The 243,793-nt window shown below is 40.6% G+C and overlaps 1 protein-coding gene across 3 annotated transcripts; it reads left to right on the top strand.

Moving 5' to 3' along the window:
* The first annotated feature begins 17,662 nt into the window (after positions 1-17,662).
* Positions 17,663-243,469, top strand: LOC104036388 (transmembrane protein 132C-like). 3 transcript variants are annotated; one of them, XM_075718741.1, is made up of 9 exons: positions 17,663-17,738; positions 84,778-85,666; positions 145,956-146,102; positions 186,090-186,273; positions 214,346-214,489; positions 230,925-231,130; positions 231,612-231,885; positions 233,113-233,304; positions 242,270-243,469. In XM_075718741.1, the coding sequence occupies exons 1-9, from the start codon at positions 17,663-17,665 to the stop codon at positions 243,467-243,469; spliced, it is 3,312 nt and encodes a 1,103-aa protein (XP_075574856.1). The 3 variants fall into 3 exon arrangements, with proteins under 3 accessions (XP_075574856.1, XP_075574855.1, XP_009488250.1); XM_075718740.1 differs by lacking the exon at positions 17,663-17,738 and adding an exon at positions 50,621-50,734 and having other exon boundaries at positions 84,777-85,666; XM_009489975.2 differs by lacking the exons at positions 17,663-17,738; positions 84,778-85,666; positions 145,956-146,102; positions 186,090-186,273; positions 214,346-214,489 and having other exon boundaries at positions 230,967-231,130; positions 242,270-242,774; positions 242,820-243,469.
* Positions 243,470-243,793: the final 324 nt, after the last annotated feature.

Raw genomic sequence — 243,793 nt, forward strand, 5'->3', positions numbered from 1 at the left:
ATAACACAAAGATAATACAGAGGCCAGCAACATTTTCTGTCTATGTGGAATTATCTGGGAGTATCAGTTTTCCAGAAAACTGATCCAAGGTCCATGTAATACAATGAAAAAGCTTTTTTTTTTTTTTTTTGACTGCGATGCACTTTGGGCAAATACTGCTGCTCTATAAAGAGTGTCCACATCAGAAAAATCACATTTAGGAACTGATAATAAAGGTACCAGACTTAAAAAGCAAGAACTGCATGGTGCTAATAACGCCAAGTTCACAGGTTCAATCCCTGCTTACTGCAGGGGGGTTGGGCTCGATGATCTCTCAAGGTCCCTTCCAACCCAAAGCATTCTATGATTCTATGATTCTAACTGGAGGAAGAGTGTATTTGCTTCTTTCATCTGGAAGAGATCCTTCAGATTCTAGAAAAGCTGACATGTTGATAAAAGCACAGAGGACTACATCTGCCAAACATGCTGCTATACCCATACGAAGTGGACAACTCAACCCACCAGCTTCCCATACCCAGTATTGAAACTTGGAAAGAAAGGGAATAGCAACGGCCCTAGGCAAGCAACGGGGTGTTTCTGTGTATTTGTTCTCCACAAATCAATGACAGCTTTAGCTTTTGAAAAAATGGGAAGGCGTGGTCATGCAGTTTTTACCAGTCCCACTTTCTCTGGAGATGGGAGAGGAATCCAATCTGAGCCTACTGCTGTTCTTGCTAGTGGAAGATACAAGGGAAGAAAATTAGTAAAATGGGCATCTACAGTGATGTTTTGGAAATCACTGTTCTTATCTTATCTGATTGCTGAATTCTTCTGGCCTCTCTGCAGCTGTAGTTCTGTATAAAAGCAGCTAAGCTGCAGTGTTACGAGCAAAGGTTTAACAAATAATAGGCTGGAATCTATTTATTTCCATCTGCAAATTTATACATCTTGCTATTCAAATTTGCATAATGAAAAGTATATTAGAATCCAGATGCACATCAAGTTAGACATGCATTCACTCTATTGAAGGGATGAATTTTGATGCCTCAGTTACAGACCTGATCTACTGGTTTTGAAAGTCAATGAAAAGTCTTCCATCCATTAAGTGAACTCCATTCCGACCTTTTAGGGTTTTTCAGTCCTTATCAAACAAAATTCCACAGTTCATTATTTGAAGACTTTTCTTCAGCAACCACTAATTTTCTAAATGTTCTGAGCAAATGATCTGTTATTCAGTAGTGAAGAGAACAACATAGAAAAAGCCATTTCCAGTCCAAAACTAGTAGATAATCATAATCTCACATTCCCCAAGAACAACACCACGCATTTTCAGACCTCCATTCATCTTAGCTCCAAGGAGGCAAGCCAGGCTTTTGGCTGGATCCTTGCACTTAGAAACAGGACCAGGTTTCTCACCAGTTTTATCTGACATACTATGTCATCTTGTAGAAGGTACCTTACTTCCCTGTTTCTCCTCTTCTTTTTACTTTTTAAAGTTAGACTGTAAACTCAACTTGCCAACTGCCAGCTAAAGTGGGATCTCAGTCTTGATCAGGACCATTATTCGTAGTACAAGAAAATAAGAGAAGTTAGTAAAATTTAATAATACTTCTACCATACCTGCTCACACAGTATAGATCCTAACCTATCAGTAATCTCATTTTCTTAGATCCCAAACAAGCATCTTTAAGAGTGGAAATATATCAGTACAAAGATTTTAAATAGTTTGTTAATGCAATGATGAAATTGTTTTTGTCCTTTTCCCCACCATCGAAAACTGTAATGATTCACTTCATTTTTAATGAATTCTAACACTTACCGTGTCAAAAAGATTTTCAATATTACAATGGAAGCTTCATTTTTACATTGTCCCATAGTAGCAGAATATCAGGCACCAGTATTTTCAGATTGTTTGATGTACTCTGTGTGAGAGAGCTCTTTGGATACAATGTAATGTATTTGTTCTTCTTGACTTTAGTTACGGTTTTTTCTTAATGCACCTTTACAAATTTTATCAGGATGCAACATCATGTCAGTATTTAGTAATGTTATTTTTTTCTCTTGCCAAATGCATATGGAAGTTTTCTGTTTCTTTAATACAAATTCATAGAGATGACAGTATGATGACATTAAAGGCATTAGGGCTAAGCTTGTGGATGCAATTACGTGCAGTGAATCAGACAATGGGGTGTTGAGTGGATCGAAATAATGCATCATAGTTAGGAGATAAACTGCAAACTTAGATGCTAACACACACAAGAAATCTGGAATGTGGTAGCTATCTATAGCAGGAAAAGAAGATCATAGAATCATAGAATGCTTTGGGTTCTGGAAAAGAAATTAAAAAAAAAAAATTCTGGTCATGCAACAACTATAAAGTAAAATTGCAAGGAAGAAGAAGAGAGAATCACAGATTAATAATGCTCATTCATTGAGGTGCAACTGGCTACCAGAACTCTGCACACTGCCTTTGAATTCACTTGCATGTACCAAGGTTAACTGGGACAGTGTGCGGTCATTTCCCAGGTGTTCAGGTTAAAAATACACCCAGACCCTTTAAAGTCCAGATAAGAGTAAGTCTAAACTGTTACCCTGGGTAGGTAGGAGGAGCATTAACTCTTTTCATCTAGCTCCTCTTCCTACATCTCCGTTTTCCTTTCCCTTCTCCATAAAAACAGTACACAACAGCCCCAAGTTCATTTTCTTGGCCAAATCTTGAAGAAGTAATGTCTGCATTAGACTCTCATCTCTACTTGTGGGTGATGGTCTGAGCAGGAACTCCACTGGCCTAGAGTACGCTCTCATACTCCAGGTTATGGTTCAGACATTTGGCACATCTACTGAAGACTCCGTTCCACCCTTTTTTGAGTCCTTTGCCTTCTAATTTGTTAAACCCATGGTCTTTCACCCCAGAGATTACAGCAAGGACTCACATGACCACAACAGCTCCGTGTGGCTGAACAGAAATGGTCCTTGAACATAACTTGGTTGTAGTGTGAGGATCATAGCATGGAAACTTTGGGAACCAGTGTTCCAAACAACTCTTGAAACCTCAGACTTGGACCATTTTAGTCTCTCTGCATTTTTCCAGTTAATAAATGAAAGAATATTTTGTAACCTCTCTGGTAGTCATAAGCTTTGTAAAATTCCAGTCTTGGGACACAAGTCAGAAGTTGTTTCAGATACAGTATTTGATAAATCAGTTCATATGTTTGCATTTTTTGTAAAAATATTTTGTTAGCTGTTCCAGCCCACTATTGATTTGTCATTGTGTTACTCCAAAACCCCTGTCCTTTTTGTATCTTTTTATACTGTGGGGTAAGGTGGAATAATATCACTATTCTGATTTTGTAGCATGCTAGGTATATTCTGCAGTGGTGTAAAAGATTATATGAATTATTAGAGAAGCCATTACTAGTTTGAATTCCCTCAGCCGGAAATTATTATTTGTTCAACGGAGTAATGAATTTTAATATAATAAAACTGCATTTGCTCATCATTTTACTAATGGCTGGTGTTTCCGACATGACAGAAAACAACTGCATATGAACAAATACAAACAACCCTCCAGTTGCTTGAAACAGCTATCTCAGTTAGCATCAGAAAATGAATGGAGCTTTATAAAATAACATTCTTTATCTGCAGCTGTACTACAGGGCCCTCTGCTGTGCGATTCATGGTAATAATGGAATAAACATAGCAGGTCAGTAAAATTATCCTCCCATTAGTTCTCACGGCGTAAGCTGCATAATTGACATGTTAGGTTTTCACTATTGTTTAAAAACCTTTTTAGGAGCAAGTGGCAAGCGGGCATTATTTACCACTCACTCTGGGTTCCTAGCAAGGTCAGACAGATCGCCTAACCTTGTCAGGTGGCGAAGCCATCTGGCTCGATCTCGGTCTGATCTGATTTCTGTTTCATAAACTAAACTCCACAGTCCCTTGAAAGAGAGACAATAGCCTTTTCAATGGCCTGAGCCCTTTCACCCTTTGTTTCTCTGTTTAAATAATATATGTCTCTTTGGTCTTTTGGCAAGAATGCTTGACCTTGTAAATGTGACCATTCACAGTGCTCTGTAGTACTGGAATGTGCTTTCATAATACTCCAAGGCTTCTTTCTATTATCTAAGGCAAATGTTTGTTTATGAAAGTTGAAGTAAAACATTGACATGATCAAAAGAGAAATGAACAGGCACCTGGAATGCACACTAAAAAGATCCCTTCTAAGAGGAAACTTCTCTCGTTTCAGCTACTCTTCTGAATCCAATTAGGATAGACGAAAACATTTCTCTCACTTAACTCTGAAATTAGAAAAAGAACAGGAACTAAGAAAAAAATTGACAATTAATATCCTAACTAATTTGCTCTCCTTCTGTATTTGTGAACTGCTGCTACATTGCTGCCAACGGTTATATTAGGCCATTATAACAGTTGCAGAAAGGACTCTTTTGACCTTTTCTTGTGCCCTGGGGTACAGTTCCACAGCACTGCTGAGGCAGCCTAACAACTTGCTGTACCTGAAAGGGACAGACCTGTTTCTTCTTCCCGTCTTCACTGCTTCTGCCTTCTCCTCTGCCTGCTCACAGCTGTGTCTCCATTGCACTGGCTATGGTGCTTTTTTGGAATCTTCACTGAACTGATTTAATTTGTCAGGCAAGCAGAAAAGTATTTGCATTTTCTTTACCAGCTTTTTTTTTCCTGCTGCTCGTGTGAACTGAATCATTTTAGCGGGGGGCTGCTAAACATCAACCTGAGTGGAAGGGAACATGCAGTGAGGAGGTAAAGAAAAGCACGGAAGCTGGTACAGAAATATGGTGGGAAACAAAGCCGTGGGGTGTAAGACTTGCTGTTCTGCAAGATGTGAGGAGAGGAGACAGTGACTGTTGCAGCTGTAAGGAGGAGCCAACCCTTCCGCCTTCTTTCCTGGGACGAGTTCCCGCCGCTCACCCAGCCTGAGCTTTCCTCCTGCTATAGCAACAGCTCCATGGCATAACCGGAGCAGGTGGCCGGGCTGGGGGCTTTTGCTGCACCTCCAGCAACCAGCAATCTGTTGCTAAAGGCACTTGCCTGCTTTGTGGCTCTAGGCGGTTGCTTGGAGCCAGCCATGTTCAGCAGCTTCAGCGTGTGTCAGGGTCTCGCAGAGGAAAGTACTGTACACATTAACAACCTCTAAAGCAGACAAACTAAACACATACTTTGAGTAAGCATCCTTTGCCTTAGAGAATACAGTAATCCTCTAGGTCTGAAATTCAGCAGATTGTCGTAATCTTCCTGCTATGAACAAAGACCACTTCCTGCAGACTTAATTAGTCTTCCCTTTATTCATACGGCTTGTATATAGCTGAGAAACTTGTTTCCCTAAAGATACCTCACCACCTACTACCATCTCCAGTGTAAACCCATGCTTTTTCTTTTCCACTTTAAAATATTGCTCTGTCTGCTCAATCAATCAATGCACCAAAAATCTTCCTCTCTCTTTATACTCTTCTACCCTTTTTTTCCACAGTTAGAGCCAATTAAAAGTCTGACCTAGAAGAAAGTACTTAACTACCATTGAGTCTGAATAGCTTCTCACTTTGAATTGCCATTAAGCTTCTTAATAAGGCACTGTAGGTAATATTAACCTCAGTCAGAATGTCTTAAAAGGTATAGGCACTTTTCACTATCATAAATTAAACCAAATAAAATTTCCTTTCTCTCATATGGCTATTTTATGGGATTGGTGTTATTTATATTAAGCTGCTATCTAAATGCTCAAACTACATACGGATAGCTTAAGCAGTGGATTTTTTTCTCTTCTGTTAATATCAAACACATTCAGTTGGTTCACCAAAATACAGTTCTGATATTCCTAGCACTTCAGATTCAATCTGCATTAAATAAAACTCCTACTTCATAACATGACTGAATTGTGGTCTTGGAACAAAGCTTGTGCAGAATTTTGAAATGACTCTCTTTAGTGTTGGCAATTGCTAAGACTGAGAAATGAAACTGGAAGAAGATTAAAAGTAATCATGCTCTCTTCCCACTGTTTCTTCATCTGAAATTTATAAATGTATAAATTTATGGCCCTAACTGCTATAGTACCTGCAAGCTTCACAACAGAATCTCTGCAGTGCCTGAGAGGATAAAGAAAAGCTATTACTTCCTATAATGTAGAGAACTGTTTCACAGAGAAACCAAAGTCTAGGTTCTTGTAATTTGGTACCCAAATGGAATTGAGATGCTGAAATAGTTTTTGAAGCTTTCTTTTTATCACAACCTCCAAATTAACAGAACTTGGGTAGCTAAGAATGGTGGACAAAGCAATAAACCAAGATCAACATCTGGTTTGGTTTGCTCATCTAAGCAGTAAGCATAGGAAATTCAGCAGAACATGATATTTAAATCATTGTCACTAATCAGAAGGAAAGAACACCGTAACCTTTTGTGAATTAAATGACAAATGTCCACTAACTGACATTCTAGAAGATGGTGAAGAATTCAGACCTGCTACTGTCCTTGTAAGTCAGGAGGCGGATTTTATAGATGTTTTGGAGAACAAGATTGAGACTGCTCCCTTCTAAGGAGAAAGAAAGGGGTATTAAAAATTTCTACTGCCTATTCTGCCAAGCAAAAACATCCCACAGAACAGAGAGAGAAAAGTCCTCTCTTGCCATTGATACAGGCACGTGATTTATAGACAGGTTACAAGTAGGCAGTTGATTTTGCTTCCTCTAGATGAAAGTTACTGTGTTTTGGACAAGAAAATGTAGTTGATATTTGAAATCACAACACTTATTGAGTGTTTGGGAAGTACAACGTGTGCCTTCTTAGCAGAAAATTACAGAGAAGTCCAATACCTACGCTGCTGATTGCAAGCTTTTGTCTAAGACTTGTCGAATACAGTTTTGTACCCCACCTAGGACAAACAGGGTATGGCAACTTGTAGGTGCCAATGCAATACAATGACTTATAATAAAAGACTACTAAAATAATATATAATACATATTATTATAGATACTATAAAATAGATAATAATAATATCAATAAAAATAAACTTATAATTAAAAATGTTTCTATTGTATTGATAATAAAATCAAAGTATTTTAGTATGCTGTCACGTGTAGTTTTAAATGAAGCCTCATAATAAAATTAGGAAAGAGTAGCAAAAGCTCTCGCATGTTCAACCCTCTTAGAAGCAGCTGCAGCAAGGGATTCAGGTTAATGCAGTTGACTACTGATTCAATTAAATGTTACATTTATAAATGAAATGAGCTATTAAAAGCCAGGAAATTATCTTTTTTTGGTTCTTTTTAATGAAATATTTTTTCAGTTGTTATGAAACTAGGAACTCATTGACAAAGACGTTCTTCTGATATACTATCTTGTGTCTGTTTCAAAGTAAGGCATGAGGAATAGTTACTTGTACATGGTTACAAGATAATTTGTCAAAAAATAGAGTTCTTAATTTATTTGGTTAAAAGGTGGCTAATACTCTGATGAATAAGGGCTTATAAAAGTTCTGAAAATGCTACTATTGTAACTTCAGATGTTGCCAATATAAATCTCCCACATTTTTTAATACTACTAATCTCTTCCCCTAATGGTGTCTGTGGTAAGGAGTTCCACAGACATTGTCCCTATTCATAGGAGCAATTTTAAAATTGCTGTCTTGCAATTGTATTGAATATCTCTTTGGCCTTGCATTAATTAAGAAGTTAATGAAATTCTTGATTTACCTTTACATTATTGTTCATTATTTATGCCATTGAATCATCTCTATTGCAAACCATAACTTAACTCTTAACTATTCTTACCCTGTAGCTACTTCTGATGGCAATGTAGGCAAAATGTAAGGTTGTCTCATTGAGCAGTTTTAATTTAGGTTCATACACGTTGCTTGAACACAGTTGTAGAAATTCGGACAATTCCTACTTCGTGAAGGGGGGGTAGAGGGTAGGGGGAACAACATTCCTGATACGATATAAACCACTAAGTCAGCTTTAAGTCTAGATTTTTGAGCAGAGGGTGAAATCAAGGAAGCTTAAAAAAGCTCACCTGTGAATCTTTATAAAGCTGCTTTTTGGGTTAGCAGACAAAAATGACTTCATGTACAATGGCATTCTGGCATTGTGTGAGCCATAGTCCAACAGAAAGACAATTCTCTGCCTAAAATGCCGAATTTCCACCTTGGTCCTACAGAGAAAAGTCCTCCTGTTCTGATAGCGTGATTTATCTTTGACATTCAAAGGTTAAACAAGTATGTCTGCTTCGCACATGGGCCCTATTAAACTATCAGTTAGAAGTCTTACAATTTGCTGAATGGATGCAGCCTAGAACATCAAAGATTAGCTATAGAGCTAGAAGTTCAATCTGCTTCTCTTTGGGCATCTTTAAGTTTCTTCTCTATGAACCCCTGTTGGCAAAGAAGTTCAAAAAAGCAGTGAGCACTGACAGAAGAGTTATGTGGAGAGCTTTCTGCCTTGATGTGCTCAATCTAAATAAAACACATCACCTCAGGAAATTGAGCAGTTTTTCATAACCACGAAGTCTGATGTATCTGCTACCAAGGAGGGAAGTGCAGACAGACTTACACACTCCCTCATGAGTTCCTATTGATCTCAGGGGATGTTCTGAAGTGTACATCCTAACTCTGTGGATGTCAGAGGCTGCTGAACTGTGGTCTTCAGACCACAAATATTTAATGAGAACATAACAAATAGTCTGTGGCTCATCTGTAGAGTCATATTGCCTTTCGTTTTTAATTAAAAGTCTCATTACAGTGACAGTGATGGTGGTTTCTGCAAGAAATGTTCAGGGCTGATTGTAGTGCATTGATCCAACGACCTGCTTCTCTAAAGCTTCTTGGGTTAAGTTCTTCCCTCACTTTAACCTCCTACCCTCAATGCCAGTGATTTCTATGGGATCGGTGACAGTTGCAAACCAAAATACAACCAGGTTCCTTCTGATTCTGCCCTGACGTTCATGTAAATGAGCCTGGAGACATTTACTGAGAGCTCAGCATGGACAGTTATCACTTCTTTTTCTTCTTCTCATTGAAGTAACTTGGTGATTTTCAAGTTCAGATAAATAATGAGATAGAATCATAGAGTAGTTTAGATTGAAAGAGACCTCTGGAGGCCATCTAACACAAGCCCCTGAGACACAAGAGTCATATCTTAGGTGATTTCAGTGTTTCTGCAGAGAACCAGAATGCCCTGGTAGAAGAACTTCATAGCCTGCCTCATGCGTACTAAATTAATTTATGTATAATAAAAAGGCTGAAGAATGAACACTGTATAATGAAGTTAATCTTGAAAGTTTTTCATTTTCTGGAGACAGTCATAAGGTATGGCTTAGTTTTACAGATGTTTCACTTTATGATATGATTTAGGCACTCGGAGGAAGTTTTTGGAAGTAAATACACAAATCGAAATATAGAAGAAAGTCTGTGGTATCTTCAGAAGTCCTAAGAGGCTGCAAGAGTTTCTGCAGCATGTGCGTATGTTCCTCAAAATCTGATTAGATGGCTATCTTAATCCATTAGATGCCTAAATTGGTTTTTTAATACTTCCCTAGTTCTGTGGTTTTTTTTTTTTTAAAAAAAAAATCTTTCCTAACACAGGCAGGAGTCAGCATTCTTATTATTAAAAAGACAGCTGTATCTAAAACATCATTACAAATCTATTTGTTGCCAGTTTCCTTCATTTGATTGGGAAAAAGCGAGAGGCAGAAATAACGTCTGAAAGTTTGTACTCCTCGCTAGATTATTATTCATTTTTAACTAGGACTATTTAATTGCATCTTCACCAATTTACAACAGTTATCGGCCACAGTAATCAAACAGTTCCTAAAGCGGTTTGAAGTATTATACTCCTGTAAGACTGTACTTGTTTTGCAATGTTTTCTTTATAAATAATACGCATTAGGTTGGAACATTATCTTCATTAGCCTAGGGGACTGTTGAAAAGCAGTAGTTATATGAAAGATTGAATTTCAGCTTTTCAGGTCCTGTTACACTAGGTAATTAAATGAGAACCTCTGCTAATTGTACTGCATCAAAGACTGACAATGGCTCGGAAGAAACGGCACGTTCCGTTCATTAAGCGAGGATAATACGCTTGTTATGACCAAATAATCCATCACGATCAGCGAAGGATGCGACCGCTGTTCATCGGCGCGCCACGCAGCAGCGGCGGTGCTGGGAGGGCGCGGGAGGCTCGTGGCGGCGGCGCGAGGGGGCACTGCTCGCCCTCCCAAGGCCGCCGCTCGCCCCCGGCGCCGCCAGCGCCGAAGCCAGACCGCCCCGACCCCAAAGCATCACCAGGAAACTCCCTCGGAAGAACTCCGCGCTTAAATCCACCTGGGAAGCTACTTCTCTTGACTCCTGGCCCATTGGTGTCACCCCCGTTACGGCTGTCCGAGAAGACGGTGTTGGGACGACCGCTCGCTGCGCGGTCACAATGCGGTACGGCGAATACAACTTCAAACCCTAATAATTGCTACCACGCGTTTGAAGTAATGGTCGAACTCAAGCTGCGTGCCAAGGGGTTCACCTGGATTAGCAATTTCTCCTGGGCACAGCACTTTGCAGTAGCTATCCCTCCTCAGAATGCACCCTGCGACAGATGCGTCTTGTTTCAAAGCCTCGGCTTCAAGCAAATCAAAATACGCAGCAGCAAAGTGACAAACGCCTTCGAAACCTATTGTATCTGGCAGAATTTTTCTTGTTAGCGGGTACATATTAAGACAACTAATTCACATCGCAGAAAACATACTAGAGTGATTCACAGTATACATACTTAAAGCTTATCAAGATATCTTCACTTATCTTACTTTATGCATACAAATATAAGAGAAGGAATAAGAGGGATCAGAAACACTTGTGGATGAATTGTTCCAAAGGTCATTCATATGTGTAAATGCTACAATATATACACATGAAAAATGCTGTATCAGACACGGGCTTTCTTGGTTTATAGACCCCTACTGCAATAGAATCTAGAGATCATAATTAGTAGTCCATCATGGTCCTTCCCAAGAGTACGTAGTCCCAGGTTATAATACTTGGATAAAACAAAGAAACAAAGAGAAGAACCATTACAGATGAAAAAAACACTGCCAGGAATTTCAGTAAACAAATACTTAGTCTCATCTCTGTTCAAATTCTGCTCACATTTGCTTTCCACAAATGATGAAGTTCTATTTGCATTTTATGTCTCTGGAAACTAACAGTCCCAAATGTTACCAGTAATTTGAATATTTACTACAAGTATGGAAATCTTGAAAATCTGACCATTATAATAGAGTTTGGAATTAAAAAAATTCAGGAACATGACATCGTTATTTATGTATAAAAACACCGGTATTTGGCCTTAGAATAGACACCGGATTTGTGGACGCTCAAAACCGTCGGTGGGTTCAAAAACAATTGGAGAAATGCAGGGGAGAGGAATCCATCAAAGCCAAAGATACAGTTGTTGGCTCAGGAATTCTCTGAGTTCCCAATCCTCAGAGCCTGGGAAAGGACTATCACTGCACACTTGCCCTCCTGGACTCTTCCCAAGGCATCTGGTTTTGGCCACTGTCAGAAACAAGCTAGGTGAACCTCTGGTCTGACTCAGTGCAGCTTCTATTATTGTAGAGATTCTTAGCACATTGAGGAAAAAAGATCAGCTTCTTCAAAAATTTCAGTTATTGAAAATTTTGGAAAAGCTTTCACATGCACACAGAGTAATTTTTTCATATATGTGCAGAAAATTTAATTTGCATCTAGCTAGTGGCATGACTTTTCTAAAGCTGATGTGTCAGGTGAAGCTTTTGCAACCAGAAATTAAAATATTGAAAAGATTCATAGATCCCTATGTGCTTTTTATCAAATGCCTCATTTAAAATGATATGCCCTTTGTAGTTGCTTTCCTGGACCTGTTTCCGTGAAGCTTCTCATTGATAAATTTGGCAAAGGGAGGAGTCAGAGGAAAGATACTTCCCTTATTTTACTAAACTATCTGTGAACAGAACTGGACAATAAATACCTAAACCCATGTTAGCCACATGCATTTTGTCTCCGTTGTTACCAAAATTTACCTCTTTTTGGTAGCAGTGTTGAATGGTTGGATGGAAGGCCACATATTTAATCCCTTTGATATCAGTGATTTAAATATCTACTGGTTTTTTATATACTCAGCTGTATTTTGAGGAGTGGTCTTCTGGTCAAAAAAGACATATCTTCAGATCTAAAACTGAAGAGTACGCACCCATGGCACCCCAAATTTTTGATCCATGCAATAGATACATATTGTGTGCATTGCTTACAGTCATGAGTATAGTAACTAGGGAAGATCCCAGAGACTAGGTGAGCCGGTTCCTTTTGCAAATAATGGTATCTTGTGATCCTAAGTCCTTGTTTAAAACATTTGTCAACCAAAAAGATGACAATGCCAGGCACTATGATAGAAAAATACATTTCAGATGTACTGAATACAAACCCATGCCATACTGTCTGCATGCAGCACAAATGAATAACTGTAAAAGACACAAGTTATATCTCTATTCCAAGGATAAATGCTGACACTGAAGTATAATAAAAACACTTTAAATGGCAATACTCCTAACTGCAAAACAAAGCATAGAAGACAGAAGAGAGATGAGAATGCAGCCGGGTACAAGGATGGGATAAAACTGAACGTTGAACATCTTTTCACTCTATTCTTTTATGTGACTTCAGATCTCTGGCAGAATTTGGGGTGCACCGCTCTCCCTTTCTTTCTGTTGGAATCTTGTACACATGGAACAATACAGAATGCAATTTTGGTACAGATACTTCCAGTGAACTGACCACGATCACATTCCAAGGATTTAAAATTCTTATATTTAAAGAAAATGAGTTAAGAAAAGTGTAATTCTGAATGATTACCAATAAGTGAGCAGAGAGGCATACATTAAATGAGAAAGCTATTTATTCACCTAGTCCTATTAATTTTAAAGAATGGTAGAATATAGATGTAGCTTTTTTCCTCTATGTGTCCATGCACTTGAAACTATTTAGTGTCATTATCCCATTAGACATGTATGGACATTGAGGGATAGAGTAGGTGACCTGTTTAAGGTCACACTGAAAGACTGAGCCATTTGTATGATATAGTGCCAAGGATACCAATACATGGCAAGCTACAACAGAGAAGTAGTTAAATGGGCCTTCCAGTAGTAGACGTAGTCATTGCTAAATGATCACATCCAAAACCACTCACACGTATCAAGGACCATCTATGGTTTTGGCTAAATCGCAGAGTAACAGTCAAAGGCTACTTTTCATTGCAGAATGATTAAAATCAAGATTACAGGCTGTAATGTCGGTTGTACTCACTTACATAATGAGTGCTAAACTGCTGGCAACATCACAGTCCCCAAATCTGTTTTCTAAAGTTCTATCAGATTATTCCTTCTGATACACTTTTGCTTTCAGTCCAGTCTTAGGGTTGGTGACAGGTTTTTGATTTTCTTTTCTTATTGAAAGCCTACATAGCACCAAATTTGGTCCTTTTTTGCCTTAAAAAATCACATTTTCACATTAAGAAAAAATGTGTAAAATCTTGTACTTCAACTGTTTTCCATTTTATGACGAACGTTATACATCCCCATGCTCAGTATAAGACAACTTTATAGCTTTTTCATTCTCTAACAAAAAATAGCAATTTGGATAGCAGTAAGTACCTATTGTAACACTCAATCACCTACAAAATATGTTACTGCTCAAAGTATATTATCATGTTTTCACCTGAGAAACGTTGGTGAGATATATTCGCCATACAGAACTTCTGTATGGATGTAGTAGGCGCATTGACAAAATGCAAATTGTACAAAATACCTCAGTGCCTGCAGACAGGTTGGAGGGTTCCGCTCTATCAATCGCTATCTGAACATGGCAATATGAGCTTTGATTTGATGGAATTTTTTTTTCTGCTTTTACTTTTTAGCATTGGGTCAGTGAATTGGCACGTGACTTCAGCATTGCGGCTGGCAAAATATAAAGAGGGGGTTGTGAGTGACCTCAATATAGGTTGCATTTTCAGCCTAACGTACACTGTATGGTACTTTTGAAAATTTTAGTGGACTGACTGACCCTAAGAAATCCACTTTAGCCCACTGTCACTCTATTTGTTTCTGAGCGTGTTCCTTATTTCCTTACACTTACTGCAGGGAATATGCTACATGTAAAACTAAAAATTTCAGTTTTGCCTATTACAAGTCACAAGAGCCCATGAAGACTTCAAAACGTGAACTCATGAGATTCCTTCAGAGAAACAAAGTTGTCTAAGAACATTAAAAGTATCTGTTGATGAAATATTTACTACAAGTAGAAAACAAAAAAATGACAAAATCTATGTCGTGACAAATTTAATTGTGACAAAATTAAGTTACATACTATTCAAAATGAAGTTCATACTATTCATTCCCTATATTCAAGACAAATACCTTGACACATCATTACCAGGATGTGCTGAAGTCTAGGGCTAGCAGTAAAAATCACTGGAAACAAAAATACCCAACCGATTCTCCTTACTCGCTCAAATAATTCTTTGACAAGGTAAGACCTGGACTTGGGGATAAAATTTCCATAAACTTTAGTGAGAACAGAATTGAACTCTTAGGACTAAATTCATATCCATTCATGTTATACAGTTTCTGCAAACTAACCTACTTGACTTCAACTGGATAATCTGAAGAGTAGCAAAATCAACGTGAATAAAATGTCAGAATCTAACCTGAAACATACAAAACCACTCTGGAGCAATAAAACACCACAAAAATCCAAACAGATTCAGGATTACATATAATTTAACATATACAGAATGCCTTTGCTTACATGTTTAGAGACATAATTTGGATGGTATCAAAGGTAGGTAATGACATTTTCCATGTTTTTTAATCTTAATGTTACAATTTCCTTTTTCAGGACTCCATATATATTCTCCCTTGCCTTCAAACACCCCCCTTCTCTGGTCTGGGGCTCAGTGTTCATTGTACTGTTGTTATAAATTGTTCACAACAACCCGTATTTTCATTATAATACATTAAGAAATAAACTAAGCTGGGTTCTTTGAATTTGGGCGTGATTTGTGTATTTAAGTCCTTTGGTTTCCTTTGAAAATGCTAGCCTAAAAAAATCATTTTAGGCATAGCTTCTACTGAAAATCCTGGTACTGAAACGTACCTACAACGACAAGTCTGTCCCGACTTCTCTACCATATTTATCACCTTGTTATCTGACTTCTTATCCATGAAAGTCTCTGCCAATGGGTTGTATGTGCAACTTCCAAAACTTTCTTCAGAGCATGTTGTGCAAATAACATATACAATCCTGCTCAGATCTGATAAACGGGACATATCCTACTTGTCAGTATTTCCAAATAATCTCATGTTCCATCTAATTTACATCATATTGAAATTTTCTTCACAATTCAAAGAAGACACATGTTGGTAGTTTATGAATGATGATAAGATTGGGTTTTGGTCCCTTAGCAAAAGTTGCCTTGGAAATAAATAGCATTTGTCTTCACTGTATCTGCTTTCTCTAATAAATCAGATGGATTGTATACACACATTATCTACAAATTCAAGTGCAGGACATAAATGTTTGTTAATTGCTGTGTTTTACTGTTGACTGCTGGACTCATATTTAAACTCATCTAACAAGTGTTTTTAGTATCTAGCAGAATTTACGATCAAGCAGAAGAGACTAAAGCTGTTACACATTTTTGAATGAGTTTTTCACTGAGAAATGCTTCTTTACATTCTTGTGATAAAAATTATGTTAAAATTGCATCCATAGGATATCCTTTTCCTGCTTTTTCCACATTTGAATTAGCTGCTACTGACAATAAAAACATGTAAACCACGACAGTGCAAAGCATACTCCTGACAAATTTCTCCACAGTTCCTCATCAGAAATCTCTATGTTAAGGTAGTCTTTCTTGACTTATCAATAATGTCTTGCCTGAACAATGGGCTTTTTAGAATCAGTCAAAATACGTTTTACTCATTTTATTTAGGGTAATACCTAATGCTAAACTTTGACACCTGTTTCAGTAACTGACCACAGATGGAGAGAACCTCCCTGATTTTGGTTGATTAGCCAGCCATAGAGGACTGGCTGTGAGTATTTGCCTGAAGGATTAGAGCCTAATTTCTCTGGATAAAAGCAGCGAGTTGGAAAAGAAGCCACCATTTTAAGGCATTGATGCATTTTAAAGTGGGTTGGGGGTTGTTGCTATGCTTAGGTGATTTCTGTACTCAATGCTTATTATGCTAAAATACTTCAAATGCTCAGTTCTTACTAAACTGCACCTTGCTTGCTGTACGCTGCAGATGTAGTGAAGATTGTTAAAAGTATGTTTACTGTCGGGCCACAAAAATTTACATTTTTTTTTGCCACAAGAAAGAGGAAGAGATGCCAGCTGAAGTTATGCAGGATGCCCAAGTGAAAACACTGAAGTAAATGAGAAGGAATAAAAACACGGCCTATGAATTAAGTTCAGAAGATGGGACTGAAGATGTGTGCAGAAGGGAAAGGAAAAAAAACCAAGAGGATGAGGAGGCAACGACAGGGCTGGAGCTGGGTGAAATACAGGCGGGTCAAGGTGTTCTCTTCCTTTGCGGGCTTGCAGTGGGCTTCCCTCTCTCTGGAGGGAAGCACATGCACACGGCAGACTCCTGTTTTGCCAAGGCTCTTTGCTTTTGGTTTTCTACTTTGCATTTATCTTGCTTTACAGCAGGACTCGAGAAAGCAGAGACGGGGCGCTGAGGCCGGTGGCGGGCCCCTCACGTCGGAGGGGAATTTCTGTGCTGCCCAGGGCCAGCTGCGCCCGCGGTCCCTCCGCTCCCGGGCCCCTCTCCTGACCTCGGCCCGCCCGCCCCCCGAGGCACGGTCCCCTCTCTGCCGTCATGTCGGGCCTCACAGCCCGGGCGCTCCGAGCCGGCGTCTCACCTCATCAGCCTCCTGCCGCGGGCGGGGGAGGGCTCGCCAGCGGGGGCCCGGCACCGGCTGCCGCTCCCCGCCCTCGCCGCCGGGCTTGGCCGCCCTCCCCTGCCGTCCCCTCCCCTGGGCCCGGCTCCCCTTCGCCTCCGCGCTCCCGCCCCGCGCCGAGGGCGGCCGTAGGTAGGGCTCCCCCGCCCCCCGCCCGCGCCAACGGCCGCCGGCTCGAGCCCAACGGCCCGCCCGCCCTTCGCTCAGGGAAAAGTCTGTGTGCGCGCCGCCGCGCCGGCCCGGCATAAAGGCCGGGGGAGCGGAGCCGGCTGCAGCCGCGGCGGGGGGCGCTGGGCTTTAGCGGGGCGGCCGAGCCAGCCCCCGCCGGCACCGGGACCCGTCCCCGCCCTTCGCTCGCCCGCTTCAAAAGTTTTGCCCGGGGAGCGCGGCGGTGCCGGGGCGGCCGCCAGCCTCAGCCCGCGGCGGGCGCTGCCCCCCTCCCCCCCGGCGCTCGGGCAGGGCGCGGAGCGCAGAAGGACGGCGCGGGGCTGCGGGGAAGCAGCGGAGGCGGCATGGGCAGGAGCCCGGCGCGGGGCTGAGCGGCTCTCCGGAGCGCGGTGTGCCTGCCGAGCTCGGCGATGGCGAGCCCGCGGCGGGCGGCGGGCGGGGAGAGCTAGCGGCGTCGGCGGAGCCCTCCCCGGAGCCGCGCCCGGGACGTGTCCCCGTCTCCTCGGCATGGCGGGGGATGCCCGGGCCGGCGGGCCCCGCCGCCCGGCTGTCAGCCTGCTCCTCGGAGCCCTGCTCTGCGGAGGTAAGCGGGGAGGCGCTTGGCGCCGGGCGCTGCGGGGCTGCGGCGGGGGGAGCCGGCGGGCGCTCTCCGGGGCGAGCGGAGGCACCGGTTGATCGCGGACGGGCTGCGCTGGGCTGGCTTGCGGCGGCTCCAACCCCTTCCTAAGCAAGCGTCTTGTTTTCCACCGTAGCGGCGTGCGGACTAAATTGCTCCTTCCTCCTGCTTTCCCCCTTGCCTCTTCTTTTCCTTTAAATCCTGCCTCTGTCTATCTGCTGTTTTAAAATTCCCCCCCACCCACCCCCCCCTTCTCTCTCGCTTATTTGAATGGTAGAAAACCTTGTATTTGACCAATATGAGAAACAGGGAAAGTTTCCTTTCTTTCTGCCTCAACGATGATGGTATTTACAAATGCATGGTAATTACTGCCTTGCGTTAAAGGGATCCTCTCTGTGGGAGAGGGCGTCCCAGCTTGGAACGGAATATGGGGAGCGGTGAAAGCTGGAAAAGGCACCAGGAGTAAAATGACAGCGTTTAGGAATCGCGTCCTTTACATTACACTGGAGTTGTGCGGTGGTAGCTCTAGAGACTGGATAGAAGCTCTGTTACCTGGACTGGACAAGATGCTTGTTGTCTTGATTAAAGGGACAGCTGAGGAACAGGTTTGTCTTAGCAGAGAGGTCATTTGAGTGATCTGCTGTTTTCTTCTCATCGCTAAACTTCTGTGATCACAGAGTCCCTTTGACAAAGGCAAATCTTCTCTAAAGTGATTCAGGAATGCCAGTCGTGCATGATCCAAACGTGGATTTCTGTGCAGAACAGTAGGTGACTGCCATGCCTCAAGACTCCTTGTTTTCTTGCTCAGACCATGATAGCTGTGGATGTTTTCTAAAAACATATCCTTCTCCCCCATTGGGGGGGGATGGAAACTTGTTAAGCTCTCTGCAATTCCTGCTGTTGTTGCCGTCCCTAGGAATAAAAAAAGTAATTTTGCCTTTTATCCTGTTCGTATTAGTGGTGCTGTTTGACTGACATAAGAAGATTACTAATAAAAGACTCTTCTCTGTTCAGTTTGGTCCAGTCCTGCTAACCTCTCTCCCAGGGTATTTGATTGTAGAGGCAGCTGTGAGATAGAGAGAAGTATCTCCAGTGAAGCAAGGGTGGAATCAGTAGCAACTCATAAAGGGACTTTTCCCACCCCGATCAGTAGGGGAAACAAAGTACTTGGCAGAAAATTGCATGGCCTCCTTAATGCCGGTCATTTTAATATAGTACATTAAAGTTAATGGACATCCCAGGGACTTGACATGCTCTGAGAGTGCTGATGTGAAGAATCTAAAATACAGGTTTTTTGATTGCTGTTTTGATTGCTGCAGCCTGGAGGTGAGAATTATATTAGCCTCCTGCTCACCTTCAGAGACTGCAGGAGACTAAGACTTGTAAAGAGGGTCTGGCATTTCTCTGGGGCAGCGTGTCTCTTCTGCCATGCAGCTTTGACAATCGCAAACGCATCTTCTCCAATAAGCGTTTGCATTAGACTTAAATATATTGAGTTAGGCACCGGTATATGGGCGTTTTCCCTCTGAAAATATTCTTATAAGAGAAGTAGGTATGTTATGCTTCTTAAGGATGGGAGAAAGTGCTACAGTGAGAGGTTATAAACAACCCAACCTTGTTAAGCCATTTCTGCTGGAACCTGGGTCAGCATTGACTCAGCCATGCTGCAAAAAAAAAAAAAAAGTCAGCGGTGCCACAGCTAGGCACTGCTAGCAGCAGCTGCTGGGCGTTTCTGGGCTGTGCTCTCTGAGAATAAAAGAGAAAATATTACTTTCCTTCAGGGAAGAAAAGCAGAGCTTCTGAGCAGGGAATTTGCCTCTCAGCATTGCTGTGCACAGTATGATTTAGAAAAGAGCCAGTTAATTAAACTTATTAACTAAGGTGTTTGTATGGTTTCCTTGTGAGGCCTTAACAAGCATTTCATTTGCGCTCCCCTTGTGTATTTGCACTCTTTTTGTTGGCGTGTTAAGATAGTGATTGTTCTTGAGAGCTAAAGTCCAACTAAATGAAAGTCACTTTATAGCTCGGTAGCGAAAACGTTTGTAAATGTGCTGAGAAACTTACTATTATAGACAAGTTGTCATTTGCTATTTAAAGAGCTATATTTACTTCTCTGAACTCATTAGCATCTCCTATCAGGCCTGAATTTCTAAGAAAATTCTCCTGAAATGTTGCCTTAGGCTTCGGTGTGCCATTATGCTGTGGTTATTATCTGGCTAATAATGTTAATTCATTCAATCTCAAGAAAGAAGCTTGGCATTTAATTTAAGCCATGCCTCTAGTCAGACCAGGATGTATAAAAAGGCAGCGTGCAACAGTGCTCTTGCATTTAGGTACAAGCACGTGTTTTACATACCAATTATTGGATGCCTGCTCCCTAGGTGGAGAGTATGTGTGTGAAATCATATTTACATAAGTAAATCCCGAGTGTATATATATTCCTTTCAGGAAATGACCTCTTTTCAGCAAAGTGCTAATGCATGTGCTTAAGCCTCTTTACAGCCAATAGGAGGTATTCATGAGCTTGAAGTAAGATTTTTTAAAAAAAAATTTTTAAACTGTTTTCTTGAATTGGAGCATAAATGTGAGCATGCGTATACAGATATATCTTATTGTAGAATGCATAGATAACTGGGAATCCTCAGTTTCATATTAGCTGTGGACTAAAACAAGAATCATAGAAACTGGAAATACAGAATCTAGTAAGTCCTAAAAAAGGGTTTAAGGATGCACAGCTAGGGGATTGATTTGTTTGCACAAGAAGAACATATGTGCCAGAAAAGTACTGAACATGAGGAGATGTTAAAGGTGCATGGAGTTACCAGAATTTTAGGTGCTTAAGTAGCGTCTGAACACAAAGGCAAACACAGTTGTGCATCCATAGGTTGGTGTAGCACCTGCTTTGGTTCTGCTCTTCTACCACACTCATGTGATAAGTCCTTGTTTTAGTTACACTGGTGTGGAAACTGATTCAGGCTCTTTATTTTGAATATTGTTTAATTCTGATTTTAAATTGTTCAAGCAGTGCCTTTTTTTAATATCTTATCTTGAAAGTTCAGTAGCATGGCATACCCTAGTGTTATGGAAAACCTCCTAAATTTTCTTTTTCTTAATTTCATCACGTTAGTGCTGGCTAAGAACACAGCAGGGATTTGCATTATGTTAAATTATAACTGCATGGAGTTTTGTAAGTGGCTAATCTCTCCTTTGGATATAACACTTTCAAAAATGGAGATAGTGCTATTAATATTCTAATTTACTTTGTTTTCATATTTGGTAGTAGGTCTTAAAGTTTATTGGACACTGTACTTACCTAGTAAAATACCTAGCAGTTGTATTAGAAATGTCTGTTCAAGCGTGCTTCTAAATGCATGACTGTGTGATATAAAATGTCATAACCTGTAATCGCTTTTCTAATGCAGAAATGCGTGTCTGGCTCTTGAATTGGGGAACTAAGTATTTGTATGAAATGAAGTAATAAACAACACACCATTATGTTTTCTTAAATGGCTAAATATTAGTAGCTATTGATGAACTCTGTTCATTGAGATGAAAAGATGGGGATTTTATTGAGAATTGGGATTTAGTTCTGTGTTTTTCTTTTTAAACTCTACTGGCAAAGCAGTAGTTCAGCACCACTGGGAAGGTGGCTTGTAAGGAATAGCTAGAAACTCTATGAATAATGGCAAATTTGCTACAAGTGTTGGTATGCAAACTTTCCTGGGTAGAGATTTACTACAGAAGGGCATTACCTTGAAATCTCTCTGAGCTGTTTGTTTGTAACTGTAGTTGGGGTCATGCCCATTTAAGGCAGTTAGTCAAGAGACAAATGAGTAAATGAAAGTTTGACATCTTCAGAGTATGATCACGCCATTGAAGAGGTGTCAGAGATTTGTTGTGCTGAATCCCTATTTTCTTCAAGGCTTTGGTAAGCCCTTTGATTTACTCATATGCTGCATGCCAGTTTGTGCTGCCACACTGAGATTTTGGCAGTAGTTCACATCTGGCAGGCTCCACTAGATGCGTCCTAGCTATTTTGAGAGAGACAAAAAGCATATTATGATAAAAGAAGTAAAAGTGAAATGGCAACAAGTTGAGGGAACTTAAGTGTGTAAATACAGTAGCTGAAAATTCATCTAATATGGATATTAAAAAGCTAAACTGAGGATGCAAGAGAAAGCAAACACCATATTGTGGGTGACTTAAAATAATACTTCTTCCTCAGTTTGAAGGAGACGTTTACTGTATACTGGGTAGACTTGATACTAAAGAGGAAAGAGGATTTAGTGGAAGGAAAATGGTGTAGCAGGAATGAGACCTTGCCTCTACTGTCAGGAATACCACTGTCTTGCTGTTTTCATCAGTCTTTCCTTCTTTCTGTCCCTGTCTCTCATCCACTGTGATTGTCATTTCGTTGGTGAAAGACTTGATTCTGGTTTGGCCACTTTGCCCAGTGGGACCTTTTTATTTGCTTAGTACCTAAATGCTACCAATGCTACAAATACAGGTAATATTTTGTGATGCTATTAGGCGTTACCTTAAGGTATTTGGCTGAAATTTGAGTGCTCTGTCCTTCGTAGTGATATGCAATAACTTTCTGGCCAGAAAACTTGCTTTTGTCTAGCTCAAACTCTTGTCCTGACTTGTTTTTACAGGCCTGAGTGCCTTATATTTTATTCAGTCTTCCTTACAGACTCAGTACCCTAGCAAAACAGTTTCACAGTGTTCAGCTCTTCAAGCAGTTGTACTGTTTTGTGTTCTGTGGACTGGCTCAGGCTCTAGTGACAGATGTGACCCCTTTGAAACAGGGACGGACAAATGGTGCATTGAAAGTTCATAGCTTCTGCAGTCTCCTCACTTAGAGGTATCTGGTAAAAGCCTGCGGATGCATCTAGCTTTGGAAATAATTTCAGTCCAGTAGTGCCTGTGTCTGTTTTAGTTAGCAAATGGAAATACTCTCTCTTTATCTATTTGTTCACATATTTTTGGGTCAATACACAGCCTCAGGTCACCATTTTTTCTTTTCAACTGTATCTAGTGAAATGACCTGGTGAGTCTATTCTTCTATTTTCTTTGCTATTCTAAAGCATATTAATCTGTTGAGCTTGAATTCCATAAACAAAGTGTCATCCCCATCACTAAAATTATAGGCATCTTTGCAGCACTGGTCAATTACGCAAACTTTTCTTTAGGGCAGTATGTTTTGACTAAGTGGTTCTTTGCCACTACACTTAAGAAAAGTGCTAATGTCTTACTATTGCATCACTGACATCTTGGGTCAGTAACTTTGAGCTTGGAGACAACCTTTTCTGGCACTGCTTTTGCTTGAGTAACACAGATCATGCTAATCATAGTTCCCCTGTCATTACCAAAAGCGTTCTCTTCCAACTGTGCAGTCTCAGCAGCTTGACAGATGTAAACAGCTAGACAAGTCTCCTTAAGTGGACACTTCTTTTATTATTTACTGCAGTAAGAATTTAATCTGCCATCCCCTAGTGTTACAAGCGTCATGTGTAAGGTCAAATGCCTTTTTTGTTAATTGTTCCTTCTCACATAATATTTTCCACTTTCTTCTACAACTGTTATAAAATTTCTACAATTTTGTAGAAGGACAGTGTGAAATTTTTAATATTGTGAATACCCTAATGTCTGTTGCTACCAAAATTTGTGTGTTTGGTGCTTTTAGTTGTATGTTCCTCTTTAAGATCTGGAAACACAAACCTTCTGCAAGGGGAGGCTGTAAGTGAATTGCCCTTTTCAATAATACGAAGCAAGCACTAAGCTGCAAAACAGTGGTTAGGAATTTGACATTTATATGAAAACATTGAAGTTAAATAAGAATGTAAAGTGGGGGGGAGCTTGCTTAATTATGAAAAAATTTGAAAAGGGTTTATGCTTTTGGATGGAACAAATCCTTAACGGTCTTGTGAGCACATCTAAAAGTCAGTTTCCCTGTGTGTGAAGAAGAAATCCAAAGTAAATAAAAGGTAAGCTGATATCCCCTCATACTGATGCAACAGAGGGGTTGGTCCACTAGATTCTGCTCGTTAACTGCAACATGCAGTCACAGAGTATAGATGTTGAAATATAGCCACCAATACATCTAATATTGTATTATGTAATTGCTGTATTTTTCTGCTTGATAACATTTTTCAACTGAGCAGTTCTTCATTTAAAAATATTTTTGAAACTGATACAGTTTATAGAACAAATTACTCTTTAAATTGTGCTTGCATCTAAAGTTTAGTTAGATAACTTAATATTTTTTGTGACATTAACTATTTCACATAAAATTATCCTTTTGACTTCCAGTAAATGTATTAAAATACAATCTGATAATAGCGTAGATACTCTATAGAGCACATCATCAATATTTTTCTATAATATAGTTTTGATATTAAAAAAATGAACCAGCTTTGTAACTGCTATAAAAAGAGTTGTCATTCCAAATGACTTTTGAAAAGCGTTTTAACTTTATGTAATGCTTTAATTTTTTTCTTCTGATTGAGAATGAAAGAACTTCAAAATGTCAGTTTCTGTCCTTGTGAAATTCCATTTTCCCACCAGTTGTATTGCCTGAGGGTGCAGTTCCTTACCAGCTTGAGCCAATGTAAATTGATGCTGCCAGGTTTCTGCCCTCTCCCAAACTGAGCAACCCTCTTTTTGTGCCAACTCTGGCATGCCTCTAATTCCTCTGTAAGCTGCTTCAGGGAGATAAAGCACATAAAATACTTCTTTTTTTTTTTTATAAAGGGTAAGTTTGTATCACCTTGGGATCAACTTACTGCTTGTATAAGCAAAAAAGAGGATGGGCCCAAGTTGGGGAGGGACAGCTTAAAACAAGTATGGTACCGCAGGCTAGCACTTGCGGTGGTATGGCTTTAATTTGTTCGTGGGACATTATAGTAGAAAAAATTGTTATGGGAGTTGCTTACATTATATATCCAATGCAGGATATTAAACACTGAGAGGTTAGAGTATGGAGAACATGAGAGGTACTTGGTAAACTATGCAGCTTTGATTTCTGTATTGGGTGTTTTTTCTCATTTTGCTGATTCTGTATCATTTTAAACAAATAAAAGTAAGGCTTACATTAATGTATCACCATTTCCTCATTCAGGTAGAATGCACTTTTTGATGCTTAAGATAAAACTATTTTCCTGAACTCAAACCAAACCAAATACACGCTATCACTATCCCCCCAACAAAAAAGCCCAATCCCCCAACTTTCTTCCACTATTATTACAAACAGGACTGGTAGCACTGCTTCTTATTAGAATTGCCATTAAAAGAGTTTGGTTTTAGTTTCTTATAAATTCTCCAACCATTAACTGTTTCAGCTAAAATATTCCATGCCAAGCATCTGCCTCAGATTGAATACACTTTTTCTTTTCCAAAACTTCAGCCAAGAGCTCAGTGGTTTACAAGAACAGAGCTAGTGGCGGGGGGGGGGGAGGGAGAAACTGTGGATTTTCCTTTGTTTAAAAATAGTTGCTGACCTCTTTGAGAAGCACTGATATCCCAATGAAACTTGCCAAGAGGAGACTTGTGAGATTGCTTGCTGAGAAGACGGTCCACGGCTGATTTGATGGGATGTCAAGTTAGAAACATTTGAAAGAATGAATTTGCTTATGATGGGGAAAGACTTGATGTGTTCTTACAGCTAAATTCTACGAAAATTGCTATACACTGGGCACATGCCATGTCAGGATGAGCTCTTACTTTCCTTGCAATTACAGATCGTCACTGCAGAAGTCTGACCTGGTGTCGTGGTTTAGCCCCAGTCAGCACTACTCAGCACCACACAGCCGCTCGCTCACTCCCCCTGCCCCGATGGGATGGGGGAGAGAATTGGAGGAGTGAGAGTGAGAAACACTCCTGGGTTGAGATAAGAACAGTTTAATAATTGAAAGAAAGTAAAATAGTAATGATAATAACAATATAATAATAATATACAAAGCAAGTGATGCACAATGCAATTGCTCACCACCTGCTGACCAACACCCAGCCAGTTTCTGAGCAGCGATCGCTGCTCCCTGGCCAACCCCCCCCAGTTTCTATACTGAGCATGACGTCATATGGTATGGAACAGCCCTTTGGGCAGTTTGGATCAACTCTTCTGGCTGTGCCCTCTCCCAGTTTCTTGTGCGCCTGGCAGAGCATGGGAAGCTGAAAAGTCCTTGACCAGCACAAGCAGTACTGAGCAACAACTAAAAACATCAGTGTGTTATCAACATTCTTCTCCTACTAAATCCAAAACACAGCACTATGCCTGCTACTAGGAAGAGAATTAACTCTATCCCAGCTGAAACCAGGACACCTGGGCAAAGCATAAGAGCCGTGGGTAGGGAGAGTGTCCATCCTTGTGCTCTCTATGCTCCATCTCCTTCCCTAGCTGCAGGGGAGATTTCTGGAAGAGGAAACTGCCTAATTGGAATAAAGAAAGGACAAAACTGGAGCTTAAGGTGGGGAGTGAAATGGGCAAAAGGAGAATGGTGCAGGAAAGTGTGGTCTGAACTCTGGCAAGGACAAGAATTGGTTTGGGGACGGGTGGGAGGCAGAGTCAGTCTTCCTGCTTAAGGAGGAAGAATACTAATTGGGGGAAGAGTGACTAGTGGAGGGTGGTGTAAAGGAAAAAGGTGAGGGTTTGCAGAAAGACAAGTACCTTGGGCGAGAGACGCTGAGGAAAGCTCAAGGTTGTGTAAGGGAATGTCTCGGAAAGCTGGGACTGGAACTGGAGTGACAGAATGAGCAGAAACACATTGGGGAGCATATATGGATTTCAGTCATGTGTTGATGGAAAAAAGGATTCAGGCTTGAGCAAAATGGGTATAGAAGTACACAGCTGCTAGAGTATGGGCTCTTTTGTCAGAGCCTGGGATGTAGAATGCATTCTTGGAGTAGTGGTGCGTTGTATGTGGAGGAGAAATAGAGTTGGACAGGTGGGGCGCAGACCTGCTGTGATGGCTCCTGCTCCAGTGCCCACTGGAACCAGGTAGAACCTTCCTGTTGCCATCAGTGGGTATGGAGTCAGGCCCAACTGTTTTCTGATTGAATTAATGATTTTAATTCCTGTTGTCTGCAGCAGATGTAGCCTGTCACTCGTTGTACGAGGCCATTAGACTTGTGTTGGGACAGTGAAACCTAACTGACCAGTGGCCTGTATTTACTGGGCTCCTACAGCATCTTTGTTATGTACACTCATCTCCAGCGTTTGCTCGGTTAGTGGTGTGTATGTGCTGGTGGAGAAAGTAATTACGCCTTATCTATTTTTATTCTTTTAAACCTGATTCATTTTTCCACAACTTGCTGTGGTGTTTTTTTTCTTTTTAATTTCATATCTCTGTAGAAAAAGCCAGAATGTTTGTTTCTGCTCTGTAGAATCAAATGACTTATCACTCCGCTGGCATGAAATAGAATAGCAAATACAATAAATAAATACTGTGGAGAAAGTAATATAGTATTGACTTCTCAGTACCTGTTAATTTTTGCTGATCAGAACATCAGGGAAGAGGGAGATTGAATTTGGCTGCCCCTTAGTGAGGGTGGATACCTGCTTGTGAATAGTATTAGCCTGAAAACTCATGAGGGTTTCAGTTTTGCAACAGTTTTATGTAAAAACTTGTAGAGGAACAATTTGTATTACACTTTTGTCATACTTCCTAGTAACTTGAGGTTGTCATTCCTCACATTTCAGCATTTTTAATGCCGAGTTTAATTTAGGATTTCTTTCTTACCTGCTTTGCTGTTGTGGTGGATACTTTGAAACTTGATGATGTGTCTCTCGGCTCCAAGTGTGCAGTATTGAACTGTTTAGGTGGAAAAGATGCTTCTCTGTGTGTGTAGCTGTAACTTGGGATTTGGATTTGAGTCATACTGAGTATGGGTAGCAGAACTAGAAAAGTCTCCGTATTTTCTGGAGACAGCATCTGTGCTATAAAATGCTTGTTCAGTGAATTTCTGTGTGACACGCTTTGGCACTAATAGCCAAAGGGAGCTGCACATGTCTGACATAAGTGTAAAGCCTGTGCCTCTTGGGAGAGCTGATGTGACATTACATGAGTTTGTGATTATTCTTGACTGGGTCTCTTGTGTCTCTCCTGGTATGTCTTTATTGTATATCTTCGGATCTAAGTCTTTTAGTTGACAAAGCTTACTAATAAAAAAAAAAAGCATTTTATTTGGCAGAGTGGCTAATTGTTATATTTTCCATCTTTTATAGGTGTTCAAAAAGACAGTCTTTTATGAGAGGTGTTACTGAGCTCATACTGTTTTAAATGCCTTTGTGCTTCTGTTCATAATCATCCCATTGACAATTGCAGAAGGAAATCTATTAAAAGAATTCAGAAATAGGGAACTCTTTTCTCATATATTTATATTTAGCATGTGCTCTTGTCATTCCGTCTCAGTGAGAAAAGGGATTTTTTTTTAATGGGAAGAGAAAGAAATTGTAAGTAGCATTGCCTGGTTTCTTGGATTCTCTCTCTAGCTGTATGTGCAAATGTGAATGCTTAGGTAACCTCTCAGATCTGATCTGTTCATCTGTAAAATGGGAGTGACTATAGCACCTGATTATGTTTTTGCTCTCATAATGTGGGTAGCAAAATATTTTCTTCTTTGGTGTCAAATTGCAAGTTCTTTTTACAATATCTGCAACTGATTAGATAGTAATGTGAATTAATTATTACTGTTTCATTTTCACCCGGGGGGAAAAAACCACTCTGATACAAGATCAGTATCCCATGATGGTACTCAGCAATACACTGGAGGTGCTCATTAGCTTATGGAATCAATGTGAAAATACAACTAATGTGTTGTGCTTTGGAATGTTAGCAAACTAGTGGAAGGAATTTTTCCAGTTGTGTGTGACACAATGGAATCAGTATACTCTCTTTTTTCCTTTGGAGTGTCACAAGCAGTCTGGAGATGAAAGGAGGGTACTGACTGGTCTTGAAAGACAAATGCTGGTCTGGAAACGCCTATAGTGCAATGTCTGTCTGGAAGGTCTTACTTTATTACATTTTACGGTTATTTAAAGAACCATAGATTCACGGTGTTGCCTTTGCTGTTTCACAGATTGAAGTTGGATATCACTATTTTTCAGGCTCAGAGCTTCACAAGTCCTTAAAGCTTCAGGCTTCCATTGAACTTTAGTCTTGGTTTTGAAAATTCATTTAGAATTAAATTAGCTGTAGTGACGAAACTGTGTCACTTTAATAGGAATCATCAGATGGCATTTAAACACAATCGTGTAGTGCAGTAATGTCAGAACTGGTTTGAGGTAAAAATCATGCCTTTAGGCAATATTGTTCAGGAAAGTCACAAAATGCAAACAGTTTATTTGGAGAGTACTTACATTGATTTGTTTTTGTTTTGTTTGGGGAGAGGAAAAGGATCCACTTTTGTCAGTAGCACAGATGTGTAAAGTTGGAGTTGAATCTACTGCTCTGAGTGCCTATAACATTTTTGATTGTGACCTGGACCCTGAACTGGATCTCTCAACTTTGTGTATTGAATCAAACTAACAGTGGTCCAAACCCACTTAAACTTTAGGAATGTTCTGACCTTTTTTGTACTTCGTGGCTCTTGTACCTACTCTCTTCATTTATCATTTAATAAGAGTATGTCAAATTGAAGCCTTGGGTCACCAGTGCTTATTAGGTTCTCTGACTTTTTGTAGTTTATCATTTTATGACTGTGGACTTTTCTGAAATTAAAAATTGGATTTTAATGTTAGAACTGGTACATGAATAACTGCCAAGACATTGGCATAAGTTGTTAGCTGATCAAGTTGTAGCTCTTTTGTAATGAAGCAAATTCTGCTCCGTGGGCACTCTGTCATGCCCTACATATTGCAAGTGAAATCCTGGTCCTACTTATTTCAGTAGGAGTCTTGCCATTCATCAAGATATCAACCCACATATATATATATTGCTCTGTGTATATCTAACAACTCATGGTTGCTTGGTAAAGTGTCTTCAGTCTACCTCATTTTACCATGCAATTTCCCTTCCTATGAAGGGGAACAGATTTGATGAAGAGGACATTCGTAGTGCTATTCACAGGCAAAGAATAGCTCTGTATGAATTCTTCTTTTGCAGCATTTACATATTCCTTTGCTGGAAGAGGGGAGCTAGTTCAGGATGCCAGATATAATTTGGCACTGCTAGACTGTGTCAGAGTTGAAGTGATTTTGGAAAGCTTTCTTTTTCTGCTAATTAGTCTATGTTTATAAGTGATGGGTGCAGTTCAAATAATTCTATTTCAGCATCCGTCATGGGAGGATGTTTAAAACAATTCATCTGAGTCCATGTGTTCAAATAATTTAAAGTACATTTAATCCAGATTATTTGGCTGTTACAAGTTAGAGGCATTTTAAATATGTTTATCCTTGGTTACTTATTTCTTTGGGGGTGAAAACTAACATAATATGTAACAGGAACTTTCAGTTATTCTGCCCTGTGTCTTGCAGTAGCCCTGCACAGAGTTTCTGGAGGCAGAGAGAGAAGCTCAGATGTTTTGGTGGAAGTTTTGTCCGAAGTTTTGTCAGCATAGCAGTTGTTCATTTCATCTGTGCCTTTATCAAGTGCTTTCTGTCTTCATCTAATGCTGAGTACTCCGAGTGTTAGTGTTCTTTCCACCTGATATAGCTGAGTGTGTGAAAGGGGTGGAAAGAAAGGACAATACTTTCATTAGTAGACTATAGATTTTGGATGTTTTGGTTCTTACTGGTGGTTGGGGCTTAAAACTCACTTGACTTTTGGAGTGTCAGTATCATTGCTCTAGTTATTGGTGACCTAGGTAATGGTCTTTGGTGTTCAGGAGGGTGATTGATCTGACCAAATGTGGGTGTCTGCTTTAGAGTGAGGTGATGTGCTCTCCAGGTTTCAACTGAAAGTGTTGGTCTGTGTCTTTGACCATGGTGAGAACAACTGCTTATCTGTACATAGATGTTGATACTATAGCATTGTAAGTATAGGTGAGATTAATTCAACCCATATAGACTTATTTTTCAAAGAGTAGATGGGCCTGTAGCCTCTGTTAAGCGGTCAGCACCTTTTGGAAATCCATCCCATTCACCCAGATTCAAATTCTAACTTGGGTATATAAGCTAGGATCCTGAATTACTCTGTTCCTATGATCACAGAAGAGTAAGAAATGCTTCCAGGGAGTGATTCAGATTGTGATGTTTTGATTCTAAAAGGGCCTTTTTTCTTCCATCATCAGTCCTGGACAAGTAAGGTCCATGTTTAGATGCCTCAGTTATGTAGGATGAATCTGGACATATGTGACCTGAAGTTGGACCCCCCACAATGGAAAATCCCCCAAACTTGAAAAATAATGGAACACATCAGTTAGTATTTCTGTGTTAAAGGACATAGCTGGAAAGCTTTCTCTTCTGTTACCTGTGCTCTGTTTTGTAGGTTTGGTTATCGAAAGCTGTTACTAATATATGTCATCCAACCTTCCACCCTCTTAGAGAGTTTTGGGTTGCCAGCCTGTGATTTTGTTAATTTCTCATCATCTTTGAAGAAATACACTTGGGTTTATACTGAGATTTAAATTCTATATTAACATGGCACAAAAGTAAATAGCACTCAACATAAGTACAGGGTGAATATGACCCTCCCATACCTTGTAATTTTGGATTTGTCTCACCACATTTCAGGTTTTAGATCCTCTTAACTGAAAATGAAATCAAACTGTGAGCTTTTGGGAAACTGTTTTGAAGAAATAGAAAATGCAAACCACATGGTATACTCACAATGTGAAGACTTAGTGAAGAAATCTTTCTTCATTGGAAAAATGAACTCTAGTGGGTTTACTAAGCAATGTTTCAAAGCAGTTTGAGATGAAAGGTCTGTGGTCTAATTCATTGCATATGTGATATTTCCTAATGGTTCAGTGTCATATTGAAAAAGAAGTCAGGGAAGTGCAGTAAAATTGGGGTTTTTTTGGTTTGAATTGATAGTTTAAAAAAATGAGTTTAATCACAATTTTCTATCTAAAGTGGCAGATATCTGTATATCGGAAAATCACATCTAGATTGTGTTCAACACTTTTAAAATGTTACTTTCTCAAGCTGTAACAGTTTTAGCTGAAGTTTTCCATGCTGCGTATTTTCTGACTGATTTGGGAAAGTTTCTAAGTGGTTCACTTGTTTTTGAGAACAAAGCCAGCTAGAAATCCTGAGTTCTAGCCAGCTAGAATAATTTCCATGAGCAGCACCAGTTGGGTTAAATCTTGTGATTTTAACTGTTAGAGGCAAAGATAGATGGTGTTTTCCTTAATCTTTCTTTCTGGAGTGATCATGGTGTATGAATGCTTAGTATTCATTTTTACTAAGTAAGATTCATGACTGCAGATAACTCCTGCACACATGTCCCTGCATTAAAAAAAGCACATAAAAAGGAGATAAAAATATTTTTGAAGCTGCATAGCTTTTGGTCTAATTCCATGAAAAAAATCTATTCAAAGTTTCTAGACTTTGCTAAGTCTGAAAATTGGGTTTAGTTTATTCTTAATGCAAGAGAGGGTGGAAGCAGCATTATTCTGAGAATCTTGTCTTTGTGGAGCACGCTGCATCTTGGATACGAGAGTGGCATACGGATTTTCTTCGGTATGTTCCTCTTTAACTATCATGAGCCATCATGGGCCCAGTTTCCAGGGCAAAAGCTGCAGAGCCACAGAGGCTCTCGCACGCTTTCAGAATGCCCTCTTCCTCTATTCTGTTTCATGCAGAAAAGGAGGGGGAAACAATCTCGGGGCATGACCAGGGTTAAGGAACAGGTGGCTATCTACAGGACCGCTGTCTCATTTCGTACACAGGATGGATAGCTTCCTGGGAGAAAAATCCCAGTTTTTGTACTGCAGGAGGTTATTTTCTGTGGACTTCTACTTCATTTGTTGCAGAAGCTGGAAGGTGTGTAGATGTAACAGGCTCAGCATGGGTTTAACTTCTGAATCTATACAGAGAGGAACTTTGGCATTTTTGAGTATAAATGGCCTCTGTGGCGGTCACTGTTTTTCATACTCAGTGTGGTGGCAGCATCCTAGAACATATTTTTAATAGCCCTTCAAAGACCACAAGACTGTCCTCATGAGCCAAATGCAAACTATAGAAGAAAGATAGGCAGAGGATATCTGGTTCTAAGCATCTTATGTTACCTCTCAGAAACTTCCCTTGGCATTCAGGACTCCATTTTCTGAATCCCTCCTTTATCTTTGCTTGCGGTAGCCAGACATGCTGGATAAGTTTGCAGGTTAACTTGTATCTCATGGAAGGAGCAAAGATTGTAGAAAGGTAAAAAGAGGTTTAGTAACACTCTGGGGAATTCTATTCTGTTCTTGTTCCTGCCACAGAGTTAGCACTATGCTTGGAAGAGAAAAAGCAGACTTCTGTTATGCTTTCATTTTTTTTTTTATAGCTGTCCCTAATGTAAGCAAGAGATTTGCTCAGAACTTACGCTAATACTGTATTCTTCAGAAAATCAGGCCACAAGTTTTCTAAATTAGGCATCTGTATTAGCAGATGCTTCTGAGAGTATAGTTACTAATTTTGCTGTGCTGCAGTTCACTCTTTTAGAATTACAGAAAATTTAATTATAGAAAATTCTGTTCCAGAAAAGTGTTGTGTAAGTAAATGTATTAATGTTTCTGAAGTGTTCTGTATAGTATCATGATAAGCTGCATAAAAAGTTTATCAGAATGTTAATAATTCAGTGCAACACTTAACTATTGTGTCTCGAATTAACGCATAGGGTTATATGTAATGATAAAGAAATGGTGAGCAGCTGTCCATTCTGTCAGCCTTAGGCAGAAGTTCTCTGGAAGAAATAATATGTCATTAAAGGCTGTATCTTAATGCATATGTATGTGGGCATGAATTAAGTTTAAGTCTGGATTTCCTTATTACTTTTTTAGTGCTTTCCTTGGCAAACTTAACGTTCTTTTTTGTGAAGGAACCTTCTGGCTCGTTGTAGGCTATTCCTGCTGCTTTTAATATCCTTTGAGATTGATTCATGAAGTGCCAACATCTTGAGCTGTGGAAAAAGAGTGAGAATTGGAAAGAAGGACCCTGGATACATGGGAATAGATTTGAACTCAGACTCTTTCTGTGCCACTTTGATCTGAAAGAGACATTTTGTGACTCAAAGAACCTTTACTGTTAATTAAGGCCATTAATTCAATCAGTTCCATTTTGATTAAAAACTGATAGTGTTAGCAATGTATATCAAGACAGCATCTAGATCAGGTTTATTGGAATGGTATTGTAGGAAACTGAAAGGTTTCTTGGGTAACTTTTGAACATGTCTGTATGTGATAACCACTTAGAGGAAAAAAAATTCTCTGTGGGTAGATGAACTCAAGAACATTTTTATATTAGTGACATTCAAGTGATTAATGTCCTGGTGGAGGATAGGTCAACATGTGTTTCCATTTCACTAGCTGACAGTTCATCACAGGAGAATGAAGTTGTGAGGAACCAAAAGAAACTGGAAGTGAAGAGTTCAGTGGAAGGATGTTAGAATACCTGCCACATCTGTAGGGAATGGTGGTGGACCCACCAGCTTGGAGCAGTGCATGTCTTGGAAGTTTACCAGCCATAGAAGTCATGGGAAGAAGAACCTGTGACTCTTTGGCCTCTTTTCATTAGGTCTTTGAACAGAGTGCAGGCGAAAAAAGGAAAATCAAAGCCATGTTTCCCTATAAACTAGTCAAGTGGCCACATTTATGACTTGCTGTGTGTGCTCTGAGTTGTTTCAGAAGTATCTCTGATTTAGGAACACTTTTATAAGATGGCTCTCAGTAGGTTTCAGGTGAGATAGAGCGGCAGAAACTGTACACAAATAAATGATAAAACTTTATTTGTCTCTTACCTGTAACTTTACTGACCTGCAAGAAATATGATAATGGCTTTTCATGGGCATAGCCTGAGAAGCTAGGATTGAATGGAATTGGACCCTGTGGCAACACAGATGTCAAAACTGCAGCTCAGGGCTTGATCTTGCCAAGGTCAGTGATCTTGGTATTGGACTTGCAGCTAATACAGTGCAGTGGCTGGGACTTACTAACTTAAAGTGTTCTGTAGTAATTCTTAGTTATCTTTGAGCAGGTCAGTTAGTGGATTCTTTTCAGCTGATTGTAGTTACTAACTAAGGTATGTTATTTGGGAGCTACCTTATTTCAGAAGAGGAGGATGAAGTTCTATGCCTGAAAGACAGCACTGGATAGTGATTGAGGCCATCTGAGATCCGACTCCTGACTTTTTCTGGAAGCATCCTTGCTTCTTCCTTGATGGTAGGAAGTGCTGAAGGAGAACCTAAGTTAAATGCACAGATTTAATGGAATTAATCTGTGGACATATTTATCATTTCCCGCTTGATTGCATTCTATTGTGTCACCTGCATGTATAGAAGGAATTTCCCCACCCCCCACACCAGATTTCAGATGCTATAGAATCCCTTAAAAGTTCTTTGCAGCTGTCAGGGAATGAGGATTCAAGACATTGCAGAAAAGCCTGAGCATGTTCAAGGTCAAGAATGGTACTGACCTGTGTGATTGATAAGAATATTACAAGAACCTCTCCCAGTTTTTAATCTGATGTGTTTTTAGGTCTTCATTTAAACTTTTTTCTAGGCTCCTACAAAGAAAGCAGACAGACTTCCTTTAAGCTCTCTGTAAATATTCCTGCTAACTAAGGCATTAAGAGTGAAGTTGGGAGAATCTATTTACAGATTTTTTTAATGTAGTGGCTAATGTTTTGAGAATGGCTTTATCTGCTTGTATGGATAAGTTCTTTACGGTCAGCTTAAAAAATGAAACTTTGTTCTTTGAATGTCAAAGTGGTAATTTCCTTCAGCAGGTAGCAGAAGTAGGGTAATAAGACACTCCATTAATTACTTTAGTTTTTTTCCAAAAGAGAGGGAAATATTAAGTGTTTAGAGAAAAAGAAAACCAGAGGTGTCTTTTTTTTTTTTTTTTTTTTTTTTAAAGACTCAGAAGTCTATTCCATGGCTATAGAGTTTCTAGGTACTTCCTAGAGTGCTTGTTAGTACCTTACCTGATGGTATTTTCATCTGTTTACTTACACATCACCAGCAAACTACAGTGCAGGAGATTGCTTAGCTGATAAATCAGGCTTTTATCCTCATATCCTTCTTGCAAAAGGGCTTACTTGAAAGAAAAAGAAATATATTGTAGGCTCTTTTGTTTTCATTGTGAACATAGGCCAGTTATTTGTAGTTCTGATGGCTTGTTTCTCGAACCTGTTTTAGTTTCTTCAGGAAACTTATCATATTCTCTAACTTTTTTCCCTTAAATGTCATCTATTTAAAAAAAAAAAAGTCTAAGGAAATGGTGGTGTTCAAAGAATTGTAACTGAGAACAGAAATCTTTGATTTAGACAGCGCAGCACTGCAGTCTGTGTTGCAGAAGCACAAGCTTTCCTTTAATAAGCAGAAGTGACCTGGAGGGTTTCTCATAAGTTTAGTGAGTGTTGTGATAGCACAGAGATTGGATGCATCATGCTATATTATAAAACCCAGACTGAAATTCAGAATTTTAATGCAGACAGTGAACCCAGAAGCTCTGCTTCATTCAAGTCTGGAAGATGATCTGCAAAGCACATGGGACTCTGTCTGCTGTGTACCTAGAACAGCTCGGTATATCACCAAAACAACATCAGGCAGCTTAATTTGCTGCTATTCCTATTCAGACAGGCTGCCCACATCCAGACTGTAAGTAGATACATCTGCAAACATGCTGTGCTTCTTACCAATCCCTAGACTTGTTCTGGAGAGCTGTGTAGATACAGCTGGTGAGCCCTCTGTTAGTTATGAAGGTAAGTCCACCAATTCCATGCCATGGGTACCAGGTGCAGATTTGGGTTCTGGCCAGATTGTCCTTGACAGGACAAAGGTTACTGGCTCTTGTTTTATACCTTGCTTGTTTTTTTAAATGTGGCCATTATGTTGGCCGAGTTCCCATAGTAAATTATTTTTATGTACCTAATTCATTCTCAATGAAACAGACCAATCCATTAAGGATTCTGCACTAAAAACTGTAGCTCATTATGTGTTCTTGTGGTATATGACATCAGTAGAATGCCACAAGTTAATTACATTCTTAATTACAGCTTTGTATTGAATTAGGGACCTATTATACATTGAATAATTGAAAACCTGCTGAGATCACGTCTGGTAACATCTAATTGTATCCCATGATTTTTTTTGCCCTAAACTTTAAATAAAAACTGGCATTTCATTTAGCATGGTTTTAATTAATTGACATGAGAAATGTAATTAGAGCTGAGGCAATGGACCAACTATCTTAAAACAATCACTCAGAAATTAATTGTGTTTTGGGGAACAATTAACAGTTTCCAGAGCAGGAGCTGTTCTGCTGCATTTCTGGAAAAACCTTGAGCAGGCACAATTGAAGAAAGGACTTGCTGCTCTTCGAAGAAAGATTTGAAAGTTCAGAGACATTCACAGTGCTCTTTCAACCTAAGGAAACTTGATACGCTTGCAGCTTTGGGCATCAGAAACCTAAGAATAGCACAGGAAGAGAACTGAGATCTAACGATTTTCCCAAGTATTGAGAAGGATGGGGCATGGCTGGTATGTACCAGGAGTAAAGAGGTTACTGGTGGCCTGAAGGGCTGAGAAGTTCTTTCCCAGCTTTTCTTGACTCCAGTGGAATTACCTGCTACCTGCCAAGAGCAGAAGAGCCTCACCTCGGGGTTGGTGAGAGTAGATTGTGTGTTGGACTTCTTGAACTTTCTGCCCTTGCTTTCCAATTCCCACCTGCCTATATGGGTGTGGTAGAATTTTTCTGGAAGCTGCTTTGCCATTCACCATCCAAAAAGCACTATTGCAGGTAACAGGAAAAAGTTTTATTTCCTCTCCTACTCTTGCCCTTGACATCAAGACTGAGTAGTTAGCTAAATTAGGCAGGACCTGGTAGTGAGAGTAGTGGACCAACATACTGGGCATATTTTCTCCTTTTGTTGGACAAAAATCTTGTCTGTGATCTTAGACAGAACTCACTGGATTTTAAAGTAGTTATCAGAGAAGGAAATGCTACTGAACAGTATTTTCAGTGACAGAATTTCTGAGGCTGATGTCTAATCAGAAGATTTGGGTCTGTCCCAATTTTTCACTTTCCTTTTGTAGAAGCCTTGAAAGTTGTTTGGTTTTGTGGCTTGGTTTTTTTAAAATGGAAATTATTATTATACTTTTCTGAGACAAAACCTTTCATTTAAATCAACCTGCAACAAAGCTTTAGTTCCAGGGTGAAGAATAATGTCCGTTTGCTGTTTGCAGGAAGATTTATTTGTTTCAGGACATACAGTTCTTATATTTCCTGTGTGTAGCCTGAGTTAGAGGATCTGACGTTTTTCTGTTAGATATCTCAAAAATTAATGTGCATGTATTTAGACCTGCCTATACATAAATATGCATATGCTTTGTTTATAAATGGAGAACCATATGCAAGGATAAAACTGCTGTGTGAGAGCAGGTTTGAGAGATCTCGCTGTGCTTGGACACAAGCAGAAAAAAACTGGGTACATCAACCGAAAACTGGCTGGCAGCCATAGCACATAGAATGGAGGGAATGTTTGCCTAAAAGACTAGATTGTGTCAGGCGTGACTAAGCAGGAATTTTAGCTAAAATGCGTTAGCAAATTGAATGCTTAGAGGAAAACGAGAACGTTCATGGTCTTATCTTTGTGCACTGGAGACTGGATTTGATTTTTAATATAAAAATCAATGCGGGGCGGGGGGGGGAGGAAGTTCTGCAGACTGTTTCCTGAATTTTTTTTTGTTAGGAACGCTGATATAGGTGACTGCTGAATATTTTGCTGTGGCTCTGTTTACATTCCTTCTGGAATATGCATGCCTTTTTAATAGCCTTGTAGCTCATGGAGCACTGGACTGTCAGTCAGGTAGTAAAATACTTGAATTACACCCATGCACTAGACAGAGCCAGTGAGAGAAAGGGTGGGACTGGGTGGAAGGAGTGCACTTCAAGCTTACTTTCTGACTGTCAAAAGAATGATAAACCGTAAGTCCTGGCTATTATTATCTTTCCTTTCTCCATGAATGGCATACCTGATGGAAAGAGGTGTTGGGGTGTACATACTTTGCAGGTCCTGCTTTTTTCCTGAATCTCTAAGGATATGGGAATGGCCACTGCAAAGTGACAGCTTCATGGAATAAGCTATCCAGCAGGTCAGACAGCGTAGTGCTGAGAGTGGAAGAGATTTCCTCCCCTTGGTGTAGGACCATTATATGTTTATGACAGTCTAAGATGGTATTTTTCTTAACCTCTTTTCTTCCCTTCAGACTCTTTTCACTTCTTTGGAAGTGTGTGGGGTTTTTATACTACTTTTTTTTTTTGTCTTGACATTACTTTCTCCCAGGTAGAGGTCTTCAGCAGTTAAATTGTGCTCATGTTGAATAAATGAGAAGCCCTGTTGCTGTGAGGTTTCTGAAGAGCTGTCTCAATTAATAAATGGGTAGGAAACTTTGCCGAAATACATGACCCTACCTGCTCGATCTTTTTTTCACTTTTTCTTTTATGGAGTGCTATGTTCTTTGTTAGTTACTTTTCTCATATTATCCTTACTGGATATGTAGGCAAATTGATGAACAAATCACCATATTCATGTTTCTGTCATCTAGCTGAGCTTGACATGTAAAACACTGCTACTCTGGTAAGGTTCTGGGAACTTCTGGAACGTGGAAAACAGGGCTGCTAGAGGCTCACAAACTGGTCAAATGGTAATTCTCCTATCACTGTATTTCCGATGTTCCTGGGAATATAGGGAAAAGACGATTTAACAGTGAAGCAGATACCCACAGTGGTTGCGGGGGGGTGGGGGGTGGGGGGTGGGGTGGGAACCCCACCCTACTGGAGCTAGAAACCATTACCTGTTGCTGAGCTGGTGCACTCAGCCTAGCCTAGAGTGAACAACTTCCATTCCGTCACTGGATGGAGGTGGGATAGAGCCGAACAACTTTTTTCTGTGCTAGGAATAACATTGGAGTATTGTTGCAGGAGTCAATTGGTGGGAAACAATGTTAGAAACTTTATGCAAGCCTATGTGTGGGATTTGTGTAAATACTCATCTTGTATTTCCTGACTTCAGAAAACATTGTAGGGAATTTGGTTATGCACGAAACATGTTTTACAGACCCAGAAAATTCATCACTGAGATTAACTTTACATCCAGGGTCCTTGCACAGAATTGATGTTGTGATAAGCTTTTTTTGGGGGGAAAAAAAAGGGGACCAATAGCCTAAATTGGTGAATTTAGTAAACTTAATTTTTCTTGACGTGTGATTTTTGGAGGATTCCTGTCTCCTGAAGGCTGCAGGAGTGGGCACATGGAATGAACTGACAGTAAGGGGTAACCGTCTTCTCATCTGCCTCCAGTTTTGTTAAGCCTTCCATTTTTCAGTGATAATACTAAACGAAGGACAAGCTTGGACAGCAGCCAGGTGTCAGCACATGGCAGAAGGTTTTAATTCTGCTTTTAGAAACTAGATAAGTGGTGTGCTAATATAAGCTAATATAAGCACAACCTCCCTTCTCAGTTGGACAGCTTGAGAGTGAAGATGATCATGACACTGCCATGTTGTAGCATTTTGTGTTAGAGCTTGTTAAAGCTCTAATCATTACAGCTGTCTCTGTAACATGCTGTCTCAGTATTAGAATATCTATTTGATTATATGCAATGACAGAGCAACTAGAGAGCATTAATTCCGTGTGAAGCTCTTTGTCTCTTGATTATGTATGTTTTTTCCCGGTTGTGGTCATACTTTAACAGTGCTCAGGATTTATAACTGCTGTTGTCCTTTTCCATTCCCCCCTCCTGATTTCAACATTGAAAGCTGTGTTTGAGTAATCATCAGGTTATACATTATCTGCTTCCTCTCTGAGATTCCCTAATTTCTTCAGATGCACTGTAGCCACAAAGTGAGCTGTAGCTTGTGCCTAGGACAAGCTGATTATGTTGTAGTATATGCATTCTGATGATCAGTGAAGACATCTGGCTTCAGTGAAGAAATTCAAACCAGAGTGCCTCTGAATGCACAAATGGACTGAAATTAGTGTTTTTAACATTAACTGCAGTAGTGCTTTTTAGTCTTCTTTCTCATTCTCTACAGATTTTAACCCCTTCCACTCTTCAGCAAATCTGTGCTTGAATTTATGTGTAATGCTCTGTAGCATAGGGGAAAGGCTGCTTTGTTTTATGGCTTCTAAAATTTTTTTGGGGTGTGGGATTACTGTAAGTTGTTTTGGAGAGATCAGTGAAAAGAAAGTGACCATCTTTCCCTTTGTGAGACTGCCTCTGTTATGGAACGTGGGGATTTCTCCACTATCATATGCCAATTACATATGAGCTGTTCATTTGACGCATTTTTGGCATTGAGAAATTTTAGAATCTGAGTCTGGGTGAGTGGATCAAAAAATTGGATCTCGGAGGTCTGATTATTGCAGTGCTGGATGGGTGCGTATAAAAACATGCCACACATCGCACTCAGTTGATATACTACAGGACAAAGCTGTGACAGTACACTCGGAAGTGGTCTCGATGAGTCCTTTGCCAAGCTGCTGTTTGCCTGCTGAATTTAGTACTCTCGTTCCCCTGATCAATGAATAGATTTTCTTCAGATCCTCTTTTATTTTTTGGTTTCCTCTCCAGCTTTTTTTTTCTGTGGAAGATGAAATCTATCACAGGGGCTTAGATTTATTAACTGCTGCCTGAGTTGCTTTGCGTGATGTCAGGGCAGGAGAGGAACTGATTGTATCCTTAGAACTAGCTTAACCGAAAGGCTTTGGATAATTCTGTAGACTTTTAAGATGTTGGATTGGCTTAAATGATTAGTGTGAAAGTGTCAGAGAAGACTAAATATTTAAGGCTCTATTCTGCCCTTGTACCCATGCATATCTCTGGATTTTCCCATTTGAATGAAAAAGTAATTCTGCATCTCTCTCTTTCACTCCCTCCCTTTTTCTCCTCTCCCCCATTCAGATTGCACAGAGTTGGTATTCCCTCTTGCCAGCAGTTGGTGAGCATCTAGGGAATGCTACCAGGTACATGGGGATGGGGGAAGGCAGCATGCAAGGGGGAGCAGCAGATCCGAGCAGAGTGCAGCACATCATTCCTGTTCAGCACCGGTGTTCTATGGATATCCCTGAAGTAACAGATCCCTTCACCTCTAACAGTGCAGAATTGGAGCTTCACTACTCCACTTCATCTTGCTAAACCCCTCTGTTGGAAATCATCATCTCCCCTCCTCCACCTCCATTTATCTCCTCTCCTGGCAGAATCTCTTTTCTCCTCTTCCATATCCCTGTATGAGCTGCCATTTAAAACTCCTTTTTTTGCTGGGGGTACCTGCAGTAATGATGTTACCTCATACTCCGAGAGAGCAGTTTGTCATGGGCAGTGATCCCTCCTGTAGCTGAGCATGGGACAAGAGATGAAGACCAGAGAAACAAACAGGGGAGTCTGATCCCATGCTGCCTCTGAAAATACAGCATTGATACGTGCTGGCAATCATTTCCATTTGATTGGGCTAGCTTGCAATACCAGGGTACCTGGTATTAAAGGTATCGTGGTTCTTGGTAAGTGTGTTTCAGCACTGTCTTTAAAAATGACTGCTGAATGCTATTCTTACCAGGATCCTGTTTGCCGTCTGTGACAGTGGTGTAACTAGGAACTATTCAGTCAAGGTGAGAAGCTCACTCAGCCTAGGATTTACTTTTTACAGTCCCAGGTGTAATGCATTCGTTAGTGAAGTCTGAATTCAGTGTGGGAAGGACTGACTTGGTCTACTCTGCTCCCTTGGAGTATTTCATTAGTGAGTGCTTTTCACAGTTACATGTGCGGCTAAGCTGTGGGTTTCGTCTATGCTAAGTGGATTCTAGTTATTCCCCTGACCTTCAACTCCTCTTTCAGAAGTTTATGCATCAAGGAACGTGCTTTGATGCAGTTCTAAGGAAAGTCTATATTCCTTGGTTTTCAATACCTTTACTGTATGAAGGTATTAGTCAGGGTATCTAGGCAGCTTGCCAGCACGACTGGACTGGATAACACAGTTGGCAAATCCTGTACGCCCCAGACAAGGTATCAGTCATTGTCAGTGAAGATTGTTTAATTGATCAACAGAAGTAATTTTCTTATTGGCTTTTCCACAGGGTGACTCAGGAGGGTGAGGAGGTTGGCTGAATTGCTTCAGGCTAATTGCATTAGTAGTAGCCAAACAGTGCAGCTATTTGCCTTTTGCCTCTGAGCCGGCCCTTCCTGACAGGTGTTTTCATGCTGCATGAGCCAGGGCTTTGTATCCTGCTAGGTTGAAAGTGTGATCTAGAGAGAGGCCAAGTATCCACCTCTCACCAGATTGCCAAGTACAGAAAGCCCTTAAAAGAGCACTCCTGGAATTATTTAGAAGGGCTCTTTGTTGGGCATACTCAGTAGTTAGTGTACAGGCTCTTTCATTGAGAATTGACTGTTCAGATACATTCAGCCGTAGACCTGACGTATGGGGTGTGTGATATGGCCAGATACATGATGCGGGATGTTGTCTGGGAGCATTCTCTCAAATGTCACTTGCAAGAAAATTGCTCTAATAACTGTAGTTCTGAGACAGGGTATAAGCTAAGCATCTCGTTTGCAATGTGTTTCGTTATGACCTCTGTCCAGCCACAGCAAGCCAACAAGGGCACTAGTGTGCAGTGGATAAAGGAGCATGGTGATTGTTGAAGAGATGGAGGCAGTTCTACCTCTGAAAAGCCTAGAGGACTTTTCTATAGTAGCTTTGAAGGGCACAGCATTTGCTGTGATGATTCACTACTTCTGCCAATTTGTAGTTAAAAGGTTGGCTCTCTTCATTCAAACAGATTCATGGTTCTGAAGAAAGCAAATTTAAGGTTTTTTTTTTTTTAAAAAAAATCTTTTTTTCTTAAGTAAAAGCATTGCATTTCTCCCAGCTCTGCAGAAAGTGAATCTGTTCGTCTTCAGTTGCTCCTTTGTGGAATTCATTTATGTTACCTCATGGTAACTGAGGAAGTGACTGACTTTTCCATTATACTTTTGTGAGTACAGATTGACATATAAGGTCCATCTTAATCTTTTATGAAATGGAATAATGTTATTCAGGAGAACCAAGGAAGAGGGAAAATCTTTTAAGACTTCAGCTTCCCCCTGCCCAAGTGAAATTTTTTTTATCATTCTTGTGCAATTAAATATTTGCTACTGCGTAATAAAATCACTTGGAATATATCACCAAGCTGGCAAATGGTAGAGCTTGCGAAGTTGCTAATGAGTCTGTAGAGCTTTGGAATTGATACTGAAAGGCAGTGAGTTCTGAGAGGGGATCTGACCTCAGGAGTCCTGGATCCAGAGAGGGTCAGAATGGCACTTGAGCCTGTGGGTGAGAGGCTAGATCCAAGTGATGCTTTGGAGTAAGATTTGTTATAATCTGGCTGTTCCCCACCTGGTACTTGAAAATAAAGTAACACCTAAACTGAAAAATGAGTGAGCGTGCTTTAACTGTTGCCTAGGAGTGGGTAACTTTGCTATAGAAGTCATTATTCTGTTCCTTTTGTAAGAGGATGAGGCTTCATTTTCCTTTGCTATAATCAAGATACATTATGTCAGAGAAACCAGTACATTAATTTAGCTGTTTACTTCAGCAGTCTTTTATGCTACAAATACTTCCTCGGACAGTATTCCTGACTTTTCCCTTTGCTCCTTCCCTTTCTGCAAAAAATTCTTTGTGTGTGTATTCAAAATAGGTATGTATGTAAATATACATGTGAAAATATTTTGGTGAACTGCTTCTATGTTTGACTTACAGTTGGCATGCACAAGTTTGTATGTTGAAAAGTGGCAGGGATGTTACTTCAGGTTTGTTTGCTTAATGATGCACCGGTTTATAACCGGTAGGGATGAGGAATTGGAAGGTTGCTTTTAAACTCAATGACAGATTGCCAGGGGAACGGGGGCTATAAAGTCATTCATTTGGCTGTCCTCTGGGGAGAGTCAGCCATCCATCCAGCTGAGTCAGCTATAGCAATAAGGCAGGAGAAACCTTCCAGCTAGCCAGCCATTTAGAAAATGTGCTAGCTGCTTCTGGGGATTAATTTAATCAGATTAGTTTAGCAAGTGTCAAGAAGAGAACTGACCAAGTGGCTGCTAGAAAAAGTAGCCCATGTAAAAGAGAAACAACCGGTGACAACAAGTATGGTAACTCATATTTTTCATGACTATGTCATTTCACATTACAAATACTTAGCAGCATATTTTGTTATTCCAGTGTGGTTACACCTTCATGTTAATACCTGCACGTGGATCAGTTTGGAAGGGTTAAGACTTAGTATTGGTTTTGAGTCCACTTCTTCCCAGCTCCTCCCATGTTGCTTCCTTTCATATTGTTTTCTATACTGTTAACTGTCCCTCATCAATTACCCCCTTCTCACCTTCTTTAAAGGCTTATGAGCTTGAAGAAAGCTCCTGATACTTTAATGTGTGAATCATGGAAACACCTGTATTTGTATCCCTTATCACTTTTTTTTATCCTGCTTCTGTCAGTGAGGGCCCAGGCCAGCTCACATTACAGTCAGTGGGGAGCAGGAGGTGGGTGAGAATTTGCAGGCTAAGGAGAGTGGCACTCAGAAATGGGCTTAGGAGCTCACTGGAAACCGAACTGCAAAAACTGGGTTCCTAGCAGCATCAAAACCATGATATATTTCTTTTCAGAAGGAAATGGAGAACAAGAGATGTGAACTATTGAGACACTGCCTCATTTATCTGTATCTTCTGTAAAACCTTGGGTATAATTAAAATGCCACGAAAGTTTAGCTGGAGGAAAAAATATATCTCTGCTAATATTGAAGGAGCTCTTTGACTTGCACCAATTGAGAATCTGATGTTATATGAAAGACTGTTAATAAGGAAGGTGCTTAAAAGCTGGGTATCTTTTAATGCCTTTTTTTCACTGCTGGTATTTAAATATTGTAATCAGCTATAAATAGTGGTTAAGAAAACTGAGACATTCATATAGTTATTTTTTCCACTCTTGGTGACTTGAACCTATTTTCAGTAAAAACTATTCAAATGCATCCTAACTTGGTAAATGAGATTGCAATGTTCTTCATTATACTGAATAGCAAATTTTACCATGAGAGTTTCAGTGGAAATCGATACAGAATACTGCACTTGTTAGAAGTATTTTGGAAGTTTTATTAATACTAAGGAAGCTCCCCTTTTCCCCCAAGATTTCTTTGGGTTGCTTTACTTTCAAACATTTACTTATTTTTGCAACATCTTCATTACTTTCATTCTGTAGGAGACTAATTGCATGAGCTCATATATTTTGTGTTTTGAGGAATTAGCCATTAAATAGCAACGACTTAAAGTCTTCTTGGATTGATTACATGTAACTGTCTGAATTGCAACAGTAATTCAGTGTAACAGTCGTTGCTTATGAGGTGCAAAGTAATTTATCCTGCTAATAAAACATCATTGTAGACTTGCTAAGAGAAAATATTAAATTCATTCTTGTTACTGTGTATTTTTCTATCTTAATTCTGTTCAAATTTCTGCTGTAATATAAAAAAAATTCAATCACATCTTTTCATGAAGATGACTTTGAACTCCTTTGCAGTGGAAAAAATCAAGACAAAGAACTGCCAAACAGAAGTTGTATTCTGTGAATGTAAATAGGTTGTGCACCATAATTAGTGATTTTCTAGGGCTGGACCGGAGGCCCTGTGTTTTCATGGGAAAATCCGTTTGATGTGTACCATCCCTAATTTCTGCAGTACTGAATAACCAGGCTCTAATTCTGTTGTAATGAACCATGTGTTAATGCTACAGCCTTCTGTCCAGCCAGAAGCCAAAACACCATGTCTGACTTTGTAATGAATCTTGCAGTTGTCTTGTTGACTCCATGGGTAGGCTTTTGTTCCAAATCTGTCCTCAAATATTGCTAGCTTTCATTGAAGCGTACAATGCATCCTACATTTGTGCTTGGGTTTACTCAATTTGCTAACTTTCCTGGAAAGCGTGAATACTTCATACCCTTTAGGGAGACTTTTTTGTTTGTTTCCTTGTTAGCTTTGGAACAGTGGGATTTAAAACAGTGGAACTGACTGGAGCTGTTAATATTTTACAGTTTAGTTTTCTTTTTTGATTTTTTTTTTTTGTAGGCTGTGAGTCACACATAGAACTACTAGAGGTGAGGGTTTGCCATGTATCTCTAGGTGGAAAGGTTTATTCTTGCAGCCACCAGTTTCTTGGTAGGTCATTTAATAATGAACACTTGTTTCTATGTTCAGATCAGTAACTTCTGCATGTATGTGTTCCTCAAATAGATTTATTTTCTGCTACCAAGTTGTTGATTTTTGGTTTTATTTCATTCTGGCTTTAGTTTAAAACTTGTAAACAGAAGACACTGTTTTGCATGGGTATAGTTAGACCCAGGAGGATATTGACTGAGTTCAGAGACTGTTTGGTATTGAGAGTGACTTATTCAAATCCTAATCAAATGCACGCAGCCTAAGTAAATGGAATCCCTCCTCCCCTGCATGAAAAGCATGCGAGACCAATTCTGCTGCGCTTATATGCAGCAACGAGTGCTACAGCGGCCAGAGCGATGTTCTTCAAGCACATTGCTTCAGTCGGCAGGTCTGCGTGCTGTGTTTTGATGGAGCGGTGGCTGTGTTGTAGTCCCACTGAGATGACCATCCTTGTGGCTGGGAGAGACTGTGCATGTGCCTACATCCAAAGCTTTGGGAACGTACTTTGTAGGTTACAAACTGATGCAAAGATTGTTATCAGTTGTGCGGAAGCATTATTGGTGGCTCCCACAGGATGTAGATAAAGAATATGTGAGTGTAAACTAATGTCCATTGTAAATATTGGTCTATGAGGTAGGTTTCTTCCGAGTTTTGTTGATTTTCAGGCATGTGTATAGCACCGTTGGTTTACATACAGAGAGTCTAACCCAATTCAAGTGAGCACTTGTATTCTTTGTCTGCACAGCTTCTCTCCATTAGCATAGTTGTTACTCCTGAGAGTATGTGTTCATTCATTGCATCTCAGTGTGGCAGTCAAAGAATTAATTACTCTGAGAAGGGACAGGCCTCTTCTAAAGAGTTTCACAACTTCAGCTTTTAATGGATCTCTCTCCCCTGCTGAGGCTGCACTGCAGCTTGTCAAAGCATTCGCGGCGGCTCCACGGGTCAGTGGTTCCCAATGGAGAGACAGTGTTAGAGGAACCGTGACACTGGTTCCGTAGGCTGATTTACTTGGAGTTGGGGGGGAGTGAGGGAACAGGGAGAAGGGAAATTGTAAGCCCTTGAGTCATTGTTCACAGGAAACAGATCTTTTTGAAATTCTCATTTTTTAAAAAAAAAAAAGTAGTAGTTTACTTAAGCATGTTACTTGCACGCTCGAGCGCTAACCTCACTGGTTGCTTCTGAAACCGATTGCCTAAATGGCCTGCCTGCAATGCCGCTGGATGTTTGTTTCATTATCTAATGTCACTTATTGATTTTCATTAAAAACATGTCAGCATTGATTTTTCTAAAGCACCCTCGGAAATGCATTCTGACCCTTTTTTATGTTGAATCCACTGCAGAGTCTCCCACTGAATCAGTCTAAAGCAGGATTATTTTCTGACTAAGAAATGTTGATTAAATATTTTGATGTATGAGTGGTTAAGACTGCTTTAAGAACAAAGCATGCCACGGGGAAATGAACTGAGACAAGGGAAAAGCTGAAAGGGAGGATGCTATAAAACAGGCACTTTGTCCATTCGTGCATTGTTATTTAAAGTTAGTGATGTAAATCAGCTGAGGAGCTGGTCCTGTGTATTAGCATCAGTTCACACACCAGACCGTATTGACATGATGCTGATATGAGAAAGGAAATGTTATTTTTAAACATAGTTAAATCTAAGTACAGACAAGTATTGTTTCTTCTTTTACCTTATTACCATGAGTTTTCAGGGAGCATGGCATATTTGTTCCTTCAGTTTTAAGATGCTGACAATCGCAGAACCTAAATTGGTCAGCTGTTTTTGTCATATGCCTATGCTATTTTCCTGCTCTCCTCCTGTGGCTCATTATGCTTATTTTTCATATATGAAAAATGAGTTTTTAGACATGTATGATCATGTGCAATGATATGTGAATGATGTTCTGTGGACCTTTAGAGTAACTCTAGTGCAGCTGCCTGTGATTGCAGGACACTGAGCTCGCTGCTCCCAGACTTGTGCTTATATTCCTGCATTAGTTAACCCTGGGACTTCACAGAATTGACACACAGCTGAAGTTCAGTGACTGGAAAGTTCTAGTACTGGTGAACTGGCTATTGAATTTGAAGCTGTGGCCTGGTGTGGGTAGCAGTGGGCTGTAGAAAGCCAAATTCATGACGGAAAACAGGAAAAGGCTTTTAAAGCCAGGTCAGTGTGCATCTCTTTCTAAAGATGGACAAGCTGGTTTCCCTATAATTTTGAATTGTGCCCCCCATAATCTGGAATTTGTATAAATAATCTCTTACTTGGTTTTCCTCTAAATTCCTGTATTTTGTGGCAGAAAACATGGTTGCAGATTTCTGTACAGTGGATTCTAGTCTCTCAGAGAAACAACACTCTACACTTGTTAGGTAATTATTAGCCTTGTTTGCCTGCCTTGGGTCCCAAGATTTATGAAGAGAAATTTAGCATCCAATTTGTTGTGAAAAATGAATTTGAGGTGTGTATCTACTGTCACAAATGATTTGCATGAGAATGTGTTACTTGAATACTGGTAATGTGGCCAGACCTGGTAAGGTAGAGCAGAGTGCGTTCCCAGCTGATGGAAACAACTCTTGTGTTGCCGGGATATAACCCTGGCTTCTGCTTAGTCAGCGAAGTGCTTCAAGCTAACCAATACACTTGTGGGAAGAAAAAGTATCATTGGTAGAAAGAAACATTCAGAAACTCAGTATGGATGAACAATTCTCGGTGCATGGAAGTCTCCAACTCCATGAGATTCTTGCCCTGTCCTAATATTCCTTCTTTTTAGGGAGAGAGTGTGGGGGGAAAAGTGCAATTACAGCCTCTTGGTGGAGGGCACTGGTGTGCTTGTTAAAAAGTAACGCTGACCAGGTGTGGCTGTGTCATCTGCATTATGAAGCTATAGAGTATAAAGCTCATGACTCTCCTTCTGGGGGTGAGTGTGATAGACAGTTGCACCATAGTGTCTGTTGCAATAGTTCTTGACCTTTTGATCACAGATACGCATACCCCAAGGGGGAACTCTGAGTGCCTTTCCATGTGCACCTCAGTGGATGGCTCTAAAACCTATCTGCGCTGAGATTACATGTGCCTCATCTTTCCTCCGTATTCTCTGTGTACACTGTATTCTTTTTCCTCCCATTGCCTCCTCTTTCCTCAGTGCATGCTCTTAAGCCGTTTGCCTTTTCTTTGTTCCTCTTTCAATCTGCACGCGTATTCATTGTACTCTTACTGCTATTAATACTTAACTGTTCTGCAGCACGGTAGATTTTTAGGATAGACATCCTTTCAAATACTTGCTGGATTCCCCAAGGGTTTGAGAAAGCATGTTTGTGGGACCAACTGATACATAAAGTGCTGCTCAAACCCCACTTACATCCTCCGCCTCTGGCAGGTATGTAGGTCTCTAAAGGCGGCTAGACTGCTGCAGCTCCCTTCCATAATATAATAGCTAGCTTCTACAATAGCACCAACTCCTTGCCTCTTCATGGTGCAGCCTTCCTGTAAACTTAGCTATTGTTACACAAAGCTGGCGTAGAGGAACAGATGAGTGGTCCATCAAATACGGTGTCCGAGCTCTGGAGGTGGCCTTTTTCAAATGCCTCAGAGGAATGCAGAAGAAACCCCCTAACGTGCCTAGCCAATTGTGCAACTCTATACGATCGGGCTGGAGGGAGGGGACTGGATTTCTTCCTGACCCCCACCTGTCAGTCAGCTTAGCCCTGACGGATAAGCTGATCTTTTGAAGTTAAGGCTTAAAATTGTTGCGACTGGAGGGCATTTCTAATAGGTTACTGGGTTAGCAAGGAGAAGCAATGGTGCTGTGTATGGTATCAGCTTTGCTTTGATCGGATATTGTAGTGGTGTGCACACGCATGAATTTAATATCTACTACTTAACGCTTACCTACGCTGTCTGTATTGCTAAATCAGAAGCAGAGGGTGTCTGCGATACAGCCCTCTCCTTGAGTGGACAGATCTGAGAGCTTTTTCCAGAGGTGGTGACTAATGAAGCAGTTCTTTTTACTGATAAAACAATGAAGGAGCAATGCGTGAACTCTGCCTTTCTCTGTAAGTGCATGGATGCGTATATATGTGTGTGTGCATAACACTGTGAGACTGCCCTGTTTTGGAGATTTTGGTGCTATTGCAATACAAATAATAAAAGCAGAAACCGGCACAAACCTACCCAGAGCAATGCACTGAAAATACAACTTCTGAAGGGGAAACACCACCTTCTTCACCCCTCAAACAACCATACCATAAATTTTCTCCCTCTTTTGGTTTTAGTGCTGTCGTAAAAAGCCCAGGCCTGCTTTAAAAACCTGAAACTTTCTCTTACAATGGCCAGGGCTGAGCTTTGAGACAATGCCACAACTCATTGTCTGTGGAAGAACCCTTGCTGGGAAGGCTGTGATTTATATCAGCCTGCTTGTCATAGGGTGAAAGGAATGCCCAGTTTTTCATTTTGATCAAATGTTAGGTTTGAAAACCACCCACTGCTGTAAACTCAGTTGGAGCGGAGAGATGAGATGGAGCACATTGCATGCTTTGTTGCTGAGATAGTGTGTTAAGGCTCTCTGAATCTGTTTCCCATTGCTGAGTGCAGGGAGGAAAGATGTGGATTTAAAAAAGGGAAAACTCAGTACTACTTTTTCTACTTTCCGTGAAATAGAAAATAGGGTGAGGGCAGTTCAAGAAGACAATACTGTCTTCAGTAAAGACACTAAAGAAGGCAAAATTATTGGTGTCATTAATTTGGAGACTGAGTAGATGAACCTGTAGACAAGATGGGGGTGGAATTTTCCAATGGGACTAGCAGAGATAATCACCTAGCTCCTACTGGAAGCTGAAGGACCTGTCCTTATGCCTAAAACTGGGGGGGGAGGGTTGACACCAAAACAATTTCGTTCTGTGATTGGATTTATTTTCTTTCATTGGATTTCTTCAGTTCCCTCCATCCCCTTATTTTTTTTGTCTTCTGTTTAGCAGCTTTCACGTGCACTTTCCTTTCTGAAAGGATGGCTGCTGATACAGTTCTAGAACCATGATATTACTTCTATTTAAAAGGCACAATAGTTTCTGTGGCTTTTCTCTTGACTGTGTTGGCAACAGCACATAGGACTCCCTGGTTTCAAGTTTCATAACGAATTCGCAACTTGGACTACCCTTAAGGTATAAAAGCATCTGATCTGAGTTTGTGGCTTTGAATTTAAATGACATTCAGTTTCTGATCTTTCTTCGGTTTGTTCTCATTTTGGCTGAGTTTCATGATGTAGAATAACATTTCTACCTCATTAATACTACTTGTGTTTATTTTGTCCTAAAATGAGTAACTAAAAATTAGAATCTGAGATTCTAATTACAGAGTTTGGAGCAGTCCTTCTTGAGACTATATTAAATAAAAGCTATAATAAGTACCTATAGACTCATTTGTCAAGAACGTAAGAAATTCTGTGTTGTTGAGCCTGGCTGTAGACTCATGATCACGTTCTTCAGATAGCCTGTATGATGCTAGTGAGCAATTTTATGAGTAGGGGTACACTACTATAAAAAAACTTTATATCTTATCTACCTCTGGTATTACATTTGTAAATGTAAAATTAGAAGATGTACGTAATTCCCCTGCTCTGCCACCACAAGCTGTGTAACCTTGGGCAAATCATGCCTGTGTTCACCTGATACAAGAAGGGATAATATAGTCTTATAGAGGTGCTTTGAAACTAAGCACGCTCAAGATTAAAATATTATGGTGACAGTGGCAAAAAATATCCAGTGTACTTTAACCAGTGTATTTGATCAGTCCTTCAGGTCAGAGCAGCTTTAAAGGCCATCTGTGGTATGACTCCATTGACTTGTATAAACCAGGATCAAACATGATTCATGTATTTGTGTGGTCTGACCCCTTTGAATTCTCTGGTCAAGTTATGTTAGGAAGGGAGAGAAGCACAGAGGTTTGCTGTGATTTTTATGTGTCTGTCTTTAAATAAAACAAAACCCTGTCAACAGCTGACCAGAAGGCTTTTGTTGTGCAGCTTTTTATCACAGTGTTAGGGACATGAGTAGCAAGCTGAAATGTGCCTTTCAAATTACATTACACAACGCCTGAATATTTTTAAGGCAGTTAATATGGGTGTTATAAAGTAAATGATATTTTTTCCCCCCATGAAATAATATACTCTCTTTTTAATGACAGAACTGCTAATCTAGAACTCAAAAGTTATTCAGAAAATAACTACTAAACCCCCCTTGTTTTTCTATCCTTTTCTTTTTATCCATAGATTATCCCTTTTTTCTTTTCATATTTCCAGGCATAAGTGGGGAGTTATCCTGTGGCCACGTAATTCTGATCCAAGCTGGGAACGACCAAAAGGACTGACAGATTACAGTACCTAACAGTGTTCTGTAAAGGTGGTTTGCAAGTGTAGAATAAAATCCAAGGTCTGTTTCACCAGGGTATCAAAGGCTGAGTTTTTGAACACCATGCTACTACTAATTCCCACCTGGAACATGTTAACTGCAGCCATTATTGGTAGAAATGGCAAACATCAGGTAACATTGCACTGTGGAGCTGGAAATGATTCTCAGACTTCTCTTACAGCTCTCATTCTCGAAATCTACATCCTGTATTTTTCCTTGTGAAGTTCAGGTCTGGATTTCTTGCTCTTTGGTATTAACTTTGTGCTTGTTATGTTTAACATATGACCAACTAGTAGGCAGAGTACTAAATGCCAATATTTTGAGGGTTTTATTGAGTGTTTTTGTCAAAGATGTGGTTTTAGGGTAACATTTGGTTCTTTATTATTTCCATGGTATGCCCGTACCTCTGGTATCAAAGCAGGGTTGAGCTCTGACAGGTATGCACATTACCTCTCTGAAACTGTATTGCAGATAAGGATTCTAGAGTTTGAATTTATAGCCTCCTAATTTTAAAAGCCCTTCAGAAAACACTACAAGGCTTTTGTCAGTGAGAATTCTCTTGCTAGTAAGAGCAAAGGCCTCATAAGTACAGGCTGAAGTGCATTTCTGAGCAGGAATGCTTTTAGTACTGTCTCCTCAGCTTCTGTAATAAAAGTTTGCACAGTGCATCTTGGTGTACCATCAGTAAGATCATTCCTATTTGATAAAAGGAGATTATCAAATGAAAAATACAACGCGAGTTCACGTACAATACTCTGTATTAAGCAAAATGAATTGGAACCTTAGCATTTCTGTATTTTATTATATGTTCATATTTAACTGCTGCATTTCTGTCACTGAGCTCAGTCAGCTTCATGTATAATCTTACTTGTTTCATTTGTGGGCTTTCCAAAACAGATGTGAAACTGTATTCACAGAAAAACTGAAAAAGGGCGGAAAAAAAACCACTTTGAATTGATATGATAGTAGAATATTTATTACAAGCTTAAAAATGGATTATTGCTTCCTATTAATATACCTACAGTCAAACATATGCGTCTGATTCCTTGATACTAGGTTAAAATGTTAATGGTAACTATAGCAGAAGAAGTGGGTAGTTAGGAGTCATAGAAAAAGAACATCATCTGAATTTATTATTGTTATCTTTGACTGAATAGCCAGTGTAAATTAGGGAGTCCTTTGAACCAGTCCAGTTGGGCCCTGGAAGTTTGGGGACCTCAGTATTTCATAGAAATGCTTATGCCACAGTCCTCTGCTGGCGAGAGATCTGAAAATAGCTGGAGGGGTCAGCTCTGGTCTCTCTTGTGAGACTGGAATTTGTTTAGGAGAGTTCTTATCTATGATGTTCCCTCCCACGCCTAAGTTTCGTTGCATTTGTTGCATAAGTTTTGCAGAGCAGAAAAGGAGTGCTTCTGAAAGCTGTCTTAAAAACGCAAACTCTGAAGAGATTGGGAGAAAGAGCGCAAACTCTTTTTAATCCCCATTTATACAAATAATTCCCAGATTAAGGATTTCGGACCAGAAAGAGGGGCTGAAGTCTGAAATGTATGGCCCCCGTGTGGGACTCGTACACAGCAGCTGAACAAAGTCCTTCGTTTCAAAAAGCCACTCTGCGGCTTCTTTCTCTGTTCTAAGGGAGATGATGAAGAAAAAAAGATGATGACTTTGCAGTTGATTAATCGCTGGGAAACAGTAATCACTAGTGGTGTGTTTTGGATCATTATTCAAGGACTTTCAGACAGAAATAAACCAGAGAACTACAACAGTAGCTTTCTCTAATTATTTTTCTGTGCTCAGCCCTACTTCATGTATTGAGCAAACCATTTCTCTTCTTCCAATTTATAGTCAATGATCTCTGGGGCACAGATTCAAAACATCCTGCAGAGTTTATTCTAGAAGCTGACTTGATGAGAGCATATTTAAGTCTTTAAAAGAGGCTATTTATTATGGAATTAATTCAGACTCTAAAATCATAGTTAAGGTTTTATAGCACACTGAAATGTATATATCTGCTTGAAAAATATTTTGAGATAGATCTTTACCATGTGTAAATTGGCACAGCCTCTCCAGCGCTGAAAGAAACTGAGCTGATTTATACCCGCTGAAGTTTGGACCCCTTTGATTTTTCTTTTCTCTTCCATGTGTATAATGCATGGAGAAAGGAGACAATCCTCTTTAATCTGTGGAGAATTTAGACACTAATCAAGCACTAAAGAGGCACCATGCCGAGGCTGAGAGCTAAAATCCTAAGGATGAAATCAAGTAATTGCTTTATCTCTTTCTTTTCAGACATCTAGAGAGATGCTTAAAGGCAAAACTAAAAGTAAATGAATGAATCTAGCCAAGTGGATTTAGCAGTGGAGGGATGTATTAAACTTTCACTGAAAGTAGCAGCAAATAGGTGACATTCAATACAGCTTACAAAGGCTAACACTAGGCAACACCAACATTCAGGCATCAGTGTGGTTCTCTCTGACTTGGTATAGCCTGTAAGCACCCAAATCAAATGAAAATGTACTTAATTTGGGGGGAAAAACGTTTGCTTTCTTGTTAAAAGTAGCTCATAAACATAAACTCATAGCTTATAAACTACCATAAATACTATGTCTGTTCAACAGTTAACTATCTTAATGTCTGTAATTTCTCCGAAATGCCTGTATTTGCCCAGACCCTGAAAAATTGCATCAGTGATTTAGTGATTTTTTTTTTTTTTTCCTTTCCTCATGGATATGATTTGATACTCTCAGAAAGGAGCAAGCCAAAAAATCTAGGGATGGGAGAGCAGGGAAGAGTTGGGCAGGTTGGTTTGTTTTTTTTTTAAATGAGCTATTGAGTCTGTGTAATAACCTGACCATTTTAGTTACTTTGTTGCAGCTGGTTCTTCCTACTTTGCTCCCGATTGGGATCTGATTATTGGTACTGGAGGGATTGTTTTTTTTCCTTAGCTTTTTCTCGTGTAGATGGTTTTACGCTTCTTATCTAGATTAGGAACAAAAAATGCAATTTTTTTTACCAAAGTCTTGATTAACCAAGCTGTTTCCAAGAAAAAAGTTTCAGGCTTGGATTTTAGGCCTAAGCAAAGAATTTACAGTGGTTTTGAGCTCTCTTTGTCTAAACTGGTAAATTAATAGTGATACTGCAAAACCAAGTAAGGTTAGAAATAGAAAGGTTAAAGTCCTGTCTGTACTTCAGATTCTTTATATATAGTGAGGAGACTCCTTGTGTGTCAAGTTGCTTCCTCAGTATGTAGAAAAATCACTGACATCAACTTCAACTGCAAAATAGGGACTTTATACCACAGACTGAATTTTATTTAAACCCCAGAGGCCAGATTTTCAAAAGAGCTTGGCCCTCAAGTAAATATGGAAGGAAATCACCCAATTTCTAGAGCCATGTAGGTTGAGTTTCAGAATTACTGCATCTGGGTGCTGGCTGCTACTAGACTCCAAGTGTAGTAATGCAAGTTAATGCCTGCAAGATTGCACCCAAGATGTGTTGTAACTTTAATTTTGGTCCCTGAGAAGGGCAATTAGCTTATACAGACCTAATGACAGCTCATCTGCACTTTAATTAGCCAGGGATGCAATCATATTTAGTACAGGAGCAATACTAAGATGTCACTCGCATTTCACTTTAAGTGTTCTGTGTCAAAGACACCATCACCCAGGAATGAACTGCTGCTATTAAATTTCATAAACAATCATTTGAAATAAAGGGTTGTCACAGAAGTAGACTGAAGCAGCATTTTAATGTAGTATCAAAGGCACTGTTACGCAGTGGACAAAACTACAAAACTCCCCTCCAAACAGAAAGAAAAGGTCGTCAGATCTTGGTCATACTCACCTGAGTGGCCAGGTATTACTTGTGCATGATTTATCTCTTTCTTCTGGAAGTTAGAGATGTCATTTCTGAGATCATAAGGCAGCCAGACCTCTCCTGGCATCCTCCTTACAAACATGCACAAAGGATGTATATCAATTCTGGCTGGTTCTGTGAGCTATTTCTGTTACTGAATTGATTCTCAACAAGAAAGAAATGTGGCAGCAGAACAGTAATAAATTAAAAACAATGAATGTCATGGCCAAACTGAAAGAATATTTAAATTTTCTTTTCCATATCCACTTATTAAAGTGTATGACTTAAGGGCACCATTACGTTATATATTTACCCAACTTGACTAGGAGATCTGAGTGCTATAAACACTCACTAAACTGGTTTTTAGATACTGAAACTGCATTCAGCCCCTAACGTACCTGTCTTCCTACTGTAAACCTTCCCTGTTCAGTGATCAGCAGTTACAGCAGTCAGCCAGCTCGTGGGCAGTCTGCCACTTCTTTGAGAAGTGAGGACTACAGAGCTTTGAGGAATGGTGGGAACTTCAGCTTGCTTTGGGAGGAAATCAAATGCTATCTGGTCAGTGCAGAGAAGTGGCCAAAATGCAATGCCTAGAAGCAGTAGTCATTGTATGTCAGGTGCTCCAGTCCCTTAATCATCGTAGCAGCCCTTTGCTGGTCTTACTGCAGTGTGTCTATGTCTGTCTTCTACTGGAGAACACAGAACTGGACACAGTAGTGCAGGTGTGGTCTCAATGGTGCTGAGGATCATGTCCCTCAACCTGCTGGCAATGCTTCGGCAAAATCAAGGGGAAAAATTATTTTGATGCCCATGCCTGGACCCTCATCCCTAGAGCTGCGTATTCATGCTTGATACATTCCAGGTCTCCATTAGCAGTGGGTGCTGTGTGAAAGAGCGGCACAGTGTAATAGTCTGAGGGCCAAGGAGGTGTCAGTAGTTCTTCCACAATGTCCCTTGCAAGCAGCAAATTTCCCTCGACAGCAGATCAAGGTGGCAAATGGGGGCCTTTGTCCACTACAGCAGATAGTCTCCCACTACACCCAGTGCTCCTGTGTGGTTCAGGCTTAGCCAGCTCTGATGCTCTGCTGGACGGACTTCCCAGCCCCTCTTCTGCTGCCAGAGCACTGAACCTATTTTGTAGCTGCAGATCAGCAGTTGAAGAAACCGGCCTCCTGGTGCCAGAGGTCACAAGCTTCCAGCCTTCACGACCCTGGAATCACCTCCAATCACGGAAAGAGCAGTCAAGCACTGGAACAGGCTGCCCAGGGAAGTGGTGGAGTCACCATCCCTGGAGGCATTCAAAAAAACATGTAGACATGGCACTTTGGGCCATGGTTTAGTAGGCATGGTGGTGTTGGGTTAATGGTTGGGCTGATGATCTTAGACATCCTTTCCAACCTTAATGATTCCTAGTTTTACCTCATTAAAAAATAATCCAGCCACTAAGCCAGGAAACATGAAATTAATTATTATTCTACCCTTAATTGGTTTAATGGTGGACTTGGTAGTGTTAGGTTAATGGTTGGACTGGATGATCTTAAAGGTCTTTTCCAACCTAAACAATTCTATGATTTTTCCAACCTCATAGGCACGTGCCCTGCCTGCTTCTCCCTCAGTACTTTTCTTTCTTTCATTGTAGCAGCATCAGCAGAAACTGAAAGTTATAACCTTTGCAAAGATGAGATGCATAACTGAACCTCCTAAAAGACATCCCCTTGCTAGAGGTATAGATGAGAAGTAAATCAGGCTTATTGTTCAGCAGCTGTGTTGGTTAAGTATAAAAGGAATCATGGTATTTTGGGATTCCTGTTTGGGTGAATCAACTCAGTCACAGAATGAAAAATGCAAATGGTCTATTTGAGGAATTTGCAGTTCACTCATGGTTTTAACACGTGCGAAGGATGTAATCAGGGAAATGAAATGATACTGTTTGACCCGTACCTACTCAATGTAGTATGAATTACATTCATTCACAGTTCATGCCTACTGGCATAATTATTCTCTGCAGAATTATATAAGTAGATTCTAATATTTAATAAATATTCAGTTATTTGGGAATATAATAGTAATTCTCAACAAAACGAGTACATACTTTTTAACCAATTCAGTCACTTCTAGAATTACTAAACACAGACTTCTCTAATTCTCCTATCAACCCAGTAAAAATATTTCTTTTTGACTGTAGTAAGACTGTATCAGTCTAAATTACAATGAGTTTGATACCTTGGAGCAAGCTAATGAATTCTAAGAGGAGGTGGCAACGCCATCTAGAGTTGAGGCTGCCTTGTATTTCTTATTATTGCGCCTTTTTCTGTTGTCTGTGAGTACATCATAATTGGAACTGAAATTTTCTGTACCAGTTGTCTGCCTCTGGCTGAATTTTACGTTTTGAAAAGTGAACACTATTAGGTTTGAGGAAGAAATTAGCGGAATACTGTTTTGCCTGATAACCTTTATTAATAGTTTTTCATTGAGACTCTTCAAAGACTTTGTGCTCTGAAGAGAAAGGACTTAAAGTGGTGGGGAGGTTTATTTTCATGCCATTTTAGACAATGGACATGGGTATTGTGGAGATGCTAGGTAGCCATATAATCTAGAATTACATATACACAACATACACAACAGAAGGAAATTAAGATTGCACTTAGATCAAACTCTTGCACTTCCTAATTTATGAATATTGTAACTTTCTTCCTTATTCTCTTGGTATAGGTTTGATATGTAATTTTGAATAGGTATTCAGGATTATGTTCTATAGCAAGTGTGCAACCATATCAAACACTACAATTTCATTTTTATGTGGGTAGTACCTGTCTTATTGAGTTTATTCAGGTGTTTCAAGGTTCTCGGTGGTTTCTGATATTTTCTTTTGGCTTTCTAGAGCCGATCTAGAGGTTCTTAAACCACGCTAGGAATTATTTTTAATAAAAAGAAAAAAAAAGAAAAACCCCATTGTGAACACTCTGAATACATTGTTGTCTGTTTGGCAATTAAAAATCCGTAGAGAGACTAGTTTTTCTATTTGAATCTTGTGTAATACAAGTAACCAAACAAAGCAGTAAAATGAATGCTGTGTTATGCTCTTCTTGTTCTAATCATTATATCATCCTTGAGTTCAAAGGTATTTCTTTCTACCCTCAGGACATTGCTTTTTTTCCCAGATCTCCTGAGCATGTCTTACTGAAGCAAGAGGTGTTTGTGTTTTCTGGGATCACTTAAAAAATTCAAGGCAAACGCTTTGCCATTAAAAAAAAAACCCAAACATCGTTAATGATGGGAGGGAACTATCAGGACAAGCAGTGAATATAGGAGGACAGTCTGCACCTCCCGCTGCACTTCAGAGATGTTGGTTCATTTCCAATAGCACTGAAGTCTTAACCACTGCAATTACCACTGAACCTTCAGATTCCTCCAAACGAACAGAGAAAGCAGTTATCTGGGTAACTAGGGAATTTAACACCAGAACAGCCTTCTGTTTCACTGGCACATTAATGTGCAATGATTACGTACCCAGAAGACAGAATTTAGCTAAGTTTCTGGTGGGGGCAAGAACCAGAGCAGCAATAATCTTAGATGTCTTGGAAGGAATAAATGGGGAAGTTCTGTAAATAGTTGGGACAGGATTTAGATTTTAAATCTGGCTGTTATCTTCCCTGTGGTTTAGGCCTATCTAGATGTTTTCTTGTGATACATGTGAAATAGATGAAGTTCTTTTAATATGAACATGTATGGATATAATTGTCCTTTGCAGAACAGAAAAACTGCTCAAAACAGTATTTTTTTTCTTCCTGGTGTCTGAAGTCTTGTACAATTGCTGTGTCAATCCTGACAGATTTTTTGTCTTGTTGCCCAACATGGATTGGGCAAGTTTTCATCTGTTCCTCAGTTTCACCATCTGTAAAACTATGGAAATGATACAGACTTCCACTGGGAAGGGAAGTGACGCTGAAGCATAACAGGTGTTTGCGTCAGCTCTGCATTTCTTAAGTATAGCTGATGTATCTCATAGTGAAACGTGAATAACTGACATTGTGTCGTGGTTTAGCCCCACCAGCAACTCGGCACCACGCAGCCGCTCACTCACTCCCCCTACCCCGATGGGATGGGGGAGAGAATCGGAGGAGTAAGAGTGAGAAACACTCCTGGGTTGAGATAAGAACAGTTTAAGAATTGAAATAAAGTAAAATAGTAATGATAATAATAATATAATAATAATATACAAAGTAAGTGATGCACAATGCAATTGCTCACCACCTGCTGACCAACACCCAGCCAGTTCCCAGCAGCGATCGCTGCTCCCCGGCCAACCCCCCCAGTTTCTATACTGCCCATGACGTCATATGGTATGGAATGGCCCTTGGGGCAGTTGGGATCAACTCTTCTGGCTGTGCCCTCTCCCAGTTTCTTGTGCACCTGGCAGAGCATGGGAAGCTGAAAAGTCCTTGACTGGCATAAGCAGTACTGAGCAACAACTAAACCATCAGCGTGTTATCAATGTTATTGTCATACTAAATCCAAACCACAGCACTGTGCCTGCTACTAGGACGAAAACTAACTCTATCCCAGCCAAAACCAGGACACATTGAAACAGCATGATTAACAGTACTTGTAAATAAATAAAGGACACGTTTATTTCAGAGTTCTTCCTTTTTGTGGAGATGCAGACATACCAATACATTTACTCTAACAGCAGCTGTATGTAGAACTTGGACAGATGATGTAAATAATGACGACCCCCCCAAAAAAAAAGTCTGTATTATCTTTCTTGTTGTAGGATGGATCTGCGTTTTTGTCATGTGTATTAAATCTGGAGTTGATTCTGGGAAGCAGTTCATATTGTTCCTCCTGCCATCTAGCAGAAGTTAAAAAGTCACTGATTCAGTTTTAATGTGTTGGAGTACTAATAGGATTTTAACGTCGGCAGTCTAGCAGTTAAATCTTTGATAATTTTTTAGTATATAGTGGCAAGGTTCTACTATAATGTACACTTCAGATGCCTAAGTAAGGAAGTACTTAATGCATACTTCTCAGAACTTCTTTGTAACCAAAATAAATAAATATTACACATTAGAAGAGTGCCTTATTCAGCTTCACAGGCACAGTGAAAAAGAAGAGACATGCTGAAAGCCAGCCTCATGAGCAAAGAGAATGAACTTGCATTTTTTTTTCCTGAAGCAATTGTCTTTCTGCTTTTTGAACTCTTTTCCTTTGCTGTTGAGTGTCCCATCTGGTAAAGTCTGACACACCCAGTAAGTAATCCCTCTCTTATCTGTAGTTACAAAAACCTAGCCAGATCTAAACCTACTGTGGAAACATGCTGGTTTAATCATGATTTTGATCAACTGTTTTGCTTTGCTCCCTGAAGTGTTTCAGGATGCTTTCATAGTAGATGCAGGGGAATTCTGGGAGATGGGAATAAGGATTTGTATGTAAAATGTGGGATTTGAGGGGGTTTAGAAAGAAAGATTATCTAGGTGAAATGTTTAGATCTGATGATTTCCAGCTGAGAATGTGCTTTTTTTTTTTTTTTTTTTGATTGGGAAGGCAGTTCTGAGGGACTGAAAAAGTGTGTGTGTCTGGTCTCTTCTCTCTTCCTGCAGCATGCTGAAAGTGTGATGGGAACGATGGCTGGGATGGGTCTTATCTCATGTTAGCAGGAAATTTGTTATTTGCTGCATGTCAGTCATGGTAAGAGTTTCATCCTGCTTAGTATGAAGAATATGATCCGGACTGCAATGAGATTGAAACAAATCTTTAAAGACGAGCATGGTCTGATGGTCAGAGCAATAAACTGTAAATTAACACAGCTAGATTTTATTCCTACATCTCTAGATTATTCACTAAGATACTAGATACTGGTTGTTTTCAATTGGCAGCATTTCTAATGAGAACTGCAGAAGTTTAAAAAGCCGAAGACACTTAACTTCAGTTCCTGAGGTTTTTTGTTGTGAGGTTTGTTATGGTTCAGTAGAAGCTCTTTGAGTTGGCGATGGTGTTGAGACTGAAATGAAGTGCATGGAAAATGTAGAGCAGAAGGAGATTTAACAGGACAAAGTTGTTCATGCTGTTACATTTGCCAGTTACAGGAATTACGTATGCCCAAGAAGTTCCCTAATTGACTATATCATGAAATGAATTCCTGCCAACATATACTACTAATGTTCCATCAAGGGGGCTTATTTATGCTGTTGTATTAGTAACTTTAAAAATGCTATCAGAAAACCATTTATTTACATGAATAGTGCCACTAATATTTCATAAATCTGTTGCGGTTACAGCTTGTTGCTGCTTAAGGAGATATGGTAATTCAAGTACATAAGCTTGAAGGAAAATTGGGAGAGTTGTTTTTCTTAAAGGAAATGAAGCTAAAACTTTTAGATCTTAGGAAATGTTCCCAGCCCACATCAAATTCAGATGCTGCTTATGTGATAGCTAAGGGCTGATCCTGTAACTGCAGGTATGGAACAAAGATATTTACCAGAAAATATTCAGGAGGTGTATTCCTGTCATTCCAAGAACACACATTATCTGATACAGCATTCACAGGAACCAGGTTTCTTTCTGTGCTCTAGATGGATGGAATGACCGAGGAACGCAAGTCATCTACGCTGTGTGTGGTTGAGGTTAATAGAAACTTTCAGAAATTACAGCTCCAGTTTGTAAGTATTGGAAGCTTGCAGGTAGCTCCAACAATTGCCATTAATCTTTTAGAAATCAGTAGCATGCTTAACTAGTCAATATGGACTTACTGAGTAAGATTCCTGTATTTAAGACATATATAGATTATTCCTTAGATATCCAACTATGAAAAAGAATATGGTATAGGAAATTGATTAATGTTTATTTCCTCTTATTTTCTGCTTAGCTACAGCCAAGACTTTTTCATTTTCTTCTGGACTTGTAAGAAAATCAGAAGTGATCAGGGGCTATCAAACTTCCTCTGAAGTTAGCTTGCTTTCTTGAACACGTTAGCAGTAGTCTTATAGTCTAGTTAATGGAGATCAGATATTAAATGACTGTTGCAGCGTTTTTTCTGACCAAGTACATACCCTCTCTGCTTGGGGCTTGACCAGGTAGGTAGGAGGGCGTTGGTTATGGTAAGATTGCCTTGCAGTGGCAGTCATGACACAGCAGTGCTTTGCAATATGTACCAGTGCAGAAACTCCTTGATGGCAGTTTGCAATAGTGGTGGGAGAAAGGTTAACTGTTGTACCAGTACTTGCTCTCAGATAATTTATGAAAGATATGTCTGATTTAGAGGTATGGAGGTGGACCAACTCATTTTGCCATGTGGCTTGCTGGAGAGGCAACCTTTGGTGTTGCAGGAAAGTTGCTGATTGAGTTACTCAAAAGGGCTTCTCTGCTGGCTGATAGCCAGGGCAGCACAGATTCTTGGCTGCAAAACTGGCTGTCTGTTTGCCATTTCAGTGTCAGACTTGAATGTGCAATGGGAAGGTCTAAGATAGACTGAGGAGATAACAGGACAGCTGTGAGTCAGCACCTCGTTCGCTCTATTTGGCTTTGGTGTTAGGGCAGATAGTTTTAATCATGGTATCTGGTGGCTTATTCAGCAAAAGCAGTGTTTATAAGCTTTCAAACTGAAAACACCATACACACTAATAAAAAGTAGTATCAGTGCCTCGAAAACCTTTAAATGTAAGGTAAGGCTCGTGTGGTGTTTTGAAATGCTGTGTGGTAAACATTTTGCTTAAGTTTGCTTCTACTTAAAATTGAATCTCGGCAGATTTACATGCGAATTCCATCAAGTTCCAATCTTTGTTCAGCCATTGCTACGTGGACTTTTTTCATTAATTTGAAAGCATTTAGGAAGGGAAAAGAGCCGGTGTTTTTCTAATTGGGTAACCTAAAGTAAAACTGCTAAACCCATATGTAGGCACCAGACTGTGATTTGTTCCTTAATGGGGCTAATTTTGCTGAGACTTGAAGGATCTTAGCACCTCTGAAATCAGGTTGCCTATGAAGGTATTTAAGACTAAAGAAAGAGGCCGGTCCTGTTCTCAGGTGTGGGTGCCCACCATGGGGCGCGTGAGTTGCATTTGCATAGCGGTCTTGAGGAAACAGTTTAAAATGCTGCTGGAATCCAGATTATTTTTTAATGAGAAAAAGGTGTAGCTTTATATATTGGAAAAGTTTTTAATTTATCTTGCCTAGATTTTCACAGGTCAGTTCCAAGTGGCAAGAAAGTCAGAAGGAGTAAGTTCATCGGTTTAACTGGATTAGCATCATACCCTTATTCTTAACAGGCGTCAGACTTTCTTTACCTACTATAAAACATTATTGAGAATGAAATTTCTCAACTCTTTGTAATGAGACTGGTATCAAATATCTAGCAAATATCTAACAAATCTTAGTGTCTCCTACCTCCTGTATTAATGTTGGCATCTCTTATCATGTGGAACAATATGAATGAATTAAAGTTTTATGAAAAGATGTTTAAAAATACATTTTATCTTTGAGTTGACCATAATGTATTGATGCACCTTAATATCTTCTGGTTTTATAATTTTAATAATACCACTTTCTATTATATAATCACCCTTTCAAAGGTCCCAAACCATTTTTTGAGCACTAGTTGAGTCCCCAGGCATTTCTTTCTGTAGAAGAACTCATACTTATTTTACTTGGGACCTCTCTATACCTAGAAATGAGTGGCCTAAGGTAATTCAGCAGCTCTAGGAGCGTTGCAGATGTGGTGCCTCTGTTGTGGGATTACCTTAAAATTATAGTGGATAACAGAACCTTCATCTGAATTCAGAGTTTACCATCTTAGTGTAATAACAGTGAAGAATTGTATGGTTTATTCTTGACTAGCTGCTCTGAAGCATTCTGGTCTTTTCTGATCACCATTGCTTCCACAAAGAGTCACTTCACTTTGATCACTGCAGGTTTCTGAACTATAGTTTTGGAAAAGATGATTCATTTCAAATAGTTAAAATCTATTTCCAACTCTTGCATTTGAAAGATCTTGGTCCTGTAAGAATAATTTGTATTAATTCTCTGTTTATCAGCGTGAAAACTTTCAAAGGAACAGAGCTGACAAAAACCTCTTGGAACAGCAGGTCGTTTGGCAGCTACTAAGTTCATTGTGCCTACTGCTGTGCTATGGGAGGTTGAAGCAGCAAGACAGGAACCTGTGTGGAATATATTTACTCTTTACCTGTTCTGCTGTGGATTAAATGAGAACAGATTTTTGGCTCTGAGCATCTGTGCATAAATTCAGTCTGAATAGGAGGCAAGTTATGAAATGAGATCAGCTCTGAAAAATAATATTAACCACAGCTAATTTTAAAAAAGGAATATAAATTGCTACCTTTCGAGCAGCCAAAGAAAATTAGGGGCTTGTGTAGGCTTTTAGATTTTGCCAAATTTTATACTGATTTGCATTAAGGCTAGTTTTCTTGAAAGTTTGTTTCAAAACAGGTATAAGCTCTATGCATTAAGAGGACGTGTACCTTAATCTAAGATGGCTACAGGTACAGGATGCTGTGTTAACAGCATTAGTTTAATCCACATTACTAATATCCCCTCTTCTGCTTCTGACCTGAGGAGACTTTTCTGACCTTTCTTGCTCCCTGAGTGTGTTTCCATTTAGATTTTCTAATGTGGGCACTGATTGTGTGCTGGCATGTGTGCTCAGATGATACAGAAACAGTTATCAGGTTGATGCAACTTTCAGTTGCTGCCTGGCTGGACTGGATTTGAACCAGGCAGCTGGAGGAGAGATTCTTTTTTTGTTTTGCCAAATTTTCTGAGCATAAGGATAAGGGCTGGTAACTAGAAAACGGAAGTAAAGAATAGTAATTGTGTAAGGAAAAGTGGGACAACTCATAAAAAATAGTAGCATGTCATTAAGGGTAGTGCTTAGTGTGCAAGAGAATCATCTTCCATGCTTGACAAGAGACAACCCTCAGCATGAGAGACTCCCTATAACGCTTTCCCAAAGTGTGGTGTGCACATTGCTCGTGGTTTGCAGGCCACTTCAAAGTGAAACTCTGAACCTAGGTCTCTGAATCCAGGCAAGCGTGTAGATCTAAAATACACACCATTCTCTTTTGAAATGGGCTGCAAAGAGTTCTCACAGTTCTCTTTACTGCAGGGGGGAGTCCACGCAAAGGAACTGATTTCAAGAAACGCCAGCTTTCTTTGCTGTAGACATTGTGTGGTGTTAGACAAGTTATTTATTCTGTCTGCGTAATGATTCCTTTACTGTAAAATGAGAATAGCACATCTCTGCCTCACACGAGCTCTTGGTGATAAGAGCTGTAAGATACTGTGGGCAGAGGGAAGGGATGCCTGATTATTGCAGACAGCTATGGACTACCAGAGCATTTCGGGGTGTTTATCCCAAGTCAGGACTAAGGTGCGCAGGCAGAGAACATGCAAGCAAATCTGTGGAGTGCCTCCACTATAGCTGGTTCTAATTAGTCATTTTTATGAGCTCCAGAGTCAGACAAAAATGAGGAGCCCTCCCCTTGTGTAGTTTCCTGTTTGCTGGGTGCATGTAAAAGAGATCTGGCCCTGATGTATGTTAATAATGAGCTGATAATGTAAGCCAGCTGAGAGATGTGGAGTTAGTCTGGTATGCTGCCAAGTGGGAGGTGAAAGTTCAGGAACTGACTCATGTTGCCAAGACCTGGTCCTGTGGAGAAGGTCTGCCCATTAATAGATTGAGTTTCTCATTAGGGCTACACAGCATATGCTTACAGCTTTTGGGTTTCAAGCTGAAACCCAATACCAGTAAAAGCCTGCCGAACAGAGCGGCAGATTTACTGGTAAATAAAGGATTAAAGGAACACTTGGCAGGGTTGTTGGACTGGAAACTTGACTGGCCTTTGAAGATTTCTCCATATTGTAGGTCCTCCCTTTAAATTTATACCAAGAGACTTGTTCTGCTCTTTACCATGCAGCCCACAGGGCAGGAGTCTTACATAGTCTGCTCTGTATCCATCGAGGGTATAAGATGCTTATATTTGACCTTTAAATCAAATGCAATATATTGCCTCTAAAGTAAAACATCACAAATAAGTTGTTAGCTCAGAGGAGCCTGGTGTAAATGGGCTTCCCTCCTACCCCCCACCCCACATGCAGGCCTTGTCTTTCCATGGAGCACAAGTACCATGCATTAGTTTCCACAGTGAGCAGCTCAGCATTTACAGCATCTCTAAAACTATTCCTGTTCTCTTCCTTTTTTCAATGAGGATCTCCAGCAAACTAGTACAACTGCCTGCTTGGGTTATAGCATGTGACATTTTTATTACAGCTGGCCAGAATGGAGTTCATACGTGGCTAAACAGCTTTAGCAAACTGAAATGCAGACAGGTTTAAATAGACTTGTAAAAGAAAAAAAAAAAAGCAGTCCAAAAGCCCTACAGCTCACAAGAGTGTTAATACAGTACTCTGGGACTTCAGGGTGGCATTGGCTTTATTTCTTTATTGAAAGCAAAAATGATTCCCATTTAAAATTTTGGTTCTTGAATTTGCATGACATAATGGCTCTTGTACCACTCTGCTTTAGCTGGCTGGCTTTACCTGGGGAAACATGGAGTCGAAAGGAACTGCAGGATAGGCACTGTGAACTGGTCAGTGTAGTTATAGTTTCCTTTTTCTTTTAAATAATCAGAGTCAATTGTTTTGTTAACTAACAAAGCAGACAAAGCTGCAAATGTGGAGGCAGCAGTGAATTTTATCTAACCCCTCTTCCAACAGAAGGGTTTCCTTTGTTCCTGTGTGCCCAGAAGCCACAGACATCTTTAATCACTGCTGAAATCATATTGTCTTGATCCAATAGCTGTGCTAGACCACAGTCTTCTCTGATGTAAGACATCTGGCTTCAGTAACATTACAGCAGGGAGAAGGTATCTGGCTTTTCCCTTGCTCAGATGTGACATGACCAGTCAGTCTGAGAGTTAGGTCAAGAGTTGGATTTAGAGTTTATCATAGAAATGAACCATATTTTTATGTGTGTGCACAAGTATATGTTGCATGTATGCTTGTACATACACAAGTACATATTTTACTATGATGATACATACTATTATAGTTACATAAAGAACTGTATTATTTTACATAAACTAGAACTAGCAAAATTTTTTTTTTTCTGCCTCTTAAGAAGCTTCTATCAGTATAGGCCAAGCTGTGGTTGTGGAGTCCAGTAGGAATTTGTATTTGCAGGTTTAATTTTACCTGTGAACCACATATCTCTTTCAGTCAGTGATGAAATTCCTACGGCAGAGAGACTTTTCTGAGGAACGCTGCCTGGGAATGAGCAGTTGGGGTCCAGTATAGATCAACGTGAGAAAATATGCGTGGGTAGGCAGAAGCATGCAACAGGCTGGTTTGCGTGTTACCGCAGGAGTGCAACAGGCCTCCGTCCTGTGCATTAGCACGGAGAGTCACCACTGCTGACTGTGGGGCCAGCCATGTGTGGTGGCTGAGGGGCCAGCTGTAGGGGCAGTGAAAGCTGTGCTCAAAGCCAGGGTCTTGCAGCTTCTTGGACTTTGAGTATGCCTTGGTCTTGCGGCATCTCACTGGCAACGGAGCCCTGAATACTTCCGATGAAATCAGTAGCTTTTATTCAGCTGTAGCCTCATCCTCTGCTGCTAGTGTCTTTGTCACCAGAGCCCATGGGCCTGCTGCAAAGCCAGCAGTGTGTTAGTGCAGCCGATGCTGGCAGTGGTGAGTGGACAGCATTCGTTGTATTGAGACATCTTTAGCCGGCCACATCATCCTCTCTGTCCCTCAGAGGGCAGATTAAAACACTCTAATGTTTAATAGCATAAATCCTGAGGAGATCTTATGTAAATATATTCAGTGAGCACTTATTTATTTCCCTTAGGAGCCAGGCTGAATGAGGATGATTTTCAAAGAAAGGAAAAAATTAATTTTATCTTTAAGGACTGCACCTGTTGGAAAAAATTGTAGGAGGCACTCTGTTTTTTAGCTGTGTGAATTAGGGATCTGTGGCAGGGACATGGGGGGAGGAGGAAGGTTTGGAAGTTATATTAGGAAAGGACAAAAATAGTACTTGCAAAATGTATAGCGAGGCTCTATTTCATTGATTTGCAGGGAGGTCTCGCTGATTCTTGAGCAGCAGCACTCCTGAATGTGTCAGGAGCATGACACATTCAGCCTCGTACAAAGACGGTCGGTACAAGTCATTTGCTCTGCGCAATTTTGTGCTCTGCGCTCAGCATAACACACTTGCATCCATCATCATCATTTGTCTTTGCCAATGACTTTAAAGACGCTTGAGAAGCAACAGTGAGGTAGGATTCTTCGAAAAGGATTCTGTTTTCTGCTAGCCCCAGAAAATACGGACTTACTCTGTTGTACCTTCCAAGGTGTGCAGGGCAACTTTGCCTCTTTCATTAATGCACTCCATTCCTTCCTGAAGACTCACCAGACTGTTGCTCTGCCTTGTACACTGGATCCAGGTTCTTGTAAGGTATCTTCATCTTAGGCATGCCTTGTTCTTTGACTTCTGAATTTATTCCTTTGGTACAGACTTTGTCTTGGAAAGAACTCGGTCTCATTGGCTTCCGCATTCTAATTCCAAAACTGGAATTGCCAGATGTCTTCTCCCAGATACTTTCCTTGGGTACAGATGGTGTGTTTTGTTTTGACCCTTTCTAGGCAGATTATAGCAAGAAATCAGAGCAAATAAAAGAGACTTTAGAGAGCGACTTCTAAATCATCCTCTCTACCTTAAACGATGAAAACAATTAAAAGCACGTGTACATAATTCTTTCTGCATTTCCTCACTATGATTTAGCATTCTGTCAGATCTGCTTGTGTCCTTATGGAGGATTCCTTCTGGATCTCACTCTTGTAGTTTGACTTTCCCATACCCAGCCCTAACACCACAACCACTGCAGTGCTTTGTTCGTCCTGTCATTTCTTCACCCACACACTTCTCAGTTGCAGGTAAACTGAAGAAAACAGATTACAGAATGGCTGAAGTTCAGCTGATGTGGGGACTGGGGCTTAAGGAGCCTCTTCCCTCCTGCTTCTGTCCTTCAGTACCAATATTTACCAGCCAGACCACCTAGTGATTGCTCTGGAGAGCTGGGATGCTGCCACAAAGCTTTTGAGACAGGACTGGATACTCAAGAGAAACAAGTTTGGGCTTTGGGAAGCAGCTGCTCACCCCAGTATCTGCTGGCCTTTGCTCTGTTAGCAGCAGCAGCTAGGTCACTTTTTCGGAGATATCGCCTTAAAAACAGCCCTTAGAGGTGCTATGACCACAATAACACCAGTGCTCTAATAATCCCTTTTAATTAATCCCTGGGAAAGAAGGTGCTTAACCAGATAAATTTCCGCTTGGTTTCTGTCCTGCTGCTGTTCTGGTATGATGAGTTGCTTTGTGCTCTGTGACAAAGAATTACTTGGAGGTTAAAGGTGACACTGAGTTCATTTCCCGAATGGGCAAGGCTCTCTCCCACCCCCTCAGCCTCATTTCTCAATTAATCTCCTCATAAATCCTCATTGCATTTTTGAAATGGAGATGGTTAGCAGGACTGCAGCCAGGATAGTGGGATATTCTGGCATGTTTTAAGTCACAGCAGGCAGGCATGCCTGCAAGTATTTAATACCTGCAAGTAAATGTGCATGCATTACGTCTGTTACTGTTCCAAATTCCTCCATGGAGAATGAAGAGAGAGTGAAGAAGGATAAGTGTCCGCCTTCACTCTTAAATTACACTTTTATATAAATAATAAACTTCTTTTGCAGGAAGCAATTAGAAAAAAATCTTTCGGGCTGGGACATTGCTAGTGTAATGCGTAGTAATTTTGGACTTTCATGGAACTTTATTGATTTATATCAGTGGTGAAACTTTTCTAAGGGTGAAATTCTGCAACAGTTAAAGCTAATCTAAGTCAGTACTTCCATAGTCTTTTTCTCCACAAATTAGATATTTTACACCAAATTTGCATAGATTGCTGGAGATGACAAGTAGCGGAGATGGAGGCACTTAGTTACAACTCAGAGAAGTTGACGGAGCAGACTTTAACCTTGGAAGCATTTGCTACTTTGTCTTGCCAAGTTGCATATATTAATGGTAAGACTTTTAACATCGTATTATCTTCTTAAACTGTCTTGCTTTGATGCTTTCACCTGATATATGTGCAGTGTAATGCCACCGTCTCCTGCTTCATATGCCACATGCAGCTAGTTGGATTTATCTGTGAACTGCTGTGTTGTATCTCCCCAGAATGCAAAACAGCATAACTGCCATGTGGTGTGGCACTACCTTAAGCAGGTGTCAAAATCCTTTCCATGTGACTCTGTGGATCTTGAACATTGAAGAGTACTTCGAGAGGTCTGCTAACCAAGCTCAAGCTTTGCAGATTCTGGACTTAAGGCAAACAAAAAGAGTTTGTACAAGTACTGGGTAGGATGATGGAAATAGTTTTTGCTAGTAACATTTTTTTTTTCCCTCTGAAAAGTAAAACTCCCTCAAGACCATAAGATAGAAAGCTGAAAGGTTTATTGAAGGCAGTTGTTTAAAACTATCACTAATCCAAGTCACGTACCCCTTCAGTCAGTTATTGGTGCTCTTGTGTAAACGTTCTCATTATGATGACAGGTCTAAGGAAAGTGCTATTGAAGAAACGAAACTGCTATCCAGGAGGGGTTCTGCTCTGTCACAAGTTTCTAAGGGTTGCTGATGCATAGTTTTTTGGAGCACAAAAAACTCTCAGCCATGTAAACAAAACTCCAGAGAATCCATGTGGCAGCTGGTACATTATTGGGCCTAAAGATAACTTGGATTGCCTTTAAAACGTAGGGCATTTGCATTAAGGAACAGGTCTCATAATGTATTTCGGCATTTCCAGTGGCATGGTGCTTCAAGGTCTATTTTAAATATATGATCTTGAAAACAATTCTTACCCAGATGTGATGCCCAAATCTGCAACTCTTTTCATAGGTCAGGAATTCCTGTTGCTGCAGCGTTCTCATTGGGTTGTGCGGGATTATTGGCTGTTTGCAGGAGCAAGTTTAAATTGCCCAACCTCTAAAAAAGTCATGTGGCTTCTGACATTTGTTATCAATCTTATATGTAAGGAGGTTTGCAAATGAAAGGATGGGATTTGTGGATGACGACATCAAATGAGTCTAAAGATGTCTGACTTCTGTGCTTAGCTTTGATAGAAAAAACTTAGTCACACTACCTCAGTTCCCAGTCTAGATGGTGGGGAAAAATTCTTCCATCTGTTGTGTATTTAACTGCTGAGGTGGGATGATGGCCCTGGAAGGGGTTTATTTCATGGCAGTCCTGGACCCTGAGAATACAGGCCCTGAAACATGAGATGCCAGTTATGAACATGTCAAGATGTAAGCTAAAAGTATACTGGTAACCCCAGGGAAAGCCTGGTCCAGATCTGGTGGTAAGAAATCCTTTTTTTTCAGTCTCAGAATTACTCACTGCCAGGTTATACCTAGCTCCGAGTAATACCCCTTATATTTGTGTGATGCAGAGCACAGTGGAGACTGAATCTCGGTGTGAGCCTTTTGGCACTAATGTAATACAAAATCCTGTTGTTTGGCTGTATTTAGCTTCTGAATATGTACCTGTTTACAAGAAAAAATATTCTCCTTTTTTCTTACTGAGTGGTAAGGGGAAGAGCATTGTAATTAGAGTCCTCTGTGTGTCTTCTTTTTACACCTGTGTAGAAAGCTCCATCCTGCATAGATCTGAGCAGTACTCATGCTAAGCTTTGTACTCTCGGTTCTTGTTGATTTTTCTGGCATTGGAGAGTGCTGAGCAAATTGCACCATTCAGACTCTAGGACCCTAATCTCTTTTTAAACAAGGAGCCTGTGTAAAGCAATTTAATGTCTAAACAGAGGAGTGAGTGCCTATCGGCATCTAACAAAGACAGCAGAGGAAAGCACAGTGCTATTAAAAACTAGAGAAAGAGACACAGGACAAGGAATTGATACATTGCCAAGGCCAGAACTATTTGTTTCATGTTTGTAACTTACATCTTACATGTCCCCGTTTTTATGACACTTCAGTAATTTTAAAAAAAAAAAAATCATCTGCGATATTCATGTAACTGATCATTGTGATATTCTGGCCAAGGTTTAAAATTCTGTGGGGGTTTTTGTGAGCCATCTTGTAGGGCTAAATTTGAGACATCCTCTGTGGAGACCTGTCTTTCACATACTTGTACTCCCATGAAAATCAGACCTCTATAGCAGTGTCTTCAATAGGAGATAAACAGTCCAAATCTCTGAAAAGTTACTGGTTAAACTAGACAATTCTGATCATGTTGTCTACTTATTCCCTACTTTGTGACTTTCACTGAGTAATTTTTGCCTGCTTTAAAGAAGGGGGTAGAAAAACCCAAACCCCAAACCAACAGTGTTTCACCTAGTGCTTTGTCTGATGAACTAAATGTGGTTTAATCAAATCAATCAAATTCAGTGATAGGTTCTCATTTCATTGATAGTGTGTTGGGCTTGTATGGCAAGGTTTTGGTAGTGGGGGGCTACAGGGGTGGCTTCTGTGAGAAGAAGGTTCTGCTAGAACCTTCCCCTATGGTCTGATAGAGCAATGCCCACTGGCTCCAAGATGCACATGCTGCTGGCCAAGGCCGAGGCCATCAGCAACAGTGGTGGCACCTCAGGCATAACATATTTAAGAAGGGGTGGAAGGGGAAACAAGCTTGTGCAACTGCAGCCGGAGAGAGGAGTGAGAACATGTGAGAGGAATGACTGTGCAGACACCAAGGTCAGTGAAGAAGGGAGGGGAGGAGGTGCTCCCCGCACCGGAGCAGAGATCCACCTGCAGCCCAGGGGGGACCCCACACCAGAGCAGGGGGATGTGCCCAAAGGAGGCTGTGACCCCGTGGGAAGCCTGCACTGGAGCAGGCTCCTGGCAGGACCTGTGGCCCTGTGGAAAGAGGAGCCCACACTGGAGCAGGCTTGCTGGCAGGACTTGTGACCCCGTGGGAGGGACCCACGCTGGAGCAGGCTGCTCCTGAAGGGCTGCACCCCATGGGAGGGACCCACGCTGGAGCAGTTAATGAAGAACTGCAGCCCGTGGGAAGGACCCACGTTGGAGAAGTTTGTGGAGAACTGTCTCCTGTGGGAAGGACCCTACGCTGGAGCAGGGGAAGAGTGTGAGGAGTCCTCCCCTGAGGAGGAAGAAGCGGCAGAGACAACGTGTGATGAACTGACTGCAACCCCCATTCCCTGTCCCCCTGCACCGCTCAGGGGGAGGAGGGAGAGAAATCAGGAGTGAAGTTGAGCCCGGGAATAAGGGAGGGGTGGGGGGAAGGTGTTTTGAGATTTGGGTTTTGTTTCTCACTATCCTACTCTGATTTGATTGGTAATAATTTAATTTTCCCCAAGTTGAGTCTGTTTTGCCCCTGATGGTAATTGGTGAATGATCTCTCCCTGTCCTTATCTTGACCCATGAGCCTTTTGTTCTGTTTTCTCTCCCCTGTCCAGCTGAGGAGGGGACTGACAGAGCAGCTTTGGTGGGCACCTGGTGTCCAGCCAGGGTCAACCCACCACAGCTTGAGAAACTGGGTTGGAAAGGTTTCCTATGGCTACCATATGTTTTCAGTTCAGCTGGGAATAAACTCTGGTGTCCTAAATCCTTGTCCTCTTCCCTACAGCTATCGAACAAAATCAGCTTAAGTGTTATTTGCTTTGGACTTTCAGTGCTGACATAGGGAATGAATACAGAATCCATGGAGTTTACCACAATGAGGCAAACAGCATTGGAACGAAAGGCCATCATATGACATTTTACCTACTGAATGTTGCTCGCAGGACACTGACATTTGCAGCTTCTGGCAGGGGGAAGAAAGACTCAGTACCTGAATGGTGTCTATATAGAAGTTTTCCAAACCTTATCTCTTAACAAAAGCTTTCATTAGCGGAATTTTGAGTTCCAGATACTTATCTTTGATTCTAAGCAGTAAACTAGCTTAAATATGTCAGATGGCCTCAGCAGTACAGACATTTGGTAATGTCAGTGCTGGGAGTGGGAGTGATTTCAGAATCCTTCGCTGACCTTTGCATATACACTGTTGTTTTACAGACTTTTAAGGTCATCAACCAGTCTGAGGAAACAGTTTATAGATTTCAGTCCTGAATGTCAGGCAGTCTTTGACTAACATATCTCAGTTAGATGAATTGAGGGTGATAGAGAAGATAGGCTTGCAATAAAAGGATATTTTGGAATATCTGCAGTCAAAAGGTGAGATGTATATAGAACTGTGACCATCAAAAATTGCAACTTGTAGGCTGTCATTAAAAGATTAGAAATGCATTTCCAACACGCAGTTTTCTGAAACCCCATGCACCGATACAGGTTAGGGGTTGACCTGCTGGAAAGGAGCTCTGTGGAAAGGACCTGGGAGTCTTGCTGGACCAGTTAACCACGAGCCAGCAACGTGCCCTTGCAGCCAAGAAGGCCAATGGTATCCTGGGGTGCGTTAGTAAGAGTGTGGCCAGCAGGTCGAGGGAGGTTATCCTCCCCTGCCAGTCTGCCCTGGTGAGGCCACACCTGGAGCACTGTGTCCAGTTCTGGGCTCCTCCCCAGTTTAAGAAAGACGAGGAATTACTGGAGAGAGTCCAGCGGAGGTCTATGAAGATGATTAGGGGACTGGAGCATCTCTCTTACTAGAAAAGGCTGAGAGCTGGGTCCGTTTAGCCTTGAGAAGAGGAGACTGAGAGGGGATCTTACCAACACTTACAAATATTTTAAGAGTGGGTGTCAGGAGGATGGGGCCAGACTTTTCAGTGGTGCTCAGCCATGGGATAAGGGGCAATGGGCACAAACTGAAAAATAGGAAGTTCCATCTGAACATGAGGAGAAACTTCTTTACCTTGAGGGTGACAGAGCTCTGGAACAGGCTGCCCAGGGAGGTTGTAGAGCCTCCTTCTCTGGAGATATTCAAAACCCGCCTGGATGTGATCCTGTGCAACCTGCTCTAGGTGAACCTGTTTCAGCGTGGGGTTGGACTAGATGGTCTCCAGAGGTGCCTTCCAACCCCAGCCATTCTGTGATTCTGTGAAAGTTTTCATTGTGTTTCCAAATTAGACTTAAAGATTCTCTTTTCTGTTTGTGAAAAGGCTGTACATCACAAAATGGCTATTTGTGGTTTATACCCATGTGCCTGTTGTGTCAGTAATCCCCAGGAAAACGGAACAACCTGGCAGCTGCTGGATAATGCTTTATAATGCAGAGGTCTAATCCTGATTTCTAATAGATAAATAGTAAAACAAGGAGTTTTACATGTAGTTTATCACATTACTCTAGATGGTCTGCATATCTTTCCAAACATTCAAATTGTCAATTTAAGTCTGGATAAGTTCTTGGCCTCCGTGTCTTCCTCCCTGGCAGTGAGCTCTAATGTCTAATCACATGCTGATACACTGTATGAAACTTTTTTTTTAGCCACTTTGAATTCCCATCATTTAGTTTCAGTGACTGCCCCCTTGTTTTTGTATTTTAAAGCAGTGAAGAAGTTCCTGCTGTACCTTTGCTCATTCATTGTTTTAGGTACTTTTGTCATTTTCCTGACAGTTTGGAAATGAGTATGTTCTGCCTCTGGAGAAGAATGGGGGAAGCATTCACTTCTGTGCTAAATCCACAAATGTCTGTTGAGATTTAGTGAAGATTTTGGCTGCAGTAAGATACAAAGGATAATTTCATTAAGGATATACTCTCAGTATGTGAATGAAGCCTATTTAATGGAATATTATTGCAGTTTTTCATTTAACAATACACTGAATGAAATAAGTTAATCTGTCCCACTGAAATAAAATAGGAAATTTGTTCAAAATAACTGCTTAGAGTGTCTCCTGACAATCTTTGTGACGTGGTTTAATTGAACTCTGATCTAGGCTAAATAAGGTACCATCTACATCTGGGCTTAAAATATATTTGGTTGGTTACCAAGGGTGTGTACTCCCATATATGTGAATAGGAAGATACCATCCCAGGTCAGTCAGGAGAACGCTGCAATTCTAAACTTATCCTTGGACTTCAGGTCTCAGTTTAATGAAACCTGGATTCTAAAAAGAACTGAGAAAATAATTTTATTAGCAATCATTTATTTGACGAAATTTCCCTCATTGGGTGTTCACAGAATATTTCAGAATAGGCTGCAATCTCCCTCAAATGTTTGCTGTATGGTTTTCTTTGGCAGATTTGTTTCCAGTTTATTTTTAACTTCATCAATTGATCTCAAGCATTCACCATAAGCATTTGACACTTGACATTGCCTATATGCAATTAGTCAAAGAGTCTCTCTGTTCTCTCACTGGATGAGAAAGCATATCTGATGGGCAAGCATGAGAAATAGAAAACGTGGTTTCTGGAATTACCCTGTTATGTAGGTTTTCTAATGGATTTTTTGAATGGTGTTAGAAGTACAGATTTTAAGCCAGAAAGGAGTATGAGGCTCCAGTTATCCCTGTACTTAAACAGTAACTTGTACTGAGAAAAATGTATCTTTCAGAAAGGAATCCAGTCTTGATGTGAAGGCACGGACAAGCCATTGCTCCCTTCCATAGTTTGTTGCAATGGTTAATCAACCTCACAGTTAAAAGTATGTTCTGTAATTTGAATTTGAGCTTGTTTGGTTTTAAGTTCCACCCAGCCTTTCTAACAGCAAAATTCCCTTTTCTAGATGTTAAGAAAAGGGAACTTGGAGGGGATGAGAGTACAACTGAGGTCATTCTGAAGTCTAAATGAATATTCACAGATGCTTATGTCTTGCAGTATTTGCTGAGCTCTAGTTCTAAGCAAAATACTTGCTACAAAGATTTCACGCACTCTGAAGTCACTAAATATGGTGCCAGTATAGAAAATTAAAGAAAAATGAACCAGAAAGCATAGCTGTTGACATTTTGTGGTGAAGGAAACATCTGCACTGATTTAAGTGCATCTTTTCTACTTTTATTCTTTCCTTACTTTGTATTTCTTGAGCTGGAATATGTGATTTGCTGTGCAAGAGCAGGAGAGGTTTGTAGTGGAAGGTGAGTCACAAAGAGAGTTCAAGAGTGGGGACTTTTATGAGAGGATGCGCTTATATATATAATGCGCTTATAGTATGGTTAAGCTTTTTGGGTGTAGGGGCAGCGTGGGAATAGGAGGCTATGTAAGGAGAGGGGATAATATTTACAGGGCTTGCAGAATTTTAAGTGGTGGTGCTGTAGATTAGTATTAGGGTTTTTTTCTTAGAACTCTAGTGGCATGGAATTTGGGCCAAAAAAAAAAAAAATCATCAATATGGTACAGCATTCAATTATAGCTATGTTTAGGGATGGAAGAGCAAGGCATTGGGTAAAGCTATTACAGAAAGGAAGGAGAAGCTCCTGCCTTAAAAGTTGCAGAATTCTTGGTGGAAGCTTCAGCTGTACTGGTGTGCTAGGGTAATAGGAGAACACAGAGGGATAGAAATTTGTCTACCACTTTTCATATGGTTCGTTTCCTGGAAGGAGTAATTATAAATGTGCCTTTGTGAGGGCCATACAAGGTGCAGAGACACCTTCTTGCGTTACTCTTCCTTTGCATAGGCAGATGTCTTCTGCCTCTCACTGGCTTTCTCTGGCTAGGAGCCTTCTGGCTGAGGGGACAGGCAGATGGTTTCCTTGAAGGCTCAGTGGCTCATCAAACATCAGTCAGTGAAGATATGTGGCCATCGGCCAGTAATCTCCCACCCACAATCTAAACTCTTAATTCCCAGTCCAAAAGAAAGTTGTTTCAAACCAACCTCATAAAAGAATGACTTAAAAATACTAAGCTTTTATGACTGTTCCAGTGAATCCAGCACCCAAGGCTCCAGCTCCATATGAAATCACCCCAAAGAAAATTCCTCTTACACTGGGATCCAAGAAATAATAATACAGATCAGAATTCACCATTTCATATCCAGTTCCAAAAATGAACTTGCTAGGTTATAGGAATTTGAGCTGGACTGTCACACTGGAGCCGGTGATGTGCGTAACAGATGCCTGTTTGGGTTCAGATGAAGTGCTGCAGAAGCATATGATGCCAGAAAGAAGGATTAAAAAGTCACCAGGCTGTTACAAAGGAGGAGTAATTACTTGTAAGCCTTAACTTTTGTTCTTGGCTAATTCTAGCTTTGTTTGATGGTTCTTAATCTTTTTTGTGCTGGACTTCATCTCTGGACAAGTTGTAACTCTTGTTCGATAATGTAGAAGGGTAAAGCACTTACTGTCTGCTTGTGAGTCAGGCCTGCTGTAATCAGAGTTAGTCTTCAGTACAGAAACGGTGTTTCTGCATTTCCTTTCTCACCCTTGCCCGTATTCTTGATTTCCACTTCAGTTTGTAAAAGCCCTCGTGAAATGGGAGTTTCCCACTGGGTTCGAATTAAGTGAAGGTCAACAAGCATCTTCCTTTAAGGATCAGGGCTCTTAGATGAAGCATCCAGGGTTTTCTCAGGGTATTTACACCCTTTAGCTAAACTGTTTGAGGAAGTTCAACTTCTATGATGTGAGTTATATTTGTATAAATGTGCTTATAGCATTCCTGTCACAAGAGACTGACCTCTATTTTTCTGATACAATTGTGCTCATATAAGAAGCTGAACTGGCAGTGAAGTATTGCTTTCACACTGTCCTAGGGATAAAACACTTAAATTTACACCTTGTTTCAACATGAACCTCTAGAAATGTGTTTCAGTGGTTGAGCAGAAAAAAGTTTAAAAATGAGAAATATGTTCCAGAGCACCTGAAAGCACTGATAGGCATGGCTTCTTCCCCCCCAGCCAACAGGCAGTCTATTTATTTTTCAGGTAGACAAAGTAATCTTATACTTAATGATTACTTAAAATAATAACTTGTGATATGAAACTCAGAAAAACCTTGGCATCTTCTTTAAATAGATTCTCTGATAAATTAAAGAACTTTGTAGCTGAGTTGATCAAGCATAGAAAAATGTTCTCTGGAAACACTGGTAATTAGTTATACCAGGACATGAAGGTTATTAGGTAGAGATGGAAGAGTATAGAAGAAACCCTTAAGTGATGGCCTGTAGTTGCTGATGCACATGGTTGGGATTCTAAAATAAAATGGACAATTTTAACTACCAGTTTTATCAGTGAAAGGTTTAAAGTGCTTAAATAAATTGTCTAAAGTACAGACATCACTATAGAAATACAGTACTCCATTATGTATGGTATGAAAGTGGGTTGAAATCTTTAGACTACAATAAAAAAGCAAAGCTTTTTCTACTTTTTACTGTTAGTCTGACCAAATAGGTTTTGCTGTTTTGCCTTCAGCTTATTAAAGCAGAAGTTGCACAGCTGTTTTTCTTAATATTGGGCCATGTCCTACATACCTCATCCATGTGATTGATCTGGGATAAATGGAGTGCTGCAAAAATGAGACCACTCTCTGTCTGAGGATAACGTGCTACAGCAAAAGTCCTGGGAATTGCAGAAAAACAGCTGTTAAGTTTCAAGCATAGATCCTGATCAACAGCCCTTTGAAATCAGAGGAGTCCACTTGTCTCTGCAGCCTGCTGAGCTTATTTCTGTTTTTTTTCAGATCTGTTGTAATCCAAAGGTATTCCCTCAGTTGCATCGGTGCCAAATCTAGAGTATCTCAGTCATGGAAAGACTTCAGCAAAATGTGCCTGTGTGCTTAAATCAATTAATGCTTATGTTCAAGGAAGTCATTATGTGCTTTCTTGAACTAGAACTTGCAGCCCTCTAATATTACAAGGCTCTTGGCCTGAGACAAGAGAATGCCTAATAAAGAAAATGTAATGATTCGCAAGTCAAATTCAGTAGCCAAACTGACCAGTAAGAAGCTGACTTCTTGTGTAGCAAACCAGGTATTTTTTTAAGAGAATGGTGGGATCTGCCATGTAAATGTCCATGATTGCTCTTTGTAAAGGGCTGCTGGAAGCTGACCAATTCTTAGCAGGCTCATCCAGGGCAGGTGAAGGGATTTAGAGGGGAAAGTGAGACCAAACTTGCTCCTGTTTGAGTAAACCAAGTTCCTGTGCTGCTCTTGGACTGGGAGGAATATGTAGACTTTGCTGTTTTCTTGAAAGGTCCGTGGTCTGAAGTGGATCTTCTTTGTATTCCTTGTTTCAGTGTTACAGCACTTTGGGATGTAACCCTAACAGACTAATACTTGGATTGACTCAGGTAAGGGGAAGTCAGTCAGCTCAGGAGGTGGCATTTGTAGGTTTCTTTCCAGCAGAATTAAAATGTATGCCAAGGATTGGAGAGACTTAGAGGATTGTAACAGTGTGCTAAACTGATGTTGTATTTTAAATGTGAATCTACTTGACAGAGAGGGAGTTGTGCTGGTAATTCACTATGTTCCGGTGTTTTCGTTGACAGGCCTCTTACCTTTTCTTTTTCTCTTTTTGCCTTTTAATTTTTTTTTATTTTTGTCCAGTCATGGCAGTTTGCTCATTTATGAGAACTAATTCTACCATCCAGTGGTGGTGCATGAATTAAACATGAGTGAACACATCTGAGTTCCTTATTTCAAATTTATGGCTGCCGTCCTTTGAGACCTCTGATTTTCCCCCTCCTCCACATTGGTTTCTTCCCTTTTTTCTTAATTGCCCAATACCTGCCTTCCCAAGCTATTCGCTTTCCCAGCACCAAGCAGTGCCAGCCCACGAGCTATGTGCGCACTCAACAGGATTGTAGTGAAGTTGTCTGTCAGCAGTGGTCATTTGGTGTAATGACAGATATTGATTATTTACTACTTGAAAACATTTAATTAAATTTGACTGCATAATTAGCATGCTAACAGCCAGACATGCTAGAAGGTCAGTGAATCTATTATTTGCAAAAATCCTCAAGCTGCAGATCTTTGAGAAAGCTGGTAAGTCTGCCTCTGTAGGGCTTTTTAGAGATCCTTAGGTGTTCCTGAGTTGCAGATGAATCTGCGTGTTATGCATTGCCGTTATGGTTGCTTTTCTTCTTTGAAGAGCTGAACTTACACAGAACCTTAAATCCTGACTCTGCTGGGATTCCCCATGGATATTGGAACTGACATATGTCTGAGGGCAAGGTCTATTTTTAAATATTAAAGACAGTCTAGCACCAGATGCATCATCATTCGTTTACCTTCTGTACCTATAGTTAATCTCTTCAGCAGGAGTTAGGAAGAGGGGTTGTGGGTAGCATTATGTAATCTACATGTATTTTAACTGTCTTCTGTTCTTATCTACCTAATTAGGTAATCTTTGTCTTTCAACAATATACATTGTTAATCTTTATAGTACGAAAACAGCATTTAAGTCAAAAGGAATCTGATATTCAGCTGAAACTTAAAATTGGCCAGTATGTACCAATTTCTCTCTGTGTGCACCTTTATATGTTAGCACTTGTTAAAATACTTCTAGCCTGTGATGTGCCTCTGTGTTTAAATAACTTAGAAAGCTGAGGTACTGTTGGTATTAAATTATAGAGGCATAGACCATAGTGCTAGAAATAGTAATAAGAGAGCAAGGTTTCTTGACAGAGAGAGAGAGAGTGAAATGGGGTGTGTGTGTCAGTTCTTAGAAAAGCAATTTCTGTCTTTGGCTGTAGAACAGAAACTATCTTTGATCTCCTGGCCAGTGTTCCTGCAGGGATAGTGATAAGCAGCCCTTCGGGGGCTGTGGTTCAGTGGACCGTACCAATGTACTGAATACCTTACGCATGCTGTAACTGAACAGAAGATTGGAAAGACAGGAGAGAAGTTTCTAAGTGGGTGAAAAGTTTAGAAGGGGATGGTGTGACCAGGAAAAGAGAGGGGAAGGTGAGCACATGGGTGGTTTAAAAGACACCCTGTTTACTTACGGAATTGCTTTTGGAAGGCTTTGACTTCAATTTGTGGCCAGTCCTTAAGAGAATTGGTGTGTGCAAACTTACGTAAGTTTGCTTGAGGTGGTGTTAGGGAGGTGAGACATTGCACAGGAGTGACAAGTAACCTATTTATTTCTCATCCAGTTGATAGTCAAAGAATTCAATGAGTACTTTATGTGTTTGCTGTGCATTAGCAAAGCACTGCTGCAGTCAGCTGAGCCATGTGAAATGGCTATTGGGACAAGTTTTGCTTCTGCTATGTGAATCTTCCTCTTCCTGCTCCCTCTGGGAGTATGAGTAATTGATGGTGCTGCACGCAACCCTTTGTACATCACTTGTGGATGTATGCGTGCATGCGTGACAAAACCTTTATCATAGTTAAATGTGAAGTAGCACTAAAGCCTGCATTTTTTTCTTTTGTGAACGTAATGCAACAAAGAATTAGCTACATCTAAACACGTAGCTAGGCTGTAAATATTTTTTGCATAAAATAATGCTTGTCCCTAACTTACCAGGCAGCTCCACTAAAGGTATAGTAAATGTCCCTTTGAACCTCTAAGCAGATTTGATCCTAACTCGCATCACCTTTTTTTTTTTAGTGACAGATTGTCGTGGGACCTTGGACAATAATCAGAGATTTTCTTCATTACCAACATACCTCCGTGTCAGCTATCGGATATTCAGTGCTGAAACATCTTTCTTTCTCAAAGAAGCCAACCAGGACTTCATGAGAAATTCCAGTTTGCAGTCCAGGGTGGAATCGTTCTTCCCATACAAGGCCAAGAGCCCACCAATATTAAATGCCACCTATGGACCTTTTTCTGTTGAACAAGTTGTGCCCCAGGACCTAATGTTAACTTCTGACTTTTTTGGATCTGCCAACAAGTTTACTTACAACTGGAAACTTAAGGCCTACATAATGAGCGACAAAATTTACCTGAGCAAGCCCAAAGTCCAGGTCCTGTTCTACATTGTGGGCAGGGACTGGGATGACTACAGCACCACAGAACGGCTGCCCTGCCTGCGGGTGTTTGCCTTCCGAGAGACGCGGGAAGTCAGAGGCAGCTGCCGGCTGAAAGGGGACCTGGGGTTGTGTGTGGCAGAGCTGGAGCTCCTGCCAAGCTGGTTTAACCCCCCCACTGTCGTCACAGGCCGTAAGAAGCCACCGGATCAGTTTGAAGGGAGCCCTGTGGAGCTTTACTATACTATCCAACCGGGAGATGAAAAGGGAGAGTGTACCGCTGAGGATATAAGGAAGGGAAATGCTATCCGGCCAGGAAAAGATGGCGTGGATGAAACCATGTCCCACTTACAGAGGATTGGATCTGTCAGCCTCTACCGAGGCCAGGAGACTTCCCAGCTAACGGAGCTGCGGCTGGATAGTAATATTGTTGTCTGGTTGCCATCAAAGCCTGTCAAACAAGGAGAGGTTGTGAATGTTTATGTGACAATTGCCAACAATTCTACGGTGGATCAGTTCGTACTCAGGTACGGTAGGTTGTTTTTGCATGTTTCTAACGTGGTAGCACACAAAGATGTTGGGGACACTTGACCAATTTGAAGTTAATCCACGCTGAAGGTTGCTCCTAGTCACTGAAATACATTATTTTCCTCCTTGAACGCTGTGAAGAGGATTGAAAGCCTCCATCACTAGGAGGCTTTTAACATGTATGTCATGCCATTTATCACATGCCCCCGTTATGCAACAATGTACAAAACACAGCAATTTGCTGCGTTAGTGGGGCCATTTCTGCGCAGTGACAGACAGTAAGGCACCAGAAAAGTTCTGTGCTTTACAGGGCTTTTAAAATTGGGTTTTTACTGCACAGGCATGGAGTTTAAACGTAGCAAAACTTCAATTACGTGCTTTTCTTTAAGTGCTCTGACAGTGCTTTGCCTCTCCCACACAGAGTGGTTTTGTTAGGAGAGCTCTTTAGGGAGGGGTTTAACTGTCTACTTGTAGTTAAGTAGCGTTTGTCTTTGCCAACACATATATCCTTTAGAATAAGGCCTAATGTGTTTGATAGTGGTGTTGACTGTAAGGCACTGTTAGAAGCGAGTGCCGTTATTTTGGACAGGAGTAGCGAATACAGGACCTATGAACACGAGAACTGTCTTACTGGGTCACATCACTTTCTTTTATTTTCTTCTTTAGTAGTTTCCCTACTGATCAGATGAAAATCCTTTGAGGATGACAAAGATTGGGTAACTTGTTAATCACTGAAATATTTGATGTATCTTTTTTTTTTCCTTGTTACCAGGTTTTAAATTCAAGGGAAATTTCCACGGTGATAAGCAACAATTGCTCTTTAAAGCCTCAGGGAATCAGAGTTTCCCAAAAGATTCTGCACATGAAAGTATTTATTTCTAAGGCTTATATGAATTAGTTTAATACATAGTTGACAACTACCGAGGAGAATAGCCTTTAGAACAGGAAGTGTCGCTTGGCAGATAAAAGGCTTTTATTTTAAAAAAGGGGGATTTTAGTCATCCCAGAATCGTTCTGATGTTTGCAGCTTTGGTTAAGTTGGTGAGATAATCTCCCAGACACCTGTTTACTGACTGAAACCTTCATTATAGAAGTCTTTTCTGATGCTGTTGCTTATCTTTTATTGAAAATGCTTTTTCACAAAGTAGTACAAACAGAATACATTTCCACATAACAAGGATAGCTGTAGTGAAAGAAGAAATCCAAAGGCAATGAACTGAGTGTTTGCTGGGTAGATGGGAGAGGGGATCACCCTTTGAAGGTCTGTGTCACAGTCTTTATTTTCCTGAAAAGTAAGTTGAAGATAAACAAGCTTGTTGAAATCTGGTGATGTATTTCTTTGCTCAGAAATGAATCTGCCTCAGCAAGGATATCATTTGCATGCTGAGAGGTGCAATAGATAGAGATAGTAATGTGGGATGTCAGTAGTTGCCTGTGTGACTTGCTGTTACGGACAAAATGGATTGGCTTTGAGAGCAGGTGACTTCTATTTGAAGTGAACAGTCTGACATTTGTTGGTATATTGGTGGTTCTGTGTTACCACAAATGCGGAGCTCAGGCCACGTTCTCTTGCTGAAACACCCTTTTGGTGAAAAGAAGGGTTTGGATTTTTGCTTAAAGTTACTTTGAACCAGACACAAGAACACAAGAGGCTAAAGAAACCAAGATTCTTTTTTTTTCTTTTTTTTTTTTTTTTTTTACATGGCTTTTGCTTGCTTTCAGTGGAGATGGGCAGGTGGTCATTGACTTCAGATGTAGTATAGGGCTGACTCATGTTCTAAAAATCAGTGCTGTTCAGTGTGCTTCCTGCTCGCTGCCACCAAAGGTAAGAAAAGCAATGGGAGATATTCCAAAACAGTCTTGGGTTTGAGAACTCTGTCTTGCAGGCATGTTAGTCTCTTGTGTCTGCCAAAGATGTTGATCTGTGCAGTTGTTAAGGCATCAGATAGAAGCTTTGCCTAAGGTGTACAGGAGGGTAACTCCATGTGAAAGAAAAGGAAATGGTTTTAACTGTTTTCCTGACACGGCAATAGGAAGGGACAGCTGATACCCACTGGTGAATGTTGTGTGGTACCGTCCCCTGAGGTGTGAATTGTGTGGCCCCTTCTGTCAGCCTCCAAGGTTTCGTTTCTTTTTAGTGGTGGAGTGCCGGTGAAAGGCTGGCAAAGTCCCGTTCAGGCTCCTGCGTCTGTGGCAGAAATCTGTTGTCTTTGGGGAAACTTCCTAGGTGTGAAAGAATGTAGAATTTGACTCGGGAATCTATGAAGTGCCTGTATGTTACAGGACAAAAAGCCAAGCAAATACAGCAGCCAGGGAGTAGCCAGTGCGTATGCTGCGTCTGCCTAGGGGCTCCTTCAACCTTCTCCGTGGCCGTTTGCCTGGTTAGATAGAGGGCTGTACGCTCTCATACTCACGGGTTCCCGGCAGCGCAATCCCTACGTCCTATGACATGCATTCACATTTAATCATCCTAAAGAAAAACACACCACACATTATCCCCAGGCATAGTGGGCTTGCTTATTTTCTGCTTCTTGTATATTATTCATTGAGGTATTGCAACATCCAGTGCTGAAGCAAACAGCATGTGATCATTGCTTGGGCCGGGAGAGGGGGGGAATAATAGCTACAAATCTTCTCTGGCAAAAGGAAAGTAGACTGGTCTAAATGACCTCATATCCACAAATCATTCCAATTGAAACTGTGTTCTTAAATTGTGTCTTAATTCAGAATCCTATTACTGTATCTATAAATTTATCAGCCCAAGAACACCAGTAAAGTCAAAGAGAATGACTAATATGACAGGGAGTGAAGCGAGTTATGCATGGTAGTACATTAACGCAGTAGGAGCACTGTCTGAATAAACACAGATCTTCCTTTCTTGCATCTAGTCAGCACAGGCTATTGTGAAAGCAGTGTGAACAATACTGATAGGGTATAGGATATAGGTTCTGTTCACAGGCCCATTCCTGGCCTGCCGTGTCACCTCTGGTAAGTCTTTACAGGCGTTTTCTATACGCAACGTAGAAAATGCAAACAGTTGGTCGGCATCACTCTCGGGAGTGGGAAGCCTGTTTCAGTCCTGTTCCTAGAAGACTTCCTCTGATAGAAAGGGGTTTGGGTTTGCCATGTATTATCAATAGTAATATGAATGGGAAAATCTTGATAAAAGAGCTGAAGAAATAGAGAAGGGGAAGAAAATACTGCACTGCATTCGTACCATTGGGGAGGATTTGGAAGAGAGATGAATTACACTTACTGCTGACTGCTCAGTAAGGAAAATTACTGTTACCTCTAGCAGCTGGGTAAACTACGAACAGAAGTAACATCAGTATAGGACAGAAAAGCAAAAAATTAACAATATTTAAAATAAAGATCATTTAAGTCTTCTGTGCACTTCCCAGAGCTGTTATAAATTAACACCACTGGCTTCAGCAGAGCTACTGTGATTGATTGTTGCTTCACCAATTGCTGTGTACACAAGCTTCTCTAATCTGAGTCATTATTTTGGGTGTATTGTCTGTAAGGATTAGAAAGCAAAATCCTTAGGGCAAGACCCTGTTCTTGAATGCTTTTATGAACTGCCCTCACACCCAGCAGGCTACAAATAAGGGGGAAAATCACAACCATACTAAAAATAAGCTATTCTTCTGAGGTTAACTTTCAGAAACACGTAGCTGTGTGTGTATGCTGAGATACGATATTTGAAGGCAAGTAGGAAGCTGGGCACTTGATTTCTATTTGTAGTACTGGGGAGTTGGTGAGCTGAATGCATTAGGCAGCTTTGAAAAGGTTGGCCTGTGTGCATTGCTGTGTTTGTTCTCTAGCTCTAAATACTTTTCCAGCTACTACACCATTAATGGATCCTTCCATCTGTTTTTCATGGCGTGACATGCCACATTTGATCTGGCAGAGCACTGTACAGCACAGGGCCAAAGCAAAAGGTGTGGGAGTGCTAAGTGTTTTAAGTTACCCTGCTGGGCAGCAGCTAATCTCTAACTCACTCTAGAAGGTGCTGAACTACCAGATAACCCGATTTACAGGAGGTATTGAGCAGGGTAAGTAGAGAGAAAGGGGATGAAGTTGTTATCTGTCCTGATTAGAGAGAAGAGGTGAAAAACAGTGGTACTTTTTTTTTCCCCTCGGGCTTCTTATTACAGATTTTGCAGTGCAGCTCGTTGCACCTGAAGAGATGTAGGTTGTAAACAGTGTTACTGAATTACCTTTGTCCAGCAAACAAATCAACCCAAGAAAATGGATAATTAGTAGTGATAATAAATCTACAGATTGGAAGAAGGATAAAGGATAAATGCAGTGAGGAAAGCTATTAAACCCATCAGCTGAGGCAGCTTTATATGTCAGTTCCTAATGAGTATTGACAGCAGTGCTGTGTTCGTAGCATTGAGAACAGCTACAAACCTAGAGGAAGATGCACAGAGTAGCACTACAGAAAAGCCACAGCTAGAAAAAGTAGTTATGAACATAACATTGGTGTACTGCTTGCTTGTAAATCTCAATATTTCAAAGACTAGATTGTGATCTGGCCATAAGTAGCCATTTTGGAGGAACTGCTGATGGAAAAGGGGGATCTCCAGCACTACATCTGCCTGGTTTGCGTGGAAGACCTATTTGAGGCTCCTTAGGGAGTAAACCACTCAGAGGAGCTGTCTGTGCTTGGCACTGCCCGCAGCTGTTCTACCTGATGTATATAAAAGAAACAAAAGTATTCACATTTTCAAGCAATTACTGTTTAATTTTAGATACTGACATTTTAATCTTGCCTTATGATGAAATAACCTTTAGTACCTTGAATTTTACCTCTGCTTAATTGTTGGTTTATCAGGTCTTAATGCTGCAGTGTGGTGGTAGCATCACTGCAAATGCAAGTGATGTTGTAATGACTAACTGGAGCTGAAGTTAACCAGAATATGAGACCAAAACCAGAGCTTAGTTCACTCTATGTTTTGTGTTAACCCATAATTAGGGACATATTACCCCAAGTACCTATTTTCCACAGTAAATGGAATGCTGATTTCCAGCTGTGAAATGAAGTGTGCTTTTTTTATACTGCTTTGTATTTTAAAACTAATGCAGCTCAAAGTGAAATGAAGAGAGACAGAATGATTTGGTGGGATGCTCTTCTGGGCCTACATGTGTGTCTCCAGATGTGAATCGCAACAAAACATTTTTCATTTCCTATGCAGCTTTGCATTACTTAAATATTTAAAAGTGATTTCACCGCACAAAAGCGTTTCAGTTGACAGCTAAAGGGAGAGGAGTTTGAAGTCCTCAGACTCGCTTCTGTTGTCTCCTTATTTCATGTTCGGCTTTCAATTGAAAAGAAGGTCTTATCCTCAAAAATTCAGACCCACAGCTTCACCTATTGCATGAATGTGAAAAGTAACACAGATATAGTCTCTGAACGCTAGATTTCCTTTTATAGTGCCTTAAACCTTCCTTTCAGACATACATCCATCTTGTATTCTGAGGCACAGATAAAACTGTAAGTGGCTAATTCTTACACTGTATAAAGAAAAGTATGCCTCTCAGGCACTCTGGGTAGCAAACTGCTGTTTTTTCTCACCTGAGATACAGTTTCTCCATTCATGTTTCCATCTTGAATAAACAAAATGCAAACTTGCTCACTAAGATCTTTCAGAGTATTGTGTTCACATTTTTCTTTGTATTTCTTTTTCAGTAAAGTCAATTATTAAGTCAAGGCTGGGAAATAAAAGCAATTAGCTTGCTTATGAACCTTTAATCAGGGTTCAGAGAAACTGGAGAAACTCTTCCCCAGTCTTCCAGCCCACCAAAGGGGTTTCCCAGTTATTTTATGGTATTAGTAGGACCCATGAAGTCAGGTGGTAGGCCAGAGGTAGTTTGCAAAAGTGTTCAGAGCTGTGAGTTATGGCTTGAAGGGGTTTCATATATTTAATTGATGAATGGTTTATATATTTCATTGTCTAGTGTTTAGCCTTGTGAAACTTTAATTCCTATTGATTTTTTTGTTGTTTTCCCTGCTATAGAATCATAGAATTGTTTAGTTTGGAAAAGACCTTTAAGATCATCCAGTCCAACCATTAACCTAACACTACCAAGTCCACTACTAAACCAGTTAAGGGTAGAGTAATAATTAATTTCACGTTTCCGAATGGTTAGTAATGATTCAGCTACAAATCTATAGTGGAGCAGGATAATGAAAGGAAGGTAGTGGTCTAGTCCTTATTGTGCAGTAATTAGGAAGTTAAGAGCCCTGGATTCTCTTCCTACTCCTGTTCAGGACTTACTGTGTTACCTTAGGCCTATCATTTTATCCCTGCTTGCATCTTCACCTTCTCAGATGGCTTGTTTGTGCTGTGCACAATTCTGGGAAGAGGCTGGGCCGTGCTCAGTGTGCATCACTCGGTACAGTGAGCCTCTGGTCCCCACAGGGCATCTCTGCATTACATAATACAGGCGACAGTAAATCACACACAAGTTGTCACACTGTGGGGATTATGGTTTTTGCAAGTAACGAAGTGTAACAGCACCTTGCAAGTGCTTTGTTAAGATTTCTCCAAAGTAAATGTGTGGTTAAAAATTCATAGCAATCATGTGCTGTCATTTTCTATATTCTGCTTCAGTAAGCAATGGGGATATAGTCTGTTGAAGTACTCCTAATTGTCATTTACTAGAGAATATGACAGACTAACAGTAAAACGGTAAATACTGCCCAATATAACTTTAAAAAGCATTTGTGATGTAAGAAATACTTTTTTCAAAGAAGAGAATATGTTAATGCTATTTTGAGAGAATGGTATCACACTCCAGTTAGTTTAATTTCATTAGCCCTTAGCAGGCGCTTTTCATGGACATCAGTGTCATACCAGAGGCAGCTGGGCCCTCCAAACAAATGACTCATTCTCAAAAATGCTAGGCTGGTGAGGATGTCCTTTAAACAGAGATTGAGAAAAGGTGCTTCTCACCAGAACAAGTGAAGAGGTGAAGAGCTCACTTGAGTCTGTGGTAGCAGTGAGTCAGGTTTGGTAAAGTTTTAAAAGGAACTGATTTTTAACTTGAAATTGGAATTACCTAGAAAAGAGAGAACAGGCACTCTTCCCCTGACCCTCGTTAAAAGCCTTTAAAAAAATGTGGTGCTTGAGAAACCTTCTTCAACAATTCTATTGACGTCTCCAATGCAATGTACTCCTTAGTACTGAGAATAAACCATGGCTTTGTTGTTAGAAGGCAGAGTGTGTTCCTTCCTTTGGAAGTCATTTGCTGATCGACTACGACTGAGTCGCTGGAGCGCAGCTTTGCAACCAGTGAACCAGCAAGAGACCTTGCACCCTGGTATGTTCAGGAGCTGAGCAGTAAAGTTCAATGGTGCTGAAGTCCATCAAGTACTCAGCACTGAGAACCAAAAGTTACAGCCTCCCTTTTGAAAATGTTGTCCTTAACACCCCGATCAGCTGCCTGTAAAGTGGAATTCCTATCATGCAGAAGTCTAAATAAGAATTAATTTAATAGGTGTTGTAATACTTGTAGGAATGTTCTTTGTATCGTGAAAGTAGGCATTTCCAAAGTGTGTGTTCACTTGAAGTCTGTGGGTTCTTTGAGCCAAATCTAGGGCTATGTCTGTGTGATGGTCAGCCTTCCTCTTCATGTGACAGGTAACACCTGCATTTTTCTAGGTGCAGACTAAGCCATGAAGTCCAACCAGCTGAGTGTAGACAAACCTGAACTGTATATATAGTTTATATAATAACTTTATATAACCCAACTGTAAAACACATTTGGACTTCTGAGCTTCGGGCTTGTATGTTTGAAACCTTTACCTAGTATGTTGATGGGAAAAGTAGCAGGAATTGTTGGGGGCCGTTGTACGGGCTGACCATAAATGGAAGAGAACAAAATTATTGCATCAGCAGTCAGCCAGAGCATTGCTAGCTATCAATGCTGCTTCAAGTGCTGGAGCTGAAGGTTTTGGTTAACTTTTGGCAAATGCACGTGCATATCTGAGTTTCAGAAACTTCATATTGAGGTATCTTGTTAAAATCCCCTCTTCTGTTTCCCTTCCCGTCCCCTTTAATCTCAGCACACTAGTGAAGTCATTCCTGGCTTCTTTTCCAAATACGCTGCAGCACGTATTGCTAAACGCCCACTGGCTCTTGCCCTTCCATTTTGAGACGCTGTTCCGAGGTGCATTGTGGCTCCTGCTACCTTCTGCTCTGCCTGACCTTTGCAAAAGCCTGTGCATGTGCCAGGCTGCTTAAAGATGAGATAAGGCACCTCTACTTAATTTCTGTTTAGACTATTAGCCACTTGTGTGACTCCAGTTACAACAGTTAATTAAATCCTTGGTTACTTTCCTAATTTGAAACAATGGTGGCTGGTTAAAAGATCATACCATATACACCCCAGTCCTCCCAAACCAGCAGTAGACAGGGAAATTTCATACTACTGGGAGTGGATTTTAGTTGAACCAAGATAATGTTTTCTGGCTGTCTGAAAAAGGCTGTGATCTGATGCATTAGGGAATCTCCTGGGAATCCTCAGTGTGATTATCTGACAAGCTGTTCGGTTCCAAGGCCACTGTAAGCAAGAAAGCGTGTGAGCCTGTAGGTCTGAATGGAAATGAGTATCCCTGAGAAAAATTGTATGACAAGGCTTTAAAACCTGGTGCATCTGTTAAAGCTGTAAAAGCAGTAGTGACTTGCTGGAATGGTACTGGGAGGGACATCAGCAAGTCATAGCTCAGAGCTTGCAGGGAGAAGGATTTGGGACAGGGTGGAAGTATGGGGAGTAATCCAAGAATAGGTACCTGGCCCAGTAGAACTGTAAAATCTGATTTTTTATCATCTGTGTTGTTTTATTGGTGCTTGTGGGGCTTATTATTTAAGACAGAAACTGTCAGATTGATTGAAGTTTCTGTTTTGGCAGACTACTGCTCCTCACTTGTGACAGCACATACACAAAGAACTTAAATTGTTTATATGTTCTTATGGCACTTTACAGCTAAAACTTCCACAGAAGGCGTGGGGATGGTGGGAAGTGCTGCTCTGCACTTAAGAGTTAATTTCTACAGAATGCTGAGCTTTCTGATAAGGTGTAGAGCGTTTGACTCCAATTTTTGTCACTGTTTCCTTTGGGACCCCGTTGGGGTGCTCTGTACTGCCTTGAAATCCCACCCTGCCCTGCATGTGCTGCCTCTTCAGAGGTGCGTGCTGTTGTGTGTAGTATTCTCTCGAAAAGAAAACTGCATGTCTCTAGACTTTCAGTGCACAGAAAAGCTGATTAATTCATAGTTTAGATGAGACTGGGTTAAAAAGAAATTCAGCATCTTTTTTTGTTTGTTTGTCTGGTTCCTGGTGTGTTACAAAATGTCTCTGTTAGCAAAGCTGCCAGGGGGTTAATTTGCACTAACAGTCTAATCATCTCCAACAACATCGTTTTAGGTTTTCATATTGCTGCTTAGATCAGCAAGACTAGAGAAAAGAAGACTTGAGAAATAGCGCATATCTTAGGAAAAAAGAAAAATGGGGGGGAAGCGTTTCAGACAAAGCCCTCTGCATTATCAGCTGTCAGGCTGCTTAAAAAGATTTGCTTTTTTTTTTTTTTTTTCCCACAAGCTCTGGCTCTAAGATGTAAGCCTTGATTTCCAGAGTGCTATGAGACTGAGCTCTTTGTACAAAAGAGACAGGCTCATTAAAGGGAATGTGTGGTACTTACACACCAAAGTCTAGAGCTCAGTTCCTCAACCTCCTGATTAGTCGTTAAACAGAACACACAAATAGTTGTGGATCGTGAATCACAACTTGGTTTTGTAGATAGATAGAAGAATTCCTGACATACTAGGCCATAAAGTCATACTTAGTCTTTCCTTTGCCCCCTGAGCGCTGGGGAAGGCAGTTCAGCCCTACAGGTGATCAGTAAAAGGCACAAATGTTGCTGACCAGCCTAAGGGGGGTCCTTATTTGGCATATTGGACATTTGTGGATCCTGTTTTGAGGAAACTAAATTTTGTTATGGATTGCATGGCTGCTTACTCAGGACTCTGAGCTTTGCTATAGCTTTTAAAAAAATTAGGTGCTGTGATGCTAATTGCTGGAGTTAGAGTCCCTCAGTGTGCCTCATCTCAGCAGGCTGTAGAAATAGCACCAGTAGCAACAAAAATATTTTTTCTGCTTGAGGTTATGTCTAACTTAGAAAAAGCCCTGATTGCATAGAGAGTTCTTCCTATGGAAAGGAAGCACCAACCCACAGTAGGAGCCTGTCACTTAGGAACATACCCAAATTTAGTCCTGTCAAAAGTAATGAGAATACTCACAGGCTTCAGGCTGCTTTTTATCCCTCTGGATTCGAGACATTCGTGAGAGGCCACGTTAGCACCAGCTTCTGCTTTTCTCTTCCACAAGCAGCCTGATTACAGTTTTCCAGTAGAAGGGAATGACCAAACCTTTTTGGTTTTTGTATGTGCTTAATTGCTGTTGGTTGTATGATGATAGTGGACAATGTACACTTAGAAGTATCATAATACTGTTTTCTGAGACAGCAGATGGTAAAAGGATGGTGTTAAAGTTTTAATTTGTTTGTCTACTTGGTACCCTGTGAAGAGGACAGAGCTGGTCTGAACAGAGAGGCTCAGGGCAAATACAAGAACAGAGGGCAGGCGGTGTTGCACAAGTCAGCTGTAGTGCCAGGAGGGCCGCACGACCTTGCAGGTAACATCGTGGCAGCATTCAAGTCGATGACTTGGACACTGGATTTTGATTTACTCGTGGGTACTGCTGTGCTCGTGATGACATGTGAAAGTGGTGATTCCAGACCTCAACGAGCTCAACTTCCCAGCAGAGTCTCTGAAGGGAAGTAACAGCAACCTTGTGGCTTCAGTCCATTAGGGTCTGAGCTAGGTGACATTGAGCTTCAAAGCAATTCCCCAGTGACTTTCATGGTGAAGCGTTAGTATCTTAAATCAAGCTGTTCAAAGCCCTAGAAAGGATATTGCAAGCGGCAGTCTAGCCTGGACAGAAATGCGTGAAGATGATGTCTAATCTCCATTTTCTAAGACTCCAGGATACTGCTGAAGAATTTTTCTCTTATCTGTCTGAGACAATGCTATCGTAACTAACGCTGGGCAGAAATATTGACATAGTTGAGCGAAGATTTTATCGGCCGGCTATAGACAGTTACAGCTGGTTAACCTTAATATTTTCTGAAAGATCTTTACAGAAGTTCTGAATAGTTGTTCAGAAATTAATATGCTTCATATCTCTTTGTGTTACTAAAGTATGGCTGTGCTGTCATCTACAGTTTGCATTCTTTAATTTTCGTAGCGTCTCAGGTGATGGGTGCTTTGTCCATTGCTATGGTAACAACTTTTTATTTCTTACTCAAAGTAAACATTGACATAAAACCCACTGTAATGTGTTCTTTTTATTCACTGTGTTCACCTAATGGATGCCATAGCTGTGCAAATATGTCATGATTGTAGTGGATAGAGAGCAATAAACTGAAAGTCTAGTGCCCTGGTATATAACTGGTTTCGCCTTTCAACACACACATAATTTTATGTCAGCTACTTCAACTCTGTTTTTACTCCTACCCATGTTTAATTAGATTTCAAATACTTCAGGGTGGAAACAGTCCCTGACTGTGTGTTGGTGAGTGCTTAAGGGAAATGGGATCTAATAGCAGATGAGGCACGCTAACTTTGTTTATGCTCTTAAACAGCTCCATTTTGAAGTTGAATTGATCGCATGAACTTTTGGCAGTTGTTCAAAATCCCTCCTATCCTTTTTCTGAACGCTAATGATGGGAGTAGCAGTTTTTTCCCTGTGTTAGTACTTCTATTTTGTTGCCTTAAAAAACCCAAATTTCTCATGAAAAGCTGTATGAAACTCTGGTGGCCGCAGTCCCCTCCGTGAGGCTCTGCTACCCAGTTCCTTTCAGATTGCTGTTCCTCAAAACCTGTGTGGAGTGATGCAAATGCAGAGTGAAGCGTTCCAGTTCCTCCCTCGCAGTAGGGGAGGTGATTTGCTTGGAGTCCGAACACTCAGCAGCCCCTCTGCCACCCCCACGCAGGAGAGCTGTTAGGTCTGCCTCCTCTTGGAAGGAAAAACGCTGTTGGAAAAATTCTTTCTGCAAGTGTTTTCTAGGGTTCTCCCTGCTCCCTATCACAATTATCTGATAAATGTAGCAATTATCTTTTTGGTTTAGAGTTTAGAAAAAAAAAAAAAAATCTAATTTTTATCTACAAGGGGCTTGCATGTTCTGTATTATATTCTATGCTTTTAGAGCAATTTGGATGGAACCTCATTAAACATCTTTATGGCCCTCTTAAGTTCATCTCTATTAACTATATTAGGGATTTCCCATGAGAGAATGACTCTGTACCACCTTGCAATAAAATCAAGCACACTTTAGTCTGATAGACCATTCTGTTGGGAGAGATGACATTAAAAATGCTGTGCATGGATAGAAGCGTTTGCAGCACTGAAGCTGTAGCCCCAGTTCTGCAAAAAGACTATTCATGCGCTTAACTGTGTGCGCTGTGGCCAAAGTTAAACATGTGCAGTAACTTTTTAAAGTCAAGGTCATGCTTTATGAAATGCTTTTTAATCCTGCAGATGGGAATGTGCTATGTACTGCAATAAATATTGTTAAAGGGTGTCTAATTGCTTACCCATTTGATATGAATCAGATGATACTTTCCTACTTCTGCAGAGTTATTTTAAAGTAAAAGAATCATGTAGTTAGCTAGGTTTTAAATATTACTGGTTATTTGGGTTTGGGGATAGTAGTCCTTTCTTCCACGTTAGTAAAGCTAATACCAGAAGGTGTCGGTTTTGGGGGTGCCTTGCCTAACATTGTACAGTAGGCATATTAGGTAAGAGGGCTCAATAGAAAGAGCCACAACAACTCTCTTGTTCTCATAGTGCTAAATGAGAGTGAGTCATGGCTAGATCTCTGCTGGATGTAAGAGCGATTCCTGGGAATGGGAAATGGTCAAGAACTTCTTGTTCTAGGAAGCTCTGATTGTTCAGAAAGGCAGTGATTGTCCTGTTGTGTTGCATAATTATATCCGCCTCCACATATCCCACTGCTGTTCATTTCTATTATGTCTTTTTATTTAACTCCTAGCAATTCAAGGAGGAAATTTAACAGATTCATGGCAAGAGCGAGTGAACATCCGCGCATCCTTCTCTGCTCAAAAAAAAGTCTCAATGGATAAGGAATGTTACTCTGATAATTGCTTAAATGGTGCTAGTTACATTGGCTCTATGATTTGCCTTTTCACCAAATACTCAATTCAGTCAGAAACATGAAAGAAGAGGGGGAAAATGCAAGGGGATTGTAGTAATGGAGTATTTACAAACATAAGGAAATTAGTCAGTGGTATTAAAATTCATAGTTGCCACCCTGAAATATACATGTCCTCAAGTGTTTGTTCAATGGATAACTGTTGTTATCTTCGGTTTCTCTTTTCTGTAAATACAAAAAGGAAAGAAAAATAAGAAACACCAATTGAGTTTAACTGACCATATTCTTATGATCTGAAAAAAAATGGCGAACTATTCTCTGTTCCTTTTTAGAGGTTCCTCATTCAGAGTAGAAGAGCGCCTTGTGTGGAAATTCATTCCAGATAGGTATTTTGGAGAAAATTAGAACCTGGATTCATTTTTTTTGGTAGGGAATTCTTAAATCTGGCCATTTGTGCTTCTCACATCTTTCTAGCATGTTATCCAACGCTTAAAACACACTTAGAGAAGTGTTTCTTTGTAGGGTTCCAAATGAGTGTTCCTGACCTGGTAGGTAAAGCTGATTGTGATTAATAGTCAGACTTGAGGGGTTTTTTTCCTTTTTTTCCTGATCTAAACATCTTAATTGTCACCTGTGATTAAAGGTGACTGCAGTGTTTGAGTTCAGAAATCCTTGTATCATCAAGGCAGATTAATGTGGACAGTTGTAACAGTTTTGGAGCAGGTTCTGTGAATACAGATTGCTCATCTGATTGCTCATAATCATACTTATCAGACGGGAAGGAATTTTGGAGTGCTGCATCTTCATGTTGTTTCAAGTGCTTTAGAAACAGGAGATCCAGAACAAAGATGCCCACATAATGCAGGGTAGACATGCCCAGCTCAAGTGAATGGATAGATAATTAAAAACATGGGCTGAATCATGCTCTAGGCATGCGTCTTCATCACCATAAAATTTCCTGTTCTTACAGGAGTGTTTCCACATTATTCTTTCTGCTACGGTATCCGCTGGTTCCTCCTTGTCACAGTCAATCCATTACTCCATTAATTATCGAGTGGGCAAGAGACGGCTCATCCTCTTCCTCCATCCAGTCGGTGGGTATGTGCGTGCAGAAGGCTGTCTCTGCACCGCTACCTCAGCAAAGAGCGTGCGCCGCTGCCTTCTGACCGCTCTCAGAGCTAGCAAGCGCCTTCGCTGACCACCTGGCGCGCGTGCTTGAGGCACGTATCACAAAGTCCCCGAACAACGTTTGCCAGGACCCCTACCCTGCTGTGAAATATATTTAGGGCAGATTTTCTTATAGGCACAAGTATGATGTCGTTGCAGAAGTGTAACTGTCAGATGTGGACATGTGGAACAGAGATTGGGAAACGGCAGCTGTAAAATGTAGGCTTTTTTTCCACACTCTAGAGAGACAGGATGATGCTTTCCAGCTTTTCCTAAGTCGAACCTTAATTCTCGTGTTTAACTTTAGGTATGCTTCTTGTGCATACCCTGATGGGATCATTTCAATTAAGCTTTATATCCTGATATGAGTAAATTTATGTAAGTGAATAAGTGTTGGTTGCGCTGGAACTTGAGATTTATATTGCACGAACACCCAACTGTTTGGCTAGGTCTTTCTTTTTCTTTCTCTTTAAGCAGCCTATTCATCTTTGTGCTTTATCTGCACCTTCCACTCCTTACATTCTCGCTGGAGAGAGAAATGTGGAGATTGGAGCTGCAATTTCTCTTGTCTGATTAGACACAATGTGAGACTTGCATTTGATATGATACTGCATGGGCTGTCTTATACAGAAGTAATAATAGCTTTCCAGCATGTGATGAGAGGGGACAGAATGTTATCACAGTTCCAGTGTTTGTATTAAATTTCCACGTGGTCAGGCTTGAAAATAATAATGGTGAGAATGACTCTGACTTCTCTAAAATTATAGTCTTCTAGACAAGTTGTCTCTCTCATCCTTTATTGTAATAAAGTGAGCGTATTGCATGTTTATTACATAAATACATATAAAAGTATACTCCCTTGGTGCAAGTGGTACTAAGTGGTTAAAGGCAGTAGGTCATGGAGTAAGATGCCATCCCCAGAGCCACTAGATGAGACCGCAGTCTTTTGTCAGTCCTTCCATGTCGCTCACGTCCATCAGCGTGCTGGGGCTGTAACACTGAACCCACTCACAGCAGATCTGATGAGCCTTGCGAGAGGGGCTGTGACTCTTCATTGCAAGTATGCAAAGACTCAGGAGGAAAAAAAAAACATGCTAGGCATAATTTTTTCTCTCTCCTATCGTTGCACAAGCTTTAGTTGCAAATCCAGTCCTTGACCTACCTAAATACAAGGACTGGTTGAGGGCACCACAGACGGCTGCTAGATTGCCTCCGAGAAAGCACAGTTGGAACCCTGTCCCCTCTGCCCCGAGGAGGGGAGTTGGCGTCCTGCAGGCAGCACCTTTCAGACCGCTCTGCGGCACTGCCACGGGCAACGCACCTGCTTCAGCCAGGGGGCCTCCAGAAACTGCTGCGTGGGGCCATCTCTGCCACCACTGCCACCACGAGCAGCAGCTGCGAACCAGCAGCTCCTCAACCTTTGCAGTCCTGTGGTGTAAATATGACGCATTACTGATGCCAGCGGACTTTGGATCTGTAAGTAACTGCTGCCCAGCATTATTATTTTAGCATACTAAGACACTGCTTTTGGTGTTGGGGGAATTTATTTCCCTTTGAGCATAGTCACAGCAAAGTTTGATTTGTACCTTTTTTTAAGTGCATGCTTTAGCGTACAAAGTCCAATGCATCCTTTTGTAGAGCCAAGTGGACTGTTGTTTTCTTGTTTGATTTGGCTTTTCTTGCTTAATCTGGAGCTTTGCCAAAAACATGAATATTCATGACACTGTTAAACAAGATTTTTATTGAAAACAAAAAATGGATCTGAAGTCTTTCATTTGTCATTCTGAACTCAGCTAGCGAAAGCCCTGTGAACAGGCACATTTATCAGTAAGGTTTTCTTGGGGTTTTCTGGTTTTGTTTTGTTTATTGAATGAAAATTCATTAGGGCCAAAGAGTATATGACTGGTCAGTAAGCCTAATGTTAAGATATTTCTGTGTACAATACAAATACAATATATATGAAATATACAAATTAAATTGTACTAGCTTATATATTATATTAATTATAGCTTAAGTATAAAATACTTTAACAAGTGTTGAGCCTCAAGTAAGAATGTACAAGCAGAGGACAGATGTAGCAGAGTGAACAAAAGCTGATGTTCACTTTTTCCAGGGCCAGTGTTCTTACTTGAAACCTATCTGCTGGGCATCTTGGCTGTCCTGCATGCAGAGGGCATCATCATTCCCAAGGAACGCCCTTCCTTGAGATTACAGTGTCAGTGGATGGGAAGGCAAGTGTTCAGCTAGCCAGTCTGCATCTTGATGGTACCAGGAGTTTCTACTGCTCTGAGTGACCCTACTAGGATCGGCAGAGGTGGTAGGGAAGAGGGCCAGTTGTGCTTTCTTCCTTGGCTATGGTTGTCTGGATACTGCTTCTGCATTCACCAATCTCGGAGCCGATTGCCGAGTCCTTGTGCAACGGTTGAATGAGGGAGAAATTTATTTCCTCTGTGTGTGTGTGTGTGTGTATATGCAGATAGATAAATGGAAGAGGGGAAAGTGAGAAGAAACTAGAAGAGCAATATAAGTGCAAGGTAGATTTCTCTTGCAGCCTCTGGCCTGTACAAGAAATTAAACAAGCTTAGCCTTTAGATGACACATGTAACTGATTTTAGATATCCACGCTCATTTTTTTTGCAAGGTGAAACTCTCCTGAGAGCTATCTGTTTCATCCTGTGAAGCAGACTAGCTAGTATCTTTTTCCTTCCATGCACATTATCTAGGAGAACAGTGTCAGAGGAAAAATGTCAGGGGATGTGTTTGTATTGTGTCGGGTATGATGGGACTTGGATCCCGACTAGGACCTTTTTTACCCTGTTACAACTTCTTTATTAATACAAACAATCCTGTGTTTTCATGATGCATTTGTACTTCACAATATTCTGGTTCCCCTCATCAGAACATGCTTTCTTCTGAACTTTGTCGAAATGCCTGTTATAACAAGGGGTTTCATGCAGAAATATTTTTCACGCTATATGTTCATTGTAGAAACCATGAAATTCCCAGGTGTGAGCTTTCCACATTGACAAAAGTCTAAACAGATAAAGTGTTGGAGATGGAGGAGAAAAATTGTTCTTTTCATTAAATGTAATCATCTTTGTTCTTTGTAAAAATCACTTCTACCACATGCTTTGTGTCAGTCCTGTTGCAATCAGTGATAAATTCTTACTATAGATATTGGTAGGAATTATTTCAGGCTAATGACTCGCCCATTTCTGACCCAGGATTTTTTTGGGGTGTTGTGATAGTACCATAAAACTCAGCTACTGATGCATGTAAATGCTATATAAAAGTTACAGTTAATGACACGGATCTTGATTGATCCAAAATCTGATCCTGTGACAATTTAGATCCGTGTCAAAGCTTCCATTGACTTCAGTCAGGACATGATCGAGTCAACAACTGAGTACTTGTGCTAAGGACTAGCAGCCTGTAACACCACACTCCAACTCCTGACTATCACAGTTTCGTCTTTTAGCAATTAGTTGTACTGTTAAAACCACGTAATTTAAAACAAGACATGTCCAGAAAGAGAAGTAAGTTCTGAAGTGCCAGACTCCCCATGGAGTTGTTCATACAGGAGTGCTAATGAGGGCAGAAGTACAAAGAGTGAAACAGAAAGAAGCAAGAGAGATCTGATACAGAATTAAGTTGGGGAAAGCACCGCCATAATTTTTTTGTTAATTGTATGTTGGTGGAGGTCCATAAATGTATTAGCAGAAAATATATGGAATAAATGATTATGGTTCTGGAGTACATCAGAATGAGCATTTATCTCCCTGTGGAGGGTGGGTCTTACAGCGAAGTCTAAATTCACTGTTGCTCACAAGCAAAGAGTTCAAGTCCTTTTACTTACAATTGTAACTTCCTGCTTCTGGATTTGGAGGTCTTGTGTTTGGTCCTGCTGGACAGTCGAGCGTGGTGCCTTGGCAGCCTGTTGCCCAATGTGTTAATTTGGTGAGGTTCATTTCTAAAATAACAAGAATGTTGTTAACAACCCAAAAGTTTTGTGTAAGCTACAGTGAGACAAGATTTTTTTTCAGGTATCTTAAAAAAATCCTCATCCTAGCTAAAGGAGGAGGGCTGGGGCTAATTCCACAGAGCTAGAGCTTGGGAACAAGAGGAAAAAAAATGCATCAATTAGTGTGCAAGGAAAGAGAACAGAGAAGTGCAAGGGATCGTAGATAATTCAGAAGTGAATCCTGTTTCCCTCTACACTGAGTTAGATGCCACTAAGATTTTGGGTTTTTCCCACAGTTGCTATGACGGCAGTGCAATAGCTGCAGTTTGCATGCAGAACTACAGAAAGCTGGGGCATCCTGCCTGGGGAAGGTGGGTGCGAGGGGTGAAGATGACTTTTGGGCCCTGGCTTCAGAAACCAGGGAGGCCCTCATGGTAGAATTGTGGGAAAGTATTGCTATAACAACAAAGTATTTGCTCTTAAAGGAGGAAAAGTATGTAGCACCATCAAAGAAGAACAAAGATTCAAAGGGAAACATATGTCTAAAACATACGGGTCAAGTTTATTTGAAAGGAAAATTTGTTTGCTTTTGATTCTTTATAACATTTCCCATGGAGACTAGCAAATATAGCTGCCACATTTTTGGCAAAGGGTATCTTATCCTAAACCTGAAACACTTAAATACACATACTTAGGTAAATATGGTCTCTATTAGTTTCAGCTGTTTGACTTCTAACTCCTGCCTTTTGTAGTTAATTTTTTATTTTCTCCTATTGGCTGTATTTTAAGCTTAAAATGGGATTGTTAAATTAAAAAAACGTTGTTATTGCTTTTTTAGAAAGAGAAAGAAGGACAAGGTGATTAAAAGAAATTTTCTTCACTGGTTATTCTATACATGCAAACGTCTGTAGGCGTAGGGGCACTGGTGATAGCTGTACTGTAAAAACTTTCTGTAGGGTGCAGTGGGCCTGAAACTACCGGAGGGTTGTAGTTATTGAAAGCCATTATTAAAACTGGTTGGCTATTACAGAAAACATTTAGGTAGGTAACTCAGGAATCCTCCCTGGCTGTGCTTTCCAAAAAATATCCATTAGCAGAGCTGAAATTTGAAGGCGCGACAGGATAAAATCAAATGAGGCCCTATTCACTGAACCATTCCGGTGCCTTCCCTGGGCTGGAATGAAGCTCGTGGGTTTTGGTGTGGGTTTTTTTTGTTTTTTTTTTTTTTTCCCTCCTTCTTCTTCCCCAAATACTGATGCTGAAAACCCACCAGTCTCTTTGATTCAGTTCACTTTGTTTATTTTTAAATAAACATATATGACACAGTGCTTTCTCACACAGGCAAAGAGCTCTCATTGATGTCAGTGGGAGCTTCACCACCTCGGGAAGAGAGAGTTGGGATCAATAAAAGAATGTCTGAGAGCTGGCCAGGCTTATATTCCACTCTTCCTAAGCGTATGGTAGTTGGAAAAGCAAACAATCCACTGGGACCTAATCAAGTTAAGTGTATTTAAAACACCAATTGTGACTGTCATCAAGGGATTACAGGCAACAAAATTGTTACAAACCTTTCAAAGCCTTGGTGCAAAACGATGGGCATGCTTATAGCTAGAATAATAGCCTCTAGCCTGCGGTAGAATGGTTTCAGTCTCCTGGTCTGTATTTTTCTTACCTTGGTGCTTACTGAAATAAATGTATAGTGTGTGTGTATATATATATAAAATATACTGGTATACAATTACGTATGTATTTTTTTTTAGAAGCACCAAAAGCAGACTCTTGATGTAAGTATATAAAAGGCTGATACCTGTTCCTCAGATGTCATTTTTGGATCCCCTATCAACATGCTGTCTGGTGCTTGGGACTAGCTTTGGGCAAAGAATAGGGCTTATGGGCCAAAGCATTTGCCTTCCCCTCCATGCAGATGCTCTTCTTACCTTCGTGTGTATGTTGCAATACTTTTAATGGCTGAAACAAGAGATAGTAGTGACAAACGCAGGGAGAATTGCCAAGGTTGTCTTGGCGTTGTTTCCTTTCTCTGGCCCAAAAAAAGGGAGGGAGAGAAAGAGCAGAGGCTTTGGCCATTTGCCAGTTTGCTTAGTGATTTGCAGACAGCAGGCAGATCTGCCTGTGAAGATGGATGGTTGCAAACACTTATTAGTATGTAGTGCCAGTGACAGATCTCAAGATAGCTGTTGGTCTTTCTTGCAAGAACACTGGTTACCCACCTTTGGTAATGAAGTGACTGAATCTTGCTGTTCTGACTTTTGACAGTGCCTTGTAAGTGGATATTAAATGACTCCTAATCAAGTTAAACAATGTATGCATCCACAGTGGGGCTCTCGGTGCATCGTATGTCCTAAAATCTAATTTTGTTGTTGTTATTTTTACAGGACTATATCCATGACTTTGGGTGAATGATAAGGGAGTAAAAGTGCACCGATTGTGTTTTACACACACTGAGATAAAAACCCCTACCGCTGCTGGGCTGCTTTACCTAGAAGGAAGCATCTATATTCTTTAAATATTTCCTCACAGCTGGTGCTAAACTTGAGCTGAAAGATTCAGTAGTCTGCCATGGAGGTAATGTTTGTGTGCAGATCTCACGTAAAATGGAGTTTGGTCTTCTGTATTGAACTTGGTGAGTGCTGGACTTCGGTTTTCCAGACCTTGAAGTCTCCTGAGCTCTCACGGTCCAAAATGGCACAACTGTCAGCTGTATTTGAGATTTTTGTTACCTTGAGTGATGGAAATCAGTTTTCCTCCTAAAAGTGAATTCACTTTTAGGGTTCCTTCGAGTTGGGTCTCATCTTCATTTACTTTAGTTCAGATACGTACATCTTGATGTCGTAACAATTATAACAATTTCATTTTGTCAGGAGTCAGTATTGGTTTTCAGCCTTTCAGCTAAAGACAGATTTAAGAAAATTCATTCCTGCTAGCATAAAGATATCAAGAGATTCTGAGCTACCTCTAGGAGCAATAATAAAGAAAATGAGGCATTGTAATGAGCCTTTTCTAGTGAGACTTCTCTCCAGACATACCTAGATTTTGCTTAGGAAATATGGCTTCCATAATAATTTAAAACCTGTCAGACTCCCTTCTCAGTCTTGTTCTGACTGTGTTACACAGTAAACCTGAAGGATGGTCTTTTTTCAAGAACGGCCCAGGATAAAAATAGTATCTTTCTCACAGAAATGGGTGAAAGAGTTTTCACAGACCCTGCCAACAGTGTTCCTGGCTCAGAGCATTTCTATTTATCCTTCTTTTCTAAAAGCACTGAATTCACTTTCAAGTTTGAAAGCATAAAAAAAAAAAAAAATCATTTGAGATCCAAATTTGATGGTGCACTTGAAAGATCCAGTAGGCATTCCAGAGACATCTCGTATTTGAGTTGTTCTGAATATTAAGCACCAAGATGCCAAATTATTAGATCCTGGCAGCGTTCCCATTTGCCTAGCAAAGCAATCCTGTTATAATTAATGTGGTAAAGCTTCTCTATGTAGGAAAATATTTATGGGATCTGCAGAGACCACAAAATGAACCGTAATAAAAGAAATCTGCCAAGTTTGGCTATGCAAATTAGGGACATATGGTTGGTGTGGCTGATGCCGGTAAAATCCTTTGAAGCCTCATTTATACATTGTCTTACTGCCATCCATCACACTTCCACATAGTGGCAGGAGATGTCAGCAGAAGCTGTTGCTGCACCTTAAAATAAACTTGGTGTGTGTTCTGCGTTCAGGTGAAAGACTGAAGCTCGAAGCAAAGAAATCAGAGTAGAAAGAAATAGTAACATTGAGCTTTGTTGGTATCTCTCTCTGTATACTATATAAGCACTTAATACAAATAGTTTTGAATTTCTGGCTATACTGACTTCTTTTAGAAGTTCTGGGGCCAATCTGCTCTAAATGTGGAATAATCCCAGTAAAATCACCATGCAAGAGAAGAGAATTTGGCCTAGTATGTCCAGATTAAGTCAGTCATACTGGAAAGGCAATTAAAACTTTAATTTTTGTGTTGATTACTTTGATGCTTTACTTTTTAAAATCTAACTTTAGGAGAAATAGTACTGTAGATTATCTCTTTTTTTTTTTCCCAGCATGCAAAATAGCTAGTGAAAAGCTAGGTTAAAGGCTGCCCGAAATTACAAATGCTTGTAATTGTTTATTTTAAAAAACAGTGTTTACCTCACTGGAAAGACATTGGCATTTGGGAATGTGAAATGATGAGAGATGTAAACAGAAACATCCTTCATTGTCAGAGGAGCTTTACTACAGAAGCGTGTTCAATCAGTGCTGGTTCCTCCTCATTAAGTGGTGTCACTTAATTACAGCTCCAGGTGAAACAAAATGATTTGCAATAACCATGTCAATTTAATTAGCATGATACAAATATAAGCCTTTTTTTTTGCTCATTGCATAATGCATGGACATGACCTCTTTAAATGCATTTACTTTTATTGACACTTTAATTGGCTGCCCATGCACAGTTTCTCTATGCAGTGATTTCCATAGTAACAAAAGACAAATGATCATGACACTCAGACTAGGAACCACATAAAATTGCATTGCTGGCCCCTTCCTACTTCTCTTCCCAAGGGGTAAAAGCATCCTTAAAAATCTGTAGTACAAATAGCAGAATGAGAGAGAAGGGCATGTAGTATGACCCTACTCTTAGGCTTATGTATTTTAGCATGACCTAATAGGTAAGGTACGGGGCCAGAGGTGGCGAAGTCCCCAACGGAACTTCCTGATCACTGATGTGGGAGAAATTGTGAAGTAGGCATAACGCTGCTCTCAGAGTATAGTTTAGGCACATTTATTTCTTTTTTAAAATCAGACATGCTTAAAGGTAATCTAGCATTGTAGCATCTCCTCCCTCATCTCTTTTTCTCACATTGCAGATTGTAGATACTTTTGCAGAGTCTTTGAAGTATTGGGTCATGGATGATTTCACCTCTTAATTTATTCCCCTGTGCCATATGGAATAGACAAGCTTGCAAAGTTGAGGAAGTCTAAAATTTAATTTTCCATTATTTAAACCTTTTTTCCTGTTCTTGCCACTGGACAGTGCAAGTCAGTTCCATTTTTCATTCTCTGAGGAAAGTGTGCTAGACTCTACCGCTGTATGAGGAAACCCTAAGCTCCCCCTTCCAACACCAGTTTTGTTATTAAATCATGATGAAAACACATCTATTCCCCAAGAAGCCAAATACAGTATTGAAAAACTCAAATGCAGGTTCTTTTCAGTAACTAACTTTGGATCAGTTTTTCAGAAGGTTATCTTTGAGATGCCTGAAGAGAGGTTATAAGATATCTAACATGGAATGAGTGTCCATCTCTTCTTAGAACTGGATCTTGTATTACATCCTTTTCTAGCTTTCTAGCTGTCTTAATACTTTTTAAAATCTGGGTAGGTTTTACTGTGATTTTGGAGGTCCTTCTTTTTATGGCCAATGTAAGACATGCTAACAGGAAGAGTTGTACATCACACCCCCTCAGTTTCGCAGATTAGGTATCCTGGGTGAATAGTCACTACAGATAACTGGTCTTTTCTTAGACTTGACAACTATTTTGTAATAATTTATCTTGCAAAGTTGTTACTCAAATGTGTGAACTCAGAACTGAAACCTGCTTCTACATCTTTACTAGGATGATGATGATGATGATAGACAGAAAAGTAAGTCAGGACTGTCTTTTTTTCTCACTCATTGCAAAAATTACTTTCCTTCTGTGAGCAACAGAATTTTGCACCATGCCCCAAATAGTCGGTGTTGCTCCTGTGGCTAGAACTAATTTTCCCATTGCTCAGTTAGAAGTCATTTGAAAAGCCCCCATTTTCCTTCAAGTAGGAAAATGCTCTGAAATGCTGTTGCAAAAACCAGCAATACAGAAGCAGGTGGAAATTCACAGAAAAAATCACAAACTTGTAAGAGACCAACCTGCATGTTACCACCAGTCCTTCTAATTACAGGCCAGCAAAAGCAAATTTTGAGCTGAATTTTGCCAACATTCACCCTATAGCAATCAGTCTATGATTAGTCATGTCATCAAAATATAAACAAAATAATTCAGTCATCAAAGCAGTAATCCCATCTGGATGGGGCATAAACACTAAGAATAAAGCGATGTTGCCTTTTAGAAGGACTGAGCAGGATCATGTGTTACCTTTGAGTCCAGTATAAAAACTAGATCTATGTACAGTTTTTAACATGGTTGAAAACTACAATCAGAACTTCAATTTGTGACAACATAGTGCCAACCAAAGTGTTTGGCCTGTGAATCTGATGTTTTCAGGTTGGAAGAATCTTGGCTGGAAATTAATGTGTCTAAAGACTAGTTTTGTTTCATAGGGTACAGATAAGATGAAAATTTGATTAGTTCATACACCATCAACATAAAAGATATGAAGTATGAATATTCTATTAACAGCTTTGAACTGAACAAATGACCCTGTCTGCTGGATTGCAAGCAATGTATTTCACAATCACAGAAAACTATTCTATTTGTAGCAAAGGGTGATACGTAATGCCAGATTCAAGTATTTTATCATGTTGCAATACCGTTCCTAGGACAGTTCATGGTCTACCATAGAAGCAAAAAAATAGAGGCTGGCATTGTAAATGAGAACAGAAAATTTAGAAGAAGTCTAAGCTTTCTCTGCCTTATGATTCTCTTGAATATAATGAGATATGGTTGGCCCATTTGAATAGATAAATGAGGGTTCTACCATATATGATGGAAGTATAGAGTGTATCAGGAGAGAGAGCTTTTTCCTCTAAGTATTTAAAAATGTCCAATTCTCATGATAGAGGCTGATTTTTAGGTGAGATGCAATCTAAAGCCTCACTAGCTATGGTCATTTAAAAACTCTTTCTTGCTCCTTTTCAGATGTAGTGTTTTAATGTCATATTGTCTTTGATACCTCAGATCTTTTATCTTCTCAAAATCCTTTCTGTAGCTGTGATTCTATAAACAGTTCTGCTCTTGCCTCTAATGCTATTTCTATGAAATGCTATATAGCTCCCTCTTTCCAATAATGGAAAAAACTTCATTGTTGTGGTGTTTATAACTCAGGATTATTAGGAGCTGAGTTTGGCTGAAATTCTTGGCAAAATGATGTGTTCAGTGAAGAGTACAGCTTTGAGGCAGCCAAAGAAATTAATATGTCAAATTTTAATTTAAGAAAGAGCTGAACAACCTGAAAATGAAACAGAGCCTTTCAGTTTGGGGGGCGGGGAGGAGGAATCACTTCATCCAGTAACATTTTTTTCATGCCTTCTGGTAAGCAACAACCCCCAACACTATTCTATGTTGACAGTAATAATTTTACCTTGGTTAGTGGTTTAGTCTGACCAGCAAATACCAAATCAATTACTCATGAAGTTCTATTTCTGAGCTTTTAATTTTTAATATCCTTTTAAAATGCTATGAGTTCTTTTTGCAATTTAAAGTATCCTACTGGGGCAAACACTGTCTTTGCAGTTGTATTCCTGCTGTTCCCAGACCAGAAGTGTCTCATGCACTGATTTTTTTTTTTTTTTCTTTTCCTGAGTCACTTCCCATTGCCAGAAAACAGTTAGTCTCCAAGTGTGGTGGAAACCAACTGTCCTTGAATAAGGAAGACAAGATTACCAAGGCTGTGAAGTGAGTCAACAAAGTCTGCTCCATTTCATGTTTGTTACGGAACTAGACTGAAGCATGAGTGACACCTTTCTAGGGATGATAGGCAGATATAATTTGGGCCAGAAATCACTGGCTATGCTATGTTCCCATTGATTATGTCTTAAAATGGTTACTCTTTATCATTACTGAGCATGGGTTTTTTTTCCCCATACTTTCACTTACAAATCCCAGTGACTTTTAAGAATTATTTTCATGTAGTTGTCCATCTTAAATATTAATGGAGTTGCAAAGTAAGCAGTTACTAGATTTTTTTTACCTGCCTAATTTGGTTATCTGATACTTGTATGCAGCAGCAGCTGGTTAGATGGAGAACTACCCATTTACACCTGCACAAGCAGTTTAACTATATGTTGACAAGAGTGCCTTGTCTGACAAACAAGCCCCATCACTTGTGATCATGCGCCTTGTGTTTGATGATACAGATGTATGAGATTTGCCAGTAAAAAGGTATAAAGATAAAGGTATTGTATTTTCATCTGTATAACTTGCGTGTCAAATATGCCTATGCCCTGTTGAAGGGTTATTAAGACCAAGCTGATAAAAGCATCTTCAGGTAACAAGTATGAAGTCAGACAAAATAGGTGCTCTTTGGAAGAACAGCAGCGGTCTTGGTCTCACAGTAGTTTACTTGCTCTGAAGTTGGCCCTGGTATTATTCCACCTGGCTCCAGAATAATTCTGCCCTTTGCTTAGAGGTAGAGGACTAAATGACTTGTATAGGGTCTCACAGGACATCTATAGAAGTGTAAGGACTATGAATTGTCTGATGAAATGTTTTTCCTGTGTCTCCAAACCTATCTTCAAAACCTTCTTGAGCCCTCTAGAAACCAATACGTAGGTTAAATAATGGCATAGGAAAGTTTCTTTTAAAGATGAGAGATGTCTGTATTTATTTTTGTTCTGGTTTTGGCAGTGTCTCTTTCAGGCTGGCTTAACCCAGCACTGTGTTGTGCATGATGGTTTAGTAATGTGCAATAGAGATTAAGCTGAACACAAAAGAAGTCTCTTTCATTTAGGTTCCACAACAAAATTTGAAAATGGTTTTGGTGTTTTTGTTTGGGTTTTTTTTTTTTTTTTTTTTGAGAAAAAGATTCAGCCTTCTCTTGCACTTCCTTTTATACTTGCTTGCAGTAAAAGAATATATTGTGTATGCAAAAGATGTATTGCAGTGCGGTGTTTCTGTCCCTTTTGAAGAGGTGCTTGTGTAAATTTTGATGGGTTGCATAAACAGTTGTAGATTATTCCTACCCCCATATCTCTTTGTGGGTGTAGCCATCATATAGTCCTTCACTGGCTTTTTGTCGTCTTCCTCTCTGTTGCACACTTTGCTCAGTGGTGAACTAGCTAGTCTTTCCTCCTGTGTGCTCTAATAATCAGAATGCCCGGTGGCACTGTGGGCTAGGAGTTGCTTTTGGGTTCAGTTCCATTTCAGAGCTTGGCATTCAGTTCATGGCCTTTTCAAAAATAATATGACTTATTGCAGACTATGCTATGAGTCTTTAAATTATTTGAGTGATGGCGCTAGGGATAAAAGAAAGGTAGAGAACAATAGTTGGACTTTCCATTCTGGAGCTGGCAAGCAGGGGTTTCTCCTAAGGTGGCTATTACCTTTGAGCGTTGTCATGTCTGAACTTGTGTACCAGACCCATTTGAGTTCTGTCATGTCGAATGACTTTCAGAGCTAGTATGGTATGTTAAAAATACCTAGGTGCCTGCATATACATTTTCTTAAGTGAGATTAAGTGAAATCTAAAGTACTATTTTGATTCTTTCTTGGTCATTAGTTCTCGACAAAGGTGCTCACCAAAGTAGAGAAAATTCTGACATCTTAAGAGGAGAAATTGCAACACCGTCTCTTTGTGATGGTCCATGTAATCTTTGTTTAATCATTTTGAATACCTGACTAATGTCCTATGGAGTGCTGGTAGGTGATAGTTTGTATAAATTGGGAAAGAGTGGTAATCTTTGATAAGCTCCTCTTCTGTCAAGAGCTCTGGTTAGAATGCAGGGGAGTCATTAAAATGGTCAGGTTTCCTTGGCTGAAGTGGGCTTTGAAGTATAATTTACTGTTTATGGGGTTGGTACTGTTCTCAGGACAGAGAGAAAAGTCATGCATGGCTCTGGGTCAGCATCACAGTAAGCAGAAGTGTTTCTGTTTCATGGTCTTCCAACCTAACCGCTGTGCAGTCAGGTCAAATTTTCATTCTGCAGCATCAGAGCACAAAAGGACAGGTTCTGCTTTCTTTGTGCATGCTGTGATATTACAGACTTCAAAAAGCTTTGGGTGAGGCTTTTGTGAAAGGGACATATTAGCAATGAATACAGATAAGTATAGCAGGTTTTGGATTGAATTAGGAGATTGTTGTGAATAGTAAAGTGGTAACTGGGGTCCAGTGGTTACTGAAGTTCCAGATTTTAGACCAGATGTTCATACAGCTCTTTAAAAAAAAAAAACAACAAAAACGCATTAGGGCCAAATTTCAAAGTCCATAGCAAGACTGGGAGAGATGGAAGAAATGAGGGAGCTGGAGAGAAAATTGAGGTGGAAAAAACCAGCATCGCAGTGCTGGATGGAGACAGAGATGGAGAGCAGTGTCGTCTTTCATCACAGATGTGCATGTTTTGGTAGAGAAATAAATAGCATTTCTTTTGAAATTTCCTCCTTTGATTTCAAAGTTCTTTGCAATCAAGTGGGTTTATATTATCATCAGCATTTCAGAGAAGAAGGATGAAGAACAGAGAGGTTAAGAGGCCTTGTCCAATGTCACACAAGAAGTCGGTATCATATCCAGGAATAGCTTCCTATCCATTGCACCATGCTGTGACACAATGCTGCTATATAGAGAGGAGCTTACTGTGCATCTGTGATGCATTATGCAGCTGCAGAGAGCATTCAGCATTTGAAATTGTAACAGCACAGATAATCTAAACATAGAAGAGATGGAAAAAGTCAAGTGATAAAACCTGCATCTTTGTAACCTCTCCCAGTGAAACAGCAAATCAAAATCTCTATCCTAGGTGGTGGCACAAAATCTCCTAAAAAAAAATCTCCTAAAAAAATCTCCTAAAACCTAAGAACAAAAAGCAGCAGCATGAAGCAGAAACCTCAGTACACGCAATGTGCATATTCTGGTTCAAGCATTCTCCTTCTAGCAAGACAAAGAATCCCTAAAGTTAATGAATACTAACTCATTATGATGAGGCAGGGTATAGAAATGCTAAGTGAGACGCTGCCTCAAAACCTTCTGCAGGCATTAGAGATTGAGATGTTCAACAGACAAATGCATAAACCAGGAAATAAAATCTCGCTTCCAGCAAAGCTAGGCTTCTTTATACCCAATGGGAAATTGCAGTCACATGAACGTGATTTGCTCTGCCACTGTTGGGGACTAATGAACTTACTGTGTCCAAAAAGTAGAGTATTAGAAATGAGCAAGGGTAGGCTGTTCTTGAGGACCAGACATTGCCGAACTTGCAGGGTGTGTGTGTTGCATAAATGTACTGTGGTCATATTGAGAGAGTGTTTTTAGATTCCTCTTTATCTTCTTGATGAGTGGTTATTTCCTTTAATTAGAGATTAAATAAACCATCTCTGCTACATCCACTCGACTTATCCAAACTCTTCTAATAGTTTTCTGACTCTTTTTTTCTTACAAAATTAACTTCTCTCTAAAGGCCTTTGGTGGGCAGTGAAATAGGGTGACAGCTGTAGAATGGCAGGGGAGAGGTTGTTCCACAGCAAATTACACCCTTTCCTCAAAGCAGGTGATTTTTCTCTATTAAACACAAACATTTGGAAGTCTAAACCCTTCCACTTTCCCCTATGCAATCACACACTTTTAATTAAATGGAAGATGTAGTTATTGAAGGCATTAATACCTGCTTTTGTAACATGTGAGCGTACAAAATACAACCTATCATGAAAGAAACTGCTTTTGTATATGAATCATGTTAAAGATGGCACTATGCAATTAGTCTGTAAGAATTGTCTTGATACTTATGCAGGAAAGAAATCTAAATGCTGTTATTTTAGCACCATTATGTTGACACATACTGATGTAAAATCTCTACAAAATTTCACTTGGAGTCTTCAGAGCAATGCTGTTTTATTTAAATATATCTTTCACATGGATTTTCTCCTTTTGGAAGGCAGGGCAAGTTTCTGCTGTTTTGCATAGTGGCCATGCTAGAGCCAGTAATACCATCCCTTAATCACATTACCAAACTGGCACAAATGAGGGAGGAAAATGTAATGCAAGCTTTTTGACGAGAGTCATGAGATGAAGATAAAGCACTTCCTGGCTCCCTAATAGCTTTATTTCTTTTCAAGGGAAAAAATACACGTTTATCAGCTTTGAAGGTCAGGTAGTAAAATACAGCGGTTAAGCAGTTTTACTTTAATTTTGGATCCAGTATCAGAAATTCCCATTCAAGGGCTGGATAGAGCAGCATAAGCAGTCAGCTTTGCCTGTTTGGATCTCGGCACTGGAGCACAAGTCAGGAGATCAAATTATGTGGATGGTTTGGACCAGTAAGGAATTCTGCTGTTCTGTCTCCTTTGGTGGTGCTGTTATCTGGCTGTGTATATTTTTATGCAGAGATGGAAAAAAAGTTGGTTTTTTCCCTCCCAATTACCTTACACTTTATTTTTGTGTGTGTGAGAGATTGATTTTTCTGTTCTGTGTCCAATAAGTGCCCTCCCCCCCCCCCCCCTTTTTTTTTTTTTGGTAAAGAAATATTTGTAGTCCTGGTCGAGCTTCATCAGGGTAAGTCTTCCATCATTTCTTCATCTGTCTGTTACCTCAACTCTACTCACTTGGGACACCTCCTTTTAAAGTTAGAAGTTCAGGCCAAATTCTAGAACTGCTCATAAACAAGCAAACAACATGGTAATATAGCAGGTTTGTTGGTTTCCACATGGGATTCCCGTCCACTTAGAAATTATCAAAAGCTACAAACAGATGTAGTTAGGTTAAACCAGCAAAATTTGAACTGCAGTTACTTCTATTGGGAAATATGTAGAGCCAGTGACTGTGACAGCTCCGTGCCCCACGGAGGGTGTGCAGTCCCTCTGTCCTCCCTTCTCTCTGCTGGACTCAGAGACAGGGTGAGGGAGTCATCTGGTACCTGCCTGAAATTTGGGAGTTTATCTTATTTTCCTGTCTTGCTACTGAATTCTGTGTTGTTATCAGCAAATCTCTTGAGACCCTTTATTCTTCATGGGTTTGTCTGTTAACATGACAGTACTAAACTGTTTAATGAGACTGGTATGGGACTGAATCTATTGATGATTGTGGTGATAAGGCCCATATAAAGTCACTGTTACGGCTAATTTGTTGTTACTACTTTGGAATTAGGCCAAGAATTAGAGAATGCAGTTGCTCTTCCTGGATTTGAGACCAGCAAGAACTATGGCAGTAAAACAAACTTTCTTAAATTTATATTGGCTTTCCTACTACCTCTTACGCTTTGACACACTGGCCATTCTATTTGCTAAGCCATTTTCCACTAAGCTTTCTATTTGTTCCTCAACACTTAAATGTATCGTGCAAAATCCACAGCTTGTAAGGAAACATTATAGTAAAGGAGCAGTGTATTTTAGAAGGGATTCTTCTGCTCCTTTTTTAAGCAGCCTGTGATTTCCAACAAGCTTTGCAAACCTATGCAAGCTGGCTGGCATTCTAGCACACCAGTGTTGTGACAGATGGCTTATCTTGTTCTGGGAATGACCCACAGGTTCCTTTGATTATCTTCCCATTTTTTGTGGCTATCTGCGTATTGACTTTTGGCTCTGTGTGGGAGGTTCAAGACTGTATCATATGATTAACCAACCCATTTTCAGTCAAACAGTTCCCGCTCTTCTGCTGCAAGGAAGATTCCAGCCATTTTATGCCTGACACGTATCTGTGGTTATGGACCAATATAAAAAGAAAAGGGGGGGGAGTGGAGAAAAGAGGATTAAGAAGCAGAGTTGAATAAAGAGGACAGTTGGGAGTAAACCAACCATGTAACCTTTCCTGTTTCAATAAATTTTGAAAATTCTGCTTATTGCAGCTAACCATAGCCATAGCAGCTTCTTTGGTTAAGTATTACCCTGATTTTGTACAATAAAGAGTCTGTCATAGTTCTGGTATGCCAGGGAGTAGGGAAATCGCTGTAATCTGTAAGAGCTAGAGGACTTGAGAGCCGGGTATCATAGAATCATTTAGGTTGGAAAAGACCTTTAAGATCATCCAGTCCAACCATTAACCTAACACTACCAAGTCCACCGCTAAACCAGTTAAGGGTAGAGGAATAATTTCATGTTTCCTGGCTTGGTAGCTGGATTATTTTTTAATGAAAGTAAAAACTAGGAGCCATTAAGGTTGGAAAGGACCTCTAAGATCATCAGTCCAACCATCAACCCAACACCACCATGCCCACTAAACCATGTCCCAAGGTATGCCAGGTGGTGAACAAGAGCAGAACTGAAGTCCCAGTTGGGGCCACAGCACTGAAAGAGTTTCGTACGCGACACCCGGAGCAGCACTGAAACTGTATTTTGACCTTAGAGACCTGGTACTTCAAACAGCCAATAACAGCTTACACTTAAAGTACAGCTAAATAGTGTTAGAAGCTCTCTTTTGGCTGCTGTTGCATGTTTTGCTTTTAAAATAAGATTATTTTGACTCCTCTTAGCCATTTGTTAATTTTCTATCAGTTCCTTAATGCCTTCCATTACATGAAAAATATTCGGAATATATATAGAGAGGAATACTGTACCTTAGTAGAGCCTTAAGGGTCCCAGGCAGGCTTTGTATACTGGAAGACAGACTCTGCCCTGAAGAACCTGCTGTAATTTATACCCCATCCTGATATTACAGCATGATTCATAGACAGATCTGGGGGTTGGGGGAGAAGTGTAAGAAGTTTAGAAATCTAAGTAGTTCTGACAATAAAGGGGGGTTGTGTTCCTGTATTTGTGGTAGGGTGGTTGAAAGTTTCCCTTTTTGTCCTGGTTCATCTACTTTTTGCTCTGTGCTTTGTAAAGAGAATCTTTAGTTAGAAGCAGAATGGATTTTTTTTTTTTCCTGAAATTCTACAGATTTCTGTATCAGGCTCTACTCTTCCCACTGAGACAATTTTGTATTAATGAGGTTAACTGAAAGTGTAGTTGTGCAAATTCAGATTGTCTGCAGTGTTCCCCAAGGACGCTTTTAAAGTTGGGCTTTGAATCTCTCTGGCTATCCTAAAGCAAACACTTTAAAATAAAACCATATTCTAAAAAGTCAGGGCAGGTCTCTGTGTTGGTTTCTCTTCTCTGCTTCCAGCATTCAGCTGTTCATGATAAAAGAGAAGTGGAGGGAAGGAAGAGGCAGCCTTTAGTAACCGAACAGGAGAATATCTAGATTATATAGGGAAAATGGAGGAGCATTTGAATCTCATTAAGACTGTGTGGTTCGGAATCTTTGGGTTTCCTCAGTAGGAGGAAACTTTGGCAATTCTGTAGACATTTGAAACAGAAAATTCTCCTACCATGACGGTACGTAGTATTTTACTTTCTGCAGTTGTTCTACTTACCTTCATCTGATTCCCATTCAGAGTATGCTACATTAATGCTTACTTCAGGCATTTCAGAACAAATTCCCAGACACCCTAAAATCATGAAATCAGCTTGAGGGTAATTTTTTAACAATGTGTATTTGGATTTGGGTTTTTCCTTGGAACATATGAATCTTACATGCTCAAGCACTGTCTGCCTAACTACAAGGTTTAGAAATGTATTTTAAAAATTACAGCTGGTATTCTGGTATACTCATACAGTGTTTCTAGTGTATTGAGGCAGACACCAGATATTACAAAATACTGATCACTGTGACTCAGCAATACTATCCATAAGCTTAGTGTCTACTACAGAAGATGACAAAATCTCCTCCTAAATTATTGTCAAAGCAACAGTTAACAACAATAAATAAAGCACCATTGAGAATAACTCTTGCTCTTTCATAGCAAGTTTTTCAAAGGAGGATGCCTGCACTCCTGAGGAGATGAGGGGTGTACTATATGCCCCCTTTTTACTGTATTCCCTGTACTATGCTCAATTTTATGTGTAGGTAGGAGAATGCCTCTTCACCCATTATTGCGCTACAGAATAACGGGCCTCTCGGTTGGCCTCTTCATCTGTTGCCCTGAATTGCCAAACCAATATGGCTTTTTAGTAGTTTGTGATCAGTCATTCTTCACAGATGCCCCAAATATGCCCATTTTTCTTCCATTATTCTCTCGACTTAACTGAGGTGTCATCTGAAGGTCATTGAATGTCTTTTTCTGTTGTTCATTGGGTTCAATTTGAGAAGAGATTAATAATAATAGGGCTTGCATTAGAAGCACCTGGTGATTTTGATTTCCTCAAGATGCTACAGAAAGGCACCCAGTGTCCAGTACTGGGGTGGTAACAAACACCTGGGGCTGATAATACCTAAAGTAGCAACTGTTCTGCATGAACATTGTGTAGGGTCTTGGGGGCTTGTGACAGGGAGGCTGGAATCAAGATCAGAAATGGCCTAAGCAGCAACATGTCTCCTTCCTGTCATGTTGGTTTGAGTCTTTTCTTCTGGAAGCATTTCACAGAAGTGAGTAGTGATATGTTTGTTAACCGTTTACGAACACGAAAAAGTGAATCACAAAGAAATGCACAAGCAAAGGATATCTAGAATCAGATAATGAGTTGCCCTGGATTAGACCAGTTAAATCTTCATTTGTTTGAGAGTGTGCATTGAGTGACGCCTGGCACTTCAACAAAAAACCCCCTATTTAGTTCCTTAGAAAATACTGTTGGGAGGATGGGATTTTTCCTTTTATTATTAAAGGACATTACTTTGAGAATTCTGACACTCTAAGGATATGGTGCATACTAGTTAATGGCTCAGTTCAAACTCCTTCATCACTAACCCTAATGCTAAAAAAAACCCCACCCCCCAAAAACCCCCCACAAAGATCTCTCTTCATGGATGTAATGCTACTACTTAGTCAGTAGAATGCAGAATGATTGACATGATATTTTTAAGGATGTACTTTAAGGGCTTTGTACAGGCTTTCAAGGAAAAGGTTCCAACCATTATTTATTTTGAAGATGCTTTTTAAAGACAGAAAAAACCAACACCCTACATTTACAGACGTGTAGCCATTTTGGTTAATGTCTGCCTCAAAGACTTGAAACGTCAAGAGTACAAGCAGCCCAGCACCATTAGCTGGTTTCTGATTTCATACAGATCTTGTTAAGGCATTGAACTCTCAGCAAGGGAAGAAAGGCTCAATATAGAAGCTGCATAGATTTCTTACTGTTCTGAGAGGTGAGCTGCTAACAAAAGAAGTCACAACTAGGTCTATCGATTATGCTACAAACAATCTGTTGATACGAAATGTGAAAGAAGAATCCCAAACCAATGAATTTCTGCTTCTCTCAGATGTATCCAGAGGATCTTGTGCCTTGCAAAAAACCTTGTGTTGCTCCAAAGACTACCACAATTGACTGGATGGCCATTGATTGCAGCAAGTTTTCACTAATACTTTTATGCCTGGGCAAAGGGGATGTGAAGCGTACTGTGACTAGGAGAATAGTATTATATATTGACTTAGGCAATTTCAAATAGGTACAAATGCCTACTTCTGTAGTGCAAGATCATGTTTTGGGATTTTATTTTTAAGTGTCAGAGTGATAGAGCAGTAAGGTGGGGGGAAATCCTCCTCCCACTGCCTTCTCATTTTGAATTTCAGACACTTTCCCCCACTTTTATAGCAGTAGTATATCATATTTACAACATCTAGCATTTCAAGGTTAGATGGCCAAGTGTTAAGTCAAGAAAAAATTGCCTTCCCAGGGATACTCAGATATTTCAGTTCATGTTTGGAAGACAGCGTTGATGTGCTACTGGTTGATTTCATTTCAGAAATGGACAACACAGTGATTCATCTAGACAGAGTCAAAGAGCTGATCTCAACCTTAGTGCTCACTTTTCAAACGTGGTCTATGATCAGATGTCTTCTGTGCAGGCAAGGCATTTATTTATATACAGTGCTGCTTCTGGACTTTTCCAAGTTTTTCAAACCAGTATGCCACTGTATTTCAGATGCATGTCAACAGGCTGAGAGTCCGCATCAGGATATTCTGTATACAGTGTCACCGAGTTTTTCTGATTCAGCTACATTGCTGTGTCTTCATACTTACTGTAGGAATTAAAGCAAAAGGCCAGAAGAGACAAGGAAGTAAGGCTATCGCTGGAGAGTACAGAAAATCATTTTCCTGTACTGGTAGCCTCTCTGAGGACAGCGTGATGCTGTGTGGCCTGGAGAAGAGGAAAGATTGAAAAGGGGGCCCAGAGAGGTTGTAGAATTTCTGTCCTTGGAGAATTTCAAAACCCAACAGCCCTGAGCACCCTGGTCTGAATTTGGTGTTGACCCTGCTTTGAGGAGGGGACTGGACTAGATGTCTCCCAAGGTCTCTTACCCTGTATTGTTCTGTGATGCTATGGAAAGAATGCTGATGAGAAAGGAGGTCTGGAGAAGGTGGAAGGGGAATGTGAGTATAGATGTACAAAATCAATAATAGAGCATAAAGCTAACTGTAATAAAATATAGATCACTTAAGTACTAGCTATCTTAATGCATCATCTTTTCTTTTGCCAGTTAGTATGAAAAGCAGATCAGCAAGTTAAGTCAGACCAGGAATTACCAGTGACTTTTGCAAATAATTCTGGCCCTTTCTTCTTTTTGACTGTGATGCAATGGCTGTTGGCTACCACATTTCCATCCTTTTTTTTTTTTTTTTTTTTAACCTCTGTTACTTCTTGTCAATAGAATTTTAAGGTACCTATAAAGATTTAATAATCTCAGTGTCTTTTCTCTGGCTTTCTGTGTTTCTAATTTTAAGTATTTCAGTCTAAAACTCGACATTTCCAGCACATAAAAGCCTTACTTTGCAGCAGAAAAACGACAGGCTTTTGTCTTCCTGCAAAGCCCTTTGGGACGTTGGTCCTTAGCTATCCAAGACTTAATCCATCACACAGGAGTTCTGGTTCCCAGTGTACTGGTAAGAGGAGGCCAGTGAGTCTGGGCTGCATCCCCGCTGAAGAGGTAACTGCGTAGGCATGACCACAGCGGTAGCTTATGCTGGTGGCGAGACAAAGGCTCCCTCAATTTACCTGGTGAATCTGCTCCTGCAGAATTTTTGTTTTCATACTGCCTGTTCTTAAAGCTGGCAACAGTGCCTGCACGTAACATCCCCCGTACATCATTCTTGGTCCGTGCTTGCTGGCAGCAAAGGCTGCTGTCGAAGGCTTATCGAAATATGTGCGCACCTTGACACCTAATTTGCTGCACACCGGCCATTTTGCAGAGAGCAACTGTCTTGCTTCCCCATCGTTTGTGGCTTGGCCAAAGAGTGTAATTGTAGCTTATGCTACTCTTCATGGCTTGAGCTTGATTTAAGCTGTTGCAATTTACAGGCTTGCTCCATTTCTTTGAATCATTGATCACAAGGTTTGGTGATTGTAATTACCTTTTTGGCTTTAACGTTTTCTAGCAGTAATTTCAGAAAATTCAAAGGAGGCATAAACAAGTAACTGTGACAACTATATCGTTGCAAATAAACATGCTGTAAAAGACCCATTGTATGTTTTATGCCTACAGTATTGATGTTCCTTCCCAGTGAGGGATATTTTACACCACAATATTTAGTACTTCTTTTTGAATATAAACAGTTATTGTGCTGGTTTCTGCTAATATTTATATAGTCACATACCGAAGTGAGGCATTTATCAGATAAAGGCATATACACCTTGCCTGATTCTGTTATGATTGAAACAAAAATGAGGCTAAATGATGCATTGTTAATAACAGAGAAAAATTCTGAAGTAATTGAATAGACTAAGAAAGTATCCAGGGGGAAAAGAATACTTTCAAGGGAAAAAATAATATCTTAAATTAAATTTCCCGAAGCTAGGAATTATTTCGTATATAACCTATAAAATAGACCTGTAAAATTACTTGTCAGGTAATAATACACTTTCCAAGAATATAGTAGAATTCAAAATGGTCGGACTCTTGCAAACAGTGATAATTTTCAAATTTTTGTTAGGCAACATTATAGTGACTTTTGATTAAAAATTAAATATATTCTTTTAAGCCTTAGCAGGGCACCTGTATGGTATTTAAAGTTATGTTCATGCCGGTTCTACTTAAAGGGTAGACCAGTGCGTGAAAAGGTTAAACAACTTGGTTGCAGGTTGACTAAATAGCAGTGAAAAGACTAGACCACATCATTCATAGTCCCCAGCTCTGCCTCCCAAAGGAATAGCTTCCCTGACCTGTTTGATCGAAGATGAGCATTCCCGAACTATAGCCATGCCAAGCTCTGCTCTCCCCGCAGTACTCGGATCAGCATGGGTGTCGCACCTTTCTCGCATAAAGCTCTGACAATGTCATAGATCGAGACAGTAGCTGTCGTCTTGCACCTGGCCAAACAAAGCTACCAGTCTAGAACCTGCAAACTTACTTTTTAGCATTTAACTTTTGAATTTTAAAGGGATTGAAGGGGTTTTCTGTTTAAAAAAGCTTTGTACAAAAATGAATACAATAATATCTTATTAGCAAGAATGGTTTTTCTTTAAATTTACATTAGCAGATCATCAACCAACACAATCATCAGTATCCTCTTTTTCTGCAAAGCTGTGCTAAATAGTGCTTTAAATTATCCCATCTTAAAAACAGTGTACCTTTTTTATCAGTTGAAAAATCTTTACAAGGCTCATAAGAGTTCATGAAGCAGTTACCTTTGAACAATTACGCTGGATTGTTATAAATTTTCCATATTGTTTTTATTGCCTCTCTGAAGTGATCAGGGATTTTATATCCCTACTTTTTCATAGGTTCTCGTTCTCCTGACAGATGCTTGCTTACATCTCCCAGGAACACTAATGAGAGGCAGGCATATGTCTGGTTTGGAGACTAGATCTCCTTATGCTCAGATTGCATTTATTCTTTTTTCTTAAACATTCCGTGAAGTTAAAGTCTCTTCTTCGACTAGGACAGCCTCGTTCCATTCCTTGCTGTGCCTTTCCTTCACTCCTCCTTTTTTGATGTCTCATCTTCAGTGAATTGCAAATTAGTGAGACTAGCTTGTACTTATATTTTGGCTCCTAAAAGAATATCCCCTAACAATTTGCAAATCTGAAATAATGACAATAAGCTGATACTGCACTTAAGGGATTAGGTGTGCAATTCATCTCTACTCGTTGGGAGTGGAAGGTTACTGTCATTACAGGTTTCCATGTACCTAATACTTTCTTTGCAATTCTGCTCCCATCCAGGCATTAAGCAGCCATCTAGGAGATTTAATTGTATGAATGATAAGAGGTGGTTCTTAATAGCTTTTCATGCACCCTAGATACACAGTTACTCTGTGTGTGCAGCTTTTACATCGTGCATATGCAACAACAGCCGTGTCCGTACCAGACTTAGGATGTACTGCACGGCTAATCTGTGTACATGTGGCAAATCCAAGGCATGCTGGACTTTTTGTTGTCAGCAGGTGAGGACATAGGAAATAGGGGTTATGTTAGCGCTCAGCAGCGTCTACTATGTCAGAAAACAAATGCAATTATAATACTTCTGCACCAAAGCTAGCTCATATGCACCCACTATATGCTCTGCTTTAATGCTCACAGTGCTGAGTTTAATGTAAATGCAATTATGTTCAGTTTGCAGCTTTCCTGCAGACTTGGGCAAGTTAGAAAAAGCAGTGAATCTCTCTGGGCATGGTGCAGCACTCCGTGTCTGTTGGACTTATCACCTTAAGGTGTGGGTAGAAATTTGTCCTCCTACCAGTTTGTGCAATGTTTTGATTGTGACTGGTGCCTCTGGGCATATAATACTACAGAACAAAAAACCTACCTATGAGAGCTGGAAAAAAGTGCTGTGGTGGAGCTGATACATAGGAAAAGTCCAGCGGTTGTGCAGCAGCCTGTGGTACAGCTCCATTTGATACACAGGTCTCATGAGAGCTGGTTCTGTGGTTTAACCCTGTCTTTATCTCCCTTCTAAGTGTTTCTGATATTATACTAGTTGCACAAATCAAATTAGCTAATGCTTGTACACCGTGTTCAGGTCCTCAGATAAAAGTCCACCTACATGGATGCATAAAGTGCCAAGAAATATAGTTTGTAAACTTTTGTGTAGCAGGGTATCCAAGATCAACATGGCTTGTGATGATGGGGTGACTTCCAGTTTTCATTTTTATGCATTTGCTTATTAAAAGGAGTAAATAGCTGCTAATTAATGTGGGCTGATCATTTTTCTCTCTTATATACCTTTGTTTGTGTGATCTGGGTTGCTGAGACTGTCAAGAACTGCTTCTAAGTTATGTCTGTTTAAAGGATAGTATGCAGTAAGCTATTCAAGACTGGCTTTGAGCACCAACTCAGAAAAAGCAAGCTAGAAAATCCCTTATAATAATGAAAAGGTAGGAAAAATTCATCACTTAGTTTTCACTTCTGTGTATCTGAGTTCAAATCCTGTCTCAGCACAAAAGCAAACAACGTTTTGCTGCTCAATATTGGGGAGGTCATGCATTCTCTGTGGTTGGAACTGTCTGCTCAACTGCCCTGCTGAGATGGTTATATGCTTGGCCGTAATGCTCGCTCCCATTAATGCAAAAAATCATTAAGAAACTAGGTGGAAAATGCAAAGCTTCTGTGCTCCTTAAATCTCCTAATCTTATTTTGAAGATTTAAATAGTGAATAGGCTTCAGGCTGGTGGTGTGTAAGGGAGTGAATTTCACTCTAGGTGAGTTAAAGGCTCATCAGAAACAAGCTAGGCTTATTCTAGTGCAATTCTGTACCATTCATTAAGCTTATCCCATCCTGAAATGGGGAGGGGAAATGATTGCACAATTTCTAAAGCTTTTTTGGAAATGTCACATCATCCAACTACATTCACAAAATATTTGACGTTGACACACTGAAAAAATTTCATCTCCATCTTATAAAAGTTGCTGCGGGTGTTGTGAAGGACTGACAGTTTCATAAATTGAGTAGCTTGCAGAATAAGAGAGAAAATTACCATGTCAGTATCTGTTGTAACCAAAAAAAAAAAGGGTAAATATTCTGGACAGAAAGCTCAGCTTTCACAGGTTTTTTGTGTCTGGGATTGCACAATTGGTTTGGGAAATGCCTCTGACCTGGAATCCTTTCTCTGTTTGCATGGCTGTGGAGGATGATGAAGGAAAGCTTTATCAATAGTATCTCAGCCAGGCATTTCATAGCTGAAGTGCAGTGGTCTTGCTTTAACTCTGTCATTTATTTGCTCTTTGACCTTTGCTTGGAGAGTCCAATAAACAGGAGATAATTCCTGCTGTAAGTGGAGAGACTCCCAACTCAAATATACAAACCAGTCGCTCGGTAACATTAGATTTCATGGTGTACAAGACAGTATGAGAAAGGAAATCAGGTGTTATGTGTTCTGTTCCTTTATTTTCAATTTAGTCAGTGGGTGACCTTGGGCAAGTTATTCAGCCTTTTTGAGCTGCCTGCCCTCTACAAAACAGTGCTAGCGTGGCTTGGATCATAAACAAAAATGCTCTTCCTGCCTGCAAGCGCTACACCTTTGATAATCATCTATAAATAATATTAATATGAACTCTATTTGAATTAGAACCTTAGCAATGAAAAGTCAGCATCAGCACCAAGGATCGCCCATACTTCAGTCCCTCTCCTTTTTATTTATATGCATTGGATTTGTCAAGCACCATCAGGTAAGACAGAAATGCTGAAATGCACAAATGCCTCTTAATATAGCCTCCAGTTCTCTGCTTGCATTGCCGCTTCCTGCTGAATAGAAAAAATGAGGTGTCTATGGACATTTTAGACGTGCTATATGTTCTTGATTTTTTCCTTGTTCGATGCTATTTATGCAATCACACAGCATTTTATGAGAATATGTCAATCTTACACCAGGGTAACGGACATTCTATTACTTTATCTCTGCAGACATTGTTGAAAACGTGAAGTGTAAAATCAGATTCATTACCTAAATTCTCGGAAGGGAGCAGGACATTAATCACACCTTGGCTTGTTAAATTTTGTTGTTCATTGTCTCCTCCATTTAATTAATTATATTTCTGCTTCAGATTCAGAAGAATTGCACACGTTCTTTCACATAGTGATACGCACCCATGGAACCTGGAGTTTATGCAAAACATTTTTTGCTGCCAAAACATTTACAGAATAGAAATTGTTTATACTTTGCAGTTCACAAGACATGTTTGCTGATGCTAACTGTTCTACGTAAGGTGCCACATATACCGCATACGGTATAAACGCAAGCTCCTGATGCTTAGTAATATATGGGAACCATCAGCCAGGTTCCATGCTAGATATTTCTTGAGGAATTTGATGCTAACAGTGAAAAGAAGGGGGAGTGGGGAGGGGAAATAACTTTTCTGTATTTTATTAGAACCAGTGAAAAGAGGACAAAAAAAATCCCCTGTTCTGTATTTTATTAGAACCAGGAGTTTTGAAACCTTGAGGAGTGAAACCTCCATCTCAGCTTTTTTGCTCATTAGTTAAGTTGTTCTCTTACAGGTTATGCCTCAGCACAGCCAAGTATTCTCTCTCAGTGTTAGATAATGCATGGACTTTACTGGTGCTAGGTGGGATTCTCTTAACTCATAAATATGATAGTGTAGGATATCTGGTGTTTCTTCACGAAACCTTTCTTTGTTTCCTGGGGGCTGAACAGTTCCAAACCCCTGTCTTTTCTGCTTACCTTGGAGCAGAGGATTTTTGCTACTCTAGCCCTTGCTGTCTCTGCTCGGTACATTTTTATGCAGGTTTTCAGACCTTGAAAACTGAACTCTTGTATCAATGTAACACTGTACCTAGGAATAACTCACTGTCCTGAGTGGTAGGGCAAATCTGGACAGCTGGGCTGCGATTCTGACCTTACTCAGGCGCTGCTGTGGCCCGTGACACCATTTCTTTGAGTCGTGCTGTAGCATAGCTGTGTGCCCAGAGCTGCTGGCACAACTTGGTTCTGAATTAGGAACACACCATGACATGTGGCTCTGTTCAACACATGCAAAAGATGCTCTGGGCTTTTTCACTTGCTTGCTCTTCAGATTTATGGTTCCTACCCCATCTTATTAAACCAAAACATAAACTGTTAATTCACTGGATTGGAAGAAATAACTCTACTTAAGTTTGTTTTGTGTGATACCTGATTCCCAGTGAAAACTGAAGCTGTAAAGGTATCCATTTGATTTCTTCTTAATTTTTGTGGGGAAAAACAGAGAGGCAGTATCTCTAGGGCCTGTGGATCACTGTGTGTAAGTGAAGAGCTAGAATAAGAGACGGTGATGCGTACTGCAGTTCTGAGTGGTTTGATGTTGTATCAGACTGACTGTTGCAAAACATTTCAGAGACTTCCAGTTCTCTCCATGCCTAGGTTTTCAACCAGCCACTCTCTAAGTGTGGAACAAGAGACCAGAAAGCACTTTCTTTTGGAACTGTTGACACTGTGAGTTTGAAATCAAAATAGACTCAATGGAAGTTAAACTGTTTGCTTGGGCATTTCTTGACCGGGCAGACCCGTCGCACTGCAGTTTTCAAGAGGAGAAGCCCTCTTGAATGTTGCAAGCTTCTCACTGTGAAATAATTTTTTTCCAAGTTGTTCGGTTTTAGGCTTAGCTGGGTACTGGGATGAGAACGGAAAAACATACATTTTTGCTGAGCATAAGACAACGCTGTTGCTTGTCCAGGACCTTGCACCAGAGATGTTCAAAAGTAAAGGTAATCTCAGTGCCTGAGGCTCTTCTGTAGTCTCCTTGTACTTACAATGCTTATCACTGCTCTGCCCTAAAGCTCTTTACTAACACTGACTGAAAGACACAGCTCTGAGGTCAGGTAGTGAAACTCTACCTGTAGGAACATGGAGAAATTAAGGCAGAGAACTGCCTAAAGCAGAAGACATACTGATAGCTCTGTATCTTTGAATCTGAGAGCAGAGGTTCAGAGGCCTAAGATGTACTAGTGGGAAGTTTTAAATCAATACAGGCTCCCTAAGACACGTCTGTCTAGGTTGGGGTCCGCTTGTCTGTCTGTGCAGTAATAATAGCCAAGGAACCGGTGTGACACCCCCTCCCGGTTATTTAACTTGCCTGAAGACAAGTTCAGTAGAATTTGTAGAAATGTAAGTCTGCGCCTGCCATGCTTTTTAACATCAGTGTTGCTAACTGTCAAAATTCCCTACGGAATTTCAGTCTTGGTGATTATTTTTATAGGCGCATCCTCTGCTGCAGTGGTGGGATGGCAGGAGGATTGCAACTTCCCATTATAAAATGAAGTTTTGAGCCCTTATATTTACAGAGGAAACTCAGAGTAATTTCCCCAAGAACTTGACTTGAAAGGACAGACTCAAAAGTGGAGAACTTGGAAGGAAATAATAAGAACTCCACATCTCATCAGTTTAGGGATCCCAGATCATTGTTTTGAACAGTTCAGATTAGCAATATTATAAAAAATGACTGTGATTTTTGGGTGCCTTTATTTTAGGCCACCCCCTGTGAAATACTTTACAGGAACATGTGCACTCGTGCCATGATTTCAGTTTTATTAGAAAAACAGCAATACCAGAAGAAAATCTCTCGCCCAAGGCATATTCCGTATGTTACTTCTCAGTGCTTTATTTTTCAGGCCTGCAAGAGACAAATGCACTTATTCTATTAATAAAGCCTGTGACTTAAAATGCACTTCTACCCTGGAAAAAATAGAAATGTGAGGTTCTAAGTTCATTTTCCATCAATAGCTTCTACATGAAATTTGTTCAGATTACAAATGAAAAGGTGGTGTTATTTTTCAGACTGTGTGCCCGTAGGCCTCAGCCTTGTCTGTGAAAGCAGCCTTTTCATTCTCATATGGAAATCACAAGAAAGAAGGCACAGATCCCCTCACATGCTTCGTTCCGCCTCTGCAAGGTGACTTCCTATTTTTGTAAGGTTCACAACATTTACGGCTGCTACAAAGCCTCATTTAACATGTATATAGAGGGCAAATCCTGATAATTAAAACGCGCTACGACTATTCAGTTAAGGGGATAAAAATACTATTTCCCTGCTTTTATTCCCTCATTGAACGCCAAAGTTTTACTACGAATGTATAAATACAATGATTTTGTTCTTTCAAACCCCTCTGCCATCCAGTAATGATTTCATAACCTCCCAGTTCTCAACTCTCTGCCTTAGCACTAAAAAGTAAATCTCCCCATTCACATGGCGGATTTATTGCCTTTGTGAACCTCGCATTACCCTTGGTATTACTGCAGCTCAGCTCACAGTCCTTGTTTTTACCAGAAGCTTTAGACAAATGTCATTAGCCAATAGAGGATCCGGCATGCACTGGGGACGATGCATTCATCCTGGGGCCTTAAGCTTTGTGAATAGCAGAGGTATAAATAAAAAATAAAAAATAGGTCATTGGTCTTCCAAATGCCACCCTTGCAAACAGAGGCTGGGAAATTCCAGCTAGAAGGGCTGCGGAAAAGGGCAAAAATAAGCATCTGGTTCCAAAGAAGTTCCAAAGTACTGAGGAGTTTTTTGGGGTCAATGTGGAAAGTCATCGTTTTGAGGGGGGAAGAAGGAGTAGAAGCAGGGGGCAGGGGTAGTGTTTTTCTGAATCACTTGCAGCAAAATCTTTTTAAAAATCACCAATATAATAGGATTAGGAGGGCAAAGGTTCTTAAAAATTAGTAAAATTGGATTGAGAGAGCAGGTTGGTAGGGAAAGACTAAATTAGATGACAACTAAAAGCATGCTGCAGTAGCTGTATTTCATCTGGCTGATGAAGAAGCCAGTCCTGCAGTCCACCCCTGTATCTCAGATATATCTACTTGGTGCTAGGGAGGGTGTCCTAAGCTTACATACTCGACTTAAATACTTAATTCAGTGTTAATTTGGAGAGATTTTTTGGATACTTTCCACTACCGCTTTTCAGTTACAATATTTAAACATTTGAAATAGTCTGTCTCATCTTCTTTTGCTCCTTTTTATATGCTGAAAGGATGGCCTTAAAATATCATAAAAAGGCAGAAAATGGCCTACCAGCATATGACATAAAATGAAGTCACAAATGATCTTGTGGACCGGCGTACTACTGTGGAGAGTTCAGTATTACAACATGGCAATATTGGTTTATTGCAAGACTTGCACGCTTTTTGCATGTTAACTGCATAGCAGCTTTGCTCCATATAACGCAACTGTACTGTTCGTATTTATTCAGCCTAGTGGTTCTCCGTGCTGAAAATTAGCACCCACTTGCCTTGCCAGTGACAGAAACAACAGGCTTATGGGATCGCGGTAAATTTTCAGCTCTATGTCCAAGTAGGTAATACCTGGACCTTAAGTATTTTGATCCAAACAAAATCAGGGCTCTTCCGGCAATTTTTGGTGTAAATTTTTCCCTTCCTTTTCCCTTTAAGAAACCCTTTTGGGGTATAAACTCTCTAATATTGCATTAGTGTGACAGCATAGCAGGGCTTTCAGCTTCTCTCTTGAGGCTGCTATTTCTGCTACTAATAATGATACAGTCCAGTCTCTGGTCTCGTTTGGGTTGCTTTTCTCATCTCTCTGCTTGCTGGAAGTATGCTCACACTGAGGTAGTTGCATTTACATTAAACTCAGCAGTGTGAGCATTAAAGCAGACCATATAGTGGGTGCATATGAGCTAGTTTCGGCGTAGAAGTATTACAGTTGCATTTATGTGATGTTTTCTGACATAGCAGACATTGCTGAGGGCTAGTAAGCGTCCCCAGCTGCAAGCTCACAGGGACACATGGATTGGAGCAGGGGAACAGAAGACCTAGCGATAGATGGGGAGAAGGTACTATAATTTTAAGGGAGCTTAGGTACTAAAGGGCTGACCTGATTATCATCCGCAGCAAGGGAGAATCAGAGCTGGCCCTGAATTACGTCTGCATGAAACTTAATGTCACTGAGAGAAGACTTAGTACCTGATGACCAGTCTTGTCCCCTTTGAAGTCAGTAACACGAGCTGTGTCAGGCCTAAAGGACAGGAGATCGAGAACATCGATGTCTTGCTTGACTGAAATATGTGCGGAATTTTGCAGAAGATCTGTGAGACTTGGTAATTTGTCTCTCCCCTGGGATACTCCCAAGTATGAAAGTGTCTGCTGCTCCTGAAAAAATAAATGTATAATTGCATGATCGGCTGATGATATCAAAGTGAAATTGCTAGCAGCCTTCTTCCTGCCCGCCCTGTGTTTTTCTAGCATTAACATTCTAGCTTTGTCACCTCTGATCAGGGGAAGATAAATCCTTCCTTTTGTAAGGAGCAGAAACACTTTCCCTCAGTACATAGAATAATGGCCTCTTCTGTATATTATTCATATTCCTCTCTTTGTACTTGTCATTTCTCTATATCCTTGGTCGTTGTATACGCCATAACTCTTAGTGGTTTTATCTAAGGCCTTTCAAATAAGGAAGTGAATGGCTTAGGAGACGTATCGAGGTTTGCTAAGGCATTAAATAGAGTGGCACATGTAATGTGCAAGTCCAGTACCACCACCCTCCGTGGCTGCTGAGCAACCTCGTCAGCTTTCTGGTAGATGGGGCCAGTGCTCAAACATCCCTCACAATGACGGACTGGTTGTTACTGTAACAAGAGAAGGCTCATAGACCACGTTTTTCTCACCTATTTCTAGAAGTACTCTGCAGAATAGCATGGAAATAGAGCAGGGGATCACTGCAAGCCCACACTGCTTTTCTTTGATCTTTGGCCCAAAAAAAGAACGTGCAGCAACTTTGCCAGTCCTGAGCATCTGAAAGTTATGAATCAGGTGCCCCCAAATTAGAAGGGAGTAGGGGGAGGATGTATAATGCTGTATATTAGTGGCCTTTTTGTTCAATGACTGCTGTTTGAACCATTATAATGTTTTCATGACGTTTCCAACCTTATCTCCACAGCCTAAGACTCTTGTCTCTAGAGGTGGCTTTAACTATAAACAGAAATTGCACAGGGGGTTGGAGAACTTCAGAGAGCACGAGCGAGGTTCTGTAGCCGCACTTCAGGTCTGATTGCAGGGGATGCTCTGCGTGTGCTCACCTATCCATGCATGTGCTTGTTTACCCAACGCTTCATTTGGATGTTACTGCTCTGAGGCAGACAGTGTTGGGAGTAGCTGCTTCAGCATTTTCAGATAGCAAATCCTTTGTTGCTGCTGAAGCCTGTGCAACCCTAAATCAGGTGCTTGTGTTCTGCCCTGTCATATGCTATTTAGGTCTAGTGCTTTTCTGCTGCATCAAGCTGAAACAAAATGATTTTCATCCCTGCAGTTAGTAGCTGGCTGCAGTTGGATGAATGGAAATGACTTTGGGGGAGAGTCATCGAGGGGAAGAAAAAGACTCCCCAGGAGATGATAAAGGGAATGTGATTTATGCTGATTTGTAATCCTCACAAAGAGAAGGAATAAACACAATGAGAGTTACAAATGTACTGATCTATTTTATCTTGTGGGTGTTTTTTCTTGTTTTAAGTATATCATGACCTTAATATCTGCATCCAGGAACAAGCTGTTGCCCCTGGCTTTCACCGACAGCTGGTTTTCTTTTGATGCATCCCAGAATCTTCCTGCTGATTCCTGCGATATGTCAAAGGAGCTCAGTGGTTTGTTGACCTCTCAGGACTTCACTCTGTTCATTACGGCTTCAAGAGTCCACAATTGTCCTCGAGTGCAGGCTCAGCCTCAGAGGTGGGGAAAAAAAAAAGTCCATAAAAGGTCCTGCTGGAATGGCTGATGATAGCCCAAGGGAACTGTTGCCCCTGGGCATGTTCAGCAATGGTTGTTGAGATAATATTGGTGACCTAAATGGTCCTGGCAAATTAAAGGTGTAAAACCTGGTCCTGTAACTGTACAGCACTAAACAGAAGGCTTGTGGTTTCTAACGCACAAACATCTGCCCGCTCTACTCCTAAGGCAACCCTGTCTCCATACAAAAACTTTGCAGCCTTTTGAAAAGGGCAAACAGTGCCTTGTTTAAAAAAGTGTCAAGTCACGCTTTTATTTTGATTGCAGTTCTTATTCCCTTTCTTTCTCGCTGGTGAGTTTCTATAGGAAAAGCCCTTCCTTTGATAGTCTGTAATTAGTATTAAACATGGCTTTGACAGCCCTCTGTGGGCAGAGAAAGCAGAGTTGGTTGAGATGCTCTGCAGCTGTAATTGCTGTTACAATTAGATACTTGAGCCTGGAGTAAGACAAACCAAACATACAAAAGGGAAAGCAACTTCCAAATGAATTGCTGCCTGAGCCTTTGCACCTAATCCTTTGGTGTAACAGTCCTACAGCTGGACAGGCTCATTTCTCTTCTAGTTGATACTTATTCCTGGTTTGCTGTAACAGGAATTGGACACCACTTACCTAATGTGGAAAGACTTTAAGCGGCTCCCTTTGTTGGGATATGTTAGTCAAGGCTATTTAGATCCAGCCAAGACAAGTCCGCTTTCTGACAGTGTATCCCAAAGCCAGAAACCGGGTGTCCCGAAGAGGAGCAGGTAACTGATTAGGAGGGACAGCAGGCGTAATCATGAGGTGGAGACATAGTTTCTCCACTAAGAAATTGTGTAGGAATTGAGAGAGATTTTTCATTTAACTTAGCAAATTATTTTAGACACGAAAACTTCCCAGTCTAAAGAGGACCCCTCATTGTCTGTGTTTTTATCATCTGGCAGCCTCAATGAATTGGCCATGAGTCCATGCTTATTGAAAACAACTGTATCATTTTTTTGGCATGACGTTTCTTTTGGAGAACAAAATAAAATAAATGCCTTTGCACTGTGATGTGACACAACTGCAAGCTGAGGTCAGACAAATAAGAAGCTGAAGATCTGGGACTGGATTCAGGGTGCCCTTTGAACACAGCTAAAGGAGAGTAGGGTTGGGTGGGTTGGAATCTGAACTGTAACTCAGTGGTGACTTGGCTGGTTTAGTCAAATTTCTAAATGGAAGAGGAAGGTGAAAATAAATGTGAGAGAAGGGAAAAAGGAGTGTTACAAGAGGAGATGCAGAGGTATACAAAGCCAAGGGAAAACAAATGTGGAGGGACAGACATGGAAAGGACAAAGTGGAGAGAAACAAGAAAACTGTGTGTATGAGATACTCTGCGTGTGTATCTGTGGACAAGTGTATACATGCACATACAAGGTAAAACCCACCAGGTTTTGAAGTGTTTCTTAATGATTAGAAAATTATGTCTGTCTCTCTACTCAGTCACTTCTGGAAAACAAGAGAAACACTGGTTTAAATTACAAAAGAAGCTGCAGGAGGTAGTTTTCTACCCGTACTTGAACTCCCCGAGCCACATCCTATCCGTAATTTATTAGCGTTGCTTTCTTGCTCCTGAGCCACATGAGCTTCCATCACGTGCCCTGCCTGCTGACAGTGCCCGCTGGCTCTGGCGGGCCAGGTGGTGACCTCATGGAAGCCCATGTGTGCTTCTGATCTAAGGCCCTTGAGGTCAGCAGTAGTAGTTTTGCTGACTTACTGCAGTCTCGGGGACTTCAGATCTGTACCTAAATACACAAACTACCAGCAACTGCCTCAGGGCACAAGGATTTGTGCTATTGCTGGGTAAGCTTAAAGCATGAAAGAACCCAATTTGGAGGCTGTAGTACAGATCACTGCCAGCATTTACTAGATTAAGACTCAATTCAAACATAAAAGCTAGCAGTTCTGTCTGCTGTATCCCCCTAGACCGTCTTAGTAGCTTTTCTATCACACTCTTGCATGCAGATTACAACATAAGGTGTGCTTGTTCTGAAACAAAATCAAGAATAGCAGCATTGTTAATATGCCTTCAAGTGACTATATGCAAGTCTGAGGGTTATGATGAGCAAAGCAAGAACCGTTACTAAATATTGGAGTCATGGTATGAGGTATATAAAGGAAGCATGTTGCCATAATTCTTGTTTTATTCTACAATTATCTTTTTTTAGCAGTCTTTCCACTTTGTTGATTGCACTTTTGGCACTCATCTGTGCCAAAAGTTTGCCCCTGGTTGGTGCTACTCAGCACTTCAAAAGAGAGAGGGAGAGGAGGCAGGACTAATCGGATGGAAGCACACGTTATTATAGCACCCGCTGAGTCAGCAAACTCCCTGCTGTCTGGAGGGAGTTCTCTCCAGTGCAATGGTAAAATTGCTCCATCCTTGAGTCAACTCAAGTTAGACTAATTAGAGTACAAAGGAGGCAGTGCTGCATCTTGGCGATGAACCACGTGATAGTCTTTTCTTTCATCGTTTGTACAAATACCTAGTATAGTACATAACATTTGAAACAATTATTTGACCGAATAGCTCCTCTTTCTCGATGATTTAAAGACACTTGCCCCTTCCTCTTTCTAGCAGTTGATCTCAGCAATATTGTATTTCTCTAAGGGAAAAGGCAGCAACCCTCATGGCTGCATGGCTGATGGCAAAATTGTATTCATAACAGCTGCTGAAGGGTGAGAGTGGATGGGATTAAAAACACAAAGGGACTGCATGGGAAGATTACTTCAGAAAGTCACTTGGGGTCTAAGTAATAATCCTAATAAGCACTGCAAACAGTAAGTATTTTCCTCAGCACTGCTATTGCTCTGCCAGCTGTGGGAATGTCACAAATACGCAGCTTAGAGATCTTTTTGTAATAACAGAAACTGCATGTAGTAGGGAATATAATCTCGAAGCGTTTACTTATCTAAAAAGTGTCTCTGGTCCTATAAAATAGGTCTGTGGAGGCAACGAGCTTGCATTTAGCATCTGCAGCTGAATCTGCGCTCTGGCTTCACCCCGGTAGGTTTTCTGTTTACTCAACACCGATCTCTGTCCCTCTCTCTGCAAGCGTGTGTTGGTGCGAGGCAGATGCTCATTCCAACTCGCTTTTCAACGGACAGCAGAGCAGACAGCATGATGTCCAATGTGTTCTTGTGTAAGGAATAACAGTTCTTTATAAATGAGTGCTCACTCGGATCCTGATCCCATAGCAAAGACTTTTCAGGGACTTTACCTAGATGTGATTATGCATCAGCTTCTTTCAGTTCCGTGCAGAGTCCATGAGATGGATCTTTGACTTGTACCCATTGGTTATTTTGAGTTTCAAATCGTAAAAGAGCCTTCTACTCAGTCACTTTTTAAGGAATTGGAAAGGGTGAATAAGTCACAAGAAAACCGCAAACTGACTGTCGCCTAGTCAGTTAAGGTTAAACATGGAAAATGCTTAGTATGAGGAGCACAACAGTTTTAAAGCACTGCTGCAAACACCTCTCAGGCACCGTAAGACTTTGGTCTTCTCCTGTAAGAGCTTCCCTTGCATTTCTTGTGAACCCAGGTTTTTTGCTGATTGCATGAGTAACAGGTAAAGGGGGGTTGAAAAGAGCAGTCTTTGCCCTTGTGTTTCTGTGCTCCCAAATTGTATGTTCCCATCTGCTGATTAATACTTACATTGTAAACTCTGAGGAGGAGGAGGTCTTTCTGCACCATACCTGGCCAGTGCTTATCACAAAGGGATCGCCATCCTTCCTAATAGGAATGGATTTTTGTATTTTGGAATGCCAGCCTCGAGTGTTACAAAAATATTAAGGATTACAAAAAGAACAAATATGGGGTTCTTGTTATTGAAAACACTAATTCTTCTGCTTTTAGTTTTCCCTCTTCCCTGTTTCATAATAGCTGTAAGGATTCCATCCAAATGATTCTGGGAGCTGAGGCTTAAAAAAAAAAAATCTAAACCCTGCAATACTTCATGTAAAAATGTGGGAGTTGATGACAGCTGCTATGTCCAAAGAAATTCTTGAAGCTGTGGATTGGGGAGTTAAGAAAAGGAAGGTGTATGCTGAACTGGAGTTATTTGGTGCATGATTTTGCTTTCTTCTGCCTTGGACCATCTTGTCTCCGATCTTGTTACTGCTCTGATAATTGGAGCTCAATAACAGTGGGTTTGGCACCTAAGTGGCCCCACAACTGCAATTAGCCAAGGTAGAGGGCAAGTAGAGCTTCTGGTAGCCATGGCAAGAGCTCCCCTGTGTTCTGAGCTCGTGTGAGCCTTCTTTAGGTTTCAATACTCCACCTGACCACTGGATTTGAGAACCCTCAGTAATATCTGGGCTGGAATGTCATTGTTTCTCTGAAGGCAGGATGAGCTGGAGTTAAATGCAGTAGCAGCTCCCTGACAGCTTCTGTGAATGTCAGGAGTTTACAGTGTTTATCTTTGCTGGAGGCAGAATGTTAGCAAGTTGTAAATTCAGACTGGGTTTCCTTTCAGCTTGGAAGACAAATCCAGATCCTCTGTGTTGTGTAGTTCCCTCCTGCTTTTATTTTTTTTATATATATATATATATATATATATTTCCCCCCCCCCGCCCAGTGCTGGAGAACACAGTTTTGCCATGAGATATATTAGGAGGTTAAATTACTATCTCTGTGACTTAAGTAGTGGTATCCAAGCATCACAGAAAGCATCTCTTTTTCCTTTTCTTTTAAAATAAATAACAGGATACCAGACACCTCAAGAGGACTGGTAATGCTAACAAAGAGTTAACCACAGAAATCAGCCCAAACCAAAGAACTCTGTGACTGAACATCCCAAAGCACATTTGATTTCTTTTTTTTGGGGAAAAAAAAATACAGCTGACAGCATCCACCTTGTGCCTTGCAGCTGAGCTCTTCAAAGCTTCCTAATGGATCTGAAGCACCTATGCCCATTGAAATAAGAGACAGCTGATTTTCCCGGTGTCGCAGGGAATTTTAGTTATGTAAGATACACTACAAAAGAAGAGCACCTGAGCAATTTTGAATTCCAGGATTGCTCACTGGCAATGGAAGGAATTTATATAATTTTGATGGACAGTGAAGTCACCAAAATAGGCAGTTTTGGGGAAGCTGAATTTAGTCCAATTCAGCTGACAGAGGAGGTTTCAGAAATACTGATATCTCTCTCAGCTGCTCGCAGAATTACACCTGTAGTCAAGAAGCTTAACCATTCTGGTTTGGAGATTCTTAAGGATTTGATTACTGCATTTTCAAAGTAAAATATTTCAATTTGTTTTTGTTTTGACATGACTTTTTTTTTAAAGTTGTTTTAAATAGATCAGCATTCTAAGAAGTGAAAGGAAAAGGGGAAGGGGGGAAGAGCAAGGACTAAATACCTAGAGATTAGGTGTTTTGACATTTTAAAGGGTGTTTATCTTTTTTTACAAAAGCTGTTTCCCGAAGGCCTTTTCTCTGTACTCCATGAGAAAGAAAATGCCTGAAGGAGAAAAGGTGCTCTAAGGGAGCAAGATCTTTGCTTTTACTAATGGTTAGCCCATGTTGTAAATCTAGATATCAAAGAAAACAAAATTCTTGCATAGGTGGCTCTTTGGACTAGCCTTCTTAATAGGAACCAAATCTGAAATACTACTATTAGCAGTAATTTATTACCTAATAAATCTAGTACCTACATTCCCCAGTTGAGATGGGGGTTTCTTTTGCTACTTACCTATACATATGGCTTGTAAATGAAAACCTGTAGAGCAAAGAGGCGGCCACGTGACGCACAGGTGGAAATCTCCTTGCTGGGGTAGGATGGAGGCAGACGGGGCTCCCGTGGCTTGTGGGAGTCATGCAGGAAGCCTGGAGCTGATACCTGAGCCCTCATATTCCCTGAGCAGAGCTGTAGCCGCTTAATCGCACTTACTCTGTCCGTGTATTTTGCAAATTAAAGGAGCATATTTGAAAGGTTGACACGGCTAACCAGGTCATATTCTTCTGTTCTGCTTTTGGCTTCTCAACGTGGGCCAGCAACGAGGCTTTTAATGAATATCATTTTGCCAGGCAGATGTCTGTCCTGTTCATTCAGAGCTGCGGTGAGATCTAGCAACTCATTTCACATGGAAAGATGAAAGGAAAAAGATTTACTTAATAAAACAAATCTTGCTTAATTGCTGTGGTTAGTCTCCTGCCTGGGTTTTATGGGTTCCTGCAGCTGGCTTTAATCTCCTGATTTACTCTGGGAACAAAGAAGGAAAGCAGTGAACTTAAATCATGGCAGGAAGAAGTTGAAATTTTTTTGGCAGAACTGGGGAAGGTTAGTGACTGTAAAGTGCAGCCCAGAAACAGGCCACCAGGAGAGGCTCCCTGGGTTTTGGGAGATACAGTAAAATAATTTCTTACGATGTGACCTTTACAGTCAGTAATGTCAAGGGCTTCTACTAGTCTGGGCAACTAAGGGAGGATTAGCAGAGAGTTGCAAGAAACATTGAGGCTCCAGAGAAGACTGACCAAAAGGGGTCAGTATTTGTTAAGTTGAAACACCAACTTGACAAATATGAACAGATGAGGATTTACGTGTGGAAATGCAGAGGATTTAGCACGAGCGTCCTCTCCCTTGGCCAGCGTGGCGAGGTTTGGCATGCCCACGCTCGGCTCCTGTGACCCAGGGACTACCTTACAGATGAGCCGATCCCCCTGGTTAGGCTGAACCTGCATCTGGCTCTAATATTTACGTTTTGAATAATTCCTAAAGAAAAGTCTTCTGGCACAGCAGCTTGGACAACAGATGTGAGCTGAAGAGTCTGACTGTACAAAGCAGCGGTCACTGATCTAAACCCAGACTGCTCTCAGATCAAAGTACAGCATGCCGAGAATAGCGTGGCATTTATGAGGAGCACAGAGGATGCAGAGCTGAGTATAACCCTCTGAAAACAAACAGTCTAACAGGAACCAGAAGGTTTAGTGTCTGGAAAACTATTCCAGATACTATGAAGCTCGCTGATTATAGGAATTTAGTATTGATTTAGCTTTTTATTCTTTAGTGCAGCCTTGTCTACCCAAGTTGCTGGGTAAACTTTCTGCTGGCCTGCAGTTTGACAATACGGCTAACCCCACGTTAAGAGGTACCTGCTGCTGGTCCCCCCTCCAGGAAGGTAAATCATCCACTGATCAACGCTACCAACTTAGCTTGCCGGTGCGTCAGCTGGGTGCCAGTGCCAAGCTAAAGGGAATTAGGGAACCGTACAGCCAGGGGCTCCTCATCAGCTTCACGTGGCGTTAGCCTACCTGCAACTTCAGATTCTTCCTTTGCCGGTAGATTACTTATCTGTATCGCACCATACCCAGGCAATGCAGCCCTGCTTGGATCTGTGCTTTGAGGATGGCTTTCTCTGGAGTAAGAGAGGTGCTGGTCTCTAGGATTAGCATACGTCAGCAAAATCATACAGCATGTGAAGAACTGTGTGGAGTACTCGGGCAGTCTGCCCTCTCTGTAGCACTGCTGCAGGTGGCAGAACCCTTCCATGGCCATAGCAGTTTTGCAAGATTAAAATTTAAATTTAAATAGGAAACTATAATTTGAGCTCCTGAAATCGTAAGTCACATCTTCAGCTCTGGCTGTTACTGATTCAGTTGCCTTTCAGTTACTGTCTTTATCAGCTGTGTAGTATTACGTCTAAATACTGCTGAGATGTAATTTGAGGACAGTGAAATGGAACAGCTAGATTTTCATCTGTAGTTATCAGAATGTATTAATTAGAAGCGTCATTTCTAAGTTTGACATGTTAGGAAGATAAGGGGCTAAATGGAAATCCTTGTATACAACTAAAAGCTTCAATTTGGAAATGAAATATTTGCTTGGAAATTGTACATTTACACCAGTGCATTTGCTGTGAGATTGTGTAAGTAAACGTTTTTGCTTGGTCTTGACAAAAATTAAGTAATGATTTCTGGGTAAGCTGCTGAACATTTTTTCTGTAATGTCTTTGAGATGCTGCTTGTTCTGCATGCCAGCAAATTGTTTTAATTCTCCATTTGAGAGATTTAAAGAGAGACATTTATTTTGAGACAAAGCTGAAGCAGAGATTTCCTGTGCTATGAATTAATAACCTTAGAAGTTCAAGCAAGAAAGTCTCACTGTTCTGGCTACCATGTGTTCATAAAGCTTCAAAAACCCGTTCAGATGGAGTCCGCTATCCAGCGTGGGATTGAAGCTGACCTCTGGTATTCTGTGCCATTCTTAATGATGGTCTTTCTTTCATCTTTCCATTGCAAGGTCTGCTTTTGTCAAAAGATCAAAAACTGTGCTTGACTTTCAGCACATAGACAATCAAACTCAAATAAATGAGCTGCTGCCCATAGGTTTCGTGCATGTGTAGGTGGCTTGCTTAGCAGGGTCTGTGTTTAGATGCACAAAAAGGAAAGGGTGATTTTTGTTATGGGGCAGCAGACTTGGGGCCTTGGTTTAGTTACTGCTACCATAGACAGCACGTAGCCGAAGAGACGGAGACAATTTAGGGACACCCACAGTAAATACAATAATTGTCTAGAATGGGAGAGGAGGATTTTGACTCCACTTTGGGTGGAAGTCCAAGCTGAAAAGTTATGGCTGGTGGATATTTTTAGGTTGTAGAGCTGTCCGGAAAAGCCTCTGTGTGAGGACAACCATCACCTATTCGTGAATAAGCAGACATGGCAAAGGGGAGAATTTTCCAGCTGGAGTAGGGAACCATGCACTAAGGAAACCTGGAGTACTTGAGCTGTTTGTCATCTCTGCCTATTGTCACTGTACCTGCCTCCCTTAAGTCAACGTGGTAAATGTATATATACTGCATAGATTAGGTGGGTGAATACAGGAGACTGTCAAGCAATTTGGCCTCCAGGTCCTCGGTCTTGGGGTTTATTGAGGTAGTATAACTTACAAATTTTTATGTACAAAGTTGGCACTATTGATTTAAAAAAATTAATATTTAATCAGAAGCATACAACAAGGTCAACGAATCTTTGGTAAGGAATTAAATAGGCTTTTCCTTGCTAGCACTCAAACACTAAGTAAATAAAAATTTAAGTGAAAACATTTGTAGCATATGCGTACAGACTGCATTTAAAAATGTATGGCGCTCAGTACTGTCTGGCTTAATTCTGATTCATCCATTGACCTTGTTATATAAAACTTAATGCCCTTTTTAGAGGGAGAGTTGCAAACTGTGCTTCTGCATATTTATTTAGGAGGTTCAATCTTCTGGGTGTTCATACCCTAATTCCAGTGCTAAGTGCAATCACAACATTGATTTTTCTCACTAAACATAACCTACTTTACCCTGGGATGGAATTTTTTTTTTAATGGGCTTTATATAATGGCATATGTGAAAACCACTCAACTTAATGCCCCATCCTGTAGTTAATTAACAAAATGGCATTGTAGCCATGGTCTTTCATCCTCTGGCAGTGTATTTTACCACTAACCTTGGCCACACAAAATGTCTGTCCTAATTAACAGGAGCCCAGGTATTGACTATGTCAAGCTACATGGTGGAAAGAGCAATTTGCAGCTGCTGACAAAGTTCTAAGTCTGTTGAAATTCCAAACATGAGGAACCTCATTTTGACTGACGTTACGCCATTTCAGAGCCCATCTCAAGGAGCAGCTGGAGAAAGTATCTAAATGATCAGGTTTTACTTCTCTCCAGTTGCTAAATAACAGTATCCTAAAATACATCCAGACATCTCCTAAAATACATACTACCAAAAACATATTGATAGACTTACACAGATTTCAAGATTGGTGGTAGTGTTTTCTTATTAATGAAATGTTTATTTATTGTTCATTTATTTGAACTGTAATATGCTGGAAAACTTAATGGGACTTAGAGCTTTAATGAACCTTCAGTAATGGATTTGATTCTCCCTTTAAATTTTCTGTTTTCATTTCTGAGTAATTCAGCTGAAGGCATTAGAGATGCATCAGGTTTGTGCCAGTTTTACTGGAGCAAGACAGTAATCTGTGAAGCTCCATGATGTTTCATGTTACAAATAAGAGAATTAAGCACTTAGCTTTTATACCAAGAAAAAAAAGGGTTTCTTTTTTAATGCCTTAAATTAATTGTGTTTTGTCTCCCTGTTGAAAAGCTGCAACAAGAAGACAAGTACTTTCAATCATTCAAGACTATATTTTTAAAGTGTTTTAGTGTCTAAAGATGCAAAAAGACCAGTTTTAACAAGGAACTTAGGTGCTGAGTCCTCATAAATGTCAAGAAGATATCGACATCTTGTTAGATGATGATTTCTGCTCAATAGCTAACATTTTGTGTTGCATAATTATTTTAGAAAAATACATTTGTCACCATGTTTTAGCCTCTTTGCTATGGTGAAGCTAGCTCCTGCATAGAGGCCATGATGAACGTACTCGGGTGGTGTGAAGTTAAGCAGCCCTTTGCCTTCTCCATCCAATGCTGAGGCCAAGCTACTCACAGAGCCTTGTAATTCTGACTGGCATCCTGCTCCCCACGTACTCATCATCTTGTGTGAGTCTGGGCTGGTGGAAGTTTGTCCCTCAGTGTCTTTGGAAGAGAAAGGCTGTGTAAGTATCTCTATTTCTCATTCCTGATGCTTTGTAATAGAACTGAAGATCAGCAGTTTAATGTTCTGCACCCTAATAGCACCATTTATACAAATGCACCTTAACTAAGCAAGTGCTCTTTAATTAACCCTCCATACAGTTATTGCTGATGTTATTAGCATCACTAAATAAATACAGTTAACTTTTCCAGAGGACGTAGCAACTAACAGTGGCAGAAACTTCCATTCTATAAGAACATCCCTGAGTTACAAAGTCTTGTCTTAGCCAACAGCTGGATTCTCTCCAGGCTGGAGATTTCAAACAGAAATTTCCTTGGGAATCTGCCACAAAGGGGGAATTGTCAGGCAGAAGAACAACAACCTGTCCACTGATATCTAGAATAATATCATATGGAATAAAAATGGTTATTTAAGAAATTGCAGTGAAGTATTCCTCTGTGCAATGATGAAGCACAAATTTGTCTTGGTACAGATGAACAGAACCTTCCTGAGTCGTCTGTGTTGGGACAGATTCCTCTTTGGGAGAAATTATTGCCAGAATAGAGGAAAGAACCTTGAGTGCAGGTTTTCCTACAGGTTCAGTCTTAATCATAACTCCAGCCTGTTGTTGGCAGGGAAAGAACAGGGAAAGGCACACAGTTAGCTGGTTTTGTCCAAAAAAAGTGATATGTTGCCTTAGGTCTGCATTCATGATACTGCTCTTATTCACTGATGGATTAGAAACATAGCTGAAAACTGATATATTGAGATTTCCATGCCTGAGCTACATTTGGAAGATCACAGTCCCGAATGACTCGCTTGTAAACTTTTTACAATTGCTGTTTCCAACAGGGCAAAGGTGAAGAAAGGTGTAAACATTCTCAGCGCAAAGACAAGTGACCCCCAGCAGTGGGACGTGAAACAAGAGGTGGGGAATGGTGGAAAGCATTCGACCACAACAGTTATTTGTCAGAGGATAGCACCAAGTTCAAGGAACAGGTATGAAACCTCATATTCTCGGCACATTAAACTCATTTATATCCATGATACCATTCATTGGTTGAAAGACTTAGGGCTCATATTACCACTACTCATAGCTATTAAACCTGTAGCCTGGAAATCTGGAGACACTTATGTTAACTACGGTACCATCTGCTGATCTATAACAGGGCATCTCAGTTTCCAGGTAATAAAATTCATCAGTTTAAATTAAAAAATGGATAGAATAGGCCTGCGTTGGGGTGGGGGAGTGTCATTTTGGCATGAATATCAATATCCTTAATCTTAAAGGTTTTTACTGAGCATGTTTTTTTGGCTTGATAGTTTTGACCTTGTTTCCCTGAGCATATCACAGCTTCTGTGGTTGGTTCATCAAGCAAGCAATGAATTCTTCCACAGTGAACCGCTGTAACTTTCAAGCATTGGTACAGGATAATTCAAACCTTACGGTATTTAGTGTCTTGTATGTAATACAGAAGAATCCCCTTTTGCAAACAGTTACTTCTTGCGGAACTGGAGGTTCCTGTGCTAAGCCATACCCTGGTAACTGTCCGAGGCAGAGCAGCGCGCTCCAGGGAGCACTGGTATGAACTGGCCTGCCAGTGCCCGCTTTCCTCTTCAATATGTTTTTACTCACACTTGGTCTATTTGTTCCACAGACATAAAAGCAGTGCTTTTTCGGTAAGTATGATTGTCTTCCGCACCACACAGTAAAGTTGTATAATGCTGCTTTCAGTAGAAATTACTGTGCTCTTGCTGGGTATCATCTGAATGAATTCTCACACCGCTGCTGTACGTTAGTCCACGCAGAGCATTTTCGTTGTACAGATCCGAGCAATGCTTCCCTAGCTCTGTGCTTGTTATTAGCCTCAAACCTGAGCTCATTGAAGAGTATCATAAAATCTTCAGTGGATGCTGGGTTGGTTATTGCTTTCCAATGCAGTCGGTTTGTACTATCTTCAGGCGCAGAAAACCTGAGCAGATTTTGACATTTGTGTTCTCTGCCTGGTCAGAGTGCCTGGGAAATATTAGACTTCTGTAAAGTGCGGAAATTTCTCTTGTCTTGAGCAGCTCACTGATTCAATGTATTTACACTTGATATCATTGCAGTTAGTGAGATTTTCAGTGGAGAGTTTGGGGAGAAGGTAAAGAGAAAGGAAAAATATATCATTTGAGCCTGCCGGAAGTAAAAAACAAGAGTTTGAAAGGGAAGATGTGGCTTTAGAACAGCATGTGACTCTGAGTGTATTTGCAACTGCAGAGCTGTAATAGTCAGGTTATCAAACCCCAAGTTAAATCTTCTCAATCCAATTTGCATAAAGTCTAATTAACCCATATAAATGTTTTTAGCACTAATTATGCAAATAAAAGTCAATGTTTTAATTAATGCCTCTTTCATTTGTGTATCTAAATAGTTGCAGTCTTCTGAAAGCATGACGAACCTAGGTTGGAATGAAATGTTTGTGTACAAGGAAGAGCTGGATAGGGAAACCTGGGCGTGTGTGTGCCGAGATCCCAGTGGGAAGGCAAATGATGTAGCGGGCATTACAGTTACTGGTGCTCTAAGTGTCACTTGGAGCCCTCTGCACAGAGCACAAATATTCTATTAAGCTAATTTAATTTGGTTGAGAATTGCAAGTCCCTAATGGGATCTTTCTGTGCTGCCACCAGCTTTTTCAGGCTAGTTTAGCAGTGTGGTTCATTTGGGTGATGTGCAGTTCTGTAGCAAGGTCAGAGTAGATGTGAGGTACTGTTCTGGAGTTCCAGCATCAACACAGGCTAATCTCCTCTTGCAGCAAACTCAACCAACTCATAAATATGTTGGCTAATTTAAGCAGAGAGGTGTTTTCCACGGTCTTTGCAAAAGAGCTTCTGAAAAACAAGTGAATGAAAGTTTGTTGTTCTTGAATGCTTTATGAACATTCACACAGCTTGTCAAGAAGATGATAGTGTGATATTTTTCTTTGCATGGCCAGCTATATCTAGCCTAGATCAGAGAATTGACTAGCAGGAAAGGAGAATGAAGGGTCTTCTACAGTTGTGTCTTATTCCTCTGTTGCAACCAGCAGGAGTAATTTGGCTCTCCCCTTTTATTGTCATATGCCCCCAGTTGGTTGTGAAGTACGTCAGAATATCACTTAAATTCATAATAGATTCTCAGTGCATTGGAGTGCTGCCTCCTCCAAACTATTTTGTGGTAGCCAGATAAAACTGCATCCAGGATTTGTTCTGGTCATAATGGGGAGAGTGATGTGTTGAGCTTTAGGCACATGAACAGGAAATTCTGGCCTTTCTCTGTGCTCGTGTTTACCAGGGAATCTTCCTGACGCACCATGGAGAACCATTGCGCTCTTTCCCCTTCGTATCCCTGAAACAAATGCCCATACTCAATAAAACTACTCATTTTCATTGCCACGTTGCTTTTCTTTTCTTGCATAGTTCTACTGTCATTAGTGTATGGATTTAATTACATTGGAAGCACTTTGAAACAAGCAGTTTGTATGTGAATGCAACACCACTTAGCAGCTAATATACCTATCACATCATAGAAATAATAAAATTATTTTAGATACATCACATCAATAATTGTTTACCATTACATTTTGAGAATTTAAGTGGGTCACGCTTTTTTACTTTTTTAAGCAATATTTGTTCTCTTTGAATTTGTGCTGCTAAAGCCAAGAGCCATAGCTTCTTAACTTAGATTTATTCCGAAAGACTTTACCACTATAGCAAGTAACTGAAAACAGCTTGAAATCAGCAATGTTTGTGTGCCTCATAATGCAGTTTGTGCTGAGATTCAAGTAGCTATTGATGAGGATAACAACAGTGTTGATTAGTGAAAACAAGTCTTAGACTACTGCTTGGTCACGTGTTTTCCCTTGTTGTTTCTCGTTTCTGGAGGAAAGCTGGTAGGTTTGAAATGTGTCCTCTGGGTAGATGAATAGATATTTTTGGTTACTGTTATAACCATTTCCATATCTTAGTTTTGCCTCTGTTTGGTTCCAGCCTAAGGCTTGTGTGGTTGATTTATGATGTACCACATCTACCCTGAGAACAGCTTCAGTGAAAGGGCTCGTGTTTGCTGTGTAGTTTATTCTGGATTGCCACCACAGGGTATAAGAGCTGTTCCAAGACAGAGCAAGGGTTATTTTTAACCTAAGTAATTTTCATCGTCCTTTTTTTTTTTTTTTTTTTAATAGCTTAGCTCCACCAGCTGGTATGCTGTCAGCTGTGGGGATGAGAGAGGCGGATTAAGGGTAGGAGCAAGGAGGGTTAAGGGGAATTTCTTAAGCTGGCTTCTCTGCCAAAGCCAGAGCATCGTGTACCTGCGGTGTCAAGAACTAAGCAGCAGCAACTGGGGCTAATCTAGGCCTAACTCCTCGTGCTCCTTCAGACCTGGAAGTGGACTGGAACAAGCTGCCTTCAGTCTGTTCTTGGGCTGATGTTTCTGCCCATGGATGTTGTACGTTGTTTGTGGAGCAATGGAGTCACCCAGTGCTTTTGATTTCTGTCAACCGGGTAGAGAAACTGAGTGTGGGAGAACAGAGAGACATTTAGAAAAACTGACATAATGGAAAACTGCTGTGATGTAGCACTTTATCCTCTTGGCCTTGAACCTTTTGAGAGGCCCGTGGGCTTACAGCTCTCCAGCCATCTGTCTGATAAAGAGGCAGACTCGGGCAGAGTGCTTCCAGATGTTATGTTTATGTTTCAGACTGTGTCACAATCACTTATTCCCCCTGCCACACGCACACACATTTTTTTAGTAGGTTTGGGTTTTGGTTTTTTTTTTTTTAACACTGTCTGAGTATCATTGCATTCACATGGAGATGGCTAATGATGTTACCAGGTTGTGTTTCATATCATCGGGGCATGGAGGAAAGCAACAAAGCTGTTACAATTCTGTGCAGGTCCTTCCTCTGTCTGGCAGCACCATATGCTGCCAAGGGATGTCAGTGCAGTGAATTCTCTTGTGACTGAAAAATAAAAGTAAAGCATGTATGTACAGCGTGCCTCAAACTTGAAAAACTGTAAGCCATGTGGTGAGTGCATCTGGCTATACCTGAAGGTGGTCAGTCTGTGCCCGATATATGGACACAGAGAAGAGTACTCACATTATATGAGCAGGGTGTTATTAATTTTTTTAGAATCTGGGTCATCTTCCCCTGACACAGTTTTGGATCAGAGTGGTTTGTAGAGCTCAGCAGTGTGGCAGCAGTGCCTGCTGACCTCAAAACCTTGCAGTCTGAGCAGAGGACACCGATTTTCACAAGGACTCGGAGGTTCGGTGCTCATGGGTCAGGATTTTTTCGTTACAGTTGTTTATCCTTCTGACTGATAATTGAGGCAGGATCAGAGCTGAGATGGCACATGCCACTACTGTAGCAGCAGATGCTTGGGAAGCTGTATGCATCTTCAGGAGGTCACACCTGTGTCTGCAGAGACTGTTTTGTACAAACTGTAGAGATACTTTGGGAGGAAGACATCAGCAGTGGATTTCTTTTACCATTGAACCCCAAAAGAGAAACAAATTTCCATTCATTTTTGAGAAAGTCACGTATGAACAGGCATTATGGCCTCCTGAGTATTTTGGTTTAAGCATCATGCATATTTTGGTGCAAATTAGGTGCAGTCTTTTAGGCTGCTGGCAAATTACCAGTGCAATCCTCAGAGCTTCCAAGGCAAGTCAGTCCTGTGATGTGCATCTGTCTGCTTAAAATGACACATGGGAATGTATGCATGTAGCTGTCAATAACAGTGTCAGGAATAATACAGATAAACCTTTACCTTCTGCTTTAAAGATCCTTTCCCTCCACCCTTTCTCATCTGTTTTCCCAAATAATTTATCTCTGCCTGCTGTCCTTGCATTTTAAGATTTCTCTCTATGTTAGGATGCCTGCTTCAGGTCAAATTAGGGCACAGATGTCTCCAGTGCACGGTTTAGGTGCCAAAGATGCACTGGACATCTGCACATATGGTGGAGGATCAGCCAGCTGTGCCTTGTAACAATATCTTTTCTAGGGCACGGAAGACCAGGGTTAGAAGGTTGCTTCCCAAAGGAGCCTTTCAGATGGCTCCTCTTTTGCTGCTTTGAATGTCAGGAGTGTTTATCAAAGCCCTGAGCTGGGGAGGGAGGGAGGAAGGATGAAGACAGCCTCTCGTGTCTCTCTCAGGAGTTGGCTGCCTGCAAGAAGGAGGCGGGTGCTCCGTTGCCTCGCTCGCTCGCTCTGCTGCGGTGTCTAAGCAAACGTCTGCACAAACTGCCTTGAGAGGGAATATTGGTTTCTTATGCCTTACTGGGTACTTGTGGGAGCGGGACAACTTGTTGAGCCTTATGAATCCTGAGTGGTTTTGACTTAATGGGCAGCCCTCGCTTGCATTAAGGAAAAGCAAATTCCATGGGAGCGCTCACGGCCAAGGACTCTCACTGAGCCTGAAGGACCCTTTCTTTTCAATACTTTCAGTAATGCAAGTTCAGAAGGATCAAATTTAAGATAACTACAGCAATTGTCATGGCAACAACAGACGTCTGTCTAGCTTTCATCTAGCACCTACCACTGCGAGGCCCTGATCCATAACTAGAGTGTTGGCCCTACCGTAATCCACATAAATAACAATGCTATTATCAGTCAATTGTTTCAATAGAAATTTGTGTTTAACTTGTCATCAGCGTAAATACCTGCTTTCTAACAGATAACGGCTGAGTCAGAAAATCAACAGGGCCTGCACAAGTGTTGTGGAAGATACTAAATGGAAAGTATTTTCTTTCGCAACGTTCTCTCTTCTGTTTGAAATTCAAAGCGATGTATTATAATCTAAAACAAGGGTTTTGAAAGCCTGTTGTTAGGCACTATTGAAATGAATTTTCATGTTGGATTTCAGCAAAGCCAGTGTTAGGCTCAGTCCCAACCATTCAAAAAATACTATATTAGTCTTTATTGATAACTTAACATAGTATTAGCCAAGGAGTAAGGCATTCCCATGAGTTTTCTCTCCAAGAAAAGAAGTTAATTAATAGAGATCAGATGACAAAATGCATGAAATGAGATCTATCCGTAATTGCTACAGAAGTTCCAGCCCAGTCCCAATAAATTAATTTTTTATATTTTTTTGTCTGCTTTGGATTTCCTGGGTCGTTTGGGAAGCAGAAGAGCTGAAGCACCAAGAGAAAGGTCATTCTTCACATATTTCTTGCCCATATGAAAGCATCAAATTTGTTTGCTCAGCAAATCTGTATAGTTTGGAAAAGCTTTTTACATGCTTATCAAAACCAAATGCTGGAGGCTTAGCCAATGCACGCAATAACCCAGCCTTGCTGAGAAAGCTGTCTTGCTTGCCGTCAGTGCCTTCTCTGCTCTCCGGTCAGGTTGGATATATTGTTTTATTTCATTTTTATGTAAATAGAGCGGAGCCCCACACATTTTAAATTGAATAGGATGTGCAGTCCTGGAATAATGGGACAACAGCTTTATATCCATTCCAAACTGATAGGCAGGTTCAATAATAACTGTAATTCCTGATGTCCAGGGTGAGATTATTTTTTGATATCTGACAACATAGTCATTTCTCAGAGAGTGACTAGAAAACATACAGTCTACTTTTCAGCCTTTGACTTATGGCTGTGCATGGGTCTTGCAGAGCTCCCAGAATATGCCGTAGGAGAGGCTGGCTGTTCCATCTTCTGCCGAAAGCTGGTGTGTTCTTGCCTCTTGCACACAGCGATCCCTATTGCTTTCCATTTTAATAAGCTGTAATTCATAGCGAGGTTATCCGTGAAAATCTTGTTCTGATGCAGCACGCTCATGGATTGATACTTCTGTTAATTTTTTTCTCTTTGCACTTTAAATCATGAGTTCTAATTTGGGGTGAGGTCGTCTCTTATCTATCTGTGACAGTTGGCATGGTTTGGATGTTTTAGCAGCTATTGTAATGCAGCCTTCCTTGTGATTTGGAGGCAGTGGAAGATAAGAGACAAAAGATGCAGAATTGGGGTGGGGGGGGGAATTTGTGCATGTGTATTTTTTCTCACACTGTCTTTGAAGCAGAAACATCTGCTGAAAGCCATAAACAGCTGAGTTCAGCAATACCACATCATGCTGCCAAGCAACTCTGCTTTCCTCTGTAACTTTCACAGCAGAGGAAATAAATCAGTCAGGCAATAAAGAATGAAGAAAATTTAGGAAAAAGTGCCAAAAGCCAAACCTTTCTAGAATAAAGTGAATAAGATCTTTGTTAGTATTCGGCGGAGCAAATTGAAATAAGTTTCTTAACACACGTAAGCCCTCTGTACCATTGCTGCTTGAGGAATTCCGTAATAACAAAACTCCTGTGAACTCAAGACACTTAAAACTGGTGAGGAGAGACCTCTGGAAAATAGGCTGCAATCTCATAAGTGAGAATTAGATGATTTTAAACATTGGTCCGATCTGATGGCTCTGTCAGGTCCGTAGCAGCTAACCAGCTGACAGTGGGAGAGTATCATCGTTTATCTGAGACCTTTACATTTCCTTAGAGAAAGCACAATATGTTATACAGGTGAGCCATTTGTTCCTGTACTGACTTACTGAGTTTTACTTTTCCACTTAAAGTTACTTTAGTTTGATGAGTTACTGCCTGTTTAAAGTACAGATGAAAATATCTTCTCTATTTCTTTCTTTTGTTGTATAATAATGGTGACTGCTCAATGAGACAGGTGGAAAATTATTATATAGATGCTAAGTCTTTGTTGTAAGTCTTACAAGTTAAGCAAGGGTGGTAAGAAAACCAGCAGAACGTGGTAACTGCTGACTCGGAGGATTTTACTGCGTGTGGCTGGTGCTGTGGGCTCCTACTCCCCGCTCGTAGCAGAGCTCTCCCTCCAGTCACCGCTCCTGGCTGGCAGCTTGGTTCAGCTCATTAAGTTCTATTCCCAGCTGACCTGTGTATGTAATTAAATAAGTGATGTTACTTGTGTACCTGCAGCGAGGGATAGTTAAACACTACTCCTGCTGCCTTCTTTGTTCAGAAACCACAGCATCTGTCTTTTGTTGTCGAACCTCTCACCAGGCCTAAATAATAGAAAGACAGAACTCGGGTGGTTTTCACACACTGCATTTTTTCCTCTCTTTTTAAAATTCAGAATGAGATTAAATTCATTTCATTAGCCTCTGCCATTATATCCATCGCATATCCTCCAGTTGGAGATAGTTGTAATGAAAAAATAATTTTATAAGCACGTTAAAATTATCACTTTAAATCACTTACATAATTGATACAGGGTTTATAGAGGAAGTTCAGTCTTCATAAACACTTGGCAGACCTAACTGTTGTCTCATTAGCCCCAGTTTTACATTGGTTTAGCTCCACTGGATTGAATGAAATTAATCTACTGATTCTCACTATTGTAATTTAAACAGGATCAAGCCTTACATGATCATAAGATGTTTGTTTAAATTTATTTGCACTATCCAGATCTGTGATTACAAATGTATTGGTTTGAATGCCAAACCAGCATGAGGTCCTGAACTCGAACAATTTGAAGACCTGATCTAACAGGTTTTGTTAGTGCTTCAGTCCAGGTGTGTTTGCTTCTTTGAGACACTCACACCTCAGGCTTAGAAAACCTTGCTCTTCTTCAGTTATCTTTGTAGAAAAATGCTTGCAATAGCTGGGCTGCTAACAAATACTGCTCTCATCCTGCAACTTTCTAGTATTTTTTTCAATATTTCCATGCACTCTTGTCTGTCTCCATCCATCTGCTGTCTCTCACTAGTAGGCTTGCTGAAGCAGGCAACATGTTCGTTATTTGTACAATAAGCAGCAGGGTCCTAGCCTATGATAAGGCTCCTACTCCTCCTAATAAATAATCACCTCCTTTATCTGGTTAATTCTGTGTCTCTGCCTGAACATAGTTGAATGGATCCATTTCCTGGTGTGAAGCATGTTTGAAACATTTTCAGGCTGATATGGGGATAATACTAATTTGTTGCATAACTACTAATAGGCCACGCTACCAATGCTTCAGACTGAATGAAGCAGCATCGTTATTGTTCTGCAAACACCTTGCAGCATATGAGCACTGTTAGCAAACACAACAGTTTGTGTTATTCGAGCTGGACATAACGCATCTCAACAAAAACAAGGACTTGTCACATTCTGTTATGATGGATCCCATTCAGTTGCCCCTGCACGTTTTACATAGTAGGTAGAGATAACACATGCTTTTACAAGCTTAGAAAGTAAAGATCTTTGTCTGTTATAGACAAAGCAACTCCTGTAGTCTAAAAAACCAGCTTGCGTCAGAGATCATTGCAGTTCTCCACACATAACTGTCTTACACGAGAAAGAGTAGTCATTCTATTGGCTTCTATAACTGATCATTTGCAAGTCATAATTTATCTGCAATTCAGGCTGCAGGGAGACCTCTGGTATTTCACATTCTGGGAATGAACGAAGATCTTGGGTTTTTTCACTATCACTTCCTGATGAATATCAGCAAATACTGACATTTTAAAAGGCAACCTCTTTTTTCAGAGCTGTGCAGCCACAGTCCCCTAAGTGTAAATCAGTGCAGAATTTGTCTTGCTGTGTCAAGCGCTTGTAGGAATCACCTGGTTTGAGTTGGTTTTTGTTAGATGAATTGGTGGGTCGGAGGGGATATAGGAAGTGTTTGGAGGATACTGTGTATTTCCTGGCCGGTGAACAAGGTAGAGGTGGGCTGCTCATTTGAAAGGTAGTAGATGTCTGTGAGTTCTCAAAAAATTTGGTTATGATCCATCAAATCCTGGCTAAATAAGACCCCTGGGGTTCTGTTTCTTTCAGTAGACGATATTGGATGATTAAGATCTGTAAGCATATTCTTTTGTAACACTTTCAAATTTAAGAATGAAAAGTTAAATGGGAGTAGCAGCATTATACAAAAGTTGCTGCTGTTTTTTGAATGCTCTTTTTCCTTCAGCAAGGAAATTCAGTACTTTTTCCTAGAAAAATCTGTGATGTGTTCTTATTACTTTGAAGGGTCAGAATGAGAAGGGTCAACAGCTGGTATAAATCAGTGTAGATCTGCTGAACCAATGTATACCAGTTTGCCCCACTATCATTCGCAAAGAACTCGTACAACTTTCCCGTCATTACTTTGCCAACATGCTAGTAATTTCATGGGGAAATAAGTTTATGAAAGAAAACCGAGATGCTTCTTGTAGAGAGTTTTTTGGATAGATCAATGCTGAATTCTTGGTCACTTGCCAGGAATTTCAGTTCCAGTTAAATTTCCAGGGAAGAAACCTTAGGTTCTTTGAAGCAAATAGCAAAATTTCCTTTGCAGTCTGAATTTCACCCCAAGTTTAGACTAGATTTTCACTCTTCTCTCCTTCCTTCTCTCTGACATACAGCTCAGAAAACAAAAATAGAATAGAATAGAATAGCGTAGTTGGAAGGGACCGGCAACGATCATCTAGTCCAACTGCCAGATAATCTCTTTCCTGTTCAAGGCTGTGAACAGCAGCTTACATGCTCCCCTTCCACGTGTATACCTGCATACATGATGGTAATTATCACAAAAGGAGTTTTAAGTAGCACCCCATTGATTTTTGGTTTCCATGCTGCAAATTAATGGACTGAGCATGCACTCTTTGTAATCACACTAGTAGAAATTCAATAACGACTCTGCCAGAGTACTTGAGTGACCTCAGCCACTGAATTCATTCCTATTTCGACTATTTTTAATGAGACTGGCATATTTAGCAATGCCATCGGATGGCTTGAAAGCAAGGTGCCCTGTCAGCCAAAGCGTTACTGATGGACCAACTAACAAGAACTTCAATGTTTACATCTGTTCTCTTACCCAAAACAGTTTACAGCTTCTGTGTGTCAACGTTCATTGGAATGTACTAAGCAAAAGAAATTTCTGCATGGAGTATTCCATTATAACTACTAGATTTCAACCCAGTCAGAGCTCAGCAAGTACCACTGACAATCCCCAAAGGAATATAATCTCTCTGGTTAGTTTAGCAATTGTTCAGCTAGGTTTAGAGGTTTTAGTTGTATTTGATTATCATTTCTTATGGCGTTTTTGTCATCTCTGAAAAAGTGTAATAGGATGATGAGGCTCTCCACTTGGACATGCTATTCGTCAATTTTTATCTTGAGAAATGTTCAGAAATTTAATGAGACTGACTGGGAAGGAATATTTAAGGACAGATCTTGTTCATTGCTGCATATCTGTTTGGCTATCTGTACTTGCGTAGTTCCACAGTTTGGTTATACCTGCTGTGATTTCCTCACAAGGAGCTGGTAAACTCCTGTGCATTACAGATTAACGCGATTTAAACGCATAGTGAATACAAGCCGTTCTCAACAGTACTCAGAAAAGTTAACCTAGAAATGTCATGGTAAATGTAGGGGACTTGATCACTAAGAATTGGCTAGAAACTCAGCTTTTGCTAACATTACTCCCAGAACCATCCGAGAAGGGGATTGTTGCCATGTTCTGTTAATCAAAGCTGTATGAATTATTTTGACAGGCAGCCTCTCCTGCTCTTTTCAGTATTCCTGGGGCTGGTAGAATTGCTGAGGTGAGATTAAACACATAGTCATGAAATACCATGTAATTGCCGCATCCTTCAGTGATGCAAATCAGTAGAGATTTGTTGTGGTTCACCGTGGATCACATATAAATTCACCGTGTGGGTTCATTAAAAAAAAATCTCAGAAGATACCCAGAGTCACGGCACAGACTTCCATTTAGAGCAGAACCCAGGACATTTGAGGGCAGTGGTTTTTACAGACCCCGCTGACCAGGTTGTGCATAAATAGGCTCTGACTTTATAAATGTTTGAAAAGTGTGAACTCTTCACCGTTATCCGCTCCCAGAGGAATACTGATTTCACTGGCTTTGCTTTGAGTGCTACCGCACAACAACTGCTTTTGAAAAGATGTGTCTGTAATTGGCAATAGAAGAAGAAGAGTTAATACCTAACTATCGGGACAGAAAGAAATAACCAGCTTTTGAATTCGGAGCCTGATTCAGCATTTGGTGAAGTTTGGAGAAGGCTGTCCATTAGCATTGAGTCCTGCTCTTGATGAACAACTTTAGAACAGCTTGTACATCCTAAATATGTTTAAGAATACAACTACTGACTATGCACACCACTGAGCACAAGTTAATTGCTGCCTGAAGGACAGAAGATGAAAAAAAGATCATGTTGGCAGCTCTCAGTTGTTTTCTTCAGGTTTTCCCACCCAAGTCCTTTTAGGATCCTCTTTTTAGATCTGGTCAATGTGCAGGCTCCAACATACCTCTTCCTCCTGTTTTCTTTTATTAAGAACCTTTGCCCCTTCATCGTATTCTGTTTTTACCCTCCTTACTAACTAAAAGTTTGGGATGAAATTTGTTATTGATTCCTGGTATAATGACAACATCTACTGCAGGATATGCTTTATGTCTTCCAGGCTGGATTCGGGCATTAGTGTCTCTTTGTATCCTGTCAAATACCCCGGCAAAGATTTCTCTAGTCTGTCTCTCGTGGGACTAGTGGGTTTTCTGTGTAATGATACCCGCTTTCCCAGCCACTGGGGAGATTTCCATTAACTGTTGAGTTCTTTCACAGTATTACTGAAGTCTTAGTTTGGAATTATGGATTCTGGAAGGGGGAAGAGTTTGTGGTGGTTTCCCCTCATGTGGGTAGTATAGCAGCATGCCTTTCACATTAGGAGCTTTAACATTTGTGTGTGTGAATATATATATTTTTTTATTTGTATTTGCAAGGCTTATAATGTCAAATTGTCATCATGCCAGTGATCTATTTGTTCCTTTGCCAAGTTCTCAAATCATTTCCTGGGTTGCTAGAAAGGATATTGCTCTTTTCTACAGCTCTGCAAATTTAGCTGTAGAATAAAGGAAAATCGGACATCCAATTCTACCCCCAGTGTGCACCAAGCAGCCCCTGGCAGCAGCTCCCATGGGGAGATCATTGGCCAGCTGTGGGAGTCCAGTATTTTATTCCTTTCTTCTTGAGATTATCTGAACCCATATGGCCCTCCTTCTAAGAAAGCACGGACAGCTCTTCCTGGGGTCTCATGAGCAAGATGAGATAACTGGCTGGAGTACGTTATAGGCTCCTTCTGGCCCGTGGCCTGGCTCACTCCCCATAAAACTTGGATACAAAGGAAGGAAAGATTTGCGCTTGGGTCACACACTGACCCAGGTGGAGCAAGGATGCAGCATGGACATGCACAGACACATGAGTAAGAGAGTTTGGCACAGCAGTTTGGCTGTGACCCACACATTGGATGGGTAGGTGCTTTAACTACCAGAGTGCAGTAAATCATTTGTATTCATCAGTATCTATCTCATTTTCTGTGGTTCCAGTTTTGAGTTCTCCATGTACCTTAGACAGAGAGAGAAGACATAGTTTCACTGACACTCTCTCAAGATAAAAACCCTAGGCTCTTTGGAGTAAACAGTTGACTGAAGTATTTGTCAGGCTCTGTTACAGCTCTTTCTGCATTCTGTAAAATTATTCACATATATACAAGCATGAGTTCATTTTGTCAGGAAGCAAGACCATTAATCCTGCCTACTTTGAAGCCATGTCTTTGTGGACTGTGGTGGGTGACTTGACTGTTCAGATTACTTAGATTGTTGGAGACTTCATCCCTTTGTAATGTTAATGACTGCTGAGTAGCTGAGCCCTGCATGAGAAATTTTTCTTATATTTAAGAATATTTTTTGGTTTTCACCTTATTTTTTTTTCTTGTATTTCCCTATGTTTATATTTAATTTCTTGTGTTTCTTATTTTATTATATATTTAATATTTTTTTCTTATAATAAATCCTCTCATAGGGGGATTTGGTTTCTAAAGAGTTAATTGCTGGATGCTATTTTGCTCATGAGCCAATTGAATCAGATAATTTGCTGTTTCCTGAGTAATGTCAAAGAGTGTACAGAAAGATCTTTTGTTCCAATGAAGACGTTAAAGAGGGTTTGAAGATTCTTTTCAATGCAAATTCTTTACATGAAAGGTTTACAGTATGTACCCTACAAGATTTAGAAATGCTGCTATTTAAACATCAATACATATAATTAGTCAGTAATTGTTGAGATCTAATACTCTCTTTAGTGTGTTTATTAGAACTATTCCAGATATCATAGGTTGGAAGGGACTTGAAGACAGATTCAGAAAAGTGTGTAAACCCTTTAGTTTTATAGTTGCTGCCAGTTTTTCACCTTAAGCAGGGAAAGAGATGGGATTTTCCTAGGCACTGAAGTGCCGAGGTTCTTGCCCCTAAAGTTCAAGAGCTATCAGCTACTGATAGTAGTCACCAACCTGTTTCTGTAGGACCCCAGCCTGATCTGTGCTTCGTAAGTGGACACCTCTCTTCCCAACAATGTAGCTCCCTCATTTCACACATACGAAGCCGAATTGTGCCCCTTGTAGACACCTTTTTGTTTCCACCTTCCTGATGGGTAAGTGCTATCTGTTTTGTTATTGGAGACTAACAGCCAAAAGTCTCATGTGTGGAAACAGCTACGTGAGAGCGAATGAGCATGAGTGATTGTGAGGGATCAAGGACAAGGAACAGCCAGCTCTGAAACGCTCATTATGGAGCTCACAGGAAACTTGCTTGCATTCTGCCTGTGTTACTTGCTTCTCACTGTGCAAACCATGCACTAAACACTAAGAGCGCAGAGCTCAGGTCTTCATATCCCAAAGCTTTTCCACAGTTCAGAGCCTAAGATGCTCTACAGATTAGCACTCAACTGTGCACTAAGTCACCAGACCCTGTGTACCGCTTCTCAGCAGTGAGGATTTGAAGGAAAAAAAGAATCGGGGGAGACTAATTAGCTGGGTCACCAAGTGGTCAGGCTTGGCAGGACTGAAGGGAGGAGAAGCACTCTGTAACTGTGAGTAGGATAGAAGCAAAGTGGTGCCTGTCCAGACCAAATCTCTCCTGAGCCTTTTAAGTTTTCTGGCTCCAATTCAAATCAAGTGTAGATTATGTGAGCATTTCAGCTTATGTCTTCCATGTCTCTGTATTACTCTTTCTCAAGTCTTAGTGCTTCTGACTCCACTAGCCAAAACCTCTCAATTATTGTCACACTCTGAGTGGCTTAATGACGATAATCCTCTGTAGGGAAAAATATAGTTTAAGTGAATGGAAGTGATTATTAGATGGAGGAAAAATATGCCAAAAGTCATTCGCTCTTTGCTAACTAGATGTAATTTAAATTTTAAAAGAAGGTATTGAAATTGCTACTCTTGGAAGGGAATCCAAAACTATAATGGTTGTTCTTTTTCTAAGGGAAGTCACATTTCTCCTTGGGGCTAATACCATAAGGTCCTTTGTACTGAAAACAGCATAGTGCTAAGTAAGGAACAGAGATGGAAGTTATTAGAGAGAGATATATACTTTGCAACTTTAGAGTTTACTGTGTACCGTTTATGGTGTTGGCTTCCTTCTGTGCATTCCTACCCACCAGGCTGTGGAAACAGTTTCCATATTGCCGTCAGTCAGTGACAGTATTTTGACATTTGTACAAGGGAATGTATATATCCACACTCAAATCTGTTTCCATTGAAAATTAAATCAACTTTGATGATACCTGAAAGCTTAGGTTTGCAAGTCTGGAACTTGCAGGCTTTTCCAGAGTTTCCTAGAAGTGTGTAAAGTTAACCTTCAAAGTCTTTGTAGGACTGGCGTCCCTCTAGTCTCTTCTGAAAACCAGTTTCCACGTTCATCTGTCTTTTTACTCTGTCTTAGACTTACTGATGTGCGTAGAAATCACCTCCCTAACTTCTCCCTCTTCTAAGATATATACCGGAGATAGTGGCCATTATTCCTCTGCTTGACATTCCAGGTTAAAAATACCAAATGCCCTCAATGCAGTCCGCCCTCTAATTTCAGTCAATTTCTGGGGAGGACATTGATTTGATTAATTACCTGTTTGCAGCAGAAATGTACTGCAAGTTGCTCAGGTGACCTCTAGATCATCGCATGGCTGATACATGGGAACTCTGATCACAAGCAGAGTTTGGCCTGTGCCAGTCTCAGGGTCCATAGTGTCAGAAGGGGGAAACAGTTAATATCTTGTATCCATAACATTTACTTTAGACCCAATGCACTTTCTCCTGGGTGCTGCATTGTGGGATAGCATCCAAACATTTCTTAGTTCTTAGTGTTTCAACCTCTTCTGTCTGTGTCATGGTATCTGCCACTGTAGAACGATGACCAGAAAGCCATCCCTGCTCTGGGAGTGTTGTGCTATAGAAGAGCCGGGTTATATGTCACAGGGGATCCAGAAGGAGCCTCAACAGTGCCCATGTATTAATGACCCGTTGTCATTAAGGCCATCCAGGCTTCTTGTCCTGGTTTCAGCTGGGACAGAGTTAATTTTCTTCCTAGTGGCAGGCACAGTGCTATGGTTTGGATTTAGGATGAGAAGAATGTTGATAACACGCTGATGTTTCAGTTGTTGCTAAGTAGTGTTTATACCAGTCAAGGACTTTTCAGCTCCCCATGCTCTGCCAGGTGCACAAGAAGCTGGGAGGGGGCACAGCCAGGCCAGCTGACCTAAACTGGGCTATTCCATACCATACAGCGTCATGCCCAGTATAGAAACTGGGGGGAGTTGGCCGGGGGGCTGAGATCGCTGCTCGGGGACTGGTTGGGCATCGGTCAGTGGGTGGTGAGCAATTGCATTGTACATCACTTGTTTTGTATATTCTTTTATCATTATTGTTATTATTTTCCCTCCATTTTCTGTCCTATTAAACTGTCTTTACCTCAACCCATGAATTTTACTTTTTTTCCCCCTGTTGTCTCCCCCATCCCACTACGGTGTTTGGCTGCCTGCTGGGTTAAACCACAACACTTGTCTAACACAGCCCTCCTTCATTCAGCTTAAATTTCTGTTAAACATTGATTAAGCCCCCAAAGATAAGAACTTTGCTCTTATGTGGGGTGGTTGCAGTCTCTGCACTTTACAACTAAAGCTGTGGCAAGGAAGGCCATGCTGCCAGTTCTAAGTTTATACATTCTTTAGCTCTCTCCCCCTCTCCAAGCCTTAAGCTCATTGCCTAAAAATGCCCTTTACAAGAAAAAAATCTGTGGCGCTGCAGAGCTGGCTGATTTGCTGGGGACCTGCCTGTAAGGACTGCATTACTCCAGTATTCACTTGTCCTTTCAACATGAAAAGACAGACAGGTGGAGCCTCGGATATTACTTGGTACAAAGCAAACATTTAAAAAGCACAAAGTTTCCGGTCCTCATTGGTAATGGAAAGTACTATTTTCAAAAGTGCCATTTGACATTTAGAAGATTAACTGGTATTGACTTCCTGTGTGAATTGGGCTCCTGAGTATCTGAGTCACTTTTCGAAACCTGAGTTGGCCATCTGTTTCACTTAGGCTTTGCAGTGCCAAGTGAAGCAATGCATAAATACTTTGATGACTATAGTTTGTAGTACCTAAATTTAAAAAAGCAGTTATTTCAACAGTTTGACACCTATTGGAGTTTTCAGAAGCTCTGGGGCCTTGAATTCCCACTGCCTGGGAGAAAGCAGATGTGTTTGAAAACAACTGGAGTTTGAAAGGAACTTGTGCTTTTGAAAACCCCAGAGCTATCCCATCACTTTTGAAAGTGGAACGAAGGGAATTCCAGAAATTTCACCTGCCATCCCAACCAGGCGTCTGACAACAGAACCTGAAAACAAAAAGTACTTCTTAAAATGGGGTAGAGAAGTGAAATGGGAGCATATATAATAGCAACCTTCTACTGCAACTTTGTCTATAGATTCTGAGAATGTTCATGGAGGACACAGTTGAGGCTGAAAACATGGGTATTTGGGGCACGGTTCCTGTTATCGCTTCAAATTGAACATGGGCAGGAAAGGCAGATATGGCTATAGTCCAGCGTAGAGAGAGTACGCCAGCTTTTGAGCAGTGCTCTGGCATGGGAGGGATAGCAAGAATGATTTGGGAAGAACTTGGCATTAAGAAAAGAGCTCTATTTTGAGCTTGACAACAGAGAAGACAGAAGACTTGAGATTGAGGAGTAGAGGACATAAAAGACTAGGTGGTTTAGGAGTCTAGCTTAGGACAAGTGGTAGCAACATCCATGAGATGCATGGAAGTCAGGGAGCTATGTGGATCAAAGCAGGGGAAGTGCAAAGAAATGACTGGGCCATTAGAGTGGAGAAAGTAAGAGAGGAGATGCAGGGACCTGCTCCGGAGCTGCTGCGTGGAGCCGCAGGGGGAAGCAGGGCTGTGCTGAACACGCTCTGGGAGCCGTGGATCGCTCCTGTGCTGACTGCCCAGAGTGCCCTGGCTGGTGTCCACGCTCTCTGAGGCAGGAGGGGGAACAGCAAGTAGGGAGACAGCTGAAAATAGCAACGTTAATGTGGAATCGATAGTCATGTTTGTTCTTGTTCCTTTCTAGTGTAAGCAGGTGAGAATCCTCATTCCCATCTTTCATTCTCTGCTGTGTGACTTAGCAATAATAAACTCTTCCTTTAAGCTCAGTAAGGATGTTCATAGAAACTTTTTATTGCACCTCCTTTGTTTTAACTGGAGTTCAACAGTTCCTCACTGCCACATTGTGAAACTGGGCCAAATAAACAGCAGAGCAGTCCATCCATCACTGCTTTAATTTTGTGCCTTGAAGGAAATGACTAGTCTAGGGAAACAGCACACAATGCAGTTTGAACAGCCATCTCCAGGCCATTTAACATCAGGGGAGGCTCATAATGAGAGCTCTCAGTGCCCTGGCCCATCTTCGTGTTTCAATACCCAATTTTATTTGGACGGTCTCCATAACTTTCCAGGATTATGTCACCTTCCTTCCTTTTCAATTTGACAGTGAATTTGATGCTGCTGAAATGTGGCTGTTTTGACAGCTTTGCAGACTGTGGAGAGTTTGTTGATCAAAGACATAAGGAACAGCAGCAACTTCTTACTGGTCCTCCCCTGTGGTATTCCTTGACCAGAAGGACAATAAAATCTAGAAGTCCGTATAATTTTGAGCACTACATTTTTTTTTTTTCATACTTGTAATGCTTGGTGGAAACAGTTCTATTTTGATGCTATTGCATTTTTTGATGACAAAAATGCAGTTGGCAAATTGCAGCCAGTGCTCACTCTTACTCCTGGATCCAGATGACATGGATACAAATTGCCAAGGTTTATTACAGTAACATGCCAGTGGAAGCCAGACAGAATGATAGTCTGAGTCTTCCTCTGGTTCATTTTACTGCATACAGATTGTAGCAGTTTTTCCTGTTAACGTTTCCCACTCCAGTCAGCTTGATCATATACAAAGTCTTCGATAGGTATGATCGAGAGAGAATGCAAAATCCATATGGGTATGACTGTGGACAGAAATCTTTTTGTAGGAGGCTGTGAGGGCTTGGTTGAGTGTGGTGCCATTTCTCTTTTTCAAGAAGTTATTTCCCACTTTCAGAATTTAAAGCCTTTTAAGCTACTAGTTTTTGTTTAAAGATGGTACTGCATGTTTGTTGTTTTTTTTTTTTTAATCCATCACAATTAACTGTATATTGATTGTTGCTAAGGAATTTAGAACAATGGCAAGTGTTCAAGTTTATTCCTGCAGCTGGATCAGGAGTATACAAAAGCCTTCGTTTTGTGATTTCTTAGCTTTAACATGAACTAAACACTCATTGCAGTTTCTGGATAAGATGGAACTGGACTGGTTAACATGGTAGTAGATGCAAAGAATTTTTAAAAGATTTGATTCCCACTATATAACCTCACTGATTCCCTTTATAACAGTGTCAGAGTACTCAAAGCCTCACTCACATAGTAGGCAGAGCTCCACAAAATCTTTGGTACTCAGTTTAACCGTGCACTTATTGTTTGTATCCCCATTTCTCTGATGGACTCCTGTGTATCACCTTGGGCAAGCCACTTCATTTTTCTGTTCCTCAGCTTGCATATCATTGAATAAGATAATAGTACTTTACTCCTAAGAGCCGTGCATAAAATATTCTGTCAGAAAGCAGTAAAAGAAAGGTTGGCTATTGTTGTTGATATTATGCTTTTATTTAAGCAACATGTTCTTATAGTCTTATGCATCATATGATAGGCAGCGGGACTGTTTACACATTGAAAGTGGTTTGCTGGACAATGGCCAGAAAATAGGGATGAACCTATAACTAGTAAATATTCCCCAAGGCATTTAGCAGCAGGAATTATGGTTCAGAACCATGTTAGGAGGGTGGATAGATATATAAATAATTGTCATCAGGATTTAAAGTCATTCAGGAGGCATAGTCTACTTTGCATGTAAACAAAATGTAGGTCTTGAGGGAGTCTGTCTGGGCTAAATCAGCTCATGTATAAATCCTCTTTTTTAGGCTTTATATTTTGTAATCATTGTAATTTAAATTCAGCTACAGTCCACAGGATTTGCACATTTTACCACCATTAAGGAAGTCAATAGGAGCTGTGAATCCCACTCACTGTAGCTGCCCTTCAATAATTAACTCCTTCCCATCTCCTAAATCTGGAGTCAGGCACAGCAATGGCACTTGAGACGGCCTTTGAGAGCATTCAGCCTGGGAACATGCATGTGAGGGACAATTAATCCAGCCATTCTGTATTTGTCGTCTTACTTCTGTCTTCCTCTCTTTCCTGAGATACTAAGCTGCTGACTTCGTTGTTGCTGGGTAAGCAACCGCTCCTGCAATTATCAGAAGCTTGGCCCGTCCCCTCTCGACTTCTGTGCCAGGGGATCAGACTGCCAGGCAGCACATTCCCCAAGCCCTTCGATTTCCTTCTGATGTTTATTTGGCATCCTTCCCATCATGCACATTGCGTACTATTAACCAACTGCATGTGTTCTCCTAGCTAAACAAATTCATCACCAAAAGAAACTGATACTGGGAGATGCATCCCCAGATGATAAAGCTTTCCACCAGAAAAATTCCGTTCTGCTATTATCCCTTTTTGTGGTCCCTTCGAGTGTTTTCATTTTATGTTGAGAAAGTTGTGATTGTTTTATAGTAAACAACTTTCCAGGAATGACAAATGTTGCTTTGCCCATAGAAAAGGGGAGACAAATGCTCCATAGAGTAGGAGAGAGAGAGACAGGAAAATACCCAAGCTTTTACCAATCAGCCATCTTTGAATTTTTTTCCGGTAATTAAAAGTGTAGAATTGAGACCTGCAGGAGAGGGAGTGTTGAACATTACTTCACCTCAATCACCCCTGCTAAGTATTATGATTGCAAGAAAGGGATCCTTAATATCCCTGTTACACGTGGAACATTTTATTAACTGAGAGAGGCACTTGGGGTTGGTTTTTTTTTCCCTGGAGAAAATACTAAAATTTGACAGGTAATTTTGTAAATGAAGACAGTAAACAGCTGTTGAAGATGATAATGTCTGAGTGGTTTTGTTGTTTCTATGAAAACTTAGTTACACTCATTTTAGATTAATTTTTCATTGTCTTCTGTTAAATGAGAATTGCTTACATGGCTGCTTCAAATGGAACCTTGATTGCTTTCCATCTACTGCCAAAACCATAAAAGACTAAAAAAAATCAAATGCATAAAAACATTTATGAGCAGTGATACAATAAATTTGTGCTATAGTGCATTTTAATTTGATAAATTAAAGTTTTGCTATACAGCAGTTTGTGTTCATGTGTGAGAGAGGCATATACATTAGCCATTTAAATTCAATACCGTGTTAAACAGCAGTAAAAGTAATTCTGGCTGCTATTGGGAGCTTTTGGTGTGGTCTTATGAAATTCCCCAAAAGTCTGAGATGCGATGTGGGAGAAATGAAATGAAATGTACTCAAGGAGAAGGAAGCGCAAGGATAGTCTTGCAGCAAAGGCACCAAAGAGTGATTTAGAAGACAGAGCTTCAGTTTGCACATCACCCTCAGGTTTCCTGTGTTACCTCTGTACGTGCTGCTCGGGAGCGCGGAAGGAAGGGGCAGCCCTTGCAGTCCAGGCGCTGAAGCTGCTGCGGATATTTGGTGTGATCTGGAACAAGTCACTCTATTTTCGCTGGGCCTGATTTTTCCATTTATAAATGGAACTAATAAACATCCTCTCACTCTTTTGCTGCTTTGTTTTGTCTGCGTGGGCCACAAGGTCTCCCGGCATGTGAAACCATCTTCTGCTATGTAATATACCACTTAGCGCAACGGTGCGCCAGTGTTCAGTGGAATACTGTAAAAAGAAAGAAAGGACAATAGTTATAAAGAGTCTAAACCATAATTCAGTCCTGCTTTGAAGTATGTTAGAGGCATTTAAAGCTTCTGCTGACTCTCTGCATATGGATGATTTCACCCAAGATGGATATTTCTTTGAGTCTGAGAAAGTGCTGAGGATCTATTGTTTGCGAGTTCACAGAACGATCGGGCAAGTGTGAATGAAGGTCATTTGTTTCGTTTGTTAGATCATACACTTAATAACACTTGAGTCCTGTTATGACCTTTTACAGAGTTTTGTTTTGGCATAAATGTCAGGAAATGCAGCCGGGAATGAAAATATTGATAAATATATTGCCAGGATTTAAACCGTAACTTAGGCTTGCTGGAGAACAGATATTTAGGCAGCCTTCATAATTTCTGAAACACTTCTCATCACCCAGTCCTTTATATAAATAGTTCTGAAAATGTTTCTAAATACACATAATTTTCCCTTTGCAAGGCTTCACACCGTGAAAAGCATTGTTCAGGAAGGGAAATCACTGCCTCTTTAACAAATTGGTATTTCAAAGTTGACTGCAGAGTCATTTTTTATAGCTTCTTCACTCAGAAAAGTTCAACTCAGATGTGCCAATACATTTTTAAGGAGCTCCTGTTTTTCTTCTATTGAGCCAATTCTCTTGACAGGCTTAATAGAAGGACAGGCAAGACAAATGGCTGGTGTGAGATCATACAGTTAGTCCATGACCCCAGAAAGGGCTTTGACACAGACTCTTAACACGGGACCACGTGGTACTTCCGTAAGCCAACAGCATACAGCTAACGGAGATGCCTGCTGCTTAACCCCGGGCCAGTTAGCGGAGCTTTGAAGTAGGGAGAGAGAAAGGGGCAGCAAGCGAGCAAGGAGAATTTATCCGTAAATAGGAGATCTGATCTGAATTGCCTCTGGCAATGTTCCCCCGCGTGGAGAGGGCCCAGGTTGTGTGGTTAATATCACAGGAGGTTGACGGTAGATCTTGGCTAGCTAAGGGTAACGTAAATCTAATCTGTAGTTTGAGAACAGGGAAGGGAAGTAGGTGTAATTTAAACTTGACAAATTCAGCCTGTCCAACATGTTTTCTTGCGTCTCTATTACTTCCCACTGTATATATATGTATAGACACACATACACACAGCGTTTCATTCACAAGTTCGGTGTTCTCGGTTCTTTGGCTTGTCACAGATGTTTTTGTGCTTGCCAGTAAATTACATAAATAATTCCAGAAGCCTTTTTTTTTATTTGCCGGCATAGGTAGAACATGGAAATAGTGTATGATAATTCAATAGAGCCAGCTAAGATACTCTCTGTTTTTTCTCTTCCCTTTCTCTGTCCATTTCACCAAGACATATTCTTCCGCTGAACCAGATCATCGGCAAGAGGAATCGAATAAAAATCCACTGATGTCAAGAAACAATGTCAATTTACACTACATGACATCTACTGAGGATGAAGAGACAATCTCCAATAGCCTAGAGCACCTCTTACTTCCCAGTATTGCCTTAGACACAATTTTGTCTTTATATTTGAATATTTGGAGCTCAGTATTCCTGTAAATCCCTTTTTCTATATTCAAAACACTCCATCTGCTTTGGGAAACCCTTTAAATTAGTCATAAAGGCCAAATCTCTTTATAGAAAGAACTGGATAGCACAGACATCCTATCTGCAAAAATAAAAGCTGGCTTCCTAGTGAAATGTAATACTTGGAAGAGTTGGCAGTGCTGCTGAAAATTATTAAGAAAATATTTGTCCGTTTTCAAAAATCTTTTAGATTGAATGTCATGTAGATATGAGCACGTTTAGAATGTATAACAGACTCTGAAGACCATTCCATACAGAATACATTAACCTCTTACTTTCTGGTACAAATTGTATATTCTGCAGTCAGCAACGGTAGGATATTTGCAGTGATTTATAACCCGTATTTGACAGTTCTGTATGTACCATGTTGGCTTAGCACTGCTCCCTCACCAGAGCAGCAGAGTTGAACTCCCCTGGACATTCAGCTCTTAATGTCAGATTGCTCTACAGAGATTTTTTTCTCTGCATTAGCCAGAATTTAAAATCTGTGGAAGTGAAAGTTTTTGTTCAGGTATTTTAGCGTGAATTCCATTGAACCAACAACACCTGTGTTTCTGTTGTGATATTCAAGGCACCATATTGGTCAGGGTGTTTCAGGTAGCCTAAATGATTCAGGTTGCTTCAGCTACAACTATTTTCTTATTCTGTGACCAAAAAAATTTGAGCACAAGCATGTTTACTTTCCGTGGCCAAGCATGGACACTCACTCAGCCATGTGCATTCCCAAAATCTGTGTCTGTTGAAATAATCCCCAAGTGAAGAAAGGGTTACTGTTTGTTGTCCAGTCCTGTGCAGCCTGATGTTGAATACTTGGCCAAGTGATGCTAAAGCACAGGCCGTGTCCCTGGTAGAGGTAGCAACAAAGGTGCAGAACAGAGGAGAATCAGACCGTGACCCCGATTCATTGAATTAGGGGAAGGAGAGGGACAGCAAAAGGAAACCCCATCTCATATGCAGTGCAACCAGGTCATCTCTGGGAGCAGAGCATTACAGTTGATGGAATATTCAATAGCAGCCTATAAGCAGCTCTCTGCTGGTGGAAAAGGTCATCCCTTGGTTTGCCTTGGGTATCAGAAAATACTTTGAAATTGCCCTGGCTTCTGTAAGCTGACAGTGCTGCTGGAGAGAGCGCCTGAGGGTACGAAAGAGGTGACAGTGGAATAGTGGCCCCACTCCCATCAAAATCAAAAGCAGAACGCCGATTGACTTGAGTGAAAGTAAGGTCAGGACCAAAGTGTCGCATGTAACATATTTCAGTGTTGTCATCATACCGATTTTTCAGACACAGGAGAATGGTTAGCAGCATTCACTGTACAGCTTCAAGAGTTTTGAGAGATGTTGACACAAATTTTAATAGATGGATCATTTCCTGCACGCTACAGTTTCTGTATTTAAAGAAGAAGTGCCGCATGCTGAGGGGAATAATAATGTGTCCATGATTCACTCCGTTTATAATCTTGTTCTGAAGGGGATGCATCTGACAGATTGCTACCCCAGGAAAATCAAACTAGATTAAGGATCTGTAGCTGGGAAGAGGCCGGAAGGGGCAAACTCCTTTATATTTGTGCTGCTAATTTCCAGGACCACCCGGTCTAGTTGGCTGTCATCCTTCCCCCTTTTTAACCTTTTTTTCATATTACTCCTGCAAGCCTGCTTTATCAAATAAGAATCCATGACAGCATTCTTGGATTTTCTCTGCATACAACTATGAGTGCATTTTCCCACTGGCAGCTCAGATGAGAGTATAGCACAGCTTGGGCTGACAGACGTCTAATGGTTGTCTTTAAGAATTGTCTCTTATCTGACATTCACACAGCTGCGGGGTCTCTTCTGCTGGTGTTCTCATACAGGAGCAATTAACAAGTGTAAGAAGATTTCTTAACATACAGACAAAGGTGTAAATGCAATTGAATTACCCCAGTTGAACAGCATGGACTACCGGGGCTCAGCTGAGCAGCGATGCTTTGGCAATCCACAGTAACGTGGCCGGTTGCACTCCTAAGGACAGCTCCTCTGACTTGGGCTTAAGGAAGGAATTGGTAATGCCATCTGTAATTTTTAAAGTCTCTGCTGCTATCAAGCTTTTGCTTTCTGCGAAAGTAGTTGAGGCAGCGTTACACGGGGGCAGGTTGGGCCAAGAGATGACTGATAGGCAAATTGATAGGATTTGAGATCTAGAGATTTAGTAGAAAGGTCATTAGCAAGTAGTTACTACTGATCCGAATCAATCTTGTTTATAAAATGAAGGAAACCTTTATGTACGAAGTTCACACCGATTCAGACCGTCTATAGCATAAAGCACAGAGTGGATGTAGGCAGTTCTTTGCAAATAAACTTCACTTTTAGAAACTGGCAAAGAACCTGAGCACATGGCACTCTCACCCCTGCAAATCTCATCAAGCTTCACTGTGTCCTGCAAGTACCTTCCAGGAGAAGAGGACTGTAAATCTGATAATGTACACTCCTGTGAGGATTTCCCTGCGGGATTGAATTTCTACTCTTTTCCTGTTTCATTTTCACTTAGAGAGAAGAGAACCCTCAATTTTAGTTTTGAAATTAAACTAATTGGACTTACTTATCTACTTGTTAGACTGAAGCAGCAGAAGGAAGCCTCTCTGCGATTCAGGAGTGAGTCAGCAGCCGTCCTCCTTGCCTGCAGTCTGACTCTCGGAGTTCAGCTCTGATCCATAGATTTCTGCAGGACAAATTCACCCAGTGGTGAATTGCTCCCCACGTGACTGCAAATCATTAATTTCCACTGCTTCTTCCCATGCATCCCAAATAGCTATTTCAGACCTGTGCTGCCACCAGCCTGCTGATGACAGATTATGATTTCATAAGAAATAGTGTTGTCACAGCTGCATTATCTCAAACTTGTGTGTTCCTCGTGAACATGATTACTCCTGCTTCGTTGTGCTCTTCCTCCTTTCACTGGGCATTGCACCGCTCTAATCCTGCACGCATACACTATGTGTGCAGATGAGCTTTCGCTGTTGGCTTTGCATTTCTTCAGAGCCTTGGAAAGCTGGACTTCCATCAGTCTGATTCCACCTGTCCGATCAAGCAAAGTGTCAAAAGTCAACAAAGAGCCCAAGTGGTGACTGGTATTGTTGAAGATTTCAACACCAAAGGGGAGGCTTGTTCTTTAGAATCTTTTTTCCTTCTTTTTGGCAGTGTCCCCTAAATGTCATTTATATAATTACACAAAAACCTATTTTGATTCACCTAGTACAGAAGGGCATAGAAAGAAGGGTATAATAAAGGCAGTAGTGACTGCTTGGAAAAAAAATTACAGTAGATTTTTAAACCTTTGCTTTGGGCTGTGAGACTAATGTGTAATTATATGGTGCATAGAGAGATTCTGTGCTACACTCTTGTTTATTTCTGCAATAAAAAAACTCACTGTTGTTTAAAGAGTATTCTGATATCATGCAGCTTATTCTGATGTCATGCAGCCTATGGTTCCCCCTAGCACTCCTACACTCTTCCTGGGGTTCAATTTAAGATGAAAATTTTTTCCTACTCACCTCTATAAAGCACGACACCTCTCAAAAGCCTCATCTAAATCCATTGTGTTTTCTTGCTTTGAATCGGGGCCTGATTTAGTGAATTTGAAACTGAGACTTCCCAATAAATTAGACATAGCTGCTTTCTAATTGAGGTGCTGTAGGGAAGAGACCAGATTTGGACAGAAGCAGACATGTCAGAGGCATCACTTCAAAGTTGCTCTCGGAGTTTATCTGTAAGTGTTTTGTCAGTCGAGTAGGCACTTGCTTTTCTCACAAGCCATTTAACATTAGGATCGTGTCTCCTTCATTTGTCTTCTTGAAATATTGAGGACACATTGCTCTTCATGTGCCTGACAGTCAGACAGGAACGTCTCTGCACTCTGCCTGAGAACTGATGTCTGCTATCAGCTCTTAGAAGAAACATTTTAGCTGCAAATACAAACATTTAGTCGTCGTCCAATGAAATCTTTAAAAAGTAGCTGGCATCTCATAGAAACTTCGATGAACATTGTGCTTAAAGACAGTTTTTCTACTATAGCAAATATCTTCTGTATTTTCCTGCTTTGTCATTTTATTAAGCAGAAGTGTCAGACAGGACTGCCAAGAAACAAAGATCCAGGGCTTCTTTTCTCCATGCAAACACACTGAGTCTAGACCTGAAGTCTCCATCCTGCTGGTGACAATATCTTCATTAGTAACAGGGAATGACTTGACTTTTTTTTTTTTTTTTAACTCCACCGTAACACCAAACTTCTTTTGCCCCCAACTTACATTTTTGCTCCAAAACAAAATGGTTTTTGTTGTGAAAGTTACAACTTGCTTGAGGACCGCAGAACATTAAAAAAATGAAAACTTTTTGGATAGAAACTCTGATGATTGCAATTGTAACGCAATGTTATAATGTAGCAATGGGGGAGAAGTCAGTTGTAAATACATATAGTACCCTCAATACAGTGGACATAAGGAGACAGAAAAATGTAAATATCCAGAATTGAAAGGGTGAACTTGCTAGGGAGATGCTGAATTATGCAGAAATCCAAACATAGATAGTTGGTGTAATCTCAAATCTATCAGCCTTGACAGTATCCTTTTAAATGACTCCTTAAAAATGTTAATTGCACATCATAGGCACTTCAGCAGTGACATTTCTGCCACTGAATGTCATGGGGACATTTTTCCTTTTATTATCCTTGAACAGGAGAAGTGAACTACTGGAGTTAGCCACCAAATAACTGTATCATGAAATGTAATGGATCTACCTCCAATATTTATGTTGGTTCTGCTTTTAATAAACTTCTTTTTAAATTTACAATGAGTGAGAGCTGTGGATGGCGTTAGGAAGGCAGCATTGTTAAGCTTTGCTTTATGAACTGTAAAATACAGGTTTGTCCATCAGAATTCCAGAGCTACAGATGCTGAAAGCCCTGGGGTCCGTGATTTTTGTAAATGTGAAGAAGAGCTGGTTTATAACTGCAGACGGAAGAAGTTGATCACATTTTTGTATAATTTCCCCAGGATATTCACTAGCGTTGGCTCTCTCCATCATACATTTTTGTTTTAAACATGCAGAAAGAAGGGGAAGGAAAAAAGAAATAGAAAACAGACAAGGAAGAAGAAGGGGAAAGGGAAAGTAGAATAAAACATCACAGCAACCACTGCTGGCATTTTAGGATTTTCTACTGTGAACTCGAAACAGAGATTCTTTGTCTAAGATGGCTCCTGCAGCTTCCTCTCCCTCTTTACCCCTTCAGGGGAAGTAAAAAGATAGAGAGGAAAAGCTAAAACTTCCTCTTTTTTGTTGCTGTCTAACCTATGTTGCCTCTGTCTTCCTTTAGGAAACTTTCCTCCTTATGATGGGGTGCTTGGACGTTACTCAGTGTCAGATGCACTGCCTCATGGTTTTCCCCATCTCAGTGGAGTTCTTTGATTAATGTCGGGATGCGCCTTATCCTATACTTTTCTGGCTTGCGGTGGTTTTTTTTCCTTTCATATCTTTTGAGCACAGATTTAGTAAACTGCATGCATAATGTACATCAAGGGGTATTAAATGTGTGTTCCTCCTGGAGATCTAAACTTTTTTTTTTTATGGTCACGATGTAAAGGCCAGCCTAACGATGCCAAAATAGTGAATTAGGGGATGGAAGGCTTAACACGAGTAACGCTTTCAGAACTCCCCTCGCCCTCCTGTCCTTCACACTTCTCTCCATGCACAGCCTTGGTTTTACAGTGCTTGTCACAGTTTTATACTATAAACTCTCAATGCACTGCAACAAAGCTATGCCAAGAGACGGTGAAATGTTCCTTTGCAAGTTTGACCTTGCAAGATCATACTGCATAGTTGCAGTTTACAGAGATTGTGAAAGAACAAAATATTATTACTCAGTATTGTGATGGTAACTTTTGGACATATGTATTCAGAGTGGGCTAGTCTTCACAATTATCTGTGACAGTGTCCTAAAGTGTAAGTATACCTGCAGATAATCAGTAGATCCGAATTAGACCACTGTACCAGACTCTGCTCTCCTGTCGATTCTCACCTATGTCATTTGCATTTATGTGGTGTTTCAGCTGAGCTCAATATTTATCCTACTATTACTGCTCAGACTGTCTTTTCCTAAGACTAGTTTGGGTTTCTGCTTTACTCGAATAGTATTTTACTTTAGCATGGTAAAGATGATGTCAGCAGCATACAACATTAAAGAGAATTTACAAGAAAAGGGTAGGATTAAAAGAGAATATCATATATTCTACAAGTACTGATAAGGGGAACAATATGGTCTGAAACAGGAGATACGACCTGAGATTGGGGGAAAGGAATATATTCCTGCTGCTCCTTAGTGAAGCTTGCAAAAATATATTGTCTTTCTACAAGTAAAACTACTTCTCCGCCTTCCCCAGGCTGATATTCTCTAGCTTTAGATTGTGCACAGTATTATGCAGTTCCCTGCAGCTTCTAGTCCGAGGGACTCCACACAAGCTGACTTTGCTCTGTGATGAAATTGCAGCTGTTGAGCTTACTTCTCAAAGGACGCGGCTCATTTCAAGATCTTTTACTCTCTATTCAGGCAGCTTCACAGACACCTAGAAAAGCTCTTCAGCTAAACTGGAGGTCTCTTCAGATAGCTGCCACCAACCAGTTGTTGATCCTTGCTTCTGATTTGAAAAATCCCTTTACCTTCTTTGTGCACTTGAACTTGAAAAGCTGCAATCGTGCCCAAATGGAATGCAGGGGAAAGCATGGGGCTGTCACCCACAAGCTTGACTTTTCATTGCCTCATGAACTTTGTTCATGGCTAGTGACTTTGAAAAACTACTTTAGCTCACCTTCGGGTTATTTTCTTCCTTGTTTCACCGTAATGTTATATGGTTAATCACTTAATTATATGGGTTTTTTTTTTTTTTCCTTTACTATGCCATTAAATGTGTGCTTTCTTTATATCCATTGCCTCTACAAAATGCAGATATTTCATCATGCCTGGTGAATGGTTAACTTTCTATGTGTTTTTCCAGTAGGCAAGTGCAGCTACCCTGTTGAAAAGGAATTGGGGATCTTTATGCACCAATATTTTTTGAGTTTCAAACATAGCCCAAAAGCAGATGTGCTAGCAGAGCAGTAAAAAACAAAACCCCACAGTAAACTGTAGGAACTGGAATCTGAAGACACCTGACTTGTAAATTAGATGTGCATATCACACATCTGATTTACATATGCAGTTACATATAAATGTGATTTGTCTTGCCACCTGATTCATAATGCAGTTTCATCTTCAGTTTGTTTCAAAACAGGTGCAAATGCCTGATACATCTACATGAGCTGTACCTGGAGGGATGTGGTGCGTAGCAGTCGGCAGTTAGGCTGCATCCCTTTCTTTGATCAATGTGTCATTTGAGGGCGTAACAGACCACAAGTGTCTGGCACAGTACAATATTAGTAACCAGTTATTAAAGAAATCAACTGGTCATGTCAACAGCAACTGCCACCTCTTCACTGGAAGGGGTAGCCTGTTTGGGGCTACTCCAGTAACCAGACCCTTCTACGTCTCTGTGCCATTTTGATCATATTTTCAAAACCTCTTGCTAATTGTGGGTACCTTGATTTTTTTATATCCCCCTGGAGAATATCAGTATGGCACCCGGGAGTGGATGCTCAAGAAACTGGTGACCTGTCTCTTGAGTCATGCTGCATTGTAGTTTCTGCAAGTAGGGCTTGGTATGAATGACAGACACCAGTGGGGACTGAAAGAGGAGGCTGAGTCTGCCCAACTCATAAATGGATTTAGTAAATGGAGTACCTTGTTCTGTATCAATTCCAGGGGTACTGTTGCTTACAAATGGAATAAAACACACACACGAGATATTTGCAATCAGAAAATCTCTTATATAGGCTGCTTTCTCAAAGGTGTTCTCTGCATATGTTTCACTGGCTGCTCCCAAACTAATAAGTAAGCAATTAAAAGTGAATGATAAAACATGCTTTTTTGTATTTGGTCTCTTCTTGCTGCTTTTAGCAGGCTGAAAGAGCCGTATAATCTAATGCTGATGATCAGAATGATGCTGACTTCCTTTCTCCATTTGAAAGCACTGGGTTTGGAGTGAATCTCTCTGAAAATCTCTGCTCAGGGTCTCCTTTCCAGTGATGTCCCTTGGAAGATTTTCAGTGCTTAAACATTTGCTGTCTTCAAAAGAGGAAAATACTGCTTACTTACACTGATTCTGGAGAGATTCCAGCACTGAATGAATACTAAGTAGAAAATGTCCTTCTCAGAGGCAGGAAGAGATGATGAATCACTGTGAAAGCTTATTTCTTGACCAATCTGCCTATGTATTTTGTTATCCGAAATTATAACGAAGACATTAGCAGACTAATACCTTGCACAAACTGAATGGGAAATGAAATAAAGGTGGGAGATGATGATAGCTCAGTACTGGGATTTGCACATAGCCTTTATACGATGGCACCAGTCTGAGGCTGAGGGTTTTGCATGCCTGCTTCCTTTGGGAAAAGGAAAAAAATCCATCTTGCCTACCTTGTGTCTGGATGTGAGGTAGTATCAGAAAAGACTAATGAGCCTGCTGTCTTGACTGCAGCATTTATTGGTGATTTAGTAATCCCCAGTCAGGTCTCCCTGCTTTAGGGACTGTCTCGTTCAGCTTTCTGCCTGCCCAAGAGAGGAGCATTTCTGTTTTTCTGTACTCGGATTTGCAACATGACTTTTGCTGTTTGTTCTAGGATAGCAGTTAACATCACTGAGATTAGCATCTGTGGGCAAGGCTTGTACAGAGAAGTCAGATAGACACCACATGCTCTTAGTTTTTGTTTGAGACTAGAAGAAAAAAAGTATTATTCACATTGTTCAACTGGAAAATAAAGGCACAGAAAATGGCACCCCAGGCTTTCTCTACCTTAAGCCACCCGGACAGTGCATATTTTGTCAGCTAAGAATTTCCCTCGCAAGTGGGAGCTCTCAGCATAATGCAGCGGATGAACCGTGAGTGGTCTTCTGACTCTTTCCAGTGTGGCATGTAGTTGAACCCAGCTGAGATCCTGGGGCTCAGGCCCGACGTGATAAAGGTACCGTGTTCAGGTGCCTAAAGTAGCAGACAGACACCAGAGGTTTTATTTAAAGCTCCATGATGCCTAATTCCTATTGATTTTATTTTAGCTGTAAGGATCTGTATCTTCATGTCTTGCCTGAGGTCATTAAAGGATGCTGTGGAAGAGCTAGGAAGTGAAATGAGATTTCCTGTCTCAGTCCAATACCTTAATCAAAAAGCTATGTTTTATATCACAGTTTATGACAAGAAAGCTAAGAAACCTTATTAACTAATCTAACCCTCATCTGGACTGTATGAAGAAAACAAGTAAAGCATTATATCATCCTTTTGAAGATATACATATATATTATGTTATGTTGCTCAAGAGTTTGCTAAGTTATACCCTGTATATTTTCCTTTGAAGATCTTCGTAATACTTTTAATGTGGTAGTTTTCCATGAAATTATGTCCTCCCTATCTGTTAATTGCCAAAATAGATCATCCTTTTCTTTCTCCTCTGCTGGTTTTTATGGTTTAAAGATGAAAGCCAGCTAATATTGCAAAATAAGAAATGTAAACTGCATTTTGTCTCCAGTAGTTGCCATTCTTCTTTAATTACCACATCCTTTCCACCATTTTTCAAAGGTACTACCTTTGTAACAGCTCTTATTAAGGACCTGCTGTAAGAAACTTATATTAAGCATTTATACTGCATTTGATCAAGTCTTTCAGAAGGGAAATGGATGGCTTAAGGTCCCAGTGGTTGATATTACGGCATTTAGCTCATAGGTGTTTGATTCAAAGCAACCTGGGTTGCTAATGACCCACCCTTTGTTAGCATTGAGTGCTGACTATGTAAGTAAATTGATGTGGAAAGAGCTGCCCACGTAATTTCATCATCTTTAAAGTCATCATCAGACGCACTTCCCAGATCAGGTTCTAATCTCTGTCTTTTGTTATTTTTTCTTAAATTGCAGTGATTCATCCTGACCCTAGGGTGTGTCCATTGAAGATGGCCCAGTTATCAAATGTGGTTAGGAACAGGTGCAGGAGGAGCAAGAAACTGAAAATAGCAGGAATAGAGGAACATATGTCCTGTACCCCATTATAGTCTTTTCTAAGAAGGGAAGAGGCATTGGTGTATGCATCTAAGTGGGCTGAAGTACAGAGCGCTCTGGGGTCCAGTTTGACTGTTGGCTTTTGATGAGAGTTTGTCTCTGTACATAGCAGTAACATACTTCAATACATTAATTTTAGTGAAGAGTAAGATGTGCAACGTAGCTGAGGGATAATGGAATTTGTACGCTTTTCAATTTTTTATGTCATTTAGTAAGTGCTGATCTTGCATTAGGTTGTCACTGTCAAACTAGATAGCATAAAAGAGGAAAAGAGTTGCTAAATTTTCAGCAGGTCAAAATATTCTTGGATCCCTAGGCACTTTCAGTAGAAATCTGTTGGAATAAAGGATGGCTAAAAAATGTTTTTAATCTAGGCTTTTTAAAATTTCTCTTTTGAGAGCCACTGTAATAAATTGAAATTATTGATTTAGCCTGGAGCAGTCCTAAGATTCACTCATTTAAGAGTTGAAACCGCTCTATTACTCAGAGCAATAACCCAACACTTTGAAATCTCTCATCAGAGACTCCTGGTCCACACATGTAGACAGGCATTCGACAAAGATTTCCATTTGTTTATGGATCTTACATCAGCTGAGATCTCCACACAGCTTTTCTTAGTAATTATCTGCCTGCCTTCTCCCAGTGCACCCTGTGAAAGCCTTTGCAGCACTGGGCCTGTGGTTCACCGTTTCTGGGCTCAGCTGAGCACTAGCCACGCGTGGCCAGTACAAGCCGTTGCAGCATTGAGGAGTTTAACATCATTCCACCTCTTACTAGACCTCTGCAGAGAAACAGAATCTGTTTTGCATTCTAGCATCTGTGGTATTACCCATATTATGAGTCTGTCCATGGGTTGTGTATATGTGATACCATGCTTTAAATCCCTATGTTAAAGAGAGGGTTAAATACAGCTTTTGATACAGCCAGTCCTGGGCGTCCATAGAAAAACAATCTCCTTCCAAGGGTAAATATTTCTCAGGGCACTGAAGGTTTGAATGATCAATATATAGTTGCAAAGGAATGCTTAATATCATACTCAAAAATATTCTAAAATCAAGAATCCGGGTTAAATTAACACTAGCTGATACAAAAGTGTGTGTTCTGTCATATATTTCGGTCTATTCCTATAGTTGGCAAGAGCTGGTGAGTACCATGGCAGTTTCTCCCTATGTCACTTCTGTTTTGTCTTTTATGCATTTTTTATTCTCTTTCCATTAACAGAATATTTCTGTTCCACCTTCTTTTTCTAAAACTGTGCTCCTCAGAAGCATTCACACAGCTCTGCAGCACAGTTCCTCCTCATTCTCCTGGGGTAGTGATTTACTGCTAGCCTATGCCAGTAGTAAATTACTAACCCCATCACTAACTTGCTGGCTCAGCTGCTGTAACCAATAAGTAGCACCTAATCATCGCCCATCTGGTCCGGCAAAGGAGTAGCTATGGGTTCAGCGCTCCTCGCTTATGCTGGCATGCTCAGACCCAGAGCCGGAGTGGCTGTTTAGCAGATCAGAGGGCGTCCTTACTCCCTTGTGCAAGCATGTGGTCTAGTCTAGCCCTGAATGATTAGCATATTTGTAAACTAAAATAAATCCAAGGAGTGAACTGGCCCAGGGGAACTGTCAGTCCAATCAAATTAGACTCATATATCCACCCCAGAGCAATTCCTTAGAAGCCCTGCCTTCATGAAGCTTCATTTGTAATCACTACGTGCTGTGTACTTTAGAAAAGTTTTATAATTACTTGCTGTTCCGGCTGCTGAGCAGTTCTAAATGTTAGATATTAAGGAATTGCTGTTTCAGTCAGTGAACAAGCTCTGAACATTAAATGTGCTTCATGAGAAGTTTTTTTCTCAGCCATTACACATCTCTGAAGGCATATTTTTTTTCAAGTGGATGCTTTCCCAGCTGTTGATCATCTCTCTGTTTCTTCTGTATGAAGAGAGAAGGAGGAAACTGATGATAGTGTGACATTGTGTAAAGGCTTTATCGCTATGGAGGGAGATGGGTGCATTACTCACAAATGCAGGCGTTGAAACAATTATGCAGGTCATCCTGAAAAAGCGCCAGTAAAACCTTTATCTTACAGCATGCATATTTCTGGACATTTTTGTATCACGTTTTTTACAAAAGAAACATTTTAGCAATGTTTTACAGAATTCTGTAAAAGAATTTTGGTACCATTTTTTATCTGGGCTTTGGTATTTTGGTATTTTTATTTGGTACCATTTGGTACCATTTGGTACCATTTTTAAATGGGCTCAAGCTGCGCCAGGGGAGGTTTAGGCTGGAAATTAGGAAAAATTTCTTTATGGAAAGGGTGGTCAAGCATTGGAACAGGCTGCCCAGAGAGGTGGTGGAGTCCCCATCCCTGGAAGTGTTCAAAAAACAGGTAGATGTGGCACTTCGGGATATGGTTTAGTCTAGTCTACCCTTGATTGGTTTAGGTGGGCTTGGTAGTGTAGGTTAATGGTTGGACTGGATGATCCTAAAGGTCTTTTCCAACCTAAATGATTCTATGATTCTATTCTATGATCTCTCTCCACCACTGCAGCTTGATACCTTGGGAAGAAGCAGCCTATCTTTGTCATGGGTCAAGAAGATACTTGGCTGAAATAGCTCAGTGAGTGGTACCACGTGCTCAGTGAGAAAAGGAAATCCAAATTAAGTAGCTGTTTTTGAAGCAATGTTGTAAAATGGGATAGCAGTGATTTCTTTCACAGAATAGCTCATCAATTATCAAAAATATGCCTCATGTACAAAAGGATGTTGAAATTTAAGATGCATACACTGAAGACCATTTAAGACTAGAATCAAGTGCTGTGGTTCCCATTTCCGTCGATACCAGAATGATGGTCCAGTGGTTAACGAGATTTGGAAAAACACAGATCAGTCCCTCACCCTGTCCCAGTCTTCCTTGTGACCTTGTGTGTGTCACATAGCCTCTCCTTCAGCCCTCATGTGCAAAATTGAGATAGCCATGTCTGCAACGGAACGGAGAAGAGGTTTAGGAGTGTATGACCCTCAAGCCCCACTGCAACAGATGGTATATAAATAAAACATGGACAGTAAGTCCCTCATTTTAGTCCTAGAAGATCGCACGGTGGCAGATGTAACTGTCAGTGGTGGAAGAGTGATTCCGATAATTCTACATTTGGGAGGAAGTCGGTCAGTTTACATCAGACTTGTTTATGGTGGAGTTTAGTGCTTCTTAGAGATATAGGCTGGTTTGTTTGTGGCTCCAGCGAAGATAATATTGCTGAGAATGAAACTAAGGCAATAGCAGTCAAGTGCGGTTCACATTACAGTTGTGCAGTTTGCCATGTAGTTCTCCAAATGTGTATGTGTGTGCATAGTAGATGAAAAAATGTTGACGTTTTCTTCGATTGCTATAATCAAAGTCATTGAGCATCACGGACTTAAAATATAAAATCCAAAAGATGTACTAGAGTCCTCCATGCTATTGGGTTGGAATAAAAGAAGAATCCCTTCACATGTAAACTACAGGATACATATACATGTATGAAATATGGACTAGGAATACTGAGACAGTAACTTAAAAAAACTATGTCTACACTGAAAGCTGGCAGGTCCCTGCCTGCAAAATCATCCCTGGAGAACTTCCCAAAATTGTCTGCATGTGTGCATGCTAACTGTAGCCAGCCTGAACTAAGGTTCATACTGCAGGTGATCTCAGGAATCAAGTAGAAAAGATGGGGTCACCTCATACTGCCCATTTTCAATCATAGGACATCATTACAAGGGTGTGTGGATACCTGGATATGGCCAGCTACAGCAGGCTGTGCTCTGTCCACACTGGAGTGAGGTGTGCCATGAATTGCTATGTAGAAACAGGATGCCCAAAGATTTTGTTCTGGGTCTTTCCCCTGGGTAGCTCAAAGCCAGGCTCAAGTGTGTGCTGCAGGTAAACAGTATGGACAGCTCATGAACAGAACACCAGGCAACTCTTAGAAATTGTCTGAAGGACCAGGGAAAATTAGGTGTTGTGAATTGAGAGCTGGGAGCCAGAATGAGGTGGTCAGCCCTCAGCTAAGTCAATGCATCAGGAATCAGTGGGCTGGCTGGGAATGAGCCCTTTTCCCACCTACAGCTTCCCACCTAGGGCTCTCTGATCCTACCGGTAGAGTTGTGGGGCTTTTGTTGTAGAGCTACACATTTCAGATCTGCTCAGGGGCTATTTAGAGAAGTGTAGATTTCTTGATCAGGAAAACTTTCCTGACATATATTATGTCTTAGAACAGCTTTGATGTGTGCAAAAATTTACTCTCTATTTAGCGTAAGTGAAAGCACTGAGATAGTCAATCACATGTAAAAACTTTTTCTCTGTCAGTTACTAAGCATCAGATCTGGAAATGGTGAAAATAATGGCATTTCAGGTGTCATTAATCTAAGGCATAATGGTGCCTTTAACAGCTAAATGAATGCTGTAGTTCAGGTGATTCGGGTGTCTTTGCATATAATCATGCTTTCAAATAAATTACAAAGTTCAATCCAGTATGTATTCATTTTGAGATGTCCCAGAAGTATGTAAACTACAGTTATCGCAGTTGCCTTGTATTTACAAGCTGTAAGATTTATTTAGTAGGAGCTCTTCAAACGGGAATAGGCTGGTCTTGAGTTATGAATTGCTAACCCCATCCATCTATCGCATTACTACACAAAATCACTCTTTAAATGCATGGAGGAAGTATACCACTATTGCAAAAGTGTTACAGTCTCTCTCTCTCGACACAGCAAGAAAACAGCAAGGAAATAAATTTAAAGCATTAGGCGGTATTAAGACTTTTCAGAGTAAGCCATCCAAATGAAAACCCATAATCAAAATAACAATTATGAGGGGAACGCATTTGCTTTCAAAGTAATCATGCAAAGTAAAGCACCAAATATGTCTTAAGTAATAAAAAATGGTGATTTCTGTTCAGAGGTAAAAGCAAAGTCTAGCACTTGAGAATATAAGTGCTTCGTACATGATCAGTTCTTGATGGATTTTCTCAGAAATGGGCCTTCGTGTATTGTACATAAAAAAAGAGGAAAAATTGAAGCTGTTACATGATGAATCCATCCAAAGGTGTGATGAAGCTGGGATTGGGTTATTGAAGCTAGGAAGATGCCTGTCTTTCTCTTCATTTTAAAATTATTACAGCGTAGGGTTAGGTTGAAGTAATATTCTGTGAAATATTAAGACTTTCCACACTGTGGAAAGACATTTGGAAAGTCCCAGAAAAGTTAATGTATAATTTCTGATGCAAATAACTTGTACTTCTTTTTTTTTAAATTAAATTAGCAGATAGTCCAGCAAATTCCTTTCTTATCTTCTTTTTATTTCTGATGTAGTTAAAGAAATTCAATGCGAGGGAAAGGATTTCAGCATGTCTTTTCATATTTGTTATTCAAATTATCTTATGCCTCCTGACTTCATAGTATATTTTACCTGCCATAGCTTTGTTCTTTCTATTTGGTCTCAGCTGCCCAGGTTTTTAATTTCCAGAGCGTACCTCTATGTTTAGACTAATCTTGTCATTTTACCATTTAATCGTGTTAATTTTTTTAATGGCTTCCATATAGCATATATGAACTTCAGTTATACTGAGTTTCATTGCTGAGGATTTATGTGATTTTGATGGTGGATGTATACGATGAATCTTGTTTTTCTTTTTGGCTGCGCTAATTCCGGGCTCTTCAGTCTTCATGAGCTGCGCTGGACTTAACTTTGGTTGATCCATCTTGCAGTAGGGTTGAATCATACTTGCAAAATCATAAAAAACGTGTAATGGTATAAGTACATTTTGCTTTCATCAGGTACAATAACCTGGATTTTATTCCTCCACATAGTGTTCATAGTAAGAGCAGCTGACCCATTTTGAATAATTCCAGTTTGTATGCTCTGAAGAAGTTGTAGATTGGAAAAGGCCTTCTGTTATATCTGCATATAAATAGCTGCATTTTCCAGTAGCTAATATGATTCACTTCATTTGCCTTCTTCAGCAAAAGTAATAGCTCTTCCCTTTCCCTGTTTTCCTCTTTTCAGAAGTAACAGTTTATTCAATGAGGTCCTGCAGATGAACTTTGAAATAGCCAGTTTCAGCAGCCTTTCTGGGACGCAGCCCATCACCTGGCAGGTGGAATACCCTCGGAAGGGGACAACAGACATAACCTTGTCTGAAATCTTCATCTGCCAGAAGGATCTTGTTGGAATTGTTCCATTGGCGATGGTAAGAAACCGTTTCAGCATGTTGCTCCATCCGATCTGTATGTGGTCTGAGAAAATGTATATCAGGCCTCAGATAGGCTTGCAAAGGAGTGCTCTCTGCCCTGCCTCCCCGTTTTATAGCTCTGTAGGACCCTTGCTAAAATCATGCCCTCATTTAATGGTCTGTACACGTCACACAAGTTCTTATAAACTTACCACAGAGGAAAAGGATGCTGCCACTTTAAAAATCTCTCTCAGACTTTAAATCCTGAATTTCTGTCATGCATGGTTCCCTCCAGGCTACCAGCTGGTAACACAAAGCCAAGTAGATTTACCTTCCCATTTCTAATTACCATTACATGGCTTGAACTTGTAAGCTGTAGAGCAACTTTAGAAGGCCTCGAGCACCTTCTGCTAAAGCCCAAGTTGTTTGGTCGTTAGTAGGCTGAGGCTGATACTAATTCCGCTGGCTGGTTCCCTAATAGTGTAAGAACCTGTGGTTTCAAGGAAGAAACAGGAAATAAGAATAGCCTCAATAATATGTTTAAGAAAAATGAAGTATAGACTTTTATGTGGAAAAATGCCTTGGATTAAAATCTACCTGCTCTGCTCAGTGTTGTAGCACCAGTTTTGGGCTACCTGCCTCCCCGTGAAATCATAGCCGTTGCCTGTCTTTACAAGGCTCACAAATGTGATTTGTGGAAGCAGTGTCTCCTTCTCTTCCTCTGGCCCAGTGAAGATGCAATTACTTCTGCAAAGCAAGGCTGGGGCAGTGGGAGCACCGAGACTTAGCAGTTAAGACCCCCTCCTGTAAAGTTAACAACCTGGGATTAAATTCCTGCTCCAAGTCAAGCAAACAAGAAATTTCACTGGAGTCTCCCGCATCTCAGGTGCCCTTGTTTTAGGTAGGCTTTTTATTTTCTGTGGGATTTAGGTACATGCTGACTACTTTTTCCATGCTCACAGGTGCAGTAGGCACTGAGCATTTATTTTGGAAGTCTGGCCAAATCTCAGGAGAGGGAGAAGCACAAAGCTGCCAGCTACCTAGAACAGGACCAAGTGGCAATTAATAGAGAAAGTGCACATGCTACCATTAGTCGATGTTAGAGCTCAGGATTTGGAAGAAGAGTTAGACATGTCTGTCACACTTGTGAATTTTGCCTCTCCTGTGCATAATCTTGGTGGTGAAATTCTGGCAGTCTTTTCTTTGAACGGAGTTCAGTGGTTTGCAGCAGATAATTAGATGAATGTTATTTCCTGGAAGTCCTAGTCTTCAATATATTCTTCTCCTTTGAAGAGTAAAACTGCTGCTCATACCAAATGAGGTCATGCCCAGCAATTTCCTGATCCAAAGTCTGTTAAGTCAGCAGAAAGCCTGTGCTACATTCCAGATCTGAGAGGGAAATAATTGTGCTCATTACCTGTGAAGTTGAACAGGGAGTACATATTTGAGCATCTGTCCTCTAAAGACTTGAGAACGTGCGTAAGGAAGGCTTTTGTGGTCAGATTTTATTTTGAGATAGATGCCTTCCAGTACCAAATGATAGACATCTGTCTGCTGGCAGACTTAACATCTTCCTGTTCATTTCTGGAAAGAATTCATCAGCTTCTTCTCTGTATTCCATATCTGAGGGAATCAAGACTTTTTTTTTAATACCTCATATCAGGGTCTAATGCCTTTGCACTTGCATAGAAGGTTCAAGATTCTCTTGCAGACTTGTGTCTATTCTAGATTAAAATTCATCTACCTACCAGGGTTCCTTTAAGAACTGGAGGTCTAAATGAACAAATTCAGCGTTCTGTAGATCATATAAGGTGAGATCCTTTATTCCCAACAGATGTACCGTTAGGCACTCTGGGTTGTGCAAAGGGTTCAAACAATGAAATCATTAAACCTTTCTGTTTGCAAAGCTTTCTTGTGTTTGTTTATCTCATTTCTGTACCTTGTGATAACACTTGGCTGGAGCCAAAATACACTGTGTTAACAGAACCCAGTCGGATGGGACACCAATGCAAAATTGGCTTTGCTAGCAGGATATTAGTAGATAAAGGGAATTTTCAGAGTTTTCTGTTAGCTGATGCTGCATATCCAGCCAGGGTGCTTTCTTCATTTAGGCATTAATCTCTAGCTGAGCTGATTACCTGGCAGTTCTCCGGTTCAGAAACAAGAGTCACACTGAAAAGAGAGGGGGTGATACTGTATCTGCTGAGAAGTCGGGCAATGCTCTTTATCTTGGCTACACACTGTAAAGCAACAGCGCATTATTGTGTACAGAAATTGGATCTCAGTGTTTATCAGCAAGTGTCTTCTGTAATCCACCGGAGGTTAAAGTTGTTGTGGTTTAACCCCAGCCGGCAACTAAGTCTCACCCAGCCGCTCGCTCACTCCCCACCCCCCGGTGGGATGGGGGAGAGAATTGGAAGAGGAAAAGTGAGAAAACCCGTGGGTTGAGATAAAGACAGTTTAGTAGGGAAAGCAAAAGCTGCACACACACAAGCAAAGCAAAACAAGGGATTCATTCACCGCTTTCCGTGGGCAGGCAGGTGCTCAGCCATCCCAGGAAAGCAGGGCTCCATCCCACGTAACGGTGACTTGGGCAGACAAACGCCATCGCTCCCAACGTCCCTCCCTTCCTCCTCCTTCCCCCAGCTCTATGTGCTGAGCGTGACGCCGTGCGGTGTGGAATATCCCTTGGGTCAGCTGGGCTCAGCTGTCCTGGCTGTGTCCCCTCCCAGCTCCTTGTGCCCCCCGGCCTGCTCGCTGCTGGGGTGGGGTGAGGAGCAGAAAAATCCTTGACTCTGTGTCAGCACTGCTCAGCAACAACAAAAACACCCCTGTGTTATCAGCACTGTTCCCAGCACAAATCCAAAACATAGCCCCATGCTAGCTACTGTGAAGAGAATTAAGTCTGCCCAGCACGGATTTTGCTGATTTAAGCATGGAGCGTTCTTACAGCAAAACTGCTAACATCAAAAGTAAAATCTGTCATTTAGAATTTGTAAAGGTGGCCAAAAAAAGGGAAAGAAGGAGCTGCCCAAAGATAACATACTGGATTAGGATGTAGGATCTGACTGAGTCTCTGACACTGGTCTGATGGGCATCCTCATCAGTCTTTCGAGGATGAAAGCAGCAAACTTGTGCTTGGTTTGAGCATAACATAAAGGTTGTCTCTGACTCACAGAGTAAAGCATGTCTCATGTGAGCTGTTCCAAAGTTATGAAGCAAGAAAGATCATGTATCTTTTATTGCCCTATGCCTGATTACATTTAAAAAAAGTAGGAAGGCGAAAAACAAGTAGGTCTTCAAAAGGTTAGTGCAATTGTTGCTACAGTATTTTGGAATGAAAGAGATTAAACAATTGACATTGTCAGTAAGAACTGAACCTGGAATTTTAAAAGAGCCTTATTGGACTCGGATCAGTGGAGCAAGTGGTAGGATACAGCTGCTGAAGAATCAATGGAAATTCATCATATGGTCAAAAGAGAGGGTTTTAGTAGAATCCGTATTCTGTGTGCCTAACTACTGAACTAAATAGCGTATACAAGTAAGAAACAACAATGCAGTGATGCTGCTACAGTGAACACTACAGTGAAGTAAAAGGAGCAAGGGATATCAAAACTACTGGGCTAAGAATAAGTGTAGTAACTTTTTCCCAGAAAAAATGAGATGTAAATTTGAGGTAAGTATATTTTTTCCTGAGCTCAGAAGATAATCAATCTGAGTAATTTTGGAGGACATTTCACCCTTCAAGGTATTTAGTGAAGAAAAACGAGACAGAAAAGTTAGAAAAATGTGATTGTAACTGGTTCTGTTGCTTTCTAACTCTCACATACCAGAATTTTAGTTCAGTACTATGGGGAGAGATGCACCAAAAATAGATCCTAGTCAGACTCTCACTACCAAACTCTTGAGTATGGCACTTGGTGCAACCATCCACTCAATATATCTTTCATGCAGGCTGTATGAAATTCTGTACGTCTCACTCAAAGTATGAGATTAAATTTATATGTTATATTTCCATCATTGAATAGCAATAATTAACTGAGGCAACATTTGTAAATTGTAAAGGTAATGTCATTTATTAGACCATCTGATACAGATGGAGAAAGATAGATGCTCTTTCAGGCATACAATCCCTCCTTCAGCTCTCTTGACTCACTTAAATCACAACAGCTGCGAAATACTACAACTACAGAAACTGGGGACTGTAAAATTCATCAAGTAGGAGAGTTAAATAAGAAAAGAAAAAGATTTCTTAAGGCAAACCAGAAAATATATTCCACTGTCTGCTGACAGGAAAAATCTACCCCAAAGATTTAATCTTCCAGTAGAGAAAATCTACTGCCTGAGTTGTGCCGTATTCTGGCATTTTTTATTTCATGTTACTTGTTGCAGGATCAATTAGGAAAGTGCTTTTGTAGGAGCTTAATTACTTATCTGCTAAGCTGCTTTTGAAAACCTCCACAATTAATCACAAGTAACCTCAGAACTTGCCAATTAAGGTGTACACGGTTGCTTAAGTTACTTTCCACATTTTCCTCAAATTTCTATCCTGTCATAAGCAAATGTAGCCAACTACATTGATTTTGCCACTTGACTAGATTAAAAAACAAACCCAAAATTGTTCACATTCATAGCATGTGCACACACACAAATCCCACTGAAGAAGTCTATACGTTTGTGTTCAGCACAAGACCATGTTTTAGGAAATGTAGCAAGAGGTTTCTTTTCGTGCTTTAAATGGATAATACATATCTTTAATACTATTAAATTTTGCTGTGGGATAAAACAAGGTAGAAGACCTGTGTATAAGTTCATTGTTTGATGCCAGCAAGGCACATGAATATTAAAGGAGAACTCCTCCACAGGAGGAAGATGGGGAATCAATGGTTTAATATTTATGCAAGACCATCTGGATATGTATTTGTATATGGAACTGAACTAGTAGTCCTTCAACAGCAGGATAAACTCCCTCTGAATTAGTTTATCTCTTACTGTGACTTGCATGAAATTCAGGTATTTAAAGTGCTGAAGCATAAACCCAATGTCAGGTGTCTATTCTGAGAGTTTCAACTCTGAGTATTCTATTCTGAATTTACTCCAAAAAATATTTTTCACCATGGGAAGCCATGCAACTTGCTCATCCATGCATATTTCCTCTTTAAAATAACACTAAATTTTCAGTGGGTCTTTTCAGGCTTCATTCATGAGGCTCTATAATCCATTGATAACTGTGTACAAGCAAATCGAAGCTGGAACAGCTCTCAGGCATTTCTTAAAGGTTGTTGCTGCTGTTTCACACCTCACATGCCCAGAAGTTTGTCTTCTCTCCCCAGCTGTATCAGTGGGTCTAATAAAAGGTATAATCTGCCTCTACATGTCCTGCCTTTCTACTGATGTGAACTGTATCTTTTCCTTGCGTAATAGCATCCTGTGAACTGCTGGTTAATCCAACTTCAGATGTTTTATATAGAGTACCCTGACAAACCCAGCAATAATGTGTAGCTGAGATTCTCCTTGGCTTCTCATTAGGCAGTATGGTTCCACACATACTTTTTGCTCAGTGGTAAGTTGTTTCCTTAGGAAGCGCTTGGTTTGTGTGTACCTTCCTTTACATTCAGAACTCAATCTATTGACAGTTCTGCTGCAGAAGTAAGTGAACGGACATCTAAGATGCAGTGCTGTGTCTCAGCCAAAAATACTTTTTGACATTTTTATGTATGCTTGTTAACTTGCTTTCCACTAAAACACAGATGATTGAAAATTTAGCTCCCAAAGCAATGGCTGTTTTATATACACGTTTATGTATGCCATTCCCTAAGGTAAAGATTTTTTAAGGTATTTCACTGTAATGAAGTCCCTGTAATACTGTTTTAAAATACGGACCTAAATAAATGGAGTTTTCATCCCTGCACAGTCAGTGACTTCACGCTGTAAAGCTCTGTTGTTTCAAGGTCACAGAAACGCAGAATTCTCACTCCTGTTAATCTTGGAGTCTTGAATGAAGTGGGGAGCAACAGGCACTGAGGAGCTTTCCAGAAGATAAAATCTGAGGTTATATAAACACATCCATTTCCTGATTTACTTATCACAAAAAAAAAAAAAAAACCAACAGATAATCTACATATCAAACTTTTCAGCTGACAGGTATTGTCTCCAAAAATTTAATTACGAATCACATCAAATAAACACTGTGAGTTAAAGGAAATTTTTTGATGTAAAACTATCCTATTACTATTAGTAATACTGACTGGGACAACTTAAATCAACTGTGAAGCCCTAAATAATACCATGAAGTCAAGAGTTTTTAGAGTTTAGTTACAGGACTGAGTGCTCTGCGTGAAAGACCACAGTTACAATCTTCTGATGTTAAGGGAGAAGCAGTAACCGAGATCACCTATAGGCCTACAATTTCCATCATGGCAGGTTACAATTGTTTAAATGAGGATAGCATTCCTTCCTTTAGATTTATGGTGGATATAATTTCACTAAATTTTGTGTCATTGCTCTGTATTATACCAGATGAACTCAGGAGCCTGCGTACCTGCTTATAAATTGGCCATGTCACATAGAGCGTTGAGCTGTGACTAGCAATGCATATCGATTAATCTTATCTGTTAAGAATTGGCTTTTCTGTTGTCTGCCCATCAGGAAACAAAAGCAAAAAAAGGATGAACTGTTGTTCATTGATCTTAAGTCGGTCAGAAGATGCAGACAACATAAAGAATTCAAAATGGCTCAATTTAACAGTGCCTTTTTAAGTCCCAGTCATCATTTCTACAAACCCTGCACTTTTGCCTCTAGCTTCTGTTTTCCTTTTCTTTACTACAATCACATTCAGTCCTACCTTTTGCAGGAAATGAGAATGGATCAATAAGGCTATCTCAGCTGGCTGGAATTAATTTTTCCATTGGATCGAGTTGTATGTCATTTTCTATGCAGCAAAACAGTATGTATAATTTCCTCTTCCAGCATCCCTCATATCTGACAATGCTATTGAATGGATTACTTTGAGATCTTTAAAATTCTGAGGGGAGACGGGGTCAGCTAGCTTCCAGATTTTTAAAGGTCTCTGCCATATAAAGAACTTTTAGGTTTCTTTGCTAATTTTCCTACCTGTAGTAGATATATATTAATACGAGGCTTAGTATATATGCCTCTCAGCCTCGACAGGAGAGAAATCCTGCGAACCAAATGAAAAATTGCAGAAGAATGAGAATGTGCAGTGAGACAGCCAGCGACTCAATTATCGGATGCTTGGTGTTGTGGTAATACCTAAATGCTTCCCTCAAAGAGGAGTGTCTCACAGCCCTAAATGCTGCACAGGCAAATGACAGACAAATCAGAATCCTCTAGAAAATTCTCACTCCACAAGCCAAGCTGATGAAAGTCAAGCTGTTGTTCAAGGTTGGATGAAACTGAGCTGCATGAATGGGAAGGGAGGGACAGCACAGCTGGCTCCGGGACATAGGATCACACTTTTGTCCTAACATAGCCGGCACAGAGGTTCGAGATCCCCCAGCCAGTCCTTGCTTGACGCCGATCACTTGTGCATGTTAGAAGAGTACCGTCATGGGCTCGCTCTTCTGACGGCATGGCACAGCGCAGGGCTGCCTGGAGATAGCCAGCTGCTTCTACGCTGATTCTCAGCAGTGCAAGTTAGCCTGAGTCAAGTCTACATTCTGCTGCAGATGATTTTGGTATTGGGTCATTTGCGTAACGTGAAGGCTGGAGATTCTTTTGTTCTTGTGATTTATTGGGCAGGATTTTGGGACTGCTTTAAGTATTGGCTCAGGTTTGTGATGCTGCTCCATCAGAAGAAGACATCTTAAATAACAGTTTATATTTTAAGTGACAGCTGATTAAAATTCTGATTGTTTAACATAACCACAAGGGCAATTTCACAGCTGCTACACACATGTGAGCAGAGACCATGCAGAGACGTAATAATGAGCCAGCAGAAAGTGAGCTCTGGACCCAGATGATAGTGCTTGAGGTGGACATTCCAGGGCTGTGTATTTTGATGCTGTAGCTGCTAAGGACTGTATTCACCCTATGTGCCCTCCACTGCTGCCTTCATGGCCAGATCAGATGGAGGAGAGCAGAGAAGCACTTCTCAGCAGGAGCAGGAGACCAATTCCAGAGGCTGGTATTGTGCACAAGTTTGCAGCTGAAACAGAACTGGAATTTAAAGGCGGAGAAGCTACTTTTTAAGACTGTAGCGTGCGTTAACCAATTCAGCCCTTGACCAGAGGTCACCCATGGCCAATGATGAGAGGCAAATGCTATGCCAGATTCCAAATCTCCTGCAGTACTGCACTTCAGCTGCAAAGGGTTTGAAAGAAATGGAAAGGAAGATAGAAGAACATTGGATGAGTTTGTTCATGAGGTGCTGGCAGAGCTGGAAGGGGAATTGAACTCAGCAGTCTCGATTGCTAGATTATGCGCTCTCTTGTGGCAGTTAATACACTATTTTTCATCTAAACTAGTACTCTCTCATTAGCTTTAGCAAACAATCAGTTGTCTTGACTTAAGCGATGAATACAAGTCGAGGCACTGCCCAAACTTATTCCAGGCATCAAACATTTGTGGTTTACCCTAGAGAGTAAATGGTCTCCACCTTCTGATGCTGTCCCTTAAAAGAGATGCCAGGCTGAACAGGGGCTGCCAGGGCAGGCCAGGTACGTTTGCAAACACAGCAGTTGCTCAGCCAGCTTGAGCGTTAAGTGGGTTAGCTGTGACCCATAGCAAAAAACGTGAATATTTTCTCTTAATTGGCAACTTCTAATGATGATTTGGATCTGTAAAGAGAGTTTTAATGTTTCTGGGGAATACCTCATTCTTCACAATCAGGTGAAATACTCGTCTAGCAGAATTATGAATTGTTTAGGCTGGACTCTAATTAATGAGGTCCTGAGGTGCTCCAGCTTGGACGGTGAGACTATCTAGACAACAAGGAGATGCTTTACTGTAATGGAAGATAATGAGTAAGCATGGGGAAAGGAAAATCACCAGGACTTTTACAAGCCTCAGTGTTATAATGAGCTACCCCAAGCATTAAAAAACCCAGCAACTTTTCACCTTCGGTTTGCTATTAGATGCATGTTTGCCTTACCCTGCTTTCAGTTTACAGTTCATTATCCAGCCAGACTCTCAGCACCGAGGATGTTTGTCATGGAATTCATTAGGAATCTATACTTCAAACTCAATAGTTCTGCTTAAGGGAGATAAACCACTAAAACCTGGGACAGGGGTCAGTGCAGGCCTGGGGAGAAAGCTGGCACCGTGCTTCTGGCTCTTTCTCTTTGTCTGTCTGTGCAGCAGCTGCTATAAAGACATGGGGAGCAGCAGTGGCGATGGGATTTGATCTATTCATAATCCCAGTATCAAAAGGGTACCAAGACCGCACCAAAGCTTGGGCTGCTAACAAAACCTGCTTTGCTAAGCTAGAGGGGCTGTATGCAAAGGTCTGTTTGCAATGCCTGAGCTCTCCAGATTGATGCACATATGCTAAATGAATTAACAGACCTGAACTTCTGCGCTGTGGCAGTGGCCCCATTGCTGTGGTGTGTGTTTTAGACCATAGTTAAAACTGCAGGGCCTGGCAATGTAAATCGCCACAGACAGTGAAACTATTAAGATTGTTTCTCCCCTCAGAAACAAATCATGCCTAATATTTAAAGCACCAGCACCATAGCATGAGCGTCAGCATGCCAGCACGCTGGTGAGAGAGGGAATTTCAGCAAGCAAATGGAAGCAAAAGTAACGCTGACATTAATTTTAATCAAGTCCTAGTCGTCTGACTTGTCCTCTGTTTTTTTTTTGTTTTCCTCTAGCAAAGCTGATTGTCTTTCTGCAAGATTTGTTACCTCACAGAACAATAATATGGGCTGTAATGATGTAATTTATTGCTGCAATTTGCTTTTGGAAATCCTTTATTAGTGAAAAATAGCAAGAGCGCAGTTTTATTAATTACAGTAGTTGAATATTGAATGCTGATTGTCACCGTCAGGATTAGTGACTGTTGTACTCGGCTCTCCAAGGCCCTATAGGACCAGAGCTATGCATGTTTTGGAGGTTGTGAAATGAATACTTTGATCAAACTAAATAAGTGTAAAAAAAACAATTCAAGTTCACTGGGGAGTTTGAGAAAATGATAGAGGGAAACATTAGCCTGTAAATTCAGTATTGAAAAACACACCAGTGTGTTACCGCGCCACATAATGTGCTTACGTATAGTATGGTTCTGCAGCATTTGTCTATACCTTCCACCCCCAAACTACTTCTGACAGTTCAAACCTTCAGGTTCATTATAGTTTTACTCTCAATATGCCATTCCAAGGAGAACTGCTTTATCTCTTTTTTTGTTCGTTTTTTTCTTTTTTTTTCTTCTTTAATGTGGAAATTTTTTACCCTGGCATAACACTTTTATTTTCATTTGCCTAAACCAGATTTTACCAGGATGTAGCTGGGGAAAGAGCATGTGGACAAAATCACCTTGTGTGATTTAAAGGTGAATTCTCTTCCTTTTGTGTTCTGAAACAGTGCACAATTGAGTGAAATCCAAAAGGCTTGCTATAACCTCTTTGTGTTCTTGAGTTCTCATTTTGGAGAGCTAACAGAAGGTAGAAGGCCTCCTGCTGCATATATTATGTCAGCAGCAGAAACCAAAGCGATCAGTCTAAGACCTGGATGTACTTAGGAATCATTTTGTAGAGGCTACTACGTGCCTGTGTGCCAATACCAAGAAGTTTTTATATGGCTTGCAGCTTTGACTGAGCCAGCAGAGAGGACTATGCTTTAGCTTCTGGAGCTGGGACAAAATGTCAATTGCAAGCATTGAAAAGCAGCGACCAACAGTGGAGCTGCCAGCTGGCACAGGGTATCCTGCGGCATATGTTTTAAGAACGCCTGGAAGCTTCAGGAGCGAGCTTGGTGTGGTAATAAATAAGTCATTTGAGACTCAGTAATTCCTTCTCACTGCTCTTACCTCATTCAAATTATGGGCTACTCATTAAGCACCGGGAGACTCTGATACGCAAAAATAGGAATTGTCTGATGGGCCAAGAGCCACATGTCTGGAGTTAGTTTCTGCCTCTTTGGGATCTTTGGCAACACTCAGGTCCACAGCAGTTTACTCATCTTTAAAATGGGCACAGTAGTTAGTATTTCCTGTGTTACAATGTAAGTTTTGGCTTACAGGGTCATTCTGTACTGCTGATTCTTTATCAAGGGAAATTCCCTGCTTGAACCTGAATGCCAGTCTCCCCTACTCAGTACTGGCAATGTTGTTCTAGTCCTGAAGAGTAAAAATACAGGTGAAGCAAGGTTTGTGGCTAGAGTTAATGTCTTTTATTAGGCAATCCAATAGAGTTAGAAAAAACAGACAAGCTTTCAAGCACACAAATCTTTTTTCCAGCCTCTTCCAGTGTTTTAAGTTGCTGTGAGATGCTCAGATAAAGATAATGGTCACTGTGGTTGCTCTAGATTATACTAACAAATAAAATACTGCTTTAAACAAATAGATTTGATGCCTTTGTCCCTCATATCACTGACTTATACAATCGTCGTAACAACCTATTTCAAGGATGCTTCTCTAGCCATGAACCTCTAGCCAGCATGGTCTTGCAAAGCAACCCCTGAAGGTAAAACATATTTTTGCTTGAGTAAGGAGGAAATAATTGCATCTGCAATTATACATATTTTATATATTTACTTTGCCTCCTTCTACATCTATGCTGGGTTTACTTCCTGTATATTATAAGGCCCCCCAGTCTGTTACGCATGTGTCTAATCAATAATACAATTTTCCTGTGTCACTCTCTCATCTTTTTAACTGTACCAAGTTTTGGATGTCTGTACAGTATCATTAATGCAATAATCTTGCTCCTGCCCTCTGTGTGCTTTGCTTATGTGGACCCCCTATGAAGTCAGTGAAATCAATAAACTATTTGAAAAGGCAAAATAATCTAGAGGCAAGGGTAGGAAATAATAATGACTATTTTCTGCATTCTATTACTACTTTCTCATAGCAGTTTCATAAGAATCTCTATTGTGTCTTTGTTACAGATTTTGCTTATCGAAAATTAAAACTGTACAGCCAAAATAACGAAAGAGCAAGTAGAAATTTTCTCTTGCTGATTTCACAATAGACTAAATTAAATTGAAATAATTTAGCAGAAGCTGCCTGCTTCACTTCCACTGTGGTTTAAATAGAGTTTTGACATCCACAAACTTGAGTCAAGTGTTCATGTGCACTCTACGGCCAAAAATTGAGGACCTTGAGGAACCTGTAGAAGATGAATACTGCCTATTAGCAGGAGAAAGTAACTCATTAATAATCCATGACATATTAATCTACACAAATAAAACAAGTTCACAACCCTCCACAGTGGCCATAAAAATCATCCATGTATCATGCAGTACCCCAGTTACTTAAAACAAGAAATTGTCCTTGGGACTTAATCCTTGGAGTCCATAAAGCATTTACAATTGCTTCACCCCAGCTATAGAGTGCGTGCCACCCCACACTGTGATCAGTACTGTGCTGTTCCCTTGAGGCAGTCAGGCTACGTAAGATTTTAGTTTAAACTGAACAGTTTATTCATCAGCAGTGTGGCTTGTAGCACTATACAAAACTGGGTTCATATTCAGTAGAATCTTGGGGCTCCACCTGAAATTCCAGGAGCGGGTTATAGTAGGCACCATGTTTTCATTGCCTGTAAAAGAGTTTCTACTTCCCTTCTAAACAAATGGAGTAAGCACAGTAGCCCTGCTGTAAATGGGGAGCTGAAGCACAACGAAGGCAGATTGGAAACTTAACTTGCACAAGTTAATTCAAGGAGAAGAAAGAAGGAGGTGATCCAGGTGCCCACACATAGGTGTGTAAGACCATTAAAGATGCCGTAGAGTCCAAGCCATCCATCCAGGACTACCAGGTAGGACACAGGACCTGCAGGAGACCTGTGCCCTTATGGAAGAGCACCTGGAGGCCAGGCGTGACACCTAAGAGCATGTAAATGGCACTCTGTTCTTAGGCACTTCAGTCTTTTCCCAGAGCTGCAAATTGTGAATTGGATCTGTTGTGAAGCATGTCCCCAGAAAAGCCATCTTCTTTTTGTCTGTAAGTACGTGGATATCTTCAGTGTACAGTTTAATTTATCAGACTATACTTCCTTGACAGCTTTTCCTGCCACTGCTGAACAATACAGCACCTCGAACTGAAGCAAATAAGAAGCGTACATAAGTATTTGTAAACATCAGGCCCACACCGTAAGGCTTTGTTAAGCCGTTCCTGGCTCCCATTATTCAGAAACCACGTTAAGATTTCCGTCTTTGCTGCCCAGCATGACTTTGAGCTACTGTTTTACACCACGGCTTTACAGGCTCCACCCGTGTCAATGATGGTGCTGGTTTCCTATCAACCCCAGTGAACATTTGCAACATGTTAAGGGCTAAACTCACAACAACAAAAGTATCACTGTGCTCCAGATTATCTCTAAGTGGTGGAAGACCCCTTGTACCTGTCATATCTTCTTAGCATAACAGCCGATTAAATCAGTCAGGTTTGTCTGAGGAGTAGGACCCCAGTCCTTCAGGTGGAAGTCCGCGGGGGTTTATAGAAGGGCTTGGGTCTAACTAAAGGAAAGCACATTAGGGAGGACTCTTTAGGGTTTACTCCGTAACGCTTGATAGAATGGACCTCAGCGGTACTGAAGCCACTGGCAAAATCACTGTTGATTTCAGTGGGATCAGGTTTTAAAAAATCATGTTTGCAAAATATTTACAGGAAGAAATATCTGGGGTAGAAATGTGTTCCATATAAAATGAAAAGTACTGCTTCTGCCTGTAATCAAGTATGTGGCTTCTATTAACTCGGAATGCCTCATAATCTTGTTTCCATTATAGTTGTGTATATATATGTGTGCATATAGATTACTCACGTATATACATGTAGTGCGTAATTGTGTGTGCATCCATGCGTGTGTCCTAATATGCTTGTATATTTTCAATCTGCAACTGTCTATTGATTACAGCTATCACGGCAATATTATTATAGATATATAGCCAACTATGTAACAGGGCCGCAGGTTTAATTGAAATGAAAATGGGAAGAATTTCAAATTGCTAATGAAAATTGCCTTTTTACTACCCGCTATATTCCCACGGTCATCACAGACTGGAAACATCACCAGAGCTGCGCTGGTTCTGCTTAGTGGTGGAGCAAACCCAATTTAACTGGGGGTCCATTTCCAAAGAACTTCCTCAGACTCATGAAAAAGGAAAGTAAATGACTGACGGATCTTGAGCCCAGATAATGCCCTTAAACTGACAAATTTCACATATTAGTCTTTTTGCAACAAAAGAGAATGTAAGCCATGAAATTATTTCAGCCAGAAGATATTATATAGCTCCATCCATGCTGCTTAAGCATCCATGAACTATTCCATTATAAGATCACCAGGTGGCTCTTGCCTTTCTCTCCCATTCAGGCTTTACCAATATTCCCACTCCCATCTGTGATAAACTTAATAGGACCATTCAGCAATGGAGAAAACATGAGAGGTGTTCATCATAGCTGAAGGCTTTCTCAGACAATTATTCCTTAGATGTTTGAGTAAATGAAAAGCTATTTTTGTGATTAGAAAGGATAGAATGTGTTGCAGTTTCTGAGGCCATTTTATTGGCATAGCTTTTGGTATCCGTAACAAATATTTATCCTTTCCTGGGAATGTTGTAAGTAGCTACAGTCATTGAACTAATGCTCTTAATATGTTCCTCTCCACGCTGTTATCCAAGCACGTGGCTCTTCTAAGAGTGCTTGTTAGATAAAAAATTATATGTATGAGCATATATTGTAGATGTCATATGTCTACTATAAATGAAATATGTATAATTTATGCCCTGCAAAAATGTATAAAAACATAGGTTTTCAAGAGAACTTAGGACGGTTTATTGCTTGTATTCATCAGGTGTAAGTGTATTCATAAGTATCTGTAAGTATACTTATATCCATAAGTAGCAATGCTCTGAAACAACAACAGCGAAGGTTCTCGAATATGTTGGTCTCAGAATAAGGGCTTTTAACCTGTCACTTCACAGCTTTTCATCCGTTTGCATTTTCCACGCTCAAAAGAACCAATAATGATGCTGGAGTTGGAATATCTCAGGTAATCACTCGCATTTCAACCCATAACTACAATTTTTTCTCTCTAGATAATGTGTTTCCTATCTAAGTGCTTTCATTTCAAGTCAATTTAGCAAAATACTGAAAGTAAGGAATGAAATTTCACAAAGAGGAGCAGGTAGTTTCCTGTGTTACACATAACATCTTTTAAAAAATCAGGTTTTTTATTTCACTTATGTCTGAGTATAGAGAAATAAAACGTGGGCTTCTGCTTCCCATCTTCTCCAGTCACCTTTATGTCCTTATTCTATATTTTAAGTGGTTGTAGAAGGATGAAATGTGGGCTTCTGCTTCCCATCTCCTGCAGTTGTCCTTAAAACTCATTCTATGTTTTAAGTGGTTCCAGAATCGTTTCCTTTGAAGTCATTTTCAGTTACAGACTCTTCCTCCACGCAGCAGGAAATACCATCTTGCATTGAAAATATATATTGGCCACTGGATCCTGACATATCTGCTCTAGTCAACAGGAAATAGAGACAGCTTTAGCATAATACTTGTCTTTTTAGTGAGCTGTACCTAATTAATTTGGTGTCACAGCTCCTACAAAACAGAGAGGCCCCCAGCCAGAGGCTCAGTCACTGCTGATACACATTGATTATGACAGACACTTAAAAAAGACAAACTATGCACATTTACAGCTTTTAAGATGGTAAAGGAAGACACAATCAAGCATGCAAATGTTCAGTTGATTTTATTTCATGTCCTTATTATTGCATTTTCCATCACCTAGGAGGTTAGATTATCAATGAGATCATCTTGTTGGAGTAATTTAGAGTGGAGGGAAGGTTTGAAATTATTTCTTGAGGACTTCATTCATTAAAAATAAAGCGTTGAATGCAAGTGTAATACATTGTCATGTGTGAGCTAAGCATGTTACTCTGCCTGATTCAAGCAGTGTAACAGTTCTTGTGAAAGGCAGAAGGAAGGAGTTTGGGAGACTGTACTCACTTGTTTGCAGTCTTGGGGGAATCTGACCTTTCTTTCCTTGCAGACGGGATGCTGGTTGTGGCTGCCGGAGGGAGTCCTCTCCAAAATACTTAGCAATTAGGCAATCTGGTCCCTCACGATTTAGGTATCCAAATCTTCTAAGCTCCTCCAAGGATGCAGGTTCTCCAAGGAGTGAAGTAGTCATTGCTTTAACTGAATCCATGCTCTCTGTGGGAAAAGGACCATACGTTTCTCATTTCACTTTGCTTAATGTTGGGTAAAGACAGGTTTTAAGATAAAACAATATAAAGATTTTATATATAAAAAAATTGGAAGAGCCATAAAGGATCAAATCAAGACCCATTTAGTGAAAGTGGTATTTGGGGGTTCATACTTTATAAATAATTTGGGGGTTTTGTTGTTGTTATTTTGATATAACATTGGGGTTATATATTTCCCCAAATATTATTGGAAAATAAAATGGAAAGAGAACTAGAACACTTCAATATTTTTGAAGCATTTTATTTAGCAAGAAAACCAAAACCAAACTGTGTCAGATGGTGTGGGAATGACTTTTCTCATTCCTAGATCTGTTCAGAAAACGACAAGAATCAGTTATTCACCAAGATGTGCTGAGAATCAGTTGCTCTGGTTGCTCTTTTTTCCTCCTTGGTGCAGAAAGAGTCTCTTCTTATAGTCACTGCTCAGCACATTGACATCCAGCTATCATGTGGAGCCAGAATGGGGTTGCTTTTGTACAAATAATAAATACAAGTAGCATCAATATTCAGGCAGTGGAACTTTACTGGTAGAAATATTAATGGAAGTGCTTGGATTCTGATTCCACAAGGGAGAGGAAATAAGATTTCTTGGTTAGTCTCAGTGCCTGTGGCCAACTATTGCAGCTCCAAAATCAAGTTTTGAATTGGCATTGTGAACTGCCTATGATAAACTTAGTATAACAAATACAATAAAGTAAATATTTACTTCTGAAACAAATTTGTTCAAAGAAATCTGAATGTGATTCTCAGTTGTTCACAAGTGGAAGAGGCAACAGGACCTTCAGAGGCATTATACCTTTCTGGACCTGCTGGCTAAAAAGGTTGCTTCATTCCATCTAGTTTCAAACACATTGGAAATGAAGAGGCAGAGGCTGGTTATCCCTCTTTCTTTAACAGATCACAGGAAGCTACTGTGTCTGCTAGTATAATTGCTGTTTCCATAAGCTCTGAAGAAAGGGCATTCATTAGCCTGCAGCTTGAAACAAAATGTTTCTCACTGTCCTTTCTGGAGGGTTCATCCTTATTATAAACCAGGCTTTGTCTATGCATATTTTTCTGTTAGCCAGAATACTGTTTATGGACTTTGCACATGGGAACAGTTTATGCTGATAAGATTTTACTTTTTTATTCAAAATTACAAGCAATAAGAAGTGAGATCCTGTTGACATAATAATCTGGGTAGAGTCCAGACCTCTGTACCTGACCTAAAGTCAATGTGGCCTTCGTACCAATACACAGATCTGAGTAATGGCTTTATAATGTTTTCCATCATTTTACATCACTAACTGTAAACAGAACAAAGCAGTTAAAGGCATGGTTAATTTTGTTCAGTTTCTCCAGCCTCTTTTTACTTTTTAAAAGAGATGCTCACTTTTGAGTGATGGTAGAATTACACTTAGCAATACAGCCTGCATCTGCTAAATCAAAGTAATCATTGGCTATGTTCCCTTTTGCACGTTCGAATGCTAACAAGGTAGATTCACTGCAAGGAAAGTGTGGATTAGTCATCCAAGAATCCAAAGATATTTTTCTGCATCCCTGTTTGTTAATATATTCTACATTCCTCTTCTCTGTCTGCAGAGCGTAATTTATCAGGACTCAAAAATTCCACTAGCAGACTATTTGAAAACTGTACAAGCAGGGAAGAAAATGGAACGGTCTGTTGCTAATGTAGGGGGCCAGTAATTAAGATTTAACTCAATATGGAGACTGTAAACAGAGACAAGATCATTGATTAAAAAGGCATTACACTTGCAGAACACCGAGTTCCCATTTTGAAAAGACACTCAGATCTTTGTCATAAATTACGTAGTTCACAAAAACTACAGGGAAGATTGTGCTGGGCCTGAGACTTTCCCATCTCAGCTGAATGCCATTTGCTTTCTCTCCTTCTGGCTCCAGGAATCTGCCACTGTTTTCTTTGCAGTGGTCCAGCGCCAGGAGAAATGGGTGAGGGGCCCCAGCCTAGCCTGTGCACTGATGGGCTTTACCTGTGTAGTGATGCTGGTCAAAGCCACTCTTCTGGGAGGTGAGAAATATGAGTCTGAATCCCTTCCTTAAGTTCCAGTTTCCACATTTCCTCCATTTACCTTCTTTAAGATTCCTGGAGACCCACAAATATCATGTTGATCAAGCTCTTCAAACAAATGTTGTGCGTGCTAGGGACAGAACAATGCCAACGTCCACCTCTGGGTCTTTCCATGGGTGATGTTTTGTCTGTGCCTGACTTCTGCATTATTTGTTCTTCAGGGCAGGTATTGTCCTTAATTTTTGTGCCATGTACGTTGTTGGCCATTTAACAAAGATTTAATAAAGAGAAGATACCTCACAGTGTTGTCGTGTGTCGAAAAAAATTAGCATCCAAAAGAAACTTTGAGGTCCTTTGTTCTACTATCCTCACCAGAAACAGACTGCAGAAATGGCAACTTTTGTTGAGTAAGTCTGTTTCTTATATAAATTTTGAATGGCCTAATTTTTCAGCACTGTTCATTTTTTCATTAGTTTTACATTTTCCTCGGCACTTGTGGACCTTAGAGTCATGGAGTAACCTGGATTCCATCTGGATCTGTGTTTGAATACTGAGGGGTGCTATTAAGTGAGCAGGTTGTCCCCCTTTGGTTTTACTGCTTAACGGCATTACCTCATTTCTTTTGCAATGTGATATTACTCGTGAAGTAAAAGTTGTTGTGTTATAAACTGATGGATGAAGCAGAGCAGGATTTACATGTGATGGGCCAATAGCATTGGAATCGAGTGAAAGAAAAGAGCAAACCAAAATCCGACCACTTGCCCTTCCCCACTGCCTGCCATGGAGTGAATTTGCCTCAGGGAGGTTCTCAGTCATGATGCAAACTCTTTGGTCTGTGGAAACACTCCTGTTCTTCTGAAGCGTGTGCTAAGAATTTAAAAATGGAATGTCAGCTTCTTTCCCTTCTCTTATATACTGTCTGTGAATGTGGCGCGTCAGAGAATGCAGTTGGCAGAAAGCACAATGTATAATTTACTTCTAATCATGGGATTATGTAGATGAACAGTCTGCTGCCTAACAACGTTATTTTGTTAATCAGCTGTAATCTTAGTAGTATTAATAACTCAAATCTACAACTGTCATGTTCCCAGACTCACAAATCAGCATAACAGTTGTCTGCAGTGCAGTACAGCTCTGTGCATCACTCTAACTAGGATGCCCTGGAAACTTGTGATGCGTAACTTAGTGCTCATCAGTAGAATATTTATGGTGTTTGCAACTGGCGTATGTGCAGTTTACTTTATATCTCCAACATCTCCATCTTCTCTTGTAAATGTGTTGCCAAGGTGTCACTGTTCATCAAGGGTGATGGGTTGAACAATAGTTGGAAGCACAGTACAGCTCCTGGAGCTCTCCTGCGTAGGCATTGTCTCCACCGATTCAAATGCTGTCAAGAGCATGCAAGGGCTTGCTGCTTCTGTCCTTTTTCCATAAGACAAGCTCTGCTTTGATTTTAAGGTAGACAGTGGCCAACTGCCTCTTTTCCACAAACTTCTTCAAGAAACTTTCTTTATAAATTAAAACATAATTGGCTTTTCTATGTCCCTCCTTCAGGTCTACAGCATAGGTTTGTTACTCATGAGGTAGTGTGTTTGTGTGAGGGAGAAATCTTAATGCTAAGCTATGATTAACATCATTCTATGAGATTCCAGTTACAGAATTTTCAGCCTGTAAACAGGACCATTCTCATGACCTCAGGCTCCCATGGATTTCTCTTGATAACACCATCTAATCGGATTTAGAGTTTAATTAAACAGCTGTCACTTTGCTTCCTCATTCTGCCACAATTTAATGTTGAATTAGTTCCTAAATTAGTCATGGCTGAATGCTTGCCTTCTTACAATTGAGAGGTTGGATGAACATAAGGTTTGCTCTTCAGCTAAATTCAAGCAACTAAGGCTCGTATTCTGTATTCTTGCTCTTTGCACAGAGCTCCCACTGATATTGGTGGAAGTTCCCCGACTGAAACAGGGATGGCATAAAATGGGAGATTCTTGCGGAGTCAACCATAGCGTTACCTAACTTCAAATGACCAAATGTGAGCACACGCTTCTTCTCAGCTCTGGCTAGAATATATCAGCTTTATGGATGTTATTTTCCCTTTCTAAAAAAGTACTGATTTTTCTGAATACCAGTTCTGCCGAGTTTTCTGTGAAGTAGCACCATTGTGCAGCTGTGGAAGGAAATGTTTAGACCAACACTACTTCTAGTGGGCTTTATTCGAATTAACCTGGATGTAACCAAGACCAGAGTATGAACAAAAGCTTATGGTACTCTGAATCGTAACATCAGCTCCAAGCAGGAAAGCTCAGAGACTTCCTGTAGAGTGGTGATACTTGCATCAAATTCTGTATAATGGTGTCACTGAACTCAGGTCTCAGTGCGATATAATGTAGTGTATGACTCCCTGCCTGACTCCGATCTCACCATTTTTCTTTGAAATGCCAACTAATTCTTTTCCTGGTCTACTCAAATGTAGTATCAAGATTTGTAACTGTGGTAACTTGATACAGGCGCACACAGAGGAGTTCCAAACCACTGGGCTGATAGAGCTCACCAGTTCCAGCCTGTAGGCTTCTTGATTAAATCTTTTTTTTTTTTTTTTTTCCCTCCCAAATCAAGAATGCAGAGAAATGAATGGGAGTACCCCTTTGTCCTAACTAGTTGCACTTGAGTCACAACTTATCAAGTGCTTAGCTATAAAGAGGAGTGAAAGCCACCCAGCCCTCTTACTTTTTTTGTTTATCAGGGGAAGGTGGATGAACGGTAGAAGTTGCTCGCGCTATGAAGATTTCATACCATGCTTGCTGCATACATATGCCAGCAGAGACACTTTTCTTTACCTGTAGTATCAGGTTGTGACCTCAGGGCTTCATTTCTGAAGTCACTGAAGCATGCTGAAGGTTTGTGTAGAGGAGGTACAGTTGTGTGTCTTTGATGCAGAGTCTGACGGTTCAGGTCCTTTGCAAAAGTTTGGGGTTTTGAGCAAGGAAAAGTAGTGCTGATTTGAGCACAAGATACTGTCTGGGCTGGGAAAGAGTAGACCTTTTGTTAGTGGATAATGAAAATGCAATGTTGAGTAAAGGCATTCACTCTGTTCTGTTTATGAGAACTAGCTTGAAGTTAAAACTTCTACATTTTTAAAGTAATTTCTTATGCACACAATTCAGTGGTTTGCTTTTGAATATCTCCTTTGATTGGAGCCTTATGTCTAACTGCTAGAGTCTTCCTCTAACTATTAGATGAATGAGAAAAAATGTTCCTTAATGCTACTGTTTGTTAATTAAATATGTTTAAATAGTAATGATTTCCTTCATATGCTGTATTCACTGAAGGGATGCCCTGGTAAGGGGAAAGAACCATCCTAATTGGGAGTTTGTAGGTAGTTTTTCATACAAGAAAACTAACTCCATCTCTGCAATATCAGTCAGATGTCGTTGGGATTTGGTCATTGCGCTGCAAAGACAGTTTGAGGCTTGCAAAGAAGTTCAGAGCTCAGATCTCCCTTCTGTGTCAATGAGAATTTTATGTGTAGTTCTCCATTTCGACTTTGGAAATGACAACCCTTGCTTTTTTAGAGTTTGTAATACACTTACAGAAACTTCTTTCCAATGTGGATATTGATGCTTACTTATAGCTCATCCTCTTTCCGTTTTCTTAATTTATTTTATGCTACTATCCCCATTTTTTAATTTATTGGGAACAAATCCAAACATTGCTATCAGATGCTTTCAGTCTTTTGCCACACAAAATAAATTTGATTTTAAAACTTTAGTTGCTGCCTGCACAGAAAGTAGATTAGTTCTTGGGGGATTTTAAAAATTAAAGAATGTGGAAATGGCCAAGATATTGTGATGTTGAAAAGCACCTACATTTTAAATGAGTTCTTAGTCTCTCTAAAGGTTTCTTAGTAATCTTGTTTGTATGCTCCCAAATTAGCTTGTAAACAGGATAGTATATTGTGTTTAAAAAGAAAACATAAACATCACCACCTATACCAGCTATCGTATTTTCTGTTCTGATGTGAGAACAATTGTTTTCTTAATATTGCTTGACACATCCTTAAAGATTCAACCAGTATTTCTGCTTGTCAGTGGATAAGCAAGGGTATTACAGGAGGTGGCAGCACGCAAGAGGAAATGGGATCGGGTGCTGAATCAGAGCCCCCTTGTCTGTGGCGCACGTTCAGAGTGCTCAGCGTTGCAGAGCAGACAGACCCACAGAGTTCTATTTAAGCTCCTTTTATTTTTATGAGTTTCGGTTCAGCTTTTGAGGAGTCTCGGGCCATGGATCCTTTCATACATTATTTAGAGTTTTCTGCCTAACAGCTTGTGTGTGGGCGCAGACGATGGGTCAATTCTCTGTTACATTAAAGCCTTTGGCTTTATTGCAGCAATATAAAGGAAACACAGAGGAGGCAGAAGTTGTGCCATAAGGCTATTCCATATAGGGGACACATTTTTCTATTCTAGCTCTAAACAAAAAGACAATAGAACCAAGACTTGGTTCTTTGTTTTGTTTTTTGGGGTTTTGTTTTTGTTTTCTTTTTTTTAATATCACGGGTGAAGAGCATAGGGCACTTACAGACTAAGGGAAGTGGCAGATTTGAAAATTCCTTTTAACTGTGTGTGTAATATATTAATTGCTTATACTTCAGTATTTCTTTATCTGTGTAATACCAATGAGTTATGACTGCTTTCAGTGGAGATGAAATACGAAGGTTTCCGTCTCTGCTCAAAGCTGTAGCTAGGTGACTACCAGTTGCTTCCCAACGCTGAGGATCTCTAATGATTGTAGTGGTGCTGGCTATGAAGCCATTAGATAATATCTACAATATGTTTCCATCTCCTTTGTGCACATAATGATACGAAATTCCTGAAGTTCATATTGGGCTACAGAGAAGGGATGTAAAATTTCAGTAGCCCTTTATCGTGACCAATGATGCCTTTTACAGTTTTGGGGGCAGATGCATCTCTGAGGTAATTAATCAAAATAAATTCATTCAGATGCCCACTACTTCCTTTAATAAAACCATTAGCTAAGGGCAGAAGATTGAGGTTTCTAATTGCTGGTAATGTGCCAGTAGCCGAATTTTCTGTCTTCTCTCCAGAAAGGTCTTGGGAAATTTCAGAAGGTTTTTTAACCTTTGTGATAATGGCTTTATATCAAAGCCACTTAGAATTCAAAACCACCGATAATGACCTATTAGAAAAAGAGAAACAGAAGTGACAGATTATTACTTAACAATTGGTATATCACTTCTGCACTATATAGTTCAGAAAGCAGCAATATCAGTCACATTTGCTTGTCAGGCTTTTCCATTTTAAAGGTATAGATCATTTTCTTTTGTCCAGTGAGGAAGGATCATATTATTTGAGATAGGTGAAGCAGAATAGTGTTATTTAGAATACAGGATACACAGGGTATTGTGTTATCTTTCAATTATGAAAAATTGGAGACTACTAAGACACAGGGGTGGAGAGAACATGGCTTGGATGGGTGTACTCTTCGCTGGGTAAAAATCTGGTTGGATGTCTGGGCCTAAAGAGTAGTGGTGAATGGGGTTAAATCCAGTTGGCGGCTGGTCACGAGCGGTGTTCCTCAGGGCTCAGTACTGGGGCCAGCTCTGTTTAATATCTTTATCAATGATCTGGATCAGAGGGGATCAAGTGCACCCTCAGTAAGTTTGCAGATGACACCAAGTTGGGCGGGAGTGTTGATCTGCTTGAGGGTAGGAAGGCTCTACAGAGGGACCTGGACAGGCTGGATCAATGGGCCAAGGCCAACTGTAGGAGGTTCAACAAGGCCAAGTGCTGGGTCCTGCACGTGGGTCACAACAGCCCCATGCAACGCTACAGGCTTGGGGAAGGGTGGCTGGAAAGCTGCCGGTTGGAAAAGGACCTGGGGGTGTTGGTCGACAGCCGGCTGAATATGATCCGGCAGTGTGCCCAGGTGGCCAAGAAGGCCAACAGCATCCTGGCTTGTATCAGGAACAGTGTGGCCAGCAGAAGCAGGGCAGTGATCATCCCCCTGTACTCAGCACTGGTGAGGCTGCACCTCAAATACTGTGTGCAGTTTTGGGCCCCGCACGGCAAGAAGGACACTGAGGTGCTGGAGCGTGTCCAGAGAAGGGCAACGAAGCTGGGGAAGGGTCTGGAGCACCGGGCTGATGGGGAGCGGCTGAGGGAGCTGGGGGTGTTCAGCCTGGAGAAGAGGAGGCTGAGGGGAGACCTGATCGCTCTCTACAACTGCCTGAAAGGAGGTTGTAGTGAGGTGGGTGTTGGTCTCTTCTGCCAAGTAACAAGTGATAGGACAAGATTAAATGGCCTCAAGTTGCACCAGGGGAGGTTTAGATTGGCTATTAGGAAGAATTTCTTCACCGAGAGGGTTGTCGAGCACCAGAACAGGCTGCTCAGGGAAGTGGTTGAGTCCCCATCCCTGGAGGTATTTAAAAGGTGTGGAGATGTGGTGCTTAGGGACATGGTTTAGTGGTGAACTTGATGATCCTAAAGGTTTTTTCCAACATAAACAATTGTGTGAACCACAAGAGGTCATCTGCTCTCTTTCCTGTTCTACCTGACTCAAAGAACCTATGTTATTTCTGAATGATGTATAACCTGTTCTTCAAAGATCTCTTAGGCTAGACTGTGCATTTTCTTCTGCCCCAGACAACCAATTCCATCAATTCTCTGTCATTATTTTGATAATGAAGATTGTCTTAAAGTCAGACAAATCTTCCTTGTTGCAGCTATAGCCCATGACTTCAGGCCCTGTCCATGAACATGGAAAATAGTTTATTATTCCTCATATTTGGAAGACTGTTACATATATGGAGACAGCAATCATCTTTCCCCATATTTTTTTCTAGGCTCAACAATCTCAATTCTTTCAATCATTCCTCATGTATCTTATTTTCTAGTTTTTTATTTATTCTCCTTGTTCTTTTTTATTTCTTTTCACTTGAGAAAGTTTTTTCTTGCCGTATAGTTCTCAAAATTGGACGTAGTCCTTTAGCTGAGGCCTTGCTGAGTTGAGTAGGAATAGCTCACATCTTACAGCTGATACTCGTCTTTATACAACTTACTGCAGAAGGGTTCTTTCTTTGGTTCAGTTTTGGTTTTTTAACCACAGCAGCATGCAGTTGCTAACTTATGTTCAGCTTGTGGTCTACTATAATCCCCAAATGCTTTTCTGAGAGCAGCTTTTCCTGTTGAATCTTTTCTGTCCTGTATTTATAGGATTAGTTGTTCCTACAGAAAAGTAGCAACTTGCATTTTTTATTGCATCCCATTTTTCTAAACCCGATCTCTGATACTGGATTTTAATCCTCTCCTCCAGCGTTCTCCTAGTACTGTGGTGTAGGCTCGGAGCTTAGCTGCAGCCGTGGCTGGTGGTGCAGCAAACAGGATTTAGAACGATACTACTGGCAGTCTCGCCATCACCCAGGGTAATGCCAGAGCTGGTCTTTTCCTGGTGATGTGCAGGGCTGGGGAATCAGGAGCACAGGATCCTCATGTGGGTCCGAGTGCTTTGGGGTCTTGTCTGCTGGGCTTCCTACTTACTGTCTCTCCTATTTTTCTTAATATTTGACCTCATGTTGAGGCCACTGATTACTCAATGCTGCAGGCATGAGCAAAGCTGAGCTGGAGGAAGTTCTAGTGACTCTCAGGCAGTTTGTTGCAAGTTAAACCTGGATGATGACTTTACTCTGCTGCTTGTGGTGTAAAAGTTTCACCTCATTGCATAATCAGCTCTTTTTTTTTTTTGTCTTCTAGGCAGTGGTGCAGGGCTTCTTTCTTTTTTGTTTGGTGTGTATATGATTTTCTGATGTGTCTTGAACTTGATAAATTACCATTAAATGCAAATACGGGTAAATCCCCAAGCCACAGAGTGTGTTTTAAATCTGAAACTCATTTCTGTTTATGGGATTTCTCTTCCTCTGAAACTGTCCCTTTAAATTAGATTTCTCTATCAGTAATATATATCAGTTGCTAAGGAAAAACTGGATCTGAGTCGAATCATTTCAAAGCAGAGCTGAGATAGCCTGAAAAGATGTCCTGTCACTTCCACAAACTCTCTTGCTGCTCCTTTGCCCTGCAGTGCTCAGTTTGCAGTGTTTAACACTCAGAGTCACAAAAAAATAAGGCTTTAAGGGATCGAGGCAAAAGATAAATTTCAAAGGACATACAACACTTGCAGTAGCCAAATACAGAGCAGAAAATATGTTGAACCTGCTTTTTGTTGAACCTACGCGGCTTGTTCAGTGGTTGTTCAATGCATGTTGCTTTCGAAGTCTGCAGACAGAAGAGTAGCTGGGTTTGTTACTGAGCTTTATTCACAGATAACGAGAGATCTGCTCCTTTGAATCTGTTTATGGACTTACCAAAATACAAGTACATGGAAATAAATGCTTTTGGAACAAAATCTTCAAGTTTGGATGACAGCAGTTAAGCTCCAAATGCCGTGCGCTATTTCGCTACAGTGCTCTTGCTCAAAAATGCCATGTACCCAGCAGAGTTTGTATGGGGGATAGCTGGGGGTGGTCTCTACCTTAGAAAATCCTGGGAATGGCCTTAGACTTTCCGATAATGTTATTTATAAACCTGGCTCTGATTTACTGTGTTGGGTAGCTTTGTTTTCATATATGCGACAGGAATTATTTAGGGTTCTTACTTTTCTAGAACAGTCAACGTTCCTTTTTTAACAGTTTTTTCTAAGTTTGATGGGAATTCTTATGAGAGCTGTAAGAGAACCTGAGAAATAACAAGTTGCAAGACAAAAAGAAAATCTGAAAATCTGATTTCAAACTCACTAAACATGAATTGAAAACAGTATCAGTAGTATCAGTGCCCCATTTTGCTGCTGTTGACATCAGTGGCTGCAGTCCTTGTGACTTCAGTGCTGAGGATTTTGCTGAATATTTTATTCACTTTATAGATTTGGAAGTTGAAAAGTTGGAGAAAACTTTGGAGTTCTTCCTGTGTGGGAATCTTGGGAATATGGTGATGCTGAAACAGTTCAGGAGTTAGAAGTTAGCTTAATCAATGGCACATTGGAAGGCTTTTATACACCATGACCCAAGTTCAAACTTCAGATTTCCTTGTTATTTTCCCTGCAGTTAATAGCATCACTAACTCCTTCTGGATTCCTTACATTGCTTCATTGGCCATATCAAAGGAAATTAAATAATCTTGAAACAGTTCCAGATACAAAGTTCACAGAGAGGCCCCATCTTTGCAATAGGCTTAGATTCAAAGAACAATATTTTTACTTTCGTGGCTCTTGTATCCTGTCCCAAACATTGCAATCAAATCCGGTTTAGTAAAAACTCTGAACTCATGTTTTTGAAAGTAAATATTGGGGAAAGCCCGTCTCTTACAAAGTAGAAGCTACCTGTGGTGTGTGCCTGCCTGGACCGAATTTAGCTGCAGTCAGTTTGCTCCCTATTTAACAGTGTGCAACGCAGCTGACTGTTTATTTAGCAGGTAAAATGTAATTGGGGTTTTACTGCGTTTTACCAAGTTGCACCTATCTGAAGATGAGATTAGATCATTAGCCGCTGAGAACTGCATCTTTCTTGAGTATAAGTCCAGCTGAAGATCTGATGCTTGCCTTTTGGAAATCTCTTCAGCTGTCTCTGAACAGTGCTGTGCTTTGTGTTGTGTACAGGACATGGAAATTCTGAACACCGCAATTCTCACGGGAAAAACAGTGGCAGTGCCCATCAAAGTGGTGTCCATTGAGGAGAACAGCGCTGTGACAGACATCTCTGAATCAGTTGAGTGCAAATCCTCTGATGAAGACGTCATTAAAGTAAGTTTGTGCCATGTATTGGCTTCTGAAATGTCATGTCTTTTTGTACACAAAAGGATAATAGCCTGTGAACAGCCACTAAATCAACTCCTGCAAATTAACTGCACTACTGTTTGAGAAGCATAAGGAGAGGGATTTTTAAGAAAAGAGAGAGCTAGGTGCAACAGTACAGCCACCACACTGAGTTTCAGTAGAATTTCAGTGTTAATTTTCATTTGTGTCCTAATTTTAAAATGTCTTGGTAATGTCACATCAAGTCTTCTGTGCACAGAGTTCATTCATTGCAAAAACAACTCAGCTGTTAGTGCTGCCTCTCCAGATGTTTCTTATCACGTTTCCAGCTGTGATTATCACCTCCACAGCTGCATCAGTCAATGGATTGGATAAGCGTTCCCCAACAACTGCAATGCAAAGTCATCCTCGTTGACTTCACATTCTGCTGAGAGCTGTTTTGAACTAACAACTTGATTCTGCACAGAAGTGGCTAGAAAGCATTCACGTGACTGGTCCATCAATTTAGCGCTAGCAGCTTAATGTCGCACAGTAACAACCACCAGTGGGGTAGTATTGTCTTAAGGCAACACAGCTATTTCTGCTGTGAATATGTAGTCAAAGCCCTGAAGGAAATTCACGGTTGTGCAGGGAGTCAGTACAAAGGCAATGCTCTGTGGGAATCCCGTTGCACTTCCCACACAGGACGTTCATGGTACATGGACCTTAAGCAAGGGTGATTTTACCCTTGGTCTATAAGCTCTTTTGAACCGGGATTTTATTATATTATGTGATTTTACAGCATATAGCACAGTGGGCTTCGTGATGATACTCTTTAGGTGTCTTTAATATGCTATCAGCCCTCTTGGATGTATAGTATACAAATGGTAATGCCACAGCATTATGTAGTACAGTCAGTTCAGTTTGTAGGCTCATGGAAAGCAGTAAAACTCCTGTGAACTTGCAGGATCCAACAGTTTGCTGCACTATTGTAGAATTTATGTAGAAGCATTTATTATACCAGTAACCAAGTAGGTGGGAAAAACAGTCATACTTTGAACTAATGAAGCCATTACAGAAGACTTTTACAGAAAGCTTTCTGCTTTCAGTGGATCCTTCAGAGCCAAACAAATCTCTCCAGTTTGCTGGAGCTTGAAGTGCTCCCATATATCAGACGCTTTACAGAGTTTTTAATCTCAAAGAATTCCTGTTAATCTTTCTCCTAACGTAGCCACCTAACTACAAATCAAAGTAATAGCTGGAATTTAGTTTAGGGATCATCTTGATTGTAACCTCATTGGAAACCACATTCCAGAGTAAGAAAAAATACAAGATTCGCAAATTAAAAAAATAAATTCAGAAGAGGACTACTGTGATCATCCAGATTAGCCATCTTGCTTAAACAGCTTACTAAATTTCACCAAATAATTCCAGCCCCATGGAGATTTCTTCTTTCCAACAGTGAAAATGTCCAGTGTCAAGTTCTTCCATTCAGAGGAAGACTCAGGTCAGGGAAAAAAAATATCTCGGATGGGCATTTGTTATACATCACCAGATGATGCATAGAAAATGACAGCACAATGATTTCCCAAATAAAAATCCCTCTGTAAAAATTACTTCTGAGTTTTATAGCTTTGGAGCATATGGATCAAGAAGAAATTAAATTCCCAAATCTTACAAAAAAAGAGCATGTTCCTGCAGTAATTGCAGTACAGCCTGGACTATTGCAGTTCTCCAACAATTTGTTTGGAAAGAATGTTTTCTTGAAGCACTGTGTCCTTTGATTAGCACTTGGAACCCTGCTGTGCTCTTCTCTTATTTTCTACAGAAATAATTTATCTCCACTAAAAGGTTTTCTTAAAATGGAGCCTGTTCGCACTATCGGAACATTTTTAAGTGGCTTCTAGAAGCCTCCCTATCTAGCCACTCTGAAGTTGAAGTGAAACAAATAACTGGAGGCTAACACACAGCATTTATTGGAATTGACTAGAGGAATTTTTCAGGTGTAGTTTCTTTCTCTTCCGAAATGTTTTGAAATTGCTCAGATGAATAGAGAAACTATCTCCTTTGTATTTAGAAATATATGCAGAATCTCTAGAGGAATGCATCTGTGACATGAGTGCTAACTGCTATGAAACATACAGCTAGTTAAAAAAATAGAGTTCAATGAAATGCTTTGAACAAAAAAGGTTTTATCATCTCATCATAAAGGAAAAAGGGCTTTTTTTTTTTTTTTTTCTCGTCTAGAATGTTCCAGTTTCCAGGAAATGTCTTTGCATGGGGAAATGAAGTTTGGGGTTCAAGACAAATTGACATGTTCGTGTTGGTTCTGATTTTAAAAAGCACTCAGCTTCAAATGGAGCACAAAGGCCTTTAATCCTTAATTCATTCTGAAATTCCCCATCAAGCTTTTATGATAAATTCTTTGGATATATCATCATCCTCTGTAAAGTACTGGTTTAGATACCTTGTTGGGAGTAACCTTTCTTTAAAAAAAAAAAAAAAAAAAAAAGTCCAGCCATCGTAAATTATATCTGTTGGGAAGAGGTCGTGTATCTTCAACAAAGGATGTATGTATGTGTTTATAGTTCATGTTCCTGAGCATCCCTGTAATAGCAGAACCAAAACGTATTTACAGGTATGAAAGCTTATAGATTAATTTAAACCACAAACTAAGAAAAAAAAAGTGTTAGTGATGAGAGCTCTTTAATACTTAGACATACTATCACCTAGAGGTGCATACAGATATTTTTGTTTTATTTCAATTGTGTGGAATGTCTGATAACTTTGGATTCAGGCAACATACAGAGTCAGGCTAGAAGTTGAAGATGAATGGTGCCTATTAGCACTTGGCTTGTAATATTTAGTCATCAAATAAATAAGTGTCCATTTGTATGGTTCATGTAAAGAGCCTAAAGGTAGTGTTTCTCCCAGCAATTTGAATGGCCATCAGATAAAAGCTTATTTATATTAGCTTTTACAGTGCCTTCAGTTTGGCTGCAATTACATTATTCTCAGTAACAGAGCCCAGTGGAAATCTAAACCCAAGATATATCTGCAAGTTACAAGTAATAGTTTCCCTAGTGATAAGCAGGGTCTCGTGGCAGCTCAGTGCACAGTTTGTGTCTTGTCTTAATCTGCTGACAGATCTGCTGACTCCTTTTCCTTTTTTTATTGTCTTATAGTTTGAACTCTTTACTTCCAAATTTACAGTTGATTTCATGAACTTTAAAAGTCTTTGAATGCTCCAGACCTTCACACAGTGGTACAACCTTTTAAAAGTGGACACAAAATTTATTATGGCACTAAAAATCAAGCAACAGCCAAATTTTACTTCACTAAGCTGGAATTTACCAATAGGATCCATATATCTGGATCCATTAATAGTAATCGCAGTTGCATGCACAGGCTCCTCTTCATCTCCTGCAAATTCAAGTGGAACGTGGCTGCTTTTGCCGGTGCTTTTGTGCAGTTTGCTCAAGAGCAAACACTGCTCCACGTTCCCGGGTCACCTGGCTGCTAGAGCACATGCAGTTTCATGCTGTGAAGAGCAGCAGTTTCAGGAGACTTGCAATACCTTGTGACATTTCCAGATCAAAAAGTTTTGATAATGCTTACAAACTTGAGGATGTTTTTTTCCATTAAAATAACCCTAGTACAAGAATCTTCAGTGCTACATGTATTTCAGTGTAAACATTTTGGGTTTGTATTTCATCATTCTTGGACTAGCTTTTATCCCATTGCTACACAAGGGGATGCTGTATACATGATATTATATTCTTACTGTATTGCTGCAGTTTGGTAAATTAAAAGCTTGATGCTAGTCTCAGTGTATTAGCCTTGAACCATACTCTGAAGACCTTATTTACTAGTTTCTTTTTATTTTTAAATGGCATTAATAGCTTTGAGATGTATTCGGATCAAAACATGGATTCAGGTAGTATTAGTTCACACGTGCAGCTGCTGTGGTCATCGCTGGAAACAGAAACACGGATCTTACCTTTAAGATGTCCCTCAGCAGTTGTTAATAAACAGTGGGCTCTTGGTTTCATTGGGACTGATGAGCAGAGGGAGACATTAACTGCAGGTAAAGGCCACCGCAAGAATGTTAGGAATTTCTGTTAGGAGCTAAAATCCCGGGCAGAGCGTCACAGCTGTCCCTCTCATCACAGTAACTTGAAACGAAATCCCAGATCAAAGCAACACTGAACTGTTGGGGGCCGAAAATCTGGCTGGGGGGTTATGGTTGAACTCTGGCTTAATAGCTGGAAAAGACTGGAACTACTGCTGGTATCGACGCTTTCAAAGCAATAGCGACGGGACTTACAGACACCTGTCAAGGTTACAGATCTTGTTTAAAGGCCCAATCCAGGAATCATTTACACACATGAGTAACGTTACCGTGAGTACTGCTGACATCAGGGAACATACGCATATGGAATAGTCGTTTAGGATTCGTAAGTGTTTCAGAGATTTTGCCATTTGTGGTGGAAACGATGAAATTCTCAATTCATCAAACGATGAAATACCTCAATTCTTACTGAACAGATGCAGACTCCTGTTGAAATGTCTGCTGTTCCTTTGTGAATCTATTCAGATTCAAGGCCAGTCTGGATGCTGTGTAACACATGATGTAGGAAAGTCTCAGTTTGCCAATAAGGAAGCTGACGGATGGACATTTTCATAAGAGATAAATAAATAGTTGTGTACTAATTGTAGTAATTTATTTTTGAAATTGTATATCTGGAACCGTATCACAAGACCCTATTTACTAAGGAAAAGTCATCAGCACTTCATTATTTAGATGGTACTTTGCTATCGTCTTAATATACCCAATCTTACACAAGTAGCTATGCTTCAACCTCTTCAGCTGTTATTTAACTAGAAAGAAATTTCACTGTTCTTCCTTACTTTCCACTATTTGTAAAACTTAAAATGTCTTTTAAAACTAGATACAGAAGCACTGTTTACCCTTTGACAGGCAGAGGAGCCGCTAGTTAGCAACATCCATAGGTATTTTTATTAAAAGTTTAGCTATGCATGTTCCTGCCAGTAGGTTGAATGCAGTTCCAGGCTGAGTGGCAGAGCTACAGGCAGCTATTAAAGAATCAAACTCTTAAGCCTCAGTCCTGCACTCATTAAAGTGCTGCACTCATTAAAGCCATCAGGAAAGCTCACCCTGAAATTTTAATGGTATGGGGACAGTCCCTCAGGCTCCTTAATGTTTCATCATAGTACCATGGCTATTCCAGAGAAAAAAAAATCTTAATAAATATCATATTATGTGTCTACGGATGTCTTTTCATCATATTGTTTAGGCACCAACTAGAAAGACACTTACTCCGACTCAAATCAGTGGCTGTATATTGGGGCAACATGAGCACTTGCTCTGAGTAAGGGGCTGGATGACAGACTTTGTAATTCAAAAGCAGGCTTCCGCCAGTAAAGGCAGTTGTCTTGCCCTTTATTTATATCAGCCCTACCTAGAAAAGCATGGTTATCCATGCATGAGCAAGGCTGATACTCTTAGTGAGAGGAGAGGTCCCCCCACAGTACATGTATTGACCTGACTGGGCATCAGCTTCTGCCCACAGCTGATGGACTGACTGGGGATGACATCCTGCTGCAGCACCAGCTTCTGCTACCTCATCTCCTTACTGTAAGGGCTCACCTGGTCCCTGGATCCATTGGAACTTTCCAGGCGTGCAACCAAGAGAGAGTAAGACAGGCACCCAGGGAATGGTGAGATGGGGACAGGTGATGACAGAAACATTGGTGTGATGGAAGGGTCTGAAGAAAGTGCTAGTTCCAAAATACATTGGTCTGTCAAAACCTGTATGAAGATGAATGGGAATTGGGGTGTGACTGTCCTTACCCAGTGCACTGCAGTGCTAAAGGATATGGAAACACTTGAGATCGTTAAGGAAGGACCTAAATATCTGTTGTGTTGCTCTCCATGGGGCTAATTCAAGACCTGGTCCCTTTCCTATTGAAATTAAAGTGTTACAGGATGAGCATTACAGAGCTCATCTTGCAGAGAATCAGTGCTTCAGGTCCTAAACATAGCTTGGAGATAATTGTACTTGGTTCAGTGAAACATTATTACAGATACTGCCAAAATATAAAAATGACGAATCTCTTAAGTATCTGTCAGAGGAAGGCTAAGTCTGCTCAAAACAACGCTTCCCATGGCATCTAAGGTTTCTTCCCTGTGCTTTCTCACCAGCAGCATCTGGAGGCAGATAATGATGTGGTGGGTCGTGATGAAGTGTGATGCAGATGGTGATTTCAAGGGGAAGCGGAGTTTCAGAAGATTTTATTCTATTAGAAACCCTGGCACGTCACCGGCACGTTACATTTTCCCACATACCTTTCGACTCCTGCTGCATACAGCGGGATGAGCGTCCAAACTTGCATTGCATTTCTGCACCGCAGCATACACATATATTCTTCATATGGGGCTTTATTGCAAAGCCTTCAAGACTCGGAGGATTTAGGGCTTCACATTACGTTTTTAGTGCAGGTTATAGGAGAAAATAAAAACAAGGGGCTGACTAGAAAGAACTGGTTGTTCCTACCAGCTATTTTGATTGAGGAAGAACACTAACTTCCAATAAAAAGCTCCTACAGTGAATATAACGCAATTGATTTATCGCTTGTTTTTTACTTAGGTCAAACAAAACTCTATTTGGCGTTCGTTAGCTAGGTGCAATTGTTGTAGAGCAGAGCATGCTGAATAACGAGTAGGTGGATAAACTTCTGATTAAAACAAGTCTCGTTCCTAACTCAACCCTATAAAACAAACGGAGAAATGAAAAGTCACACTGCACAGGGTTTCCAGGAATCCAGTGTGGTCTGCTATGGACAGGCCACATTCTGCGCAGTCACTTTAATGTAATGCTCTCTTCTGTGGTTTTGTGGCAGTCCTGCAAGATTCAGGGAAAGCATGGAGGGGTCAGTCTGAACCACAGCAGCTCCTGCCAGTCCTCCTCCACTGTAATATGCAGGCTGCTACTCGTGGAGGGTTGATGCCTCTTTCAGGTACTTCAGCCCACACAGTCGAAATTGTAGCAGTAGTCTCATTTTAAAAATACAAAGTAGTTGTATAACTTTCTGGAAGGAATGTAAAAAAGTTGGACGACTCCTTGTAAAGGTGCCTGTGTGTTCATTCTCAGGCTTGCAAGTCTTCCCTTGGTTAGCTCCGGAATCAGGAGCTGAAAGTTCAGTCTGTGACACCGCACTGAGAGCCAACGCAGCTACGCTGTTTTGCGTCCTGAGCTAGGGTCTCTGCACGGGGCTGCAGGGCCACACCAGCAGGCTCAGAACAAGCGTGGGATCTCTGTCATGTCCGCCGCATGGTGCAGATACCCCCAAGGGCCACCACAAATGACCTTCCTGAAGTTTATGTTCGGTAGCCAATGAACTGCAAATACAATTCCTACTCACCGCACCGTAATATAGCCATGAAAGCCCTCAAAAGCAGAAGCTGTATCTTCAGCAGTCCAAACCCAGCACCCTATTTCTCTGATGGCTCCTCTTTCCTCTTCTGAAACTATGTGTTCCTGTGATTTGTATGGAACTGAAAAGCTTTAAGAAAGGAAAGACAGACACAGCATGGAAATGCCATTGTTTTGCTGTTCTGAAGCCCTGTGACTTTGTAGGCTTTTCTTCTGGTAAATCTAATATGATATGTTATATTCTGAACAGAATTGCAAATAGAAAGTCCACCTCCTTGCCCTCCTCTGTATTTTTCATAGTCCTGTGATTTACTAGGATCAATACACATCAGTAGAGCACAAAACCTTCAGAGGAGCTTTAGAAAAATGAAGCTTTACCACACACTTCTGTCGGATGCAAATACAGCATATAGGCCAGCAATATGTGGAGCTTTCACAGAAGATGTTATATCATTAATGGATACCCCTACTCCCCAAGCAGTCAGCCTCTGTGGAAATTGAAACTCAAAACTGACATGGTCTGTGATACTTAAATTCAGTGATAAAAGTTGTAAATACCATGCCATCACATAAAATGCAAAAATTTCAAGGACAGCTAAAGAAACTTTTAAACCCTGTCCTTGCAGACTTCTTTCCCTGTCATCTCATACCTTCACCCAGCTGTGTTAGTGATGTCAGTATGGAAAACCTATATATCCCAAATGAAAAATCAAAGCAGAGTGGCAGTAACAGTGCCTCAAGTTCCGCAGAAAGTGCTTCAAAATCAACTTCAAAGCTGCAAGACCAAAACCGGGAAAGTAAATGGGAGAAATAGCATTAGTCTTGTGACAGCTATAGGTGTGATGGGAAGATAAGCGGTTTTCTCCAGGCCATTTTGAGTAATGCAGTCAGAAGAAATGATGGTTCGCGTCTCCTTTCCTTTTCCGCCAATAGCTGTAATTTACACATTGTGAATTTGTATATTGTAGATAGATACTGTTAGAAAATGACAAGCATTGTGATGTCCTCAAACGTTCGACCACTGTCCAAACTCTGTAGATGGAATTGAAAAGTCCCTGCATTCACCTTGTGATCCTGCTTTGCCAAACAAGATATTTGGGGCCCTGCTGCATCTACAGTCTGGCATATCCCTAGTGAGTAAGAGCCAAACTCTCTGTTCGGCCCCATTTTCAGAAATTACTTGACTTGAGTGCACAAAACAAGACAGATTTTGTTTTACGTGATAATGCTAGCTGCAGAGAGCTCCTGTGGCTCAGCGCAGCTACAGTTCTGCTTCAAAAGCTGGTCATTTGGGAGCAAATAGATGCCCTCCAGTCTCAACTGGCATTTTGTGCCCCTTTTACTCTCTCAGTTCTGTCGTGGTGAATGATATTCAGTTAGTTAAATGTACTGCTTCTGCTCTGCAAAGCTGCCAGCAAAATCTTTGTAATGAGATTAGATAATGTACAGCCTTTTCCCTAAGAAATGCTCACTAGCTTTGGGGGTTTTCTACTTAGTTTTGCTAATCTGGCTGCTGATACTGAAAACGCAGACCTTTCTCAGCAGAGAGAGTCCAAATTGCTATTAAACTGTGGCCCTGATTTTACAGAGTTCTCTTCTTCAGCACTCAGGGCTCGATCCCTGTGTTATTAGTGTGGGTTGCTGGGAACTTTGCCTGAGGACTGATCACAGGGATTGAAACCACATTTGGAATGTGGCAGCTGTTTACAAGCACAAAGCAACACCAATGCGCAAGCCGTGTTATCTGTTGAAATCTGCAGACAGTTAGTTTTGAGAGAGGCAGAATGTAAAGAGGCTTAAATCAGTTATTAAAGTGTAATACCTGCTCTGCTCCCTCATCACAGTTTCCAGAGTGGGAGTAATTATTCCTCAACTAGTTTCAAGAAACAAATTCATTCTTTTTCTTTTGGCGGGTCATAGGTAAAAACAACTTTCAGGGTTATTCTTGCACGTAATGTGAAAAATCAAGCCTTTCCTTTATTAAGATGACAGTCTTATCAGTATTAAGTCTGCATTACTGTATTTACCTTTATGCTCACCCTGCGAGGGGAGCTTTTGGCTTCACTTTCCAAGTCACTGAGCACAGCTCCAGCTGTAGTCAGTGGGAACGAGGGGTGGCTCTGGCAAGTCAAGTCACACTAGCGATTAGCCACTGCTATAATGGATGCTTCCATTTTAAAGGGTTCTCTAACAGTGCCACAAAGCTGTAAATTTCATTCCAGAGATGATGGAAGAGCTCAGGTCTGAAGCTTTAACTCTTATCAGACTTAAGCGGTTTAACATGAAAAAATGAATAGTATGGGCCTTAAGAGAGCTTCCATTTTCCAGTAGTAGGTTATTGATTATTCAGGATTATGCAGCCAGGCATTGAAAACCTTCATATGAAGCAGTTGCCATCACCTAATGTTCATGTAGCACAGGATTTCCTTTATGTATAAAACCATAGTGTTTAATTGGAATCAAGGCTAGAGAGCTGTATGGAGTCTTTCTTTAAACCCCTAGAATTTAATAGAGGATAATTCCCTTTCTACAGAGGATGTTGTTTAAAAAAATCTTAGAAGAAATCCTATAGCAAGGACATGAATATTACAAAATTCTAAAGGATTGTCCAAAAAGCTTGTGGAATGATTATTACTGTCTAATATTTTGTATATATTGTGTAAGCGTCAGTATATCCAGTGGATAAGTCATCCTGGTGCTCTGTATTCCTTAATGAAATGAATGACTTTGTTCACAAAGCTTAACCTCCATGAGCTTCAGTTGCTCTTCTGGTATGCAAGAGTGATGATACAGGGCTCATTGAAAGAGCTTTAAACTAGGTTTGAAGGGGTAAAGGGATGAAACCAGGCTCACTAGAGATAAGCCTGGGGGCGGCACACCAATATTTGAGGAATTGTGTGCTAGCGACATCCTTCAGTCTGCTTGAGGGTAGGAAGGCTCTACAGAGGGGGTGTTCAGCCTGGAGAAGAGGAGGCTGAGGGGAGACCTGATCACTCTCTACAACTGCCTGAAAGGAGGTTGTAGTGAGGTGGGTGTTGGTCTCTTCTGCCAAGTAACAAGTGATAGGACAAGATTAAATGGCCTCAAGTTGTGTCAGGGGAGGTTTAGACTGGATACCAGGAAGAATTTCTGCACCGAAAGGGTTGTCGAGCACCAGAACAGGCTGCTCAGGGAAGGGGTTGAGTCCCCATCCCTGGAGGTGTTTAAAAGACATGGAGATGTGGTGCTTAGGGACATGGTTTAGTGGTGGACTTGGCAGTGCTAGGTTAACAGTTGGACTTGATGATCTTAAAGGTCTTTTCCAATGTAAACAATTCTATGATTCTATATTTCTATGATTCTACTGAGCTGAAATAGTAGGATTGTTGTATATTTGAAAAGTGCTGAACATCACTGTTCTTTACTAATTATCCTGTAATTTTTTTCATTGAAATTGACATTCCTTTAAGAGATACTGGAAAAATCTTGTTGCTCATGGAAGTGCTTTCATAAATATTTAAACATTTATGTAACCTTTGAATATTTTAGCAACATTTACGTTAGTGTAACAGAAATGGGTAAATGGCTTTACACACCAAAACACAAGATTCTGAACCTGATGAATACAAGCAGGACATCTACCGTTATCATAGCTTTCTGTTTAGTCGTAAAGTTCTGAGACTTTTTAAACCTCACGGTATTTAATTAAGGGCAAACCGCACAGACGCCTACCTAAAAAATGGGACTGGTGCCTCACAAATTTTCAGTGCTCATAAACTTGACAGGATTGCCATATTAAAAACTTCTCTTTTTGTCCTTCAGAACCGTCCTTCAGAGACTGGGCCGATATGTCTAGAGGTGAAAAACCAGTAGGAGAATAAACAAGCTTAGACTAGACTAGACTCACAGAGTCAGTACCACTCGTTTATTTTTAGCTCTTACGGTTGTTGTTCTTTCCACTCCTGTGTACAGCAGATACGAAACAGAACAGACAGTGTTTTGAGTTCACCGTCTTTTGAAAGACAGTCTTAGCTTATATTTGACATGAAATTTGTCTTTTGTAAACTGTCTCCACCAGCAATTGAATGAAGATTTCTCAGCAATCTGTAGCGGAATTTAACCCAGCAAAACTGATATTCTTACAGAAGTGTCAACAGCCCCTTTATGGCTGCAGAGTCCAAGGCAGTACGTTGTCACATCCTCTGTGTTGACCTCAAGCAGCTCATGCTCCCTTCTTGCAATTCTGCAATACAGAGGGCGTGGTGGGATCAAGACCTTAATCTGAAAGAAGTAAAGAAAGACCCAGAGGTTCTGCATTTGACTAGTAACGGCACTAGGAATCTCCTTAATATTCACTGCAGCTAATCTGTTCATTACCAGATGGAAAGGTACATTCACTCCCCAGATCACAAAGTCACATAGTGCCATTGGTAGTGATTCAGGAGTGACTCTCTCTTGATTTCCAGGCAGTACTTTTCTCTGTCAGCTCAATAAAATGTGATTTGTTGCAGAGAGAATCTATCCAAGTCATTTGGAAAGGCAATGGCCTTTGTTACAAAGAGGCACAGAAATATAATGCCGGAAAAAAAGAAAGGCAAAGAAGAAACCTCTAGGGAATTGTGCTTAGCCCTGTCTTTTGCTGTCTAGCTTCTTTATTTTAGTTTTAACCTGGAGAGAGAAGTTAGGAAAATAGAAAACAGGGCGAAAATAGCTGAATGCAGCTTAATAATGAAAGAAACTGCTGAAATAGCATCAGAAAGCTCTTTAAAATGCAAAACTTCTTGCTGATCTGCTACGCAGAATAGAAAAAAACCAATCGCTTAAAGGTGGTGGCTAAGCAGGCTTTCCCTTCATCATCTCTCACTTCTTCTGATGCCAAAAATAAAAAGCACTTTTCAGAGGGAAGATGTTTTCATAGTAAAAGCATAAATACTACAGGAGATGAGACACAGATCGCTGTTCACAGAGTCTCCAGCTTCTATTAGAAAGTTCCTTAGACTACTGTGTGCAGGACTCACAGATGAGAGCCAGGCATGTACTGTTCGGTGACCTTCCAGAAGCATTGCAAAACCCTGGGGGAAAACAGAGGGATACTTTTATCTACCAAAAATGCTTAAGCAAATACACCTTTTTAATTAAAAAAGAATTTGAGTTCTAATATGATCCAGTTTAGTTTATTACTCTTTTTAATCTCCCTTCTATCCTTGCTCCATGCGACAGTGTTTTAGGTTGTCCCTACCAGTCCTGTGTTTCCATCTGTTTTAACCACATATGAGAACAGATCAAAATAGTTTTGCCAGGTCTGCGTTGAACAACTCCAAAACCAAGTTGGCTGTGATGTTATTTCCATCTGAGTTAATCTGAGCTAAGGGGGTCTGCTGTTGCACCACATAACCCCTACACTTTTTTTGTGAGGGGTGTCTGCTTAGCAAATCAGACCTTATACGTGACTTGCTGATGTTGTAAATTGGAGCAGAATCGGTACATCTGGATTTGTTCTCCAAGGCTGAGAAATCATTTTTATTTATTTTTTAAGTGACACTGTGTGAGACACGGGTAAGGGAAGCAAACCCACTTGCTCTCATTCTGCTAGGCTGCTATAGCTAAGCTTAGCTGAGATGTGTTGCTTGCAGAAGCTGTAGACTATGGAATAGCTTTAATTGAACACTTCTTGAGCAGGCGCATCCGTAATCCTGTACACACAGAGAGCACACACATTGTGAATCGGATGCTGAGATACTTTTTCCCCTTCATCCCCTGCATAGCACCATTTGGGAAGTCTGTTGCCTTTCTTTGTCAGAAGCAATCACTGTTGCTTCAAGAATGGATACCTGAAAGCACCATAGTTAAAATGCATGCAGTAATACAGTAGAATATAAGCTTTACTCCTCCTGTAGTCTCTGTGTGCTACCTCTTTATCAGAAGTACAGGAACAGAAGAAAGAACATGTGTAAGGACATTAGCAATGCTTGTACTTGGTGAAAAGAATAATGTTTTTCTCAGTGCAACTCATAAAGACCTGCCGCTATTGCTGATGCATGTCCAGTAATAAATATTAACCTGTAGCAATTTTAAAGGCTGGGTGGTAGCTACAGTGGCCATCTCCTTAGGATGCTCTATATATTTGTTTAGCCATTTGTTTGTCGCATATCCATGAAGGCATATAGCAGCTTTACAAATACAGATGGAGATTGGATGTCAGCCCAGGACCATTTAGGAATTGCAGTTTTGCTACTATTGTTATTGTGTTGTTTCCCCGACAGTCACATTTGTTCCATTACTGACAACGTTGGGCTTTAGATAATATTAAATCTTACATCTAGACCAGACCTGGTCAGCCTGACGCTGAGTATGTTACCAGAAATCTTTTATCAGCATGTGCAATGTGGTTTACTATGTGCATAAATAAGCAACTTGTACAACTAACTCAGAAAGTTCATTCATTTGTCTTTGGGATGAACTCCATAGAAATGAATGGGATGGAACCAGTTTCAGGATGGCAATGGCTATTGCTCCAAGCAGAATTAAATTAGATCTGATTGACAAGCCTCCCAAAAGCCTCTGCTCAAAGGAAGTTAGGGCTAAAGGACAAAGAGCCATATCTGAAGCTGCTTTGTCAAACGTTCCAGACATAGGGTCTTCTCCCCCAGGCACACTCGCTACCTCCCGTTTGGCTCTAGCTGTTGCTATGTGCTCCAGGCGCAGCGCAGTTCTCTGACTGTTGCTGACCAAGGCTCCCTGGGTTGTGTTGTTTACACCAGTGGGGGAAAAGGGACAGAAAGAGTCGAATTGACTTTCCTGAGGTTACAGAGGAAGACAGAAATTAGAGTCTGTGTCAGCCAGGACTTCCTTGTACCCTGAACTTCACTGAGGATGTTGTGCTGTAGGTAACGTTCATATGTGGTATTTTATTTAGATGTGAATTCCTTTTCACTTCAGCCATCTGAGAATTAGGTATCCGGTCTAAGATAGTTCGCAGGGTCTCCATCTCTGGTGGAAAGACGCGAGCAGCTTCGGGGAGAAGGGTCATAACACTGCCAAGCATCGAGAGAGGAAAGTCACCCACTGGCCATTCCGGTTTCCATGCAACTGAGCCAGCAGCGAGACAACAGGCTCGCGTTAGACAGCAGCAGCTCCAATACAGGAGCTGAATGCCCCCAATATGTCCTAGCAGCTGTACACGGCTCTAGGCAGAAACGTCTCCGTGATCAAGACGTCAAGGCTGTGACTCCTGACTTGTAGCCCTTGCTTGCCTGTGCAGTTGGAGTTGTCATGAGAAACATTTTCATGATGTTTCCTCTCCCAGGGTGAAGCTGATGCAATGGCACCATAGAAAGAAAGAGCAGCCCATCTAGGAAAGAGTTCTGAATTACTGCATGGTATTGTACATTACGCACCTCTGCTGCATAGTACTTGTAGATTAGATCAGATAGTCGTTCTGAAACAGCCTAGCGTGAGCTAAAGCCCTTTCTGTATTGCCATTCAAGCTAATACATGTAAAAATAGGGCATGCCATTCATAGTGATAAAATGAACAAATTTCCGACACCTTCAGACTTTTAAACCTGTCTTAGATGGTCTGAGGCAGAAGCCTGAACAGACAGACAGATGGGTCAGGTACTGCAGTACGTAGTACTCTTTTCAGTCAACAGAGCCCAGTTACAGCATAACCCTCCTAGGGAATGAGTCATAGGAGTGCTTGTATTATGTTCTCTGATGTTTTCTTCTCCAATCTCGCCATCAAATATTTTACCAGAATGTGAGCAGTGCCTAAACCTGACAGAGGATAGAAACGGGATGTGTACGTCGAACTGGGAACAGTTTAGCTCCTGTATCTGTGCTCACAGAGGACAACCATCTGTTTGATTAGCCTGGGGACATAAGCATTTCCAGCTGATAATCTTCATTTGAATAAAATGATAGTGGGAATGGGAGTGGGGATAAAAGGGAGCAGATGATAATATAAATACATGTTCAGGTGGGGAGACGCATTGCCACCACTAACGATACTTGTTATGGGTGATGAAATAGAATCCTGACGGGATGGGAGCAAGAGCAGGAGTTGAAGAGATCTGCTGGGTTTACTGTTAATTTCTGCAGACATACCAGCTCATTTAGGAATGTAACAGCTCCCATTGCTAGCCACTTAATGTATGATTAATGTGGCACAGGATTTCCCCAGACATTTATGACACCTTTAGGAATAGATATGACAATGACTTTATCACATGGAGTCACTTCATACTATCTGCATCCCTCTTAATGATTTATATATTCAGGAGTGATTTTATCACTAGTACTCAGTAACGTTATAAATGAGAAAACTCAATGGTCTGTAAATTACAACATTGATTAAAGAAGTGATTACTGATATAACTCTTACATGACTGTGATAATGCTTGCTTATATTTCAGGACAGCATTTACATGTTAATGATAAATCTACTGCAGTGTTTAGAAATACTTTACAGCTTTAATCAAAATGTAAACATTTTTAAACAGATAATGTTTATTTTGGAGGAAAGTAGTAGACTTCTGTTACTCCTCAGTGGATGAAATCCACTCCAGAGCCAGCTTCGTCTTGAAGACTGTAAGCAGCATCACCCCCTGATGAACATACTCATCAAGGCGGAGCTTTGATTTGCCTCTTGCCTCCATTGAGCTGTTTTGGTTTGTTGGATTCCTCTTGACCAAGCTGTGAAGGAGCCTTGCTCATAAATTCCACAGCACTGTGATCGGCTAGTGGCTCACTGCATAACAAACCGAAAATCAACCACCAGCTTCATAAAGAGTATCCAGTCTTTAGGCATCTCCAGCATAATTATGCCTCGTGAGCCAACGAAGGACTTTTGCATTCAGCTGCTCCCATTGTAAAAGGCAATCATTAAAATGCATAAAGAGAAGGGAGCCTTTTTTGTTTGTTTTGGGTTTTGAGATGCCAGGGTTACACTTTGAGCTTGTTTTGTCGCAGTGATCACCTTTTCTTCATTCTCTCTCTTCCTCCCCCTAGGTTTCTGACAGATGTGACTATGTGTTTGTCAATGGCAAAGAAATGAAAGGCAAGGTGAATGCACTTGTGAACTTCACGTATCAGTATCTGAGTGCTCCTCTGCAAATCACAGTCTGGGTTCCACGCCTGCCTCTTCAGATCGACATTTCGGACACAGAACTCAGCCAAATAAAAGGCTGGCGAGTCCCAGTTGTTTCCAACAAAAGGTGGGTTTGAGTTGCTAAAATTCTTGGGTGTTTTTGTAAAATGAATGGAGTTGAGTTTAACTCTAAACAAGAACAACTGCAGCACCTGCACCCAAAATGTAGCATCTTTCCTTGAGGAACAGCAGTACTGGAATTCCCAGCTTTGCACCGGATATATGCAGATATAATAAAGCTTTTAAAATCTGTGGGAGTTTTGCTTCTGTGCATGTGTCTGTCCTGTGCAACAGAGTACAGTGTGGTGCTCTGGTAAGGTCCACTTGTAGAGTTGTTGTTGTTTGGACATACCAGCTTAGATGAAAAAGTGGTATAGTCCATTTGTATGGTCCTTCATCATGCTAGGTAGCCATGAATCAGCAGTGGTCAAAAAAACCAGAAGGGAGGGCTGTTGTTTAAGGGGGTACTCTCCATTAGCACTCTAATGTTAGTTTTCTCTAATGTTCTTGAAAACATTTCTTTATGCTTCATTTTCTTATGCAAAAAGACCCACCAGAGACAGTGATGATGAGGATGAAGATGAGCGGAAAGGAAGAGGGTGCACCCTGCAGTACCAGCATGCCATGGTGCGAGTCCTCACACAATTTGTAGCTGAGGATTCTAGCCCTTGGGGTCAGCTGAGCTACCTGCTGGGCTCAGATTGGCAGTTTGACATTACAGACCTGGTGATGGATTTTATGAAACTGGAGGATCCTCACATTGCCAAGCTGCAGGAAGGCAGGATTTTGATCGGACGGGAAGTAGGAATGACAACGATGCAGGTACTGTGCTCTAGACTGCCACTTTCTGCCATTCCCATAGAGAACCTGTGTGTGGGCATAAATCTAGTACAGTGTTCTGCTATCTTGAAACAGGATAATTTCCCATTACATTCCTGTGACCTTCTAGAGTGTCACACACGGCATTAACCCAACGACAGTGATCCAAGCTCAAGGTGGTCCAAGGCATGCAGTATGGCCAGGAGCTGGAAGCCATAGAGCCTTCAGAGATCTTTAGGAGAGGCAGCACTTCCAGGCTGAGTGAGAAGTCAGAGCACTTGCCCACATGGATGCAGTTTACCACCAGTCAGCTGATGGGCACCGTTTTAACTTTTTGAGACAGATCTTTAGATTGTGCCAAGTTTCTTTTGACTTATTTCCATCCCTGGAAGTGTTCAAAAAACGGGTAGATGTGGCACTTTGGGACATGGTTTAGTCTAGTCTACCCTTGATTGGCTTAGAGTAGACTTAGTAGTGTAGGTTAATGGTTGGACTGGATGATCTTAAAGGTCTTTTCCAACCTAAACGATTCTATGATTCTATGATTTAAACATTAATTCAGGAAAAATAAATCAACCTGGTTAATAACCCTGAAAGGCACAAGTGGCCAACACCATATCCCAGGCCTGTCCCAGCTGAATTCTCACTAAAGCCAATGCACAAAGAGTGAATACAGCTAATCTAGACTGTAAGTATGAGATGGAGAAGGTGAAGACAACAGTATGTGCATGAACTAGCTATCCTTAGCTCCCAAAAGATAGCAGTATGGCCTTTAGTTTCACTAAAGGGAAGGACATCCTACTGCCTTTATGTGCCAGCAGAAACAGAAAAGAGGGAGAATGAGAATTTCCAAGCAAAGAAGTGAAGGACAACTAGATGTTGCAAACCTCACTTTGAAATGGTTGGGAAGTAAATCTGATGAGTTCATCCATAGTGGGACACAGAATAACAGGGGAAGAAAGTTTTAAATCGACTCTTCTAGTGAAATGATGCAAATAACACAGCTGAGATAGTATAGCTCTCAGTATTGGATGCAGTGTTCTCAGCCAGAAGCTCTCTACTGAATGTTTTTCCAACCCTGCTGATGAAATCAGACTGCCTTTTCAGCGTGCTCTGCCACTTCATTTCTATGCATAAAGCTTTGGAAACAAGAAAGGGTGATGACCTTAAGAAAGGTTATTTTAATTGATCAGCCTTTTCCTAAGCTGATTCTTTTGTATTTCTCCAAAGGTTTTGTCTCCTCTGTCTGACTCCATCCTGGCAGAGAAGACAGTGACTGTGCTAGATGACAAAGTGACCATAACAGACCTTGGAGTACAGCTGGTGGCTGGGCTTTCACTCTTTCTTCAGCCAAGCGCAGTAAGCAGTCGGGCTATTGTGGCTACAACCGTTGCCCAAGAGCTGCTTCATACTCCTAAGCAGGTAGTGTACACGCCATATTTACTGTTGTTGCCCTTTGGGATGGGGCAGTGTTTTATCAATGTGAAGTACCGATTCGTAACAAGTTTAGAAGTGAGACTTTAAAGTATAGGTGTAGTACGTGTGCATGTTAATCGCTTTCCTCTAGAGGTACTCTGGAATTGTCTTCTCATTTCTTCCCTTCAAATATGGACTTAATCTGCAGTAAAAGTTCTGACTAAACTGAAGTTTATGTTATTTAAATTTTTTAATAGCCTTCCTTTAGATGATGCAACATCTGTTATTTTCACAACACAGGCAGTCTTTGGACAGTGATCCTTGTTTGCTATATGAGCATGCCCTTGTTTTCCATGCCAGAGAGCACAGAGCTGTGTGTGTCACAACAATGTAATATTTTCAAGAGCTATAAAATAGAGGCAGAAGATAGCCAAATACATTTCTTTTCCCTCCTGGAGTCACGGCAGACTGCCAGGCTGTTCTATCCTTTTGTTTTATAGATGGATTTTGGGGGGGTTCGTCATTCAGTTCATTAGGGTATCACTGTGCTGATCCTACTTGATTTAAGCCAGCAAATTTCTCTCTCTAAAGGGAGTCTTTCAAGCAGCATGTTTCAGGTCACAACCCACATGGAAAAGAAGATTGGAGAATACCACCAGATCGAGGCAAACAGTTGCTCTGGAACAGATTAAAAACAAGGGTCAGCAGCAGTGGAACAAGCTGTATGTTCATTGCTCTTTGTCAGTTGATTTGAAGAGTGGGACTGGGGACCATGCAATTAGCTCTGTCCGCAGCTACTCCTCTCACAGAAACTGTATTTAGTCTCACATAGATCGGGAGTGATCTCAAGTCAAGTTTTATGGCCCATTTTCATGATTATTGCTACCTAATTTTCTGGAACATAAAAATAATTTAGATTGTTTTATAACTTAGTGACAGGAAAATGTCCAAACTAGAAGGACACGTTGCCCATCTGTTCCATTTACTGCATCCTGTAAACATAAGAATCTTATGTAATTAACCCATTTATACCCTTCTCCAGGGCTTAGAAACCATGTCTGACATACTGTCTTCAGACAAAAACTGTAAAAGCAAAAGCTAAAGCACGCCTAACCCAATTCAGTTATGTAGGACAGAGCACCATTTGTCCTGCAGCATCATTGGGAGAATCATAGCTTTGATTGCAGATAAAAGAGCTCGTGAATCTGGAAATGTTGCACAGATACATTGTCAACTTCTCAGATTTATAGATAATCTGTCCTGAGTATGCAAAGATATTTATCAATGTCAGGTTATGGCATATTATGACAGGGCATTTCAGTAGTGCACACCATGACATCTCAGATTGTACTATGGCATGGCGATATGATATGACGTGTCATTATATATCGCTACAGTTGGCAGGTTCTGAAATAATACAAAAGAGTAAAAGTGTATAAACATGGTTTGTTTTGAAATTATTTTTCCTAGCATCTGTGTTATGGAACAATTTTAGTGAAATATTTTGTTGCAGCTGATGTTCTTTTGCGAGACAGTTTCAGTTTCCTCAGGGTGGCACATATCTGATACAGAGTGACTGGGCATGTCAGGCTCCCATTCTGAGCAGTGCCTTCTGCTTCTGGTGCTGCTGGGCAGTGTGGGGTGCTGCCGTCCCCACTGTCCCCTTCCTGGGCCTACAGATAGCACTACTGCATCGTGCTCACTGAAGATACCGACTGTAAAACAGGAGGCAAGAGAAGATCAAGCACCTTTTTCTCAGTAAAAGAAGTTTCAAATCTGTTGTTTCTTCTCCAGACTCCATCTGGAGAAAAAACAGGACCTAGACTCTATTAGAAGGCAGTGGAAAACCTTCTCTACACCAGGATCTGGAACGCCCAAGGAAATCGGGTTGCTTAGTAGCAATCCCAAATTAGTTTTTCCAACTTCTATGCACAGCGCCTTCTGTCCCAGTTTCCTGCAAACATAGAGCAGCATGTTCTTGTGGAATCCCACTTCAGCCTCTGCTTCTCCTTCCAGCTCCTCCAGTCTGGAGCCTGCCCACCCCCATTGCCTCATCTCGTCTTCCCACCATCTCCTCTTCACCGGGAGAAAGAGGAGTATCCTGCCCGCTTCTCAACAGAAGGCTTTACTGGGAGCATCACTCCTTACTTATTTGTGAGGGTCAGTTGCTGCTCAAGCACTGTGAGTGTTTGCAGTCCTGATCCGGCTCACGCCAGGTCACTGTGGAACCTGAGCACAGTCCCTGGTTACTGCCGCGCTTTGGCAGTGCCTTCGATGGGGAGGCCTGAGCGACTTCCACACGCTGTGCAATTCATTTCCTACCTTATTGTAAGCCACTCATTTGTTCTCAGGCCTAAGTCTTACTCAGCCTATAGACAGGGCTTGCCCAAGGAAGGGCTGTTGAAAAGAGACCTTAGGGACTTTGCATTTGCATCACCAAAAAAATGAGACAGGAATAGATTTCACACTAGAAAATACATTGAAGGGAATAGACTTAGCGTAGGAGTGGTCTATCGAGTCACATACGTCTTTTCCTTTCATGTGCAGTTTGAATGAAGGATATAACATTTAAGTCACATGCCCTTAGAAGAATTAATGCAAATGTAGGAATGCTTGTGGCTAAATTTTGCAAGAAGAGACTTGTGATTTGGAGTATACCAGCTGAGGTCCTTAGTGAGCTGGAATTTCAGAAGGCAAGTGCTGAGTGTTTTCTGAAAATCAAGCCCTTTTGAAAGAGGGTTTTTTTCAAGGGGGCGGCCCAGAACTAAGCATATCCTTGAATGTTGCAATGCCTTCATTATTTAAGTGTGTCTTTTCCTCTCAAACAAGTTTAAAAAGGCCCGAGTAACTCATGCAAACCTTACTGATGCGACTGAAACCCAAAATAACAGTTAAGATAGCTGAAGGTTTTATTTTTCTCAGGAATGATTGTGTACATCTCAGCATTGTTATATAGAAAAAACAGTCAATGTGTTCTTAGTCAAATGTTTTCCTTGGCTCCACTTTAGCACCTTCAATAGCCAAGCTTCAGCGTAGGTTAGCAAATGTCCTAGGGTAGTTGGTACTCTGGCAGGCACAATACTATCCCTAGCAGATTAAGCAGTACACCTGTATAGTGCAATGGAAGGCATAAAGCATTATACAGATCGTGCTATTACATATCTTTCAATATCATAGGAATGAATTTAGTATTTTTGCTGTGACTTTCTTTCAGTGAATATAATGACTAGATTAATGCCTTGATTATAATGACCATCCCATGTCGTAAGTAGCATAAAGCAGCCAAAACACAATCCTGAAAAGTTGGCAGTTTCTCCAAATACTTAGCAATCTAAAGAAGATAAACTAATTTTTTTTGTCTTGGATACTTTAAATTAGATAATCTTTACCTGTAGTTGGGCAGCTAATTACCTGAGGTGACGAGGTGACCTTGAGGGATGCTGAGCCTGTAATTCCTTTTTTTTAAATCAACGGGGAACTTATTGACACTGAAAAGTGGATCAATGATTTAGGTGCCTAGAAATAAATGCAGGTTGACCAACTTTTAAATATCAAAGTTGAAATATCTTCTGAAAATTTGGAAACTCTAGCTGTGAGCAGTCTATTTTTAGTGGCCATCTGCTCAGGTAGGAAGGCTGTTCCATTTGGCTTGCTGACTGTTGTTAAAATCAACACTGCCATCTTAAAGGCCTCTCCAAAATGTAAATAAAAGAAAACCTACAGTGTTTAAGTGTTCTCTGATCTGAGTGAGCTTCAGGGACTCTTACATTTCAGCTGGCTCTGCAGGGAAACTCACAGTCATATCACAGCTTTTTCATCACTGTAGGGTATTGCATGTGGTCTAATGAACTGAAATGGGTTAGAATAAAAGAAAGACAAAAGAAAGCCTTTAGTAAATAGTTGTGTGTATTAATATATCTCGCAGCACTACTGGAAAACCGCAGACATTTTCTTAGGGAAAAAAGATCAATGTTAGTGCTTTCTAAAGGCCAAGTTCTTCTCTTTCACATGTGTAGCTCGTGTTGACATCAGTGACAAGACCCAACCCTGCGAGGTCATCCGTAGCCTCAGGGAGTGTCCTCCAAGATGTCACCTCTCGCTCTGATGGGAGGTGAAGGTGCTCAGCACCACCCGAATCAGGGCGACAAGCTAGAGTTGCTTGCACATCCCTGCCTTTCAGGCTGACACAATAATGTCCTGGTTTAGCTTATGTCCTTCGTGCAAAGTAGTTCTCAGAGTTCACTGACGTCTCACAGTTAAGTAACAGATATTAGGAGTATTTTTATGGTGTGGATTCATTACCCCATTCTGTCAGCATAAATTACACTTAAATTGTATTTATACCTTCTTTAAACTGACAATGTAATGGCTCACAAGTATGACAAAGGAATTAAGCAGCATGGGAAAGGGGAGAAAGGATATATTGTTAGATAAGAATCTGAATTCTTCCCTTACAAATACAAGCAAATTCCCACTGGAAAGGAATGTCACATTAGCCGATGGGACAAAAAGGAGAGAAAGAAACACACAGTAGGGGAATGCATGGTTTGAATTAAGATCTGAGTCTTGGCTGCCTTTCATTTCCACATTGTAATGATCAAGTCCAATTTTTACTACACAAGCCACAGGGTTAAAAATAAATGCACATGTAATACTTTGATACTTCATGTGATAGGGAAACCCATTTCGGCATTCAAGTCCCCAGATAGAACAATCAGAGCTGGTCTAATAGAAGCTGCTGAGAACAGTATTCCCTTGCCTTTATTTGAGAGAGGGATGTATTTGTTTTCTGCAGAGCCATCCATTTCTTTCCTTTGGTGTCCTGCCTCACTCCAGGACTATTGCAGCTGACCCCAGCAATTGAGGGCTTATTCACAAATACTTTTATTTGTGCTTTAGTGAATGAAGACCATTAAAAGGCCTCTTCATTCTGAGCATGGAATAAAATCAAATATACCGATCAGTCCTCACATCTGTGTTTCTAAGCAGCAGAATTCTCTAAAATGCAACCAGTCCTACACACTTCACTCCCCTATTTTGTGCTTGAAGAATACAAGATAGCACGCCCTGGTACCAAGCTGACGCTACCTTTTTTGAGGTGGTATTGAAGGACACTTCGTAATCACGGACTGTGATGCTTAGTGGAACATCCTAAGACAAGGAGACTTTCAAATGCTGTATGATGCTTTAGAGCATCATCACTGTGGCTCCCAGATTTTCACAGGCAACTCGTGCAACTCCCGGCACAGTGGGACTCATTAGACCTCTGTATGATGGGCTTTCTACTGAGCTTCCAAACCAGCTCTGCTTCCTGCCTTTTGGAGTGTGAGCCTCCTTGTTTTATCTAGGTGGAACAGACATAGCCAGCAAACAATAGAGTTTGTGGTGACTCATATGGCAGGGTTTGAAGTATTCCAGGTCAGGCAATAAGGAGCTCCGCAGGGACTGGTGGTTTCCATTAGCGCCATGTTACTTCTGTACCCTGGTAATTTCCCCTTTGTTTTACCCACCTAAACATAACAAGTGGATAATAAGGGAGATAAAACTACGACCAAAAAGCAAAATGCAAGTTTATCCAAGAAGATTTATCAAGTGGCGTCTTCGGACTGATAAGCAGCAGTGTAATTCAAGGCCAGAAAAGGTGGTGGAACTGCAGCAGATCAAGAAGAACTGGCCAACTTGCTGATCTGGTGTGTAGTTACACCTGGAATGGCAGAAGAGAACAGCAAAGGCACGATGGAAAATGTAGACAAAATGTGTTTTGATACAGAAAGTTTTTTATGTGCTTAGGGAAAGCATGATATTTGATGATTACAGTGGTTGTGGGAAGCAGTTTCTTTATCTCCTCTGGGCTGGATTTTGCTGTCATTAACATGATCTAATGTACATTGTCTGACTCACTTCACATCATCACAGTCACCATCTAAATCATCCTGTTCTCTAAGAGACACTGGCGCTAATGTGTAGCTGTGGTTCATTTGTTCTGGGAGTGCAACTGAGGATGTGTGTGCGTGATTGTGCGTGCATATGTGAAAGAGAGGAAAAGTGGAGGAAAGAAAGACTGGAGAGCCAGATAATCCCTCAAACTATTTGTTTATGCTTGATAATTAATGAACACAAGCAATTTTCACCTCTGTGTTGAGGGCGTCAGACTAGGGGCAGCAACTTTGCAGGTAAGAAGGCTCCAATCCATCTTCATCTGCTGATAGTAATTGGAGGACCCTGTCAGAGATTCAGAGGGGATTTATTGATGCAGTACATAGGATTTTCAGAAACAGCTCTTTGAAGGACGTGGTGTTAAATCATTTCTTTTTTCTTTCTTTTTTTCTTTTTAGCTTTTCAGAATTTATAATCATTTGGGAAATTCACTTCTTTCCCCTGCCTTCAGCTTTCCTTTAATGATGTGAATGAGAGGAGATGATCTCTTGCCAAACAGAATATTTGGGCTGATACAATATACTTTGGCAGGATTTGAAATTCTGTCCCTCTTTCTCTCATTTGTTTTCTTTCCCTTTTAATTAATACTGTCCGTAATATAAGCGTGACAATGTTGTGTTGTGAAAAAATTGTTTCTTCCTATGAAAGAAGGGTCTCTTGGAAATAAAAAACACCAATGCTGGTTGAAAATAATGGCTAAGCTATTGCACACCTCTGTTATCATTGTAAATCACATGCGTGCCTGCAAATTTCAGCTGACTGCCATTTCATTTTTCTCTATCTCTGCTTCATAAAACCAGGAATGCAGAATAGTGGAGAAATAGCGTAAAGAATAAAAGTTGTTTTGAAGTTGCTTACAACTTTGTCAAATTATAGCCATTTGGGCTGAATTTTTCCATGCTGGCTACCTCTGAACCTGAAAGGTGCCCGAGGGCTGTTAAAGCAGAAAGGAGTCAAGATATCTTGAAGACGACAGGAAAGAAGAATATATGGCTCCTCATACGTGTTCCTCTCCAGTGTCTGGATGGAGACCCCAGGTCCCTCAGAGGTGCTGTTCTACCACCAGTAAAACCTACTTGCATAGTAAGGGCTCTGCAACGCTAGGTATGCTGTGTTTGGCTATTAAGGGATGCACGAAGGATTTGGTGATGTAAATCCTTTTGTAGAGATGTGGAACTATGGAAGTCCTCAGCGGAGCTGCGAGGAGGCCCAGGCCTCATCATTTCCAACCTTAAGTGTACAAAATTCTGCACTTATTTTCTCATTCTGCCCTCCAAAACAGAGCACCGCTGGCAGACAAATGTCAAGCCAGTTGTGATATATGCTTGAAATGATGCTGGTGTTTTTGCCTTCCATAGGTTGATGAAAAGTTAGTGTATCTTGCATACCTCCCTGACAGTACACGAGGCTGTCCTCTTGTTTTAGGGAGAAGGAAGGCAACAGGGTGTTGAATTGCCAGAGAAGATGCATCTTTTTCTCTCTACACGTATCCATTACAAAAAAAAAAAATCCTTATACTTTCCCACGACTGGATTTGCTCTACTATAGATTTCTATGGTATAAATTTAAGCTCTGCCCTGCTGCAGCTTTATGTTTCTCTCTGTTCAGCCATTTCAGGGTTGTTTCTCTAATGAAAGATCAGCTGGTTTAATTTCCTTACGCAGTTCACCCTTCCCAGCTTCTGCACTACCCTGGCTCCGTTTCAGCTGTTTGAAGTGCATTTGAATCACCAAGAACTTTGCCTTCTTTCCTGTTTTGCCACAACTTATTTTTTCTTCTTTCAGTCCCTCAAGAACTTGCTGATAGCGTTTTGGAAATCAAATATTCAGTATAGTCCAACCTTCTGCACAGCTAAATGCCCCTTGCTGTTTTCACTGAAAAGCTTTAAATCTAACTAGAAGGGTAGCAATTCCCTTTGTTTATAACCATAGCGTAACAAATTGTAGCCAATTGAAAACCGTATTAGGTTGTAAATTTGTATTATGACTGGACGTTAACAGGGTGGCAATGTTTTTTCCCTGATGGTGATTTTCAGCCTGGTTGTTCTGATGTACCCAAGTGTAAAGTTATTAGGGCCATCTGCAGTTTAAGTCTGGGAAGAAAAAAACTTCGGTTTTGTGTGAAGTTGCACTCCGGCAATCTGCCTGCATGTCTGCTGGCTAAACAGGCAAGACATAGAGCAAATTAAAAAAATAAAGAAATCTCCTGCAAAGAAAGCTACTGAGACGTGGAGAAGTAAATATCTATATCATCTGGATGGGATTTCAAATGGCAAAGAGCTGACCTCTAGCTTTGTGTTTGCTTCTAATGATGACTTCTAACAGTGCTACCTGCAGAGAACAAAGGCAGTCCAATTAAATCCAGGCCATTTGTATTTTTGTCGTGGAGATCATACCAGAATCCCCATCCTCCTCTCCTTGACACAGGAATGCGGTAGACTTTTTAATTATCTCAAGGCTAAAGTGTCTTTTACTTAAAACAAACCTCTCTCCTGCAAAATGGCAATTGTTCCACGAGTCTCTTTCTTTCAGGTGAATCTTCTGCTCCAACCGTTTCCAAGATAATGTGGTAGCTCCTTATTCCTGCTAAGATATTTATGCCTTCTTTAATTTGACAGCTCCCTGTGACACCTCTGCATGGGGAACACGAGGAAAATAAGTGTTCTGTCGAGTGCCTCTAGTAATTTTTCTGGCTTGTCTCTTTCAGGTTTTGTGTGACAGGAATGACTTTCTTTATAAATCATGTAAATTGTAGCTTGTTAATGGGTATTTTGGTATTGTGGACATCTCATATCAATTATTTTATATGTTCTTTTGCAAAACATTTGCAGGAAGGACAACAGTGGAACCTTTAGTGAAAAATGTGACCAATTTTCTGCCCCATCAGTTGAAGCTCGGTTTGCTTTAAATGCAGTGCAGAGCCATTGTCTTCCATTTCCTCCAGCTGCCGTTCAGAGCCGCGAGATTGATGAGCTACAATGGGTTGAGCTGTCTTATTTAAGACCCTGTCTTTAACCATATCCCTCTCCTTTCAGGAAGCTGTAGTAAGCACCTGGATTCAGTTCAGCGACAGCTCTGTTACTCCGCTGGACATTTATGACTCTAAGGACTTCTCCCTTTCTGCTGTATCCTTAGACGAAGCTGTTGTCTCGATCCACCAGAATGCTGCCTTAAAATGGCCAGTTGTGGCAGCAGAAGGTGAAGGTCAGGGCACGTTAATCAAGGTGGACATGATGATTTCTGAAGCCTGCCAGAAGTCCAAGAGGAAAAGTGTCCTGGCTGTGGGGAATGGCAACATTAAAGTCAAGTTTGGCCAGAATGATGCAGACTCCGATACAGGTGGAGATTATGATGCTGATGAGATTGAAAACCACGCTAGCGACCGGCGGCACAAAGTGTCAGATCAGGAACGGTATGGCCACGATGGACGATATTATGGTAGCTCTTCAGCAGAGCGAGAGGAAGGTGCCATCAGGAAAGTCAGCACCACAGCAAAATCCGTAATAAAAAATAAAGTCATTAAAAACAATAGGCTGGATGGTGGCAAACTCTTGGACGATAGCCAGCTGCAGAACATTCCTATAGACTTCACCAACTTCCCTGCTCAAGTAGACCTCCCAAAAGGCAATGCGGGCATGGAGGAAAATGACCTGGTGCAGACACCTAGGGGCCTTAGTGATTTGGAGATTGGGATGTATGCTCTGCTAGGGGTCTTCTGCCTGGCAATTCTAGTCTTCCTAATAAACTGTGCAACATTTGCACTGAAGTACCGTCACAAGCAGGTTCTGGTGGAAGGACAGGCCACCATGACCCATTCCCATGACTGGGTCTGGCTGGGAAATGAAGCAGAACTGCTGGAGAACACAGCAGACACGTCACCTCAGCAGGATGAGCACACAACTATTATCGACCGAGGCTCGGGCTGTGAGGAGAGCAACCAGCTCCTCAATGGCAGTGCTCAGAAGAACATTCAGAGCCAGGTTCACAGGTGTGCTGACTCAGGGGGCAAGCTCGGAAAGGAACAGAAACCAGAACCTTTACATTCGCCGACATCTAAACGGAAGCGGGTAAAATTCACGACATTCACTACCATCCCACCCGACGATGGTTGTCCTACTGTCAACTCAATCCTAAGTAGCAATGATGATGACATTAAGTGGGTGTGCCAGGATATGGACCTGGGGGACTCCAAAGAGATACGAAACTACATGGAGAAGTTCAAAGACAAAGTGTAGCTCCTTGCTGGTTTTTTGGGTTTAACCACACCTTGATGCCTTCAGTTCTACAGTATATATTGGGACCGAAGAGGGGGAGGGGAAGGAATCACCAGGAGAAATGATGAGGCAGTTTTTATAATCAGGGAAAGAAATTTGCCAAACTGTCCATGGTTTGTTTTTGTTTTTCACTTTGTGTTGTTTTTCCAGCGGTTATTCTGCTACTCATGGATTTAGGAAGTGGAATATAAATAGTAGAAAGGAACAAGGAAATGGTATGACCACTATGATAAACTGGGCAAGATGAGGTTGTGAAAATTTGTTTTATGGGTCATACAAATAATA

Source organism: Pelecanus crispus, chromosome 11 (assembly GCF_030463565.1).
Source record: "Pelecanus crispus isolate bPelCri1 chromosome 11, bPelCri1.pri, whole genome shotgun sequence".
Lineage (NCBI taxonomy): Eukaryota > Metazoa > Chordata > Aves > Pelecaniformes > Pelecanidae > Pelecanus > Pelecanus crispus.

What these genes read in the sequence shown, in the direction of transcription:
- LOC104036388 (XM_075718740.1), top strand. Translation starts at nt 50,621, where the DNA reads ATGAGTGGTCCATCAAATACGGTGTCCGAGCTCTGGAGGTGGCCTTTT. An exon ending in CCAATTGTGCAACTCTATAC is followed by an intron (nt 50,735 to 84,776) that starts GATCGGGCTGGA and finishes TTTTTTTTTTTA; the next exon opens with GTGACAGATTGTCGTGGGAC. An exon ending in CCAGTTGTTTCCAACAAAAG is followed by an intron (nt 231,131 to 231,611) that starts GTGGGTTTGAGT and finishes TTATGCAAAAAG; the next exon opens with ACCCACCAGAGACAGTGATG.